This window comes from Bubalus kerabau, chromosome 5 (assembly GCF_029407905.1).
Source record: "Bubalus kerabau isolate K-KA32 ecotype Philippines breed swamp buffalo chromosome 5, PCC_UOA_SB_1v2, whole genome shotgun sequence".
Lineage (NCBI taxonomy): Eukaryota > Metazoa > Chordata > Mammalia > Artiodactyla > Bovidae > Bubalus > Bubalus kerabau.
In genome coordinates this window covers 19639595-19921013 of record NC_073628.1, presented here as the reverse complement: position 1 = coordinate 19921013, position 281419 = coordinate 19639595, and the positions used below count along the sequence as shown (strand labels likewise).

The window sequence follows — 281419 nt, the reverse complement described above, 5'->3', positions numbered from 1 at the left end:
AGGGCCTTCTGTGGGCCAGGGAGCCTGTGGAGAGGCTGGGGTTCTTGGCAGAGTAATATGAGGGTGGGCCGCTCTATTAGGGCTTGAACCAGCTTTCCGTTGTTTCCTAGCTCTCAACAAGGTACTTGACATTTTGGGGGTGGGAGAGGAGCCCCAGAGGGACACCCTGCCAAGTAGCTTAGATAAAGCTGTGAAACATGCTTCTGGTTCTGGTTCTCTTGGACCCACCAAACCTCCTTTACATTCCGAACTCACAAAGAGCCAGCATGGATGGTTGCAGGATACACTAGAGCCCACTGAAAACCCATCTCTAACCACTTCCTTCTTTGACTCTATTCCTTGCTCTGTAATTTTGTCACTCGGCCCCCATTCCCTTCTCCCTCAAAATACCTTTACTTTTTCCCTCTGCCAATCGAACTCCTGCTGCTGCTAAGTCACTTCAGTCGTGTCCGACTCTGTGCGACCCCATAGACGGCAGCCCACTAGGCTCCTCTGTCCCTGGGATTCTCCAGGCAAGAATACTGGAGTGGGTTGCCATTTCCTTCTCCAATGCATGCAAGTGAAAAGTGAAAATGAAGTCACTCAGACGTCCCCGACTCTTAGCGACACCAAGGACTGCAGCCTACCAGGCTCCTCCGTCCATGGGATTTTCCAGGCAAGAGTACTGGAGTGGGGTGCCATTGCCTTCTCCGATCGAACTCCTACCAGGTCATTTTTAAGTCTGCTTTTAATCACAAAATTGGTATGTGGTCCTAACTTATTTACACATTACAGGAGAGGATGAATTAAAACCTGAAATTCACCTAAAAGCCCTGCCCCCTTCCACCCAAACTCGTGCAGCCCTCTAGAATTGTTTCCTACCTCTTTTCCATGGGATTTTATCCTAGGTATTTTCCCTCAGCGTGCTGTCAAGCACTCGGCAGTGCATTCACCAGGGTCAGCTTTCTGTGTCGGCCCCATCTGAGCGACCTCATTCATTTCAGCAAGTCTTGACCCTTCATCATATTTCATCAGTTGCAACTTGAGTGCTTTTTCCTCTGTGTCTCCTCGATGCCCAGGCTTCTCTTTCTTCTCTTTCCCACAAAGGCATCATCTTGCTCGTATGTTGTCACAAGGTGCTATCAGATCAGATCAGATCAGATCAGTCGCTCAGTCGTGTCCAACTCTTTGCGACCCCATGAATCGCAGCACGCCAGGCCTCCCTGTCCTATGGATGCGCTCATCTCTCCCTCTTAGGTCCTCCTGCTTACCTCCCCAACTAGAATGTGGTTCTGGGAGAACAGCCATTATCATATCATGTAAAGGGCCTCTTCAGCATACTCCCTCAACATAATGCACATTCATGTGGACTGGATGAGTGTATAGAGTTACAGCTTGACAGGTCAAAATACAGTATGTGCAGGATGACATCATTTTTTTTTTTTTAGATCTAAATTTTTTTTTTTTTTAGATCACCTAAGTATTAAGTAGTCTTTTCTGGTGGCATGGGAGACTTTTTATTTTATTCATTATACGTCTGTGTTTTCTGATTCTCATACAATATAATATCCTCTTCCATTCAGGTGAAGGAAGAAAGGGGATTTTATTTATAAATATGTAACTTAATTGGCCTAAGATGACAGGAAAACACAAACTCTGAGGTTCAGTTCAGTTCATTTCAGTCCCTCAGTCGTGTCTGACTCTTTGCGACCCCATGGACTGCAGCATACCAGACTTCCCTGTCCATCACCAGTTCTGTGAGTTTACTCAAACTCATGTGCATTGAGTTGGGGATGCCATCCAACCATCTCATCCTCTGTCGTCCCCTTCTCCTCCTGTCTTCACTCTTTCCCAGCATCAGGGTCTTTTCTAATGAGTCAGTTCTTCTCATCAGGTGGCCAAAGTATTGGAGTTTCAGCTTCGGCATTAGTCCTTCCAATGAATATTCAGACTGATTTTCTTTAAGATGGACTGGTTGGATCTCCTTGCAGTCCAAGGGACTCTCAGGAGTCTTCTCCAACACCACAGTTCAAAAGCATCAGTTCTTCAGTGCTCAGCTTTCTTTATAGTCCAACTCTCACATCCATACATGACCACTTGAAAAACCATAGCCTTGACTAGACGGACCTTTGTGGGCAAAGTAAGGTCTCTGCTTTTTAATATGCTGTCTAGGTTGGTCATAGCTTTTCTTCCAAGGAGCAAGCATCTTTTAATTTCACGGCTGCAGTCACCATCTGCAGTGATTTTAGAGCCCCCAAAAATAAAGTCTGTCACTGTTTCCATTGCTTTCCCATCTATTTGCCATAAAGTGATGGGACCAAATGCCACGATCTTAGTTTTCTGAATGCTGAGGTTTAAGCCAACTTTTTCACTCTCCTCTTTCACTTTCATCAAGAGGCTCTTTAGCTCTCCTTTGCTTTCTGCCATAAGGGTGGTGTCATCTGCATATCTGAGGTTATTGATATTTCTCCCGGCAATCTTGATTCCAGCTTGTGCTTCATCCAACCCAGCATTTTGCATGATGTACTCTGCATATATGAAAAGGCAAAATGATAGGATACTGAAAGAGGAACTCCCCAGGTTGGTAGGTACCTAGTATGCTACTAGAGATCAGTGGAGAAATAACTCCAGAAAGAATGAAGGGATGGAGCCAAAGCAAAAACAATACCCAGTTGTGGAAGTGACTGGTAATAGAAGCAAGGTCCGATGCTGTAAAGCGCAATATTGCATAGGAACCTGGAATGTTAGGTCCATGAATCAAGGCAAATTGGAAGTGGTCAAACAGGAGGTGGCAAGAGTGAACGTTGACATTCTAGAAATCAGTGAACTAAAATGGACTGGAATGGGTGAATTTAACTCAGATGACCATTATATCTACTACTGTGGGCAGGAATCCCTTAGAAGAAATGGAGCAGCCATCATGGCCAACAAAAGAGTCAGAAATGCAGTACTTGGATGCAATCTCAAAAATGACAGAATGATCTCTGTTCTTTTCCAAGGCAAACCATTCAATATCACAGTAATCCAAGTCTATGCCAACCAGTAACACTGAAGAAGCTGAAGTTGAACGGTTCTATGAAGACCTACAAGACCTTTTAGAACTAACACGCAAAAAAAGATGTCCTTCTCATTATAGGGGACTGGAATGCAAAAGTAGGAAGTCAAGAAACACCTGGGGTAACAGGCAAATTTGGCCTTGGAATACGGAATGAAGCAGGGCAAAGGCTAATAGAGTTTTGCAAAGAGAATGCACTGGTCATGGCAAACACCCTCTTCCAACAACACAAGAGAAGATTCTACACATGGACATCACCAGATGGTCAACACCAAAATCAGATTGATTATATTCTTTGCAGCCAAAGATGGAGAAGCTCTACACAGTCAGCAAAAACAAGACCGGGAGCTGACTGTGGCTCTGATCATGAATTCCTTATTGCCAAATTCAGATTTAAATTGAAGAAAGTGGGGAAAACCACTAGACCATTCAGGTATGACCTAAATCAAATCCCTTATGATTATACAGTGGAAGTGAGAAATAGATTTAAGGGACTAGATCTGATAAAGTGCCTGATGAACTATGGACTGAGGTTTGTGACATTGAACAGGAGACAGGGATCAAGACCATCTCCATGGAAAAGAAATGCAAAAAAGCAAAATAGCTGTCCTGGGAGGCCTTAAAAATAGCTGTGAAAAGAAGAGAAGAGAAAAGCAAGGGAGAAAAGGAAAGATATAACCATCTGAATGCAGAGTTCCAAAGAATAGCATGGAGAGATAAGAAAGCCTTCCTCAGCAATCAATGCAAAGAAATAGAGGAAAACAACAGAATGGGAAAGACTAGAGATCTCTTCAAGAAAATTAGAGATACCAACGGAACATTTCATGCAAAGATGAGCTCAATAAAGGACAGAAATAGTATGGACCTAACAAAAACAGAAGATATTAAGAAGAGGTGGCAAGAATACACAGAAGAACTGTACAAAAAAGATCTTCACGACCAAGATAATCATGATGATGTGATCACTCACCTAGAGCCAGACATCCTGGAATGTGAAGTCAAGTGGGCCTTAGAAAGCATCACTACAAACAAAGCTGGTGGAGGTGATGGCATTCCAGTTGAGGTATTTCAAATCCTGGAAGATGATGCTATGAAAGTGCTGCACTCAATATGCCAGCAAATTTGGAAAACTCAGCAGTGGCCACAGGACTGGAAAAAGTCACTTTTCATTCCAATCCCAAAAAAAGTAATGCCAAAGAATGCTCAAACTACCACACAATTGCACTCATCTCACATGCTAGTAAAGTAATGCTCAAAATTCTCCAAGCCAGGCTTCAGCAATATGTGAACCGTGAACTTCCAGATGTTCAAACTGGTGTTAGAAAAGGCAGAGGAACCAAAGATCAAATTGCCAACATCCGCTGGATCATCGAAAAAGCAAGAGAGTTCCAGAAAAACATCTATTTCTCCTTTATTGACTGTGCCAAAGCCTTTGACTGTGTGGATCACGATAAACTGTGGAAAATTCTGAAAGAGATGGGAATACCAGACCACCTGACCTGCCTCTTGAGAAACCTGTATGCAGGTCAGGAAGCAACAGTTAGAACTGGATGTGGAACAACAGACTGGTTCCAAATAGGAAAAGGAATATGTCAAGGCTATATATTGTCACCCTGCTTATTTAACTTATATGCAGAGTACATCATGAGAAACACTGGGCTGGAAGAAGCACAAGCTGGAATCAAGATTGCCAGGCGAAATATCAATCACCTCAGATATGCAAATGACACCACCCTTATGGCAGAAAGCAAAGGAGAGCTAAAGAGCCTCTTGATGAAAGTGGAAGAGGAGAGTGAAAAAGTTGGCTTAAACCTCAGCATTCAGAAAACTAAGATCGTGGCATCTGGTCCCATCACTTCATGGGAAATAGATGGGGAAAGAGTGTCAGACTTTATTTTGGGGGGCTCCAAAATCACTGCAGATGGTGATTGCAGGCATGAAATTAAAAGATGCTTGCTCCTTGGAAAGAAAGTTATGACTAACCTAGGTAGCATATTCAAAAGCAGAGATATTACTTTGCCCACAAAGGTCCATCTAGTCAAGGCTATGGTTTTTCCTGTGGTCATGTATGGATGTGAGAATTGGACTGTGAAGAAAGCTGAGCGCCGAAGAATTGATGCTTTTGAACTGTGGTGTTGGAGAAGACTTGAGAGTCCCTTAGACTGCAGGGAGATCCAACCAGTCCATTCTAAAGGAGATCAGACCTGGGTGTTCTTTGGAAGGACTGATGCTAAAACTGAAACTCCAATACTTTGGCCACCTCATGCAAAGAGTTGACTCGTTGGAAAAGACTCTGATGCTGGGAGGGATTGGGGGCAGGAGGAGAAGGGGACGACAGAGGATGAGATGGCTGGATGGCATCACTGACTCGATGGATGTGAGTCTGAGTGATCTCTGGGAGTTGGTGATGGACAGGGAGGCCTGGCATGCTGCAATTCATGGGGTTGCAAAGAGTCGGAGACGACTGAGCTACTGAACTGAACTGAACTCTGCATATAAGTTAAGTAGCAGGGTCACAATATATAGCCTTGAGGTACTCCTTTCCCAATTTGGAACAAGTTTATTGTGCCTGTCCGGTTCTAACTGTTGCTTCTTGACCTGCATACACATTTCTCAGGAGGCAGGTAAGATGGTCTGGTATTCCCATCTCTTGAAGACTCTGAGGTTGAATCCTAGCCCTGCTTCCTTCTGTGTTACCCTGGGCATTTCATGAAAATTTTCTGGTCTGTGTTTTCCTCATATGGAAAATGAGGACAGTGATGCGTGCATCTCAGGGTAATGAGTGCTCAGTATTGTTTGTACTCAATAAATATTTTATTAAATAATTTTATTTATTTATTTATCGCTGTGCTGGGTCTTGCTGCTGCGTGGGGTTTTCTCTGGCTGCAGAGAGCAGGGGCTACTCTCTGGGGGCAGGGTCCGGGATTCTCATTGTGGTGGTGTCTCTTGTAGTGGAACTTGGGCTCTGGGCATGCAAGCTTCAGTAGTTGCTGTGGGTGGGCTCACTAGTTGTGGCTTTTGGGCTCTAGAGCACAGGCTCATGGGCTCAGTTGCTCCGTGGTAGCATGTGGGCTCTTTTGGGACCAGGGATTGAACCTGTGTCTCCAGCATTGGCAGATGGATTCTTCACTACTGAGCCACCAGGGAAGCCCTGTACTCAATATTTTTTTACACGTTTATATGTTTGTTTTTAATTGGAGGATAATTGCTTTAAAATGTTATATTGTGGTCTTATTGTTCAGTCTGACTCTGTGTGACCCCATGGGCTGCAGTATGCCAGGATTCCTTGTCCTTCACTGTCTCCCTTAGTTTACTCAAACTCATGTCCATTGAGTCAGTGATGTTATCTAACCATCTCATCCTCTGTCATCCCCTTCTCCTCCTGCCGTCAATATTTCCCAGCTTCAGGGTCTTTTCCAATGAGTCAGCTCTTCGCATCAAGGGCCAAAACACTGGAGCTTCAGCATCAGTCCTTTCAGTGACTTTTTCAAGGTTGCTTTCCCTTAGGATTGACTGGTTTGATGTCCTTGCTGTCCAAGGGTCTCTCAAGAGTCTTCTCCAGCACGGCAATTCACAAGCAACAATTCTTTGGCTTTCAGCCTTCTTTATGGTAGTCAACAAATATTAACCATCAACAGCATGGCCAGAGCTCGACCCACGGCTACTATTTCCCAGCCCAGCACCATCCTCCCTATACTCCACAAACCCTTAGAGGAGAGTCAGGGGCTGACCGTCCCTCCTGGCTGCAGTGCTGCCTGCTGATCAGGAAGAAAGAGACTGACGCAGCCACCAGCGGTGCAACAGGATGCCTGCTGAGAGAGGAGGAGTCCTCCTGAGTTTGTAGAAGCAGCAGCTGCAGCTTGGTGAGTCACACCAAGTAACATGACTGCATTAACGTGTCCCTTTGAAACTGCACTGATTACCGATGGAGGCCAGTCTTGGAGTCGGACCTACCTCCCAAAGACTATAGCAAGGCTATCCTCTGAAGCTTCCAATCACATTTTCTAGTCTTGATTTAGAAGGCAAACCAATTTCTTTCTTTCTTTTTTTTTAATTGAATGAAGGATTCTTTGAATTCTATAGTATTTTATAATTTTCAAAAGTTTCACACACAAGATTTCATATAATCCCATAATAACACTAACACACTAATTTGAAAAGATACATGAACCCATTCATAGCAGCCTTATTTACAGTTATCAAGACATGGAAGCAACCTAAGCCAGTATCAATTGCTCAGACAAGATACGCTTCCTTGAACCAGACCATCATGATCTACTATTCTAGAAGCCATAAGATCATGAGCTGGGAAGAGTCTTTAGGGATTTTGCAGCTTCATTGACTTTTTAGACAAGCAGACAGAATCAGAGAGCTCAACCTCTTGGTTAAGAGAATGTTAATAGGTAAATTTACCATACATCTTCAAAGCTAAATGATTAGCCTGTCTGTAGGAACCATTGTCAGTTGTGTATGAAGTTATCTTGGATGAGTTGAAGTCTGTGTTTGCAGCTAGAGGAACCAGGACTGAAGGAGCAAAATTCAGATTAATTGAACTGTTGATGGATTAATTCTCTCATTTTCACATCGAGTGCCTGGGGATTCAGTTGATAGCTCAGCCCCAGTAAGCCAGGAAGAGGAAAGAGCGATCCAGATACCACAAAAGATCATCATGAATTTTGCTGTTTCAAAACATACTTAGGACCAAAAGTCCAATAACCACAGTCAGCCACAGCCATAAAGGCATTGAGAGATTTATGGAAAGCAACAGCATCAGTGGGTAATGCACTCTTTATTTTGGCCAGGTGCTCATGAATGATTAGCAGTAGACTTGTTTGTTTTTGAGCTTTTTGGAATATCATTTCAATCAAATGCCAGGATTACTGCTGACATGTTTATCCTGGATACTTCCCTTTCTTCCTCAATATAGCCAAGATGGTCCCTGAACTCAGGGACCAGAGACAAGCTAGGAAGACGCAGATGTCCCAGACATTCATCTACATCTGGTTTCGACCTGAATTCTACCTCTGCAAAGATACTTTCTCTGAACACCCCTGTCTCTTCTCTCCCTGGACTATGTCATCTCATTATGTTTTAACAGTATATGAATTTCTCTTTTGTAGCATAAATTATACTGTAATTATTTGCATAATGTCCATCTCCTTTGCTTATTGTAAAATCATAGGGGCAAGAAATGGATCAACCTCTTCACCATTATCCCTGTAACTCATATCATTGTCCCAGAAAACTGAAGATTATATGAGTATCTGTTGGGGGTGATGAATGAGTGGATAGATGGATGGATGGATGGATGAGTGGATGAACAGAAGGAATAACAAGTGGATGAATGAATGACCAGATGGATGGATGGATGGACAGTTGGATAGATGGACATTTGAATGTTGGCTCTATGTTATCTAATTAATTCATAATTTCTTAACTTGGTTCTTTGACCTTTAATCTTTCTCCCATTGCTCCCGCAGTTGTCACATAACATGATATCAAATTCTGGCACTCAACTCTCTCTAGAGTACATATCACACCACTGTTCCAACATGAACTTTTTTTTTTTTCAATCAACACAAAAATAAGCATGTCAGAAGAATAATTTATCGTTTACATAGCACAAAGTGAAAAACTGAAAATTAACCAGAAGATTCGGGCTGTGTAAACAGAGAGAATGAGTCACCACTTTGCGCCAGATTTCTTTTTGTCCGTTATCTGGGTAATTCAGTCTACAGCTGGTGTGTTTTTCCCTTACCACTTGAGTAGTTGCCACAATGCATCTTTCATCTTATTTTTCCTTAAGGATAAGCAAAATGGAAGCAATTGACTTGTGATTGCTGGACTGAGAATCTAGAGTTGGGATTTTTTTTTTTTTCCACTCCTAATTTGTTTTCTAAGAGTTACAGGTCTGAAAAATTCCTGAAATATCTTACTCATTCTTATCCATGGTTATTGGCCGCAGAAAACTCCTCACAGCATAGAGGTGTGTAGAAATGGGCTCTCAGTACTAATTTGGAATGGGGCCAGCATGACGAATGGAAAGAAACATTTTGGTTGACAATCCAGTATTCTAACTCCCCAATAAGCACACTAACTCGTTACTTACAGCACCAATTGTTCTGTCAAAGAGGCAATGAAGGAAATCACAAAAGCTGAAACTCAGCCTTTGCACCACTGGCGAGTGGAATAGCAAAGATGCTGACCCTGCCCCAGGGAGAGAGACGCTTGTGACAGAGAGAATCCGACTCATTATCTATCGAAACTGAACTCCCAATAGGGCTGTTTCTTGCAATGTGCTTCACAGTCCATCCTTGGTCAGAGTACTGCAGGATACAGCCCACCACTCTTTATCTTATTTTTGTGGCATTTCAAAAGTGAGTTTTTAGAAATTCTGGCTGTTCAGATAACAGATACTTCCAAAGAGGTCCAAAAGAAACAAAAAATAAATAAAAGTGAAAAAGGCATTGTTACTTCTAACTTAGAGTAGGACAAAATCCTGTGATGGGTCAGAGGTACAGAAGGGCTGGTGCTTGTCCAGACAGTAGAGGTCAGCTCTCTAGTCTTGCAAAATCCAAGGAAGCTAAAAGAATTTATATTTAAGTTATATTCTTACTCTTAAATCATGCTCCAAGATTCACATTCAAGGACTTTAACCTTGACTCCAAGAACATTCTTCCTTCTATCTCCTTTTCCAAGTACTTATTATCCTTTTTAATCCAAAAGTAATCCATGTTTGTTGGTTAAAAATTGAGAAATATGGAAAAAATAAAAACAGATTAAATTTATCTATAATCACCACCTCCCCCCCAATCCGGAGATGGTCAGTAATAACATTTCCATGGATAACTTCTTTCCAGTCTTTCTGTGTACATAGGTATTTTTATTTTATATAAAATAAAAATTAATAGATATTAAAAATGGTATTTTAGCCTATTTTTTCTTAATTTATAAATCCCAAACCTACTTTTCATGCCATTAAACGGTTGCCCTTACAGTATTTTATCTGGTACGCTCACATGTATTCCTAAAAATATCTAGAAATTTAGTATACAATTGAGCCTTCATTTTATACAGACTCTTTAAGCAATGAGAAGAATCATAAGACATGGATTCAATTCCTAGTTCAACTAAGTAGTTGTGTGTTTGGAGGAAAGTTCTCTGGGCACTGGTTTTCTTATCCATGAGATAAGATTATATAGTTAATTTCTAGAAAGTCCCAGGAGAGGACTTCCGATACAAAAGTCATAAAACAGACCGTTTAACTGCTCCTCATTGCCTATTATGGACACTCCAGATGAGAGGGGTTTCCCCTTTCCCCTCATTCTGTGATTTGCTTTTCCTTTATTTTTCCATTTCCTTTCCCCTGAAACAATGAAATGTGATGCCTTTGATCAGCTCACCAGAAGATGGGTGGCTGGCCTCTTCCCAGCTTCTGCAAACTCAGCACCAATCTCCCGCTGTGAGGTACAAGGTCTGTTTTGAGCCCCAAGCTTAAGGCAGGTACTTCCATGTGTATACTGGGGGCTCATCTGAACTCTGAGACCCAGGGGTAGAAACTGACTCCCAGAGCTTGAAGTCTCTGCTTTCTTGAAGACTCCAGCCAGAGAGAGACTATGAGAAAATGTTAAAGACACATTCATTTTCTTTGGACCAGAAACAGAAACATAAGTATCTTCCTCTTTTAAAGGAGCCAGTAAAGATTCTGTGTTTCACGTCCAAAGGAAGCAAGGAAGAGACAAAGTTTTCCACTGTAGAAGATGAAGATGGATGGGGGATCCGATTCACCAGTAATTTGGAATTCAAAGGAATCCCTGAGGTCTGATAACAGTAGTTCACAGTTGTCCCCGGTTTTCTGAGTTCCACATACGATCCTGCACTACTGAGTTCTTAAGGTGTTTCTCATGCCCGTGGCCTGAAAGAAAGGACATCCCTCTTTGCTTCCCTACCCTTCGGATCTAACCAAGCTGCTCATGGAGCTGGCCCAAGACCAACAAAGATCAAGAGATGGAATACAGACTTGAATTTTATCTCTGCCTATTTTCTGGAGCCTGTCAATTTGGGTATCTCAAGAAGAGCCAAGTGTCTCATCAGAGAGCCTTTGCAGCACATCTAGAGAAGATATGATGGAGCTTCTGATGTTTTGCTTTTATCACGAATGCCATTGACCCCAGAGACTTGAGATTCTGGTATGAAATAGGGGCAGAGCAAAGAATAGCCCTGGTGCATGGCATATCTCAGGAGGCACTGGTATTCCTGCATATCAGCAAGCAGGATTCCAAAGCGTGGAGGCATCAGATCACTGAGCACCCTCTGAGATGTTTCCTTCTTGATTCCTCTCCCATCCTCATCCTTGATACTAAACATATCAATAATCTTCACGGAACTAGACATCTCTCCTTGCTGTTGCCTACGCTCCTAGCAGGTCCTTTCTCATTGAGATGTTGAAAAATAAAATGAGATAATAGAGAAAATGCTTTGAAAGTGAAATGCTTTGCATATGAAAGGGACTGGATATTTTGTTTGTGATAGCTCCGATGAATCCTCCCTTGTCTCCCTGTTGCAGACTGTCATAGTATTTCATTGTGGGAATTGAAATTGCCTCATAATAGACAAGTGTCATAGAACTTGAATCTGTAGATAAATATTACAGAGAAGCATATTTCAGATCAAAATGATGGAGTGCTTTTGAGTGTTTGGAGAGCTTTTAAAGATGTGGAGCCATTCAAATGAGAAATGAGAGCCTGGAAAAGCTTTGGATTTGGAGGGCCAGCCAGCAGGGAGGCTGTAGAGACGTTTCTTCCACAGGGCTAGATGATAGCCAGGGTTCCATCCAGCTCTAAGAATCTGTAATTCCACTATTTTTGATGAGCTCTAGTGCTATTTTTAAATATATAAAGGGCTGTCATGTGTAAGAGGAAGTAGTTCATTTCAAATGTATCAAACCAGGCCCTGTTGATAGATTTTATAAGAAGATGAACTTTCACACTGCAGAGGAACAACATTCAAACATTTGGATATGCTACACAATTAATTGTTTCAAAGTCAAGTAGCTGTGAAGATCCAACTTGTTGGAAAAGACCCTGATGCTGGGAGAGATTGAGGGCAGGAGGAGAAGGGGGCGGCAGAGGATGAGATGGTGGGATGGCATCACCGACTCTATGGACATGGGTTTGAGCAAGCTCTGGGAGGTGGTGAAGGACAGGGAAGCCTGGCATGCTGTGGTCCATGGGGTGGCAAAGAGTCAGACATGACTGACAGCTGAAGAACAACAGCAGCACATAGATGTAACTGTGGGAGAGTAAGGTGACCAAAGCTGCCCTGCCCGTGTTAGACCACAAATTTCTGACGTTTAATCCAGCTCCAGTTTTTCTGTTTCATGTGTCTCCTCCAATCCAAGGCCACACACACTGTATTTTAAAAATCAGAAGAAAGCCATGTGTAGTGACCATTTACTTAGAGTCCTCCTCTGGTCCTGCTACCTTATAACTCCTTTTCTTAGGCTTTCTTTTTTGGGAGAAAAATAAAGGTAATTAGCTGGTGATACTCTTTGATCTATAGAAATTAAATTGAATTGAATAAAAATTCTTGATGGGAATGTTGTATTTGTTGTTGGGTATTGCATATGGTTGCTGCCATTCAGAATGCTGTCCTCTGCCTTCCCCTTAGCAAAATCTTGTTCAGTCTTCATCTCCTCTCCTCTCTGAATCTATCCTGACAGATTTACCCTTTCACCAGTAACATCCCTATAGGATCAGGTATTCACATTCCCGGTTACCTTGTCCATAAATCCAATAAGTATTTGCTGCCTTGTGTCAGCTGCTTGGTTGTGTCCCACTCTGTGACCTCATGGACTGTCACACTGTCACGGCTGCCAGGCTCCTCTGTCCATAGGATTTCCCAGGAAAGAATACTGGAGTGGGTAGCCATTCCCTTCTCCAGAGGATCTTCACAGGGACTGAACCCTGGTCTCTCACATTGCAGGCAGATTCTTTGCCATCTGAGCCACCAGGGAAGCCCCTTACATACTGGTTGCTTGTTTACACTTAGGGCTCATTTATCTTTGTATCTCCAGCGTCTCACTTAGTGCCTGGCCCTTAGGAGCTTCTCAGGATACCTTCATTTGGTTGAAACATGCGTAGGTTTTTCATTTATTTTAGAGCCTAGGAAATTAGTTGCAAATCCTCTGACAGCCTTCAATGCAACAAAACATGAGTACAAACTTTTAGATATGTTTATGAATCCTCCAAATGCCTTTCTGGGCTAAGATAGAAAGGGATTAGAAAGCAAGGAATGTCTACCGCAAGGCATTTGCACTTGCTTTTTCGGCTGCAGTTGCATGAAGTTCCCTTCCTTGCTTCACACATATCACATGAACATGGCTCTTCAGTGGAGTTCTTGCTTGGCTCTTCTATAAAACAAAACCATCCATTCCAGCTCTCAGTACTCCCTATCTACCTTCATCTGCTTTCATTTTTTTCCATAGTAATTTCTATCTAATGTACTGTGTCTACTTGTTTGTTTCTTCTTTGCCTCCTCTCTCATCAAAAGGGAAGATACTTCTCAAGTTTTGTTCATTGTTCTACTCCCTAGAAGAATGCCTGGCATGCACCAAAGGCTCAACAAACATTTACTAGACAAGTAAATGATCAGTGAATGAATAAATGAATTGTTTAAAATGTGAAAAGGTGGAAAGAAACATAGGAGTGCTAATTTCCTTCTTTCATATGGCATAAGGTCATCAGTTCAGTGCAGCTCGGTCTCTCAGTCGTGTCCGACTTTTTGCAAACCCATGAATCGCAGCACGCCAGGCCTCCCTGTCCATCACCAACTCCAGGAGTTCACTCAAACTCACATCCATCAAGTTGGTGATGCCATCCAGCCATCTCACCCTCTGTTGTCCCCTTCTCCTGCCCCCAATCCCTCCCAGCATCAGAGTCTTTTCCAATGAGTCAACTCTTCCCTTGAGGTGGCCGTAGTATTGGAGTTCCAGTCAGCACAAGTCCCTTCAATGAACACCTAGGACTGGTCTCCTTTAGGATGGACTGGTTGGATCTCCTTGCAGTCCAAGGGACTCTCAAGAGTCTTCTCCAACACCACAGTTCAAAAGCATCAATCCTTCAGCACTCAGCTTTCTTCACAGTCCAGCTCTCACATCCATACATGACCACTGGAAAAACCATAGCCTTGACTAGATGGACCTTTGTTGGCAAAGTAATATCTCTGCATTTTAATATGCTATCTAGGTTGGTCATGGAGAAGGCAATGGCAGCCCACTCCAGTACTCTTGCCTGGAGAATTCCATGGGCGGAGGAGCCTGGTAGGCTGCAGTCCATGGGGTCACGAAGAGTTGGACAGGACTGAGCGACTTCACTTTCACTTTTCACTCTCATGCATTGGAGAAGGAAATGGAAACCCACTCCAGTGTTCTTGCCTGGAGAACGCAGGGACAGGGGAGCCTGGTGGGCTGTCATCTCTGGGGTCCCACAGAGTCGGACACAACTGAAGCGACTTAGCAGCAGCAGCAGGTTGGTCATAACTTTCCTTCCAAGGAGTAAGCGTCTTTTAATTTCATGGCTGAAATCACCATCTGCAGTGATTTTGGAGCCCCCCAAAATAAAGTCTGACACTGCTTCCACTGTTTCCCCCTCTATTTCCCATGAAGTGATGGGACCAGATGCCATGATCTTCGTTTTCTGAATGTTGAGCTTTAAGCCAACTTTTTCACTCTCCTCTTTCACTTTCATCAAGAGGCTCTTTAGCTCCTCTTCACTGTCTGCCATAAGGGTGGTGTCATCTGCATATCTGAGGTTATTAATATTTCTCCTGGCAATCTTGATTCCAGCTTGTGCTTCCTCCAGCCCAGCGTTTCTCATGATGTACTCTGCATATAAGTTAAATAAGCAGGGTGACAATATACAGCCTTGATGTACTCCTTTTCCTATTTGGAACCAGTCTGTTGTTCCATATCCAGTTCTAACTGTTGCTTCCTGACCTGCATTCAGATTTCTCAAGAGGCAGGTCAGGTGGTCTGGTATTCCCATCTCTTTCAGAATTTTCCACAGTTTATTGTGATCCACACAGTCAAAGGCTTTGGCATAGTCACTAAAGCAGAAATAGATGTTTTTCTGGAACTCTCTTGCTTTTTCCATGATCCAGCGGATGTTGGGAATTTGAGCTCTGGTTCCTCTGCCTTTTCTAAAACCAGCTTGAACATCCGGAAGTTCAAGATTCACATTTTGCTGAAGCCTGGCTTGGAGAATTTTGAGCATTACTTTACATAAGGTCATAGATGTTGTCTAAAGATGATGAATCAAGGAATTAAAGTTGAGGTATATTATTCAAAGTTATAACAATAACTGAAAGAAAATAAAAACCTAAAACATTTAAGCATTGGGAAACTGACGGGGTTGGGTGTAGTGTAAGTGAGTGACATATTTGGTTTTATATTGATGGTCAACTGGTATTTTTAAAGTGATTAAGCCAAGAAATAGCAGTAGAAGAGTATTCCATGTAATATGGAATTAGCTAGCAAAAAGCTGAAAATATGCATAGTTGTTACCGCTATGGGGTGTGACTGGCTGTGGGATGAGACTATGGATTCTCACATTATATTTCAAAATATTTTGTTAAGTCGGACTTTTCAGTATCACATGAATATATTATTTTTATACTTAAAACAGAAACAACAACAACAACAAAAAAAAGCCCTCTGACTTTTAAAAGAGAAGACCATTTGTACTGGGAGATGCTGGTCTATAACCATGTCCCTTATGATATTTGTTGTGTCAGGATGAGAAAAATCTCTTACCAAGAAAATTCTAAAAATAAAAATTCACTTTATTTCTCTCTATCTTGGTGTTTAAGGAAGTTATGAGGACCTTTGAAGGACTGTAGAATTTGGAATGAAAAGAAACAATAATCCTAGAAAAATCTTTTAACACATTTATATGCCTCCATCTTCTAACTCTTCAACAGTGACTTTGCCCATAACATTCTACTCCTTTATTCAGGGTTCCAAGGAGATGAGATGTGCAAACTCTAAGCTATAGGAAACCCTGACAGCATTTTTCTCAGACTCTATGAACCAGAAACTGTGGAGAAGAAAAGGCTAGTTCTCTTGAATTTAAGACATGCAAATGAATGTGCCAAACTTTGTTTATAGGTTGTTGTTGTTGTTCAGTCACTAAGTTGTGTCCAACCTTTTGCAACCCCAAGGACTGCAGCACGCCAGGCTCTCCTGTCCTCCAGTGTCTCCCAGAGTTTGCTCAAACTCATCGTCCATTGAGTCGGTGATGCTATCTAACCATCTCATCCTCTGCAGCCCCCTTCTTTTGCCTTCAATCTTTCCCAGCATCAGGATCTTTTCCAAAGATTTGGCTCTTCACATCAGGTGGCCAAGGTACTGGAGCTTCAGCAACAGTCCTTCCAGTGAATATTCGGGGTTGATTTCCTTTAGGGTTGACTGGTTTGATCTCCTTGCAATCCAAGGAACTCTCAAGAGTCTTCTCCAGCACCACAGTAGGAAAGCATCAGTTCTTTGACAGTCAACCTTCTTTTGGGTCTAACTCTCACATCCATACATGGCTACTGGAAAAACCGTAGCTTTGTTTAAAGGACTCAGTATGATTTCTGAGTCACCAGCCCCAAAGATCTTACTGCATGAAGATCTTCTGAAGAAGGTATTGACGTACTGAACATGCTACGGCCACCCACGCTATTCAGAGCGCACCTGGGAAACAAGCGGTGGAGAGGGGAGTGGACTGGAGACAGGTTCGCAGGAACCTGCAACCAGCCTCATTCTCTTTTCTTAAAGACTCTGGGTAGTCTTTCTTAAAGACTTTGTTAAAGACTGTTCTTTCTTAGAGACTCATTCTAGTGCCCTGGGCTCTAAAAGACGTAAAGTTGCCCTTTAGGACCTCTCCCCCACTCTTCTAAACAAAAGACTGTCCAGTTCCCCTCCCTGGAGTGATGGCCATTCCACAGGGGTGTGCTGGGCTGGGCTGGGCAAGAAATATACAGAAAATAGAAAAAAAAAAGATTTCTGCAAATCTTCATCGCAGAAGCCTACATTCCCAGTTGCCTGCATTTATATTAAGGGGGAAATTACAAATAAGGCAGTCAAAGAGTTAGTATGAAACAGTCTTTGTTCCTTGGCAAACCCTGCCTGGAACCCTGAGTGCAAGCTTCTCATTGACTTGCAGCATTGATTTTTATAGAAAATGGCTTTGAAATGTTCCTGACACCCATTCTCCTCCCACCAGGCCAGAAAGTTTAAGAGAAGGTGACTCCACGGCTGGATTCCCTTTGGTCAGGCTTATGAAAGGAGCAACCTCTATGCAGTGTCTATGCATTGCTCCCAAATTGGGAAAGAGGTGAAAAAATGGTCCCTTAAGGGACCTGGGAACAGAGGAAGGCAGCCAACAGGAGCAATTGTTCTGGTTCCATCATGTGTCACCCACATCCTCGGGCTGGATACTGTCTCTGAGGTCAAACCAGCCATCCCCAGTCACCCTGCAGGCAAATGGAGCTGAAGCAGGCACCTGGAATGTTCCACAATTCAGACAAACAAAAGAAACAGACCTGGGGGTTGGAAGAGAGGGAGGAGAATCATTTCAACTGCGTTTTGATTCTTTTCCAAGTTCAAAGTGCTTACACCTTTTTTTATGGCTTGATTTTTTTTTTTTTTAATTTTTAACACCAAAAATATTTTGTACCAGGGTATAGCCAATTAAAAATGTTGTGATAGTTTCAGGTGAACAATGAAGGGACTCCAACAAAAATCTATTGTATAGCACGTGGAATTCTGGTCAACGTTATGTGGCAGCCTGGATGGGAGGGGGGTTTGGGGAGAATGGATACACGTATATGTATAGCTGGGTCCCTTCACTGTTCACCTGAAACTATCAAAATGCTTACACTTTTAATTCATTTGTCCTCCAGGTAAATTTCGAAGGCAAGACCGCATTTTCTCCATTTAGTAAATAATAACATCAAAGCTCAGATTCGATTCAGATCATAGCCAATTTGCCCAGACAGGACTGCACTCTGTTTCTTGACCAGCTTGTTTTCTGGTCTTTTCCCAAGGCCACGTTACCAGTAGATGTCATTATCTGACCAGCAGAGAAGTGCTTGACAATAGAAATTCCAACCACTTGGCTGAAAGCTAAGGTTTGGGGAGGATGTTCGCTAGAAGGGAAAGACTTGAACCCCATCTTCCCCACACAGAGTTAGGGGACTAAACCTCATATCAACTCCCGTCACTATGACTGGATCCTTTTTTTTTTTTTTTACAAATACTCCATGAATGAATGGCCTCAGCACCATTCAGATCTTCTACTTCTCTGAAGCCCCATCACCAAAACGGGGGAGGTATGGACTACATGTTTTCCTTGCAGATCTAAAATATAATCCCAAGGGGTTTATTTTTATATTATTATTGTTGTTGCTATTACTGCTATTGTTTATTGTTACTTATCCCTTCTGGTTGTGAGTCAACGACACATCCTAGAACAGGTGGGTTCCAACACCTTCCATTCTAACTTTAATTTCCACACTAACAATAAGCATGGTGGCCTTGACTCCTTATTTTCCTATGCTGATGGAAATTAAAACTCAACCTTTCTCACGCTGACAGCTCGCTGTTTTGTGGCTCCTGCCACTGCTAACATGGCACCTGTCACAGCATTTAGTCATGGAAAGACCCATTAGCTCATCTGATTCCATCTCCCTGCCAGAACAGGATATAGGCCCTAAAAAATGCTTCCTGGTCTAATGACTGCTTAGGAGGGTATTTATCCGAGGTTACAGCAAACGTGGCTTCAAAAAACAGGAAACAAGACCTCACCTCAGCTAATTATGATACCAGTTAGAACAATGCAGTGGAGGCTCTATGGAAGCCAAGCCTGCACTCTCAGGCAAGGCTCTTGGAACCTCATTGGCTGTCAGGGACCTGAAGTTGCAGCTCTGACCATCCTCGTAGGATCTTGGGAGTATTGGGTATTGCTACTTTCACATCCCGTCAGATGGGTGCCTGATCAGAAATAAAGAAAATTGTATCAGCTGGTGAAGTTCCTAAATTGGTCCCAATTCACAGAACCCCTTATGGGCAAGTCCCTTGTCACATTTGTCTTTGATTGTTACCAAAACTTAAAATACTCAACAGAATTTTAATTAAGACTAGATGAAAAGGAGCGCACATTTGTCAGAGAGGAGGGAGAGGGGAAAAGGACACAAAGATTCTGGGTTCATTCTTCTGGGGAGTGTCTAGGTGAGTAAGAGCTCAAATTGAAAAAGAATTTCTCCTCCTAATAACTACCTGGTTGATATTAGTAACTGATGGTGTGATCACTCATCTAGAGCCAGACATCCTGGAATGTGAAGTCAAGGGCACCTTAGAAAGCATCATTACAAACAGAGTTAGTGGAAGTGATGGAGTTCCAGTTGAGCTATTTCAAATCCTCAAAGATGATGCTGTGAAAGTGCTGCACTCAATATGCCAGCAAATTTGGAAAATTCAGCAGTGGCCACAGGACTGGAAAAGGGCAGTTTTCATTCCAATCCCAAAGAAAGGCAATGCCAAAGTATGCTCAAACTATCACACAATTGCACTCATCTCACACGCTAGTAAAAGTAATGCTCAAAATTCTCCAAGCCAGGCTTCAGCAAAATGTGAACTGTGAACTTCCAGATGTTCAAGCTGGTTTTAGAAAAGGCAGAGTAACCAGAGCTCAAATTGCCAATATCCGCTGGATCATGGAAAAAGCAAGAGAGTTCCAGAAAAACGTCTATTTCTGCTTTAGTGACTATGCCAAAGCCTTTGACTGTGTGGATCACAATAAACTGTGGAAAATTCTGAAAGAGATGGGAATACCAGACCACCTGACCTGCCTCTTGAGAAATCTGAATGCAGGTCAGGAAGCAACAGTTAGAACTGGATATAGAACAACAGACTGGTTCCAAATGGGAAAAGGAGTATATTGTCACCCTGCTTATTTAACTTATATGCAGAGTGCATCATGAGAAACGCTGGGCTGGAGGAAGCAGAAGCTGGAATCAAGATTGCCAGGAGAAATATCAATAATCTCAGATATGCAGATGACACCACCCTTATGGCAGAAAGTGAAGAGGAACTAAAAAACCTCTTGATGAAAGTGAAAGAGGAGAGTGAAAATGTTGGCTTAAAGCTCAACATTCAGAAAACGAAGATCATTGCATCTGGTCCCATCACTTCATGGGAAATAGAAGGGGAAACAGTGGAAGCAGTGTCAGACTTTATATTTTTGGGCTCCAAAATCACTGCAGATGGTGACCGCAGCCATGAAATTAAAAGATGCTTACTCCTTGGAAGGAAAGTTATGACCAACCTAGATAGCATATTGAAAAGCAGAGATATTACTTTGCCAACAAAGGTCTGTCTAGTCAAGGCTATGGATTTTCCACTGGTCATGTATGGATGTGAGAATTGCACTGTGAAGAAGGCTGAGTGCCGAAGAATTGATGCTTTTGAACTGTGGTGCTGGAGAAGACTCTTGAGAGTCCCTTGGACTGCAAGGAGATCCAACCAGTCCATTCTAAAGGAGATCAGGTCCTGGGTGTTCTTTGGAAGGAATGATGCTAAAGCTGAAACTCTAGTACTCTGGCCACCTCATGCGAAGAGTTGACTCATTGGAAAAGACTCTGATGCTGGGAGGGATTGTGGGCAGGAGGAGAAGGGGACGACAGAGGATGAGATGGCTGGATGGCATCACCGACTCAATGGATGTGAGTCTGAGTGAACTCCGGGAGTTGGTGATGAACAACGAGGCCTGGCGTGCTGCGATTCATGGGGTCACAAAGAGTCAGACACGACTGAACGACTGAACTGAACTGAACACTCTGCATACTTCCTACTTGTTCTGTCCTAAGTTAAGCATTTTAAAAAATATTTATTTACTTGTTTGGCTGTACCAGGTCTTAGTTTCAGCAGACAAACTCTTAGCTGCTGCCTGTGGGATCTAGTTCCCTGACCAGGGCTGGAACCCAGGCTCCCTGCATTTGGAGCACAGAGTCTTAGCCACTGCTCTAACAGGGAAGGCCCCTGAGGTAAACATTTGACCTGTATTATCTCATTTAACAGTCCTTCAGGGAGGGGGTATTATTATTATTCATTTTGCTGAAAGAAAAAAAATGAGGCTCCAAGAGGTTCAATAATTTGCTTAAATTCACATCCAACCAAATGTGAATTCAACTTCAAGTTAGTCTGACACTTCAGCCCGTATTATTGACCACAGTATGGTACTGCCTTTCTGCTTCTGGTTTATTTTTGGAGAAGCAGTGCTTTCAGAGAAGAGAAGTGAGAGGTAGTATCATTGTTGCTATCCATCAGGTAATTTTAACTCGGCCCTCACTTCTGAGAGGTACCTTCCTTTCCCACCACCTTGGTCCTCATCTGACCCTCACCGTAATTTTCATTGCTCCACTCTCTCTTTTTTAGCCTCTTTTCTATCAAAACTTAGAAGGGTGAGCTAGAAGCATGGCCATGGTCAATGACTTTGATAAATCACTTTCTTTCCATCCCTGCCTCAAACTCAGGAGAAGAAATAATCCTCTGGACACTAATTTTTGTGAATCAGAGTTTAATTCAATTTTTGTGTTCACTTCATTCTTACCATCTTGTTGGATGGAAAGGACAATCATTTAAATTAAGCTGGGCAGGATCATGTCCAACTCTTTGCGATGTTATGGACTGTAGCTCGCCAGGCTCCACCGTCTGTGGGATTGTCCAGGCAAGAATACCGGAGCTGGTGGCCATTTCCTACTCCAAGGTGGGATTATTAACCTATTTTACAGATAACAAAACTGAAGCTCAAAAATAAGATATAGTTGGGTTTTTTTTAAGATTTTTTTTTTTTTGGTGTGGATCATTTTTAAGGTTTAATTGAATTTGTTACGATCTTCCTTCTGTTTTATGTTTTGATTTCTTGACTGTGAGGCACATGGGATTTTAACTCCCCGACCAAGGAGCAAACCGGCATCCTCTGCATTAGAAGATCAAATGTTAACCACCTGGGAAGTCCATACAGTTGGGATTTGAGTCAAATCTGGATCCAGATCTCATTGGTTCTCTACAAAACTACAAGAACCTTTAAGGAGAATCAGTGCCTACCCACTGACGCCATCCTGACACAACGGTCCACTTCCTCTGGTGGGCTTCCAGATTCACTCCCCGGAGCACTGGTGTCATTCGAGCTGGTGAAGAGGTTTCTGTGAGATTCTCATGTTTATGTTGGGCACAGGATTATTCTTTTCCTTGCACATAAACAACATTTTTTCATTTCCTTTAGTCATTTCTGCATTGCTTTAAACATTATCTTGATATAAAGGAGAAAATACAACGTCTCAGGTATCAATGTAAAGTTAATCAAAAGTCCAAACAGAAATATGCATCTATAAATATAGAGTATGAAAAGCAGTGAAATGTGATTCAAAAGATCTGGATTCGAGCCTAGATTTCCCAGTGATTGCTAGGAAGTCTTGGGAGGGTCTTCTAAGCTGGCTAAACCTCAGTTTCTGCAAAGAAAACAACAGTGGTGGGCTGGTGGGTCCCTCCAGAGCCCTCTCAGCTTTAAAATCTCAGTGTTTTAAAGAGCTCTGGCCATGCTGACTCTGATGTGAGCGGAGGAAGAAGGTTTGTTCTGAATAATTGCCGTTGCAGAAACAATAGAAAAGGAAGGTGTTTTCTTCCTGGAGTAGCTAGGTGAGAGGTGGAGGTAAAAAGATGCCCAAGGAACAGAAGGTGTGCTGCAGGGCTGATGTGAGAGAGCTGGTCTGCTGGAGAAAGGACAGAAATGCAGAGACCCTTCTAAGAAAGACTCCTTGCAGCCCGTGACTCTCTGTGGTGGTCCTCAACTCTTCCTTATAAGAAACCTGTGACACCTTGGACTCAGCATGATTAACTCACCCGAACAACAAGTGGGCTCCAGATATTTTATAAGAACTGAAAATAAAAGATAAAGTCAGATCTGTTCTTAGAGCTTGACATTTATCAGAGGGATGAGTGAGAAGATATCTACATGGTTACTGGAGGCGTGTATGAAGTTAGAGGAGGGAAGAATTAGGGATGTTAAATCTGATCTTCTTGGAGGATGCTTTCATTTTCAAATTTTGTATAATTGCTTTTTCTATTTGAACCTCTTATTATCTAGGGCATTTTTAATAGATCAGAATATAATTAAATAGGTGAATTAAAATATAAGTTAATAAATTATAGTCAATAAATTCAATAAATAATGGACATAGTGGATAAAAATAAAATATAAAATATTTTATAATATAAAAATGTGATAATAAATTTAATAGATCAGGAGAATTTTTATTCTCCTCATTTTCTTCCTAGGGGTCTGAAACACTGTATCTAAAACCCTACTATTCCCCCCAACCCTGTAGTTTGGCAGGATATATTATTTTATTAATATACCAACTCATTATGTTCTTTAACTACTTGATGTATGATAAGTCTTAGTTCCTCAACTCCATGTAAAGCTTCTGAAGGCAGGACTGGGAATTTGTTCAACAATACCTAACCTGAAATTGCTGCTGCTGCTGCTGCTAAGTCACTTCAGTCGTGTCTGACTCTGTGCAACCCCATAGATGGCAGCCCACCAGGCTACCCCATCCCTGGGATTCTCCAGGCAAGAACACTGGAGTGGGTTGCCATTTCCTTCTCCAATGCATGTAAGTGAAAAATGAAAGTGAAGTCGCTCAGTCGTGTCCAACCGTCAGCAACCCCAGGGACTGCAGCCTTCTAGGCTCCTCCTTCCATGGGATTTTCCAGGCAAGGGTACTGAAGTGGGGTGCCATTGCCTTCTCCAAACCTGAAATTAAGCGTGTCCAATTTTTTGGGGGGGAATATAGTTGCTTTACAATGTTGTGTTAGTTTCTGCTGTAAACAAAGTGAATCAGCCATACGTATACATATATACCCTCCCTCTTGGACCTCCCATCCATCCCACTGCTGCATTCTGCCCTTCTCGGTCATCACGGAGCTCCGAACTGAGCTCCCTGAGCCATACAGCAGCTTTCCACTAGCTATCTGTTTTACACTTGTCAGCAGCACCTCCGGTTTATTCACCAAATAAAGCTGGCTTTTCTTCCTCAGTGTAGCGTGTGGTAGAGCCTCACTTCCCTGCGCCCTTGACGGTGGGAGTGGCCTTAGGACTTGTTTTCAGTGATGAAATTGGAGCTCTTCTGGCAGAAACTTGGAGAACCCACGAAGAGTCTCAAGCATTCTCTTTTTCTCTTGGGCATGTGTCAGGTGACAGCTGCTGAGTAACCCATGGCCCTGGGTGACTCAAATGCCATGGCACAAAGCCCCTGCCAACCTGCCCTGCTTGAATAGCCTGAGTAGCAAATGTAGCTCGAGGCGCTGAGGTTTGGCGCTTGCCACCACAAAGTCTCCTAGCCTGGCCCGGCTGGTACAGAAGTGTTGGAGAAGTATTCCCTGAGCTCTATACCAACTGCTGGATTGTAGCCGATTTAAGTAGGAGGTGAATAAATTAGGTCCGCAACGTCTTGGGGAAAGCTACCGCCACTGGAAAAGACTTTGCTAGGTCTGTCTAATACATTCTTGTTCTGTTTCTAGAAAAGAGCCTTTCAAAGCCGCCGACATTTCATATTTTTCCGCATGTCTTTCGCTTTGAGGCTATTTTCTTTAGCAGGGAGGGTCTCTGTCTTTGCCTGCAGAATTTAAAAGTCAGAGTAAAGAAATGCCATAAGTTGTCCTAGAACACGGCAGAGAACTCTGGGGAGAGTTAGAAAGAGAGAGATTGTCTGAGGGAGTATGCGAAGACTGAAAAGGGAAGGAGGTTCCACTAGAGAGCTTGCCGGGGCCTCAGTTAGAACCCACTGGGACACTGAACTCGATGGTGTCAGCCCAACCTGGCCTTGAGTTCCAGCACTTCATTCATCCCCTGGGTGACTCTGGGCAAGTTTCTTCAAGCTCTCTATCCACTTAGGTTTTCTTATCTGGAAAATGGAGATAAAAATAGAATTCAGTTCTTAAGGTTATTGAAGTTGTAAGAAGGTAATGTTCCTTAATAATAAGGAAAAAATATGTTATGTGCTTTTTAAAAAGTCTTAAATAAAGATAAATGACATCATTTTCTAGTGCATTTAGCATAGTAACTAACTACAGCATAGTTAGCATTCAAAAAAAAGGTCTAAGGAAATAAAAGGATATGGAAACATTCACCCAGGGCCCTGGAATACAACAGGGAGCTCTGCCCAGGCCCAGCTTCCAGGAAACTCAAACACTCTTGCCCAGAGCTCACTGATGTGGCTCTGCCCACATCACAGGCAATGATGATGCTTTTTCCAGATAGCAGATCTTACCTCCACGTCCACCAGCTAAAAGCTGGGAAGTGCTCGATAAGGTCTTCAGAAATGAGGGAGACCGTGATGATTGATGGGGTTAAATCAAGGGAGAACCTCATTGTCCCCAGGCTGAGTTCCAGGATATTCCAGAAAGTTAGAAGCCGTTAGCCTTTGTTCTGTTCACCTGACTTTGAAACACTGGCCAGAGGCCTCGGGACAAGTGAGAACATGAAAGGTCATTTGTTCCTCATCTGGGGCTATACTTGTCCTTCTGTTCCAGCTGGAAATGGCCCCAGAAAAGCAGGAGGAAAAGTCTGCTTTAGTTTCCCAGCCTCCCTTTTCATTACCCTTTCAAGGGATCCTACCTGGACCCAAGCATCCGAGGCTGTCTTAAATATGACTCTCCATAGAGTGGAGAAAACAAAAGGCTTTAATTAAATATCTAAAGCTGAGTGTTCTCACATCAGCTCTTTTGTTTATTGTCCCAAAGCCTGTCTCCTGGAAATTGTAATAACCATCTCAAAGTATAATAATTACTTGATTACGTTGTAGTAGTAACAGATTTTGGTTTGATTTGAACAGCAAAGACCAAAAAAAAAAAAAAAAAAAAACCCAAAAACCCAAGCACACTTCATTTCTGCTCCTATAGGTTAAATAAAACCTTTCCAACTGGATGACATTCCCTAACTTGCTCAATCCCTTTATTCTTCATCAGTCTCTTCTCTTAAGAAACATTTATTCTGTGACTGTTATTGAACTAAACAGTGCTAAATGCTGAGGACTCATTAATTAAATGGGTAATTAAAACAGAGTCCCCAACTTCATCGAGCTGACAGCCTGAGATAGGAGCCAGATACATAAATAAATTGTAAAGCAAGGCAGTACATGTAGTGTTTGAAATATGGTCTGTGTATTTCAGAGGAGGTCCAGCAGTCCACCCTGGAGAGTTCAGGGAAGACTTCCTGGAGGAGGAAGCTCCTGGCCTGAGTGTAAATGATGCCTTAGACTGAAACAGGTAAAAGAAACAGAAGAGAAAAGGAATCAAGGATGAGATGAGAGAAGAAAAGATTACTTCAGGCCAAGAGAGACAAGAAAACAATGTGGCAAGGAAAAAAACATTTCTATGTAGCATCAAGCAGGTGGGGAAAGATAAAAAATAGAGATTTTCCTTGCACTCAGTAAACTTTCATTTTAGAAAGGAAACTGTAAAATGCACAACTCCTCCCTGGAACCTCCTCTGTATCCTGTCCTCCATGGATTCCCACGTACATTTAATTCATAGGGAAAATGGCAGAAAAAATAAAATGTGATGGTCTTAATGTTCAAAGCTCTCTTCACCTCTCTCTCTCTCCCTTTTTCTGTTCCCTTTGTGAGCACCAAACCCCCAATGGTAGGAAGCATTAGTCTAAAAATAACCCCTCTCAAAGACCCGATTTTTTCTGAGTTTCATAAAACATCTGCTGAACAGTTTCCTATAACTGTTTTTGGCCATTAAATCAAAGCCGGGAGAAACAATGTCCTGTTTCTGCCTTGAAAGCAGAGAACTGCCATGAGGCCTTCCTCTCAGACCCGACGACAATGGAGCCAGAAATAGCCGCGGAGGCTTTGAAACACCTTAAGGCCCCAGTCCGAGCAGAGTTACTGGGGTCTTGTTTTTCTTTCTTTTTAAAGAAGCTGTTCACCTCCCAAGAGCAGAAAAGAAACTCAGATAGGCAAAACCTCATGGGAGAGGGTACACCCCGCCATGCAAATTGCCACCTGCAGGACCAGAGATGGCGAACGTCTGGTGCTGGGTTGGCAGGAACAGCCACTTGGGGAGCCAGGGTCGGGGGAGATGGCGTCTGACTGTGCGGTCGGGCTTGGCTCTGGGTTCTCAGTAGTTGGAGGGTGCCCGCCAGTTCGTGTTGCACAGATGTGGGGGTTTGCTGGTCCAGGGGGAAAATGGGGGAAGCTCACAGAAAGAAGGTCTAAAGACACAGCAGCCACTGTCCAAACGGTGCTCCAATTAGCCCAGGGTCCGGGGCAAGACATTTCTCCTCTCTGAGGTGTAGGCCACACTAACATGAACAAGCATTGATGTGAAAGCTTCTGGGACTGGCAACCACGGCAGATGGAGGAGGAGGAGGAGGAGAAGGCCTGGGGTGATGTGGTCTGGGAAGCCGCCTAGGACCAGACTGGCCCAGTCCAGCAGTTGGGAGGTCAGGGACAAGTGCAGCTCAGCCCTGGAGGGCTGCCGAGGGGCCGATCAGGGCAGAGCCGACCTCACTGGCTTGTCCTGGGCGCTGAGACATCGGAGCTCCTATACAAGATCCAGCTGAGGCTGGGGGCACAGAGAGCTGGATCCGGTTCCCTGGGGACGAGGAGGTGCAAGTGGGGTCAGGGAGAGGGGGTGGTGGAGTGGGGAAATTCCTCTCTCTCGGATGGGCCTGCAGGCTCTGCGGCTGAGTCGAAGGTCAGGCAAAAAAGTTTAAGTCAACGTGCTGGTGCCAAGGAGCAGTCAGGACAACAGATGAGAGGACATGTGACCATGAGGTTCCAGAGCACAGAGGGTTCACCTGTGAGGTGTCCGCTGACCTCCCTTAGTGCATGCTTCTGGCCTCAAAACGTAATGCTGCCTTAAACAGGCAATACTGTGTCACTGTCAGGCAGCTCGGGGCGGAGATGGCCCAGGGACCCAGCTGCAGGCACAGGTGTGGATGGGTGGGCCTGGGCGGGGCCCAGTGTGCCAGGCTGATGGGGGTGGGGTTGGAGGTGTTGAGCTGTGGCCTCCCTCACCTCCTTGGGATCCAGCTCCCTGTGGGTCTGTGTGCGATCTCCCCTTTCTCCCAGAATGGCCCTAGCAGGTTTGTGTGGACGCTGGATTCCACGTTCTGTGTTCACCATCTGTAGACTATGTTCACCATCTTCTGACTGGCTTGGAAGACTGGGAAGGCTGGCCAGTCTCTGTGGGCACAGCTGGTGGGTGCTGGGTCTGGGGTCTTGGAAGCAAAACCAGGAGCTGGAGCTGTGTGCTCTCATCATGGTTTGTGGGCTTGCCCTGAGCACAGAACAGAGCCAAAGAGACGCCGAGATCATTTTCTTCCTGTTTTCTTTCTTTCCTTCTTTTGTCTCTTCTCTCCTACTTGCTCTCTCCCACCCGCCTTCCTTCCTTCTCTCCCTCTCGGTAGATGCCGGTTGCTATCAGCATTCTGAGAAGAGTTTCATAAAAATGACATCGTTTAAGACTTTATCCCCTAAATCTTTATCAGGGCCAGGTCGTGGGCACCGGGTCAGGGGCGTGCCCCCCAGTCTCTTGGGTCACGGGTCAGGACATCCTGCCCTTGGCCGGCGAGGGCAGCCCGGTCCTCCCGGCCTCTGAAGCGCCTGCAGTGCGTCCTCCTCACCCTGCCCTTCCTGCAGAAAAGAGCAGCGGATCCTTGTGGGACGCAGCTGTGGGCCTGACACCTGCTGCGGGCGGGAGGCTCGGGGACCGTTGGGCGCTCTCAGCTGTGCCCGAGGGCTCGCCTTACAGAGCAGGGGCAGCTGCTGCTGCTCGGCTGCGGGGTCTGCACACGATGGACCCTGCGGTAGGAGGGGCCTCAGGTGACTGCCTGTGCCCCGCACGCTCCAGCCTCCGGGCTGTCCCCGTGCTCTGTGTCCAAGGACGCGGGACTTCTGGTCCTTCGTCCCCTGGGAGGCCCTGGGCTTGGTGGAGCTGAGAGGGCTGCTGGTAGTCATGGGGCCTCACGGGGCTGGGCACCAGGCCTCCAGAGTAGGCTTCTTGAGAAAGAACCCTAAAGAGGAGGGAAGGAGTCTCTCCCACCAGCATTTGCTGTGTCGGGGTCAGTGGGGAAGCCAGCTGCAGACAGACCACCACACGGGATGCAGCTGCCGGCACAGTGTGGCACTGGGGACGAAAACACAGACACTCGTGTATGCACACACAGAGACACACACAGAGACACACACAGAGAGATATAGACACACACAGACATACAGACACACACACACATACAAACACACACAGAGATACACAGACACACACTCATAGACATACACACACACAGACACTCACAGACAAATATACACAGACACACACAGAGAGACATAGACACACACTGAGATATACAGACACACACACACACACACAGAAACACACACACACAGAAACACACAGAGAGACATAGACACACACAGACATACACACAGAGACACACACACACATACAAACATGCACATACACACACAGAGATACACAGACACTCACTCATAGACATACACACACAGAGACACACACACAAATATACACAGACACACACACACACACAGAGACATACACAGACACACACAGAGAGACATAGACACACACTGAGACATACAGACACACACATTCACAGACACACACACACTCATAGACAGACACATACAGACACAAATATACACAGACACACACATATACACACACACACAGACATACACACAGAGACATACAGACACACACACACACACAAATGCACACACACACACAGAAACATAGAGAGAGACATAGACACACACAGACATACAGACACACACACACATACAAACACACAGATACACACAGACAGAGATACACAGACACACACTCATAGACATACACACACACAGACACATACAGACAAATATACACAGACACACAGAGAGACATACACAGACACAGAGAGACATAGACACACACACACACACACAGAAACACACAGAGAGACATAGACACACACACAGAGAGACATACACAGACACACACAGAGAGACATAGACACACACACACACACACACACATACACACAGAGAGAGACATACACACACACACAGACACACACATAGAGACATAGACACACACACACACAAACACACACATACACACATACAAACACACACAGAGAGACATAGACACCCACTGAGGCATACAGACACACACACTCAGACACACACGCACATACACACACAGAAACACACAGAGATACACAGACACACATTCATAGACATACAAGCATGCAGACACTCACAGACACACAGACACAAATATACACAGACACACACACAGACATACAGACATATACACAGACACACACAGACACACACGCATGTCAGGCAGACCCAGGTTCAAGCTTGGTTCCGCCACCTGGTTCTCTGTCTGTGGGCCAAACACACAGCCTCTCTGAGCCTCATATCAAGTAAGATAACACACAGTATGTGTATTCACAGTATTCAAGTAAAACGGATCAGAGTCCAGTCTCCGCAGGCCTCTGCCAAGGCTGTGAACACCGCAGAGAACAAAGCCGACACGCGGGAACAGGGTCACAGCTGCGGAGACAGACAACAAACAAGTGAGCCGACAGGCGAATGGGAACTTACAAGTTGTGACAATGGGCCTGAAGGAGAGGCCTGGCTGACAGCGCGGGAGGGTGGGGTGGGGAGACGCTGCCCGGCCAGGGGTGCTGCCTCAGGAAGTGGGGTTCAGGTCAGATCTGCAGGTGAGAGGAGGCCACCCTCCAAAAACAGCAACGCTCCATCCACTGCAGAGCCCCTGGGGTGCCTCACTAAGTTCTAGAGGCTGGGGGACAAAGGTGCCACCCCACCTGGGGAAGGAGAGAGGTGGAGAATGCCCTTGGCAGCAACATGGATGCAACTAGAGATGATCACACTAGTGAAGTAAGTCAAACAGAGAAAGACAAATACCATAAACTATCACTTATATGTGAAATCTAAACTATGACACACAAGAACCTGAGTCAGAAACAGACTCACAGACAGACTGGTGGCTGCCAAAGCGGGACTGGGGGACAGGGGGAGTGGAAGGGGGCTAGCAGATACAAGCTTTTCATATAGCATGGATGACTAGCAAGGTCCTATTGTATAGCACAGAGAACTACAGTCACTATCCTAGGATAACTTCTAATGGAAAAGAATATTTTAAAAAGAATATATATGGATGTATAACAAAATCCCTTTGTTGTACAGCAAATGTTAATACAACATTTTAAATCAACTATACTTCAACTAAAAAAAAGACAATTTGATTGAAAAGAAAAATAAAATAAAATTTTCTTTAAAAAATTATAATGACCTAAGCACCCTGGGGACCGAATAGAGCAGGGGATAGAGATGGGTGGGCTGGCGGCCAGGGGAAGGGAGTGCTGCCAGTTCCCATAGAAAGGTCAGGGCAGCTGTATCATGGAGGCGACATTTGGGCAAAGACTGGAGGAACGCGAGGGAGGAAGGGCACCCAGGTCTGTCCAATCCAGCTTCTACAATGCCAACATCGGGGCCCTAGTAGGAAGGTGGGAGGAGGCTCTAGGCAGGAGGTGCTAAGCCCAGGGTTGGCCATGCAGGGGACTCAGAGCAGTGGAGCCCAATAGAGCTTAAGAGCAGAGCCAGGAAGACTTGCTGACCAATAGCTGAATGTGGGTCGGGAGAAACAGAAGTATTAAGCAAGACTCCGAGGATCTCAGCCTCAGACCTGGAAGCCAGCAGAAGCTGTGTTGGGAGACCCAGCACCTAGCTGAGGCCACAGGAATCCTGAGATGTTCATGTTGTGAGGTCCATGTATGTCTGGAGTCAGAGGGATTATCAGCTCAAGGTTGCCGGCTCTAGATGCTCCCAAAACTGTGAGCCTGGCTGGGTTCAACCAAGGAAAAGAGGGTTAGAAGGAGAGCTGGGGATCCTCCAACGTTAAGAGGAAGCTCAGAAGGGGCTGAATGGAAACCAGTGAGACAAGAGGCGGCCCAGAGGGAGGGTGTCCGCACGGTCCAGGGAGGAAAGCACAGCAAGGAGGAAAGGAGGGAAGGACGGTGTTCCACGGCACTTGGGGTGTGTGTGCATGCTCAGTCATGTCCAACTCTCTGAGACCGCATGGACGGTAGCCCACCAGTTTCCTCTGTCCGTGGGATTTTTCCAGGCAATAATACTGGAGTGGGTTGCCATTTCAAGTGGAAAACAAAAACAAGGTCATTCTTTTCCCAAAGTCACCTGAAAGCCTCCAAACCTCTTCCCCCGAACAACTGCCTGTTCTTGGTGGTACCCTCCCCAGCCCCACCTGACAAACGCAGCACAGAAGACCCCCAGCACAGAACAAGGACGGGTGTTATCTCCAGTGTTCCCTGGTGGCTCAGAGGATAAAGCATCTGCCTGCCATGCGGGAGACCCGGGTTCGATCCCTGGGTTGGGAAGATCCCCTGGAGAAGGAAAAGACAACCCACTCCAGTATTATCGGTATTATCTCCAGGGCACCACTAATGGAAGGTCAAGTTCCAAAACTGCAACCAGCCTTTGCCCGTGGACTCACGAGTTCACAAATATAAGAGAAAGATCGCAAGGAAGTGGAAAGAAGCCTGAGGGAAGCGGGTGGCCTGCAGGAGCATCTCAATAGGGATGGGATGGAGAGTGGAGACAGCCCTCCACACTAGCTCTTTCAAACCATTTTGAAACTTCCATCCAGTGCCTAAGCACCTCTCAGCTAAGGGGAGGAAGAAGGAAGGAAAACTAGAAGAAGCCCTGCATTAGCATCAGATAGACAGCACCTGAGGTCAGGGAGGCTCGGAGGGAGCACACAGCCCCGGGAGTAATTTTCCTGACCCACTCCAGGCTGTTTATGGGTAGGAAGTCGCCGGGCTGGACCACAGAGAAGAAAGTCAAAGCCCCGCCTGAATCACTGCTGATAAGTGATTCTGCAAGACAAGCAGAAGGAGTCCAGACCTAAATCTAAGAAGATCCAGATGCCGGCACAGGGGCCAGTTCCTGAGCTATGACAGCTCCTGGGGAGAGGGGCCCTGACCCCCCAGCTCAGAGCCAGCCCTCTAGGGAGAGGAGGTGACCGTGTCTGCAACCTGATCCCCCAATCCTGATTGCTTCTCCGCTATAGCCCCAAAGGCATGGCCCAGGCTCTGTACAATTTGCAGAATCATATGTGAGGGGTTAAGTATATGCTTAATAACTGGAATGAGGGGAGTGCGTCTGGCACCTGAATGGGTGTTCTAGGTACCTTCATAGACTCCATCCTCACACACAACCTAGGAAGTCATTACTAGTCTGTTTTTATTTGACCAAGGAGAAAATGGGGCTCAGAAGGATGAAATAACTTTCCCAAGGTTGCCCAGCTAATTAATGGTCACACTGTGGTTCCTGCTATTTCCATGGTACCCCCAGGCTTACTACCTTAGCCAGCCACTGAGCCTTGATATGCAGGGGAGAAAGACCACTCAGATATTACATGTCATTTTTCTACTCCTCAAGTATTTTGCATCAAGAAAGAAAGGGGGAGAGGATTTAACAAAGCTAGGTACTACTTACCAAAAAGCACAGTCCAGATGTTCCTGGATCCTCCCATCTGCGTGTCTTCTCTTCTCCAGCAAAAGAAAAATAAATTACCCAGTTCCTTCTCCCACGAGTTTCACAGAACAAAGACAATAAGACAAAAATGGGCAATGATGAAGTGAGAGGCACAGAACTGTGGCAAATCAACTTGACCCATATCAAAAAGGCGATAATTGAAACAAGATCTCTCCACGTGCCTGGAAAAAAACCCAAATTGCTCTAGCAGAAAGGCTCTCCTTCATATCTTGTGACCACTTGTCATCCCGCAAGACAGACAGGACAGAAACACCAGGAGGTGAGAAAGAGCGAAGGAATGGCGTGGTGGAGAATGAGGAGAGACAGAGAGAGGGAAAGGCTGGGGGAGGGGGATAAAGATGAAGATCAAAGGACTGGAGACATTTATCTTTAAGCTCACTTCCAACCTTCCAAGTGTGTGAGACCTAGTGACTTGGGGGGGATGACCCTGAACATGCAACTCCAGGGCTTTCATTGGAATAAGCCAAAAGATAAAGAAAAGGAAAGCTTCGAGGTTTTCAAACTTCTTGATAAATAGGAAACAAAGACATAAAAAGACCAAAGACTAGCAGAGAGAGAAATTAGCAGAAAATTGGGATGTAAATATATGACAGTAGATCAGAGATGAGAAAAGAAAGAAAAGTTATTGAAAGACAGAACAATCCTTGGGTGGAGTGGAAGAAGGGAAGCAAGATGAACCTGGTCACCTTAGACATATCTCATACTGACCTTCAAAGTTCAAAGCAGAAGCCACACATTTTCCCCCCCACCCCGAGCCCTGTTGTTCCTTCCAGGCCCTAACTCATGTAACTCATGATCTGGTTACTTGTTCGGGGTTCTGACATCCCCAATAGACTGTGAGCTCCGTGAGAACACAAGCGGTGGTGAGCACTCAGTAAACACTAGTTGGAAGGATGCATGGATGGATGGATGGGTAAATGAACACACAATGGAGCTTTTTTTACCCAATATGACTGATGCTCTGCAGCTATATCTCAGACACCAGCCTTGACCCCCAGGCTCCAAGCTGTCTTTCCCAGGACTGTGCTCCTGTTCAGGCGACTGCTTCTCACCCCTTTCTGATTTCCAGTTCTGCCTCTCCCAGTATTTGGTGTGCGGAGTCTCCTGCAGATCCAGAAGACAGAAAGGGAACTGGCCCAGAGATTCGAGGGGAGGACTGGTAGAAGCTTTGCCTTCTGTGTCCGTTCATCTGCCAGCTTCCAGTCTATGCCATGGCTGGGGGAGATCGGGAGATAGGGAGGGGAACTTTGCCATGGATATTTAGAGTGGAAAATTTGAGCCAAAGCCAGACTTTCTGTTGCAAGGACTGAGAAAACACAGGAGGGCGAGAACATCCCTTCCAAGCTAACTCTTGGCTCCACACAAGGCAAAAGGCAAACAAGCTCACAGTGTGTTTGGAAGGCCATACCCTTGGGTCCTGGACCAACTGGCCTCTGACTTCCAAGTCACGTCCACAGCACATCTTGTGTAGATTTCAATCAAGAGCTTCTGCTCTGGGCCTGACACTGTGTGTTCTCAGCGCTAGGGACAAAGCAGAAAATAATACCAGCTAGGACTTCATCCAAATGGTGCATAGGGCCACTGGGGGGAAAGTGTGTAAACAAGGAACTAAGCACATGGTTGCACGTGTGCAAAATGCTGTGGAAGAAAAGCACAGGATGCTCTGAGAGCAAGTATCAGTGGGATCTGACCCAGTAGGGTAAGTGCCCCCCAGGAAGTGACTTCTAGCGTCCCCCAGGGATATGGAGGGTGAGTAGGAGTGACCCAGCCCAAGACAACAGGAAGGGAGGTAGAGCGGGAAGGCCCTGGCTGGATGCAGCCTGGCTCTCCGAGAGATGAAGAGGCCAGAGTGGCTCCAGTGTAGTGAATAAGAACGTGCCCAGGGGGCTCCACTGAGAAAGGAAAGTAAAAAGGCTGGAGGACTCCCCTGGGGGTCCAGTGCTAAAGAATCTGCCTGCCAATACAGGGGATCTGGGGTTCAATCCCTGGTCCAGGAAGATCCCACAAGCGGCAGAGCAACTAAGCCTATGCACCGCAACTACTGAGCCCACACTTGATAGCCCGGGAGCCACAGCAAGAGAAGCCACCACAACAAGAAGCCTGAGAACCACAACTAGAGAAAGTCCAGACAGAGCAATAAAGACCCAGCGCAGCCAAAAAAATAAAAAAAGGCTGGGGGCATGATGACACTCCTGCTGGTGGCATCAAGTGGAGGATGCTGGAACTAATCCAAAGCAGCAACAGACGCTGCAGTTATGTCAAGCCGAGGCCTGATCGCCCCGCCCCCGGGAGACTGGCTTAGAAACAAGGCTAGTGGGCCTAAGTGGCCCATTGTGCCTTGGTGAGGGGTGGGGGCAGGAGAGAGGGCCAGCTCCACGGAACCGGAGCCGGAGGCTGGAGGGCCTCCCAGCTAGGGGCTGGGAGCTGCATGTGTGGCATCAGGGCCCAGGCCAGGCTTGGGGATAAGCTGTGTGTAAACAAATACTAAGCTATGCAAGGCAGACCAGAGAGACTGCAAGGATTTGCAAAAATCCTTAGGCTGAAATAAATAGGGGCGTCTTGGAGAAGCACATAGAGAAGGTTAGACTTTAAAAGCAAAAGATGGGCAAATCTGGGGGAGTTCTAAAGAGTGGGGCACATTCCTGGGTTGAAGTGGGGAAGGACTGAAGGATGTCTGTATCCCAAAAGGGGAGGACCAGAGTGATCCCACCCAGGGGCTTTTGACTTCAGGTCAGAAGATTTTCATGAGAGGCACTGGAGGTTTCGAAAGGTGGACACCAGCATAAGTATAGGTGAAAGAGGTTTTGTTAGACAGTGTTGGAGAAGACTCTTGAGAGTCCCTTGGACTGCAAGGAGATCCAACAAGTCCATTCTAAAGGAGATCAGTCCTGGGTGTTCTTTGGAAGGACTGATGCTAAAGCTGAAACTCCAATACTTTGGCCACCTTGTGCGAAGAGTTGACTCATTGGAAAAGACTCTGATGCTGGGAGGGATTAGGGGCAGGAGGAGAAGGGGACGACAGAAGATGAGATGGCTGGATGGCATCACCGCCTTGATGGACATGAGTTTGGATGAACTCCAGGAGTTGGTGATGGACAGGGAGGCCTGGCGTGCTGCAATTCATGGGGTCGCAAAGAGTCGGACACGACTGAGCGACTGAACTGAACTGAACTCAACATAAACAGCAGGAGAGGTGAGAGAGGCTAGTTAGATGGCACAGCCATCTAGGTCCTAACAGGTGGCACGTGGTGGGGGGACAAGGCAAGGGCCAAGGGTCCTGGACCACAGCAGGTGGGCAAGAAAGGGCTGAACCCCAGAAGCATTTCCGTGGCAACAGGCAGGATCTATGGACTTCCAGGTGGCTCACTGGTAAAGAACCTGTCTATCAATGCAGGAGATGCAGGAGGTATGGGTTAGATTTCTGGGTTGGAAAGATCCTCTGGAGCAGGAAATGGCAACCCACTCCAGTATTTTTGCCTGGGTAATCCCATGGACAGAAGAGCCTGGCGGGTCATAGTCCATGGGGTCTCAAAGAGCTGGACACGACTGAGCAACTGATCAGGCTGCATGCGTGCAGGCGGGATCTGGTGTAGGCAGGAACCACGCTCCTCCCATGCTCTTAGATCTGGGTCTGCACACTGGGAGGACGGCTGAACCACGAAGGAAAGAAGGAGGGGTGGTGGGGAGCAGAAAGGGGTGGGGCACTCTAATTAGGGATATTTTAAATTTCATCAAAGACAGTTTCAACCCAAAGTCAATGGTTGGCAATTTTTTTTTTTTTTAAGTGGCCGAAAAACATCTTAGGAGGAAACTTAATACATAAAATATGAGTTTGGCCAAAAAGTTCACTCTGTTTTTCCTATAACATCTTCTGAACAAACCCAGAGGAATTTTTTGGCCAACCCACTAGATCAAAGGGAGATGTGCTAGACTGAAACTAGGCGGGCCCCCAAACGTTAGCCCCTCCACACCCCCCTCCCCACACCTCAGATCCCAAGGAGCCCTCAGAGGAATGTTGGTACCCACTGCTGGGGGCAGTTGAACAGACTGATCAGACTTGGTTGAGATTAGAGTCAGAGATGAAGATTTGGGGTTCCCAGCATTGGTGATTAGACATTTAGGACATCACTGAGGGAGATGGAGTCCAATGCTGAGCGTGGGACATTGCCATTTAGGGACAAAGGGAGCAGAGATGACCCTCAGCCAAGCATCCAGCCTGTGTCACCATTTCAAAGCTAAATGTCATGTCCGTGCAATAGACACGTCTTCCCTCCAGGACTCTCTCTCCCTCCTCCTCCCCACTCTGAGTCCAGGCTCTGACTCCACCCCTCCCTCTCCTTGTGTGGTCTCCTCTCCCCTCCTCCTCCTCCCTTCTCCTCTTTCTCGCCTTCTCCCAGCTCCACTGCCACCCCGCCCTCTCCTGTCCCCACCCCTGCCCCTTGCCGGGGTCTTTTTGGTCACGGTTTATTTTTAGCTCCTCTGCCATCCTGAGGATGTGAACCGTATTCCTGAGTCATGGTTTTTGCAAGGAAGCAGGGACAGACGGCTCCCCCCATTTCTCTGAAGATCGCTTATCAACCTCTAGCCAGACTAGCAGGGGCTAGAGCGTAATCTGCCAGTTCCTCTTCTGGTTGGAGCCCCCAGCTCAGCCTCTTAGTCTAAGAAGCAGCTGCTTCTGCTGGTCCCTGGGATCAACGTGAGCTAAACTCACTAGGTCCACATCGCATCCTCCAAGAGAATCAGTTCCATGGAAAAGGACCTTTCGGGGGCCGCTGCTGTCTGTGGGATTGAAAGCAGAGAAAAAGCCTGTTTAGAGAAGGGCAAGGCGAAATTGACTCTAAAGAGCCTTGGATCAGAGTCTGGATTTTAGGGTCCTGAATAGTTTGTCAATGTTACTGAACAAGTATTTACAGAATCTCCCCTCTGTGCTAATTGCCAGTGTGGATTCTAGTTTCATCTGGGTGAAGGAGACAATTATACTAGATTCTAAGAAGAGCTGGTATTGATTGATTTCCCTACACAACATGTGTCTTCCCAGGGGGCTCACTAGTAAAAGAATCTGCCTACAATGCAGGAGACGGAGGTTCGAGCCCTGGGTCAGGAAGATCCCCTGGAGAAGCAAATGGCTACCCACTCCAGTATTCTTGCCTGGAGAATCTCATGGACAGAGGAGCCTGGTGGGCTACAGTCCATGGAGTCACAAGAAGTCAGACACAATTGAGCAACTAAGCATGCGCATGCAACATACGAGATCCTCAGAGATGCTCTGACATTATTCATAGGGAGAAACTCCATCTCAAAGAGTTAACAGAACCATAAAGCAACAAATTAGGATTTAGAATCACCGTGTGTCTGTGCTAAGTCACTTCAGTCCTGTCCAACTCTTTATGACTCCGTGAACTGTTGCCCACCAGGCTCCTCTGTCCATTGGATTCTCCAGGCAAGAATACGGGACTGGGTTACCATGCCCTCTGCCAGGAGATCTTCCCAACACAGGGATGGAACCGCATCTCTTATGTCTCCTGCATTGGCAGGTGGGTTCTTTACCACTAGTGCCACCTGGGAAGCCCTGTCGTGTCATCCAAATCTCAGGCATTTTCAGGTCTCTGTCTCCACTCTACCTCCCCGGACCTCTCCCAGCCTCAAGCTTTACCTATGATGATGCAGAAGAATCACATCGTGTCACAGATGTATCCACTTGCCGGGGACTCAGGCTGACAGTGTGAAGTCAGGGTTTCAGTAGCTCATGGTGATGAGGGAGTGGGAGACCCTTCTCCCTCCGGACAATAACAGAGCAGATGCCATGTTGGGGACGAGCCCCCAGGTTAGCGACAACCAGTTAAACAAGTAAACACATCACATCCCCTACTGGTCAATATCCCCAAGTGGGGGAGAAAGAAATTGTGTTTCTGTGACAGTGTTTCACCCAGTCCTACAACTTAAACATCTACAACGGTACCACGTAGTGTCATATGTGACAGGACTGTTGTTCTGTTGCTAAGTCGTGTCCTCCTCTATGCAACTCCAAGGACTGCAGCACGCCAGGCTCCTCTGTCCTTCACCATCTCCCGGAGTTTGCTTAAACTCATGATGATGCTATCTGACACCTCATCCTCTGCTTCCCCCTCTCCTCCTGCCTTCAATCTTTCCCGGTATCAGGGTCTTTTCCAATGAGTCAGCTCTTCGCATCAGGTGGCCAAAATACTGAAGTTTCTGCTTCAGTATCAGTCCTTCCAATGACTATTCAGAGTTGATTTCCTTTAGGATCGACTGGACCATTCGTTATAATATTATATAACATTATATAATATAATGTTATATATTATTATATAACATTATATAATAATATAATATAACATATAATATACATAACGTTATATAATAATATAATCTCAGCATTATAATGCTGAGTGGAGATTCAGCCTCTCCTTGGCCATTTCACTTCTTTCTGTGTTGTTTCTCTCTCCCCTTTTTTCTTCAGCACCACTCCCTTCCCTCTCTGGGGTTGCACAGAGTCGGACATGACTGAAGTGACTTAGCAGCACTCCCTTCCCTTTAACCAACATTTTTATACCTTTGCCTGCAGCTTGAGAATTTCTGTTTGCCTTTCAGATGTTTTGGGATTTCCCAACAGAAGATATAAAATGATGTGTAAACACACGGCTGGGTGAGAGGTGGGAAAGAGAATTTTAAGTCCCGAATCTGTTCTTCTGTGACTAGCTTCTTCCAGATGGACATGGACGGTCCCAGGGGTTTTGCTCTAAGAGGGGCTGATTTACTGACCTCAGTGCGAGTCCTAGGACCCAGAGGATCCCTGTAGGATATTAGTCACTCTATAAAACCTCCAGGCCAGTTTCCCAGGCTGTGGGGGCCTATAGAAAATTTCCCATAGGGTTCCAGAGCCTGAGAACATATGCATCTCACGGCTTGGCCATGGGTTCGTGTTGCATTGGATATGATCTGTCTCTTAAATCATGACTTCGAAAATGTCCCCAGACAAAACTGTAACGTTTCTCAACTTCTCTCCCACCCAGTCACCTCCTCTGGGCCACAAAGCACCACAGAGCCCGGAGGAGTCTGGAGTCCTTGATGCATGCTTGTTTCCAAGATGGCACACGGGGAGCCTGGGGATGGCGGTGGGGCAGATGAGGGGCAGAGAGAGCTGGGGGAAGCAAGTCTGCTCCCCCAGCAGGGAGCGGTCCTCAGAGATTATCCAGCATGAATCCTTCCCACAACATCCCTTTCTTGGATTTATTTCTTGGACCTTGGTTTCAAATCCCCCTTTCTCTCCCCAGAAGCCAGCTTCACCTGTGAAGCCCTTTCCAGGTTATGACATTTTTGTTGTTTCTTAGTTGCTTAGTCGTGTCCAGCTCTTTGCCACTCTGCAGACTGTAGCCTGCAGAGTCTGCTGCCCATGGGATTCTCCAGGCAAGAATACCAGAGTGGGTTGCCATTCCTTCTCCAAGGGATTTTCCTAACCCAGGGATTGAACCCACATCTCCTACTTTGGCAGGTGGATTCTTTACTGCTGAGCCACCTGGGAAGCCCTCTGAAGCTGATCATCAAATGCAAGGGAAGTGGCAGTCACATCTCAGCGATAACCAGCAAGATAACACATTTATTTGCTATTTGTTCCCTCTCTCAGACCTCTAGGCCACTCATTTCCATCGAAAAGAATTCTGATTCAGAAGAGGCGAAGAGATCAGAGTGGATGGAGGTCAGAAGATGAGGAAGACAGAAGGCATGTATGCCTGCAGGAGACCAGGGGGGAGAAGGCTTATGCCCGTTAGATATGTGGGCTGCACCCTGTCACCTGACCCGGGGGAGATGATCCAGGCTCAGCCTGCGTGTCTGACGCAGGATGCTCTTGTCCTGACGTGAACACAGGCTGCAGGCGTGACCCCCTGGTCTTGTTCTTTTCTTCCTGCCCTGATCAGCAGCAGCCTGAGTCATCGTGTCTGTATCTTGATCTACCCCCAAAATAGCAGCTTAGGACAAAGTGAAAAGCATTCCTCCTAAGAAGCACGACTGGTATTTTTAGAGCATCTTTACTCCTGATGGTGAAATACATGGATGTATCACTTTGGTTCTAAGGCTGCTGTTTGGATCAAATAACACACAAGCACCCCCAGGTTCTAGGATTTGAGACCTTATCCTCCCATCTGTGGGCAGAGCGAGAAGTCTTTAAACTCCTGGCAGGGCTCAGCCTCCCTGCCACTGTCTCTTCCTCCAGGTCTCAACCAAGAAGCTGAGAGTGAGGACAAGAAGAAACACCCAGGCATCTGGAAGAGGCAAAAACACGCCAAACTTGCCAAGTTTTACACCAACTTTCTGAGCGCTAATGAGATCTAAGTTTCTGGGTTTGGGGCTGACTTACACCAGCCTGGGGTGACTTCCTGTTTTTGAAGAACCAAGGTGGGTAGACACTCAGAGCCGTGATCTGGGCACCAGGCAACTTTGACACCACTGTTAACCACCAGCGTCAGCATCACTGGAGCCGATACTGTTGGTGAGATGCCGTTAGCCCCAGACAAGAGGTTTCTAAAGCCAGATGGCCAAGGGCTTTCTTCGAGATGGGAGGAGGCCAAGACAGGGTCAGGCCTTGGGCCTGCCTTGAGCTTCTGGCTGATGGCTGGGGAACAAAGAAAGCAGTGCTGAAAGAGGGTGACTGGTCAGAGACATGCACTCATGCTGGGAGCTGCTGTCTCACTAATCACAGGAAAAGATCTAAGGGAGGATGGGGATACCTGAGCAGGGGCCTTGGGACTACAGGGCACCATCGGGTCAGCAGGACAACACATCTCCTGGATTTCCCAGGCAAGAGCCACTTTCAATTTGCTCTCTGAATGGTCCATATGCAGAACCAACTGGCAGACCACAGGTCTTCCTGCCCCAGCAAAGGGGAGCGCCATGCCCAGGGGCTGCTCTGGTGGTCAGCTTGGACCTGGCTGTGGGTCAGGGATGCCCCACTCTGTGAAGCTTCCCAACGGCTCCTCGGAGAACAGCGTGAGCCCCACAGGCGCTCCCTGCTCTCCAGCTCCGCGTGCACAACAGCCACTGTCAGCATCCGATTGACGCCGTGTGGCTCTTCCCCCCACCTCACCCCCAAAGATAGTAAGGCATTCACTCAATAGCGGTTAAAGCGGTAAGTCCATGTGCATGCGTGATAAGTCACTTCAGCTGTGTCTGACTCTTTGTGACCCTATGGACTGTACCCCCCAGGCTCCTCTGTCCATGGGATTCTCCAGGCAAGAATACTGGAGTGGGTAGTCATTCCCTTCTCTAGGGAATCTTCCCGACCCAGGGATCGAACCTGAATCTGCAATGGTAGGCGGCTCCTTTACCACTAGCACTACCTTATCTCTCCCCAGCCTAAGCTTAAGAATGGGGCCTGCAGCTTACAATTGTGTACCTCCCAGTGTCTTGTACACAGTAGGTGCTCTAATGAGCAGACATGGGTTGATTCTAGTGGATTCTAGCCCTGAAGAAGGGAGAGGAATAAAGAACAGGAGCCAAGCCAGGGAATCATGTTGAGTCCTTCCAAGAATGCACCCACCTTCATACCCCTCACTCAGCAGCCCTCAGCCAGAGTCCAGTCTGACCCCAGCTCAGAGCAACTGAGGGCTGTGTGTTCCCCTCCCCCGCCAACTTCCAACCCCCGTCCCCCAACACTCCACTTACATAAGTCTTCCCACCCTTCACTTGGCATAACCTGGTCTCCACAGAGTAGCTGAACACTAGTTCAGTTCAGTTCAGTCGCTCAGTCATGTCCCACTCTTTGCAACTCCATGGACTGCAGCACGCCAGGCTTCCCTATCAATCACCAGCTCCCAGAGCTTGCTCAAACTCATGTCCATTGAGCTGGGGATGCAATCCAATCATCTCATCCTCTGTCATCCCCTTCTCCTCCTTCCTTCAATCTTTCCCAGCATCAGGGTCTTTTCCAATGAGTCCATTCTTCACATCAGGTGGCCAAAGTATTGGAGTTTCAGCTTCAGCATCAGGCCTTCCAATGAATATTCAGGATTGATTTCCTTTAGGATGGACTGGTTGGATCTCCTTGCAGTCCAAGGGACTCTCAAGAGTCCTCTCCAACACCACAGTTCAAAAGCATCAATTTTTTGGCACTCAGCTTTCTTTATGGTCCTACTCTCCCATCTATACATGACTACTGGAAAAACCATAGCTTTGACTAGACGGACCATTGTTGGCAAAGTAGTATCTCCACTTTTTAATATGCTGTCTAGGTTGGTCATAGCTTTTCTTCCAAGGAGCAAGCATCTTTCAATTTCATGGCTGCAGTCACCATCTGCAGTGATTTTGGAGCCCCCCAAAATAAAGTCTGTCATTGCTTCCCCATCTATTTGCAAAGAAATGACAGCACCAGATGCCATGATCTTAAGTTTTCTGATTGTTGAGTTTTAAGCCAACTTTTTCACTCTCCTCCTTCACTTTCATCAAGAGGCTCTTTAGTTCTTCTTTGCTTTCTGCCGTAAGGGTGGTGTCATCTGTGTATCTGAGGTTATTGATATTTCTCCTGGCAATCTTGATTCCAGCTTGTGCTTCATCCAGCCCAGCATTTCATGTGATATACTCCGCATATAAGTTAAATAAACAGCCTTGATGTACTCCTTTCCTGATTTGGAAACAGTCTGTTGTTTCAAGTCCAGTTCTAACTGGACATCAGCCATCACAATCCATGAACCCACTCCTGCCTGATCAACATCTAAAGACACAAAAGCCTGGTTTTTACCAGCAATCCAGACTCACTGCACCCCTTTTCCCAGGAATGAGTTTCTTTGAGCAGAAAGCATGATACATTTGGGCTGGGATAGGAACTGAGAGTGGGAAGGGAGGGGGTAAAAGCCCTCTGGAGCTTACTCTCTTCTGATGCTGAACAATGGCGATCATTTTCTGATGAACCTGTTTTGCACTTAGCAACCATCCTGAGCACTGCATGCTAACACTTCTATCTCATTCTCAGGATTGGAAAGTCAAGGGCTCACATGAGACCCCACCTGGGGCCCAGGTTCTAGCCCTGGAGTCCCGTGCCAGTGCCTAGGGGCACCACAAAAACACCCAGCCAGACTTTGGGCTCAGAGAGACCTGAGTCTGAACTCCATGTTTGCTAACAGTGTGACCTTGAAAAGGAATTAAACTCACTAAGCCTCAGTCGATCTTGTGTGAAAACAAGAAAATAAGATCTAACTCCCTGAGTGGGTGTGATATTTCAGTGAGATAGCAAACAGAAGGTGCCTGGTCGGTGTCAAGGCATGGAAGATATTTGATAATGCAAAAGTCAGCATGGCAATCTTTCTTTCTTTTTTTGGTAGAATGCCAGGTACCATAGAGGTCCCAGTGGAGATTTCAAAGATAATTTTATAAGCTACCAAGAAAGGGAAGATATGAAGAGGAAGACAAAGAGGGAGGAAGAGAAAAAGAAAAGAGCACTGACCAGTGTATCTGGGTTGAAATGATAAGAACGGTAGTCAGCCAGCAGCTTTGTGCAACGTGAAAATTGGTAGCCACGAGCAAGGCTGCAAGGCTGTCACACAGTGAAAACTAAAGTAGATCTTTATGGACCAGGAAGAATCCAACAGGAAAAAGAAAAGGTATTTCAGGCAGAAGGGATCACACATCCCAAACGCCAAGGCAGGATCCCTGGTCTCGGGTGGCCTGTATCGTGGTCTACGGAGGGAAAGCCACAAGACATAGAAGAGAGTCAGGGGCATACTGTGGTGGGCTCACCTTGCCTGAGCAATGGGACTTTAATACAAGTCCTCAGAGATTTCCAGTGGGGGAATAGGGGAGACAGTGGCAATCCACTCCAGTATTCTTGTCTGAAAATGCCTTGGACAAAGGGAGCCTGGCAGGCTATAGCCCGTGGGTCGAAGAGTTGGAAAGACTTAGCAATTAAACAATATCAGTGGATCAATGGGGGAAACAGGACCAGACTTGCTTCCTAAAGACGACTGGTCTCGGTGGAGGGGATGTGATGTGCCGGGGGTGGGGATAGGAAGGGGGTCCCAGGGGAGGGGAAGTAGGGGCAGAGGGAGTTAGCAGCCTTTCCTAAAAGGAAACCACACAGGCTGATGGCCCCATACAGTCAATGAGTATAATTCACAAAGCCAAAGGTGAGCTCCAGACTGGCTAAAAGTCTCCAGTATGACTTGGGTTTCTTGGTGTGGCCGGTTTCTCCTGCCCTCCTATCTCTGCTTCCCAGCTGCTTTCTAATCCCAGAGATAAACGTGAGTAATCCAAAGGAAAGGGCCCCCAAAACTAAAGGGAATATTTATTTTAAGTAGATTGACGTCTGTAGGAAGGGAAAAAAAATAAAAACCTACCAAGGCCTGAATGGGGAACCATGACATTCACACAGCCAGGCCATTGTGTAAAGAGAAAAATTCCTCAAGATTGTGTTTGTCCAAGAAATCAGACAGTTTACGGTCCCTGAGTCAAAACACTTAAAGATTGGAAGCCAGGGTTTCCTGGGCTGAACCCAGTTACTAAATAAAATGAAAAGGAAGGAGCAATTAGATGCCGCGGATTGTTGGGAAGTGGGTGGGGTCGGTTCCAAGGCTTGAATTCAGCAGATGTGACAGAAGAAATTCAGGGAGGAGGCCCTTGGGTTTGCCAAGCCCCCCTCCCTACCCAAACCGGCGCTGCTGTGCCCCACAGCTAGACTTTCTGGGGGCTGGAGGTGCCCGGGGCCCCGTGGAGACTCTGAGCCTGGCCAGGTCTTATGAGGCAGCCAGGCTCATTGCAGAAATAAAAAGACACTGGGTTTCTTCTCATTTAAGGAGCAGTCTTCGCTGGTGTCCTGCAAAGAATGACCCCCATGGGGAGTCTGCCTGTCCTCTTCCAACCTTCCAAAAATGTTGGGAGAGTGGGGATCAGGGACTCTATCATCTATGAGGAAAGGGATTCGTGGCAAAAGTCACCAGGTGGGAAGAGTGGGAAAGAAAGAGGGACAGAGAGAGAGCAGGACCATGGGGAGACTGCCCGGTAACATCGGGGGCTACTGCCCTCCTTCCCCCTCCCCCAGGCCCGCATCCCATGCGCTCAGACGCCGCACTACACACAGGGCAACAGGGTGCCTTTCAGGACCACCCTGGCCGAACACTAAGGGAAGAAAGGGGCCGGGCAAGCACAGGACATGTCTGTGCCCCTGATCACCGACTATGAGCTGCTAGTAGGAAGTTAGAGTCCAGCTGCCTCCTGCCTGGGGGGAAAAGACACCAGCCACATGGAGCCTGGCTCTGTGTGTTTAGGGTTGCCCAGTGACCTGGCCGTTGCTCAGATGATCCCCAGAGGATCACACCTCAGTGGTCTCCAGAGGGTGCTCTTTCTGGGTTGAGGTTGAGGAGCAGTGAGGTATAGACCTTTGAAGATTCTCCAGGACTGAAGTCCAAAAGATGGTCTCGGAGAGCTCCTCCAAGGGTTTTCTTGGGCTGACTTGAGGACAAGGTTTAGCCCGGTGCTTCAAGTAATGGCAAATTCAGAGGGGGTGTGAAGTTTCTTCCCAAAGGTGAGGAGCAGAAACATTTCATAAACAAATTAAAGAGGAAAAAAAAAAACCCACCGAAGCCTGTAAAAGATTAACTGTGTCTCTGATTTCTATTTTTACTCTAAAGTCCTTTCAAAGGAAAGCTCCATTTTTACAGCTGACCCTTCCAGGAACAGAATTAAGTGGTTTCTAGAGTTGAATCTGATTTTCTGTGTCCCTGAGGAGTGTTTCATGGTCACCCACACCGCATGGCGGAAAATAGAATGTACTGTCAGACCTCACCGATGCCTTCAAAGGGCTTAGGGGCTGCACCACTAATACCCAGGTCTGTCTCTACCTTTCTCTGCTGACTTGGGTAGGTGCGGAGGGCAAGGTTGTTTTGAAACAGTGTAGATGGCCTGGATTGAAACATAGCTCAAATCACCGAGGTGGGCTGGGGACCCATCCTCAGGACCAGGCTCTACTGAAGGCTTTTCTGTGCCTTGGTCCCTGCTCCTCCTCCTTCCACTTCCCACTCCTAATTTTTGTCAGCAAAGGAGCTGTAACCTAGAAGCACACAAAGATGTTAGGGATGAAGTTACTCATCCCTTATGGAGGCATTTGCATTTTACAGAGCGAAAGCCATACAAGGGCTGCATGAGATGGACGTGAACATGAAGCCAGGAAGGCTGAGGCCAGGATCAGGGCCCGGGGGTGACCTGCAGAGGCCTCTGTGTGCACCCTAGACTCCACCAGATGGGCCCCGATGGCTCTGCCCAAAGGGAGGACCTTTGGATAAAGGTGAACTTTGGAGGGTGAGAGGAGGCATGAGCTGGGGGATGGGGCACGGGGAGACAGAGGGAAGAGATCTTAAGAGCACGATCCTGGAAAGCCCTGCAAGAACCCCTGAAGCTGAGTGATCCATCTTCAGCTAAGATCTGGCCATTAAAGACTCCTGGACTTACATCAGAGGATCTAGAACCTCCCAAAACCCTCGTAGCTGAGTGGCATTCTGGCCACCTTATCCCTCTGTACCATTTTACAGGGTATAGAGATCATTTACAGGGTACAGAGATGGTCACAGAGATTGTTGGCAGAGACAAAATGGCCTAATGTAGAGGTCCCCAACCTTTTTGGCACCAGAGACTGGTTTTGTGGAAAACAGTTTTTCCATGGATGGTGGCTGGGGAGTGGTGGGAGCGGTGATGGTTTGGGGATGATTCAAAAGCACCACATTCACCGTGTACTTCATTTCTAACCTCATGCTGCTGCTGATCTGACAGGAGGTATCGGTCTGGGGCCTGGAGGTTGGGGACCCCTGGTCTAATGCATTTGAAGGTGCCTCCATTCAGAGCTGGGCAGAAAATGCTTGTCAATCATGTCCAGGAGCAGTGGGATTGGAACTGTTTTCTCTGGACCCGGGAGCTCTTCCACACTTAGCCTATGCCTGGGAGGAGAGAGAAAGAGCAACCATACGAGCATGCACCATTTATGGGATAAAAGGGTAATCATGGGGACTGTGACAAGTCTCCAGGCGGCTGCTGGCAGGGGCTGGCATCAGGGGAGAGTCCAGGGAGCGGGAGGGTGGGCGTGTTAATGCCCCAGGTGAGCACAGTCGGTTCTTGGAGCATCCGGACACTTGGCCTTTCTTGTTGAAAGCTTCCAGAGAAGCCACCCAGTTCAGCACTTCAGGTTTGGCAAGTAAGCAAAGGGTAAATTGCTCTCAATTATTTTGCAGGACTCCCATTCTCTCTGACGGGTTAGATTCCTGTTAGCATTAACCAGAGACAAACATTTGTCTTTTCTCTCGGTGGTCAGCCAGGCTAAGACTCCGTCCTTGACAAGGTTAAGGCTGCAGAGTCTGACACTGTTTCCAGAGGGGTGTGTGTGTGTGGGTGGGTGGGTGGGTCTGTGTGTGTGTTTTAAGGTATCTTTATCCTTTTTAAAGTACTTGGAGCAAAGAAAACAACACACATTGTAATAACCTTCACTTCTGAAAAGTCCCCTTCTTCCTGCAAGGGGGCAATTTTGTTTTTGTAAGAGCTGCATGTCATAAAGACAAAAGTCTTAGCAGTTGGGATTTCAGCCTGAGTTTCCTTTTCCTTTCCTCCTGTGTGATTTCTGAGGTTCCTTGGCCTAAACTGGGTGAATGCAGCTCAATGGCGCCCTCTGAAGGCTAATAGGAAGGAGTGCAGCAAGAGCGAGGAACCTGCAGGAACCAGCCTGGAATCTCTGCAGGAAGGTAGAATCAGTAAAAAACGCTCCTTTCCAAGTCGCTTCTTTCCTCCTCAGCTCTTCGGTCACCCAGCTGGCTATGCAGGTCAGAAAGAGGCTGGGCTTTGCATAAAGCAGGTTTGGATGAAATTCCAGCAAAGATCAGTTGCTTAACCTCTCTGACTCCACTTTCTTTTCTGCATAACATGGATTCAAATAACATTTTTGGATGGCTTACTGTGCAGCAGGCTGTAAGTGTTTGGCATGTGTTAGCCCATGTCATACTCCCCCAAACCCTATGGTTTCTGTGTTATTATTATCCACTTAACACCAATGAGAAAACTGAGGCCCAGAGTGAGTTAGAAACCTTCACTGCTGATTACTGGCAGAACCAGGTTGGAAGCTGGGTGGTGTGGTTGGGAGCCTAGACTCATCCCACTGCCCTGCAAACTTCCAGGCAGGGCCCCTGGAACACTGGGAAGAGAAATGAGAACTGCTTCACTCTGAGCCTGGCACAGGGTAAATGCTCAATAAATAGGAGATAGGTTTAATAATTATTAGGTTATATATAATAGGTTCCTATTATTAGATTCCCATTTTTTAGTCAACTCAGTTTCTTCGTCTGGAGAATTCACATAGAATCTACAAGACAAAACTAGGTCACCTCTCAGGATATCTCCCGATCAATGAAAAGAAGTGATGAGTGGTCCTTAAGAATACCTCGGGTTCACCCTTAGATAATTCATGTTGATGTAAGGCAAAACCCACCACAATATTGTAAAGAAATTATCCTCCAATTAAAATAAATTGATTAAAAAATAAATGTTATATAAAATTTTCAAAATTTCAAGAAAAAAAGAAGAGATAGATGACATTAAGGAGATGGTTACTCACCTAGGAGGGTTCATATCTGGGTTCTTACAAGCCAGTCTTAGAAGAACAGAGAAGAACAAGTCTTAGAAGAACAGAGACCAGCAGCATCCTGAAACCCAAATAAGCACATCAGAGGTGATAGTTCTTCCAGATGTGTAAAATGACAATTTTCATCTTTATTACAGGTACCACAATATTTCACCTTGTAAACACCTGTCAATATAACTGGCAGAGGCTATTATAAGGTCTCATAGTTTCATTAACCCATTAAGACAGTTAATAAATCCTGACTTCTTAAAAAAAATGCCACAGGTTCAGTGACATCTAAGCCATTTCTGTTGACTCTATGCATCACGTCTCCAGACATGAAAGCCAAGACCCATGGGTTCTCGCCTCAGCTCTGCCCTTGCTCAGGGTTCTGGGACCCTTTGTAACAGGAAGGCTGGTTAGGAGTCCTCATGACGTGATGAGAACACAGGCTTGGAGAGAGGGTGGTGCAGGTGAGCCACTGGAGTCCTGATTCCCTGGGCACATGGTCCACCCTGTAAGACAGAGTCAGTGCTCTCTACCAGTCTCACCTCAACAGGACGTGGTGTCAGGGGAAGAACACGGGCTACAGTCTCGTTAGCTGGACCAAGCTCCTCTTTCCACTCTTAAGCTGGAGACAGAACCCAAAACGAGTTAATACTCAGCAATAACAGTTACCAGTCATGCAGGGAACTGGTCAAAAAGGGTAAATAACAAGATGCTTGGGCTTCCCTGGGGGCTCTGTGGTAAATAATCCACCTGCCAAAAGCAGGAGACACGAGTTCGATCCCTGGGTTAGAAAGACTCCCTGGAGAAGGAAATGGCAACCCACACCAATATTCTTGCCTGGGAAATCCCATACACAGAAGCACCTGGCAGACTACAGTCCATGGGGTCACAAAGTGTCAGACATGACTGAACAACTATCACTTTTTTTCCCAACTCCTGCATGACTGGCTTGTTTTACTTAGCACACTGTCCTCCAGGTTCATCCATGGTGTCAAATGGCATCTTTTTCAGTATCCTATTGTATACACAGACGTACCACATTTTCCTTATCCACTTAGCTGTCAATGGACCTTCAAAGTGAAAGTCAAACTCACTCAGTTGTGTCCGACTCTTTGCAACCCCATCAACCCCTGGAAGTCCATGGAATTCTCCAGGAAAGAATACTGATGTGGGCCAGAATATTAGCCATTCCCTTCTTCAGGGGATCTTCCCAGCCCAGGGATTGAACCCAGGTCTCCCGCATTGCAGGCGAATTCTTTGCCTGCTGAGCCACCAGGGAACCCAGTGGGCCTTTAGGTTGTTTGCGTGTCTTGGATACTGTGACATGTGCTGCAACGAACGTGGGGCTGCAGATATTTCTTCAAGATCCTGATTTCAATGCTTTTGGACAAATGCCCAGAAGTAGTAGTATTAGATCATATGTTAGTGCTATTTTTAATTTTTGAGGTCCTTCCATACTGTTTTCCATAGCAGCTGTACCATTTTGCATTCCCACCAACAGTACACAAGGCTGCCGATTTCTCCACATCTTCGCCGGCACTTTTTGTCTTTTTGAAAACAGCCAGCCTGACAGATGTGAGATGCTATCTTACTGTGGGAAAATAGAATATGAAAATGATGTGTCAAATTAACCAGGAAATGAACAGGTAAACAGTGTTTGGTCAATTGGCATACCACATCCAGATAAATTATGCTATGATTCAAAAAAATATAGTTAACTCTTACTATAAATTTTTAGTATGCTGATTGTTGATATTAACGTGATGATAGGAGAAAAATTCAGTTCAGGAAGAAATTCCCAATGATACATGTAATACACACATACAAATGTTGTTATAAAGAGAAACTTCTTAATAGATGTAAGCTATTATATATAGGATGGATAAACAACAAGGACCTACTGCATAGCACAGGGAACTATATTCAGTATCCGATGATAAACCATAATGGAAAAGAATATTTAAAAAAAGAATGTGCATATATATATATATATATATATAATTGAATTACTTTGCTGTGCTGCAGAAATTAACATTGTAAGTCAAGTATTTCTTCAATTAAAATAAATCATGTAGTCTAATTTATGTTTTACCTTACCCCATTTAGGGATTACAGTACATGATAATTGCCATCATAAAATAAATTAAAATAATTAATTTAATAAAATAAACATTAAAATAAAATATTTAAATTAAAGTAATTAAAAATAATTAAAATGTAAAAAAAATAAAGAGAGAGAAACTCCTTCCCTGTGTACTTTATTTTCACAAAAAGGACACTTGAGTTTAGGGCTAGGAGGGAGATGAGAAGCTGTCTTCCATGGGGAAGGGTCTTGCAAGCACGCCTTGCATCTGGAGGCCAAATTTAGGAGCCTTTCTTTGGAGACAGGAGAGGCACAGAGTTCCTCTCTGTACAGCAGTGAAGCCGGCATTGTCCAGGAATCTTGCTCCTCACTAGACAAGGCTCCTCTCAGCAGCTTCCCAGGCTCTAGCGCAGGGAACCTGTGTTCTGCGCCTGGAGAGACCCCTTCTGCTCAAACGCCGGTGGTGCAACACAGGAGAGGCTGAGATCTCACAGGAGATGCTGAGAAACAGGCAAGGCCCAAACTAGCGGCCCTGCAGCCCCTCTGGTCCCTGATGCATCAGGCACAGCAATGGCTTTGTTGTGTCCACCGTGGACCACGCGTCATCCAGCAAGCTCAGCCCGGCTCCCACTCTGGGCACTCCTACTCCCACAGGTGGGCAGATGAGAGGACCCTTTCCCAGAGATGCTCAGAGCCTGTGGCAGGCAAGAGCTGGCATGCGTGACAATGCTGTGGTGGAGGGTGGAGGGTCCTGGCCAGGGGGCACAGCAGGGCAGTGACCACCCTGTTGGAGGCACACACAGAACCTTATCTGAAGAAGAACCGCTTGAGCTACTGGGAAGGACCATCAGCCAAATACAACAGGGGAAAGAGTGGCTGGTCAAAGGAGAGTGTGCAGAGCCTCGGAGACCTGGGAAGAGGGACTTGGCACGGGGGAGGAGGGAACACATGGTGGAAAAGGCAGGATGAGGGGGGTGTGGTGGGAACTCACACCAAGGGTTAACAATGTGTCCTAGTTTCTTTGGTTTTTTAGAAGATGCTGGAGATTTATAAGAGAAACCTGAGCTTCCGCTTGGAGGCCTGCCTGGCCTGGGGCTGGAATGATGTAGGGACAAAGTGACAGGGCAGTGACCTCCCAAGGAGCCAGTGACATCTTCTCTTAGCCTGAGTTTCTGTTTAAAGGTCATTTATCACCTCTTTCCTGGGCACAACATGCCGCACTGATGAGCAAGGAGCTGGCTAAGGAGCCCCAGTCAACTCCTGATCTAAGCACATAGTCACCAAAGAAAAGCCCCTCCCACCACGGGATTCTGGGACAACCACAACCCAACTAGGAAGGGACTTGCAACAAAATAGAGGTAAAGGGACCCCCCCCCAAAAAACCCAAACATGTTAAGAAAGAAAAGCATTACTAAATTCACCTCTAAAACATGCACTGTTTTTAAGAAAGATAAATCACATCCACACAGCAACACCGGGTGACCTTTGTAAAAGAAGACGTGACAGCTGAGCCAGAAAAGAAATGACTTGTGTCCCCAAAGGCCCAGACCTTTAGCATCTCTGTAGTTTTTTCTTTTCTAATGCCCATGAAGAGTGGTCCCCAAGAGACCCAAATGGAATAGCTGACTGGGAATAAGAAGCTTCGATCCCAGCTCAAGCAGACCCTGGCCTCAGGTGGCTCATTCAGCAGATGTTCGGAGGGGCTGCCGGTCCTTGATGCCCTGGGCTCTGGGCACTCCCTTCTGTCTCACCATCCTGGGAAGGGAGAAGAAGGGCAAAGTCCATTTGGCAAAAAGGACCAAATGCAGAGACTGCCCCAGCACCATTCATTTACAAAGAGCACCATTCACCTAAAACTCATGGAGTGCTACACCTCGCCAAGCCCAGGGGGTTCCCCAAAGCCTGGAGCCTCGCCGGCTCTCACAAGCTCCTGTTACCAAGCAGGGGCTCCGAGGCAGGTAACATGATCCTGCCCGGGTCCCCACCCCATGGCTTTCTCATAACCCTGGCTGCCCCAGGGCACTCAGACTCAAAAGACAGCCCTCTTTCTGAGAAGGAGCAGGAAATGGGGGCCTCTGAGATCCTGGAGGAGTCCCTACTCAAAGGCTTTCGCCAGACCAGAGGTGTTCACTTCTTAGGAAGGCTGCCCACTCAAGTCCCAGAGTCCAGGGATCATCACAGTGAGCCCGCAGTCTCCTCCCATCCAGGGTCTAGTTCATCCCCATACTCACCCCACCCAGCACAGTTCTCAGCATGCACTAGGTGCTCAAGCACGGCTCACCGGGTACACTAAGTTGACAGCAGGGTTATGACATCTTCTTCACCACCATCAGCGTCTTTGCCACTGAACACCTGCAGCATCTAGGCTCTCACAGTCCCCATGTCCCAGGTGCCGTGCTGTGAAAGCTTGCTGAAATCTCCCAGCAACCCCATCAAGTAAACACAGCTATATCCCTCTTTCCCGGTACGAAGTGGCTATATGACCGCAGAGGAAGCCAGAGCCACCTGCCACCTGCACACAGGTGTGCTGCCTCTCAGAGACACACCCTCCTTGCCCAGTTCACCAGGGGTCTCAGGTGTTGCTGGAGCGACCTGGACAATGGTCTCCTTCCAGGCCAAAGGAGTAATCCTCCCCACTTGTAATCAAGGATCAAATATTGTGGACATTTGCCTCTTTTCCTGCCTGGGTTTTTGTTCACTTGGCAAATAATCACTGGGTGTTTATGACATGTTCTGCTAAACATGTGATTGTGTGCTTGAGAGAGGAGGTTGAGCATTGGAGAGGGGATAAGTAGGAGTCACCATAACTACAAAGCTCTTTTGGCTAGTTTCTTTGCCTCTAACTTCTAAAATTCCCTTCTACCTACCCGCAACACCATTTGCTTTTTAGAACACATCCAGAGAGGCATCTAGGTACCCACAGCCGGCTCCTCCCATCAGCATCGCATCAGGAGAAAGCACAGATGTTAGAATAAGGAAAACCTACCTCTGAATTCTAGTTTTGCCATTTGTTAGTTGATGTCTGTCTTGAGCCTCAGTTCTCATCTGTAAAACAAGTCTCCCTTTGGTGCTCCTGAACGAGCTGACGTCCCTTGGAAAAGACAGGGTTTGGAGAGGGTCTGAAGTATAGGTCAGGAAAGGGAATGGAGACCCCACGTAAAAACTGCTCCAGGGACGTTGGGCACAAAGAGCAAGAGAACTTTGATGGCGGTGGGGAGAGGAGTGTCCTTGAAAGAGGCAGTGAAAGGTAGGGCCAAAGGGGATAAGCAACAGAGAGAGAGATGCTAAGACATAGGAAGAGAAAGCTACAATCCCTGGAAAACACAGAGTCAGATGGACAGGGGACCAAGCAGCATTGGATGGACAAGCCCCACACTGCAGTGGTCTAATCCCTTCTGCTTGGAGCTGAGCAGAAGGAGGCGACGCCATATGGAAAGTTGCAGAGACATGTGTAAGCAGCCAGTGGTGTGGGGGGGTGGGGGGGAGTACAAGTTCCGCTCTCTTTCTCTTTTCCTTTCTATGAAATGGGAAGGACAGCCATGCAAATCAGGGATTGGAATATTTAAAGGAGCCTGAAGAGAGTGGGGAGAAGCAGGAGGGGAAGGTCATGAAGACGGATGACCCCAAACCAGTGACAGAGTGGATGGAAAGCTCTGGGTCCAGCTGAGTCAGGAGACCACAACTTTGGGTTGAAAAGTTCTACTTGTATTTTTAAAATGTCCTTTAAAAGTGGTAGAGGATGATGAAAAGTTGGACTGAGGGTTCCTGAGGCCACACTGGCAAAGGTCGGGGGGGGACAGGACGGGGCATGAGCCGCAGCGGGGCCCCACGTGTCCGAGAGAGAAAGCAAATTGGCCGAGGGCGGGAGGGGCCCTGCCGGCTATGACTGTCATAGGGATAAGCATCCTGGCTGCACACAGCTGACCTCGAATTCCTGAGCTTTGGTCCAAAATGATTTTGGAGACAACACTGACCTAGGATTCGAGCCAGAGTTAGGTCCTGCCTCGGGCAAACACAAGGTCTGCATGGCTGCCTCTATCCCTCAGGCAATATCCGCCCATCAGCTGTTGTTCTATCTCCTACCATAGACTCTGTCTTGGAGGAGAAGGAGGGGGCCCCCCGGTTCCTCTGGACCCCGGAGACCCACAGGCGGCTAGGAGTCTCACTCCTGGGGACCAAAAAAGCAACAAACAGGAGGTGCTGACCAGATACATGTTTGCGTCTCCCGTCCCTCCCACTGCATTATTCCCCGCTACCTCCAGCCTCCACAGGGCTTTGCTTGTAGAAGACCCACAAAGTCCACAGGGTCCTCTCCTAAAAAAGTTTCCAGTGTTTCAAGGGAGGTGGAACAGATAAGGCCAGCCACCCACACAAGCACCTCTGTCCACTGTCTGTCCTCTGTGCCTTGAACCCTTTAAAAAGTAATTTTATATATTTACTTATTTTGACTGTGCTGGGTCTTCGTTGCTGCAAGGGCGTTTTCTCTAGTTAAGGCTCTGGGCCTGTGGGCTTCAGTAGCTGTGGCTCCCCGGCTCTAGAACACAGGCTCAGTTGCTTCACAGCACGTGGGATCTTTCCGGGCCAGGGATCAAACCTGCGTCTCCTGCATTGGCAGGCGGATTCTTTACCACTGAGCCACCAGAGAAGCTCCTGTGCCTTGAATCTCTCCTCTCCCCTCGCTTCTCTCCTACAAATGGATGAATCTCAAGGTGGCCAAGGTTGGTACCAGCCACCTGGAGAGAAGGGAGACTCCAGCAAATTATACTTCACTTGTGCAAAGCCAAACAGGAAAATCTAAGACAAATCAAATGGATTTTGGTTTTAATTAGCGCGTTGACAATGAGTTTCCCATTGGTCATATTTTCACTGTGTTTGATGACTGTGTTGACACAGCCTTGGGCTGGAGGGAGAGGTCCTCCATGCTTTCTTTTCCCTCAAAAACCCGCTCCAAGGAAAACCCACAACTCCCAGCAGACTGGCCTCCTCCCTCTTCAGCGCTCTCCTCACTCAGCACACTCGGCCCTCCTTTGTGAAACACAGATTTATAAGAAAAGGACCATTTTTGAGGACCATTGAGCACATTTCCACACAATGGAGATGCTTGCTAAGAGGTCACCCAGCGCTTTCTGCTTTAACCAACTCCCACAGTGCCTGAGCTAAGAGAAAGTCCACAAAGCCCTTCTCAAGCCTCATCTCCCACAGTCACCCTCTCTCCCACTTTTCCCCCACCCCACCCACATCCCGTCCCCAGACGCAGGGGGCTGCTGTCCTCTCAGACCACCTCAGACTCCCGGACTGCTTCATCCAGAGTTTTTGTTGTTTAGTCACCCAGTCAATGTACGACTCTTCTGTGAGCCCATGAACTGCAGCATGCCAGGCCTCTCTGTCCCTCACTATCTCACAGAGTTTGCCCAAGTTCATGTTCATTGCATCGGTGATGCTGTCCAGCCATCTCATCCTCTGATGCCCTCTTCTTCTTCTGCCCTCAGTCTTCCCCAGCATCAGAGACTTTTCCAATGAGTCATTTGTTCGCATCAGTTCAGTTTAGTTCAGTTGCCCAGTCCTGTCTGACTCTTCTGTGACCCCATGGACTGCAGCATGCCAGGCTTCCCTGTCCATCACCAACTCCTGGAGTTTATTCAAACTCATGTCCATTGAGTCGGTGATGCCATTCAACCATCTCATCCTCTGTCAGCCCCTTCTCCTCCCGCCTTGAATCTTTCCCAGCAACAAGGTCTTTTCCAGTGAGTCAGCTCTTAGCATCAGGTAGCAAAAGTATTGGAGCTTCAGCTTTAGCATCAGTCCTTCCAGTGAATATTCAGGACTGATTTCCATTTAGATGGACTGAATTGATCTCCTTGCTGTCCAAGTACTTTCAGTCCTTCCCCCACTAAGTCCAGGTGGAAAATCGTTATTTCATCTTCAAGTTCCTTCTCAAATGCCCTGAGAAAATGTCTCTGATCCCACCAGAATGGGTATGGAGTGCCTTCAGGTCTCGTAACACTTTTTACTGTTCAGGCTCATGATTTGTTTCCTCTGTCATCCTGCTGCACTCAGCTGTTCATCCTCAAATTCCCTGAAGGCAGACAGAGCATCACCTGTCTGCAAGGGACATGCACAGATAGGTGTTCGTTGACTAGATGGATGAGGGGAGAGAGAGAGGGAAGGAAGGAAGGAAGAAGGAAGGGGGTGGGGGAGAGGAAGACAGGAAGGGGAAAACTGGGCACCCTTATTTCCAGATTATCAAAGCCCATGCCAACAGGGCCTCTGCTGTGGCAAAACCTCTGTCCTTCAGGTAACAGCCCCCATTCTCCATATTTTTTAGTTCCTATAAAAACCACATATTTGGGTAGACACAGACTCACAAGCTTAGAGAATGAATTTATGGTTACCGGGGGGGGAAGGGTGGGGGGTGAGCGATGAATTGGGAGGTTGGGATAGACATACACATACTACTATATTTGAAATGGACAGCAAACAAGTGCCTACTGTACAGCACAGAGAACTTTGCTCGATATTCTGTAATCGTGTTAATGGGAAAAGAATTTGAAAAAGAATGGATACATGTATACATATAACTGAATCACGTTGCTGTACACCTGAAACTAATACAGCCTTGTTAATCAACCATGCTCCAATATAAAATGAAAATTAAAACAAAAGGAAACAAAATCCCCCGTTTTGGGTTTTATGCCTTCAGGACTGGGGCAGGGGTAGCAGAGGACTAATTCGTACTGTGGGATCAGTGACCAATATTTATCTTCTCTTAGTTAGCATCTGAAATCTTAACAGGCTTTATTGCCTTAACCTCAGTGAGTAAGGGTAATTAATGCTCTGCTAAGGCAAAGGGTTTGTAAGGCAGAGGGGAGATTTTGGAGGTTTTGAAAGACCTGCAGATTTTATTCTGTTCATCTCCTTGCACCAAGATAATTGCTTTGACCAAGATAATTGCTTTGTCCAAAGCTGAAGTGGACTCAAGAGGCTCCCTGCCCCAATAGAGGCCCTGGATCACAAGGTGTCTGAAATCCTCCTTTGGAATCAACAGAGGAAGTCGGAGGATTTGGGGCAAGTGGGGAATGGAGTGGAGAGATAAGTGGAAAGAAGAAAGGAACCAAGGAAAGAAAGGGAAGAAAAAAGAGCTGCTCTGTGGAGTGCTCAGGGCAGTTTGACTCTCCTGGCAAGTGTGCTTCATCCACGAGCCCAGAGTCTCTAAGGATACGTCAGTTCTGATGGAAACAGGAAACGTATGGGGAAGTGTCCACAAGAGGAAGAAGTGTTTCAGAAGATAAAGCAACACGCTGTGGACCCAGACATGGTGCCCAGTTGCGCACAAGCTAAGATACACAGGAGACCAAATAATCCCCAAAACGCCACGTATAGCACCCAGGGGCTGCGGTCTTGTAGCAGTCACTGCTTTTGCCCCAGTAAAGGGTGCTGAGATGAGAATAAGCACGTCTGCTAATAGCTTTGTCCTTAAATCCCTAATATTCCAGGAAACCCAAGGCAGCAATGAACTGAATGGATCTTGAGTCCTCACTTCCTTCCATAGGCGTGAAGGGTCTTGGTCAGTTTCCGCTCCACTTTTTCAGGAAATCCTTGCCAAGACTGGGGAAGGGACCCCCTGCTATGTGCTCCCAAAGCTCCCAGGACCAAGTTATAAAATAACTACAGTTGTTATTTTATATATAAAACAACATATAGATATCATATATATGTATCATATCTATCTATCTATATATTTATCTGTATCATATATATGATATCTAGTACTCTTGCCTGGAAAATCCCATGGACGGAGGGGCCTGGTAGGCTGCAGTCCATGGGGTCGCTAGGAGTCGGACACGACTGAGCGACTTCACTTTCACTTTTCACTTTCATGCATTGGAGAAGGAAATGGCAACCCACTCCAGTGTTCTTGCCTGGAGAATCCCAGGGATGGGGAGCCTGGTGGACTGCCGTCTATGGGGTCGCACAGAGTTGGATATGACTGAAGCGACTTAGCAGCAGTATATATATATATATAACATATATAAAATCATGGTTGTAATCACCTGATTGGGCTTCCCAAGTGGCTCAGTGGTAAAGAATTCACCTGCCAGTGTAGGAGACACAGGATACACAGGTTCAATCCCTTGGTCAGGAAGATCCTCCGGAGTAGGAAACAGCAACCCACTCCTTGGGAAATTCCATGGACAGAGGAGCCTGGCGGACTACAGTCCGTGGGGTTGCAAAGAGTCAGACACAACTGAGCGACTGAGCACACTTGCACACACAGTCACCTGCTTACTTGTTTGAACCCCTTACTGTGTAAATAAGGTAGAAACTGGATCCTGTTTATACTTTTGCCCACAGCTGAGCACAATGCCTGGCACATGACAGAGATGCATCTGCCCTCGGTCAACCTGTCACAGGACAGATATTCAATTAATATCTGAGTCCAATATTGGCCTGTATAGTGTGGTTGGTGCACTTGACTGCACTAACTCATTTAATCTTCACAGTAACCTCCTGAGGTATACTGGTATTCTCCATGCAGGAAAAATAAGGCAGGAAGTCATGGAGTTCTTGCCCCAAAACACCCAGGTAATTAGCATCACAGGCAGGCTCGGAACCCAAGACTGTCTGGCTCCAGAACCGACGCTCACAGAGTTCACAGCTCTGCCGCTTGTAACTTTTAGGATCTTCCAATTCAGCAAAAATTTGCTCTGTATCAACTATTCCAGAACTGGAGGCAGGAAGATGAGCAAGCCGCAATGCCCTGAAGGACTTGACAGGGACCCCTCATGTTAAACAGAGTCCGAGCTGCTTCCAAAAGCTTGTAAACTGAGTTTTTCACTCCCAACCATCTTGAATACTCAAAATAGTATCCGTGGCAATATACAAGCAAAAAGGCTCTGTGGACATAAAGTGCTACAGAAACCTGTCATTAATTCAGGTATTCCCCACAATTCAAGTGTTTCTATTCATTCCAGCTTTGGGCTGAAATCTCCATTTTTGTAATACACGAAGAAAGTAAATAGTATCAACTTAATCTCCATATTACAGGAGGAAAATTATTCTACTACTTCAAAAATGCAAGTATATATTATGACCCTTTGATATGGAAATGTATTGTAAACATAAGAATAACAGGAAAAGACCCTATAAATATACAGGTAAGATACCATGTAACCTACGGGGAAAGAGAAATTAAGATTGGCCAAGTATTTATGGAGAGTTTTGAAATAAAAGAACTACATGTTCACTGATGTGCTTTCACTTGTTATTGTCTTTTGTATGTTCTTTTTAAAAACAAATGATTTTTATTTTTTAATTTATTTTATTGTTAATTGGAGCATACTTTACAATATTGTGATGGCTTCTGCTATATATCAACATGAATCAGCCTTAGGTATACATATAAAAATAAAGAAATAAAAATACATGGTGGTCCATCCAGAATATGAATGGAATATCATTCAGTGCTAAAAAAAAAAAATTGAGCTATCAAGCCATGAAAAGACATAGACGAAGCTTAAATACTATTTCTAAGTGAAAGACGCCAATCTGAGAAGGCTACATACCGTATGATTCCAATGGTATGATATCTGGAAAAGGCAAAACCGAGGGGATCAGCGGTGGCCAGACAGCAGGCAGATAGCAGGGCAAGGCGGTGGTGATGTAAACAGACACAGCCCAGAGTACTGTCAGGGCAGAGAAAATACTCTGTAAGGTCCTATAATGATGAATATATATCATTATGCATTTGTCTAAAAGCACTGAACATACAACATCCAGAATGAACCCTTAGGTAAACTATTTGTTGCTGTCGTTCAGTCGCTAAGTTGTGTCCGATTCTTTGGAAACCCATGGACGGTAGCCCGCCAGTCTCCTCTGTCCATGGTATTTTCCAGGCAAGAATATTTGAGTGGGTTGTCATTCTCTTCTCCAGAGGATCTTCCCAACCCAGAAATCGAACCTGCGTCTCCTGCGTGGGCAGGCAGCTTCTTTACCACTGAGCCACCAGGGAAGACCTAGGTAAACTACAGACTCTCAGTAATTATGATGTGTCAATGTAGATTCATCCTTGGTTTTAAAAAAAATTGTATCATTCTGGTGAGTGACATTGCTCTTAAGAAAGGCTATGCATTTGTGGGAGCAGGGAGTGTATTGTATGGAAAATTACAGCTACCTCTCAACTTTGTTGGAAACCTAAAACTGCTCTAAAAGAATAAAGTCTATTAAAAATGAAGAAAGAAAAAAAACAAAGGGCAGTAAGACCAAAGCGTCTGGAGACGTGAGTTCAAATTCTGTTGTTGCTCTTTGCTGGGTACAAGATTTTAGACAGCTCTTCTGGTCATGCTGTATGCTTCCTGCTTTGTAAAACAGCTACTTAAGAGGCCTTTCTCCACTGCCATAGGAAGGAAGAAGGGAAATACGGAGGCAGATATAAGATGCAGATCTGGTGGCAGGAAGTTAAAGGGATTCCCATTTGATGGTTTCCTTTTTCCCAGTGAAGCAGAACCACCGCCATAGGGCAGGAGGTGAAGGGAGAGCACTAGAGGTCTAGGAGAGCTGAGAAGTTTCGTTTTTCCCCGAAACTACAAAGTGGGAAATGTTTTATTCTTTGGACAAGTACACTTATTGCATGTTTCTGGACCCACTTTCCTCATTAAGTGTTGAAAGAATCTGAAAACCGAAAGGTTAAATTCCTTGAACACATATTGCTTTCATTTATTAGTAAGAAATGTATAAGTGAAATTGTGATTTTTCAGGTTTTGGAAAACAGCTTAATTGAGTCATAATATCCGTATTCTAAAATTTGCCCAAGGCGTCCCTGGTGGCTCAGTGGTAAAGAATCTGCCTGCTAATGCAGAAGATGCTGATTCAGTCCCTGCATCAGGAAGATCCCCTGGAGAAGGCAACAGCAACCCACTCCAGTATTCTTGCCTGGGAAATCCCATAGACAGAGGAGCCTGGCAGGCTACAGTTCATGGGGTTGCAAAAGAGTCGGACACGACTTGGTGACTAAATACCACCACACCACCAAAACTTGTCCATTTTAAGTATACAAAGATTTTTTATGTTTTTTTAATTTTTATTTTATATTGAAATATAACTTATCAGCAATGTTGAGATAGTTTCAGGTGGATAGCAATACACATGTATTTGCTTACATACATACACATTACATATACCCTTACATACACATGTATCCATTCTCCACTGAAGAAATTTTAAAATAGTCATGCAAATGTGGGAGAGGAACATCATAAGATCACTTTCACAAACCAGTGACTCAAATATTTTCTAAATAAAGGGAGAATTAACTTCGAAATGTTAAGCTATATCATATGATTAGAACAAAAATGAGCTTAATATGTGAAATACATGGCCCAAATATAAAGAGCATCATGCTAGAAGTCAGCGGTTAATGAAAGGATACACTTACCAGACATTTGCTCTGGATTTTCTAAAATGCAGATGTTCTGTTTCAGTGAGTCCATTTATAGGACTATGGATAAGGATTTTCACATGGATCATATGACTCCTATACAAATCGGACAAATGTCTACATAGCACAGTAATTTACCTAGCTTTTGAGCATCACCAGGACTAAGCAATTGTTAAAGTTAACCTGGTAAAGACAGAGAAGTTACTTTAAATACAAATGAAGTGGCATTTTCCTAGAATCAACAGAAGGGGTGTGTGAGAGAAGCCACAGTAGGGGAGTACATGATTAGGGGAAGGTGCTGTAGGGAGCCTTGAGAAAGTTCTCTGCAGAGGATTCAAGCAAGATGATCACTCAAATCTTCATTTCTCCACCAGGCAAGTTGGGGGCTCTATGAAGTGCCCCCAAACTTTCTTTAAAGACTCTGAGAGCTTTACTCTCTTCACCACCACCCCCACTTCGATCCCAATGAAAACTTTGCCTGCATCCCAGCATTAGGGAAATTAACCCTCATGGAAAAAATAAATTCTTACATCTCGTCCCAACTCTCAACAAGAATACTGTCGCTGTTTCTTGCAAGCACCACGGTCTTGTTTGACAACATAATGAGATCTGGTTAAACAGATGAAAAATGCCGTAACCTGAGTGTTTATCTCAACTCTGCCAAAGCTTTCAGCCCCCCAGGCATTTCCATCTCTGCAGAGAGGGTCAAGAACCTTCGGTGGCAGCCCATGGCTCTGAGCTGGCGTCTTGCTACACCACGCCACTTGGGCAAGAGCAGAAGGCAGGAGTTTCTGTCAAGTTGAATTTCCTGGAATGTACTGGCCCTTGTCACGATCTCAGTGGTGTAGGGGGCAGTTTCTTCTTGCATGAAACCAGCAGGAGGGCAAGTTGGCAAGTGATGCTCCGCAGTGCTCATCTAGGTCTGGCTGGTGTGTGGGGGCTGGGACCCCGCCAACAAATAAACCTAAGGGGACATTCTAAAGAACCAAACTCACAGTCTATGCAAAGCCTGTAATTCAGGTGACTGACCATTCCCTTCCAAGTCAAGTCTACAAAGAAAGCAGTAAAAGGTTTCTGGGAAATTATCCAGTTAATGCAAACAAGGTATACAGCCAATCAGGATAATTTGGAACAAAAAATTCAATTTAACCTCTGAATATTTAGTGTGAGAATTACTCTGACCCATCCAATGATTTCCGACCCATCCTCCTTGGGGTTTTACCTTCTAACCAGAAGTTTCTTTCCCCAGGGGGGATAAGGTTGCTCCTATCCATTTACATGGCTCTTCCACCCAACTGAACTTAGTGAAAGCAAAGAATTAGCATCTCACAGACCTTCACTCCTAGAAGATGCTCCATAGAAACACATTGTTGAATTAACCAATTAATTGGTGAATACAATAAGTTTATTTGAGAAAGGTGGAGAAGGAAATGGCAACCCACTCCAGTATCCTCGCCTGGAGAATCCCATGGACAGAGGAGCCTGGTGGGCTACAGTCTATGGGGTCGCAAAGAGTCGGACATGACTAAGCAACTAACACATACACACATTTGAGAAAGAACAAAAAATATGCCATAAGGTTAGCACTTTGGGGTCTCCACATCTCTTGTGCCTCCTGCATTCGCAGGCAGATTTTTTTTTTTTAAGCCACTGTCACCACCTGGGAAGCCCATGGCACTGGAGAATCTCATGGACAGAAGAGCCTGGTGGGCTACAGTCCATGGGGCTGCAAAGAGTTGGACATGACTGAGCACGCACACATTTGGGGTCTCCAGGAGCCACTGAACAAGCCAGATGGTCTGGCACACTTACTGATCATAGTCCCCAGAAAGGAATTTCTTTCACCTCAAGACAATTTCTTCAGCTGGAAATCAGCTTTACCTACACTTCCTGTCCCAGTACTGGTCACTACTGCCGCTCAGTTAAATCACCTGTGCTTCTCCAGCATAGACTTCACTTTCACAGATGATCGACTCATTTCCTAAAAGACTCTTGGAGATGTAGAAACTAGATTTTCAAAAGTTTGGCAGGAATTATTTAAGCAAGTACTTCACCTGGTAATTAATTTCTTTCAATGGTTTACTTTAGTTTAGAATACACTGTATTGGACCAGAATGACTGGATTGGACTGGATTGGGTTGGATCTGATTGAAACTGTTAGCATTCAAGTGTTGCCTTCCCCTTCAGACTGCAAGCTCCTTGAAGGCAAAAGGACTTTGAGTTTTTTTTACCTACCACAGAGCTTGGTGCATAGTAATTACTCAATATTTGCAGAATAAACAAGTGAAAGCTATTTGGGAAGAACCTGAAAAATCGAAGACGTGCTGGTCATTTATATTTTTCTTTGCCCTCCAGTGATGTAGATGGATTGCCCTTTCTTATTCTTAATAATGCTGAACGACGTAACTAAGAGGACAACCGTATACCTTAAGTGCCTTGTGTGAAGGCTTTGTGTATATTTGTGGTGAGGATTTTGCTTTCTTTTTTAAGTGCGCATAATGAGGTGAACACCCAAGGATTTAGATTGGACAAACCGCCTTTCCCCCAGCCCATCCGACCCCAGGGAAGCCTTCACTGGGTACCAAGAAGCAGTAGAGAGAGGGGGGAACATACAGAGCAGAGCCCTATGGGGTCAGAGACAAAACTGACTAGAACAAAGGAGACACGTGTCACCATCCTTCCCTGCCAACGGTTTCCCAATGTTAGAGCTGAAATAAATGCAATTTCCCCTGAAAATTGAGATGTCCTTTTTAAAATGATCTCTCCAGTTATCAGTGGGGCAGTGCATGTCTTAAGGATCATTAACCTTCCACCCTCCACCCCTCACACTGGGCTCTGGGAGTGTCCATCTAAGAAGGTAGCTTCCAGAGGGGGTCAGTATTCCCTCCTTGGAGCCCCCGGAACAAATGACTGAACAGATTAGGACGGATTAGACAGATAACAGTTCAGACCCTTTTACAAGCACATTTTTCACTCGACACTCAAATTCCCTTCTGTGCCCCACAGTCTCACACAACCCAGCGACTGGATAGTATTACTGAAATATCTCTGCGCCAGCCGAGTGCGTGGAACTGTGCAAAGCCAGATGTTCTTGTAACCCTGTTTTACTGAGTTATTTATATCCATATAATATTTGACATTTCCTGTGTTGTTAAAGAGTTGGGGCCCTTGACGTATTTTTAAGAGAACATTGCCGACTTTTCATTTTTTTTCTTTGATGCCCAGCACCAGAAATAAGTAATATAAAGAAGGGTTGTATTAAACAGATGCTTTGCTATCCAGAGTATACCTTATTTTAATGCCTTTCATCTTAAATGATCTTCATGAACAGAAAGATGCTAGAGTCGCCTGAACACATGAATTAAGCCTATAATAAATGCAATAAAAGCACATGCCTGTGGACCTAAAATAAGTCAGCCTACAAAGAAAAAATTTTAATAAATATTAAAAATATAATCCACATTTCTAAGACTAAACTTTATAGAGTACTGATACATGAAATATATTGTCCCTGAACTTGATCGATATGGAAAGGGCTAGTTAAAATTTTTCCAAGCTGAGCAAATTATTTGCTGGAAGATTTCTCTGGCAAAATGAAATAATGGAAACTTTATAGAGTTAAAAGTATTTGGTTGGTCCTGTATGGTAAAGATACTTAAACTGTACGTGAAATTTGATATCATAGAAGGTAATCTTTCTTTTTGTTTATTGAGAGGATCCATTCACAAGCTATTCTTTCTATTTTGAAGATTTCCAAATTTTTAAAAAGCTTTCTTCTTTGTATTTAGGTTGGTACAAAAGTAGTTGCAGTTTCGGACCATGAATTTTAAATCATTATAACTAGGCTCAAACACATCTTTATTAATCAAAATAGGAACCATGACAATCAACACATTTTCGCCAACAAGAAATAAGTTGGTTTATTCCTGTACAGTAAAAATCCACGCTTTGGGATTCAGTGAACTCTTGGAAAGCATTTTCTGCCTCCTGCTGGTTGTGGAAGTGTTTTCCCTGCGAAAAGTTGCTGAAATGCTTGAAGATGAGTTAGTCAGTTGGCAAGGGGTTGGTGAATATGGCAGATGAGGCAAAACCTCATAGCACGATCTGTTCAACTTCTGAAGCATTTGTTGTGTGACATGCAGTCGAGCATTGCCATGGGGAAGAATTGGGCCCTTTCTGTTGACCAATGCTGGTTACAGGTGTGGCAGCTTTTGGTGCATGTCATTAATTTTCTGAACATGCTTCTCAGATGTAATGGTTTTGCCACGATTCAGAAAGCTATAGTGGATCAGATGGGCAGCAGACCACCAAACAGTGACCATGACCCCTTTTTTGGTGCAAGTCTGGCTTTGGGAAGTGCTTTGGAACTTCTTCTTGGTCCAACCACTGAGCTGATGATTGCTGGTTGTCATATGCAGTCCATTTTTCATTGCACATCACAGTCTGATAGAGAAATGGTTCACTGTTGTATAGAATAAGAGAAGACAACACTCCAATTTTTTTTAATTTCTGGTCAGCTCATGAGGCACCCACTCAGCGAGCTTTTTCACCTTTCCAATTTGCTTCAAATGCTGAATGACCATAGAATGATTGACATTGAGTTCTTCAGCAACTTCTCACATAGTTGTAAGAGGATCAGCTTTGATGACGGCTTTCAATTGGTCATTGTCAAATTCCAATGGCTGGCCTCTTTGCTCCTCATCTTCAAGGCTCTTGTTTCCTTTGCAAAACTTCTTAAACCACTACCGCACTGTACAGTCATTAGCAGTTTCTGGGCCATGTTGCTGGTGTTGCTAGTTGTCTCTGTAGCTTTACATCCATTTTGAGTTTGGACTTTAAAAATCGCTTGAATTTGCTTTTTGTCTAATATCATTTCTATAGTCTAAAATAAAAATACTTTTTATTTTAATGTATTAAAGCTAATGAAAGTAATGTCATTAACAAAAAAAACATAAAGTGAGAAATGTTCCTTAAAATGATGTATAACATAATCACCTTTATTTAATAATGTATTCAAATATCAAATGGCAAAGTTCAATAATGTAAAACCACAATTATTTTTGCACTTAACTAACAGAATGTGACAGAGAGGAGTCCTGGTTCCCAGTGCCATCTTGATATCATTGACTTCTCCATCCTGAAAGCAAAAGTTGTAGAAAAAGAGAAGTAGATGTGAACTATTTGGGGGCTCTATGGTCTTCAGAGTTGCCTTATAGGCTTTTTGAAAACTCCCTACACTAGTTTTGCTTGTTTAAAATCTGTTTCCTCTCCTAAAATTAGAGGAGGTATGAGGATGCCACCTTTTGGAGACACTTCCATAACACATTCTGCCTTCCAGTGTATATCTTATTCCTACTCACCCCACTCTGTCCCTCCTCACTCTCTGAAGCTGAGGACTTTTCTGATAAATGAAATCCTTCCACCAACTTGGTGAAACAAGATGCCATGGCCGGATCTGAGCACACCGAGCCTGCTCACTCCAAGGTAACAGGCAAATCCCTTGTGAGTCCTCTAAGCTGTGAGAAGCCTCTAGTCTTCAAATAATGGACAGGTGTTCTTGAAGCCTCTAGGCCAGGGTACAGGCTTGCTCATTTCTATCACCAGTTTCCCAGACCTTTACAACTGACCTTCCAGGGTTGCTCCACTGCTACAGTTGGGACTGGGGTGTGGGGTCTGGAAGGCCAGCTCTGGACCCCTCACCCCCTCACCAAGGGCTAGCTGGGTCTGCATCTCCCAGCTTCTTCTGGACTCTAACTAGACCTCTAGTCTCTGGCTCCCACATCAAGATCTTTTCTGCCCACCTCCGGAATTCTTGATCTCAACACCCTCCTCTTTTCCTTGAAAGACTCTTTGGATCTTTTGTTCCATTCAGCATATATTGTCTGTTTTTACCCCTCCCCCCCCTTTGTTTTAATACTTACCTTAGAACCTTCTTGTTAAGACTACTGACATCCTTGGTCCAACTCTAGAAAATCTCCCATCAGGAGACAACCTAATTCATTGGGATGACAGTCACAGTGGTCAGTCATGGTGTTTGGGGAGAGGTAGAATTCTGTTCACAGTCTTCTCTATTAGCCTTCAAATCCACTCACCAAGTATAACCCGATAGCAGCCTTTCCTTTTCTGAAATATGAATTTGAGCACCAAATGCAATCTTCTATTTCCTCAGCTTGTCTCTGATAGAAAGAAGACTCAAGCCCCAGAGATAGTCCTCCAAAAAACTCAAGTCCAAGAGATATTCCTCCAAAAAGCTCAAGTTCAAGAGGTATTCCTCCAGAAAAATCTAGCCTTTCCTCAAAGATATTAATTGATTCACTAGTTGCCCCCTAGAATTTATGAAACAAAAGTCCAAGGTTTGACTTTGGGGTGGAGAATTTCATTTCCCATAAAGACTTTCACACTCACACTAATACCATGAACCTGGAAACTTCACTAAGCAAATTGGACCAATGAACATGGACAACTTAAGACAACCCATCATCACCACATGGGAAACAAGCAAACAAAAAATATCAGGATTGGTAGTAGTAAAATTCCTAAATGTGAGAACCACATGTTTAAGTCTAAAGAATGGCATGTATCCAGATAATGGAGAAAAAGAATAATGTGAATTCTAGAAGTGTTACAGACATCCTTATGGAGTATCACAGATGAACATTATGAGAGCTAAATGTAAATAAAAAAACATAAGCAAAGGGACTAGCACAGTGCCTGTCTTACACTAAACAATCTGTGAATTATAGCTATGGCTATTATATCAGACAGTCTCATCTTCAAATTAACAAATGGAAGCACAGGGAGCAAAAATTTGCTTCTGCCTAGCCTGAAGCACTTCTCCTTACTTCTGCCCTTAATCTCTGTTCTCCTTAATCTCTGTTCTCAAAGCAAATACTGTTTATTAAACTGATCAGAGCAGCCACTGTTCAACTCCCAGTTCCCATCCTCTGAGCATAACATTCCGAAATGCTTCAAAAACAAACATCTAGTCACCAGATGTCCATAACATCTGGCTAAACCCATAAAACTATCTTCTACACCACTAGCTCCTTCCTAACTCCAAAGTGCAGGGAGCAAAAACGTATGAAATCTCGAATGCAGTGAAATAAGATCTCGACATTTTCATCTTTTTGATTTTTTTTTTCTTTCTTTGTTGTGTGTCCTGACTCCCTCGTCGTTATTTAGAGGAATTTACAGGCTGTAAGAAAAATTTTGACTTCAGTGTAAGGTTAAAAGAAGACATTCTAATAGTCTGTTCTTCTTAAAAATCTAACTTAAACTCCTATGAATGAAAAGGGAAGGTCCTGAGTGAAATGGGAAATCATGTGTATTATCATGATGTGTATAAATCAGAAGGAAAGGAGAGTGATCATACACTTTGCTGTAAAGAGATTTGATAATGGGAACCTGGGTTGGCAATAGAGGAGCAAAGGTCCTGAGGTCAGGACCTTGGAACGGGTCAGGGACTGGGACAATAGAAGCAAGCCTGAGGGAACAAGGAGGAAGGGGAGGAGCCTATGAAGAGACTGTCAAGTGTGTAGGAAGCTCAGTGCCCGGGGCAGGGTGAAGGGGAGCTGTAGGAACTGAAAGCTTGAAAACCATCCCTCTTTGTTTAAAAGGTGCTGATCTCAACTCTTTGGGGCAAGATCCTTTCATCATCAGTTTTATGCAAAAAGCTGTGGATACTCCAGTAGAAGGACCCTTGACCAGGCTCCAGGATTTTGTTGAGCCTGAACATGGATATCAAATTGTGAGCATTCCATTCATACAGATCCTCAGAACAGGATGAGTTGCCAGGCTCCTAACCCAGCAGAAATGGCATGGAAAGAAGAGGTTAGCATTGGATCTTGGGGAAGTCTAGACCGGGGTCGGTCCACCTCAGCACGATTGCCAAGTGGGGCTAGATGATTCTCTGTTATGGGGTCTGTCACATGTCATTGGAGGAAGTTTGAAGGCATCCCTGGTCTCTACCCACTAGATGTCAATAGCACAGCATCACCTTTTGGTTTTGAGGCTCAAAATGTCTCCGTATGTGGCTGACATTGTCCTGAGAGAGTGACAGGTGCAAAACTGTCCTCACTTGCAAATCGCTGGTCTTGACAGTAAGGAAGTCCCCACCCTTATTACAGGGAATCTATACCCACCTCCAAGATTTCAAGCAAGATATTCGATCACTTACAGATACAATTTGTGATCAGTAAGCCACTATTTCAGACACCTTGATAGGTGCACTTATTTTAACAGTCTTAAAATATTGGAAGGACCCATTATTTCCATTAATACTCCAACACACACACACACGGAGGGGTGGTGAAAACACCATCAGCACAAACTATTCATTTTACAAGTGAGGTAAAAAAGTAGAGTAGTTATCATGAGAAGGAAATTTGTGTTAACTTAAGGAGTTGGGGAGTAGAAAATGGCAACCCACTCCAGTATTCTTGCCTAGGAAACCCCATACACAGAGGAGCCTGCTGGGCCATAGTCCATAGGGTTACGAAGAGTCGGACACGACTTAGTGACTGAGCACAAAGCTTGTGGAGCCGTGCAGGAAACTAGATGTGACAGCATCAATGGCAAAGCACGGAAAATAGGAACAAGATTAATTCACAATGGAGAACTGGTAGCAACTTTTGTGCAATTGTCAATTTCTTCAACACACGGTTCTGTTCAGTTCAGTTGCTCAGTCGTGTCAGACTCTGCGACCCCATGAACTCCAGCACACCAGGCTTCCCTGTCCATCACCAACTCCCAGAGCTTGCTCAGACTCATGTCCATGGAGTCAGTGATGCCATCCAACCATCTCATCCTTTGTCATCCCCTTCTCCTCCTGCCTTCAATCCTTCCCAGCATCAGGGTCTTTTCAAATGAGTCAGTTCTTCACATTAGGTGGCCAAAGTATTGGGGTTTCAGCTTCAGCATCAGTCCTTCCAGTGAATATTCAGGACAGATTTCCTTTAGGATGGACTGGTTGGATCTCCTTGCAGTCCCAGGGACTCTCAAGAGTCTTCTCCAACACCACAGTTCAAAATCATCAATTCTTCAGCATTTAGCTTTCTTTACAGTCCAACTCTCACATCCATACATGTCTACTGGAAAAACCATAGCTTTGACTAGACAGACCTTTGTTGGCAAAGTACTGTCTTTGCTTTTTTAATACGCTATCTCGGTTGATCATAGCTTTTCACACATGCTTAGCAAGTATCATTATCCTCAGATACTACGAAGGTTCCCCACATATCAGATGAATAATATTGAAAAAAGTATTAATTTTTCTAATACTTTTACTTCATCTGTTAAATGGGAACATAATAGCATACTTTATAGGATTACAATAAGATTAAATGAGCTCAGTCATGAAGGCAATTAGCACAGGGCCTGACACATTATCACCTCCCGGAGAAATTAGCCATTGTGATTTTCATTATGATGGAATGATAGAGTTGAACTGACAAAGGGTGGTAATAACATTTGACCCTATATGTTTAAAGCTCTGACTTACCTGACCCACACGTGGCCTTGTGACATTGTTGCAAAAATGATCACATTCCTTTAACATGGGAATCAAACATGGAAGTTTGACCCATCTTGCTCTCAGGCCCATAATTAGTACATGGTAGCCCCACACCCCAGGCTAGAGCCTCAGATTCCTGTGTTCTCTTCCCCGGTGCAGTCTAAGTATTAGTCACTCAGCCATGTTTGACTCTTTGCTGTCCCTGGACTGTAGCCCGCCAAGGTCCTCTGTACATGAAATTATCCAGGCAAGAATACTGGAGTGGGTAGCCATTCCCTTCTCCAGGGGATTCTCCTGACCCAGGGATCAAACCCAGGTCTCCTGCATTTCAGGCAGATTCTTTACTGTCTGAGCCATAGGAGAAGCCCTCTGTGCTAAGAGTCTACTCCCCTAGATCAACTAAGATAATTTCAGCTAAATGGCTTAAACAATAAAGAATTTTATTTGCTCCTATAGCAGGATGTCCAGAGGTTGGGTGACTTCTAAGAACATGTAGTCAAGACTCTGGCTACGTTTCCCTGAGAGGCTCTCAAGCTGCCTTCCTTGGGGTATCAGCCTTGTTCTCAGACCAGCTTCCTTCATGATATTAAAAAGGCGATCAACAGAAAATGAAGCAGAGAGAGAAAAGGGGTGTTTGCTGCTTGTCTTAAAAGTAAGAAACAATGTTCCTAGGAGTCTCTGTGATCTTGGCCTCAAACAGGATAAGGTCTTATGACCACTCCTGAGCCAACCGTGTTCAAGAAGGGAACTACCCTGGAGTCCAGCCGTGGCCCATCCCTGGAGTGGAGGGTGGCTCAACAGTGCAGGCTATGGCCAGTACCAAAGAAGGAGGGGGGAAAGGAAGGCATGTAAGCAGCCATCAAGCAAGCCCTTTATGGTGTCCAAAACTTAGTGCTTCCTACTGAGGGCACAGTCCAGATCTGCTTTCTTTGTGGTGATCGCCCTCCACAAAAACAGAGTTTTAAATGAATCGAATCTAGTAAAGAACCTGCCTGCCAATGCAGGAGACGCAAGAGACACAGGTTCGGTCCCTGGGTCAAGAAGATCCCCTGGAGGAGGGCATGGTAACCCACTCCAGTATTCTTGCCTGGAGAATCCTATGGACAGAGGAGCCTGGCGGGCTACAATCCATGGGGCTGCAAAGAGTCGGACACAACTGAAGCAACTTAGCAGGTAGCACAATAAAACACTCAGCAAGAAAGTGAAATTGGGAGAGAGTTCTGCAAGATCCGCAAGAATCATATACCCCAGAAGATCTCCTAGAGACATTTATCAAAAACAGGACAAGTAACGAGTCTGAAAGAAGAGCAACCGAATGCGTGAAGGCCCCCCAGATGTGAACATTCCATGTACTTGAATTCCAAAGGACATCGCACCAACTGCTTCATGGTCTCTCCTGTGATTTAATTTGCTCCAAATAACAAAAAACAGCTCTCCATCTTCGGTTTGTTATTTAACACATTGCAGAGAAATTGGCTGGCTGGCTTTTCATGAACAGTTTCTCCTCTGAAACATCATAAATCCTTCGCAGTTCTTCAAGTGCTGGGTTTACTCTGCTTCCAGGTTTTAGCAGCAGCTGATCCATAGATACGGCCTCCTAATGGCCCGAAGATGTCCCCTGAGAACAGGGATGAGGAGCTGAGAAACCACTTCCCTGTGAGCCGAGGAAAGACGGCTACTAGGAAATGCTTTCCTCATGGGTTTGGGGCTTACATTCAATCCTGTGCTGAAAGCCGCTGGTGGGAGGCGGAGATAGGGAGTCCAGTGCAGGCAGAAGGGAGAGAGCATTTTCACAGGTCGAAGAGAAAAGAGAAGCATGGAAGTGACGGGTGGGTTTTGTTACTACACTGCCTCCTGAGTGGCCACCTTCCTGCCCCTAGCTCACACTGCAAGTGCTGCGTGAATCCTCTAGGTACTTGCAGGCCACCAGCTCCCCTGCGCCTTGCCCCTCACCTCTCACCTAACACAAGCCCTCACCCACTCCCAGCTGAGCCCTAAGAAATAACATCATGAAGAGGAAAGACCAGCAGCCTGAGAAGGCTGAGCTTAGAGTTTCAATAACTCAGTTACCCATTCAGTTCTACCCAAAGCACCCAAAATGATAAGTCATCATCACTCCTGCAGGACATCCACTCTTTTGAGCACTATCCACTCAGTCAACAAGCCTGGAGCCACAACATCCAGAAACTAAGCCATGAGCTCAAGTCTCCATGAGCAGAAGAACCAAAGCTAAAGAGCAAGGAGGCAAGAGAGAGAAAAGGGGATGCTGTTGGTGAGATTTTTCCAGTCTGCCATATTGTTGGCTTGGGGACCCGCGTGCACGCACGGTGGGTCTCAGACCCTGAGCCCATGTCTGGGGTACCATGGTCTCCTGGAGACGTTGCCTGCCCGACCAGGCACACTGGCTCCTTTTCGCTGCACACATGGACTCACTGAGTTCTGCGAGCTCAAGCCTTCTGTTTCTGTTTATTTGTCTTGCGTTGTGTTGTTTTATTAACCAGAACTTGAAAAGGAGGATTTCTTTGTTGTATTGCCATTTGGCAGAAGACTAGAGGTTACAGTAGCAAGCAGAGCCTAAACATTTTTTTTAATCTCGATGAAAGTTCCTTCCAGAGAGAAAAACTATATCCAATTCTCTGTCTCCTATTGAACCTCTGAAGGACTTCCCACACCTTACCTTCAAATAACAGAACCTTGGCCAAGGAAAATGGAAAAACATAAATTTTTGCATGAAAAGTAAAAAATCAGAGGGTGCAGACAGGCCTGTGTCAACAGGATATTTTTAGCTATCAGTGAATTTTTAGAATCAAGTCGTAAGGCATGGTGCTCTGTACATGGACCTAGGATAGGGTTTTTTTTTAGGACCTCGGCTACCCCTGGCTAGTCTCACCTCATTCAACAGTGCCTGATATCCCCACTAGAAAGACTGGGAAAACAGAGGCCCAGATGAAGGGGAAGTGATCAGCATTCATTTCCAGTGGTTGAATAGCAGAGATGACGGTCTAGACAGGATAGTTCCTTGATAACTATAGCTCTTAGGGCTAGGACTCCAACTTGCGTCATTCTTCAAATCCATTTCTCAATATTTGCTTGCTATTCTGGCTCCCTCCCTAGAATTAAACACTGCCCCTTGGTTGGGCATGACTTCTGTCTTTCTCCATCAGAGACAGACTTCCTCATCCTTAAAGCTCAAAAAAGACAAAAAATAAAAATGCAAAAGGATCTCTTCTGTGAGATTCTCAGAGTCTCTTTCCCAGATCCTAAAAGAACAGTTTTAAAACGGAAGGTGACAGTGAGTGATGGTCTCTGACTGGGCCCTGCCCCTTGTGCCAGGAGGAGATGAATGCAGCGGCTCAATTTTCCCTCTATTTCCCTCAACAGTCACGGGTGGCTAAGTCTCAACGATCAAGCTGTGGCCGTTAGAGGCAGGAAATGGAATCAGAGAAGAAAGACGAAGACTTACCCACCATGGAGAGCCCCGGGTGGTTCAACTCTTCCAGATCCCTGAGCCCCACCAGGTTGGCACCTGAACAAATCTCCCGAGCTCAGGGGCTCCTGCATTTCCTGGACTCCTGTGAGTCTGTGTCTGGGTCCCCACTCACTGACGCTGCCCAGTCACGCTTTGAGGGGCTGTCCTTAGCTTCCTGAAAAACTGACTCCATAGGATCAAGGAATGCACCTCGTTTTGGACTGAGAATCCGGTGATGTGGTTCCAGCTTGGTTCCCAATCAAACAAAAAAATCTGAATGCAAATTGTTTCATTTTTGTCACCAGGGTTCACCAGCTCTGAGGACAGTTCTGTGGGAAGAAGAACAGAATCTCGTGATGGTGAGACGGTGATAGAGAACTTTTATCAACATTGTTCACTCAAATGTTCCTTTCTGTGGCCAATACTGCCTTTGATCAAGTATTCCATGATGAGGACTTGGGGCTTCATAGAGGCACTAAAGTTATTATTGCTTAAGGTGAAATGTTAAAATTAATGAGCAAAAAGTAAGATCTCAAGGTATTCTCCCCCCAAAAAAACACTTATTAATTACAGAGGAAAAAAATAGTAACTTTGGTTGGGGGAGGCTGGTCAAGGTGCTCAAGATCAACATCACCGGCAGTGCATGGATCCCCCAGAATGATGACCTGTGGTAGACACTGCATCTGTATGTGTTCTTCCCCAAAACACATAACCTCATTCTAATCTTGAGGAAAACTTCAGACAAACCCACAGTGGGACATCATACTTAAAACCTCATCAGTGCTCTTCCAAAACGTCAAGGTCATGGACTAGAAGGACTGAGTTACTATGACAGAGGGACTAGGCTCAGGAGACCCTACAGGTCAGTGTCATGTGGGTCCTGGACTGAACCCTGGAGCAGATCCTGAACACTGCAGGAAAACCGATGAAATTGGAATAGTCTGTAGTTTGTGAATGGTGTTAGGCTGATGCTAAATGTTTGTAGTCATGCCAGTCCATTCTGAAGATCAGCCCTGGGATTTCTTTGGAAGGAATGATGCTAAAGCTGAAACTCCAGTACTTTGGCCACCTCATGTGAAGAGTTGACTCATTGGAAAAGGCCCTGATGCTGGGAGGGATTGGGGGCAGGAGGAGAAGGGGATGACAGAGGATGAGATGGCTGGATGGAATCACTGACTTGATGGACGTGAGTCTCAGTGAACTCCGGGAGTTGGTGATGGACGGGGAGGCCTGGCGTGCTGCGATTCATGGGGTTGCAAAGAGTCGGACACGACTGAGCGACTGAACTGAACTGAACTGAACATGGATATTTACGTAATTCAGGGACATTTGGGGAAGGTTATGCAAGCTCAACTCTGCTATCTTTGCACTCTTCCTTTAGGGATGAAGGGAAGGGAAGTGGAAGGTCACACTGGATGCCTTAAACATGGAAAGAGAAAAGGAAGTGATAAAGTCATTGCACTGGCATTGCTAGTGAAAAACCAACCCCAACACCACCTAAAGGAGGTGGAAAAGTACTTTATTTCATGGGTCACGTCGATAGAAACTCAACAAGGAAATATGAGATTAGAGGTTAAACGATCTGGGTTCTAGCCAGGCCCTGCAGCTCCCCCTGCAAAGTTTGACAAACTGCTTATGTAATTACTTAGATAATGTCTAAAACAAGTTACTTCGAAAAGGTGTAAAAGATGATTCTAAGAGACTCGGGTTTCTCACTTGTGATTCACTTTTCATCAAGTACAAGTAAAAGATGATGATAGCAATAATCGTGTCATGTACTGAAAAAGCATATTTAAAAATTGACCATGTCGGTGGTGGGGTTCTGCCCTTGGTTTGCTGGGTGGGGGCTGGGTGCTGCCAGCCCCCCTTCTAAAGTGCAATGCAAAAGGGACACCGTGCATATGCAGCGTGCGTTTGGTTGTTTTTCTTTTTTTTTTAAATTTTTTTGCTTCTGTTTTTCTTTGCAGTTATTAAATCTGTATGCATGGACTTTGAAACCTCTGCCATGCGTATATCCACCGATGGGCATTATTACCGTGTCGTGTAGAGGGTCGGTTGTGTCATGCAACACTCAGAATGCTGTGTTTACCCTTGTTTTTCCAGAGTTGTGTTTTCCAGTCATTTCTTCAAGGGAAACTAAATGATTTAGTTGGAGCAAAAAAAAAAAAAAAAAAAAATTGGCATAAAAATGTAATTTCTGTTTCAGATTCTGTTTCTTCATTTGGCAATTGAATTTGAATTCTCTAGAGTCCTTTCCAATGGCATATGACTCTAAGGGCTGCATAAAACATATCATGTAAATGTTCTGATAGTAGAACAAAATCAAGTTGCCTATGTACACTGGTGTCTCTTTGATAGAAGTAATATGTGAAATCTTTATTAGCATAAATGACCTTTCAGTAGCACTCTTGTTAAGATTGGAATAAAAATAGAGGTGAAGAGAGACAATTCGCTTTGCAGAAGCAATATTTGTTTATAAAATTTGAAAAAATGCTAAACCATGAAGTTTATAGAACAGCTTCCCCAGTGCATTAAAATATGACCTAATTTTAATATCACCAATTTAATGGTGTGAAGTTTGTCGGAGCATGTCAGTTTTATCAGTTTATGTCAGATGAATATCCATGCAGTACATATGTATGAGTGAGCTTATGTGTGTGTGTGTGTTTGTATTCAAGCAAGTAACTATGGATTATTTTTTTCTTATTCCATGTGTAGGAAACTATGTGGAAAATGTGTCTGGAAAATAACCACCTCTGTAGCTCAAATGTCGTACACCATTGTTGATCTCGGTGGGTGCAGTTGAAAATCACCTAGTTTGTGGCCTCAGCATCAGCAATATGTTCCCTCCATCCTTGTCCCCTTTGGGGCAGGCAGGAAATGCCAGCCTCCTCACAGGAAAGCCTGTTGTGGTGAGATTTCCCGATTTACTTTATAGAAGCAAGAAGGCCAGATACAGGAGGAGATAAGCACTCAAGATTGCTAGTCCTTATCATCATTGGGTCCTGGGCCCCACAGCTATGACTAGTCTCTCTGCTCGAGATGCAGGCCAAAATTTATTTTGGTTCCAGATCGAAAGGACTGCCCAACTGAAAAAAATGTGATCATCACCCACCCCTGTCAGTTCTTGCAAGGAAGCCAAGCCAAACAACTTGCTGAATGGTCGCCCTGGCTGATATTCTGACCTGAGGAATTCCTAAGGCAATGAAGAGACTGGCTTCCATGTAGCTTCACATTGCAATCACCTGGGGCTGTGTAAAAAGACTGGGGTACCTGCCCCCCTAGCTAGTAGCTGAAGACATGTTGCCCATTTGCCACTTGTCCAGCTAACTGGAGCAATGTTTGGTGGGGACACTGCTGCCTGGTTCTGATTTTTTGTTGCTGGTGTCCCTTAGATAAAAATGTTCCTGGACTGAAAAAGGTAGGGACCTCAAAGGACAAGCCAGCCAGCAGAGGTGGCCAGCTGAGTTAACAAAGGACATTGGGACTAGCTGGACTGAAATCAAGCAAGTTCTGATTGCTGCACCCAGGCCATCTCACTCTCTGGTCAGAACTCGGGGAAGAGGTCGAGAGGGGACAGGAGGGAACACTACCCACTTGAAGGGGAGCCCTATGTCTTCAAGGTCCACTCCACCCCACCCTGTTGTGTTCTGGACAATTCTTGTAAAAGAGAGCCAAGGTAGCATCATGCAAGCTGCACAGAGAGTGACAGATAATTTCTTTCTTTTTCCAAAGCCAGCTTACGGATCCCTTCGAAACAATGAGAATTCCTGAATCAAATACTCAGTTCATCTACGTGCCACCTACCAGTTTGATCTTTTACAAAGATAAAATAGGATTTGGAACACATCTATGCTCCTCTTGCCCTCAGCCAGAATTCTAGGAGACATCTTATTTTACAAAGTCTGACTTCAAAACACACACCACGAAAATGAAAACATACCCTCCACTTTTGATCTCTTATCTAAGAAAGCCAGGTTCCCTAGAGGAACTCACAAGGCAGGCGGTGGGTCGCCAGCGTTTATTGTGTTTAGTGGGGTACATTGTTTTGCGTGCATTGAAGTGATGCTGAGCGGCCATACTCTGTTCAGGACCCCAATGTCCACTGTCTGTCAAAGCTGAAGGTCACCAAAATAATAATAATGACACTTCAGACCAGTATTTGATCAGGCAAGTATTTACATAGCATCTTTTTCCTCTGGAAGTTGGAAGCGCTTGGCTAAAAGTCTCTCAGTTCTTAAAATACTCTCCTTAGGCGTTAAAATATGAGGAATATTGTTTATATGTGCGTGCTAAATTGCTTCAGTCGTGCCTGACTCTTTGGGACCCCATGGACTGTAGCCTACCAGACTTCTCTGTCCATGGATTCTCCAGGCAAAAATACTGGACTGGGTTACCATGCCCTCCTCCAGGGGATCTTCCGGAACTAGGGATTGAACCCATATCTCTTATGCCTCCTGCATTGGTGGGTGAGTTCTTTAGCACTTGTGCCACCTGGAAAGCCCAATACTGTTAATATCTCTCCTCAATTTTCTATTCATCACCCCACTAATATCATCTTCATTAAAAAAAGCGCCAAAGACCTTCATGTTAAATAGTATTGGCCTTGGCCCAGCTTGGCTTTTTCTGTGTTTTTTTCTTCTCTTTTTTAAAATTAATTTTTATTGGAGTACAACTGATTTACAATGGTGTGCTAGTTTCTGCTGTATAGCAAAGTGAATTGGTTATGCATATACACATAACTTTTCTTTTTATTAAATTAGGGTCATTAAGGAAGGAAGAGGGCAAATAATATGGAATCCTATTTCTCTATCCTATCCTAGGCAGTCAGGGTAAGTCCACTCTCATTTCTGTGGCATTTTCCTCAGATCAGATCACATCAGTCGCTCAGTCGTGTCTGACTCTTTTCGACCCCATGAATCGCAGCATGCCAGGCCTCCCTGTCCATCACCAACTCCTGGAGTTCAGAGGGTACCCCAAAGGTGTTTTTTTTTTTTCAACCAACACAATTATCTTCTACTTCAAAGTTGCAAGGAGATGGACCAGCTGCCCCACTCTGTGTAATTATGTTTCAAAGCCTTTAGTTACCAATTCATTCCCCCCTAAATTGTGAAGGCAACTCTTTTCACAAGAGGTCCTGAACCTGATGCTTTCTTTTAATTCTGTTCTCTTTCCTCTTTTTTAGGGTTGAGTAAGGCCAGACTGCAACTCACTTCAATATTCTTGCCTGGAGAATCCATGGATAGAGGAGCCTGGTGGGCTACAGTCCATGGGGTCACAAAGAGTCAGGCACAACTGAGCAGCAGCAGAGACCAGACTGATAGAGCAAAGATGACATAGTCTTTGCAAGCCTTTGCCTTCTCAGAAATAGCAAAGTGATACTACTCAGGTCTTTTTTATGACTCATTCTCCCACCCCTGACAAATGAATGAATGATTTAATTCATTGTGATGAATAAACATCACTCTACCTGGAATCACACTGGCATTATTAGAAAAAGGAAACATTCTACAGTTTTTAAACAGAAGCAAGGAAGGAGACCATCTCCCAATAACCTGGAAAAATATAACCATAGATGGGATTAGTAATATACCCCTTGAAAGTGCAAGTTAGTCTCTCAATTGTGTTCTACTCTTTGTGACCCCATGGAGTGTAGCCCCCCAGGCTCCTCTGTCTATGGGATTCTCTAGGCAAGAATACGGAGCGGGTGGCATTTCCTTCTCCAGGGTATCTTCCCTGCCCAGGCATCAGACCCGGGTCTCCCACGCTGCAGGCAGACTCTTTACTGTTTGAGCCACCAGGGTTTTTAGAGTTATGAAAATTTAAGCTGGAAAAGACCTCAGGGATTATCTACTAAAATAAAATTAGTTAACTGATATCCACGAAGAGATAACTTTAAAGGGAGGGAAAACTTGCTTAGGGTTGTAGAAGAATGAATCTAAACTATACAAAAAATCTTTGGTCTTCTGAGCACCACTTTGCTTTAAAGCATGGTCCCATTCATTCTCCAATAACCTCACCTCTTCATCCCCAGTCCTGGGAAGATTTACACATGTTTGATGTATAGGTGAGAGTGAGGGGTGACTCTGTCAGCTGGGGGAGGAGCTTTCTTTTATACATGTTCAGGTGGCTGCGCCCCAGTCATCCTCCACCCTGGCTCTGGATGCTCACTGCTGTGCATCCCACGCTGCGCATCCCACGCTGCTCATGCTAAGGTAGATCTTCTTTTACACTGAAAATATGTACGAATGTGCCTTTGTGTGTGAGTGTATGTATGTGTTGTTATGTGATGGGAACCAAAGAATCAATCAGGTCACACAAACCTAAAGAGCCCCGGTCAGTCTGACTGCTCTACTCATGCATTCTGTTCAAGTCACTGCCTCAATTTCCTGCACTTATCTCCCTGGGCAGATTTCCCACCCCTTCTCTCTCCTTGTAATTTGTAGGAGCTCAATCTAGGTTTGCAGTCTGTCCACCAGAGAACACAGACACTGAGAGATAAGGTGCATGACACTTTGCCGGCTATACTTTAAAATTTGAAGTTGCGTCTTGGAAGAGCAGGAAGCAACTTCCTTCCTTTCTTCCTCATCATTATGAGCAAAGGCAATACAAGAAAAATCCATACCGGACACTGAAACTCACTGTGGTTTTGGATCTTATCTGGGGCAGAATCCCTCACTGGCTACGCTTTAAAATCTGAAGTTGTGTCTTGGATGAGCAGGAAGCAACTTCCTTCCTTTCTTCCTCATTATTAGGAGCAAAGGCAATTAAAAAAAAAAATCCATACAGGGCACTGAAACTCAGTGTGGTTTTGGACCTTATCAAGGGCAGAATGAACCCCAAAGACAAGAACATTGCTTTATACGTAAGGCCATACATGGCCTCAAACAGAGGGGATATACAATAAACAGATATTGATCATCACAGCAGTTTCTAGAAACATTGAATCAACATAGTCAATTCCTTTTACCTGCTTGGAGAAACCAAATCATAGCAAAATACCATTCCTCAGTGGTACTCAGAGAAGGCAATGGCAACCCACTCCAGTACTTTTGCCTGGAAAATCCCATGGATGGAGGAGCCTGGTAGGCTACAGTCCATGGGGTCGCGAAGAGTCAGACATGACTGAGTGACTTCACTTTCACTTTTCACTTTCATACTTTGGAGAAGGAAATGGCAACCCACTCCAGTGTTCTTGCCTGGAGAATCCCAGGGACGGGGGAGCCTGGTGGGCTGCCGTCTATGGGGTCGCACAGAGTCGGACACGACTGAAGTGACCTAGCAGCAGCAGCAGCAGTGGTACTAGCCTGGGAGGATTGCCATAAGAAAATACCAAAGTCTTAGTGGCTTAAACAATTTCTTTTCTCATAGTTCTGGAGACTAGATGATCCAGACTCAGGTTTTGGTAAGTTGGGTTTCTCCTGAGGCCTCTACCCTTGGTCTGCAGTTGGACACCTTGCTGTGTCTTCAATTGGTCTTCCTTCTGCGCTCCCACATTTCTGTGTCCTAATCTCCTCTACTGTAAGGACCTGTGTCCGTGCTAAGTCACTTCAGTCGTGTCTGACTCTTTGCGACTCATGGACTGTAACCTTCCAGGCTCCTCTGTCAGTAGGATTCTCCAGGCAAGAATACTGGAGTGTGTTGTCATGCCCTCCTCAGGGGATCTTCCCAACCCAGGGATCGAACCCACACCTCTTATGTCTCCTGCATTGGCAGGCGGGTTCTTTACCACTAGTGCCACCTGGGAAGCCCCTCTATAAGGACACCAGCCCTTTTGGATTACGGCCCATCTATTTTACCTTATTCACCTCTTTAAAGGCCCCATCTTCAAATACGGTCACATTCTGAAAAGTAATTAGAGTGTTAGCATATTAATTTTAAGGGAACACCATTCAGCTCCTAACACCAGTCTTCAGGAGCAGACCCAGGACTGGAACTGACTTTTTAACCCTAGTGTGTGAATTTGCCTTTGATTCACAGCCTTTCCCGGGTTAAATTATCTCACAGAATTATAGCATGCTCTGATTGGAAGGCATCGGGTGATGATCTAATCGTATCCTTCTTATTTGCCAAATAAGAAAGCTGGTCTGAATTGTCTTGCTAACAACCCATGGATGGCCCAGTGTGGTAGGCCTGATCTCTCAATTCCACACCAGAGTCACGCGCCACCAAAGCTCTGGATTGCAAATCTACAGCCCAAGGAAGCAGCTTGGTGCAGGCTGGTACCTGGAGCAAGAAAGTTCCCACCCCTTCTCCTTTGAAAACAGTTGAAAGGATAAGGGCTTTCTTGAGTCTTCCTGCCTCTTCCCCCTCATCCTCCTCTCATTCATGGCTTCTTAAGGCAGCTGTTACCCATTTCAGCAATTTTCTTCTGGCCAGTCGAAGGCTTCAAGTGACAAAGGGAGTTGGTCATGTCCTCCAGGAAGATAAGGGAACCTGGGTCTACTTCCATTCCACCTCTGCTCCCAGACTGCATGGTTAGGGCCATAGGCACTTCCTCTCTGGGCATCCCGAACCCTCCCCATCCCACCCCCATACCTGCACAAACAAGGCAGGCTTCCAGGTCTACGTCCAGCCCTGAAACCCTTCCTGAAAGGGATTCCAGATTATTCTTCACTTTGTTCTCAATTCATCTCTTTCCCCAGGACCAAAAAGATTTTATTATTTGCATGACCCTTGGGATGAATGCCCATTGTTGGCTCTTAAAATTACCAGAAAAGTAGAAAATAGGACAACATGCTCAAGCCATGAGTATGCACCTCCTTATCCCTACCCTCCATGCACACACACAACCCTGATGAGTTTGGTACCAAACCCAGAGATGGGATACTTCCACCAGTTGACCATACACAAATCGCTTGGGGAAAGGGATGATCACATGCTCCTTGGTTAAGCCATTTATATAAAAATGAAACCAATACATGAGCATTGATTTCATGTAACCCTGCAAAGCAGAAAATGAATCAGGATTGCTCACTCAGGTATAATTTTCCGGTTAGTTTTTCCTTAATAACAATGTGATGATTTCATTTGTTTGTTTTGCATTTGTTCTTTAGTTTTTGGTCAGAAAGGAGGATTGTAGCTAAAAAAATTGGGCTTCCCAGGTGGCTCAGTGGTAAAGAATCCACCTGCTGATGCAGGAGACACAGCAGATATGGGTTTGATGCCTGGCTTGGGAAGATCCCCTGGAGTAGGAAATGACAACTCATTCCAGTATTCTTGCCTGGAAAATCCCATGGACAGAGGACCCTGGCAGACCACAGTCCATGGGGTTGCTAAGAGTCAGACACGACTGAGCTACTGAGCTTGCATGAGCTAAATAATTGTTCTACTTCTCTGCTGGTCAATTGCAGTATGGAAACTGAGTATCCAAACAGACTCAATTCCTGCCTTCAGGGAACTTACAGTCTAATGAAGGGAGCAAATCTTAGATAGTATGTGTGTATGTATATGCTCAGTTGCTCAGTGGTGTCTGCTTCTTTGCAGCCTGATAGACTGTAGCCCTCCAGGCTCCACTGTCAATGGGATTTTCCAGGCAAGACTACTGGAGCAGGTTGCCATTTCCTACTCCAGAGGATCTTTACAAATAAAGATGTAACGCCAACGGTGAAAACATAAAGAAGAAAGGGCTAAAAATCTAGGGGCAGGTACTCAAGGGATCTCTTAGAAATCACCTTCAAGAAAAGGAAGGTAGAAGGAGAAAGAGTGGGAGGGAGGGAAAAAGAAAGTAAAGGAAGGACCAACGATGGAAAAACCTAACCTGGGTGGTGAGGCATTAGTTAGACAATCTGTTTAGATTTTCATCTCCTCTATGACAGCAGAAGTCTTCATTCTTCATTTTCAAATCTCTAACTTTCCTAAAAAGAACTTACCTTAAAATGCATGACATCAGTGTAGAATTATTATCTAACGAAGCACCTTCTGTTTTATTCATGGCTGTGTGCAGTAGTGTTTATTCCCTTTGCAAGGGAAGACGAGCTCTCCAAGAATCCCAAGAACCAAAGCACGGGGCCATGGCCCTGGTACTTCAGCCCCTTCCCCTCCCCAGCGCTGTCATGTTTTCCTAAGCCGTGGCCAGGAATGTGCTGGGCGGGGGCAGCCCAGCCGTCAGCGCAGAGCCCGGCAGACCCAGCAGCCCCAGTCACGGTCCAGGGTTGGCCTTTCACCTCCCAGCTCTCCCCGGCCGCTCTTATTAAGCAGCAAAATGTTTCAATATGTTGAGCTTTGGGGGAGGGATGGAGAGAAAAATCAGGATATTGTTGAGAAGGAAATAATGAATAACCCTGCCGCCGGTGTCCATACCCCCCACATGGGGAGATCTGGGTGATAAGCGTGCTTTCTCCAGAAACGGAATCCAAGCCATTACCTTTTGGTCAGAAATTTCCAGAGTCAGTTGGGGGAAGCGGGGAGGCGGAGACAAGGGAGCAAGTACTAAACAAAATTTCAGTGTCCAGTGTACCGAAGTAGCTGGGATCCCGGTACCTGGGATCTGGATACCCCAGGAAGGAAGAGGAGAGGAAGGCTGAAGAAACTAATTCTCAGAGGTGCACAGAGCTGGAGGTTTTGCTGTTACAAATTGACACAGTCTCTACTCTTACCTGTCACCTCTACTCCCTTCTTTGAAACGCGCACCCCCACCCCAAGGTTCTGGTCTGGGGCCGGGTGAGCTGTGTTCCCTTTTACAGGAGGCTCTGGAGAGAGGAGCCCAGGATGTGGAAAATGGCCCAGGCTGGAGGGGACCATCAGCCAGGCCAGGTCTGTGGAGAGTGGCCCCGGAATGGGGCAACTGAAATGCTCTGTGAGCATGAACCCACAAATCTGACCCCCAGGTCTACAACTGGAAGGCAAGGATTGAACAACCTTCAAATTTCAAGGAAACACAAATCTAAGGACCCAGAAACCACTCCTTAACCAGAGTATCTTTTATTTATTTATTTATTAAAGTATAGTTGATTTACAATGTTGTGCTAGAGCAAGAGTGTTTTAAAATGTGTATTTTAAAATCAAAATCCCGTAATAGCCTTGGTTCCCTAACACAGTCCACTTTGCTCTTAGAGATGCCGCCTAGAAAATGTGAATCAGGAGGGATATATCTAGGGAGGACCAAACAAGAGAAAGAAGTAACTAAGGGCTTGAAAAACCAAAATAGAGGTCATTCGTCTGGTTTAAATGTAAAGACTAATTCTTTGCATTGCAATCACTTGAAAGTAAATAGCCAGCTTAAAGAAGGTCCTGGTTTCCACCTCCCCTCATTGCTGGACTCAGCTGTGTGTCTCTACATTTTTGAAACATGATGGTTTATGGTGATCCTGGACATTTCCAAGTAACACAGTGGGGGTCTCTGGAAAAGCAGCTGGGGGCAGATGGGTGGCTGTCCATTAGAACAATTCATCAGATAGCAGTTGAGATATTGATAAGAAAACGGAAATCAAATTAAAAGACGGAAAAGAGAGAGGAAGCAGGAGTGGGACCACGAGAGCTGGAGAGAGGCTGGAGGGGAGGAGACGCATAGACTTGAGTGGTTCCTGAAGCCCCGAGGATGTGCTGGGGTTGAGGGCGCCTGTCTGGGTATGCTGGAAATAAAGGCACAAGTCACAGTCAGCAGATTTAATTTCACTCTGCCAAGGGTCTGGAGTCTAGGGGCAGAGGATTCGCACCAAGAACTTGAACACCCTGGAGTTGCCAGAGTCAGACTCCTGCTGGCAGAGCAGGAAGGGGAGCAGGAAGAGGTATCGAAGGTGGGTGTCTGTTGGTTCGGGATCTCTGGGGGCCATGCAGCATCCCAGCTGCCTGCTCGAGTTGCAGCCAAGAGGCTTTCTGGGCTCTTTCTTTCTCTCATTATCTCCCGGGTTTTCTTTTCTGTCATTTCCCCTCTCCTGCTCTCTCTTCTTGCAGATTTCACTCCAACTTTCAAAGAAAATGGGGCGAATCTGGAGCGAGGGCAGTGGGAGAGAACCGTGGATGGGAATGTAGGAGCCTAGAGAGACGTACCTGGTCCCTGAATGCCTATGTCTGTTGTGGCTTCAGGAGCCAAAAAGCTGGAATTGGTTAGTGGGGAGAAAAGTGTTTTATCAGAAACATATTGGCTGCCGTAGAAGCTGCACCCTGCCACGTTAGAGATGGTTTAGGAAAGGAAGGGAAGAAAGAGGAGACAGACAGCGGCCAGACTTGGCCAAGAAGAGAGAGACTCACACAGAGGCACCTGGCACCCGAGAGCAGTTTTCACTCCCTTCAGTCCAAATATTCAAGCCTCAGACAGCACCTCCCCTGCCACTAGAAACAAGGCCCCCTCATTCATTGTCTTTGTCTCTGCAGGAAACCCTATTTTCTTTCTGAAAGTGATGGGGGGAGTCACTCTGGGAAAGGGGCCTCTGTAGACCTCTGGAAGCTTAGCCAGGGTACCTTTCTAAGTGGCCCCCCAGCAGGGAAGAGGGAGACAGAGGGTCACTGATGGAGCCCTAAGGGTGGTAGGTCAAGCAGACGATCTGTGCTCCCAGGGCCCCAGGGTTGGCAACTCTATAAATATCTGTTTCCTGGGGCCTTCAGTGGCACTGGTGAGGAGGTCTCCCCCTATACTAGCTGCCACCTCTTCTCTGGCCAAGGCACCCCCCCACCTCTCTGCACCTCCAGGTACCAAACTAGGAAGGTCCTGGGGGAGAAGGGTGTCTACAATTGCCCATAGGACAAGGTTACAGGACTGCAGGAAAGAGACACGCCTTAGCATGCAGCCTGGGGGATAGACGCATAGGAAGGGCAAGGGTACCTGCGTCCCACCCTCCCTCGCAGGTCCAGGGGGATTGGAGTCACACCCCCCTACCCAGCAGCTTTCCTGTCCTCTTTTTTCCTTCTCCCTTCATACCTCCCACGGACTCACCCTGCTCCACTCGACAGTGACTGAGGTTCTTTCCACACAGGTTGGTTCTTGGGCCTTCCTGACCCTTCCTCACCAACCCAGGATGTTTCAGACAGTCCCTGACACGTCGTCTTACGTCAAGGTAAGACATGACAGCGTCTTTAAACAGGTAATGACCCCCCACCCCCACCCCAGCCCGCCCTCCACCTTCTGCCCAGACCTAGAGTCCCTTTCTCCTTTTCCGGTTAAAGAGGTGGGGGCCACGGACAGCTCTCTCTCTGCAGGTGTGTCTAGACTAGGGGCCCTAACTAAATCGGATGGGGGATCCCTGGTTGAGGACTAAGACTCTTGGCCTCTTCGGTTGGGAGAATGGTGTGCGAGGGCCCTGCAGGGAAGCCCAGACCCGCACGGGGACCCGCGGGCCAGCGTCCGGCCCCTGTAGGTAGTGCGCCCCACGCCGCGCCGCGCACAGCAGGTTCCCCCAGTCGAGGGTGTGCGCGGACGCGAGTGTGAGGGTGTGGGCGTGCCCTTGTGTGCGTGCGGATGCAGGCGAGTGACCGCGGCGCGCTCCTCCTACGAGCTCGATAGCCCCCAGTCCTCAAGCCAGCTTCCCTGGCCCCCCCACCCCCCACCCCCGGCCTGTCGAAAGCTCACATTCCTATATTTGACAGTATGTCGAAGGGAGTTAGGTTTTTTTTTTTCCTTTTCCACAACAGTTCCCAAGAATGTAAACAAACCGAGGCCAGGACATCTGGGTTACACGTTTAGTGAAAATTCGCCGGCGGGGCGGGGCCGAGGGTGAGGACCCGCCCGGGGTGGGGACCGCGGGGAGGTCCTCTCGCCGCCCAGGCGCGACCTCCCGCCTTCCAGGTAGCGGCCCAGAGCCTCCCCTACTAGGAAAAGGAAGGACCACTGCGGTTCGTCAAAAGTACTCCCAGCTTCTTGGGTCTCGGCCCCGCCCCTAGAGTTTCCACCCTCGCCGCCCCCCTACCCCGCCCGGTTCTGCGTCCAGCGTCCGCTAATGCCCGTGGAGTGACCGTTCGAAGGAATCCGGAACCTCCATGGCGTGGGCACTCTCGGGTCTCATCCGGGGGCTCCAGTTATGCGTCCATCGCTGTTTCTGTTTCTCTTAAGGGAAATCCGTTCACACCAAGTAGCGTCTTCCCCGCCTGCGGTCTGAAGGTGTCTCTAGGCACTTTGGGGAAGCCAGGTTGTGGAGCCTTGGCGGGGAAGGGGTGTTTAATCTCTCCGTGATGAATGAATGAAAGACTGAATCAGTGGATGCTACGGCTGGGTGGACCGGTGTCTCCCAGGAGGTGGCAGAGCATACTTAGACTACCGCGTGCTGGGTTCGCCAGCTTTCCCGAGAGGTTAAGGACGCGGTCACCCCTCCCAGCCCGCCGATCCCGGGATGCGGGGCACGGCTGATCCAGCTCTCATTCCCGGCTCTGCCCCGAAGGCTGCAAAGAGCCCCGGGGCGGGCAGCTGTCGTCTCTCTCCCATCCTCTGGGACCCCTCGAGTGTGCAAACACCCGGGGACCCAAAACCTCAGGGACCCCGGGAGCCTGACCCCGGGCCAAGAGTCAGAGAGACAGCAAACGGGCCCGGCCGCTGGGGAGGGGTTGGGGGCGGCAGTCTATGAGTTCTGGCCGCCAGGGTAGCCGCTCGCCGCAGGAGCTCTTTTCAAGGGGAAAAAATGGATATTTCAGCAGCCACAAAGTTTGTATTGTTGCACAAAGGGGTGCATTGATGAGTGCGAGAGGTCCGCATAGCGCGGACAATCTTGAGTCTGTTCCGCAGGCTCCCTACGCCTGCCATTCGCCAGAGGGGCACAAACAGTCCCCGGCTGCCAAGCCCCTGCCATTCCGCTTCAGGCACTCGGCTCCGAGCTTGTTGACAAACCCCGGGGGTCCAGGCGCCCGGGCTCCAGGAGTCAGGACACGAGCCGGGCCCTGGGGAACCAAGGGTGTCCGCTGCACCCGGGCAGCAATCTAGATTCCAAGTGCTCAAGGAAGACCGCGCAGGAGAGTGCTGCGGGCTTGAGGCTGGAAAGAGCAAGGGAAAGGGGGACAGCATTGTATCTGTACTAACTTGTTGAATAGTAATAACAACCCTAGGAGGTGGTCCATTTTGCAAATGAGAAATTGAGGCATTGGGAGGTGACTGTGACATGGGTTGCAAGGGACAGAGCCAAGATACAAACAAGGAGGGCAAAGTTGTGCTGACTGCTAGTCGAGGTCTAAACACTCACTTCAGCTTTACAACAGCCCTTTGAGGTAGATCCTCTTACAATGCCTCAGACGAAGACGCTGAGGCACAGAGAGGTTAGGCAACCAGTTCAAGGCCACAGAGCGGGTAAGTGCACAGCCAGAATACAAACCCCACAGAGCCGGGTTTCCCAGTGCGAACGTCCAAGCAGGACGTTCCACTTGCTGATAGCGGGGAGGGGCAGGAGACCCAGTGGAGTAACCCGGACCCGGTCCTCGAGAGGTGCCCGCAAGGGACAAGGCACTTGTGAGTCCGAGCGCAGGGAGCCCATCCCTGAAGGCCCCAAGCCGCCCCACTCGAGACTGGCAGGGTCCTCCACGTTCCGTCTCAGACTCCTAGTTTTCGCTCCCCCACCAACTCGCCTGCTGGTTCAGCCCACCCCGCATTCTGGGGGAGACACCCCCCCCAATCAGAGGAGAGGAGGCTGGTAGCCCCAGAATGTTCGCCGCGGTACGGCCCAGGGGCAGCATCTGGCTGGCAGGTCCTGAAACGGCGCTTCAAGGACACAGGTCTGTACTTTGAACGCTGTTTGGAGTGGCCAGGAGGCTGGCGGCTGGAGGTTGGGAGAGGCCGAATTCTCCCCTCCCCCAAGCCCCCCATCTAGGCGCCGCCACCGGGTGAGGGTCCCGGCACCTGGCTGGTCTCCACCTCTTGTCAGCCTGCGCTCTCTGGTCAGTCTCCGACTCCCTTGGGATTTCCTCCTCGACGCCGCGTGGTCTGGGGACCCGGCCCGGGAGCGCCACGGGCTCGGGGCGCAGAGACCCTCCCCCTCCGGGCCCTCCAGCCGCCGCGGCCTCCCACGTAGCGTTTTGAACCCTCTTGGCGCTAAGGCAAGAACGAGCGTGGGGAGCGGGCCGGGCCGGCAGAGGCTCTAAATCTTCCTTCAATCTGTGAGTAGATGAAGTCTGAGAAACAAATTCAAAGCAGGCGCGCCTGCAGAGCCTTCCTGCAGAAATATTCCCCGGCATTCAAGCGCGTCCAGGGGGCGGCTCGAGCTGCCTTGTTTGGCTAAGGTCAGACGAGACTCGAGTTCTCCAATAAAAATAAATCTCAAATTAATTATGGCCTCGAGCGAGGGGCCAGACACTTGAAGCTGCAGTTGTGCAGTCTGGAGTTTTGGCGCTCGCTCACCCATCCCTCCCCCGCGTCCCCCTCCCCCACCCGCCTTGCCCGTTCGAATACCCGCCGAGGCGGCCGGACGGGAGGGGCCGCGAGGAGGGAGGCCGGAGGGGGAAGGACCCGCCCCACACGCTCTGCCAAGCCTGGCATCTTTCAGGGGTTTCAAGTGACCGGCCGTCCCGAGGTCTGGAGGCACCCCAGGGACCCGGCTCCGGTTGTCGCGTCCTCCCACCCCCAACCCGGGCCGGGGCCGAAGAAACCCGGGGAAGCTTCGTCTGGAAAAGTCTTGACCGGGTCAAAAGGGCTGACATTGAGCGAGCCAAGACACGTTTCACCCCCGCCGCTCCCCTCCCGGGGGAAGCAGGACTTCCGCATCTTTGAAAATATTGTCAAGTGCGTGCGGATGGTTAGAGGCAAGTCACCCCACCACAGTTGCAGTGAAAAATGTCCCAAGTCCTAAGGTTTCCAGAATATACGCCCCCCCCCCCCCCCGGGCATGCTTTCTGCAACTGACCTTAGAACCATGTAATGGGCTGTTTGTTGGTTAGTCCACTCCCCCCGCTCCCCCAGTGGATAGTTTTTGTTTTAAGCGCTGGTCCAGGGCTCCCTCGGCTGTGAGCTTCCTCGGACTTGAAAGCCAGTGGGGCTGGTGGGGTGGGCAGGATGGTAGCGGGCACCAGGTGCTGCTCACCAACCCTGCCCAGTCTGGAAAAGGGAGAGGCAGGGCAGTCTCTGGTGAGCCAGGAAAAGGATGTGAGCAAGTGTGTGGGCTGGGATAACCAACCAGCCCCTAGCTGGGCCTGGAGGAAGGAGAGGAGAGGGAAAGGGGAGAGGGCAAAAGAGGGGGTCAAAATAGAGAAGGGGTGGGGAGAGCCAAGAGAAGGGGAGAGGTTCCCCCCTGCCTAGCTCCAAGACAGTTTTCATCTGCAGCCGCCTCACCACAGGCTCTCTATCAATTTGTCTCAATGCAAACATTCGAAATATTCTCTTTGGCTGCTCGTGAAAACAATGTGAGCTGCCAGGATCAAACCATCTTTCCAGATGTCTGGTGGTAACCACATTAAACAGGGCAGACTTGTTTACTGTTGTGTTTGGTTAGGGCTTCTTTCCCCCTTCGGGATTTAAAAAAGCAGCAGCAGCCATGGAGTGGGACTTCAAACCCAGAGTTACATAAGTGGGCAGCTTTGCCCACCACCATGCCAACAAGGGTTGCAAGGAGGCTCAGATTCTTTCAGACGGCTGTTCAGAGTTGGGGTGGGGACTCTTCTTTCTGGGAAGACTAGCTTGTGAACCGACAGGAGCTCCTCATGGAGGGGCTGGTAAATACCAAAAGCCAGGGCATCAGTGCCAGTCAGTGACTCACTAAAGGATGACAGCTATGCCAATGCCAGCCTCTTCCCCCTCCCCGCCGCCTTCAAAATTATGAAATTGCCAGAAGCTTTGGTTTTATAGGCAGAAAAAGAAAGTGCTGTTGAGTTGCACAGCTCAGTCTGGAGGGCAAGTCTTCATTTTAATCTCGTCCCCCATTGAGTTCTCCCAAGGGGAGAGGCAGCTTCTGCTAAAAGGAGTTAAGGGGGTACGAGGAATGTTGGGGTGACTTACTGACCAGAGCAGTGAATGCAGTCTGTTATTAGCTGTTGGGATAGGAGCTGGGAAGAGCTGCCTGGCCAATGTTTTGCCACAGGGGTAGCTTCTCAAGTACTGGGGGGAGGACTGGGTGTAGAAAGGGGAGCCGCTGGCTGGCCTGCGGTGGCCATTAAGGGTCTGAGTGTTTGCCCAGCTCCAGGAAGGGGGCCTCCAGTGGTAGAGTGGAGTTCTCTCTGCCTGCAAGAGGGGGAATGTGGCCGAGGGTGCCGGGTTTCTGGTCGGATCTGGGTGGGAAGCGGTCTCCCCGCGCCCTCCTGAAAGCCTTGTTGTCGTTTGAAGGTCGGCAGAGTCTGGGCTGAAAAGGAAACAATTTGGGGTTTGAAAGGATGTAATTCATTCTTCCTTTCCCTTTAACCTCTTTCCTCTCTGGAAAGCATGTGGAAACGCTGAAGAGAAGAGTGAGAGGGCGGGCGGTGGGGCCGAGGGGAGGAAAGGGTTAAGCCTGATTTCTTTTAATTGAACTCCAGAACTGGTGGCCCCAGGCAAGGGGGGTACTGACCCCGCTAGCGGTAACCAGATGTGGCGGTCCCAGGGGAGCCCCCGAGCAGACCCCTGGATTGAGAAGCAGACAGGAGGTGGGGGGGCCGGCCCGGCCCCCATCCAACCCCCACCGCATCCCCCCACCCCACTCCCCCTTACACACACCAAGTCTCAATTGCTGGCAAGCTGCACCCGCCACTCCAGGTCTGGTCACGTTCAGACCCGTGTCTGTATTCGAACCCAAAATTGGAGCTGAATTGATGAGACTAATTTCGAGAGGGGGGTGGGGGGAGGGAGGGAGGGAGGCCAACGAGCTCTCGGGCTCAAGTGCTCCTGAAGAAATAAAGAATTAATAAGTCACCTTTTTCGCCGCTGTGGACACCCTTTTGAAATTTTTTCTTTCCAATTGACTCGGATCTCCTCTGGATTTTTTTTCCCCCTCCTTCTCCGGATGGACTCTTAAATAAAAGTGGGAAAGTCCAAAGCGTGGTCTGGAGAGCGTGGACAAGGTAACCTGTTTCGGAAGTCGGGGAGAAAGAAGCGGAGGAGTCAGGCCGAGAGTACCCGAGGGTCCCCTCCGTGCCCCAGCTAGAGCGGGAGAGGGGCAGTGCTGGGGGACCCGGGAGGCCTCCGGGTCGCAGGGCCCTGCAGGGCGGGCCGAGGGGAGGCTGGCCTCAGAACTGGATGGGGTGACGGTCTGGAGCATCGGCCCCGGGGGTCTCCCCGCGAGAAGTCTGGGGCGTTTCATGGATGCTGCCTGCTGGGCTTTGCAGACCCGCCGGCCAGCCTGGACTGATCATCTCGTCGTTGCGTAGGTTTCTTGGGGCCCAAGGTGGCATTGCCTGGACGGCTCAGACCCGGGCTCCAGGGCTTGGGCCATCGGGTCGGGGGTATGCGCCAGGGGGTTGACCTAGAAGGCGCGGAGAGGTGGCCTGGGGTGCCGCAGGGACCGGCCCTCGGCGGGCGCCGGGAGCTCTCCAGTAGCCCAGAGCAGAGGCGCGCCGCCCCGAGGACGTCCCTCAGCTCGCAGCGCTCGGAGCCGAGTCCACGCCCCCGACGGCCGGGGTCGGTCCGAAACGGCCCGGCGTCCGCGTCGCTGGGTGAGCGGGTGCTCCGCGAGTCTGTGCGACTCCGCAGCCGAGGGCCCGGAGTGGAAAACTTCCCATTGGATGCACTTTCGAATGGTCTGTCGGCTTCGGTCTGCGTCCGGATCTTCCCGGGCGGTAGGCTCCAGGTTATCCTTAGCCCCAGTAAACTCTTCCGCCCCCCGCCCCCCCAAAAAAGTTTGACTCCGGCTGGAAAAGACATTAATGAACGTATCTGTGGGAAGAAACGGAAAGTGAATGAGTCAGGAGGGCCACCTTCGGCCAACGGCCCCGGGAAAAGGAAGGAGGCCAAAGGCGTTCGGTCTTGGACTTGGGGGGAAGGTTGGGGAGGGGGGCGGCGGGGTGGGTTCGTGCAGACTTTGGGAATCAGGGCGCGAGCACCGGGCGTGGACCCCGGCATTGTTCCCAGCTCGCCCTTATCTCCCGGGAACAAGTATCCTGTGTACGCAGCGCATGAATGTATCTGGGCATCTCCGCGTATATTTATATAGTGTGTGTGATGCGAAAAGCAGGAGCGGCGGCGGAGGAGGGGGGGGGGCGAAGAGGGGGTGTGGGGGGAGGGAAGACGAGGGAGAGCAGAGGGGAGAGAAGAGAAGAGAGGAGAGCGCGAGACAGAGAGAGAGAGAGAGAGAGATAGGACTTCCTCCCCATTCGCAAAGTGAAGTCACTTCCCAAAATTAGCTAAAAAAAAGTTTCATCCGGTTAACTGTCTCTTTTTCGCTCCGCTACAACAACAAACGTGCACCGGGGAGCGAGGGCAGGGCGCTCGCGGGGGGCACGCAGGGAGGGCCCAGGGCGCCAGAGAGGCCGCGCCGGGCTAATCCGAAGGGGCTGCGAGGTCAGGCTGTAACCGGGTCAATGTGTGGAATATTGGGGGGCTCGGCTGCAGACTTGGCCAAATGGACGGGACTATTAAGGTAAGCGACCGGTCGGTGGGCGCGGAGCCGGTTGGGGCGCCGAGGCGGCGGGCAGGCTGGGCGCGGGGCGCCGGGGTCCCGGAAGACGTGGCCACTCTCCCTTCCTTCCGCACCCCGGCTTCGCGCCGTCTCCTCCCGCGCTCCGGTGGCGAGTCTCGCAGGCGGGGGCGACCCGCCGGGCTCCGCGGAGAGAGCGATCTCCCCCGCACCCCTTGCCCCCGAGCGAAGCCCGGCCCCCTCCCACGGCGCTGCCGGCCGGACTGCGTGCGGGTGGGGCCGGCTGCGTGAAACCCCGGGAGCCGGGCGCCCATCGCAGCCGGGGACCGGAGACCTCCCGGGCCCCCACTCCCACCCGGCGAGCCGGGCACCCCGGTCCCGGTTCTGGGCACCCGCCCGGCGGCCGGCGGCTTCCTCTCCCCCGAGGCAGAAGGCGGCGGGGGCGGGCGCGCAGCCGCCAGCCGCCGGGTCTCCTGCCTGGTGGGCCCAGGGGCGGGCAAGTGGATTGGTTGCAGGCGGATCGGGGTGCGAGTGAGTGTGTCCGGGGATCTGTGTGCGAGGGCTCCTCCGGGTGGAAGCCCTGTTTACATGTCAGCGCGGGCCGGTTTCCCTTCCTCTTGGTACTTCTCTTGCCGGGTTCTTGGCGCTTGGGAGCTGCCGACTCCCCGGGACTAACGGGCCGGACTCTCCTTGCCTTTCCTCCGCCCGGCATCACTTTCCCGGACGGCTCGCGCGGCTCTCCGCACGCCCGGCTCCGGCACTCCGCGCCCCGGCTGCGCCAGCTCCGGGGCAGGACTCCCTCCCGCCTCTCGAGGAGGGTCCCTCTCCTGCGGAGCCGCTCCTCCTAAAGGGAGCAGCCCTGAGCCGCCCTGGGGGCTGCCAGGTGGCCAGATCCTTCCTATTCCCACCCCTACCCTCGTCTCGCGCCCGGGTCCAGCTTGCCAAGTGCAGCCCAGAGGGACGGGTCAGGGTCTGGGTTTCACCGCAGACTTAAGGAGGGTTCACTGCCTGCTCCCTCTGGAAGGGGGAAGTGGGGTCAGGAGCAGAGAGGAGGGACAGCCCCTAATGTGACGGGCCTTAGAGGACCGAGAGGAATGAATGGGACCAGGAGTTGGCTGCGAGGCTATCCCACAACTGCAAGCCCGAGCCGGTCTGGAAAATCTATTAGGCTGGTGAGGAGGGGACTGGCAGAGCCCACCATTCCCCGAACTCAAAGGAATCAAATCTTTGCTCAGGGGTGAGTAAGAGGAGGCTCAGATGTTGGGCTTGGAGAATTCAAGAGATTTTTATCATTTGGGTGGGGTAGTGGTTTTATTTTCTAAGTTTTTTTTTTTTTTTCTTCTGAGAGTTTGAAATATGCTGACTTAAGTAAAAGGCACCAACAGCAGGAACTTGAAAATCTGGAGATGAGATTACTGATTGTATTGGGTTAAAAGGAGCCTCTGTGAGTCTGGGTTCCTCCAGTTTAAAGTGTGTGGGTGAGGTGTCAGTTGAGGAGATGAGGTTGCTGTAGGGGGGAACCAGTAGATGGGGGTCCTGTCACTGGTCATTTAATGTCTCTCTCTCTTCTTTTGGTGGGTGTGTGCAAGTGTCTTGGTATGTCTGGTTTAGTAATAAGATGCTCCAGTCTAGAAAACTCCCCTCACCAGGACACTTGCCACTGGCCCAGAAGGCCCCCCTCTGACCCGGAAGGATGGTAAGATGGCTCCAGGGTCTTGATGTGGACACCCTAAGGAGAAGTGAAGCAATGTCTCCCCAGTGCTCAGACCTCTCAGCACAGGCCCTGAGGGTAGGGAGGAAGCTGTGGTCTGTGTACCCAGAATGTGCTAACCTCTGTAGATGCACACGCAGGGATTGGCATGGCCAGCAGTGAGAGCAAGCTTAGGCCAGGACCCTGGTGGGGCGTGACAGGCTTCTTTGCTGCAGGGGTGATGGAAGCCCGTCAGTCCGTCCAGACCTTCCCCTGGGGCACCTTCCATCTCCCATCCAGCTTGCCTGAATATGAGACCGACCAGCAGAGCAGTGGCTTTTCAAGTCGTCATCTTCTGCCCAGCGTTCAGAACTGCCCAGCGTTCTGAAGGACTGAGTCTTTAGTGTATACTTTGGTATTTAAATTGTGTGAAAGCCACAGTTTCCTGTTCATGTGTGACCTTCGGGTCTTGGGGTTCCCAGACCCCACTCCCACAGGGGTTCCAACACTCTGTGTGGAGAGGACATGGACAAGGAGAGGCCCCGGGACTTCTGGTGTCTGTGTGAGGATGCACAGTCCACGAAGCCAGTTTGAGCTTCAGACTCTGTAAAAGTGAAACAGTGGGACTGAATTACCTCTGCAATAGTATCTTTCCAATCCTTTCAGTTCCTAGGATATCTTGCTCACATGCTCTTGCAAGAACATGGAACTCCAAGTTCAGGAAATCCAGTTCTAGACTGAGAGAGCTCAGAAGACAGCACGTACCATGTGGAATTTGTAGACACAAATCCAGAATGTGTGTTTGCAGTTTGAATGGCCTTGACACATCATCTTTGACTGATTTGGGGATGTGATTTTTATGCACCTGCGTATTTCTTCTTCATCTATAAAGCATGTTGATATTTCAGAATACCTCTGGATCTCATCACTGGGGAAGCTTTTTGGTCCAGTTTGCCAGGGAAGTTTTTTGCAGAAGCTTTTTATTTTGTGATTACAAAACCTCAACCTCATCACTCTTGTTATAATAAGTCCTTCTGTATTCTGCTCTCTTCTCGCCAATAAAGTCTCCTGGGAAGGCTCTGCACATCACGTTGGGAGCACCAACATTTGCTTGGAGCCCTTCCGCTCTTCATTTGCCACAGGCAAGTCCGTCTAAATATTAAACAACACCTTACCCCGCCCTGCTCCCCCACAGTGATGTTATCAGTTGTTGAAAAGCACGTGATGCTGGTTGCTGCTTTAAGAATGACCTGGTTTCAAATACTGCATCTTATATCTAGGAAGTCTTCAATTGAATCTGCTTATATCATCTGTGGAAGCTTGATTCGGTCAGTGCATATGCTACCATTAAAGATGGGGAAACAATCAGAGAAAATTTAGATGTGATGAATGAAATAGGGAAATGAACTGGGAACTTGGAGTCAGAGAACCCAGGCTCAGTCTCCATTCTGGGAGACTCAGTTTTGTCATCTGTAAAGTGGAGCCAAAGTACCTTCTTGCCATAAGTCACAGTAAGGATTCAATAAAGTTTGGTACCTTCATTGACTGTATGTTAGTTGACTTTCTGCTTGGGGACAGGACTTGTGGGGATCAATTGGCCAGAAAATTAGTTCATAGGTCTGGATTTATTATATACATCTTTCATTAATTCTACAAATATTAATTAGGTGTCTCTTATGTTCCAAAGCTCTGCTTTATGTGTTGAGGCTAAAGTGAAAAGTGAAAGTGTTAGTTGCTCAGTCACGTCTGATTCTTTGCGACCCTATGGACTGAAGCCCGCCAGCCCCTCTGTCCATGGGATTCTCTAGACAAGAATACTAGAGTGGGTTGCCGTGCCCTCCTCCAGGGAATCTTCCTGACCCAGGGACTGAACCTGCATCTCTTGGATTGCAGGCAGATTCTTTACCGTCTGAGCCACCAAGATAGGAATCAAAACCGTGCTGGAAGTTATGCTCTGGCGGAGGAGACAGACACATACATAAATAATTGTGTGTCCAACCTGATACGTCTTCTGAAGAACAATAAAGCGGATTAGGGAATAGACAGGGATGTGGTTAGATAGCCAGGATGGTCAGGAGGGTGCTTCCAACAGAGTCCCAGGTGAGCCGAAATACAGTCAGTTTTCATCATTTACCTCGGGAAAGCACCGCACCACACAACAGTACATGTGGGGAGAACAAAATGGGAAAGGAGGGCTGAAGTGTCAGCTGGGCTTTGAAAACCATCAGAGTCCATAAGCCATACTGGCCCAGGCGGCAAGTCACCACGGACACTGTGTGTCCAGTTGGAAAACTTCAGGATGAGCCCGCTGGAAGAAAGCAACAGGCTCCTCCATCCATGGGATTTTCCAGGCAAGGGTACTGGAGTGGGTTGCCATTGCCTTCTCCGAGAGTGAGGGGTACCTGGGAACAAAGACTTTACTTCTGTCCTTAAAGATGGACGCTGCCTTCACTCTGGGAGTGAACCGTTCCCCCACCTGTGCCTTTAATTAACCTTCATAGCACCTGGACTCACGAAAACTCAGGGCACCTCAAGCTGTGTCTCTGTCTGGTGACCACAGAGAATTGCCTCCCTTGGGGAGTCACCAAGTGGTGAATCCTGTTTTGTTCCTGAATAATTTCTACCAAAAAAGCTTCCTCCCACGTCTGCTGTTGTTCCACTTTAGGCTTTCAGGACTGCAACTTTAGAGCTTTAGTGGTTATTTAGCTCCATATCCTTGTTTTATGGGAGGGAAACTGAGGCCCAGAGGTGTTTGCTGAATTATCCAAGATCACACAGCTGACTAGTGACAGAGTCAGGGTGAGAATGCAGGGTCCTTACCCTCGGGCCAGTGTTCTTTCCACTTCCTAGGAACATTTCATTTGCTTTCATTACATTATTATGAATTGTAGGATCCTGGAAGTGGTGTGTATGTGTGAGAAAGAGAGACAGAGGCAGATAAGCCATTAAAAAAATTATGGAGAATCTTGACAGTTTGGACTAAAGACTATTTCTCTTATTTAATAGAATTGTATTTCCATACTTCAGAAAAAAATCTCAAATGTTTGTATAGGATTTTTACATAACTGTTCTCCAAAACAAATCCTCCTCTTTCTGTAGACAAACAAGGTCTCCACTACCACGAGACAAAAAGAAATAGAGCATTTTACTTAAATAGGCCCCTTTACAGGCCAGGGACAGGTGGGCTGAATTACTATTTCAGTTCTTTTAATAATTGAATATTTGACTATTGAAATAGAATGTATTCAGATGCATTAGAATGTATCTTATGGGTCTACCTTCTAGTCTGTGTAGTAAGTAGATCTTTTAATAACAGCTGCATTATATAAGATTTAGAATTTCAATGTCTCTTTTTATTTGGGGTCAAACAGTTAACTTGGCACTGGCTTTAAAAAGTGGTTCATTTAAACCAAATCTTTTTTTTTTTTTTTTAAAGAAATGCAACGTTAGACAAATGTTAGCATTGAGTTGCCCCAGCAAAAGAAAAAGTTGGAAAATTTTTTATAATGATGAACCACCAGGCTGGATTTCTAATGGTCTGAGGCCTTTATCATCCCTCAAATATCAGAAAATATCCCTATGTTGTAAGTCAACACTCAGGCCCTCAGCAAGGTCCTTGTCTTCTTGGGAAAAGTCTTACCCTGCTTGAAGCTTGATAAAAAGATTTTCAGATTAGGACCTAACTATTTAGGGTTGGAATGAAAAACATCTACTATTTTCATTTATTTGAGACAAGCAGTTGCATTATGTAGGTAGAGAATAATGTTTTTGTTTTGTTTTGAATAACAAGTCTTTCTTTTTTGGCCTATCTTGAAACAGTTTTTCTAAGCCTTATCTTTTGTTTGTTGCTTTGTGACAAATGGAGAAGACTAAAGGACATTGGCCTCTACCTACACACACACACACACTCACACACACACACACACACAGTCTCACAAAATCTTCAACCAGCCATAATAGGTTTTTTTGAAATCTCAGAGCTATGCAGGTGTCTTTCTCTCTGCAGAAAACTACGCCCTGTTTCATTTTCTGTTACTTCAATAATATTTATCTATGGTGTTCATCCCATTCATGGGATGCATTTTATGTTTATCTATATTTCCCATTCACAGGAAAGCAAAACAGTGGGACAGTTTTGCTAAATGATATCACTCTACTTTTTCTACTGACCTGATAGACCCAATGTCAGTGGCCCAGACTTTGAGATATTCCCCTAGAGGCAATGGATGGGGTTTGTCTATCCCCGTATTGTCACCCTTAGGGACATCTTAACAGATGTCTTGGACATTTGACAGAATTAGACAGTCTATGGACTAACCCTTTTCTGCGCAGAGTGAGCTGGTCTTATGGGAACTTGTCACCTTGGTCTCATGGGCATCATAAGCTGATGCCACCTGTGTTGGTGCAGGTCAGGAGGTCTGCTGCATGGCTGTGAGGCAGGGGCTGAACTAGGTACTAAATGCTATCAAGACACCAGGCTGGTGGCAAAAGGGCTCCTGCCCTAGAGACACAGCAGGAGGAGAAGCTGTGTGTGTGTGTGCATGCACACCCAGCAGAATGCAGTAGTGTGTGTGCAGTAGAAGAAGGAAAGAGCAATTTCAACTGGAGAGACACAGAAAAGACAGAAGTAGTCATGTGTTTGCCTCTTTCTGTTTACAAAGCATTTTCATGTTCATCCTTGCATTTAATGTTCACAACAACCCTTTGGGAGGTAGTATCGTCACATCTCTGTTTTATCAGGGAGAAATGAAAGTTCAGAGAGGTTAAGTAACCCTAAGATGACAGCGAATAGGTGACATACTTGGTTTTCAAGCCCAGTGTGTTTCTGTGTCCAGAATGCTTGTTTGTTTTTCTTCACACCAGCCGCAAGGCCTCTTGGCCCAGGTAGACCTTGACTTTGAAAGATGGGTAGGACTTGCACAGGAAGATATGGGTCAAGGGCTTTCTAGGAAAGTAGAATACTGTGGGGGTGGGGCATATGAAGGAGAAGGTAAAGTGGAAATATTGGATGGAATAGATTATGGATGATCTTAAATACTGTAAGAGAGGATTTGGGTCTTGCAAAACATGTGGAAAGGAGGAATCACAAAATTTTTAGTAGAGGGCTGATCTATATAACTCTAAAAATTTGTCAGGAATGGAATCTCATCCTAGTCTCATCCTGCTCCTTAGGAGATGGAAAACAAAAACGAAAAAGAAATGGAGATGGAAGTGGCTCTATCACTTATCAGAGGCCGCAAGAATTAAGTAGCAGAAAGGATTAGACAACCAGTCATAGATTCAGGGCACCAGACTATGTTGTCAGCTGTTTGATTATTAAATATGGAGTCAAGGCAGAGAGGAGAAACTCTATTTCACCAGATCCGATACAAATATGATTCTCCTTCCCTTCTCTGATTGTGTCTTCTTTCACAGTGTTCTAGAGACTTCGCCACAAGCTGTCTTTTCAACCAGGCCATCCATCCTGGGCTACCAACTTAGTTCCTTTTTAGAATGAGTCAGCAGATAGTAAATGAGAAGAGACAAAAGGAAAAGCTGTTTCCTGAAACGCAAATCCAATTTCTATGGAAATTCAGACAGATCTGACATACTTTCATAGACTGGCCGGGCCCATCATCTCACTTTGAAATACTGACATTTCTCCCGCGCAAACCAAAACCTATGTGACTTATCACTATTTTTCCAAGGACAACCAGAAATCAGGTGCTCAGACGCCTTTTCAGATCCTTCAGATCTACTTCACAACAGCTTCAAAATGGCTTCTACCCACAAAAATGAACCAAAATACTGAATATTTGAGATATTTTCCCTCTTTGGGGAACAGTGTGCCTGCCGTTTAGGTCATGATCAAAATTCCAGAGTATGTAAGTTTTCACTTCCAAGAGAATGCAGACTTGAAATGCATTCCCCACGGCAGGGCCCATTTTCTCAGATGGCCACGTGTGTCCCCGGGAACGAAAGAGCGTGTGTCGCAGCCCAGTGTGCACGAGTAGGTGAGCAGTGTGACAGGTACCATGGGAGCTTCCACTCTGCATTTCTAGACCGCCGTGGCTTTCAGGTGTCTACTGGAATCTAACAATCCAAGAAGAGACTTTTTAGGTCTCATACATGGGAATTCATTGCTTTTCCATGAGAAGGAGTCTGAGAGTGAACAGTTTTGCAGTATTGTAGAAGAAATGTGAAAACAAACAGGTTGATATTATAAAATTACCCAGTTTGTGAGTTGTCAACGCTGTTACAATGTATATCGATGCATGTATTTAGAGGGAATTATTTTTAAAATTTTTGTTTATTTGACTGTGTTGGGTCTTAGTTGCCGCATGCGGGATCTTTAGTTGTGGCTTGCGAACTCTTAGTTGCAGCGTATGGGATCTAGTTCCCTGACTGGGGATCAAACCAAGGCCCCCTGCGCTGGGACCATGGAATCTTAGCCACTGGAGCACCAGAGAAGTTCCCTAGGTTGAAATTCTTAGGCCTGAAGAGTTCTTTTGTCTTTAGGGATTTATCACTTAATTCTTACTCATGCATTTACTCATTCAACTAAACACTGAAAACTATTGCCAGGCACAAAGCTTTATATAAACGAACAAGAGCCGGATGTCTTGACTGCTTCTTCTAGGCATCTAGAGGGTAGAGGTTTCTCTGCTCACTGATTTTAAAGTTTCCAAAAGAAGCAGTACTCACTAGGGGCCTCTTTATCCATGGCTTTGTATTACAAGGAAGTGTAGGCACATTTTCCCAAGGGTAACACCCAGCCTATAATTTTTTAATTGCCCTTTTACTCTGGGTGATACTAGTCCTGGAATGGACATTTTTGGAAATCCAGGGTTTCAGCCAAGGAAACTCTTTCTTCTTCTTATTCTCCCTGTCTCAGCTCTAGTTCCTCCTTTTGTATATTGACATCAAGAAAAATACCATAAGTAAAGTGAAAAGACAAATGAGAAACTGAGAAAGACTATTTCCCATCCATCAAGCAGAGGGCACATGTCTTAAAACACAAAGATTATGTGGAATCTAGAAAAATGGTATAGATGCTCTTATTTACAAAGCAGAAGTAGAGACACAGACATAAAGATCAAACATACCAAAGAGGAAGTGGGGTGGGATGAATTGGGAGATTGGGATTGACATATATACATCATTGACACTGTGTGTGGAATACATTAACTAATGAGAACCAACTGTGTAGCACAGGGAACTCCACTCAAGCACTGTGCTGACCTGAATGGAAAGGAAATCCAAAAAAAGAGGGGATATATGTGTGTGTATATATAAACTGATACAGGGCTTCCCTGGTGGCTCAGTGGTAAAGAATCTGCCTGCCAATGCAGGAGACGCAGTTTCGATCCCTGGGTCGGGAGGATCCCCTGGAGAAGGAAATGGCAACCCACTCCAGTATTCTTGCCTGGGAAATCCCAAGCCTGGCAGGCTGCAGTCTGTGAGGTCGCCAAGAGTCGGACACGACTTACCAACTAAACAACAACAGAAATTAAGACAACACTGTAAAGCAATCATACTCCAATAAAAGTTAATTAAAAAATAATAATAAAGACTGTTTACAAATAAATAAGAAAAAGGTAGACCACACAGCAGAAAAATAGACCAAAAATGCTATAAATAAATGCTAGAAAAAGAAATATAAATGGTCAGAAAGCATATGAAAATAATCTCAGGCATCTATATATTCAAATGAAATGAATGAAATTCCAACATTTATCACCCATGAGGATAGCAAAGATGAAAACAGCTTACTATTGCCTCATGGCAGAAAGAGTAAAGGGAAATGTCTCTCACTATTCCTGCTAGTGGGACTCTAACTTGGTACACTCACTCTAGGAGGCAATTTGGAAACATTTATTGAGATGTTAAGTGTTTATATACAAATTTGATGATAATTCCAATTCTAAAAATTTATCAGACATATTCAGTCAAATACCAAAGATAAATGTACAAGATGTCTTTTGTTGGTAAGGGCAAGAATTGGGAAAACTCTAAATATCCATCAATAGGGTACTAGACAAATTGACTTTAGAAGACTCAGGTAAAAAAATATGTAGTCGTTAAGTGGCATAAAATCAATTGTGTATACACACTGACTTAGAAAATTCTCCAAAGTATCTTAATACATGGAAAAAAACATTACAAAATGTGTGGTTCCATTTCTATAAAAAAAGATAAAGGCTTATTTATTTATTTATGGATATACTTTTCCAGAAGTTGTCTATGCATAAATAATCATATTAGATAGATGTGTGTGTGTGTGTGTTTGTGTTTTGACTTTAACAGTGGCTACTTATGGGCAGGACTTTTACTTTTCACACTATAAACATGCAGTATTTGACTTTTTAAATCACTAGTATATATTACTCTTATCCTTTTAAAAACTGATGTAAAAGAGGGACTAGAAATAGATTTGTAAAAAAGAATAAGCTGAACACTGTCATTCTATCCCCAATGTGTTGCTCTCAGAGACTCTGGGATTCCATTTCGCAGTAAAATACAGAGAAAAACTGTCCAGCCAAGGTTCTGGGGACCTGAATTGTAGCCCCAGCTCTACCCCAAAGGAGTTCTGGGAGCTTAGACAAGGCATTTCCCTGCATCAGTATTTGTGTAAATTTCCTCGTGGTAAAGGTTTTCTCATGTATAAAATGAAGGTATGATTTCAAAGGTCCCTTTCACCTCCCATGTTTATAAGACTCTAATCCCAGGCAGACTTTAAAAGCATTTCTCATTTGAGGGCTTGGATGACTGAAGCTCTCACAGAAGTTCTGTCTAGCCCATGTGATTCTTCTTCATAATCCAAGGATAATTCATAGAATGATCTGGGAGCCGGTTGGAGGCTGGGCGGAGAGGGGCTGGGTCTCACGAGGGCCTTCATGAATTTCTGGGAGCTGGTGTTTTTATTACCAAGCGACACTGGAGCTGTGTTAATCCTTTTGCGTTAATGTAAACGAAGAATAGGGCCTGACTCTGTTTTGGGGTCTTACGCGCTTTCCCAAAATTTGGTCTCATTTAAAACCCAAAACACATTTGGTCCCAAGTGCCTTTTCCTTGGATTAAAAAAAAAAAATTCTGTTTAATTGAAGGGAAATTGAATTTGTCTGGTTTTGATTCATTTACACTTAACTCTTAAAAAAAATTTTTTTTTGAGGACATATTTGATGTCCAGGAAGGATTTTGAGCCTCTTAAATGAGTTTTCTGGGAGGCTTTTTTTTTCCTTCTTCTTAAAACAGGAAGTGGTGCTAGGCTTTGGGCAAACACAGTCAACCCTGAAAAGCCCCAATTCAGTTTGAAACCATATCAGCCACCATTTTGCATGAGCCCCAATGGCCCTTACTAAGGCCTTTCTTTTCCTACTCCTCACCTGAGAGCAACAGACACACTCACCTTCCACCCGAGGGGACGAGTATGGAGGGCAGACGATCAGAATCAGGAGAAGGAAGAGAAGGAGCAATTTATTGAGCTCTGACTGTGTAACAATAGCTGTTTTTGCCTTTATGGGCATGCTCACTTTTTAAAAAAATTTATTTTATGCAAGGATAGTTCATTTCTGCTGTAGAGCAAAGTCATTCAGTTATACATATATGTACATGCTTTTTCATATTCTCCATTTTGGTCTATCACAGGATATGGAATATAGTTCCCTGTGCTATACAATAGGACCTTGTTTATCCATTCTCTATGTAATAATTTGCATCTGCTAATCCCAAACTCCCAATCCATCCCTCCGCTTGGCAACCACAAGTCTGGTCTCTAGGACATAGTCCCTTTTGATCCTTGTAACGACCCTATGCTGTATGTACTGTTTTCATTTTGGAGAGGTGAAGTAACTTATCCAAGGCCAAGAGGACAGAAAGTGGAAAGGCAATGATTTGAACCTTATCCTGTTTGCCTCCGAAGTTCATAGAGTTTAGCCTGTGTGATCCGTTGCCAGTTTGACACATGCACATCCATAAAACTGAAGCTCCAAACTCAGTCCATCTATGGAGGCCTTGCAGGTGGTGGTGGGCTTCCCAAGTGGCTCACTGGTAAAGAGTCCACCTGCCAATGCAGGATACCTGGGTTCGATTCCTGGCTTAGGAAGGTCCCCTGGAGTAGGAAATGGCAACCCACTACAGTGTTTTTACCTGAGAAATCCCCTGGACAGAGGAGCCTGGTGGGCTACAGTCCATGGGGTCACAAAGAACTGGACACAACTGAGCAACTGAGCACGCAGGCAGTAGTGTTTGTCTACGTGACCCCTCTGCTCTAGACGGGTCTGTGGTCTCGCCCTATCCTCCACATCCTGTTCTTAAGAAGGGTTCAGCCCTCTGTTCCCCAGGTTAAGAGTCCCTGCCTGACTCTGCTGGCAGATGGACTGGGTAGCAGTCGGGCAAGTTCCATTTTACTTTTTAAGTTTGTTTTTCTTGGAGTTTAGTTGTTTTACAATGTGTGTTTGTTTGTGCTGTACAACAACTGAATCAGCTATATGTATACATATATCTCCTCCTCTTGAGCCTCCCTCCAGCCCACTCCCAACCCACCCCTCTAGGTCCTCAGGTCCTCAGAGAGCACAAGCTGAGCTCCCTGTGCTGTATGGCAGGCTCCCACCAGCTCTCCATCTTACACGTGGAGGTGCCTATATGTCAGTGCCACTCTCTCAGATCGTCCCACCCTCTACGAGCTGTCAAGATGATTTGATGTAAAAAAAAAAAAAAAAAAAAAAAAGCTCTTGTAGCTCAGTAGAGAATAGCATATTCTTTGACTCAATGATGCTTCCTCTTATACAATTTTATGCTTTCTCTTCTCCTCTCTGGCTCTAACTCTGGCTGTCTTTTTCATTCTCTTTCACTTACACACACACATAAATTACACACACTTAAAAAAAAATCTGATGGGGGGATGTGTTTCTACGAAAGACAAAGAAGGGGACATTTTGCAAGGTTAAAAGGGAGTCGTCAAGAAAGGTTAACTTCAGGCTCCAGTTTCTCCCGAATAGCATTTCTTGTTATTTCAAGGCTGATTGACTTATAACTGCATCCCCAGCCACCTCACATCAATTCCTTTTATCAGCTCAAGTGAGACTTCCTGTGGACTGGCCCAGCTTCCTGATGTATTTCCTTTTTCCTTTGGCAGAACAAAGAAAACCATAGCTCCAAGGATCCTTGGAACCAAACATCATTTAGCACTGAAGAACCTATTATTTAAAATGTTTTATTCTCAATGTGGAGGCCGTGTGCTTGGCTTTGGGTTTTTTACCGCCTGTGGTGTACCCCCCTGCCCTGTGTATGTCCTCACGGTGGACCTCGGGTGCAACTCTCAGGGGTCAAGGAGGCACTCAAACTCATCGTAGTTGTAGTTTGATTTTACTCCAAGAGGGAAAATTAACCCATTCTCCTCCTGAGCACCTCCTCCACCCCATACACACATATACCTCCAGGAGTCACATGAAGACCTCTGTGTATAGGGTTTATGTTTTTGTCACCCTAATTCAACATAATCTGTCAGCAAAGAATCTCTTATTTAGAGATGTCAGCTTATCTTTGTTTGAAGTTCTAACTCTAGAAACATGCATATAAGAAAAGAAACTTCAAATTGTATCCCAAGGATCACTGGTGTTAACTGAAGAGGAAATTCCAGAAATTGGGATAAAGGCGTTTCTTTCCTCTTTCGCTTAGAGGACTCCATATTACCCATTACCACTTGGTTTCACCTCCTACTCTACACCTTATTTCTGAAAGGGCTTTAGCTTAATTCCCGGTAAGCAGTTCAGTTCAGTTCAGTTCAGTCGCTCAGTCATGTCCAACTCTTTGAGACCCCATGAATCGCAGCACGCCAGGTCTCCCTGTCCATCACCAACTCCCGGAGTTCACTCAGACTCACGTCCATCGAGTCAGTGATGCCATCCAACCATCTCATCCTCTGTCGTCCCCTTCTCCTCCTGTCCCCAATCCCTCCCAGCATCAGAGTCTTTTCCAGTGAGTCAACTCTTCGCATGAGGTGGCCAAAGTATTGAGTTTCAAGCTTCAACATCAGTCCTTCCAATGAACACTCAGGACTGATCTCCTTTAGGATGGACTGGTTGGATCTCCTTGCAGTCCAAGGGCCTCTCAAGAGTCTTCTCCAACACCACAGTTCAAAAGCATCAATTCTTCGGTGCTCAGCTTTCTTCACAGTCCAACTCTCACATCCATACATGACTACTGGAAAAACCATAGCCTTGACTAGACGGACCTTTGTTGGCAAAGAAATGTCTCTGCTTTTGAATATGCTATCTAGTTTGGTCATAACTTTGAGAACACTACTAAGAGAGCTGCCTGGGGATGTCCTGGTGATACAGTGGCTAAGACTCTGTGCTTCCAAGGCACAGGCCCCAGTTCTATCCTTGGTCAGGGAACTAAGATCCCACAGGCTGCACAAAACAGTCAAGTTAAAAAACATTGCTTGTATTTGTCATATTGCCCAAGGCAGACATTGCACGTTGCTAACTGAGTACCCACCCCTGAGACTGTTAGAAGACAAGAGGCCATCATACCAAAGAAGTATCTAGGTTTCAAGGTGTGATGTGTCTAAAGATGAGAACTGGACAGCGGAACGCAGGTATCCATTCCCTACATTTCACGATTAGAGTGTTTCCACAAGTAAAGATATCAAGCCTCATCGGATCCACAGGTGAACCTGCTTTCTTTGCCTTTCAGTCTTATTTCCTGGCCATTGTATAATTCTCCTGTGGGGTCAAACAGGGCACTTTCCATAGGAACCGCCCAGGCATCTAAGCAGTCATGCAGCCACTCAAATGCAGCCTTTCTCTTTACAAAGATCACTCACTGATTTGAAATGGAAAACAGTTGAAACTGCAATGTAGCTCCCCTGGCAAAAGATGTATTTTTCAGACAACAGGAATTATCATGGATAATTCACATCGATTTTTCCCAACCCAGTCCTCAGTGTAATCATTTCTAGATGTAAATGCTTTGAAAAGGGGTGATCTCGAGAAAAAAGTCACTCAGAAACTGTATGGTGTGAGATGAGTGTGTGAGGGTAGGTAAGGGCTCAGTGAAGATACTAAGCCTCAAATAACCTGCTTTGAGGATGCCAGGAGAAAAGGGCTAAATTTTCTGCACTGATACAGAAAAACATGAGATCTTTTCTTTTCCCAGCTCTGCCACCAGTCTTGTACCTACCTCTGTGACCAGTCAGGAATCTTAGAGAACAAAGACCCATGCATTATCTCTCTCAGTCCCCAAAATGCTATCTGTAGAAAACCATATACGTACAGTCCACCTCTGGTACCACCCTGTGCATTGGCTCCAGGATTCCAAAATCAGCAGATGCTCAAGTCCCTTACACTTTGCTGTCCATATCCTCAACTTCTCCATTCGGCAGATTCAACCCACCACAGATCAGAAATACTATTATAATACGTCTGCGATCAGTTGCATATAGGGATGAGGAACCCTTGCAAACAAGGGGCAGACTGTACTGACCTTGGTTTTCTCTACCATAAGAGCATATTGGGGGCAACAAGTACAGCCAGTCTTGATCAAATAAGGTCTTTGCTGCAACACAGGACTTCTTTTGAAGTCAAGGACTCGAGGGACACCTGTACTTTCTGCACTTTTCAAGAAAGAGGAGAGAAAAAGGGCAGACTGCTTGTCTGGAAACGTGCTTCAGGAAATTTGGTGTGCAGAGAATTTTCCCAGGGTGCCTCATGGAAGAGGCATCGAGGCATACAGACTTGCCGCTCTGGACACCAGGGCCTCTAAAGTCCTTGGTTCTGCAGATCTGTGGTTCCCTATCTACTTTCTGATCTGTACTGTTGTAAAGGGAAATCGCAGTCCTCCTTCTCTGCCTTCTCAGAGTTTGCCCTGCAAGGTGTTACAGGCAAGTCACAATCAGTCAGTGGGGCTGGGTTTGGATCACCTTGAAATTAATCATTTCTTCTCATCAGTTTGAACTGGGCAGGACCTAGATTCTGTTCTGCCCAGAGCACCTTTTTAAAAAACTATTTAGGCCCTGTGTGTATTTCATGGAAAATTTCACACGCCTGTTTTTGATTCACTTCCAATTAAAGGCTCAAAATGCTGGTTTTGTAAGAGTGCTTTGATGATTCAGATTCTTGTTGGTTGATCTTTTTTTTTCTTTTTCCTCCTCAAAAAAGTTTAATAAATGTTACTCAGGCATTTGCATGCTTAATTGTTTAAAATAATTGGAAACAGGAGAGACCATTTACTGTATGTGCACAAAACGAGGATATTTATGAGCCAGATGCCTTGGTGAAGGTGACTCTTATGGGAAAATAAAGAATATGACAGAAGGTGGACAACTTGGTGTCCCCACTGCTGGGAGGGCAGGGTGCTCTGAGCTCAGTTCCTCCAGAATGGTCAAGGGCATGTTACAGGAACACAGGAGTCCCTCTTAATGTAGCCAGTCAGCATCAACAGGCTATCCATGGGATGGTCAGTCTCATCAGAGATGGACCAGGTGGACTGGTGTTCCAGTGCTAATGCTGGTCCCTCTGGAGACAGTCCGTTGTCTGCAGTGACAGTAAGTGCATCCCTTGCCTCCTTCTTCATACTCGATAAAAAGCCTTGATGAACCTACCTGCACACACCTCTGCACTAAATGAAAAAGAGACCGATGCAGCAGGCCCCCTGGGACCTGTGGAAGCAGTCCCAGGCTCTGCCTGTGTACCGGTCCCTCTGAAGTGCTCACAAGGGCACGGGGCATCTGGTAATCTGATTTCTGCTCCTGGCTTTGCCTTTGGCTGGTTGGGTGACACTGGACAAGTTTCTCCCCTTTTCTTAACTTCTCTTCTCCATCCACCCAAAAGGATAAAGAAGAAGAATAGTCAGTCCTCTTCTCTCTTGACTTTGGTGAAAATCTGGCCTGCTAGATTGCTTTGAATTTCTTGAAGAAAAGCATTAATTAATTACTGCCATTTGCCAAGCAACTCAGCGACTCCTTAGATGGTGCTTCTTATTGTCAATTGTAAAGCAAGCATCATTTCCAATTCTGAGTCTTATTTGGACAACTTACTCTTCTCTCTTTATTGTTATGGGCTGGTTAGCCCTATTAAGCCGGAGTTACACAGTGTAAATTCATGTTCGCACAGTGTCATGTGGGGATGCAGTGTGGGGCTTCTTGGCTGAGAAAGGTGACAGAAACCTTTATTCTGGTGGGCAGTGAGATGCTATAGTGTTTTGCAGGTTACCGTGATGCTGGCAGAATGGCTCCTGTGCAATTCAAAGTGTGAAAATCTAGGTTTGAAAGCAGCTGATTAGCTGTGTGATCTTGGGCTAGATAGTCTCTCATCTCCTCCCTTCCTGTCTGTAAAATAAAACCAGTCATAAGTAATATGAAGTTTTCTACTGCCATACTGACCAATAATAAGAATCAAAGTAAGTGGAAGAAAAAACACTTTATAAAGAGCTATGGGCTTCCTAGGGGGCTCAGTGGTAAAGAATCTGCCTGCCTAGCAGGAGACATGGGTTTATTCCCTGGGTTGGGAAGATCCTCTGGAGAAGGAAATGGCAACCCATTCCAGTATTCTTGTCTGGGAAATCCCATGGACAGAGAAGCCTGGTGGGCTACAGTCCATGAGATTGCGAAGAGTCAGACATGACTTAGTGAGTAAACAGCAATGTAAATACTAGTTATTATTATCTTAGTTATTATTCTCATCCAGGATGTTTGAACACAACAGGCTCCTCAGTCCATGGAATTCTCCAGGCAAGAATAGTGGAGTGGGTTGCCATTCTCTTCTCCAGGGTATCTTCCCTACTCAGGGATGGAACCCATGTCTCCTACATTATAGGCAGATTCTTTACTATCTGAGCCACTAGGGAAGCCTTAACAGATAATAAGTGTTGCTTAAATGGAGTCCATGGGTTACTTTTTTCTGACTTTCATGGTTCCCAAGACTTACTTGCATTTGGTGAAATTCGTCAGCTATTTATTCATATCTCTTTGCCAGTAGAGACACTCTCCCCTACGAATGCACCAGAACAGACCAAACATCCCTTATTCCTCCTCTCCCCTCCCTCATGTCCGGCCATTGTTCTCCTCGTGAAACTCCCATCCCCATCAATGGGGGTTTTACGTAAAACCCGATGGCAGGATGTGAGTGTAGCTTCAGGAATTCCAGGCTTGTGCTGCTGATAAAGAGTTGTGTCCAACTGAAAACACCAGTGAAACAAAATTCCCTTGTCCAAACTATGCTACTCAGGTTTTGTTTTTTAACTTTTGTCTCTGCCTTTCAAGAATCAAAAACCATCCTAGAATATAAGCCATGTATCTTGTACCACTTCCCCTTGCGAATGGTTTTTCGATGCTCATCTAGTGAGCAACCACTGCCCCCACCACTTGTACCACCTCCTCTGTCTCCTCCCTGTCCTTGTGGGAACACAGGACCAGGCCTGAAGTGGGTTGACTCAGTGGGAGCTGACATTTCAGTCCTTCCATAGGCTCTGATTTACCTTCCACTTCCAAAAAGAAGAGTCTTCCAGCCTCGGAGGAACTGTAGGACTGAACGCTCCTGATCAAGGAATCTGGATTGGTTTGGGATGTGAAGTAACTGAAAACTTAAGCTGACTTGAGTGTGAGTGAAGGGGTGACTATGTGGAAGAGGTCATCTACTTTGAAGATGGTCCTCTGCTGGAGCAGAGGGCAGAGATGATGGTGTCTCTTCCCCCAGGCATGGAGACTCAACAGGCAAGCTGTGTCTTTGTTCTCATCCTGTATCAGTAACATTTTAGGAAAGCTTGTCTCTCTCCGTGCTACACTACACAACCAGTATGACTGTGTGACCAGAGGTGGAATGAAGGGGAAGAATGTTTACCACCGTTATACCCACACTGAAGCAGCTAAGTGATAATGAGACACACACAAAAAAGGAAAATGAAGTTGGCTCTTTTCATTTTAAAAGGTTCGTCCAGACATTTAGGATTCTGACGAAAAGCTTCTCCTGACATCTTTTTCTGAACAGATATTAGGGCTTTCTTCTCCAACAGAATTGGGATTTCAAAGTCCACAGGGTGGACACTGAGCTCCTCAGACGTTTATCTATTAGTTCTTCAGGAACAGCAGTCCAGCTAAGATCAACCCCACCGTTTCTTTCTCCATGAAAGCAAATGACCACCAAGATCTGTAGGCTGTATTGAAGGAGTATTCTGTGTTTTTTCTACACCGAAACCACAGAGTAAAGGTAAAGAGATTAGAGAGCATCTCAAATATATATTTCAAACTATGGAGAACATCTCACACATGGAAATTAACTCAGCCTTGTAGAAAATTCGTTTTGACAGTGGTATCTATCTTTGGGTGGTTAGATTGTATAAAGGTTTTCTAGACATACTTAATATCTTACCGTCTTAGCTACGTCCAGTGTCTTGCCTGAAGATGTTACAGATTTGGAAATCGCTTATTAACACATCCTCATCTTTTTCAAGTAACTCTTAACATTCTGGTTTTAAATTTATTTGAGTGCAAGGGAGAGTGATATTTTCCTGGTCTGTAGAAAGCTTAAACATCTGGTTTTGGAAAAGACTAATTCATTGGAAACCTCATGAGAGATGTGGTTTTTATAGAACTTTTAGGATAAGAGATTTGGGAAACTTCATTAATACTTCTCAGCTTTCTTAACCTGATCTTAAAGGCAAAGTGGAAGATTAAGCAAACTGTCTTCATCTGGGATGTCCAGTAGAAATTTCTACAAAGGAGGGAAATGCCCTATTCCACACCATCCACTATAGTAGCCACTAACCTAGCTATTGAGGTAGCTTCTAAGGCCTTGAAATGTGGCTGGTGCAAAGAAGAACTAAGTTTTTAATTTCATTCCATTTCCTTCTAGTTAATCTACATTTAATTCACATGTGGCTAGTGGCTCCCGTGTTAGACCATGCAAGTCTGTGTATTTCAGGTCAAAAATGGTCTTAAAATCTGAATTCAGTTGGAGAGTATATTTATGTGGATTATTTTTATTTGAGTCAGCAATGTGTGGTCCACATATAGATTAACATTTCCATTGATTCTTATAACTGACATTAAAGCAAAATCAAAGGAAATGTGGATATCCATCTTTACCCAAATATTACCAATGCTGGCCTGGGCCTGGAATTAAGGCTGCCATCTAGTCTTTCAGCTTCATTGCCAATTCTACACTGGCCTTTAAGAGTATAATGCTGTCTTTTCCCATCTATAAAATGGGTGCACTCGGAATCTGTCACCAGGATATTCAGAAAAGATGATTAAATGTGTATCAGGCTTGTCAAAGAACGGTGTGGGCTTTTCCTGTAGACCTTTTCACTGAAAATGACCTCAGCCACAGGGAATCCTCCAGAACAAGGTGATTTCATTTTCCTCATTTGTAAAATGCTGGCATGATGATCAATTGTTTTTAAGGTCATTTTCAGTTCTAATGCTGTGTCCTTCCATGAATATATGATTTTCTCTGATAGTAGATTCCATCCTTTTAACAGAGACTTGGCTTTCTGAGTTCCAAGATCCCTTTAATTCATTGTAAGTAGATTTCTTCTTAAGTTTAAATGTGAGCAAAACAACTTATTTAGCAAACGGGTAGGTAGAATAGTGACTTTGAACCCCAGTGTCCCTCCAGTGCGTGTTCCCTGGACTTCCACTGCTTTGTGTTATTCTCAGTGACCAGGACCCACGTGCTTGATCTGTCCAAGGCATGGAGCAATTTCTCTCCCTCCTTCATGACCCTGACCTGTGGAAAATCAATCATATGACATGCTCTACCTGCTGTGGATTTGGAATGACCGTGAGGAATAAATGCCTAGTTCTTCTCTGGGGAGATCTGACCTCCTTCCTAAGGCCTGATTATTATTTTTTTTTTTTGGCTGTGTGGGCTCTCTCGTTGTGTCTGGCAGGCTTAGTTGCCTCGAAACTTGTGGGATCTTTAGTGCCCTGCACCAGGGATCGAACCCACACCTCCTGCATTGGAAGGAGAATTCTTAACCACTGGACTGCCAGGGAAGTCCCCCTAAGGCCTCTTCATGAGCAGAGCTGTGGTAGCTTTTGCTTTGGAAGTCTTCAACTGGAATCACTGAGAAGGTTCATCCTGTCTACCCCTGAATCAGTGACGTGCATTTCTGAGCTGAATTGTTTAAAATCAAGATGGACAGATGTTACAGAGAAAATAGAGCAGAGCTCCCTGCAGGCTAACTAACTACACGATGGTTTTAGGGGTGATGAACCACTGTGGTTCTGCTTCTGTCTTACACTTGCCCTGTAGAAAGGAGAAAGTACAAATCAACTCCTGGGCACCTGTGAGTGCCCAATTCAAGTCTTGGATCATCTCATGCTGATTATGTATAGAATCCATCAAGAGTCTGGTATTTCTATGGCTCATGCATTTTCAGAAAAATCTCTGCAGTTTGAAATCTTCCATCCTTGTTCTTTTCAGATTGCATCTGGAATAAAGTAAGGATGTGTGTGCAGAATATACTTCTGTGATGGTGATAGTTCAGTGACTCCTGGTACATCATGGCAAGCACTGAATTGTGGGTTTTCAGTGTTTACTGTCAGCTTCTTGAGGGCAGACACCCCACCAGTTTGTCTTTGAGACCCCAGCTCCCTGCACATAATTGCATATTTATTTATTTTTTTATAACTTTTTATTTTATATTGGAGTATAGCCAATTAACAATGTAATGATAGTATCAGGTGGACAACAGAGAACTCAGTCATATGTATCCATTCTCAGCCCAACTCCCCTCCCATCCAGGCTGCCACATAACATTGCACAGAGTTCCTTGTGCTGTACAGTAGGTCTTTGTTGGTTATCCATTTTAAATATGGTAGTGATATTTGTGTATTTATTGAGCACTTTCTGTGTGCCAGGTCCTGGGATACAGTGGTTAGAAAAAAGACAGGCAAGGCAGTTTTGGTACAGAAATTGCAGTCAAGATGGGAAAAGAGATACTGAGTGTGTTGTTATAAGGGCAAAGAGTTCTGTGAAAAAGGAAGTAGAAGATGCTTCAGGAGAGTGTACTATGGGGACCTAACCAGTCTCAGAGGTCAAAGGTTTCCCCAAGGAAGTGACATTTAGGCTGAACCCTGAAAGATAAGCACAAGTAGGCATGAAGGAGAACAGGCCTTCAAGAAGTGTTCGCGGAATGAATGAATGAAATGCTGCCTTCCTGCTGCTCTGCTACATTTAGTGCCTCTAGGCACTGTCTGTGGGTCTGTAAGCCATTTTCTTCAATAAAGGCAAGTAAGTGAATAAAGAATATCCCAAGAGGACAATGACTTTCAAGGTTTCAAAGACATGATCAGAGTAGTAGTTGACTGAGCACATAAGAGTTCCTTTGTATTGGTTTATAGACTTTATTTAAAAAGTGTATGTAAGTGGAGGATTGATATGTTTTGAATATGCAGTGCATCCAGAAATGTCAAGGGCAGGAAGATTCTCTAAGGCTTCTTTCCATCTTTGATGATTTCTACAGCATATGGGTTGGACTTGTTCTCAGCCTGGCAGACCTCCTCACTGGCAGAGTAAGGCTGCTGTTGGGCACACAGGGCTCTGGAAGTCATGCTCACTGGTCTTGGTGTGAGCTGCCCTCAGCCCTTCAGCAGGTCCTGGACCTCCTCATGCTTTGGTTTCCTCAACTTCAGAGCAAAGAGATTCTGCCAATGATAATTTTACCTCGAAGTGATGTTGTAATAAAAATGGGTGTAAGTGCATTTTGTAAGATCAAAAACAAAAAGAAGAAAATAAAAACCCCTGCTGAAGACGCATGCTATCTATATCGAGTGTTTGCTAGAATTTCAGAGAAAGCCATCTGGTCTAAAACTTTACAGAGGTTAAGACTGGGATTGGCTTTTAAGGTCTTTTCTGGAGTGGCTGTGTCCTCTACCTATTTATTTACTTTAAAACAACTTTGCAGGAGGTTTCAGTAATGTCAGAAATGATGGTGGGATCTTCCCTGGTGGTCCAGTGGCCAAGACTCAGCACTCCCAGTGCAGGGGACCCAGGTTCGATTCCTGGTCAGGGAACTAGATCCTGCATTCGCAACTGACAGTTCGCATGCTGCAACTAAAAAAAGATGATGATGACAATAATAATAATATTAATTGAGTAGTTATAGATGAGCCAGGCACTGTCCTGAGCCCTTCAATGCACGTTAGCACTTCATTTCTACCACAGCCCATGGGTTACATCTGTCATTAGACTTTACCTAAGAGGAACCAAGTGCAGAAAACCCAAATTTCTTGTCAAAGTGTATGCAACTCATAGGGTCTGTCTGATTTCAGAGACTTTACTCCCTACATATGTGAAATATTCTGAACTTTTCAGAATAAGGGCTCAGGGTTGCTAAGTGACTAAACATATACAATTAATTATTTCTGTCCCAGAATACAAGAGTGTTAACATTAGCAGTTGATTTTTGCAATTCCTTTGGCCTCTGGCGTTCCCACACGCCTCCACCCCTCTTCCTAACTATTCGAGCAGACCTCTGAGGTGCGTAAAGCCAGCATCAGCGTAAAGCACGTCACAAGATTTTTCAATTTTTCTTAGGAAAAGTTGCGTTTATACTTTAGTCTATTAAGTGTGCAACTGTATTGCGTCTGAAACCCTTCATTAAAAAATATTTTATTGCTAAAAAATGCTAACCAGGATCTGAGCCTTCAGCAAGTTGTAGAAGCAACATCAAAGATCACTGATCACAGATCCCAGTGACAAATATGATAATGATGAAACAGTTTGAAATATTGTGAAAATTGCCACCGTGACACAGAGACACAAAACGCTATTGGAAAAATGGCACGAAGAGACGTGCTTGACATAGGGTGGCCACAGACCTTCAATGTGTCAAAAACGCGACATCTACGAAGCCCAATAAGCAAGGTACGCCTGTACGCTCTTCTCTTGTTTAAAGGGGAAAAATATTTTCCGAACTTGTTCAAGTACAAACGAACTGCCTGAAAACTAGCAAAAGCAGTGCTGAAGAACAGACTGTATAAATAGAGAGTGGGGGATTCTAGTCTACACTTTGTTCCCACGATCTTAAACTGTTTCTGAGGGTCTTTTTATTACCTCCTCTATCCCCCACCCCATCCCGTTTCGTTGGATGCTACGGAGGAGAAGGCATTTCTAACCTTCTTGAAATGGAAACAATAGGATTTGCCTGTGCTACTTTTATTTCCCCACTGGGGAATCTGAGCGATGACCTGATTGAATTCCGCCCATAAAGGTCAGGCTTTGAATTCGAGGCAGAGGAAAAAGCGAAGAAAACATTTTGCAATGATACCCCCTGGGTCCCAAGCATGGAGGGGCCTCTGCTCGGTGCACTGTGGTCTGCTGATAAGGATAACATGGATGACAAGCGGAACATTTCCAGGACAAAGGAAATTCCCTGTTTCATTGTTTAAAGGAAGCCCCAGTCCACTCAGGAGAGCCAGGCTTGGGGCATAGACACAGATTTCTCTGCCGTGGGGATAGAAGAGGCAGAGAAAAGCCAGGAGTGCGGTGGGAATGGGGAGCAGCCCAGCCCCTCGCGTGCCTGCTGCTCCCTAATTTCATCTGGGGAGCACCGGCGGGGTTGGAAGTCAAAAAGGGGTCATTGCAGTTTATGGCATTCGTCGCAGCTCAGAGCCAGACTGTTAGTGATGGGGGCATGCAGGCTGGGAGAGTTAAAAGCCCGAATCGTACAATGTGGCCCATTGAGGAATCACAGAAAAAAGCACTAGGAGATTTAGCGAAGCTGATCTGGTTTTGAGTTTAAATTCTGGACCTCCTTCTCTCCCCACCCCCTCCAAGCCAAAATGTCAGCGAAGGGCCTGGTTTCCCTTTATGGAGTGCAGAATAAACAGATCTACGGCGGCAGGAGAGGGGCCCAGTCCCCCAGCCCGTAATGCCAGAGCTGGGGGTGCGGGGCTGTGGGGGAAAGCAGTTATTCTTCTGTCTGGTTAGTATTTGGCATTGACTTTCATTTTCTCCAACCTCTGTTTTCTAGAAGCCTGCCTGTACGGGAAGTACAGGAATAAAGAGAAGCTGATCTGGGGTGGGGGTGGGGGTGGGGGGTTCTTGCCAGACTTCAAAGGAGGTGGACTTTTGGTTTTCTGATAGTTTGGGGAGGCATTTGCAAAATGAAAACTGCTTTGGGGAATTGAACCCAGAGACAGAGCTTTTAGCCGTTGGCCCTGATGGAGGCCAGCGCTGGGCCTTCCCTCGGTCCCCTCCCAGCCCCGGGAGCGCGCCGAGCCCTGAGCATGGTGGGGTCAGCTGTGGTTAGCCTGGCCGCAGGACTCTGCATTCCTTTTGGGCTTTGCTTGGTTTGGGTGGGTGTGACCACGAGTTTACTCTGGAGAAAACTGAGACAAAGGTCTAAATTGGGCAGGATCTCGAATCTAATGACTTGTTTACAGATCCTGTACTTTTTCCAGGGCAGGGAGGAAGAGGGGGAGGAAAGGGCAAGCTGGCCACTGCGGGCACATTATTGTTTTTCAATCTAAGGAGGTGGGATCGTTTCAGAACCCAGCAGGGCATCTCCTGGCAGCCAGTGGGCAGAGCGGCACTCTGTGTAATTTTCCAAGGTGGGGAGGAAGCGGCGGCGGCCGTGGCCTCTGCCCACCAGCTTGGCTTCCGGGGCACAAACGCCCGCCCCTGCCACATGAAAGGCCCCGTGTCCTCCTGCTGCAGCTTCCAGCAATGAGGGGGGGGGGGGCTTGCTCCAAGTGCACCCCAGCCAGGGTACCCAGCAAAGCATGTGCACCTGCAGGGTGGCCAAGGAAACAGAGCAGGACCTGTGTCAGGATGAAGCAATGCCCAGAAGGCCGTCTCGAATGGAAGAGCCATCTCATTTAAGGTTCTGCTCTAAGGTGGCATTTATTTAATGACTGTTAAGTGTAAGAAATTCCGCTGCCCTCCCCTGAAAATTGCACTGCAGATTTGAGGATTTGTGCTTCTAGACTCTGGCCATTCTTCTGGAGCTCAGAGGGCCTGCTTCTAAGACATTTAGGACCCCAGGGTTTACCCCTCAAAGGGCAGGTTTGGACCACAGGGCAGGCCGGAAGTGCCTGCGCCTACATATGCCCTGGCGCTTTATAGAAACGTCCCTATTGGGCCCACACCCACCCACGAGTCAGATGTTGTCTTTAGCTTTTATGAGGGGGAGACTGAGGCCCAGAGGTGTTCAGTGATTCACTCAAGGCCACACAGCGGCTACACCTCCTTTGCACAGTGTGCACAGATTCACAAGGCGAGGCAGGAACCCACGTGCCTGAGCTCCTCAGAGTGAAAAGAGGGTGAAGGAGGGGTCTGCAAGGTGCGGTCTGCCCTTCTCCTGGACTGTTTCAGTTGGGTGTGGCTGATTCAAAGCTGCCCTGCAAAAGAGCGTGCTCCAGTCTTTGAGTAGAGGAGCCAGACCACAGGGTGCTGCAGATTCTTGCTTTGCAGAAATCTTCCAGATGTTGATGTGGGGGCATCTAAGGTGGTGCGGGGATGGTGGGAGTGGGGTGTCCCTGGGACCCTCTAAATCCTCTGGCAGGGAAGCCTCATAGATACTGACTTGCCCAGGGAACTCAGGAATGGAAGGGGACTCCAATTAAAAATAGCATCAGCTGTAGTAACCACCCTTCTGTAAACACTGTAACAGCTAACGTTCACTTTATACCCAGTCACTTAGAAACTCTGTGATGCTGTGAACTCATCTGAATGCAGAGAGGTGGCCAGGGCAGCTAACACAGCTAGAAAGAGAGGCAGCCAGAAGCCATCCACCGGATTCTAATCCCAGTTCCCACCATCAACTAAATGGGATACAGTAATGATTCTCCCCCCATCTTTTGAGGCTCCCCCAAAGCTGGCGACCCAGGCCCGCTGTTGGTCCGCTTCCTTCCCATCCTCTCCCAGCCCGGCCAGGGTCTGACCCATGGGGAGGCCAGGTCTGCGGGAAGGAGTAGGTGGCAAGATTCCTTTCCACTTGTTTCCTGCACCTGGAAACAAGCACAGAGGCCATTATTTGGATGACTTATTGTTTAGAGCTTTTGTTTGTTTTGGTTTGGTTTTTAAGAAACCTTTACAGAAAGAATTGTGCAGATTTTTCAAATTTCAATTGTTGTCTGCTGCCCGGCCCAGCTGACCACCTCGCCACTGGCCAATTGCTGGATAAATCTTCGTTAGTGGCCACAGACTGTGTTATTTATCTGTATCCCCGTAGGTGAAGAGTCAGTGAAATGGGAGAAGCTGCAGAGCAGCTGAGGTTGGACTCAGTGGAAAATCCAGAAGTGCAGATGTGGATCCAAATTGGGCTGAAAAATCTCATGAGATCAGGCTTTCTTGGACTTCCTGCTTTTCGCCCAAGCAGTATGTTCAACATAAACGAACTTTCGGTATTTTGAAACTTCCGTTTCTGATCTCAGAACCTGGAAGTGAAGAGCTGTTGTGAACATTTCCACAAATTTTGTCATGGTTATTCTGGAGGCCAAGTCCAACCCGGTAATTATGGAGCTTTTGGGCTCACTAACACCACAAGAGCCTGCCAGGACTTCCATAGAGGAGGGGGAAGGGCCCTCTGCTGAAGGGTCCAGGTTGGGGAGATCGGTGTTCAAATTGTAGCCCTGCCACTTCCGGCCGTGACTTAACCTCTTGGATGCTTAGTTTCTTCATCAGTTGGATGAAGAAAATATACCATTTCATAATGTTGTGAGGACAGAATTCTGTGTGTGTGTGTGTGCGCGCTCTCAAACTCTCCCTTCTTTGCTCATGTACTTGTGTGTGATGTGTGCATATATGTCTGTATGGTGCATACTTATCTCTGCACCTACACATACCAAATAGAGGTGTGTGTGCATGTATGTTTATGTATTATTAATGTTTACCTTGAATATGTTCCCCTGGGGATCTAGGGCAGCCAGTTTCTGACAGAAGCTGCATGTAGAGGTCAGTGAAATCTCCCTGATTGACTGTCCAGTGGCACCTCACACACAGGCACCGAGGGTTCTGCATGCAGAAAGGATGAGACTCTGTGAGGCTGGAGAAATCTCGGGTGGTGTAGAACAAGAAGCGAGACTTACCTTGCACTTTGGGAGCTGAGTTATGTTCCTCACATCCTCTTTTGCTTCTAGGGTCTCTCACTCTCCTGCAATAAGCTAGCAGGAATGCCAGGCTGGCGGGTGCAGTAGGAAAGCAAGGTGTGAGCAGAGGCCTGCCCAGGCATTGACTGGAAGGAGCAGAGGTGGGTGGGGGTGTGAAATGAGAGGAGAGACACAAAGAGGCAGGGACCAGAATGAGAGGTGCATTAACCCACCCTATACTGTTAATCCATTCCCTGGGCACATTCCCTACACTGCATACACAGACTGTGACTTCTTTGCTTCTCTGTTTTTTGGCTTACATTTTTCTTTTACTCATTAAATCTATTGCTTATTTTTAAGTATTTTTTTAATAGCAATTTCCAAAGTACTACATTATCTTTGTATAAAATTTAAAAAATATGGAAAAACCTGGGGAAATGCCAAAGCGCCTGTAGTCTAGCAACCCAGAAAACAACCTATTAATATTCGGGTGCATTTCCTTCCAATCTTTTTAATGCAGATATACAGACATCCACGTCTGGTTTTTGTATAACCAGAATCGTATTGTTTTGCAATCTCCTTTTATTCTCTTTGTATTTAATTATGGCTGTTTCCCTGTATCATCAGGCATTGTGGTAGGTCACTGTGTCTTAGGGACTGACAGATAAACCCTCCATGAATGTTAAGTGCCGCGTTTTTGGACAGTATGTGTCATCTTGCTACTCTTCAACTTCTGGAGCTGGGATGGTGTTTTATAACAGGGCTAGAAAAGTGTTAGTGGCTCAGTCATGTCCAACTCTTTGTGACCCTGTGGACTGTACCTTGTCAGCCTCCCTCTGTCCATGGGATTCTCCAGGCAAGAATATTGGAGTTGGTAACCATTTCCTCCTCCAGGGTATCTTCCTGACTCAGGGATCGAATCTAGGTCTCTGGCATTGCAGGCAGATTCTTTATCGTCTGAGCCACTAGGGAAGCCCAACAGGGCTAGAATTCTTTCTTTTCTATTTTAATAAAATATCCTTTATGGGCTTTAGAAATGATCTCACATGAAGTGCTGAAAAAGGGATGTTGAAGCAGCTACAGGATCCCCCTTCTGTCCGAAATCGGGAGGCACAGGGGCCTGGGTTCACCCCTTTGGGTCACCCAGAGGGAGATGGGATTGAGGACTTGCAGGCCAGTCCAGGGCCCAGTCTGATAGCACCAGGACAGCTACATCTCTGAGTCTGCTGCTACCACAAGGCTTCGTTTTTGCATAGGCTGTTTGACTTGCACAGACGTGGAAAGCAGCCACTAATAACAGAAGCGCTGCCTCTTCCGTCGTCAGGCCCAGCCGTGGCTGCTCAGCGACTTGGCGTCTGGGGCGGCGGCTGTCTGCCACACCTCTGCCCTCCCAGCAGCAGGGTCAGCCGGTCTGCTTGTCAGAAAGAGGCCAAGCCTCCCTGCCCACCCCGTGTGTGCTGGAGGTGGGGGAGGTAGACTTCTGAGGGCTCTTTGTCTGGCAAGGGAGCCAAACCTCTCTGCATCGGGAGCCCCTCTGGCCACCCCCTGCCTGTCCCCCTCCACCCAGCTGATGACCTTCTTCTCCTCCAGCCCCCATGAACCAGAGCTCACTTGGCCAGCCTTGAGAAGCTGGAACGTCCTGGTAGCTTTGAGAGAATCTGTCCTTCCCAACTGAGTGCTGGCAAGTCTGTGAGGGAGAATTTTCTGGGAGGACCAGCAGCTGTGCCGTTTATCCCGGCATGATACCTTGCAGAGTTGAGTCAGTCAAACCCTTCATCAAAGCCTGAACTCACATGGTCTGCTTTGTCAATCATTCATTCATTCCATTAATAGGTATTTAGTGCCTCCTGTTGCAGGATTAGACTTCCCAGGTGGCGCTAGTGGTAAAGAACCTGCCTGCCAATGCAGGAGACATAAGGGACACAGGTTCCATCCCTGGGTCGGGAAGATTCCCTGGAGGAGGGCATGGCTGCCCACTCTAGTATTCTTGCCTGGAGAATCCCATGGACAGAAGAGCCTGGTGGGCTACAATCCATGGGGTCACAAAGAGTCGGACACAACTGAGGGGACTTAGCAGGCACGCAGCACACTGCAGGGCTAATGATGGGATGGAGGATAAAACAGCTAACATCCCTGCTCTCATGGAAGACACAAAAAATATAAAGGGAAGCGACTAGAGTCGAAGAGTCGATGGTGGGAGTCTCGGTGGAGATACCTCCCAAGTAAGACCCTTGATACTCGTGTCTTAGGTTTGACAGTGGAATCCTGCCCTTAGTCCAGCCCCAGCCTCTCCTGAGCACACAGCTCTTCCAGCCGCTGAGCTGTAGAGAGACCATTGCTTTGGGTAAGATCAGTTATGGGCAGGAAAGGAGCCTGGCTTGAGCACAGAGCCCCACAGACCCTTGTGGTCAGAGAGTTCCTAAATGAACTCGAACTTTGGGGGCTGGGATCTGTTTACTCTTGGCACACTGGGATTTCCTGTTTCTAAGAAAATGGGCTTAGATGCTCAGCTGCACTAACCAAACAACATGTTGACGCAAATGAATCTGAAACTTGCCAGCTCCAGACTCTCTAGAAGGTCAGATTTGGGAATGAGGCGTTCGGGTGACTTTCCAAACCCTGAGTTCCAAATCAGATGACTCAGACTAGGTATTTATTGGGGGTGTGGTTGGGGGGGGGGTGCTCCTTTCCAACCCTTCCAAACTGAACTCCTGCCAAGTGGCCTTCAGGTCAGAGACTCCCTGATCATCTTAGAGGGAGCATGGGGTGGGGGGACCTTTCCCCTGTCCACAGCTGGCGTTAGAAGCGGGTATCCCAAGTAGCTTAGCTGGGATGCTCTGAAAGATCCAGCCCCAGCATCCCATCTGCCTGAAATGATCACCATGAGCTGATTCCTTTGAGCCCTGGGAAGCTCGTGTCAAAATGCAACTTACTCATTGACATGACTGTCTGAGCCAACCTTAGCAAGGTCCTGTGAATATGGCAAATCTGGCAAGTTTTGACAGGGCGTGGGGGAGGGCAGGACAGGAGATGATGTCCAGGATGCTTCTCAGAGAAGCCCAACCCAGAGAAGGGAGCGCAGGATGGGGATATTCAGACACGGAGCATAACAGTCTAGGGACACCAGTTTGATTGAGTGTAGACTCCAGAAAGCCCCATGACCCACCTGGCTACAGGTGGCCCTCATTTGGGACATTCTATCTCTTCTCTGTGGCCCCTAGACTCCAGCACACCTTGCAGAGCTGTACCTGATGAAGCTTCTGGGAGAAGCGCTTTCTCTGCTGGGAAAGATTTCACAGTTTTATCAATATTTGAACCAAGGGACTAAGTAGTGTGGCTTTACATATGAAAGTCCAACTGTATGAGTTGTTGTTGTTCCTTCTTCAGTCGCTAAGTCGTGTCTGACTCTTTGTGACCCCATGGATGGCACGCTACAGGCTTCTCTGTCCCTCACCATCTCTCAAGAGTCTGCTCAAACTCATGTCCATTGAGTCAGTGATGCCATCCAACCATCTCATCCTCTTGTCACCCTCTTCTCCTCCTGCCCCCAGTCTTTCCCAGCATCAGGATCTTTTCCAGTGAGTCGGCTCTTTGCAAAAGGTAGTCAGTTATTGAAGATTTATTCCATCGCAGAACTTACAGTCATTGAGATCTTGCTGGTTACTGCTTCCTGACCAGCGGCTAGTTGGACCAGGTAAAGTTCCCTTGGGAAAACCCATAGTCCAGGGAATGTGAATGCCAATGCACAAAGTCAATACAGGAGCATTATTTTGCATTTTGATCGTGTATTAGGTATTGTGAACCATGGTGGCGGAAGTCTCTGAAGAACCAGGATAAAAACATATCTGCTGACAACTGCATACAAGTTCAAAGTAACAGTGGAACTATGAAAGGGAACAGAGGAATGAGTGGGGGATGAGACAGTGTATGTGGATAAGCCAAAAAGAAAACAGAAGAAAAGGAAAGTCCCTGTGGGTTCAGACTAGTGCAAGAGGGCTTCCTGGAGGAGGTGTGTTGTGATCCAGAAAGGTTCATCTTCATGACTGTCCACATCATTGGAAAATAAAAGGCTGGAATCAATGTCTTTACAAGCGTTGGCGGCCTGTGAGCAATGGTGAGTAGCAATGGCTGTGGGTGATTCTATGGAGCTTGTGCACAAGGGTAGAGATATTTCAGAGGTGGAAATAAAAGAATTGTGTTCCTGGTGCCATCTATGTGCTGAGCACCAGGAGCGGGCATGGTGGGGGAAAGCGAAGGAAGGAAGGAGAATGGGTACAGGAAGACTGCTGGAGATTTCCAAGGAAGGGGTGGATGGAGCCCATTCTTTCTTTCATTAGATTCATCATCAGAGGTGTACTGAGCACCGTGCAGCATTGTGAATGCGGTGATGTGTAAGGTGTGCTTCCTGTCTTTGATAAATTCACAGTGTCCTGATGGACACGGGCAGACTCTGAAGGAAAGCAAGTGCTTTCTTTCACAATACTGTGTACTAAATGTCACAAGAGACCAACTGAAGAAACAACCAACTCTGCTGGAAATAGCTGGGAGAGTTGGGGAGGGCTTCGTGGAGGGCAGCTCATGATGGAGTTGGCTTTTTCAAGTGACTTCGGATTTACCCGGCAGGATATTCCAGGACACTGGTTCGATCCCTGGGTTGGGAAAACCCTGTGGAGAAAGAAATGGCAACCCATTCTAGTATTCTTTCTGGGAAATCCCATGGATAGACGAACCTGGCGGGCTACAGTCTATGGGGTCGCAAAGGGTCAGACATGACTGAGCACGCGCACACACACACACACATATTCCAGGATGAGGGAGCATGAAGGGAAGAAGGATGTCAGTAAGTGTGCCACATTTACAGGGCAGCGGGCGGGGAAGCTGGAAAGGAGCTTGGGCTTGAACCCCAAAGCTATCACTTTCATATCAGATTCTAGAGAATTTGAATTTTATGTTGTGGCCAACAAAAAAATCAATACTTGTTTTTGTAAGGGAGTCGGATCAGCAATATTCATTCAATTCCATTAACTATGCATTTATAGGGCACCTACTACAAGCAAAACGTACACTGGGCTGGGTATTCCTAGCCCTCAGGGACCCCCTAAATCTGGGGAGGAGCAATGGAGACAGTGAGGAAAAGACCACAAACAACTAATGGAAGATTGTTGAGGAAGAAGCACAGAGGTTCATGGAGGCAGAGATCCCCAGAACCCCACTCAGGCCCGATTCGGAGATTCTACCATTTCTCATTTCTTTCCTTGGTAATTATCCCCAAGACTCACCCTCTTTCCTCCAGGAAAACTTCATTTATTAACCCCAGAAGGAACTGTGGGGTTCAGGTCGGACTGTCAGCAAATGGGGGACTCCCCAAAGCCACCCAGTACAAGTGGCTAGGGCTATGACTCCAGGCTGTGACTCGAGGTGTTTGGTTTAGATAAAAACTATAATTAGCTGCCACAAATGCTGGTGGATGTGGGAGGGGGGATGGGAAGACTTAAATGTGAGTAGTTGTTTCTGGGTTCCTTTATTTCTGGCTCTTCTGGTCTGGAGTCTGTGTTCAGCTAAATCCTTCAGTTTGCATATGCAAAGTAACCCCCTAGGTAGGCTTGAATAGCATCCCCTCCTGGGAAACTCAATCAGGGTCTTCCTGTGCCTTCCTCCTCCTCCTTCCCCTTCTAATCCCAGCTTGCACACCATGCCATATCCACACCCTCTCGTGTCTTCAAGCAATACCAGGGGGCTGGCCGGTCCCCTTCAGATCATAACCCACATCTCGGCCCCTCACACTCACCTGTGACCACAGGCAGGCAGAGGCAGGGGATTCAGACTCACTTCCTCAAATCTACCCTGCGCATGCCTCCAGGGGACTGTCTGAAGAGAAGCCTGCGGGGCTGGCAGAGCAAGGCCCAGCCTGAGCCCAGACCTAGCTATTGCAGTGCCCGGTTTATAGAAAGATAGCTTGTCCTCCCTTTATGTGTTTGCCCTCCTTTTCTTTTTTTTTTCTCTTCTTGCTCTCTTTCTGACTGAGTTGCCTCAGCGCTGGTGGTTTCAAAACTAGCAGCTGCAAACTTATGAAGGAAAAAAAAAAAAAAAACCAAACCACAAAAACCCGTCTTGTGAAAACCGTGTGTGCCAGTCTAAAAGCGGCAGGCCGTGCGGGAGGAGAGCCTGCTCACGTGTTAGCCGCCAGGGTATGGGGATCACGACTGGTCTGCACTGAGGCAGGACTTGCAGCATGTCCCGGGCCCGGGGGCATGGGGGACAAGGCAAGAGAGGCCCCTGAAGGAGGGTGGACTCCACGCAGGCTGGGAGCCTGTCAGGAATGACTATCTCCCTTGGAGGAGATGTTTGAAACAGTCTGGCTTCCCGGATGCAAATCACACCCGCTGTCACCACCACATCACTGGCGTCTTCCTCCCGAAAACCCAAGGTCTGACCTCTATCCTGGGTCCACTCGGGAGCTGGGGAAGCACCTGTACCTGCATCCTGAGTCCCCTTGTCCCCAGCTAACACCCACTCACACTCACCAGTGTGTTCACACCTTTTGGGACCTCCCCTAACCCAGCCTCAAACTCTGACTCTGTTGCTAGTTTCAGCCTGCCACTCAAGGTAAGAAGTAGGAAGGACCTGACAGGAGATCCTCAGACGTTCTTGGAGGAAACTGAGTCCTGGTCTGGCCCAGGTTTGAAAAAAGAAGTCCTCAGAAGTTTCAGGCTGGACAGGAGAGCTCCTTGAGTGAGCTTGACAGGCCTGGGCTACTTCTCCTGCCCAAACTCTACATGACTATCACCTTTGACCAGAACACAGAGGATGCTCAGGTCATTCGGCCAGATCGTTGGGAGATCTGTGGATGGCCAGGCAGGCCACTCATAGACCTACAGACAGAGACCACAGAGGCCACCCCAAGAGGCCCTCGTGGAGCACACCTGTTGCCAAACCCTGTGGGGAAAGACAAAAGAGGGAGGACAAGACACAGCTCAATGCACAAGAGCCCAGTGGACTCCGGTTGTGAAAGCAAGGCAGAGGAATCTAGGGTAAGTGTGTCAGTATTTGAGAAGCAAAGTTGGCGAAGTGATCAGCACTGGGTGGGGTTAATGACAGAAAGCTTCAAGGAGGAAGTAAGTTCTGAGTAGAGGTTGAAGGAGGGGAGGGACAACGGCTGGGCCAGAGGAGGGGGAAGAGGAAGTGTGTCCTGTGGGGGGAGGGGCTGGCCTTTGGGAAGGGTGAATGTGCTCTCCTGCTGGCCCTGGGAGCTGGGCCACTTAGAGTTGGACCACTTGGTGGTCCCACTTAGAGTTGATATCATTTGGATATATATATATATATATATTTTTTTTTATGGACCATTCTTGAAGTCTGTTGCTTCAGTATTGCTTGTGTTTTACGTTTTGGTTTTTTGGCCACAAGTCATATGGGATCTTGGTTTCCCAGGTGGCTCAGTGGTGAAGAATCCACCTACCAGTGCAGGAGACTCAGGACATGTGGGTTCGATCCCTGAGCGGGCTATAGGATTGCAAAAGTCGGACACAGCTGAGTGACTAAGTACGTATGCATATGTGGAATCTTAGCTCCCCACCAGGGAATGAACCTGCACCCCCTGCATTTGGAAGGCGAAATCTTAACCACTGGACCACCAGGGAAGTCCCATTTGGTTGTATTCTTAAGGAGGAAGAATAAGATTTATAACAGGCATGCTGTGTAGTGGCAAAGACGTAGACTTGGGAAGAAGCACATTTTAGCATCAGACAGATCTGGGTTCACACCATAGCTCTGCTGCTGATAAGCTGGGGAACCTCCCAAGCTTCACCTTCCTGAACTATAAAATGAGGAAATTGGCAACAATGAAATGAGATGAAATAACTTACACAAAGTGCTTTGTTCTGTACTTGGCCAAGAGCAGCTCCTAAATCGATAGTGGTCAGTAGTATATATTTTATAGCTTACAGTTTAGCAAGGCAGCCACCGAAAACTGTTTAATGTCCCTAGAGTGTCAGGCTTTCAGATTCTTGACGTCGCGTCTCAGCAGGTCAGGCCTGTGTCATCCTTGAGTGGGATGAAGTCAGCCAAGCTTTGAGTGCTGGGTCCACGGCAGTGGTTGTGGACAGGGCTGACCCATCAGCTTCGAACATTGGCCTGCTGCAGCCAGAGGCCTCGAGGCATGGGTTCAAGTCCCGTCTGATTGAGAAGTAGGCACACCCACCCACCTGCACGCATGCTCAGTCGCGTCTGACTCTGCGACTCCGTGGATTGTAGCCCACCAGGCTCCCCTGTCCATGGGATTTCCCAGGCAAGAATACTGGAGTGGGTTATCATTTCCTTCTCTAAGGGTGTTCCCGACCCAGGGGTCAAACCCACATCTCCTGTGTCTCCTGCATTGGCAGGCAGATTCTTTACCCCTGAGCCACCTTGGAAGCCTTTCTAACTGTTTAACAACCAGCTCTCTGATGTTCGTAACCTGTTTCCCTGGTATAAACACTGCCACAGTGGCCAACTGGAAGCTGCCAGTGATACTGAACCTGAATCTGGGGCTGGGAAAAGGCATGCGCGGTGAGGTCTCCCCTCGTAACCCTGGACCAGCGTCTGCCGCCTCCCGTGGCTCCGTCCAGACGCGGAGAAGGACGCCCGTCCTCCTGGCCAGCCTGGTTTTGCTTCTTGTTTGTTTGTTGAGGGTGAGCGTTAAAGGAAGAGAGCATCCCTGCCGTCTCCTCCATCCTCCCCTGGGTAGAAGTAAAGATTCCCTCCCAGGACCCACTTCCCCTTGGGCCACTTCCATCCTGACTAGCAAGTTCACTTTGCTCACAAGCCGAAACAGGACAAAACAAACTGAGGGCTCTCTCCAGCTCTGCTTTAAGAAAGACCAGCAGGTGCAGCCCCCAGTTCTACCACCCTCGTTCTGGGAGCTGCGGTCCTTCCGAGGTGGAGTGGCCACCCTGGAGCAGATGAGGCTTCACGTCCTTTGGGAAGTGCCTGCACCATCTGCCTTCTTCCTCTGAATTATCCAGCAGCATCCAGCACAGGCTTATGGAGCTGCAGGAGATCTTAGGGATGGTCTGGGTGCCCACTGACTGCCGTGAGGGTCGGACGGGGGCGAGCCCCTCAGATGGGGCAGGTCTGTACCCCCCGCTCCCTTTCTGGGCTGTGCTGATGTGCACACATTTTCCTCAACCATTTCTTCCTCATTCCTGTGGTCCCTGCGGGTGTGAACTCCCTCGGGCAAGCCTTCTCTTCTTTGTGTGTTCCCCACAGGCACCCAGCACAGCGCTGGGCAAACCGCTGGACTAACTGATGAATAGATCTGCTCCTATTTGCAATGAAGGAACTGACAGGAGTGGTGGGAAAAGGAATCGGGGCACCTCCCCTGGCAAATTCCATCTTTGGATTCCCTCCTTCAGTTACGAGAAATATTAATATCTTGTTTCTACTCCCTGTTTACCCCAGTGGGCATCACCAACTTCACCTGGATATCAGGTGGGTCTGCACCACCTACACCATGCTGAGGGATACAGCATGCCATGTGAAACCAACCACAGTCAGTGAGCTCCCTAGCTGGGGAGTGGGCTGAGGGGAAAACCCACGACTCCCCAAACCTCTGTTCCAACCACCAGAGCCACGCCTTCTGCCTGCGGCTCTCTCATTCCTCGAGGTGACCCAAGCTGGGCTCCACAGTGACGCAGAGCTGCTGGTGCCCGTCTAGGTCTATAAGCAGCTGGCTGGACTCCTGGGGGATCCTAGTGCACTAGAGATGGGCCGCGTTGCCGCTTCCTGCAGCGAGCACCTGCCTTCCACCGGGCCCCTCGCCCTGTGACCCGGTGTGGATGGGGACACAAAGGATGCCTGACCGGGCTCTGCCCAGAGGCCTTATTAGGCTCTGAGTTTAGAAGAAAAGAGGGAGGGGGAGGGATTAATAGAGTGACAGGAAGTGAGCTTATTATATTTATAAACAATGAGCCCATGTTCACATTTCAGGTGTCCTGATTCATCTCGCAGGTGGGAGGGAGGAACTGCTGGCAACCTTTCGCTCGGGGCTCCGGGTTTTGGAACAGGATTTCCTTTGCAAGTTGTTGAAGATCAGATAAAAGTCTTAATCTCAGGCACACACAGCCGCAGGCCTTGGGCCCTGCCACCGTGTGCTCGACTTTCAGTAACGAGACTGAACAATGGTTTGGGCCACGGGACAATTAAAGAGGTGGGAAGAGAAATGGGTGAGGTTGGAGGGATGCGGGGCTTCCTGTGGGAGATGCGGGCCTGCTAAGCAGGAACACTGGCTGCGGTCCAAGCAAGGTCTCTTTTACACCCTTGGCCTCCTTGTACCAAAGAGAAAGTATACAAAAGAGAAACACATCCCTACCGCCTGTGTTTAAAGAATGGAAACGAGAGGCAGTCACTTCTGCTTCTCAAGCTGGTTTCTTCTGAACTGGCTGGAGAGCATGCCCCAACATTAGCTGGGAGGGCTGGGATATGAGGACAACTTGTAAACTTGTAAACAACTTGTAACAACTTGTAAGCATTCTCAGAATGCCTGCACTCAAGGGATGCCCCCCACTTTTTTTCTCCAAAATGCATCATTAACTTCAGCATCTTCTCAGAGCAGGCAGAATCAAGATGTTCAGGGGTCCCTTTATGGAGCGGCACGCTGCTCGGGAGCTCTCTGCTCTACTGACCTCCAAGCTATTCTCATCTTCCAACACAGAGTTCATTCGTGTTGGCCAAGCCAACTAAGTCAGTTTTAGATATAAGGGGTCATAGAAACCTTGATGATCTTGGAATCAGGGTCTGTACTCCGCAGGATTCTTCCTGCTCAGAAGTCCCTCTTTTGATTCTTACTCTCACCATCTCCATTCTGCCTGCCTTGCATGTCTTTGGTTGTGTGGGGACCGTGCTGAAAACTTCACCCATCCTCGTTCATCTAATCCTCACCACCTCATGATCCCCATCTTATAGATGAAAACCCAGGTCTCAGAAATGTCTCCTAACTTGCCCAAGGTCTGCCAGTGCACACATTAGACCAAAGTACTTCCATTCTTGCTTTGTGGAAACAGTATTTCAGTCGCTCCACTGTCCTAATGGGGTTTTCCTGGTGGCTCAGCAATCAAGAATTCGCCTGCCAATGCAGAAGACATGGGTTCGATCCCTGGGTTTGGAAGATCCCTGGAGGAGGAAATGGCAACCCACTCCAGTATTCTTGCCTGGAGAATCCTATGGACAGAGGAGCCTGGCAGGCTACAGCCCATGGGATGGCAAAAGAGTCAGATACCACTGAGCGGCTGAGCATAAGCACGCGCACACACATACACACACATACATTGTCCTAACACTCATCCGGTGTTCATTCAGCGGAGAGAGGAGTGTGGTAAAGGGCAGACCACCACTACTAAAGCCATGGCCCAATTCAAGAATGTACTAGGGAAGGGAAGTCGCTCAGTCGTGTCCGACTCTTAGCGACCCCATGGACTACAGCCTCGAATGTACTAGAAGGCTGATAAATAAGCTGGCCTTCCCAGGAAGCCACTTCCAAAGTGGTGAAGAAGGGCTCTTCTCAGAGGAGAGACCCAGGGTGAGAGGCCTTTCTCCTTCCCTTTGGCCACTCCCATGTGAGGACAGGGGTGACTCCCTGAGACCTGACACCACTGCTGCCCTCTGGACTCTGCCTCTGATAGAGTTCAGGGGGACTAGACCAAGCCTGTGTGATGAATACACCACGAAGTGGGACGGGTGGGGAGTGTGCTTAGTTATTTGCCAGGAGGATGCAGTGGGGAGTGAGGGGAAGTAAAGCCTAATTAGTGAGTTTCAATCTACGGAATCAATGATTTTCCCAGATGGGCTGTATTTAGAGGCTCCTGGAAATCCTGCATTTTTCTACCGCTGGTTCCCATCCTTTCCAAGCCTCGGCTGAATGGATCCGGAAATCCCTTGGGAAAGAAAATGCATGGGTCTGTTCACCTTGAAAATGAAGAAACCAAAGAGGCAAAAGGTCCCTCTTCCTTCTCAGGTGGACTGATTAGTTTTACAAGCACCTGGGAGGCCCCGAGGAAAACGCAAATGCCAAGTAGTCTCCCAGTGAAAAAGCACATAATAATCTGTGCAAAACAGCACCTCTGGATAAACACAATGTGGCTATATATATATATATATATATTGTGGTCGTTTCCTGTTGCTCTGCAGCTTGTACAGCGAAGTGGGGTGAGGCTGCGGCCATAAGCCGCATGGTGACATGTACATTAGCTGTGCCCTCTGCTTCCGGTGCTGCTGATCGCCCTAGGGGCACCAGCCTGGCACTGCTCAGAGCTGCCCACAGGCAGGGAGCCCCTGAGGTCTGACTTGGGGTGTCTGTCTGTGTCTTTGAGGTGCACTCCCATTCTCCCTGGGTACCGGCTGCCTCTGTGCAGAGAGGTGTCAGTGCACAAAGCGCCGAAGAGCCAGCAGCCAGCATGCATGTCTAACGGACTGCTTGTGTAACTTCTGCACCACGGAACCAGAGGTCTGGGAAGAAAGGGTGGTAACAGATGAGCGGCCCTTGTTCTGTTAAAGGGGCAGCTTCAGTAAAATAAAATAATAAAAAAATCCTTAGTGAGGTTGTATTAAAAATCATTTTGGTGAAACCTAAGGCTCACATCCCATGTGCTAGAAACCCACAATGCCAGGAACAGCAACCATGATTGGACTCTCAGACTGGTCTCTCATCTTAGGATTTCAAAATGCTTGAGTAGACATCTCCCAGTGTAATTTTGGATTTGCAGACCAGAGTCCCACTTACTCAGCAGTGAAATGTAGGCACCAAAAATGCAGAGATTGGCCCCACACCTAGAGCAAGTCAGGAGAAGAGACTGGAGTAAAATTCACCAGGACTCACTGTTTTCCATCTGCTAAGCCAGGGATCACCACCCCATTCCCAGGTGCTGCCCCCCTCCTCTTGTGGGAGGTCCAGGATGGAAACTGGCATTTTTCAAAAGTGTCATTTTTTAAGTTTGGCATTTTAAAAATTTTCAGGAAATTCTGTTGTGCAGACAGAATCACCATGGGTCTTAATCACTTGACCTGACATGTTCTACATGAATTGTTAAACTAGAATACTGTAATTTATCAAGGCAGTAAGCAAATATTGAGTGCATACTGTCTGCGGGCTTGATGCTGAGTCTTGGGTACAGAAGTGAACAGATTAGACCAATGATTCTGCTTTAAAGAGTTTTCTAGTGGAGGAGACACTAATCCAAGTTTTGAACAGATAAAGTTTAGTTTTGCACATGTATTTCTAAATATGGTTTGTGTGATGACAACAGGGTGGAGAGAATAACTCAAGGCTGGATGTAAGTTAGTCTGAAGATTCAAAGCAAGACCCTCTGAAGATAGGATATTTACACGTAAATGACAAAGATGGAAAGAAGGACCGTGCATCCTCAGTCTTTCAACACAAAACCAAAGCCAGTTATGATTCTAAGAAGCAACTAGTTACCACAAAAAGAAGAAAAGTGGGGCGGGGTGGGTGGGGGGAGTGGATTGCTGTCTTGAGCTTAAGAGCATTTGTCTTTATTGAGGGAACCATGGCTCCTCCTCCCAGTGGTAGAGGTGGTTTATGGCAGGACAAAAGGGAAAAAATGAAACGCAGGGACATAGGGTCCACTGGTAACTCATGATGAAGGTTCTCTTAGGGCACTGATTGCTTCCATAGTGAGTCTGGGGGATGTTCATAGGTGCTTTATGCAAACAGGAATCTGATCAAATTAGTGTGGGAAGCACTGGCTTATGCACACATCCAGAGGCCCATGTCTCAGGACTTAATCAGATAACCTTACACATGCTGACATAGATCGTGAATCTCTAAGGGGAGGAGAGGGCTGATACAGTCTGCTGTGTTTTCCAAAAATATGTCATGGTGGCACAGTTTTTCCATGAGCACCTAACCAGGTTCTGAAATATGATTCTGCCTAAGACCCTCTTGGGAGAATAACAGATGGCGAAACCAAGAATCTGGTTCTCTCCATCTAGAATGGTCTTCGCTAGCTTCCTTTTTAACCAACACCTCAAGAGATTTTGAGGCAGCAAATCCAGGAACCATACTTCAAGAAAAGCTAATAGGACTAGAATTCCACGGAGCATCTCCATATCTTTGCTCATTTCCATGACTGGCCTACCTGGCTCTCCTGTGTTCTTTTAAACCTGGTTCATGCTGAGTGGACACAGCTAAGTTATTGGGCCAGGATAGACTTTTTACAAAATCATTTATTTATTTATTTGGCTGTGCTGAATCTTAGTTGAGGCCTGTGGGATCTAGTTCCCCAACCAGGGATCAAATGCATGCTCCCTGCATTGGGAGTACGGGGTCTTAGCCACTAGACCACCAGGGAAGTCCCAGCATAGACTTTTTTGAAAGTAATAATAATAATAAGTAAAATGAGTCACAGACAGCAAATTGACCCTTGGTCTAGAATCTGCTGGGTGTCCCGTGTGGGGTTACAAAGGCCACCATGGTCATTTGGACTCAAGTTGGCAGGAGCATCATGTGTGGTATGAGATGCTGTGCATCAAAAATTCCTGAAGCTGTGCAAATACTGGGTCCATCAGAAGTTTTTTTCTGCAGCATATACCCACCTGCCTTTGTCTGATTAGCTCCATCTCTTTAGCTACCTCCCTTGCTTTCCAAGGAACACAGGTACTCAGAAAGACCCTTCTGGATGCATTCATACGCACAGAAGTTTGTGTCTTTTATTCTCTCCCTTCTATCCTGGCCACCAGAAGGAAACAGGCTGGAGAAATGGGCTCTTTGCAGAGGGTGTGGAATCCCCTGGCCCCTTCTATCTGGGTTGCATTCAGCATCCAGAGGAGTGGGGGGACCAAGCACGTGATCAGACAAGGCTTGTTGCTAGGAGGCAACGTTCAGATTACTCACCTGGGTCCCAGTAACTCCCCTCCCCCATCCACCAGAGCTCCAAGTACTCCACGGCTGCAGACAGAAAACTCATTCGGTGTTACACTCCGAAAGCATTCCAAAGACCAATGTGCCAGTGATCTGAGTTGGTTAAAAGATAGCCTGGAGATGGGAAGAGGAGATGCAGAAAGAAACGTGAGAAAAATCGTGTTTTCCTGCACATTTAATAGCCCTGCCTTGTCCTCAGAGCAAGCAGCTGAAAAAATTTAGAGAACTCTGTACTTGTGTGTGGTTTCTCAGGTTGGTGCAGTGGTAAAGAATCCGCCTGCCAATACAGGAGACTCAGGTTCGATCCCTGGGTTGGGAAGATCCCCTGGAGGAAAGAAGGGCAACCCACTGCAGTATTCTTGCCTGGAGAATCCCAAAGACAGAGGAGCCTGGCAGGCTGCAGTCCATGGGGTCACAAAGAGTCAGACATGACTGAGCACACGCACACATACATATAAAACTTTTGTGTGAGGCAGGTCTAAAGATGAGTTTTGTGTGAGAACACAGACACAGAACCAGGTTAAAACTTGAGGATGGTTGTGACTGAAACCACAGTGAGAGAAGTACCTTTCCTTCAAGATGACTGCATACTGACTGCTTGTCTTTCTGACCCACACATTCTGCATTTTGGTGTGTTTTGCTTGGTTTGCACTAATCCTTTGGCTGGTGGTCATTTGCTCTTGGAGGCCAGTTTCGCTTCCTGGTTTTGTGAAAATGGCAGTGTGGCCGGTCGCTCGGGCACACTGTATCAGTGCAGGAAGTGTGCAGTTTTAAAATGTCAAAGCCAGCAGCCTCCTGTCCGGTGCCTGCCATCAATCAGCAATGTCTCTGGACCTGCAAGGAGCCTGCTACCAGTTAAAACAGTAACGCACAGACAAAGATCTTGCCTCAAGACTGCCTACCATCTAACCGAGGGCATGATCAAAAGGGAGAGAAAGATGGGATCAACAGAAAAACTAAATGCACTCACTGCTACAGCGTTTTAGGGCAAAGCGTGAGTCAGAGAAACGGCTGCCCATGGGGAGGGCAGGGCGTCTGGGGTCCAGAACATGGGTTCACATTTTTTCACTGATGGTCTGTGTGACCAGAAATGAGGTCTGAGCCTTCCTGTATCTCCCTTTCTTCATCAACAAAATGGGGAGGGGGGTGATAATAGTACCTACCTGTTCGATTTATTCTGGTGATTAAACAAGGTTATAGGTGTGGGAAGCTTCCCAGGTGGCTTAGTGGTAAAGAATTCACCTACCATTGTAGGAGACACAGGTTGGATCCCTGGGTCAGGAAGATTAACCTGGAGAAGGAAATGGCAACCCTCTCTAGTATTATTTCCTGGGAAATCCCATGGACAGAGGAGCCAGGTGGGCTACAGTCCATGGGGTCATAAAGAGTCAGACACAATTTAGGGATTAAACAGCAATAAATAGGTATGGGAAGGCTTCTATTAAGATAAATGCCTTATACTATAAAATTGTCTAAAAGTTCAGTTATTATTATTGCTACAATAACAGCATGGAGGGCAATCAGTCTAGAACATGCATCATCAGCCATTTCCCCTAAAAAGCGAGAGAGGAGTAGAGACTGAGCTGAGTATAGGGATTAAACCAGCCCAGAACTCTGTTCCGGCCCCATCATTCTTTGCTCGGAATTCCTGTATCACTACTGAAAGCTAATCATGGTTACCATTTGTACTGAAAGATTTAAGATGAACTTATCATGTCTAAGATTTGAAGAAATCCAAGAAAAGCATGTACTTCCTAAGATATCACTTGGTTTTAATTTTACAGAGCTACCTTCAATTTAGGAGAATTTTGTGACTGTAAATTTTGTGGTGTAAATTCCATAGAGATCCATTTAATGACTAAAAAATGATCATAGTAATTATGAGTATTATTAAATATCTAGGTAAGAGAGGCAAATATAAGGTGTCCTTATGACATGTATGTGATCGTAATTTCCTAGGTAGCTAGATGGGTTTTCCTGGTATCTCAGTGGTAAAGAATCCACCTGCCAATGCAGGAGACACGGGTTTGACCCCTGAGTGGGCAAGATCCCCTGGAGGAGGGCATGACAACCCACTCCAGTATTCTTGCCTGGAGAATCCCCATGGACAGAGGAGCCTCGTGGGCTACATTCAATGGGGTCACAAAGAGTCTGACACAACTGAAGTGGCTTAGCATAGAGCACACAGGTAGCTAGATGAACCAGGAGACTGTATTTGGCTATGGTTGGAGAATTAATTGTGAAATGCTAATGAATTTCGTAGGCCTTTCTGAGTCTTCTCCTCCCTTATATGCTAGGTCCTGTTGGAAATTCATATGATTCCCACAAACAGAAAATAATATTGAGAATAATTTTTTTTTAATTTTCCTTTAAGGATCTCATGTACTGGTCTGAGAAATTGTTTAATCCCACTTTAAAGGGAGGACCTTGGGAGGAATAAGACAAAGACCAGTTGAAAGAAGCAGCTAGAATTAGGGACTGGTTGATCCTGAAGATTCCTGATACTAAAATCTCCATTTGGTATCAGAGGCCAAATGTCAGTTCCTCATACATCTCCAAGGAAGCCATCTATATGTTTACGCACTGAGACTGCATTAAGACTGAGACTTTCCTCCTTCAATCCTTCACCCAACCCCACTAAACAGGAAATGCAAACCACTTGAGCTGAACAAGCAACCGCCCCCCCTGGGCCCCACCCCCACCCCACCCAGCATAAGTACTTTGTTCTCTGCTTTCCATTCATTTTGATGAGCTATGTACATTCATTTCATAGATGCAGGGCAATCAGTTAGAAGTTGTTAGAAAAAAGAAGACTGGGTCATAATTCTTATCCTCAGATATCTTGCCTTCAGGAAACTTCCAACCAAAGAGGTCCTGTGAATTGATAAGCTACAGCTTTTGATGGTGGTATTAGCAGCTCTTGATATTTAGAAATTCTTGGGGCACGTACTTGTAGCGGGCACATCACATTTAAAGTTCTGATCGTTGACTTGATATCCTAAATTGGTTTGTCACTTGATTGACTTTGGAGAGGCAGGAACCTGGAGAGACTTCTTGAGACACATCCATTTCAGACACTCCCAAAACATGCCAGGTCCAGATAAAAATCTGCTCTGAAGCTACCTCATCTAAAACCAGAAGCCTATGGCTAATCATCCACCAGTAAACTGTTTACTGACTTTCTGGGACAAATGTTCAGCAAATACTGTATGATCAAAAGACAGCTAGAAAGAATGTTTTGCTTTTTTAAAAAATTCTAGAAGAGACAGATGGTTGCCTATGTGCATTCTTTCTTCTGTAACACTATTTGCATACATTAAATATTTATAGCTCAATTTTTAGTAGTTTTCCAAATGCATTGTAATTTGTGGGTATCTGAGTGTGTGCAGGTGTGTGTGTGTGGGGGGGGGCAGTGAAAAAGACAAGGGCTTCTCGTCATTGGGGGTAGAACCTGACTCAGCACCCCAGACCAGTCCAGCCCAGTCTGAGTTCCAAAGGATGATACTAACCAGATGAGTCCCTCTCCAAGCCCCAAACAAACATATTCTAAAGGACCCATCAGTGTAAAGAACATGGGCATCTGCACTGTACGTGCACACTTAATTCATTAAATAGATGAGGACTTCTGAAAACCCTTAACTGAATTTGTTGAATCTAGCCAGTTTCTTAGTGATGATGGTATGGGCTCTCAGTGGGAGCAGGATATAGAGACAAAGGGAAGGAAAGAGCCCGGGGCCAGCACAGCTCTGTCCCCGCATCTGTAGAGGGAGGGGACCCTCTGATCACCTCCCAGCATTATCCTCAGGTCTGTCTGAACTGGGGCTTCCCCGGTGGCTCAGTGGTAAAGAATCTGCCTGAAATGTAGGAGCCATAGGAGACGCAGGTTCAATTCCTGGGTCAGGAAGATCCCTTGAAGGAGGGCATGACAACCCACTCTAGTATTCTTGCCTGGAGAATCCCATGGACAGAGGAACCTGGTGGGCTATAGTCAGTGGGGTTGCAAAGAGTCACACAAGACTGAAGCAACTTAGCACATGCACACATGTCTTAACTTGGAGCTGAAAAACCAGACTATGAAGCACAAAGTCAAGTATTCATGAGTGAGATTGGTAGGATAGACATAACCTGGGCCTATTTTGCATTTCTCCAGACTCCCACTACGCCGGCTCACTGGCCTTCTGCGCTGGGCTTCTTCCAGGGTCAGTGATCTTACTCAGTCCTAAATGGGAATCTCATCCAGCACTCCGTCTCCAAACCATGAAGTCAACCATAAACAAGATCTTCCTTTTTTAACCCTTCTTTTCAATTTGATTTTTAGTCAAATAAATAATACAAATACATTATTGGGAAAAAAAAAGTCAAATAGAGGTAAAGTCAGAGCCCCCTGACTCTGAGGTGAGACCACACCCAGTCTCACTTCCCATCCTAGAAGTGGCCATGGAGGGTTTATTGAGGGCGTAAGATAGATCGTTTGAATGATGCATCACTTTTTCCCGCAGGAAACTTTCTTTTTGGCTGAGTTCCAGTTACTTTTGCTGTGATGTGACTTGTGAGGCTTTTGTGGAGAGTTTACTTTCTATCCAAATGCAGATGGTCTACACTATATGTCTAATGCTGAAGCCTTGGCAGTCAGGTGCAGAACTGCTTAATTGAAGTTTGCGTGGAAATAACTTATTATCTTTATGGAAGTAGATAGCCATCTGTAGTTCCTTAAGTAAAAGACATCAGCACCCTAGAACTTGGGAGCTGGGATGGGTGGCAAACTTCTACCATTGTGCTTCCCATCTTAGTCCTAGTAAGTCATCTCAGTATTTTACTCTAGTGTTGTTATTGTGGTTGTATAATTCTGTAAAAAAAAAACTTTTTATTTTGTATTGCGGTATAGCCAATTAACAGTTTTGTGATAGTTTCAGGTGAACAGCAAAGGGACTCAGCCAAACATATACATGTATCCATTCTCCACCAAACCCTTCTCCCATCCAGGCTGCCACATAACATTGAGCAGAGTTCCCTGTGAAATACAGTAGGTCCTTGTTGGTTATCCATTTCAAACATAGCAGTGTGTCCATGTCTACCCCAAACTCCCTAACAATCCCTTCCCCCCCATCCCTCCCACCAGAAACCACAAGTCCGTTTCTCTGAGTCTGTGAGTCTCTTTCTGTTTTGTAAGTAAGTTCAACTGTATCACGTGGTTGTATAATTTTTAAGAGAATGTGCTCATGAGGAAGCAAACATGCTCCATGCTACCCTCACTAGCCTCTACCTTCTTGCATTAGGTACCATCTTGACCCACTCCTTCATTTTATGAAAGGAGTTGTGGAAAATCAGAGGAGCGGTCTTTGCCTAAGACCACCATAGCTGATCACTGATAGAGCAGAGGCCAGAGTTCTGGATCCCCTTTTCCAGGGTTCCTTCTACTCTCACCACATCTTCCATGTGGGCTTCTTGCTAACATCCGATACTAAAAAGTCAGCTACTACCAATACATGGAAATCTAGGATGGCTCTACCTTTTTTGCATTACTCAAGTGCTGCAAAGTTCAGAGTTCCCCTCTACCCTGGTTCATCCACTACTACCCAAGCTTTCCAAATCCTTCCAGATGCTATGCCCAGGCTCAAGGCCATTCTAATTTCTGAACATCTTCTAGCCACTGAGCCACTGCATGGGATGGAATGAACAGAACCCAGCTTGATAGCCAAAGAAAACCTGGGTTTTCCCCCTGCCACTACACCTCAAGTTGTGTGGCATTGGACAAACCACACAACCCAGCACAGGCCCACTTTACACACAAACTCTCTGCCCTGCCTTAGAGGGTTGTCATGAGGGCCAGATAGCACAGCGCCTGTAAAAGCGCTTTGGAAAAGAAAATGCTGCAGATAGATTGCCATTATTATCAACGTTTGACTCATCCTCTTATATCCAGGACTGAAAATATTTCTTCCATTGATGTCAGAACAAAACACGTTGAACAAAGCCAAGCCCCAGGGCTGCGTTTCTGCTCTGGAGTCCCCTGTGTTACAGTATCTATGTTGGGCTTTCCAGTGAGTAGACTGAAACCAAACAAAGCAAAACAAAAAAGAAGAAGAAAAAGCAGCAGCAAATACTGCTGGGTTTTGCATTTTCCCTTCTGTTTTCTGATTAGCGTCTCTATGGCCTGTGAGCACAGAGAGAACCTCAAAAGATTGTGTTCGCTGTGGATAAGCACCCAACCCGATGTTTATCAGCACTTATCTCTTGCAAACTCACTCTCTGGAGGCTTCAAAGCAGTGGGGAGATCTCTCAGCCTTGTTCTGAGGGAAGGCGAGCTCCTGCAGGGCTGGGGCTGCAGGTGTGGCTCCACAGCCCTAGCTCCATCCTTGGAACACGGCTCTCTTGTTCCTCCTAGTGCAGAAGAAGGAAGCAGGGGGTTTACCCAATGCTTGAGGATGGGTAGTGGGGTAGAGGGAGCTGCGTAAAAAAAGGAATATTTTTAAACAAGCTCTGAAAGGCTGAAAAAGTAGGTAAAGCTGGGGAGGGGAACGCAGGCTACCTCCACCTACCGACACCCCCCACCCCCGCAACTCCACCTCACCCCCACCCGCCCCAGCCCTTAATCTGCCAAACAACCCATCACACCTTCAAAAGGTGTTTTAACTCCCTTCTGCTCCCAGCTCACCATCCCCTACCTCCTTGGCTGTGCCCACTACTCTCAAGGCAGAGCCGTGGTCAGCCGAGGGGGACCCTGGGAGGGAAGGAGGGGGAGAGAGGGGGAAGGGGAAGGCAGCATTTTATTAGGCTGTTGAATTTGATTTATTAGGGGGGAAAAATCCTTCGCTTGCTTGCCACACAGGTTATTCTCAAAGTGAAAACTCTATTTTACTTTGAAAAAAAAAATGGTGAAAGTGCCTCCAGTTATGAATGGAGCTCTTTGTTACCTTCCAGATCGACAAGACAGACTGTTTGGTTCATGTCTGTGAGCCGGCAGAGAAGTGCGGGGGCCTGGGAGGCAGATGTGGCCTTAATTGCATGGAAATATTAGAAGATCGTTAAGCCATTTTGACAGGATTTCCCTCCTGCTGCAGGAGCAAGGGGCCATGTCTGAGCTGCATCAGGTCTGGCCCGACCCTCTGGCTGCTACGCCTCTTGTCCCCACATGTGAGGGACACGTGGGTTTTGAGTCACTTGCCCTGATGTTACAGGGAAGTAGAGGTGTCCTTGCTATCGACTTCTATGCGTGTTTGTGCTCCAGCAGTGCAGAGAGTAACCTCCCAAGAAACCCTCTGACCTGGAGTGGGAAGAGCCACTGGATAGTGAAATAAATACTCAAGAATGTGCATACACATACAAGTAGGGCATGATCGGAGGTCTCTATCTGAAAGGTGTGCTCAGAAAGCTCTCAAGGGATCGACCCACAGAGGTCCCGAAAGAGTAACAATCTGTGATCATATCAAATTGTTGTTGTTGTTCAGTCGCTAAGTTGTGTCTGACTCTTTGTGACCCCAGGGACTGCAGCATGCAGGTTTCCCTGTCCTTCACTGTCTTCTGGAGTTTGCTCAGATTCATGTCCGTTGAGTCAGTGATGCCATCCACCCACCTCATCCTCTGTCACCCCCTTCTTCTTCTGCCCTCAATCTTTCCCAGCGTCAGGGTCTTTTCCAATACTGGTGTCTAAAGACAGTATCTTCCCTATCTTTTTCACTTGGAGCTTACGCTTGATGCTCACAGGAGCACTGGCTCACTGGGCGTCCTGAAGTTAAGTCCAGAAATCCTTGAACTTTGTTGGGTTGTCAAAGACCAAGACCCATGAATGTGGTCAACCTGGTTTCCTGTCCGCTGGCCTGACTGTGGCCCCATCTTGCTTTCACTCCCCACTCTTCCCCTTCTCAGCTTAGCTTTCTGTGTGCTTTGTTGTCGTTGAGTTGCTAAGTCATGTCTATCCGACTCTTTGGTGACCCCATGGATTGTAGTCTACCAGGCTCCTCTGTCCGTGGGATTTCCCAGGCAAAAATACCGGAGTGCGTTGCCATTTCCTTTTCTAGGGGATCTTCTGACCCAGGGATTGAACCCACATCGCCTGCATGGCAGGCAGATTCTTTACCACTGAACCACCAAGGAAGTCCTCTATGTGCTTAGGGATGCATTTTTAAAAAAACATTTGTCTAAGTTAAAAATACTTAAGAGGGTCAAACTGCTCAGAGGGAAGAGGAAACCCCTCTCAAATTGTAGTTCAGAGATCTCTTTGGATTACAAGAGTGAATATTTTAGATCAAATCTTGCTCAATGAGCTTAGAACTGTGTTAACAGTTGGGGACCTGGGGTGAATCCACGCTGTAGGTGTCCTAATGGTCAGGCCACCTCTTAAAGTTGGGGTGGTGGATAGTGGCTTAGCTGATGTAGGGCCACAGCCTGGGAGGGATGGGGACAAGGTGGCCAGAAAGGAGGAGTGGAGGAAGGGAGGAAGAGAAGGTGTGGCTACAGAGATCCTGTTTTCATGCAAATGTTGATTTTGTGGGAAGAGGCACTCCCAGGCAGAGCTGGCACCCAGAGTCCCAGGCTGCACCCATCAGAGCTGCCGCTCTCCTAAAGGCTGAGCATTTGAGAAGCATCTGTGAAATGTCTTGGGGCCAAGAGTGCACAGTGTGAAGCTCTGGCTTAAAGCACAGTCACCCGCCCACTGGGACTTGGGCTCCAGAGCTGAGCAACCTGCCAGGATACACGGCATCTCCCCATCACGCTTCCAGAGTGCTCAAAATCTCAGTGTTGCTTGAGGACCCTGCTGTGGGAGCTACCACCTTCTACTAAAGGGAGGCAGTATCCTTCCAAATCCTTAGGAAGAAGCCCCCAGGGGTGGGGGTGCCACGTCTGTACCCCCTTCTCCCTGCAGCATGCTCTTTAGACACGAGATGAATTATTTTCGGGAGGTCCTTGCTGGCTATTTGTGACCAGGAAAGTCCCTGCTGTACATTTGTTGACAGGCAATGAAGTGTTAACGCCCTCCCCTCACCACATTCCTGCTCAGTTCACTGCTCTCCCCTCCCCTGAAATCCCCCTGCCTCCGCAGTGGCCATCTCTCTGCTTCACGCGCTGCCACCTTTTCAGGAGGCACTCCTCCGCTGTTCTAGTACTTTCTTGAGGATGCTACACTGGGGTGTCTGGGAAAGCCATTGGCTTGGATTGTTGTATGAAAGGCAGTGTTTTACACTTTCCAGACTTCTTTTGCAGACTTTGTTCCTTTTTAATTCGATCCTCACAACATACGGTAATTTCTGCCTATTTAATTCAGGATTTCCTCCCTCCTCTCTCTCCTACCACCAACTCCCCCCGCCCTCGGCAGTGATTTCCACAGCAAACTTGGAGAGGCTGCTTGCTTGTCAGGGGACCCTGTGCTCACAGAATCGCCTGCAAGTATTTACTTCACTGCAGAGATACACCAGATCAGTGGGGGAAAGTTTCTACCAATCTCCTAATTCCACCGTAATCAGCAAGTGCTATTAAAACTCTCTGTTGCCATTTTCCATGGACTCCTTCTCGACTTCTATCACAGTGCCTAGTACAAGGCATGTTTCCAGTCAATATCTGTCAGATGAATGAATGCCTCAATGAAAGAATGCTTTTTGTGACAAATATGTTTCATGATCCCATAATGAGACAGGACATGTTCAAGAAATATCCAAAGTGACCGTCACATGGTTTGAGTAGCATATAGTCCAGCCACCAAGCACGCATGTCTAGAACCTATGCTGGTCAATATAGTAACCACTAGCCAATGTGGCTATGTAAATTTAAATTAACTAAAATGAACTAAAATTTTAAAAGTCAGTTCCTCAGTCACACAGGCCACGTTTCCAAAGTTTGTAGCCACCCAGGGCTAGTGGCTTCTGCATCGCGCAGTGTAGATTGGAGAATGGTTTCCTGTAGCGGAAAGTTTTCCTAGACAGTGCTGGTCTGAAGGACCAAATGCAAGAGTTCAATGTCTTTCTACATTGAAGGATCATAGGTTTTATATAAATGCTCTTTGTTTGTTAATTCTTCTTTTTTTAGAATGTTATGAACACTGTATTTTGGCTGTTCTGGGTCTGCGTTGTGGTGTGTGGGCTTCTCTTGTTGAGGAGTATCGGCCCTGGAGGACATGGGCTCAGCAGTTGTGCTGTGCAGGTTTAGTAGCCCCATGGCCTGTGGGATCTTACTTCCCGGACCAGGGATCGAACTTGTGTTCTTTGCATTGGAAGATGGGCTCTTAACCACTGGACCACCAGGGAAGTCCCTGTTTCTTAATTATGAGTTTATTACAAAACTGAGGTTGAAGAGTATACGTATCTATTGCTCCTTTCCACAATCTTTAACACTTTTCAGAAAGTCCTTCAGGACATTGTCTCGTGTTTTATGTGGTCTGTTCATAAAATTCCCTTTTTCAGTTTATAAGAATATTTGTCTACCAGAAGAAAATGCTGTAAATATTTGTAACAGCATTGTTTAAAACCAGGCAAAAAAAGGGAGAAAAAACAATTTGGGGGAACAAGTTGACATAAAAGTGGTTTTATATATATATAAAAGGAAAAACACACTCAGGCTAGAAGACCTGAAACCTTTGTTGGTTCAGGATTAGAAGGAGCAAGGTGACCACAGGTTCCAAGAAGGGCAAAGTTGACATCACTGGCTTTAGCCTTTTCATAAGAATCACCCAGCCCCACAGAACGTGGGACACCCCATTGGTGCAGAAACCCAAGCTGAAGTCACAGCACCAGAACTGACAGCTGTCGACAGTGGACCCTGGAGTGAAGGGATCCAAGCAGGGAGAGGAGCCCAGAGGCTTTTTAATGAGGTTTGGACACGTCCTCATGGCTTCACCACCTTGGAGGGTGGTTTCCTATTTCCCGTAAGGTTTTGGAACGTCAAGGATTAGGCTTCACAGCCATCATGACTCCTGTTCTTGGGACAGACAGAGAGGCCTGGCTCCTACAGGGTAAGGCTGGTTCCTCCTGAAGCTTCCAAGAATCGAACACTAAGTACCTTTTATAGAGAGAGTAACCAAATCAGTCCCAAGGCCCTAGGAACTGTCAGGGGGCTTCAGCTGGGGTTTCTGCTCAACCAGCTTTACTGAGACTGACAAAGGAAATACCACCACGTAACCCCACGGAGATGTTTTCATTGCAAGCCCTTGGCAGGACTTGTTCACAAAATATCTGCTTTTCCTATAGATGGACGCTGAGAGACAGGAGGCCCAGGGCCAGAATGCCTGGGCTTGGCACTCAAGTCACATGAGGATGAAGGCCAACCCAGTGGGCGACGGCTTTGAGGGTGGCTGCCAGCCGAGAGGCCAGCTGTGTACCGGAGACAGAGTCTGAGCTCCGAGAGGGGCGATGCTTGGCTTCTTGTGTGGGGAGCAGGCTGTCCTCGGATCCCCTCACCTCATCTCAGAGGGGACGGTGGGGATGGTGAGCAGAGGGTCCATGGAGCTGAGGCACACATTGCCATCTCTGAGTTACTCGCAGGTGGGGCGGCCCCACAGTGCATCAGCCAAACCGCGATAATTTTGAGAGTGAAAGGAGGCATTATTAAGCATTTTCTGGAACAAAAGCCATCAACTGGGACAGTCCCAGACAAACAGGGCAGTCAGATCCATCTGCTAATCAATGATAGGCATCTTGCTCTTACCTAGTTCAGTCTTCTGTGTTTTGATAAAGATACAGGGCTTCCCTGGTGGCTCCATAGTAAGGAATTTGCCGGCCAATGCAGGAGACCCGGGTTCGATCACTGGGTTGGGAAGATCCCCTGGGGAAAGGAATGACTACCCACTCCAGTATTCTTGCCTGGGAAATCCCATGGACAGAGGAGCCTGGCAGGCTACAGTCCATGGGGTCACAAAAGAGTGGGATACGACTTAGCGACTAAAGAACAAACAAAAGAAACAGGCCTAGAGAAATGAAGTGCTTTTCCTATCTTAGAACCTGTGAATTAGAATAAGAAGGTTAAGCTTGGGGAGTGCTTATAATGTGCCAGGCATCAGTTAGAATGTCTTGTCATCGTTTCTATCTCACCAAAAAAGAAACTGTGGCAAAGAGAGATGGAAGAATTTGCCTGAAGTCACAGGACTGACAATCCTAAAGGAAATCAACCCTAAATATTCATTGGAAGGACTGAAGCTGAAGCTCCAATACTTTGACCACCTGAAGTGAAGAGCTGACTCATTGGAAAAGATGCTGATGCTGCGAAAAACGGAGGGCAGGAGGAGGGGGCAAAAGAGGATGAAATGGTTGGATGGCATCACTGACTCAATGGACATGAATTTGAGCAAACTCTGGGAAATAGTGAGCTCCCCTGGTGGCTCAGTTGGTACATAATCTGCCTGCAATGCGGGAAACCTGGGTTTGATTCCTGGGTTGGGAAGATCCCCTGGAGAAGGGGATAGGTACCCACTCCAGTGTTCTGGCCTGGAGAATTTCATGGACAGAGGAGCCTAGCAGGCTACAATCCATGGAGTTGCAAAGAGTTGGACATGACTGAGTGACTTTCACTTTCTTTCTGGGAAATAATGGAGGACAGAGCCTGGCATGCTGCAGTCCATGGGATCACAAAGAGTCAGACACGACTTAGTGACTGAATAACAGCATCTCAGGACTGACAAGTGGTGTCAGAAACCGAATCTCAAAGGGGACGGCATGGTTCTGCTCAGAGCAGGGACACAGTGAGGAGCCCCTCACCTCAACTCGTGCTCAGCCGGACACTTTGCAGTCATTTCTGTCATTGTGTTCATTTGACGGGTGAGGAAGCCAAGGTGTCTGAAAGCTTGAATAACGTCTACAGAAAACATGAAGAAAATCCATCCACGTGGGATTTGCTGTCTGGAGAGACGGAATATCAGCGTACGAAAAACTACCATATCCAGAAAGAGTTAAAAAAAAATAAAATCGATGTGACAAGGCAGTCTAGAATAAAGTATTGAATCAGAGATGAGTCAGAAAGTACTACAGGGACTTCCCTGGTGGCCCAGTGGTTAAGACTTCACCTTCCAGTGCAGGAGGTTCGGGCTTGATCCCTGGTCAGGGAGCTAAAATCCTACATGCCTCTGGGCAAAAAACCAAAGCATAAAGCAGAAGCAATATTGTAACAAATGATCCACTTAAAAAAAATCTTAAAAAAAAAAAAGTACTACAAATTTCAGCAGAGTGAGAGCTTACTGCAGGGGACTGCAGGAGGGTGAAACTTCCTAGAGGAGGTGATGGAACTCCAGGTGTTCTGGAAGGTCCCCTCCACCCACCTTGGGCTCTACCTGTTCCAGGAGGGCCTCCCCTGAGCCTTTACTCATTGCCCCCTACCCGCCGACATGAGCCCCTGTACCCATATCAGCCTTCTCCCCAGACTAAGCACCTTGGGCTCATTTATCTTTGCATCCCCTGGACCAAATGCTGGCATGGAGTATGTCCTCCAGAAAGGTTTGGTGAAGAGCTGAGATTCAGTGAGCCAAAGGGGATGAGGAAGGCAGCTCTGTGGGATGTCTGGATTGAGCAAAGGGACAGGAAAGCTGGTATTCACAAAGGTGTTTTGTTGTTGTTGTTCAGTTGCCCGGTTGTGTCCTACTCTTTGGCGACCTCATGGACTGTAGCCCACCAGGCTCTTCTGTCCATGGGATTTCCCATGGCAAGAATACTGGAGTGGGTTGCCATTTCCTTCTCTATGGGATCTTCCCGGCCCAGCGATCAAACCCATGTCTCCTGCATTGGCAGGCGGATTCTTTACGAGCCACCTGTAAAGCCCATATGTTTGCAGACACCCAAAGAACAATCCAGAAATGTGTATTATAGAGACATCTACAGGACAAGAGTGCTGGGAAGAAACAGGTAAGAGGTCTTATTTGAAGAGAAACCATTTAATAAGGACATTAAAATGCAGCAAAAGAAATGAGAAAGGCAAGAAGGAATAGAGGGGACAAATGGAGTGGAGGAGCAGAGGATAGCCAACCTAAGAGGTGGGCAGAGACAGGGCGGGGACATCTGAGCCAGCCCAGAAGACAGGCTCCGTGGGCACCTCCTCTGGTCACTTGCATTCTCCTGTGCCTGCAGCAACCTGGTAACCGTATGCCCTGGGACCACAGAAGGACTAGACACCTTGGGTAGAGTGACCCATGCAGATGTGAAAGTTAGAGATCCTGCACAGTCAGGATGGGATAGGCCTAAGGTCACCCAGTGTGGCTTCCTGGGCACGAGTCACCAAGAGGAAACAGCCATGAAGAACCAAGAAATGGATCCGGGCTCTTCTTTGCCCAGTGCCCTGAGGGAAGTGAAGTCAAAAGGGGTCTTGTGCTAGGACCCGGGTCTCCATCAAGGTGAAGTGGACTCCTCTCTCTCTCTGGACAGGGCCAGCGGGGCTCATGGACATTGACAGCCTGCTCCTTGAGGCTGGTTTTGTTTTTGTCCTCCTGCCAGGACGCTCCCTGGGTGTAGCTGAAAGAACAGAGCAAAGGGCCCCTGTGTGCTTGTTTCCTCCTGGGCTTCCTGTGATTATGAGGGCACCCGTTGCCATGGAAACCATCACATGAGGACATCAGCGGATAATATCACAGCTTCTAGGAAAAGGACCTCAAGTCCTTGTCGGGGGTGGCGGGTTGGGGGAATGGTCAGTGGCTTCATGTTTAAATATGAACAAGAAATGGTCATGGGGTGTGGCTGGCTAGAAAAAATGGACAAGCCTGGGTGCAAGGCTTAATGTCTCATGGCCAAGAGCGAGTGGGAAGGCTGGCTGGTGGCAGCGGCACTGGCGGTGGGGAGCGAGGCTCTCGGTGTTTTTCATCGTGCTCTGGGGTTCCCATCATGCTCTGGGGTTCTTATCCATCCAAAAACTCTTTTGCACACCTACTAGGTGTGCCAGGAACTGTGCAAGCTGCTAGATGCAAGCAGTGATTACGGTAGACGTGGTCTCTCTCTTTGGGCTGCTTCTCTTGGTCTTTGAGAGAAAGGATGAGAAAGGTCTCAGGACTCCTAGAATTGGAAAAGCTCCTAAGGGTACACACTGCCTACATTTCCTCCTCTCCCCGAGTTTGCAAACAATGGCAGAAAGTGTCATCACCGCTGGTAGACTGAGAGTCTGCTTCCCCCTGGGGGAGCCCATCGTTTCAGATCTGAGCTGCCTCTGCCCCCTCTTCCCTGGTCATCACAGACCAGACTGAGATCCTCTTGGTCCAGCTACCAGGCCAGAGCCACGAAGACCAAGCCCAAGGGGACCATGTCCCTTCTCCCTGGCTGTTCCATCACCCCCACGGTGGGGGAATTCGGACGCCTCGAGGAAATACTGCAGCCACCCCCACCAGGCTGCTGCTTCCGAGCTTTCAGCTTTCTGTGGTCAGGGCACTGCAGCCATTCATCATCGTCAAAGAGCATTAAACGTTCAGTGGAAGACAGTTAAAATTTTCCAGGAACCAAGAGGTTAGGTAATTTGCCCGAAGTTGCACAGCCAATAAAAGCCCGCGTTGTCGCAGCTGGCACACTGTGCCTTTTATTGAAACAGACTTTACAGCATCACACTATGGAGTGAAGAGAGTGGTGAAGTGGTTTGCTTCCTTTACCCATTCACCTCTGACCTCTCCTGCAACAAACCTGCTCAGGGATCCTCTGGGGGACAAGGCTGCTCCCAGCCCATCCAGATCCTCAACTGTCCTCTTGTGCCACCACCTCCACAGTCAGAAAAACGCACTCCAGGGCAGGGAAAACATTCTGATATATAACCACCCATGTGGTGCCATAGGGGCACCAGGGCATCAACCTCTTGTCTTGGAGCTGAGTCTTGGAGGACCTGCTGTGCCAATCCTGACCTTTTAGTTCATCCCCAGGGCAGAAGAGAGCAGGAAGAGGTCAGAGCAGTGGCCTTCAGCCACCGATATGGAAGCTTCCAGTATTGTTAATGACGAGTGCAGCCACCGCTGTGCAGCCAGGCAGGATACAGTCCCAGTGCAAGCGATGAGCAGTGAAATCTACTGGGACCTTATGTCTGGTCCATTATCCAGGACGAATGCCTTCCTTACCAGCGTCTCCCGTGGCTTCTGTGGTTGTGTTTTGATGGTTGCCAGTTTCCTCTTCATCATCATCCCTTTGTACCTGGCAGGGCTTTATTTAACCCTTCCAGTCCATCAAAACTGGCAGAAGAACACAGGCTTGATTTCACGGGCTCCATCTAAGCTTTCCAACCAGGGTGAGCCCTCATATCCCACCCTCATGCTGCCCTGCCCCTTGGACACGTTGAGGTCCACCTCTGTGATGAGGTCACTCTTTATTATTGGAGAGGGGTGTGGTCCCTGGATTGTCAAATTATACACAGCAGATCATGGCTGGCCTTTTCGAGCTCCCCATTGTCATTGAGAAAAAGCAGCTTGAAGTGTGGCCAGACCCACTGTAAAGACACAGAAAGGTCAACATACTGTAAAATGTTCCCTTCTTGGAGCTCAGACTAACCTTCAATCCGCCTTCCTGTTAGTTTCCACATTCAGCACTTTTCTTCTTTTCAGCAGTAGACTCGTTCTCCGTGGGAGGAGATTTTCACTTTGATCTTTAGAGATGCCCTTTAAATGTGGTTATGGTCAAAAAAGTGACTGTGAAAACTCAATGTCAACAGGCAAAGGTAGAGACCCACGGGAGACGTGGAGAAGCCTCTAATGGGAGACTATGATTAACAGGGGCCTCCGGCTCTGGATTCTGTTACGTGGCCTGCCTGTATGGAACGCCGAGCCCCTCTCCTCTGAACGCACTTAGGTTCATTCCCTTAATTTATTAAACTCCATTAAATAAAGTACTTTCATCTGCAAAGGGTTCCAATTCCATCTTCTAGGAACTTGGCTGACTGCCTTTCGCCGGGCCAGTCATAGCAGAAGCCCCCACTTCCCCAGTTAGTGAAGATTTAAGTGACAAGGTGGCTGGTGGAGGACTGGAGATGGGGGTAGGGATGGGATTAGAGATTTCAATAAGCTACTTTAGAAATCAGCCTGGCACTCTGAGTTTCCAGGGGCATTTTGGCTATGCGACACAACCCAGGATGGGGCGAGACCGAGTTGCCAAACTGGGAACAGTTTGAGGAAGAGCTTTGCAGTTGGGCTACAGATTGGAGAATCGCTAGTTGAAGGATCTAAGGCAAGCGCTGAGCCTCTGGACACTTGGGTTTCTTTTCAATAATGGGAAGATCCTAACATCCTCGGGCTTCCCAGGTGGCGCTAGTGGTCAAGAACCTGCCTGCCAAGGCAGGAGACACAAGAGACGTGGGTTTGATCCCTGGGTTGGGAAGATTCCCCTGAAAAAAGGAAATGGCAACCCACTCCAGTATTCTTGCCCAGGAAATTCCATGGACAGAGGAGCCTGGCTGGGGTCGCAAAGAATCGGACACAACTGAGCGCGCGTGCATACGTATCATAGTTAATTTACTCAGCTGCCTTGGGTCTTAGATGCAGCATGCAACATTTTTCACTGTGGTGTGCAAACTTCTCTCTAGTCGTGGTGTGTGGGCTTAGTTGCCTCGTGACATGTGGGATCTTAATTCTCCAACCAGGGATTGAACCCACATTCCCTGCATTGGAAGGTGGATGCTTAACCACTGGACCAACCAGGGAAGTTCCCTGCCACCTTCCACTTGTGGAGGTATCATAAAGTTTCCTTTGTGTTCCTAGGGAGGGGAATAGACATGGCCTCTTGGTGGGGAGTGGCCAAGATTGGAAATACTGCTGTGGCCATTTTGGGGCAAAGACAACCTTCCTGACCTGAGTGGGAGCACCTGCACTGCTCTGTGCTAAAGAGCTTTCAGATCAATTTGAGTGATTGATTGATGTCTTCACCTTCTTCCTGATCCATCATTGCCAAACATGTGCCTCCTCTTCCCTTTCGCACCTGCCTTCCATATATTGGAAAAAAATCAGTTAGAATCAGGCACAGGGCTGGCTGCTAAAAAGGAGGAGGAAGCCGAAGGTTTGAGCAATCTCATAGGAGCCATCTCTCCTGACACGTCAGCTGTGACTGTGCTGAGCATCGTCCACGGCCCCCCCACAACCCCCAGCCCCGCCCTGCCCTGCCCCCACACACACTGCTGCAGAGCCTGCTGGTTTCCAAAAACAGAGAAGCCAGAGGACTTTGCTCCCTGGAATCCTGTCTGCATTGTATATGCTCTCTGGCTGCCAGGAGAAGGGACTTTATGTCATTATGCAAAGAATGTAATAAAAAGCCACAACTCGTGGCTTCCTGTGGTGACCCAGGGATTAGCTCTCCAGAGGCCTGGTCTGGGAGTCTTGGACTCCTGGAGCAGAGGCAGCGAGCGGCAGGGAAGTCAGTCTGGTTGATTTTGACATCTTTTCAAATTGCCTCTAGCACAGCTTATCGGCCACCGAAAGTTGTCCTTACAAGACTTGGGGCAGCACCGGGGAGAGGTGGGCAGCGAACCAGTGTAGGGTTGGTTGGTCTGGGGCCCTGTCTTTTGGGTCATTCCCTGTGCTAGAAATAAACACTCAGCCTCATTATAAGAATCAGGGTCTCTTCCTTCTCTGACTCCATCTGGCCCATCGCTGTGGCTCCTGTGTGTCCTTCCTGTACATGGACTATAGCAGACACTTCTTTCCTGCCCTCCTGCAGAGAATAGGGGACATCTCACATCACCCTCTTCAGCCTTTGCTGGCTGCTCCAGAGGCTTTTCCCTCTCTGCCTCCATCTCTGCTAAGCTGTCTGGGGACGCAGTCCTCGGTTCATCACTAATGTCAGCCAGGCCGTCATGTGGCCAGGCTCTGACCACATCCCCCACCATCACTCAACTGATGTGAGCGTGGAAAATAAGCCTGGACTTAATCTAAGGAAAACAAATGGTGGGAGACACATCTGCTGGTATTTAAAAAAAAAAAAAGGAAAAGAGAAGAAACAAAATGTATACATGACAAATTCCGAAATAAGGAAAGTTTATTTATTTATGAATTCACAGTCATGCAGCCGGCATTCTTCTGATACTTACTGTAGGACTGATATAGGGACAGTGGGATGAGTGGGTGCTACTACTGCCCCTGTCTTTCGCAGGATGATTTCTGAGCCTCGTCTGTGCCTCCTAGAGGCCTGAATTCAGAAACTAGAAAGAGAGAGCAGACTGAGGCTGCAAGGAAACGATCTGATGGTTTGCATGGAGCAGAAGCACAGAGTAAGAAGTACGCTCTCTTCTCTAGAAGTCTGTGGAATCCACATTTCAAATCTGTTATCTCCAAACCTGCTCGTTTTGAACCTTAGACAGACTTGGTTGCTTTTAAGTAGCCAACACATTTGAGAAGGAGGTACCTCTCTGGTTTTATCTCCCTTCTCCAAACCGCATCTCCAACCCAGAGGTTCCCATGGCATTCCTATAGAATCTCTCAGCATTGTACTTCTTTTTGAATTTTTAAAAAATTTTATTTGTATTTATTTGGCTGTACGGGGGTCTTAGTTATGGCACGCGGGATCTTTTAGTCGTGGCACGCAAGATCTAGTTCCCTGACCAGTGATCGAACCTGGATCACCTGCACTGGGAGTGTGGAGTCTTAGCCATTGCACCACCAGGAAAGTCCCTAAAAACATTTTTTGTTTGTTTGTTTGCTATGTCCTAAGAACTTTAGTAACATGTCGGTTGCGTCTGACTCTTTTGCAACTCCTTAGACTGTAGCCTGACAGTCTCCTCTGTCCATGGAATTTCCCAGGCAAGAATACTAGAGTGGGTTGCTATTTCCTTTTCCAGGGGATCTTCTTGACTCAGGATTTGAACTCGTGTCTCCTGTATTTGGCAGGTGGATTCCTTACTACTGAGCCACCTGGGAGAACTTTAGACACTTGATTTAGGGAGTTCATTTATATTATCTCATTTTATACTTATTCTAAATCTGCCAGCTTAGGGACTGTTATTATCCCCATTCTACAGATGAGAAAATGACGTTTGTAAATTGTAAATGAATTGCACTGGGTGGTGTATTGGTGAGTAATTGATGGAACTTGGATTGGAACTCAAATCTCTGACTCGGGAGATCAGGCTCTAGGTATGTTTCAACAAACATAAGAGTTACCCTCAAAGAGGTGACAGTCTAACCGGGAGGTGGATGGTCGTGGTTCAGTGCCCGGACAGCAGATCTGAATTAGAATCCCAGGTCACATTCAGTTGCTGTGTCACCTGAGCTAGTTAGTTCACTTCTCTGAGTATCTATTTCCTCATCAGAAAAAAACAGAGGTGATAACAGCACATCCCCTATAGAATTGCAGGGAGAATTAAATTAGATCGCTCAAGGAAACATGCACTTAATAAATAATATGATAATCGTCTGCTACTTTGATCTCTCTTCTGTAATGAGATGTATTAGAAGTGATGTGTATTTAAGGCAACCTTACCCAAATTGGATAAAAAGGAGAATCTGCAGCAAGACAAGTGCCCCCTGGCTGTGCATGTATGCAGGCTCCCAGAGCCAGCAGGAGATCCTGGGAAGGAAGGCTGACATGGTTTGGTCAGCATTTTTACAGCCAGTATTACCATCCTGTTAGCTTGGAACTCAAGCTGCCGCGCCAAGACGTTTCCCTTGCCTGAGTGCCCTAGTAAATGGGTCAAGTAGGATACTGATGTGCTCGACTATTTCCCTATTTGGAGTCCAAGAGCCCTGTGCTTCCCTCTGGCTCTAGGATGCAGTAGTGAGGGGCCAGAGCATCCTGATGAACAGGCTTTTTGTTCCCAGCATGCAACAGAGAGAAGGCATGTGCTTCGTAGAATCCAGTTACTAAGCAGTTAAGGGCTGACTTCGCAGGGACAGTGATGGGGACCATGAGAGACCTCAGACTGAGGCCACACTTGGGATTAGGGCCCTGCCTTCTGTCCTTCCCACTAAAGGCAGTTTCCCTGCAGGGTGCTCTATGGCAACCTAGACTCAACAAGTCTTTGAAGAATCACTTGTCTCCCTCTGAATGAAGGGATCAGTGTCATTCCCAAGGTCAAATGGAGAACTGAAGGAACCCAGCCACTCTGAGAGTAGTGTGTGAACTTTCATGCTGATACTCTTTCTATATTCAGCCCATCCTCCCAGAGTTAAACATTTAGAAACCATCCCTCAGTATAAAAGAACGGAACACCAACTGTGGACTCATTCCTGTAAAGAGTTTTAAGTACTAGTAAAGACTTTCACCGGAGAAGGTAATGGTACCCCACTCCAGTACTCTTGCCTGGAAAATCCCATGGACGGAAGAGCCTGGTAGGCTGCAGTCCATGGGGTTGCTAAGGGTCGGACACGACTGAGCGACTTCACTTTCACTTTTCACTTTCATGCATTGGAGAAGGAAATGGCAACCCACTCCAGTATTCTTGCCTGGAGAATCCCAGGGACAGGGGAGCCTGGTAGGCTGCCATCTCGGGGGTCGCAGAGAGTCGGACACGACTGAAGCGACTTAGCAACAGCAAAGACTTTCACATTGAAACTTTTATAAGCTTTAAGTATTTAAGTAAAAGTAAATGGCTTCTGAGCTTCCCTGGCGGCTCAGTGGTAAAGAACTCATGTGCCAATGTAGGAGACATAAAAGACGCAGGTTCAGTCCCTAGGTTGGGAAGATCCGCTGGAGAAGGCAATGGCTACCCACTCCAGTATTCTTGCCTGGAGAATTCCATGGACAGAGGAGCCTGGCGGGCTATATCCCATGTGGTCACAAAGAGTCAGACATGACTGAGAGACTATACAAGAAGCAACAACAAAAACAAACAAAACAGCTTCTGAGACATGGAGAAAATAGCAACAGCCACACACAGGTAATAAGTTACAAGCATGTCATTGATCCGTCTGCCTTCTCAGCTGAGAAAAGCAGCCCGTTGGTGCCCGCACCCATCGGATCATCCCCAGGGACTTCCGGGACCCCCAGTGGGGACATGAAGCTGTAGCGCAATACGATGGCAGCCTCAGTCTACACTGTGCCCCTGTGGTGTCTTCCTGTTCTATGTCTGTCTCCCTGAAATGCACCCGCCACCCCCAAAGCAGTTTAGAGGAGACCTGCCATTGGCCACAGAGACTGTACTGCGGCTGTGGTCTCTGGATACCCTCAAAGCGCTCAGGCTTATTTTCTTTTAAGATTTTTTTTTTCCAGGTGGACCATTTTAAAGTCTCTATTGAATTTATTACAATATTGCTTCTGTTGTTTATGTTTTGGTTTTTTGGCCCTAGGTTTGAGGGATCTTAGCTCCTTGACCACAGATTGAACTCAGGCCCTCTGCAATGGAAGGCAAAGTCTTAACCGCTGGACCACCAGGAAGCCCCTGCACTCAGCCTCGTGTAGCAAAGCACTGCTATTTCAGACGCAGATCACCCCAGCACTCATGCTCCACCTGAATCCCAAATCAGCTTGCCTGGGCCCTGGTCTCCCCACATGTATGATTCGCATTGATGGTCCTCATGTCCCCTCCTGCTTGTGTTCGGTTTTCTGATTCAGTCCAGGCCAGGCAAGGAACCATTCTCCTGCATTTTCTCTCTCTCCCAGCTTCTCCCAGTCACCAATTCTTTTCTACACACTGTGATGAAATTTGTTTAAAAAAGCCATTTCGCTATGAATGGTTGCAAACAGGTGTGTGTGTGTGTTTGTGTGCACACGCGCACACGTGCACGCACACACATGTACGTCTACCCAAGCTGTGTTCTCACTAGGCCTTTAAAAGTTCAAGTGAGTCAGAGGGCATTATTATCAGGGAAGGTTTCACAGAGTAAGGAAGATTTCATTCACCTACAAAATGGGTAGAATTGGATGTGCGCCCGGCCAAGAGGGCAAAGAAAGGATGCTCCGAGCACAAGGACTCACAGAGTCAGACACAGGAGGGCACTGAGGGCCTGTTTAGTGCAGCCTCGGGGACAGTGAGCCTGGGGCAGGGGATGCGTGCGGAAGTCGTGAGCGGGGACCACAGGTGGTGGGCAGCTGCGACGACCCCTAGTGCTGGGACCACAGCAGACAAGAACAGACTCGTGATGACTGATGTCACGGATGCTCTGGGAGGGTTCTGAGCTCTGGTTGTCTACAGCTTGAAAGGGAGCTGGCTCTGGCAGGGGAATGAGCAGGGTGAACTGGGTGAGGGGGCATATGCTGACAGAGGAAAGAGGCCGAAAGAGAAAAGCAGAGGAAATTGCTGGCAGGACTGGACAGAGGACAGGAGACATGTCCTGGAGTAAACCAGGGTCCTCTCCTCCCATGACGTGGCCCCTTGACTGGAGTTTTCTTTGTGAACTAAAGGAAACTTCTATTCCAAAATGAGTTTTAACCAGTTTTGTACCGTTTACCACACTGCACTTTGTTCTATAGAGTATTCTTTCTCATCTACTTGAGAGGTCTGTCCATGGTCAGCCTGTGGAAACCCTGGCTTGGTTTTATCTGTCCTCTGTTGCAACCTCTTTGCTGTGAATCCTGGTTTTGCCATCTGCTTGGTCTGCTGACTTGACAGCCCTGCTTCTCTGCTTCCTGACCTGCCCTCTGCAGGGATAATGATGCTAGGTGTCTTTCGCCCTTTACCAGAGCATCACTATCGCCAGTCCTGCCTCCCAGGCCTCTGTTATTCCTTCATTTTCTCCCTAACCCAGAGGAAAGGAGACAGAAGAAATGCTTTAACTGGAAACTCCTATATTTGTGCATGATCAAGCATGCATGTGACCCACTCTCCATGGCCAAAGACAATGCCTGATTCCTTAGGTATATAGTCTCTTTCTGTAGCAGAACTAATGAATGTTTACCACCTCTATCACCAAAAGGGCATTTATAGTTTCTAGCTGGTAATGCATCCTGGCTTCTGGTGTAGAAAGAACCCCAGGAAGTTCATAGGCTCACAATCAGCCCTCTGCAAGATAACAATGCCACACTTTTCAAGTTGGAACCACTATGTGCTTGGCTATCCGTACCCCTGGTTTGGGATGTGCAGTCAGGGCGGATCCTTAATTGAAAAGAACAATGGATAAAATAACCAACAGACAAATAGTTGCTGACAGACAGAAGCACAGCTTTCCTCTGAACATGGAACCAGGTATCTTTGTCTGCATGGAGAGTGGCTCACATGCATTCTTGATCATGCACAAATCTAGGAGTTTCCAATTAAAGCATTCGTTCCATCTCCTTTCCTCTGGGTTAGGGGAGAAGATGAAGAAATAATGGAAGCCAGGAGGCCTGGGAGGCAGGACCAGGGCTCGTGATGCTCTGGTAAGGGCCAAAAGACAACAAGCATCATTATCCCTGCAGAGGGCAGGTCAGGAAGGAGAGAAGCAGGTTGTCAAGTCAGCAGACAAAGCAGATGGCAAAACCAGGGTTCACAGCAAAGAGGTTGCAAGAGAAGACAGCATGGCATAGGACAGCTGGTGGAAATTGAAGGAACCCAGCTGATTTCAGGTCTGAGTCAAGGGACCCCCTTGTCCTTTCCAGACTCTGCCAGCAGCTCAGCTTTGAAACTGCCGTCTCTGGCCATGTCTATACTCTGCAAAGCCTCCTGTGCGGGAGCAGACTTCCTGGACTGTGTTCCAGTAATTCTTCCCTGATCCCAGCCGGAAACAGCCACAGAAGAGCCTTTCCCTTTGAAGTATGGCTATCCTCCTGCTGGGGTTGAGAATGGCCCTGGGAGAAAGTTAGCTGGTAGAGTGGATTGTAATTTTATAGGTCTGGGGGCAAAAGTGTCATAGGGCTGCCACAGCAAAATGCCACTGACAGGGTTCATGCAATAGCAATGTATTTTTTTTCTCACAGTTCTGGAAGCTGAAAGTCCCAAGTTGGGGTGCTGGCAGGTTATGAGGTCTCTCTCCTTGGCTTGCAGATGGCTGCCTTCTTGCTGTTTCTCCACTTGGTGGTCCTGCCGTGCCTACCATTCCCGGTGTTCCCTGTGTGTCCAGATACTCTCTTCTTCTTCTTTTTTTTTATTTGCATAGAAAAAATTTTTATTAAAAAATTTTTTTTTCAAACTTTAAACTTTCTGTTTTGGGGTATGGCCGATTAACAATGTTATTATAGTTTCAGGTGAACAGTGAAGGGACTCAGCCATGCATATACATGTATCCATTCTCCCCCAAATTCCCCTCCCATCTAGGCTGCCATATAACATTGAGCAGAGTTCCATGTGCTATACAGTAGGTCTTTGTTCATTACCCATTTTGAATTTAGCAGTGTGTATGTGATGTTTCCAAACTCCATAACTATCCCTTCCACCTGGCAACGATAAATTGGTTTTTGAAGTCTGCGAGTGTCTTTTCTGTTTTGTAAGCAAGTTCATTTGTATCATTTCTTTTTAGATTTCACATATACGGGATGTCATATGATATTTTTCCTTCTCTGTCTGATATTTCACTCAGTGTTACACTCTCTAGGTCCATCCATGTTGCTGCAAATGGCATTATTTCCTTCTTTTTAATGGCTGAGGAATATTCCATTGCATATATGGAGCACATCTTATCTATTCCTCTGTCCATGGACATTAGATTGTTTCCATGTCTTGCTATTGTAAGCAGTGCTGCAATGAACACTGAGGTGCATGTATCCTTTTGCATCATGTTTTTCTCCAGACACATGCCCAGGAATAGGATTGCATCACATTCATTTTCATGATAGTGCTATTTTCAGTTTTTTAAGGAACCTCCATACTGTTCTCCACAGTGACTGTACCAATTTACATTCCCAGCCATATTGAATTAGGACCCACCCAAAGGGCCTTGTTTCAACTCAATCATCTCTTTAAACATCTTATCTCCAAACACAGGTTCTTAGGAACTGGGGTTAGCGTGTCAACATACAAATTTTAAGGGAACAGTTCAGACCTTATCAGATCTGAGAGAGACCTGCTGGCCTAAGAGAACCTTTATTTGAAACTGATAACCATCAAAGGTAACTTTATTGGGTGTCACTATGTGCCAGCGACAGTTCTGGGCATTTCTCCCGTAATATTACATCTCATCTCCAAGATTACAGATTGCATAATTACAGATGATATCGATTATAATTAATCCTAGATTATAGACTGTGACCTCCTTTTCTGAAGTGCGATCAACTTAATTTGGTGGAACTGTGTGACCTAGTGACCACCACACCCCAGGCCATGACCTGGTCCCTGTGATCTGCTGTGACCGGGATGGAGGGGAGAGTTTCATTACCCTGCTCTGCTTGGTAGATGTCTGGAAAGTGCGACGCTGCCTTTCTCCATCTGTCATCTCCCCCGTCCCAGCAGGTGATGGGATAGCACATGTGGGAAGTACAGCCTTGACGCCGCCCCCCACAACATCCACAGAGCTGAGACTCCACCCTCTTTCTTGGGTGGGCAGAATCATCCCACTTAAGACTGGAAACTGTCATCTCAAGGAGTCAGACAGGAAGGGATGATGAAGCACTCTGTGCCAGGGAAGCAGGCAGTCCCCTACCCGGATCTCTGATATGTAAGAAGCTCAGCACATCCTGGAGCACCTCTAAACAAACAAGCTAGACACCTGTACCAAGGTCTTCTCATTTAATCACCCATCACCTCTGAAAAAGCTATTCTTATGCCTGTTTACAGAGAAGGAAACCGAAATGAGAGGGGCCCCACCCTTCCCCTGTGTGACCTTGAGCCACATACTTAACCTCTCCGGGTGGGTCTCACTGGCCTCACCTATAAGAGCGATGCTCCCTCTCATATGCCCTGTAGCTTGGCGGCTTCCTGGCCAGGAAGGGGCATTTCCATCTATCTGTTTCAAGCACCACTCCAACATGACATGTGTGTACTGTGTAACCATTCTTCTTGGCCTCAGCCTCCCCACCCTCCTTTCTGGGGGTCCCAGCCTACAGAACCAACGGAGGAACACACTCCTAGGGGTCCCCATTCCACGGCCCAGACTCCCTCCTCACCCAGGGTCATCGGCAAAGAACACATCAAGCTTGCATAATTGTGGGCCAGCCCGCCGGTTCCCAGGGAGGGTGGTGAAGAGTGACACTGGCTAAAGAGTGACCTGGGGCTCTGTGTCCTTCTCTGCCCTCCAGGAGGCTTTGTCGGTGGTGAGCGACGACCAGTCCCTCTTCGACTCCGCGTACGGAGCGGCGGCCCACCTCCCCAAGGCCGACATGACCGCCTCCGGGAGCCCCGACTACGGCCAGCCCCACAAGATCAACCCCCTCCCCCCGCAGCAGGAGTGGATGAACCAGCCGGTGAGGGTCAACGTCAAGCGCGAGTACGACCACATGAACGGGTCCAGGTAAGCCCGCTGGACCCGTGCTGCCGGGATGGGGCCGGAGGAGGCTGGAGGCCTGGGGCTGAGTCAGAGATCTGGCGGGAAGTGTGTTTGTGGCAGACGGAGCTCTGGTGCTGGGCCGGGCGACTGAGCCAGGCTTTAGTGAGCTGGGGTGAGAGGGCTCCTTGGGGTGGGGCGGCACAGAGCCAGGAAGGCCTCTGGTTCTCTGGGCCCCAAAGCAGCCCTCAGGCCCACGACACTAACAGACACTTTTGTAACACCTGCTTTATGTCAGGCCCAGGCACCGCCCCTCTTGGGGATAATTCAGTAATAAGATACTCTTCTGTTTCTTGTTGAAGATACTTGACCTCTCTGGGTGGGTCTCATCAGAGCAAAGATCAGCAAACCATCCTTCGATTTAAAGTCTAGGATGATGACAAAGATGAACAAATCTGAGGGCTCCCTGTTCGAGGGAGAGCACACTTGGAAAGTGGGTTGGGACTCGGTGCTGCCCAGGGTCGGTAAGACTTTGATCATAGAGATGGACAGGAGAGGACCGCAGAGAGGGAGAGCACACCAGGGGGCCGGGGGGCCCAGGCTGGAGTCCTGGCTCTGCCTGTGGACCAGTCACTGCTCCCTCTGAGGACCAGCTGCCTCCTTTCTGCACGGCTGGTGCATCAGTTTCCCATAGGCTCGTTAAGAGGGTCGACCCTGATACTGTAGAAGTGTCCCAGGGCAGGGCCCAGGAAGTGACCCATCCCAGGACTCAGAAAGTGCTGGCTATTCTGAGGGTGACTGTCACGAGTGAAGTTTGAAAGCTGAGAAAATGTTAGTCTAGTTCATGAAACATCAGGCAAGCAGAGGGAGATAAAAACAGAGACCAAGGGAGCCCTGATTGGCTGGCTAAGAAAACAGGGAATTTATTCCACCTGCAGATGCCGATTTGACATGACATTTGAACATCATCAGACCTGTGACTGAACACTTGAAAGCTGGGCATCATTGTATACAGAGAGTGGGGAGGGGAGAGTCAGAAAGATAAGAAGTTAGTGAAATATTCCAGGTAGAAAATTACAAAATTCTGAACTAGAGTCATGGCACTGATTGTGGAAACGAAAAGGGGAAGACACATGAGGGACATATCAAAGGGATAATTAACAGGACTCAGGTTGATAAATATTGCACTGGGGGCAGGGGGTGGGGTGGGAAGGGGGTTTGTGCGAGGAAAGAATCGAAGATTAGCAAAGGTTGGGTGTTTTCCAAGAAGGACGGTGCCAGGGCACCCAGAGGGGTGGGAGGAGGAAAAGCTTTGAGAAAGGATGTCAGCACCCTGTGAGATGCATCAGGAGCCATCAGTAAGTAGGACATCAGATAAACACGTCTATGAGTTACTGGAAACAGATCAGATACTACTAGGGGATGCAGTTGGAATTTAGACTGGGCATCATCACTACAGAGTTCTACCTGTGCTGGCAGATGAGGTCCAGGAGCAGACAAGACTAGAGAAAGCAGGAGAAGGGGGTGCTCGTGTGGTGGGCACCCCCCCCAGAAGGTCCTGGTCTCAGAGCTGCCTGTGAATACACCTGGCCCCACCACACTACAACCCCACTAACCAACACCAGCCCCTGGGATCCCAGCCACCTTGCTGGCATAGAGGATTTCAGGGAGGCGTAGGGGCTCTGGGAGAAGGCAATGGCACCCCACTCCAGTACTCTTGCCTGGAAAATCCCATGGGTGGAGGAGCCTGGTGGGCTGCAATCCGTGGGGTTGCAAAGAGTCGGACACAACTGAGTGACTTCACTTTCACTTTTCACTTTCATGCATTGGAGAAGGAAATGGCAACCCACTCCAGCGTTCTTGCCTGGAGAATCCCAGGGACAGGGGAGCCTGGTGGGCTGCCGTCTATGGCGTCGCACAGAGTCAGACACGACTGAAGTGACTTAGCAGTAGGGGTTCTGAGCCAGGAGCCCGTCTGGTGAGTCCCTCCACAGAGATAACGAGGGTACTGACTCACTCTCTGTGGAGGGAAGTCAGAGTTTGTCAATCTTTCCACATCACCATTTGCTCTCTATCTGCCTCCCATGAGGTCCATATTGTATTTACATCTTGACCTAGAGAGGCCTGGCGTGCTGCAGTCCATGTGCTTACAAAGAGTCGGACACAACTTAGCGACTGAACAACTAGAGAGGCATATTGGGCTTTGAGGGGGTAAATGACTTGCCTAAGGATTCAAAGGTGCAGTGAATCCTTTTCAAAGTTGCAGAGCTGGCCTTGCATCCCAGCTCTCTGATCCTGGCCCCGTGGCCACTCTTTCTATCCCCTCCCCACCCACCTGCACCCACCCCACACGTGGACAGCATTCAGCAAGGCCTCCCACACGGGCCTGACCATGGCACTCCCAGTGCTTGTTGACAGTCCAGACTCACCGCTGGACAAGCTGGAGCCTGAGTCCAACCCCCGCTCACCTCCACTGCCCACCCATCACTGCCAGCAGCACCTCTCCTTCTAGGCCATTTGGGAGCCTCCTCCTTCTTCCCCTTCCTCCTCTTGCCTTTCTGACGTCTCCTCATCAAACAGCAGCCTGAGTCTTCTTTTCAAAACATTTACCTTTCTTGCTCAAAATCCTTTAATGGCTTATGCTGCAGGGAAGCCTCAAGCACTGCCATATATGAATCCTGGGCAGAGGAGGTCCCCCCCTGCCCAGAGAAATCAGTTTTCAGAACCCCCTCACCAGCTCCATCAAGGCTCCTCCCATCACACCAGACACCAGCTGGAGGGGAGCTGCATGAAGACCCCGGAGACCAGACGTAGTATCTACCTGGCTCTGGTTTCACAAAGCAGCCCCTGCTTTTGATCTGCCGGTCTTGACCAGGGCCAGGAGCTGGTGACAGCATAGGTTCAGAAACTGATGTCTCCTTGCCCCTCCTGGGAAACCAAGACGATGCAGTGGACCCTTGAGAATCAGGCAGGCTAGGTCTAGACATCACCAGCACCTCATAAACATTTCCTAAGCGCTCTCATGGAAGCTGGAGTGGGCAGCAGGGAGCCAGGGTTTTCAGAAAAAAATGTCTTTGCTTAGGATGGCGCCTGGTCAGATCACATTCTTGGATCATGCAACAAAGAACCAGCGTGATGAAGCAGATGCCTCCTTAATTAAATCTCTCACCTGCCACGCTGCGCTTCTGTCCTTTCAGTACCACTGATGATGTGCTTTTAATGCAGAAGATAATTCCTAACTTCAGATGAAAAAAAAAAACAGAGTATAAAACTTGGGATTTCTTGGCTCATACACTGAATCTATGCTGTCCAAGGCAGTAGCCACTGGTCACAGTTGCTGCTTTGGAGCACTTGAAATATGACCTATCCAAAATGGGCATGTGCTTGATGTGTGTGTTAATACACTGGCTTTAGGAGACTTAGTGTAGGAAAAAAGTGAAATACATCATTAATTATTTTTTTTATATTGATGATGTTGAAATGATCATCTTCAGGCTGTATTGAATTAATATATTTTAATATATTATTAAAATTAATTTTACCTTTTTTATTTTAAATATGTGGCCACTAGAAAATGTTACATTATATGTGTGGCCCCTTCGACTGGACAGGGCTGGGCTAGAATGTTTTGGACCGACTCAGGGCTTCCCTGGTGGCTCAAACTGTAAAGAAGCTGCCTGAAATGCAGGAGACCCTGGTTCGATCCTTGGATCAGGAAGATCCCCTGGAGGAGGGCATGGCAACCCACTCTAGTATTCTTGCCTGGAGAATTCCATGGACTGAGGAGCCTGGTGGGCTATAGTCCATGGGGTCACAGAGAGTTGAATATGACTGAGCCACTAACACATTTGTGGCACTTTGTTATAGCTGCCCTAGCAGATCAACAAAGTACCCAAAGATGTATTTCTCTCTTCTCTTCATGATTCATGGTGAATTCTCTCCATATTCTTCGATAACTTGGAATTCCGAGTTACTTGATGCTTATCAGAGACCCTACAGATATTTATGTCTCTAGAGGACGTATTCTGTGTGCCTAAAGCTACAAGGTCCTTCTTGCTTCTGATGCTGCCAGTAAGTCATCCAGGCCGGTGGAGAGACCGAGATCCGAGGAGCTCACAGAAATTCGATCTTGCCCACGTTGGGGCAGGTTTGCCCCCTTTCTCCCTACCTTCCGCTTGTGGTTGAATCTGTTACCATGAATTGTTCTTCAAACGGTGTGACCCATAGGCTCTGTGCTGGATGTAGACTTCAGCAAGATGATCCAAGCTGTGGTCTGCAACTAACTCTCAGCTGCATCCTGTCTCAACCACGGGTTTGGGGGAAAACATCCCATGAAGGAAAAAAAAATGTATCAACTTACGGAGGGGAATGGCAAAGACTTGCTTGCCAGAGTTGCTGGACCAGAGTTCACTGTTAGTCTGCCCTGATGCTGCCTAGACTGGCCAGCAGGATCCAATGCCCTTATTAGACACCTACAGACTTAACATCCACACACAGGAGGGTGAGCCTCACACACCCTGTTACTTCTGCATCTGACTACACAGTCCCGTGCTAAAGTGCCTCCTAACACTCTGCACCTTGCAATGAGAAGCCTGTCAGGCAGAAAGCTGAGTGGGAGGGGTAAGTACAGGTTAGAGTGAGAGCTTTACTATGGGTGATTTCTTGAAGTTTGCTTTTGCATCTCCTTTTCAAAAGCAAAAAGGTCACATACACACATCTCTGCATGGCTCCTACAGAAATCCTAAAGACAACACAGATTGGCGCAATTTCCGCAGTATGCATGTGATGTGGAAGGCACACCAGATATTGCTAATGCTCCAATAGCCCTGGGGACCTCCTTTTAGCTGTGTGGACATTAGGTATCCATCGACTGTAAGCCTGGGCTGCAGACCTGTGGGTCTAGATCCCATACTCTGAGTAAAGTTGCTCTCAGTTGAACCAGAAGGTAGAAAAGATGTTTACATATTTGAATGGGATTATCTTCAGGTAATTGGGCTTCCCTGGTGGCTCATTGGTAAAGAGTCCGCCTGCCAATGCAGAAGCCACAGGAGACGCAGGCTTGATCCCTGGGTGAGGAAGATCCCCTGGGAGAGGAAATGGGAGCCCACTCTAGTATTCTTGCCTGGAGAATCCCATGGACAGAAGAACCTGGCAGACTACGGTCTATGGGGTCACAAAGAGTCAGACATGACTTAGCGACTGAGCAGCAACAACAACAATCTTTAGGCAAGGTTTTTGAAATCTCCTGTTATCCAAATGCTCAAGATTTCTCATTGTGTTTTAAATCGCTTGAGAGTCTGTGAGGCACTTTTGGAAACCAGCAGCCATCTTTTTAAAGCAATGATCCCTGAACACAGAAATAAAACCAGAGGAGCAAAGACCTCATGTCCTTTGGTGAAAATAAAGGACAAGGCTGCAGGGCCCACGTGGCCCTTGCTGTGGCCTCCCACGTGTGGCTTTCTGAGCCATGGTTGAGCAGGACACGCTCTGAGTTACACTTTCAGAGCCACCACCTCCTCCCCGCTCCGTTGTGGCAGCCCCTGGCCCTCCTGTCACCTGTCCCAATGCTGTCAGCTGCCTGCAGACCCCAGCCCCATTAGCTGTAAGCGCAGGTCTCAATACAAGTCAGCAGCAGAGTGGGTGGGCTGAATGGCAAAGCCTCCCCCCTCCATACGTGCCCCCCTTGTTTTCATCGGTCCTCTCCACAAGCACCAGCTGCCTCGTTTAAGAGCAGCCTTTATGCTGTGCTTCACCTGTATTCCTGGCTCCTTCCAGTAGCTGGCTCGGCTCTTCGGAGGCCTGTGCTGTCTGCCCAGGCGCAGAGTCCCGCAACCCCAGAGTGGAGGTGGGGTGGGCAGGTGGATGGGGAAGGCATGGCTTTCCTTCCTTCTCTCCTAGGAGTCAGAGGAGGGCCGGCCTGCACAAGGTGGACCTGTGGACCTGCAGAGGTCCAGGGTGAGGGCCAGGACGTCTCCCTTAGGGTGCCCCTTTGCAGAGTCTGGGATCAAAGACAGAGCCTTGTTCCAGAGGACAAGCACCCAAGCAGGTGGGCGGCGGGCAAGCAGATCACCTTGCCCTGCCCGGGAGCAGGAGAGAGAGGAGGGCACAGAATCGTGGGAGCTTCTGTGGGCCCGAAACGAAGAGGCCCCACCACTGGACGACCCCAGCGGTGCCCCTAGCTGGAAGGGCCAGGCTTGACGCTGTTCAGACGTTCTCCCCAGGCCCGCCCCCACCCCGCCCCGCCCCCCTCTACCCAGCAGGCGCCTTTCTCACCACGCTGCTCAGACTCCTTACCGGGAGAGGTACCAGGCAGCTTTTACTAAACGATTCCTTTATTCACATTTTATTTTTCTCTCCTCCTGATACCAGTGACTGGCCCTGCCCTGCGGCGCCGATGGCATAAGGGGCCATTTCACTGCGATGCTTTCTGAGGTTCGACTTCTCGCCTCTGAGTGGCCAGAGTTCTCTTCTGGGCTAAGAAATCCCCAGAGGCCCAGCTGATGGTGGAAAAGAATGTTCACAACTCATCTATTTCTCCGATGTTCCCAAAGAGAGATGCAGCCCACGGAGGGCAAGTCCCCTTCCGCCACGCCCGCCCACCGCCCCCCACCCCAGACACCGCCCCCTCATAGAAAAGTGCTCTTCGTCTGCCCAGCCCGGGGGAAGCGTGTGCTCTGGCAGCCCCACCCTCGGCACGGCCTCTCCCAGCCAGTGAAAACGTTGCTGTCTTGGTTAAAGGCCAACTTAATCCTCCAAACTTCAGCTGCATTGGGTTGTTTCACAGTGGACAAGTATGCTGGGGAAGGCTGCCAGGCCGTGGTGGAGGTGGTGTGTGTGTGTGCGGGTGCGGGCCTGTGCATGCATGCATGTGTGTGTGCGCTCCTGCACGGGTAGCGTATGTGCCCGTGTGCCTGTGCCCGCACCGGTGGCGTCGGCGCCTGTGTGCGCATGCGCCCACTTGCGGTTTGCTTGGACTAGGGTGGGGGGACCCGGCCAGCTCCACCGGAGCTCAGCTCAGACGCGGGACCGGGGTCTTTCCGGGACTGCTTCATCTCAGGCCAAGTCCTGCTCCAGCAGAAGCCAAAGGGCCAAACCCTGGTGCAAAGCCCCGAAGTGCTACTGCCGCCCCTCAGACTGCCATGGGGACATTAAACCTTCAACAATCTGGGGCTCCGACGGCTGGTTCTTGGTTCTCTGCCTGGAAAAACAGTAGGCGAATAGTAAAACCTTAAATTCTAACATGTGTAAGTTATACATCTTATTTTCATTTTCAGCTCTTGTTCCCCTCTGTAAGACATCAGGAAAAAATTACCGTCTGACTTCTAATATCTCAGTGGAGCATTTATCTCCCAGCTATGATAAGTGATCTTCAATATTTTTTTCCTTTCAGATTAAGAAACAAATTCATTTAATTTTCTTTATTGAATGTGCTCTGGCCTCCCCCCTCCCCTGCCGTGTCCCCACCCTCCTTCGCCTCTCCTCTCGGGCTCAGGGACCATTGCTTGCCTGCCCTCCGTTTTGCTGCCTTTTCAGGATGGGCGGGTCCATCTGGCACAACCCTGCTCCTCGCCTGCTCCTTTAGGCTTCAGCATGGTCTGTTCCTGCCCACAGCAGAGAGAGGGAGGGCAGCCGCCAGACCTCTGGAAAGCCGTTGGAGGTTCTGCAGCCCAGAGTTGGCCGGCTGTAATCTGAACCTTATCTGAACTCCTGGGTCTGAGGGCCTGCTTTGGAGCTCTTGTGAAGACTGGCTGTCTCCCAGGTTGCCAGAACTGATGCTTCCTGCTCTGGACAACCGGGAGGGTGGGGTGGGAAAGCTGCAGCCTCTCCTTGGTCTCTAGTCATCTCCTTCGGCCCTGGCACTGGGGGAGTGGCTGAGCGGAAGTGGCAGGGCAGGATAGCACTGCCCTAGGCACACCAGGAGAGTCTGTGACCCCAGGCTCTGGGTAGGTGGTGTGTTTTACCAGCCTGCTGAGGCACCAGGTGGCCACAAGGGAGATGTCAGCTTCGTCTCCAGACAGATAGATGCTCCTTGCTGAACTGAAGCCCTATGCTCCCATGTTGCAAAATAGCAGGGGCTTCTCTGGTTTCTCATGTACTTCTCTGGTTTTCTTAACCATAGGAAAGAGATGTTAACCTTTGTCATGTCTGACCTGGAGGGTGATGGGGAGATTCAAACACTCTATGAGAAGCACGTTGAAATGATACACATGCAATAGTAATGAGTGATTCAGGGCTCAGTGACTGTTCAGCTCCTCTGGAAGGCACTATAGAGGATTGCTGTTGTTTAGTCGCTCAAATGTGTCTGACTGTGCAACCCCATAGACTGTAGCCTGCCAGGCTGCTCTGTCCATGGAATTCTCCAGGCAAGAATACTGGAGAGGGTTGCCATTTCCTTCTCCAGGGGATCTTCCCAACCTAGAGATCGAACCTGAGTCTCCTGCACTGGCAGGAAGATTCTTTACTGCTGAGCCACCAGGGAAGCCCACTATTACAGGATACTTGGGGTTAAAAAAAAAAAAAAAAGCCATGGCATCAATCCAGCCAGGGGAAGGGCACCTGCCAGGCTAACCATCCCACAGTGTGACAAATCCTAGAGCCACGGCCGAAACAGGGTGCAGTGGGAGTGGGGAGAGGCCTGTCTGGGAGCCAGGTCCAGTGCTTGCGCCTGGGGAGGGTAGGTCGCCTGGCAACAAGGCTAAAAGTGTCAGCTGCAGGCAGAGCCGAACTCAGAGGTCCAGACTCCGGTCTGAGGGCAGTGAGGCTGCCAGAAAGTGTGTAAGTACCGTAATTATAGGATTGGGCTGGGATTTGGAGAAAACTAGTGGCCGTGTGGATAGAAATAAGGCAGCGTCAGCAGCACCCCCGTCGCCCTCGTTCCACCCGGTAGGGCTGGGCAGAGGCCCCACGGATGCTCGGGTGGCAGTGGCAACAGTGGCACTGATGCCTTCCCCTGAGCTTTGTCTCTTCTCGCTCCAGGGAGTCTCCGGTGGACTGCAGCGTCAGCAAATGCGGCAAGCTCGTGGGCGGAGGCGAGTCCAACACCATGAGCTACAACAGCTACATGGACGAGAAGAACGGCCCCCCTCCCCCCAACATGACCACCAATGAGAGGAGGGTCATCGTCCCTGCAGGTACTTTGGGAATCCTTTCACTGGGTGCCACCCACGTCCTCAGTCTTCTGAGCTCGTCGTCCTGGGGAGGGGCATCTACATCTTCACCTGGTACCCTGTTCTCTATGGAAATGCTTACCTGGGAAAGCTGCACCTTCTTCCCTGGCCACCCTCCATGACAGTTTCCCAAATGTCACCGGAACCCTGACGCACAGATTCAGGAAGCCCCGCCCTCAACAGGTCACATCACAGTTTCTACCCTCGGTGCCTGGATCCACGGACAAGGCCTGCCGAGAGAGGAGAGGCAAGATCTTCTGAACCCCAAAGGAATCCTGGGAACACCCAGACGTGCCCACCCTTGCCTTTAAGGACAAGAGTGGCCCGGAGGTCTGTCCTGTCCATCGGGCATGCACTTCCTGGCATCCACAGGGTCCCACCTTTCCAGAATTACAGCCATCTCTTCCAGGTCCAAAATAGAAACAACTATATTTAACAAAAGGAGTGCCTGAACATGTGTGCAGCACGCTTTGTCATTCTGTAAAAATAGGCTATTTTTCCTAGGTATCGGTGCTGTTGGTCACAGAAAATAAAATCATTGTTCAGGCCTTCTGTGTGCTGGCTGGACACTGGCCTCGGCTGGCGAGCTCAGCTGCCTGCTTGAAAAGGGAGGAGAAACTACCCCATGTAGAGTCCGTGCCAGGTAGAAGGAGCCAAAGTGTTCAAATTTGATTCAAATTTGAGGCAGTCAATGACTTACCAAAATAAGTTTACCCGAAAGGCAAACCCCTTCCATTTGGGAACGTGTAAATGCAGTTGTGAATGAGAGCCAAGGATTAGATGTCCCTTTGAGGTAATCCAGAGGAATTTGCGGGTCGGTCTAGAAGGTGTGGTTCTGTAACAGGCCGCTCCGTCCTCGGCCCTCTGTATTTCCTTTCCATGGGAAGCTGTGTGTCCCCATCTCCTAGGACTGCAGACACATGCTTGTGCTCCGGGCCAGACTCCAGGTGGCAGGGGCAGGAGGGGTGGGGACAGGGGAGACAGGGGAGGGCTGGGCTCTCAGGAACGTCTCTGTGCCCTGCAGGACTTGAAAACTGCTCATAAAGCATGTTTATTTCCTTCTTCCATAAACATGTGGCCTCCCAGAGGAAGAGGAAGAATAGCTCCGTATACTGAGTGCCTCCTGGTGCTGGGCACTGTGCAAACAGCTTCATCCTTGTGATGTTACTTCTGTCTCTAACATCGAGAAAGAAGCATCTGTATCTGATCTCCCCTCCCTCGGGACACCAGCTAAGAATGTTTAGCTCAGGTGCATCTGTGAGAGCCAAGAGAACTGTGCCTTCTCCCTTCTCATAGAAAGAAGGCAGAAATGAAACTGAACTAAAACTGGCCTGGAGAGAAACTTCTGGACTCCCCACATTGGAGCCAAACCTCTCCAAGCCTTTACTCACTTGGAACCAAACTCTCCCCCATCCCCCGCCGCCCCCCGCTTCTCTCAACAGTGGCCAACATAGGGAGGAAATCTTGAGGACAGAAGAGTTAGGGGGCCAGAGGTTGTCTCTGAACCAAATGTTGACAGCATTTCATTTCCGAAGTCACTTTGGGGAGAAGATAGGGGAAAGAAGGGAGGGGAATGACCAGACTGGTTGACCCTTCAACTCTGAAGTAGTGTTGAAGTACTTTTGAAAAGATAATCAAGGTGGCAGTCTTAGGGGGCCAAGGTCACCAGAGCAGTAATAGTGAAAATAGCATAAATTCCCATCAAAGAATGTTCCAAGCACTTCGTGTCATGGATCTGCTAGCCAGGGCTTCACTTCATTACTTTACTCCTGGCGGGATCTTGCAGCATTATCCTCACACATTTTGGCTTCCTCCTGGTCAGCCTCCTAGACATAAGAGAAAGTCTCACAAATCAAGGCCATAAAACATCGGTGGAACAACCCATTGGATTTATGGTGGGATTTGAAGACAAGCATAAACGAGGGCCCTAGTTCATCACCAGTTCCAAGTTCAGATGGGAAGAAACTAGGACTAAATCATCCAGGAAATACATTTGGAAGAGCTTAGCACGCTCCGGAGTGGAAGATTTATAATTCATTGTGCTGTAAAGGGAGAGAAATAATATTGTGATAGAGCCCGAAGCAAGGGCGGAAATAATAAATAAAACCTACAGTGTAAAATTCAATTGGAGGCCTTGGATATTCAAAGTGAGAAATTAGGAGAAGCAGAGGCGAGCTGATGAAATAATATGTGACATAATCCAAGTTCCCCCAGGACATTTTCCTTTAGAATTCTGAAATGGTGCAAAATCATTTCCATTTACCAATGGTCCATGCCTAATTGTTCCTGGAGAGTAAAAGAGTGAAACAAAGCAAGAAATTTATGTGAGATTCAGAGAGGGAGAGAGATCCAGACTTGTACAATGTGGCCCTGAGTAGCTCTGCTTTTGGAAGTGATGGCAAAGCACCTCCTGAATGAACTAAGACAGGATGGTGAGAGGGGAGGAGACTTAGGGTGCAGGGATCCTCAGCTAAGTGCAGTCCTGGGAGGCTTTCAGTTGAACCCCAGCTCATACTAGGATTAAAGGTCAAGTTGAGGACTTAATGTTTCAGGACTCCATTTCCCACCTGCGAAATGAAAATAGCCATTTTTCAGGGTATTCTTGATGAGTAAAAAATAGCACACTTGAAGCAGTGGGCACCTAGGAAGTGTTCAAAGTCTGGACTGTTACAAGTTTCTGGGCATTGGGTGGTTAGTATGAACCCTGCTTCTCTCCCCACGGCCCTTCCTAATCATTCAAACCTGCTCCCATTTTTACCAAGAGCCTTAACAGACCCTTAGAATGAGAAAGTGAGGTGGTAGCACAGATATTCCTACCAAATAGCAGGCTAATAAAACAGGTTCAGTAGAAGCTAGGGGCTACTATTAAGTCTCCTCCCCTCCTCCAGGAAACCTTCCATGATTGCAAATTCACAGTCACCCCTTCTGCCGACCAGTCCTCAAACTGCCACCACCAAAATCTGTTGCTTAATTCTGTGCTTTCCTGCCTGAGTTTTCTTGGGCATGGGTCTTCCTGTGATGAGCATGTTTAACTATTTGTTGGTTTAGCTAATTATCTCTAATAATTAGGTGCCAAGGAGAGAGCTGGTTATCAAATTGTGATATGTGACAAGATATAAGGGTTCCACCTACTGTGGAACCTGCTAGAACTCATCACAGCGCTCAGAGTACACATGTTTCCCCCCGCCACACACACACCTGTTTAGGAAAGAGTCTGAGGGTCCCAAGTGGAGATCTAATACCTTGAGGTTCTAGGACCTCAGCCCTTACATTATTTATCCTCAAGAATTAAAACATTTTCTCCCTCCAACACCATTTCCCTTCTTTGGGGATTCAAATATCCTAAAAACTCTGGGGGGATGATTTTAAAGAGCTTTTAATACAACTGTCCCCAAAAGGAGAAAATCCAGGTTGGAGTTAAGCTGAAGACTTAACACCACTGGGTTTTCCACCTGCACAGATGGAATTGCGGTCTAAGTGTGCAGGCCCGTCTTTTCTGCAGCCATAGAAGAGATTGCTGTTGCTTCATAAACTCACTGATGTTCTTAAGATATGGATGGTGGCCCTTTCCAGAGCCATTGGTCCCTGCTCTAGGCAACTGGGCTTATTTTCATTCTGATGCCATGATTTCTCAGGCAGAGGTTTCAGTTGCCCTCCATAGACTTGAAAGAGAACGTCCTATCTGGGTGCATAGTTACGCGTCTAAGAACCTTTTCAGAGCGCTAAGTGGTTTCAGACTGCACCAGATGCGATGGAGCCAGATGCGTGTTCTGCGAGGACCATCTGGGGCGGGGGTAGGGGGACCACTTTCCCTCTGTAGGAGGGGCACAGAGGAGGGAGGAGACAGGAGAAAGGTGGAGGTGGGGAGAGAGAGAAGAGACAGACAGAGAAGGGAAGGAGCCCTGCCTCTGGCAGCCTTGCTAACAGCCTGTCTCTCCTGCAGACCCCACGCTGTGGACACAGGAGCATGTGCGGCAGTGGCTGGAGTGGGCGATAAAGGAGTACGGCTTGATGGAGATCGACACGTCTTTCTTTCAGAATATGGACGGCAAGGAACTGTGTAAACTGAACAAGGAGGACTTCCTCCGAGCCACCTCCCTCTACAACACGGAAGTGCTATTGTCACATCTCACCTACCTCAGGGAAAGTAAGTGCCCGGTCCCTTCCATTTCTGGGTAGCGAAACACCCCCAGAGGCTATAGCACCAAGTCCCCAGGGCTGGAGAGAACTCTGCCTGGCCACTCAGGATGCAGACTGGCTCCCATAGTGACAGCCCAGGGCCAGGAGATAGGGTCCCTGCCTCCGTTTATGCTGGGTGGGTGCTATAGGAGCGACACCTCTGGGTGTCAAGTTGCCAAGGTCACACTGGCTCCCAGGGACCCTGCGAGGGGGCTGACCCTGTCCTGCCATGTCAAAGGAAGGAAAACAAAACATGAAGAAAAACTAGGGAACTGCAGCCATGTGTGTGTGTATTGAGGGCAGGTGTGCTGGAGGCGGGTCGCACCCTTCCCATGAGAATCCCTTTCTGGAAACTACTTTGCCCCACATTATAAATAGATGGATGCCTGGCTGGTTCTATCTTGAGCAATGATTTCAAGTTCCTGCAAAATTCTAGATTCACGGGTTTATGTTTTTGAATATTTACACATGAAGTTCTTCTTATTCTTGGATTTTCTCTGGCACTGTCCACTGTTACCTACACACCCTTCTCAGCTAAACAGGAAGAGTAGCAAATGCTACGAATGGGTTAGGATCTGTTGGAGACTCTCCTGGCAGAGTGAGAAGGAAAAGAGCTTTGGAAAGGGAGAATGTGTAAAAGAAAAGGCACAGTTGTCCAAAGGATTTATCCAATACAAGGATTTTCTAAAACCAAGCCCCATCAATTTGATATGAATTTCATCTGATATGAAATATACACAGAGATAGGAACAGAATTTTTGAAACCCACTAATAACCTCAGCCTTAACTCTTTACCAGAAAAGTGTAAGTCATTCAGTCGTGTCCAACTCTTTGTGAGTCCATCGGACTGTATAGCCCACCAGGCTCCTCTGTCCATGGAATTCTCCAGGCAAGAATACTGGAGTGGGTAGCCATTCCCTTCTCCAGGGGATCTTCCCGACCCAGGGATTGAACCTGGGTCTTCCGCATTGCAGGCAGATTCTTTACCGTCTAAGCCACCAGGAAAGCCCCAAGCAGGTGGAACATCAATAACCCCAAGTACCAAAGGATTGTTCTGTGACCAGAAAAGATGGTACTAAGATGGGGAAGCAGAAGCTACAGGAGAACAGATGTGGTTCATTCTACAAGGGGTTTTCTAGCAGTCAGCCCTGCCTGATCCACCGGGAGCCTCAGGATGCAGGATTTCCTGTCTGTAGCCAAGGCTGCAGGAGTTCAGCCTCACAGTGAAGGAGGTTGGTGATTTGAAAGCCCCTGTAAAACTGAAATCCTTGGACAGCGTTTAAAGGCCGCTTTCCCTGGTCTCTTGGGCTCTGGGTGGGTTAGTTCTTCGTTTGTTTTCCGTGTTCAGTGTGTCTTCAGCTCGCCATTCCTGGAAGCTTCCATCTCCTTCTGCACCAGTGCACTCTGCGGGGTGGGCTGGGGGGCAACACACACTGGCTGTAAAAACGAAGAACTTTTAAAATGCCTTCGGAAGTTTCCACTGGTGCCTCCGGGCTCCCCGGTCACCCCTCCAAGGCGTCTGGTAGGCAGTGGGGTTGTGTGGGTGATGCAGTGTATGTTAACACCAGAGGAATTACCTCATGTCTGAGTCTTGCTGCAACATGAGGTCAGCCCAAGAAACGATCGTTTCAAAAAAGGGGGCAATTTTCCACCCAGTCTTTCTGAGCTTTGGAGAATGAGCATTTTCTAACAATCCGTATTTCTGTAAGTGTTAATAGGGTTTGTTTTTTTTTAAGAAAGGATCTTTGCACAGAGTCCTGCAGCGATGCTAGCGGGGCAGGGCGGGGGTGGAAGTGGGCACACGGAAGCTGAGCGTGATGCGTGACGAAGAGAGACCACCAGCGAAACAGAAACACTGACCCATTCTGCCTTTCTGCACCTCCTGGCCTCATACAGCGGATGGTCTAGGAATTGTTGGCCCCTTTTCTTTGTTTGTGGGGGAAGAGATGGACAGAGGTGAGGACCGTGACTGTGGGGCCCTTAAAGGGCCCATTATCAGATGCCCTTGATGAGGAGTGTTCAAGCACATTCTGACTAACTCGAGTGCTGTGCGTTTTAAGTCACTTCAGTCGTGTTTGACTCTTTGGGATCCTATACTGTGGCCTGCCAGGCTCCTCTATCCTTGGGTTTTCCCAGGCAAGAATACTGGAGTGGGTTGCCCTGCCCTCCTCCAGGGGATCTTCCTGACCCAGGGATCAAACCCAGGTCTCTCCTGTCTCCTACATTGGCAGGCAGATTCTTTACCACGAGTACCACCTGGGAAGGCCTGACTGATGTGGGGAGATGCCATTCATGCCATGTGATCCCAGCCCCTGCCTTCTGGTGGGTCCATGAACATACTCAGGTCCTCGCTAGGACTTCCTCTCACAGAAGAACCCAAGCCACAGACGCTGAAGCAAAACCAGCCTCTGCTAAGAAGGCCCAGGAGTTAAACATGGTGGTCGTGGATAAACCGTTCAGGAGGCTTCCTATCAGAGGAGAGCAGATAACAAAGAGCAGAAGGCTGAGCAGCCTGAGGAGAAGTGGAGGCCAGACAGTTTGGTTTGGGGGTTGTAGGTAGCGGGGCATGAAAAAGGATGGATTTCTTCTTTCCTTCTCAGAATATTTGTAGACATTAAAAAAGATAGCCCCAAAGCAACAAAAATATGAAATTTCCAGAAAAGAACTTAGGAGCAGAGCAAATTCCCAGAGCTGAGTGGAGATGAACAAACCACAGATAGGATATAATGTTGGGTGAAACAGCAAAATATAAAGGAGTCTGTGCAGAAATAGAAAACCACGTCTGCCTGCAAAAGTGAAAATTAAAATACTTGTATTAAGGTTCAGAAAAACTTGCCCCAGCATAGCCTTGTAGTCTGGAGGCCTTTTGAGGACTTTAGGCTTAAAATGATCCCCTATCATGGAAATAACTTTTGATTCTTGCCTCTTTTTCATTGGTGTCTAGTCTCTGGGACCCCTGGTGGTGAGTGGTCCACTGAGACCCCCGCAGGAGGTCATGTTTGTGGTGACTGTCCCCTTTCAGTATTGTGGGGAACTCCCCAGGGCCCTACAACTTGCCTTCAAACACTGCTTTGTTTTCCCAGACTTGTTTCCAGCGGATGTTTTGTGCGGAGGCAAGGAGGCCAGCCTTCAGGGGAGAGGCCTGGGCAGCCGAATAGAGGCCGGGAGATGGGTGCTAATTCCTCGTGTTTTGTCATCTGTCCTTTCATGGAGGAGGGGATAAGGTTCAGACAGTTCCACTTTGGCGAGGAGGTGGGAGGAAAACAGCTGAGCTTCTCAACACAGAGGGAGGAAGTACTGCAGGGCTAAGGAAAGTGGATGGAAGAGAGTCAGAGTCCTTGTAATTTAGCCTCGGTCAGAAGACTATAAAACAGTCGAACCTCTCGGAAGTCTCTGAGCTTTCTGAACTTTAATGGAAAAAAAGACAAGGTTGAATTAAGAAGCTCCCCAGTGACTCAGTGGCAAAAAATCCGCTTGCCAGTGCAAGAGATGTAGGTTCGATCTCTGGATTGGGAAGACCCCCTGAAGGAGGAAATGGCAACCCACTGTAGTATTTTGCCTGGGAAATTCCATGGACAGAGGAGCCTGGTGGGCTACAGTCCATGGGGTCAGACAGGACTTAGTAACTAAGCAACAACGACATAATATTTACACTTTCACAAAAGGTGCTTGAGTATTTATTTGGTGGTCAGGGAGAGGAGCTATACTTTCAAATTTAAAAAACCAAGTTTCAGATTAAAATGTATTTTCCATGATGGAGAAGAAATATCAGTGTCCTAAGCACTGGCTAGCATGCTAGGATGTGCCTGGCCTGCCCAGAGGCTCCTATTCTCCTTACCCTGGCTTTTCAGCCAGCCCGGGCGATGTGGCTTGTACCTGATACCGCCCCTCCGTAATGTCACCTGCTCTTGAAATGGGAGGAGGACAGGTCTAGAGAGATGCCCACAGTGCTTGGGATCATTCTACTGTCCCCTGAGGACAGCAGGGCTCACACCGCATCTACCCAGGTGTCATCCACTTTACGGGGACAAGATGCCCCCTTGTGGACACCGTGGACAGCTGATTATAAATTCCCATTTTAAAGCCAAAGCCACTGAGGCCTGGAGTGCTTCAGAAATTGGTTCAAAGGCACCCAGCCTGTAGAGAGCAGCTTGGTATCTAAGACCCAGGTTTCCTGAGTCCCAGGCTGCAGCCAGGCTCACGACCTCACACTCTAAGTCAGAGGCCAGGCCTTACAGAGAGTGCCCGCTTACCTGGGCCGCCTGGTCTTCCCTCTCCTGCTGTGGGGTTAGCCTCAGGCCCTGGCCACACACACAGACACACCCCGGGAGGGCTAGGCCACTTTCCCCACCGCATTTTCTGTTTTCATTTGTACCTAGAGATAAATGCTTTCTGAAAAACTTCCCTGTGGCCTCCCGGAATGAGGCCACTTAGGACAAACCTATCTGGGTGCCAGCCCTGCCCCTCTGCCTTCCGCGGGGTGCCCCACACCCTGGACCCGCCAGGCGGCCCCATCAGTATCTCTCGCAGGCATACTTCGTTTGGCAGAGGCCGTATTTACAGTCTCGGGCTGTGGGAAATGAGATTGGGTGTCATACGGCAAGATTGGGACGGACCTCAAAGGAAGTGGGAGCTGTCCCCAATGGCAATTCAGACCCAGGGCCACTGGGGGGAGTTTGGGCCTGAAGGGTCCCCAGCGGGGTGGCTGGAGGCAGAAGAGCCTTTTTCCATTCTACGGCAAGTCGTGTTCTGTCTGTCTGTCTGCGTCTGACCTGGGAAACAGGCTAAGAAATCGCGTTTTGAAATAGTGGCAGCGCTAGAGACATGAAATATATTGGGTGACAGAGAGACCACAGCAAAGGTATCTATCTTGATTCCCATTTTTAATTTAAACTTAATGGAAAACACATTTTGCATGTTGTGGCGCTCCCACCGGCCTCCTCAGATGTTCGGGCAAAGGTGATGGGTCCCAGCAATTAAGTGGGTGAAGTATTACCCCTTCCAGGCCGGGTCTGACCGGTGAAGGAGAACAAAAGGCCGGGTTTCCCCAGACTCAGCCGTCAGCCAGGCTGTTTCGAGCACAGAGCCTCCTTCCTCCTCCCTCCCCACCTGCACCCTCCAGCCAGAGCCATTGATGGCAACGCAGAGAAAAGGGAGCCCAGCTTCAATAGGCTGGCGGCGGGGCTGGCGGGGTCTCTGCAAGGCGGGAGACAAAGCCTTTGGCGCTCAGACGGTCATTGTCTCGGCTGCAGGTGCCCCAGATGAAGACCAGGTCCGTTGTCGGCAGCGGGTGGGGGGCACAGGGCTGAAGAAAGCCCGATTGTTGGGCTCCCCACACCTGCAAGCTTCCCTCTGTTCATTTCCATCCTCTTTCAGATCCCAAATACTGTACCAGTGACGGATGGACTCGACAATGGGAAGTGATTTTGTCCTGGTGCTTTCACGTGGGGAAGCCTGTTCCATTAGCAGCCCCTCTGCGCTTTCCAGGGCCCCCAGTACGTAGATAAACATGGATGCCTGCGTGCATGCATAAAGACATCAACAGAGAAGGCAACAAACGTTTTAATTAAAGTATTGAACAGAGAGAAGTGCAAAAATCATAAATGCACAAGTCAAGGAATTATCACAGTGTGAAGCCACTCACTCATATGAGCACCCCCAGGTCAGGGAGGAGGCTGGAAGCCCCCGTGTGTCCCCTTTCCATCAACCCCGCCCCCCTTCTTTCCCCAAAGCAACCACTGCCCTGATTCCAGCACCCTAAGTGAGTGCTGCCTGTCTCTTAGATGTAGCCTGGAGGCGGACTGAGAGCAGGTTTTGTAGGTGGACCAGAATGGATATCCTGTTTCCTGGGCTTGCTGGCTGTGTGACCCTGGGCAGATTGCTTGACTTCTCTGAATGTTGATTCCCTCATCTGTATGAGGATTAAGTGAGAAAACAGAGAGAAAGCATCCGGCAGAGGACAACAGAGCGTAGGCTTCCCTTCTCGCCGCACAGCCTGTTTCCTCTGACCAGGTGGCGTTCACTGCACACAGAAGGGACCCGAAAGCAGGAGAGAGACAGTCCCAAGCCACGGAGTGAAAGGCCGGGCTCCAGGGGGTACCTTTCTGCCTCTAAATGAATTTCTTTAAGGAAAGAGTGTGCCTTGCCACTCTCTGTAGCCTGAGGAACTGGCTAAATAAACTGGTTAAATAAAAACAGGAGGAGAGAAGGAAAAGTTGGTCCCTTGGGAAGGAGGTCACACTCCCCGAGTCAGCCCTCCACGGGCAGGCAGGCAGCCTCTTCTTCTAGGGGGGAAACTTGAACCAAGAACAGTCTTCAGGGTAGAATCCTTCTCCGGGGTTACCATGAAATATGTATTTCACGCAGGCTTTGCCGAGGTCAAATGACCCTTTCTGTAGGCTTTCTGGGAGTTTCCTGTGGAATTCACGTGTGCCCAAAGAAGAACTTTCACCAAGGGGAGAATTTAATAAATGCGGTTTATCTAAGCTTCGTGCTCTCTGCTGCATCTGCGCTAATGACTCAGGCAGTTCAGTCCTCTGAGACCATCATTTTTCTTTATTTGCTCCAGCCATGAGGTTTCCGCCCGAGGCAGAGAATGTCAGGGACAGAGAGGCAGACATTCTTGGTCTTACTCCGGAGACTGTTTTCGCTTCCCTCGAAACGTTTGCTTCCTTTCTGTAACCTCCTCCCAGTCATAGAGGGTTACTTCTTATTGCAGCAGAACTCATTCATAATTCTAATTCCAGAGGACAAGACAAATGCCCAGTGAGCTCTTTTATAAAGAGTTTATTGTGTGTCATTGTGGTGTCTGCAGAAGCAGGGATGTAAAAATAATCGTGGTAGTGCCTAGCGTGCTTTGAACGCTCATTGTGAGCCAAGGTCTGTTGTGAACAGTTGTGTGTATTACTTAAGTCAGTTGTGTGTGTTCAGTCTTCACAACAACCATATCAGGTAGGTGTTATTATTATCCTGTTTCATGGAAGAGGAGCCCGTGGCTTGGAGAGATGAGGCAGATTGATGGAGGTCACCAGGCTGGCAAGTGGTGAGAGGCAGGTCTGACTCTGAACTCTCATTCGCATAAAGATCTATATTAAATGAAGTGTAAAAATCACTTTGTGCTCGACTTCTTGGAGAATGGAATAACCAAATGCATCCGGTTCTCGGATATTCCAGGCATGTGACTGCCTTCTTTCTAAAAGTATCTCCACCTAGCCGCACTTTGGCACAAAACTATCTCAATCCCACCAGCATCCCTGCACTGGTTTTTGTTTTTTTTTTTTTTTTCTTTTTTTGCCTGGAACTATTTCAGAGCTGAAAGGCATAGTCGCCCAAGCCCAGAGTCAGTGATTCTAGCCAGTTGGATGGTTCTTCCACAGTTCTTTTGGTCGCCCGGCCTGAAAGGGCCCACTACTTCTCTGAGGCACACAACCAAACGCCCACGGCTGGGTGAGGCAGGCGCTCCACTCCGTGTCCCTTCCGTGACTTGAGGCTAAAAATAGGAATGTCTGGCAGTCCATTCCCTGCTCCGGAGCCCTGGCACCTAAGTCTGTCCACTTGGTCCCAGGGATCAGGGAAAGGATTGTTTAGAAAGACTTTTTAGCCTCCAACACTCATGTCCAGCCTCTCGCGTCCTTTGTAAAAACAGATTCTAGCCCTCTGGATCAAACTTCAGAGCCTCAAGGCGGAGGGCAAAAGTGCCTACATTTTCCAAAATAAAGCTCTTGAGCTTGCTGGAAACAGAGGAACAAGCCCAGTTTTAGGAATGGGCTCAGTTGCTCAGTCGTGTCCAACTCTTTGTGACCCCATGGACTGTAGTCCTCCATGCTCCTCTGTTCATGGGATTTCCCCGGGAAGGATACTAGAGGGGGTTGCCATTTCCTCCCCCAGGGGATCTTCCTGACCCAGGCATCGAACTTGCCTCTCCGGCATTGGCAGACAGGTTCTTTACCACTAGTGCTACCTGGGAAGCCTAGGTTTTAAGAAAGAGGGCAGAATTTTTTTTACATGCAAGATAAGAGAAAACTAGAAAATGCCCAGACTAGTGTTTGCTAAGAGTAGTTCTGCATGAACATTTAATTTTAAAAGATTGTATATCAGCAACCTTCAATGACAGGAAATTCAGTGTATTACGGCTTATGTCTAGTTGTGTTCTCTGAGACGTGAGTAAAGGGAGACAAAAGTTGCTCTGAGGAGCACTACCACCCCGACCCCATTCCCAGCTCCCAGCACTCCCTCCACCAAGGTGACCATCCAAGCACCTCACCCACCTGTCAACCCAAAGGACATCAGAGCAGGAAGGACCTGGCCAGGCCTCTCCTCCAGGGCATGGCAGTCAGTGCCAGCGGCAGCCGGATCTGGCTAGCACTTGCCCGTGGACAAAACAGAGATGTTCCACAGAGGTAGTATTTACTATCTGGTCTTGATAAAACGTTTGCCAGTCCTTCTTGCAGTTCAAGATGAAGAAATCAAGGTGCAGACCAGTAAAGTCCCTCATTCATCGTCACACAGGGAGTCGGTCACAGGACCAGAACACTGGCTGCAGCAGTGTGCCTCTGCTGGGTTGTAGTGTGGACCCAAGAACTCCAGATCCTTAATCATGGCCACTGCGAGGGCTTGTGTGTGACCCACCCACAAGCATTCTGTCCTAGCTGCCTCGGACCCCAGGAACCCGTGACAGTCTTGCATGTTGGCCCTCCAAATGGCTGGCATTAACTTTTCCCTTCTCTCAAGGAGTCATCTGTCCCTCCATTCTTCCTGTCTCCTCCCCTCCCCTGTTCATTCTCATCCATCCCATTTCCTGGTCTTGATCTCGGAAGTTAGTCTGAGACACAACCTGATGTTTTTGCTTCGCCTTTCAGGTTCACTGTTGGCCTATAACACAACCTCCCACACGGACCCGTCCTCACGGCTGAACGTCAAGGAAGGTGAGTGTGTTCTCTCAGGCATGTAGAGTTGAAGTGTCCCCTGTACCAGTCCAGGACTGTCTGTGATGGGAAGACTGGGGTGGGGAACCTCAAGTGTGGGCCTCAAGTCTCTTGCCCACTCGGCTGTTTTAGAAGCCTAAGCTGATCCCCTTTGTGCTGCTCATTGCAAAAACATGACAGGGGTGTAAAATACCTTGTGATAATATCATAAAAATATGACCTGAGGCTGTTGCTCCATGAAAGAAAGCATGTTGCTCTTGGAAGGAAATGGATGCTACTCACTTTCAAAGCTGAAAGGTAGGGGCTTTCTCCGTTGAAGAAAACGAAGTGAAGATTTCGAGGATTCTTGCAATGTCACATTTTCAGGGGTTTTTTTGGTAAGACATTTTAGCACTACCAATTCATTTTTAAAGTGCTGACTTGGGGATATGGTCTAGTTCGCTTGGTTTGGTTTGGTTTGGTTGAGAGAGAGAAAGAAAATCATCTCAGAAAATGGTTTTTGCTGGTGAGGGTTTTAGCAAATGTTATAATACATTTCTTATCATCTCTATTTGTGAAACAGTGTTGTGGAGATTTCCTGCTTCAGATACTGTTAGATTCTGGGCATTTAAACAAGTAAATAATTCATAGTACCTGGTTTAAGGGAGAAAAAAATGTGAGTGAAAAAATATCTGCCCGAGGCAAAAGAACAATTTTGTGGAGGAAGGGCATTTTGAGTGGGGCCTTGAAGGATGAGTAGGAGTACGATGAGCACTCTCTTCTTGGCTCTCTCTTCCTTTAATACTTTTTCTTTAATGCACACCTGCCACATAGAATGAATGAAGGCAGAAGCTGTCGATATTGGTTACACGGAATTAGCACAGCATAATATTGCAGAGAAACATAAGGCTCTTCTACGGGAAGAATCTTAGAGACCATTTAGTTCAAAATTGCCATGGAGGAAACAGAGACCCGGTGAGCTTGGGTGTTTTGACCAAGTTCACACCTTCCATCACATGAGACTTCCTGTTTCCTGTTCACAGTTTATAATCAGATGATGACCAGACAGCTCTGTGGAGGAAGTAGTCAACATAATGAATCTGTTTTGTGAACTTTCCTGGTTTTCTGCAACTTTCTTCACCTCCTACCCACCCTGGGCCAGTCCTATTTATGCTACTGTTTTCTTTCAAAATCAGAGTTACTGGCTTTTGCCATAAAAAACCTGAAGTCATATTGACTCATTGTACAGTCCAAGCTGCATTTTATTAGGTGACCCACTTAACCATCGTGCTGCAGACATCCATGAAAGAAAAAATGTGGTACAATGACAAACACATTAGACTGAGGTTGGAACACCTCTGGTTTACTTTGGGGAAATCACTTCATGCCCCGAACCTCAACTTCCTGTCAAGTAAAAGGGCCAAATTAAGCCAGGAAGAGGGCTTCCCTGGTAGCTCAGTGGTAAAGAATCTGTCTGCAATGCAGGAGACTGGGATTCGATCCCTGGGTTGGGAAAATCCCTTGGAGAAGGGAATGGCAACCCACTCTAGTATTCTTGCCTGGAGAATCCCATGGACAGAGCAGGCTACGGTTCATAGGGTCTCAAAACAGTTGGACATGACTGAAGCAACTGAGAACACACACACAGAAGCCAGTAAGAATCCTCCCTGACTTTGGAGTTCTTGGGTTTTAAAGAGATGACCCTGCAGCCTCAGGTGAGGCTCTGCTTCTATCCAGAGTCCCCCCTCTGCTCTGATCTGGTTTGCTTACTGAGCTTTCACTTCACCTGCAGATAGGGATCCACTTCTTGCAAGGAAGGAAGAAGAGAGGGAGGAAGGAAAGAGTGAAAGAAGGCAGGCAGGAGACCCCTGAAGCTCATGCAGGGCTACAGGCTGAGACCTGCTGCTGACAACAGGACTAAGCAGTGAGGCTGTGGGGCGGGCACGGTGAGAGGGTATCCGACATTGGACTTTAAATACAGATTTCTGTTAGGAAGCAAGTGCGTCTGGGTTGAACTGATTATTGGCTGATTATTATTGCTCTGGTTATTGACTCATGACTCCCGCAGGGGTCTTAGCTCTCAGCCTGTGCTCTACCTGCACTACACCCCTTCCTTTCCTGGGTTCTTTTGTGTGTGTACTGTGCTGTGCCGGGCTCTCTGGGGCTTCTGCAGGAGCTGCTCCTCTTCTGAAATGAATGAACTGCAGCCTCCAGGCAAGCGAGCGCTGCCAGACCCTCAGTCAGGTGGCGCCGGGCATTTATCTCCCAGCATTGGCCCTGGTCTCCGGAGACGTCTGCGCTTTGCAGGTGCATCTTTTGTCCACCCGTAAAGCTTTCCACTTGAGATGTCTTGCTGCTCCAGCGGCTCCCCCCTCAAGAGGTGGTCCAGATCTGTCTAAACGGCCCTTGGTCCACAAAACAAAAGTACATTAGCAAGACAAAGCTAGTCACACTCCTCGCTCCCTCCCTTTCACCCTCCACCCCACCCCTCTCTCTTCTGCTTTTCTCTAAGAGCAAGCTTGAGTTCTTAAAATTTTAAATGGAAAAATAAAGAGAAGGCATGGTGCAACCTTGGCTCCGCCTTCTTTGAATAAGGCACACGCACAGCCCCAAAGAAACCCAGAGCCCCTCAAGAGATCCGGAGCTGTGTGTGTGTGTGTGTGTGTGTGTGTGTGTGTGTGTTTCACAAAGGACAGGTGCTGGCATCAAGCACAAAAGAAAGAAGTTGAGGAGGTGAACGCTTCTGTGAATGTATCTTCACTGTGCTTATCCAGTGAGAATGCCTTTTTACTTTAAAATGGCATAATCACCCTTCCAGCTTGTCTTTTGAAAACCGTTGTACTCTCTAAGGGTTATTGGTGCCCAGGAAGTACGACTAGCTTTTAAAAATCAATTTGTAACAGTCTTTAAGTTTATTTTAAGTTTTTTTTTTGATGTGGACCATTTGTAAAGTCTTTATCGAATTTGTTACAATTTTGCTTCTGTTGTTCATGTTCTTGTTTTTTGGTCCCAAGGCATGTGGGATCTTAGCTCCCCCACCAGGGATCAAACCTACATCCCCTGCATTGGAAGGCAAAGTCATAACCAGTGGACCGTCAGGGAAGTCCCTAAGCTTTTTAAAATTAAATATTCTGTGGTCACAGATTGGACCCAGCTAGAACAATTATCCTCTCTCTACCTGTTACCAAGCCTAATGCTCTTAGAAAATAAATTAGAATGGAAGCAATTGTTGAGATGATGAGATGGTTAGATAGCATCCCTGACTCAATGGAGATGAACCTGAGCAAACTCCAGGAGACAGTGAAGGACAGGGAAGCCTGGCATGCTGCATCCATGGGGTCACAAAGAGTCGGACATGACGTAGCTCCTGAACAGCTGCAACAGCTCTTACCCGTTGGCAAGAGCAGCCTCCGCTGTCACCTGTACAGGACTCTGCAATGCCCCAGGCACTCTCACAACCTTTGCCTCTGCTTCTAAGTCTGGCAACATCCCGCGAGGTAGACAGAATCAGTCCTGTTTTTCAGACAGAGAAACTGAGGTCCAGGACTGTTAGTGGTTACTTGAAAGACACACAGCTATTTAACAGCAGAACGAGGATTCAAACCCAAGTTGTAGGATTCAGAATCCCTTGCTTCAGATCGTCCTCCTGACATACACAGCATTTCCCTTCTAGCTGGCTTTTCATGAAAGCAACACCTTGTCTAACTGTAGCGTGGGTGGAGACTTGAATTGTTTCCATTATGTTTCTCTGTCCCTGCAATTTTCTCACTATCATCTCCAACCACATCCATGCATTGTCCTCTCTTCCCAAAAGTGACTTCATACAAAGCCCCCGCTTGGCTTACTCCCTTGTTCTAACTGAGCAGAGAATGAGCTGGAGAACTTCGTAAAATAACTGATGCCCTAGGACAAATATTATATGACTCCACTCACAGGAGGAACTTTAAGTCAACAAATTCATAGAGACTAGAGAAGTAGCAGAGTGGTTGCCAGGGGCTGGAAGGAGGGAAGAATGGGGAGTTATTGTTTAATGGGCACACGGCGTTTCAGTTTGGAAAGATGAAAGAGTTCTGATAGTGATGATAGTTGGACAATGTGAATGTACTTAATGCCACTGGAATGTACACTGAAAGATGAGCAAAATGGTAAATTTTATGTAACGTATGTTTTACCGCAATGAAAACTGCAAAAACACATGAAAAGATGTTCAGCGTTGCTAATTATTAGAGCAAGGCATATCAAAACCACAGTGAGGTACCACCACACAACAGTCAGAGTGGTCATCATCAAAAAGTCTACGTCTGCTGGAGGGGATGTGGAGACAAGGAAACCCTCCGACACTGTTGGTGGGAACACAAATTGGTGCAGCCGCTATGGAAAACAGTATGTAGGTTCCTTAAAAACTAAATCCAGAGCTACCATATGATCCAGCAATCCCACTCCTGGGCATAAACCCAGAAAAGACAAGAACACGCATTCGAAAAGATGCGCATACCCCAGTGTTCATAGCATCACTATCTACAATAGCCAAGAGAGGGAATCAACCCAAGTGCCCATCAACAGATGAATGAATAAAAAAGATGTGTTATGTATACCATGGAATATTAGCTATTAAAAAAGAATGAAATAATGTCATTTGCAGCGACATGGATAGACCTAGAGATTATCCAACCAAGTGAAGTGAATCGGTCACAGAAAGACAAATATTATATGATATCAGTTACATGTAGAATCTAAAAATAATATAATTGAATCTATTTACAAAAAAGAAACAGATTCATCGGCATAGAAAACAAACTTGTGGTTACCAAAGGGAAAACGCATAAACTAAGAGTATGAAATTAACAGATACATAACCACTGTGTATAAAATAGCAACAGGAATTTATTGTGTAATAATCCTGATTTATCCCTTCTCCTTTGGTAACCATAAGTTTGTTTTCTTTGCCTATGAATTATACATATATGTATGTCTATATATATCTATATGTATGTATATAATCTGAATATGTATTATATAACTGAAAAAAAATACTGGAAAAGTCAACATAAAAAATGTTTTAAAATACTGATGCCCAGGTCCCAAACACAACTTACTGATTCAGAATCTCTAGGGGTGACAGGTGGGATTGGGAATTTTTTCAGGATCTCCAGGCTACTCTTAAACCTGCAGCCACAATTGAGCAGTGCTGTCCTGCTGGGCAGACATGAACCAGAAAGAGGGAAGGGAGACCCATCTCCTAGCCACCCAGGTTTTCTTGGAAACACGTTGGATGGTTGATCTTGATCTTTCCTGGCCCCAAACCAGCCTCAAAAAGGAAGGGCAGGACCTCCTGGTGTACTTATGGAAGAACAGGTTGACTTGATTATAGGAATATTTGTTCTATTTCATCCTTGTCATTGATGAGGTTAATCTTTATTGATCTTGACCTGAGCTTTACCTGAGTCCATCACTTCAGCCCTCAGAAATCTCTTTCTTATATGTTCTCACCATGTGTATCTAAATAGTAATTGGGAAACTTCTCTGGTGGTCCATTGCTTTAGACTTCATGCTTCCAATGCAGGAGGCGAGGGTTCGATCCCTGGTTGGGGAACTAGGATCTCACCTGCCACACAGCGCAGCCAAAAATTTTTTAAAAAAAAAATTAGTAATTGGGCTTGGAGTTGGCAACCTGATTTTTATCAAGAGGGCACTGGGGTTCTGGACGTTAAATGGCTGTTTCGAGCACATAGTGACCAAGGGCTCGCTCAGCCTCAGCCTCTGAGCTCTACACCCAGGGGCGAGTGTGACCGTCCTGAATGCAGGTCATTGCAGCCCTGCCCTGGGCCCTTCCAGCACACTCCTGAAATGCTGCTTTGCATCCTAAACCTCATGTCCTCAGCTCCTCGTGCCGGATCCATTTAAATGCCTCTGACTCTCCGAAAGTCGGAGGATACTGAGCTCGTTGTTTATGAACTCCTGGAACTCATAAACCATAAGCCCAGGCCGTGGAGCCTGAGCCTCTACCCTCAGCCCGGGAAGCCTTTCAGGACCTGCTGTGGAATGCAAACTGCTCCTCCTCCATGTGGGTCGCTGGCGGCCTGCGGAACAACCCTGGCCTGCCGTCACCTGAGCTGATGGATAAAAAGTCTGTGTGCTTGCACGCTGAGAGTGGGAGAGAGAGGGGGAGAAACCAGCTTTCTGTGTCCTTCAGAGTGAAACGCCTAACCAGTGTTGAAGAGCATGCTAAGGAGAGCCCTGCTGGCTCGAGGAGGTTTCCAGATGGTGGGGCCTGTGTTACAGCCAGCACCATCATTCTGCAGACCCTCATTGTTTGCTGAGCATTTGCAGGTCTGTTGTCTCGTTTGCACCTCTCACCCTCCATCCCTGTGAGCTGGCAGGGCTGGTATTATTATCACCCTGGATCTGCAGATCATGGAAACTAGGCACAGAGAGGTTACAGGGTTTACTTGAAGTCACTGACGTCTCGGGACAGACCAGGACTCAAACACACGTCCCTATTGTTCTTTCCTCCCTCTGGTCTGCTTCTCATTTCAGCATTTAAGCATCTGGCGTCTTTTTAAAAAATTTATTTTATTGAAGTATCATTGATTTACAGTGTTGTGTTAATTCTGCTATATAGCATAGTGACTCAGTTATACACATTTATACAATCTTTTTCATCTTTCCCATTACTATTCATCATGGGATGTTAAATATATTTCCCCATGCAGTATGCAAGGACCTTGTTGGTTATCCATTCTTTATGTAATAGTTTGCATCAAGCATCTGACATTTTAAACTTTCTTTAATTGATGCTTTCAATTTCCCCAAAGCAGGTGTTCATCTCATATTTCAGCCTTATAGCATATTGGTTTAAAACTCAGGCTCTGGGCTCAAGCTAGGTGAACTTGGTCAAGTCATTTACTTTTTTCTACCTCAGTTTCCTCATAGGTAGAATGAGGACAGGCTTAAGGCCCCTTCAGGGGTGACATCATCTGCATAAATGTCTTACCAGCTGTCTGACACAGCAGTAAGTGTTCAGTGTCTTAGCTCCATGAATTACAGTAGTAATTGGTAGTATTATCCCCAAATCGTTAGAATACTCTTCTCGGTTTACTACATATTGACACAATGCCCAGGGTTGTGAAGGACAACATATAAGATGGCATGGTAACACTGTAGATGCGATGGACAAGTTGTTTAAAATCTCAGCAGGAAAAAAAAAATAAATAAAATAAAATAAAATCTCAGCAGGGATATTCACATGTGGAACGATTAAGGAATAATATGAAACTGCTTTGATCAAATGGAAAATTGCATGAGACCTACAAGAAGCTCCCTAAGAGTAATGAAGAGTTGGAAAATCATTCAGTGTTAAAGTGGACCATTCACTCTGAACCTTTCATGGGTCAGAGGCAGTGAGAGGCTAGAGAAGGCGTGGGTCCCCCCACGACCACACAGAGGGTGAAGAGCTTCACCCGAGACCTTAGTCGGGACTCGTGCCCTCCTCCGCCCATTCACACGTCTCTTCATTTATTAAGAACCCACTATGTATGGAATGCCAGACTGAGCCTCAGAAATGTGGTACCCAGCCAGCTGCCCTCAAGGGGTTGTAGTCAGAGACAGATGGGCCACTAAGTCAATGCTATGTGTTGTTTATGGCTGATACAACACCACGTCTCACCACTTTCCCCTGCATTTTCAGCCCCTACGGGCTGTCCTTGATGATTTAATGATAGAGATCGTAGTGAAAGATGGGAGAAGATCTGGAAGGACCCAGCATGGTGGCGCTGGAAATGGGTATTGAAGAAGAGGAGGTGGGCATCAAAGACACCAGTCACCGCATCTGGGTCTGTCCTGTGTGGGGGCTGCGTGGGCATGGGCTGGGTTTGAGGGACAGGACCCAGTGCTCTCCCCTGGTACACCTCAGTGTGCCCCGTGGGAGCACCGAGGTCCGGTTTTGTGACGTGTGCATGGTAGGGGAGGCTCGGTGGGGGACTCTTGGTGGTGTTCATGAAACCAATAGACAGGTACAGTCTCACTCTGTGAGAAGGAAGCTTAGCAAAGGAACTAGGGATTTGCTTCAAAGTAGTTGGGGTGGAGGGGGGGCATGGGTAGATGAGGGGGAGAGCTGAAGTCAGGCTGGCCGTGAGTTCATGCCTGTTAAAGCTGAAGGGCCTCTCCGGTGCAATACATCTTTCTCTCTGCTTTCCTACATCTTTGACATTTTCCATGATTTAAAAGATGCTGCAAGAAGTTTTGCTTTGATGGAGAAGATGTGGATGCATACAGAATATTGATTCCCGTGCCCTGTGTGTGTGGCCGTGAACAAGGGTAGCAGGTTAGGGGTTCAGCATAGGGGGTGGAGTCGAGGCAGCATCCTGAGTGAGAGTCTAGGCGGGGTGAGCGTGTGTTTGGCGGGGCCTTAGGCCTGTGTGCATTGCCCTGCACGAGGTTGGTCTGGAACACGTGTGCCTGAAGGAAAAGGCCAGTAATGCTGTGAGGTAATGGCCTGTTATTTTTAGGGAGTAAATAACATCTCTCATGGAGCAGGTTATGTGGCTCCACAGGCTCCGTCTGTCCGCTAACGTGCACTTAAAACGTGAGGGTATCAAGGCCTCCTGGGAGGGCCTGTTAAGAACTTTGTCATTATATGTTTTCCTTTATGATGAAATAGGCCTAATCCATTTTTAGCAAGGATGATTGCTGAGTGCGTGTGTGTGTGAGTGTGTGTGAGTGTGTGCTATTTCTGCGTCCAAAGGCAAGATTTATGATTCTAGAACAGACGGTAGCTTGCTCTCTCTGTTTTATTTTTTTTTAATTGTTTTCCTTTGAAATTCCAGAGTTAATGTTTTGTCTACTTTCGATCTGACCCTCTTTGGAGAGCTGCATGTTGTATGTGTGTGTGTGTGTGTTCACCAGAGAGAGACTGAGAGAGGGAGAAGGAGAGAGAGAGAGGGTTGGAAACAAAGAATCTTTGTCTGTAAGCTGGAGCAGGCAGGAAACCCCAGTCCCCAGAGACTTGAGCCAGCCAGCCCTGTCCTGGAGTCAGACTCCAGCTCTCTGAATTCAGTTTGACAGCTTGTCTGGGACACTTTCTAAGTAACCATTACCCGTCCTTTCTCTGAGTGAAAGAACTGTTCTTTTGTTCCGTGGGTGTGCTGTGTGCGCTCTTATCGCACGTGTGGGTTCCACAGCGACGAGGACACGCTTTCTCTAAAATGATTGGAAACACTTAGCCCGTTTCCTCAGACAAGTGTAAATTTGTTCCAGGATAATGAAGCAAGCAACTTTCCGTGTCGCACCATCGCTGTGAGAGGCAGGTAGAGATGGATTTCGCTGGGGCGTTTTTAGTTTCAGCTAAGGCAGGAACCCACTTACTTGAAGGAGCTTCTCCACCTCAGGAATAATTCTAATTGTGCACATTTTATTCCTTTGAAGATTTTTTTTTTTGAAACGAACATATAAACAAAGATACCTTCTGATGAACATTCCCTTCCGTTTCCGTTTGATTGATTAATTGATGACTTTTAAAGAAATCCACCATCATGGGTCTCTCTCACCTCAGAGAACAGTTCCAAGGTAGGAGCATGTCAGCCCTGAGCCCTGGGGGTGGGGAGCCAGGCAGGCACAACTGGATAACTGGGAGCCCAGCAGCCACCGCTGTCCTGTGTTCGCCAGCCGCTCACATCAGTTGACTTTGCCACAGTCGCCTGACGGATTGTGAGGCAAACCCCACCTTCTCCAGGCTGTGTATGTTTGCAGGCCATCTGGGTCCGGCCATGCAGGATGGCCAGAGGCATCATCTAATATGGCCAAAGTCAATTCAGGGTCCAGGGCATGACAGCTTGGCCAGCAAAAGTCTTGCACGCTTAAGTTCTGACACCCCTGCCCCCATTGTATCCTTCAAATGTGAATGGATTCCTGTCTAGACTATTTTCAAACTGAACTTAGTGTTTCCTGTTCTCGCTTTGCCTGGTAAACTTTCCTTGGTTGTCTCACCCCCACCCAATCCACACTCTATGAGCTACACTCACGCTTGATGGTCCAGGTCAGATGATGTCTCCTCAGCCAACCCTGCCCCATGGCACCTTGCTTGTGCCCACTGTCCTCCCAGGACAGCATCCCAATAGTCTATCCAACATCTTTTGGTCTTATAAGTCTTGAAGCATCTTGTAGGCAGGGACTATGCCTTAGAAAAGGCCGTTGGCTAGATGGATGGATGGATCAGTGGATCAATGATGAATGGATGGATAGATGAATGGATGAGTGGATGGATGGATGGATCGATGAATGGATGGATGGGTAGATGGATGAAAATTGTAGACAAAGTGCCTTAAACTACTCCCCAAGAACTTACTGTAAAACTCACCCTTTGTGATGTTTCTAAAGACAAGAGCGAGGTTTTGGCCTCGGCCACTGAAGAACTCGACTCAGGACTGCCTTTCCTTCTCTGTTTGCCATAATTTCCCCTTCATTTGACTCCACCATGAGTCCTTCCAGGCAGAAGTAGAGGGAAGAGCTTACTGAGAACCAATTTCAGTCACAAGGTGATGGTTCCAGGTCACCCTTTTGCCCCATTTTTTATTGGCTTAGACTCCCCTTGGAGGCCCTTCAGATCTCGGTCCTCTTGCTATAGGCGCTGATGAGAAAGAGGCCAAGGGCAGAACCAGAACAAGGGAAAGTCATGTTGCAGGAAAGGTTAACTCCTGCTCATTCAGCCCTCCCTTCCTGACCTTTATTATCACCCCTCCCCTTGCCCCATAACTATAACAGCTGCCATTCACCAAGGGCTTGTGCTAAGAACTCTTCTATTCGCTTCATCTTTACACTTCATAATCACCTTATGTAGTTGGTACAATTATTATTAAGACTTCTTTGATGACCCAGTGAGTAAAGAATCCATCTGCAATGTAGGAGACATAGGTTTAACACCTGGGTTGGAAAGATCCCCTGGAGAAGGAAATAGCAACCCACTCCGGTTTTCTTGACTGGGAAATCCCACGGACAGAGGAGCCTGGTAGACTACGGTCCAAAAGGTCACAAAGAGTTGGACACAACTGAGGGACCAAGCACACACACAATTATTCTTCCCATTTTGCACATGAGGAAACTGGGGCACAGATAGATGAAGCCCAAATCACAAAGCCTAGTAGGAATTAAAGCAGACTGGAGCCCGTTTCCACAGTTCCCTCCCCACCCAGCAGTGACAGGCTCTATGGCCGCGTCTCCCTGTTCCAGCCTCCACCCCATAGAATGGCTCGTATTTTTCAGGAAGCTGACATCATCTAGTTGTTAAGATGATATGATGAGATTCACTGATATCCACTATGCCCCCCCACCAAATTAGGACCCTCACTTGGGTACTCAGATCTTGCATTTCCAGAAGCGTGTTAGATGACCTCACAGATATTCTTTTCGTTACTGTGCTTGATAATTTACACACCATTACACAGTTTATGTGTGTTTAATATGACATTTTTAAAAATCAGAGAGAAGGACTTGCCTGGTAGTCCAGTCGTTGAGAATCCCCCTGCCAGTGCCTGGGACACAGGTTCGATCCCTGGTCCAGGAAGATTCCACAAACCTCAGATCAACTAAGCCCATGTGCCTCAACTACCGAGCCCAAGCTCTATAGCCTGCACTAGAAACCGCCACAACGAGAAGCCCATGCACTACAACTAGAGAGAAAGCCCTCCCACAGCAACAAAAACCCAGTACAGCCAAAAAAACTAAATAAAATAATTTTTTTTAATTAAAGAGGAAAAGAAGAGATTTAGAAAATTACACGCTATCTTGAGTAACACTCTGTTGATCAAGAAAGAGGGCAGTAAACTTTAAAAAAAAAGGATAGTGGAAGTTCGTTTGATAAGTCTAGTTGTGAGATTTCCTCAGTTAAAGGAGTTAACCAAGGCCTTGCCTTGGTCAGCTTCCTTGACCCATGGCTCTCCAAGAGAAGGAAAGGTTTCGGCATCACCTGGACCATTTTAAAGACAAGCCACCTGCCCCAGCATCCTAGACCACACCCCCTTCTCAGTCCATAGGCATCCTTGGTGGGCAAGGTTGGAGCTGAGTGTTCCCACTGCTTCTCAAATCCTCTCCCCCTCCATCACCCCACCGCCAACCCAGGCTTTACTTGAATACTTAATGGAGATGCAACGTGTTTTCATTGCTCTGTATCAGCATCATTCCGCAGTGTTGTTTTCTCCTCATCCCTGTGCCCGCAGGCATTCTAGCCCCTGATACCATTCTGGGCTGCTTGGAAATGTGCACTTTGGCCTTCCTGCCCCCACCCCGCTTGGGCTTATCTGTTGTAGTCATGTCTGGCAAAGCTGCTCCTACATGCTTCCTGGAGAAATCGAGAATCTGATAGGCACCACCTTGCTCTGCAACATGAGTGAAGGTGACAGTGAAGGCATGAGCCCTGATGCATTTTAATAAAGAAAAATGCTCTCAGTACACCTCAGGACAGGGAACGAGGCGTGAGGCTGTGGGAAAGGTATTTGGGGCCACCTTGACCTCCAGAGCAATATTGTATAGGAACCTGGAATATCAGGTCCATGAATCAAGGCAAATTGGAAGTGGTCAAACAGGAGATGGCAAGAGTGAACATTGACATTCTAGGAATCAGTGAACTAAAATGGACTGGAATGGGTGAATTTAACTCAGATGACCATTATATCTACTACTGTGGACAGGAATCCCTTAGAAGAAATGGAGTAGCCATCATGGTCAACAAAAGAGTCCGAAATGCAGTACTTGGATGCAATCTCAAAAATGACAGAATGATCTCTGTTCGTTTCCAAGGCAAACCATTTAATATCACGGTAATCCAAGCCTATGCCCCAACCAGTAATGCTGAAGAAGCTGAAGTTGAACGGTTCTATGAAGACCTACAAGACCTTTTAGAACTAACATGCAAAAAAGATGTCCTTTTCATTATAGGGGACTGGAATGCAAAAGTAGGAAGTCAAGAAACACCTGGAGTAAAAGGCAAATTTGGCCTTGGAGTAAGGAATGAAGCAGGGCAAAGGCTAATAGAGTTCTGCCAAGAGAATGCACTGGTCATAGCAAACACCCTCTTCCAACAACACAAGAGAAGACTCTACACATGGACATCACCAGATGGTCAACACCAAAATCAGATTGATTATATTCTTTGCAGCCAAAGATGGAGAAGCTCTATACAGTCAGCAAAAACAAGACCAGGAGCTGACTGTGGCTTAGATCATGAACTCCTTATTGCCAAATTAAGACTGAAATTGAAGAAAGTGGGGAAAACCACTAGACCATTCAGGTATAACCTAAATCAAATCCCTTATGATTATACAGTGGAAGTGAGAAATAGATTCAAGGGACTAGATCTGATAGACAGACTGCCTGATGAACTATGGAATGAGGTTCGTGACATTGTACAGGAGACAGGGATCAAGACCATCCCCATGGAAAAGAAATGCAAAAAGGCAAAATGGCTGTCTGGGGAGGCCTTACAAATAGCTGTGAAAAGAAGAGAAGCGAAAAGCAAGGGAGGAAAGGAAAGATATAAGCATCTGAATGCAGAGTTCCAAAGAATAGCAAGGAGAGATAAGAAAGCTTTCCTCAGCGATCAATGCAAAGAAATAGAGGAAAACAACAGAATGGGAAAGACTAGAGATCTCTTCAAGAAAATTAGAGATACCAAGGGAACATTTCATGCAAAGATGGGCTCAATAAAGGACAGAAATGGTATGGACCTAACAGAAGCAGAAGATATTAAGAAGAGGTGGCAAGAATACACAGAAGAACTGTACAAAAAAGAGCTTCATGACCCAGATAATCATGATGGTGTGATCACTCACCTAGAGCCAGATATCCTGGAATGTGAAGTCAAGTGGGCCTTGGAAAGCATCACTGTGAACAAAGCTAGTGGAGGTGATGGAATTCCAGTTGAGCTCTTTCAAATCCTGAAAGATGATGCTGTGAAAGTGCTGCACTCAATATGCCAGCAAACTTGGAAAACTCAGCAGTGGCTACAGGACTGGAAAAGGTCAGTTTTCATTCCAGTCCCAAAGAAAGGCAATGCCAAAGAATGCTCAAACTACCACACAATTGCACTCATCTTACATGCTAGTAAAGTGATGCTCAAAATTCTCCAAGCCAGGCTTAAGCAATATGTGAACCGTGAACTTCCAGATGTTCAAACTGGTTTTAGAAAAGGTGAGGAACCAGAGATCAAATTGCCAACATCCGCTGGATCATGGAAAAAGCGAGAGAGTTCCAGAAAAACATCTATTTCTACTTTATTGACTATGCCAAAGCCTTTGACTGTGTGGATCACAATAAACTGTGGAAAATTCTGAAAGAGATGGGAATACCAGACCACCTGACCTTCCTCTTGAGAAACCTGTATGCAGGACAGGTTCCAAATAGGAAAGGTTCCAAATAGACTGGTTCCAAATAGGAAAAGGAGTACATCAAGGCTGTATATTGTCACCTTGCTTATTTAACTTATATGCAGAGTACATCATGAGAAACACTGGGCTGGAAGAAGCACAAGCTGGAATCAAGATTGCCAGGAGAAATATCAATAACCTCAGATATGGAGATGACACCACCTTTATGGCAGAAAGTGAAGAGGAACTAAAAAGCCTCTTGATGAAAGTGAAAGAGGAGAGTGAAAAAGTTGGCTTAAAGCTCAACATTCAGAAAACGAAGATCATGGCATTTGGTCCCATCACTTCATGGGAAATAGATGGGGAAACAGTAGAAACAGTGTCAGACTTAATTTTTCTGGGCTCCAAAATCACTGCAGATGGTGATTGCAGCCATGACATTAAAAGATGCTTACTCCTTGGAAGGAAAGTTATGACTAACCTAGATAGCATATTGAAAAGCAGAGATATTACTTTGCCAACAAAGGTCCGTCTAGTCAAGGCTATGGTTTTTCCAGTGGTCATGTATAGATGTGAGAGTTGGACTGTGCAGAAAGCTGAGCACTGAAGAATTGATGCTTTTGAACTGTGGTGTTGGAGAAGACTCTTGAGAGTCCCTTGGACTGCAAGGAGATCCAACCAGTCCATCCTAAAGGAGATCAGTTCTGGGTGTTCATTGGAAGGACTGATGCTGAAGCTGAAGCTCCAATACTTTGACCACCTCATGCGAAGAGTTGACTCATTGGAAAAGACTCTGATGCTGGGAGGGATTGGGGGCAGGAGGAGAAGGGGACGACAGAGGATAAGATGGCTGGATGGCGTCACCGACTCGATGGATATGAGTTTGAGTGAACTCCGGGAGTTGGTGATGGACAGGGAGGCCTAGCGTGCTGTGATTCATGGGGTCGCAAAGAGTCAGATACAGCTGAGCGACTGAACTGAACTGAACTGACCTCCGGAGCACCCTTCCAACTGGGCTCAGCCATAAAACTGCTCCGCCCACCCCTGCGGGCGGGGTGCCCAGTGGGCGGGGCGCAGCACCACCCAGCCCCGCCCACTTCTCAGGCGGTTCACACTTACTGAATGGGCCGTTTGGGTTTTGCATTTACAATTCATCTCCAGACTCTTAACTGTTACTATTTTAAACCTCCCATCTCTACCAGGTTTCACTTTGACTCAGACGTGTCATCCCATTCCAGATAGCAGAGCTAAGACTCAAAATGAAATTGGCCTCCGTTGATGTCACTCTATTTCCATGACCACGGAATCTTGGTTTGTAATAGAAACTAGAAGTGACCACTGTTGGCTCTGTTGAGGAGTCTGGTCACGGGGTACTTTGGAAAGAAAAGGCTAGGTCCACAAGTGCTCCAGATAAATCGCTGGTGTGCGCCTCCACATAGAACATTCCAAATGCCTTTGTTTTGCAAAATACACTGATTTTAGAAATCGCAGCGGTTGTTTGGAGGGACAGTAGTTGCCGAAAAGTATTTAAAAGGCGCTTGTTTATTCTCCTGCTCATAAACCAAATTTCTCTCTCTCAAGAAAGAAGCTTCTTAACCAACACAACATTGTAACAATTTTTTTTAATATTTAAATTTTAAAAAATAGGGGAAAAAAGAAGCTTCTCTTATGCCAGACAGAGGTGAAGGGACTTGGGAAATCTTCTAGTGAAAAGCCAAGGCGAAATAGCATCAGTTGTTATTTTATTGTAAAAACTTTCCCAAATTATTTTTAAAGATGTAACAACGAACCCTCTTCAGAGAAGTCCATGTCTAAGATAATAAATAATTATTTCTCGTGAAACAGCCTTTTGGGAGAAGTTAACGTCTTTGAGGAAGAAATGCTATAGTTAGAAACACTAACCAGGACCCATGTGAGTGTCTCCCCTCCAGCCTCAGGGATCTGTAAGCAATCACATGTGAGGATCAATACAAAGTTTAACATGCCGCTGATGAAGTTCAAATTCTTGTGTTAGGCATATTCTAAAGAGCGAGTGGTAAATTAAATGGAGTTACTACTTTATCAAAATCCAACACATCCTTCAAGGCCTAATTCAAGTTCCATCCTCTTCAAGATAACTTTTTCTTTACTCACAAAGACTACATGCAGTCACTTATCAGGACCCTACCTTACTCACAAGCCGTACGTGGACCTAACTACCATGCTAAGGTAACTACAGATTACTTTATCATCTCTAAGAGTTTTGTTCTGTATCCCTTTTCCCAGCCCTGTAGATATTCAGTAAATACCATTGACAGTCGATGGATTCACTGGGGAGGGAAAATCTGGTTTGTCAATTTAATTAAATATATACTCCATCCTTCTGCTTCCCTAAACAAAGAACCAGAAGAAATTAGCCTTGGTTGACATGGGAAAGATTAACTTATTTCTATGGAATAAAACTCTGGAAAAGAATAGCAGCTATAATCTTAAATGATACTTTGGAGTGTAGAAAGCATTTTCACATGCATGATCTCATTTATTCCCAAAAGAACTCTGGGAGGATTAAATAAGCCATTTGCGTCTCCAAATTCTTAAATTTTAGGAGAATCATTTTTCCCCTGTTACAGATAGGTGGCCTGAGAGGTTCAGAGAGATTGTCACCTGCGCGAGCTCACACAGCTGGTAACTGGCAGAGATGGAAAGCAACCCGAGAAGTTCTGAAGCCTCATGTAGCGTTCCTTCCACGGCAATGAACTATTTCCCTAATGGGAATGAATTAAAGAGGAATCACGGAATTCCTTCCCGTGAAAATCCCTAAGAGTCCTTAATTACATCACACGTGACCTTAGACTCGATAAGATTTAGGTATCCCTCTTCCAAAGAGATGAGAATTGTTCTCACTCTGACTTTGAAAACTCCTTGAGCTTCCAAAGTCTTTGGCCTGCCTATAAAAAGAATGGTCCGTCCTGCCCAATATCCTGGAGTTTAGAGAAAGGCAGTTTTTTCTGCTGTGAGTCATACTTTCAATTTCTATTAAAATTCTTATATGGTCGCATATGCTTTCTCTCAGGCTTTGGGCCTCCAGGCCTGTGCTAATTTGCATGTCTGGTTTAGATAATGTCTGAAGTCCCTTCCAGCCTGAAAAGAAGCCTCAGATTCTATTATGTAAGTGAGACCACACTCCACCTGCTCATGGTTCTTTGTCTTTAACTCCTGTGCTTTTTTTTCTTTAATATTTATTTGTTTGGCTGCATCAGGTCTTAGTTGTGGCACGCCGGATCTTTAGTTGCCACTTTTATATGCAGCACACGGAATCTTTTTTAGTTACAGCATTCGAACACTTAGTTGTGGCATGTGGGATCTAGTTCCCTGACCAGGGCTCGAACCCATGACCCCTGCATTGGAAGCTCGGAGTCTCAGCCACTGGACCACCAGGCATACCCTAATCCCGGTGCTTTTGATGTGTGAACACAGAACACAAAGGCGGGGGTGTTCTGGGGCTCATGCACTGGCCGCAAAGATTGAGTGTTCGACTGGGGAAAACTCGCTTGTCTATTTCTCATTCACAGTGACCCCAGAGAAATGCCCTTTCCTGTAGTCCACTTTAGAGGTGGCTCAAAAGCAAGGCATAGGAAGTGTGGGATTTTAAGTTTCTTCGTTTAAATGGCTTTCCTATGTCAATATGAGTCTGGGACCATAGATTTGACAATACCTTGATTCTAAATATGCAAAAATTGGTGAACTCTTTAATTGTTGTTGTTATTGTTCAGTTGCTAAGTCATGGCCGACTCTTTGCAACCCCATGGACTGCAGCACACCAGGCTCTCCTGTCCTTTACTATCTCCCTGAGTTTGCTCAAATTCATGTCCGTTGAGTCAATGATGCTATATAGCCATCACATTCTCTGCCAACCCCTTCTTCTTTTGCCTTCAGTCATTCCCAGCATCAGGGTCTTTTCCAATGACCCTTCACATTAGGTGGCCAGACTCTAATAGAGCAGACTTATTTCGCCTTTTACTATCTGTCATCCAAACATACAAAAGATACTATTGAGTTTTTTAGCTAATTTTTTTTTAATCTTCTATCATAAAATAATTCTCACCATCTAAAGAACTGACACTGAGGGATTAACTTTGTGGAAGGGCTTTGAGATCAATTAGGGTGACCCAGTCACTTTTCAAAGGAAAATCATGGCACTATGGAGAGTTTTATGTTCCTAACATTAGACAGGCCAAGTCTTTGTTCAAAATTGTGTCATCAGTGAGGCCCTCTCCTTCCCGTTTTCTTTTTCTCATAGCACTCACCAGCTTCTAATTTACAATGCAGTTTACTATGTGTTTTGGGAGCTTCCCTGAAAAACATCTATTTCTGCTTTATTGACTATGCCAAAGCCTTTGACTGTGTGGATCACAATAAACTGTGGAAAATTCTGAAAGACATGGGCGTACCAGACCACCTGACCTGCCTCTTGAGAAACATGTATACAGGTCAGGAAGCAACAGTTAGAACTGGACATGGAACAACAGACTGGTTCCAAATAGGAAAAGGAGTACATCAAGGCTGTATATTGTCACCCTGCTTATTTAACTTATATGCAGAGTACATCATGAGAAACACTGGGCTGGAGGAAACACAAGCTGGAATCAAGATTGCCGGGAGAAATATCAATCACCTCAGATATGCAGATGACACCACCCTTATGGCAGAAAGTGAAGAAGAACTAAAGAACCTCTTGATGAAAGTGAAAGAGGAGAGTGAAAAAGTTGGCTTAAAGCTCAGTTCAGAAAACTAAGATCATGGCATCTGGTCCCATCACTTCATGGCAGATAGATGGGGAAACAGTGGAAACAGTGTCAGACTTTATTTTTTTGGGCTCCAAAATCACTGCAGATGGTGATTGCAGCCATGAAATTAAAAGACACTACTCCTTGGAAGGAAAGTTATGAACAACCTAGTCAGCATATTAAAAAGCAGAGACATTACTTTGCCAACAAAGATCCGTCTGACAGTCAAGGCTATGGTTTCTCCAGTGGTCATGTATGGATGCGAGACTTGGACTATAAAGAAAGCTGAGCGCCGAAGAACTGACGCTTTTAAACTGTGGTGTTGGGAGTCCCTTGGATTGCAAGGAGATCCAACCAGTCCATCCTAAGGGAGATCGGTCCTGGGTGTTCATTGGAAGGACTGATGCTGAACCTGAAACTCCAAAACTTTGGCCAGCTGATGCAAAGAGCTGACTCATTTGAAAAGACCCTGATGCTGGGAAAGATTGAAGGCAGGAGGAGAAGGGGACGACAGAGGATGAGATGGCTGGATGGCATCATCGACTCGATGGACATGGGATTGGGTGGACTCTGGGAGTTGGTGATGGGCAGGGAGGCCTGTTGTGCTGCGGTTCATGGGGTCTCAAAGAGTCAGACATGACTGAGTGACTGAACTGAACTGAACCTTGGCTCAGCTGGTAAAGAATCTGCCTGCAATGCAGGAGACCTAGGTTCAATCCCTGGGTTGGGAAGATCCCCCGGAGAAAGGAAAGGCTACCCACTCTAGTATTCTGGCCCAGAGAATTCCACGGACTGTATAGTCCATGGGGTCGCAAAGAGTTGGACACGACTGAGCGACTTTCACTTCACTGATGGCTCAGTGGGTAAAGAATTTGCTTGCAGTGCAGAAGACACAGGAGACTTGGGTTCAATCCCTGGGTTGGGATGATCCCCTGGAGGAAGAAATGGCAATCCACTCCAATATTCTTGGCTGGGAAATCCCATGAACAGAGGAGCCTGGCGGGCTATAGCCCATGGGGTCGCAAAGAGTCAGACACGACTGAGGGACTAAGCACAGCGCAGCACTGTGTGTTCTGAATGTCAGCTCCCAGAGCAAGGTTGTGTGTTTGGCCACCAATGCATTCTCCACACACTGAAGAGGGTCCAGCACCATAATACGCATTCACTAAAACGTTGCTGAATGAATGAATGTTTGTGGAGTATGAGATATCAGCGAGGCCCAATAGCTCATGCTGGAAGAGAAGAGGAACCTGGGCGTGGGAAAGGAAAACCAGGTGATAAGATAGTCCCTCCCTTCCCAAAGATGCTCACCAGGCAAGAGGCATAAGTGCACCAAGGATCACAGCAGGAGGCTGAACAAAACGAGGGTTATACCATGAGACCCTCACCAGTGAGCCTTTGCAGAACTTTGGGAGGAAAAGATGCAAAATTTGAGTCATGCATCATATGTAGGACTGTGTCCCGAATAATCAGGTAGAGTGAGGGCAACCCCCCCTAGGAAGTGGACGGGAGCGCATTAGATCCCGGCTCTCAGGGGACCCAGGGGGCTGAACACAGATGGCCACTCATTCATCTCAAGCCTGTTACCTAAGTGAGCAACCGGTTAGGTTTTCTTGTTCTGACCTGGAATAGTCTTAAACCTGAGGCAGATTTGACCCAAGAAGTCTGCAATTTAGTTGCGTCTACACTGCCTAACGTAGAGGGGGGTTCTGGCAAACACCCAACTAATGGAGTCAGTATGAATTGCTTTTCCACACAAGGCTGGCCTCCAAATCCCACTTGGAGGCCTTATCAAAATAAAGAGGTCATTGAGGCTTGTGTGTCATTCAGACACAGAGCCCCGTGGGAGGAGCGGAGCCAGGGAGGGGCCGGCCTTAGCAGGTCCAGCCTCGTGGGACCAGGGTGAGGCTGTGCAGAGAAGGTACCACTGGCCTCTCCAGCCATCATCTTTGAAAGCCGACCATTCTTTAAGCATTTCTCTCATGTGTCCTTTCAGATATTTCTTCACGTGAAATATCTGAAACAGTAGCTTCACTCTCCTCCACGCAGCAGGGCTGGCTCCGAGGCTCCGAGGCTGTTTGGATTCCAGGACAAATCCTTGAGCAAAAGAAATCTGATCCAGGATGTTTGTTCTTTTTTCTTCTCCATGCATTCCAAGTTTGAGGCAAGCCTTGCCTAGATATTTCCCTCTTCCTGAGGTCTCCGTGGAAGCCAAGACCCCCTGATGCCTCCAAGGCTAAGGCTGAGCTGTCCTTGTAGATGAGGTTGCCAAGAGGTGAGGACCCAGCTCAGAGCTCCAGGGCTGGCTGGGCAGGGAGCTGAGGGAGCTGACAGTCGGGGGCAGCGGGAAGAATGCTGGGTAAAACCTAGGCTAGTAGTAGACCAGCAGGCAGCCAGAGGCAGAGGCCCTCACCAGCTTCTAGGCCAGCAATTCTAAACTGGGATCCAGGATACAGCAAGTCCCCTACATACGAACCTTCAAGTTGTGACCTTTCAAAGATGTGAACGTGCGTTTGTACTTCAAGTCACATAAGTTAGTTCACGTGCCTGCATCCTCTACAGGTAATTGTGTTTTCATGTTCTTTACAGTCTTGTATAGAATATGGTGGTACAACATCTTTATTTCAAGCCCAGGATGTCCAGAAAGAAGAGTAAGAGGAGCAGTGATGTGGCCGGTACTGCTAAGATGCACTGAGGGATAACGATGGTGTTAGTTGGGTACCTAGGCTAACTGTGTTGGACTTACAAACAGATTGGACTTACGAACGCGCTCTCAGAAAGGAACGCATTCATATGTAGGAGACTTGCTGTCATCCATTCTTCTAAAAGAGAGCGAGACTTTCTTCCTGTTTGGGAATCACTGATCTCGGAGCACAGGAATGGGACTCTCCTTCCTCCTTTACAGCTTCTCTTCTTTTTCAGGGTTTTCCCTGGTGAGCTTTCTAACCTCACTTCACCAAGACCAACATCTTAGAGGTGCAAGCAAGATTGTATAGACTACGTGTATATTGTGTATATTTTTTAAATTGCCATTGAGCGAATCATTATTTAATCTTTCTAGCAATCCTATGCAGCATCTGTTACTAATATTTTTAGAGAAGCAGAACATGGGGTTCAAAAAGGCAGAGTAACCTTTTGACGATGATCGTTCGCCAGGGCTGGGATCTGAAGCATAACCACCGACCTTCTGGAGAGAAAGGGTGTCTGCCTAAGGGGGCCCACGCCCTGTATGACCTTGCACAGCCCAGGTGCCCATTGCCTTAGCACAACTTTGAAAGTGGCAGGCCAGGCCAGCAGGTCAGATGTCTGCTACGATGACTGGCAGGGGCTGTATGGCGATGGTGGCCGGCACAGGGCTGGTCCTGAGTCTGGAAGGTTCGGCATGCTGGGCAGGGCAAAAGAAAGAGCCCAGAGAGAAGCAGAGCTGGACTGGTGGCCAAGCCAGACCTGCTCCTCCACTTAGGCTGGACCTCTTATACCCCAGGGCCTCAGAGGGATGGGGGTTATGGAGGACCGTATCGTTGAGTCCTCTGCCAACAGCAAGGATGTTGTCTTCATGTACAGTCTTCCCTGTATGTGGGACTTCCCTGGTGGTCCAGTGATGAAGAATCCACCTTCCAACACAGGGAGTGCCGGTTTGATCCCTGGTCAGGGAACTAAGATCCCACAGGCCTCATGAAGCCCCCTCCCCCCACAATAAAACAACAACAAAAAACACATGTTACCTATAGATGGCGGAGTTTGGGCAATGGGTCTTCCTCCTGGTGGGTTTGGCTCTTTCTTGGGAAGCTTGGGGCTTTGGACTTAGGGGTTCCCTTTCTTAGAGTTTTTCTCCTTGGGCAACCTCGCTCTTCCAAGAAAGGAGGTCTGGATCAGACTGAGAGAAGCCTCTACCTTGAGCTGGAGCCGCCTTGCCTGTCCTGCTGAAAGGTCTGCATTCAGAAGCCAGGCTTTCCAAGGATAAACAGGGTGAGGTGCTGCCAACCAGAAACTCGAAGAGAAGTTTCAGGGAATATTCATCTTTTTCCATCAAGTAATCGAGAGCACGGGCTCATGCCGGAAGGGAGGAAGAGAGAGGCTTTTGTACCCGCGTCTCCTGCATCTCTGGCCCCCGGGTGAGGTCATGACAGAATGTGGAGCTGCGTGTTGCCTGGGACACTGGGCCTTCAGACAGCGAACCGTCGGCATCAGAGCAGAAAGAAAGCTTTCCTGAGATGTTTGGCCAGGTTTCTAGGACCCGTTTAACAGCTTCACACAGAAGCTGAGTTAACACTGGGATGTCTGTGAGAAGGTCACGTCCAGAGAAAGTCTTCCCCTTCCCACAAGGAGTTTTCAGAAAAAAAAAAAAAAAAATCTCCATGCTCATATTTCTCCACCCCAGGAGGCTCCCCTGGAATCTAAGAGACCATTGAAGGTCAAGTCAGCCACACCAGACATGCTATAATGAAGATACTGTTCAGACCATTATATACGTGAAGCTGAATTATCCACAATGCCTAGCAGTGCCCAGAATGAGGCTCAGTCTTTCTCAGCTTTGGCCAGAGTGGATGTCAGGACTGCCTGAAACGATAAGCTCCGGGCAGAGCCCTTCTGGGAAGATCCTCTGAAAAAGCTTATTACAATAAGATTGATTATCAAGCCGGGGGTAGAAGGCATCACTGAAGTAAAAAGTGATTTTCTCCTGATCAAGCATCTGCTGCCACCCTAAAGTTCTGAGACCAGCTACTCTGAGGGCTCCTAACAGTCACATTTTCACCTGTTGTACCCTTGGTCAGGGGCTTCCCAGGTGGCGCCAGAGGTAAAGACCCCACCTGCCAATGCAGGAGACATGAGCTGTGGGTTCGATCCCTGGGTCAGGAAGATCCCCTGGAGGGCATGGCAGTCCACTCCAGTATTCCTGCCTGGAGAATCCCATGGACAGAGGAGCCTGGCGGGCTACAGTCCATGGAGTCACAAAGGGTCGGACATGACTGAAGTGACTTGGTGCACACACACGCACCCTCGGTCGCCTGCTTAAGTGTGTGTTTTCAGAAGTCAGTTCTCAGAAAGCAGACAGCAGTGCCCAGGGGACACTCAAGGCCGCCTCCTGAGCCAGGTATACCCCACAGGAGAACGGCCCACATGCGGATGGGCAGCTGGGTATCAGGGAGGCAGAGTGTGCAGGACTCTGAGTTGTTGGGTAGCTCCTGGGTCCAGGCTTTTCCATTTTGGTTGTAGATACATTTCTGTTTGAGTGTCTGGTACCAGAACTGACCATCATGCTGAGTTCTCACTTGTATGACTTTTAGGAATAAAAAACAAGTCTTCATTTGAACATTGACATTGTTAAAATATATATAAGATACACAGCAGGTCACCTGAATGAGTGGCATCTAGTCCTGGGCTTCCTGTGGGGACAGCTTTCTGCCTGTGCTTTGTTGTAGGAGGACTGTAGGCCATTCTGCTCAGAGGGCAGCCCGGGTTAACTGTGTACACTCATATATCACCCATCACCCAGACTGGAATGGGTTTTCCCAGGTGGCGCTGGTGGTAAAGAACCTGCCTATCAATGCAGGAGTCATAAGGGACTCAGGTTCAATCCCTGGGTCAGGAAGGGCATGGCATCCCTGGAGGACGGCATGACAACCCACTCCAGTATTCTTGCCTGAAGAGTCCTATGGACAGAGGAGCCTGACTGTAGTCCATGGGGTCACAAAGCATCAGACACGACTGAAGTGACTTAGCACACACCCAGAATGGAATCACTGGTGACTTCATTTAGTGGGGAGAAGTCTGGGCAGAGGCTTAGAATCCCCATCAGCTAGGAAAATAGTCAACAACAAGAGGAAGTGTGTCTATTTAGCAAGAAGGAGAAAATGTTGGCTGGGCATTCATTCATTCATTCAATGAATATTTATTGTGTGCGTGCTCTGGGCTGGGTGCTTTGTTCTATCAGAGAACCAAAGAGGGGTCCTGACCCTAATGGACCTGACATTCAGGTGGGAGATGCAGACAATAACCATCATGAATTCAGTTCAGTTCAGTCGCTCAGTTGTGTCCAACTCTTTGCGACCCCATGAACCGCAGCACGCCAGGCCTCCCTGTGCATCACCAACTCCCAAAGTCCACCCAAACCCATGTCCATTGAATCGGTGATGCCATCCAGCCATCTCATCCTCTGTCATCCCCTTCTCCTCCTGCCCTCAATGTTTCCCAGAATCAGGGTCTTTTCAAAAGAGTCAGCTCTTCACATCAGGTGGCCAAAGTATTGGAGTTTCAGCTTCAAAATCAGTTCTACCAATGAACACCCAGGACTGATCTCCTCTAGGATGGACTGGTTGGATATCCTTGCAGTCCGGGACTCTCAAGAGTCTTCTCCAGCACCACAGTTCAAAAGCATAAATTCTTCAGCACTCAGCTTTCTTTGTAGTCCAACTCTCACATCCATACATGACCAGTAGTCCAACTCTCACATCCATACATGACCACTGGAAAAACCATAGCCTACTTGATTAAATTAGGCGATACATGGAAAAATAAGTAGAGCAAAGTAAGATGGATGGAAGCAAAGAGAGGGGGGTTAATGTGTATTTGGTAGGGCTGGCCAACCTGTTTCTGAGTTTGAACATTCATAAGGTATTTAATGATGCAAATATAGCAGTAATTGCAATAATATTACTTGCTAATGTTCACTGAGTTTCACTCTGTGCTAGGCACTGTGCCAGCTGTTTGCCTGGGTACCTCATTTAATCTGCAGGGCTGCCCTGGTGCTTCCAACCTCTAAGGCAGAATGCCAGATCTTAGCTCTTGATCTTGGCCTTCCCCATCTTCAGCTCTATCCTAGCAGTAGGACTTAATCCAAAAACACTGGCTTTCATTTCAAACTTCCATTTAGTAGGTGCCCTCACGTACCCCAGTGCCCACTGACAGTAAGTGGACCCAGGTGTCCTTTGTGGACTCAGATTCCAGGGGCGGGGTTTTCCATGCAAGTGGGTGGAAATGAAAGAGCATGTGGGAAGGGAGCCTTGTGGCCTTTGCTGCTCTGATTTCACTCTCTGCTCCGGGACCCTTGGCTGTAGGCATGACCGATGCTCTTTATTGCTCTGTTACCTTCGCTGGAGGAGGCACTTCAGGCTGATTGCTTGTGGCCTTTCTGTTTCTGTCACTTTTTTTTTGGTACCTACTAAAGGACTTTCGGAGAAGGCAATGGCACCCCACTCCAGTACTCTTGCCTGGAAAATCCCATGGACGGAGGAGCCTGGTAGGCTGCAGTCCATGGGGTCGCTAAGGGTCGGACACGACTGAGCGACTTCACTTTCACTTTTCACTTTCATGCACTGGAGAAGGAAATGGCAACCCACTCCAGTGTTTTTGCCTGGAGAATCCCAGGGACGGGGGAGCCCGGTGGGCTGCCATCTATGGGGTCGCACAGAGTCGAACATGACTGAAGTGACTTAGCAGTAGCAGCAACAGTATAGGACTTTAGGGTTGGTGGGGACCTCAGAAGTTCTCTCAACCAGGCTTCCCCCAGACCCCCAGGGCATTGCAGGAAAAGACAGAGGTGCCAGACACTCCTCTGATAGAGTATCAACCACTAGAGAAAAATCCAGCCACGACCTGCCCTCTGTTGGTTACAGGGAATTCATCCAGGTGTCCTGTAACTTTTGCATGCCTCTACTGTTAGAATGACCAACCTAGATAGCATATTCAAAAGCAGAGACATTGCTTTGCCAACAAAGGTTCGTCTAGTCAAGGCTACGGTTTTTCCTGTGGTCATGTATGGATGTGAGAGTTGGACTGTGAAGAAGGCTGAGCGCCAAAGAATTGATGCTTTTGAACTGTGGTGTTGGAGAAGACTCTTGAGAGTCCCTTGGACTGCAAGGAGATCCAACCAGTCCATTCTGAAGGAGATCAGCCCTGGGATTCCTTTGGAAGGAATGATGCTAAAGCTGAAACTCCAGTACTTTGGCCACTCATGCAAAGAGTTGACTCATTGGAAAGGACTCTGATGCTGGGAGGGATTGGGGGCAAGAGGAGAAGGGGACGACAGAGAATGAGATGGCTGGATGGCATCACTGACTCAATGGACGTGAGTCTGAGTGAACTCCGGGAGTTGGTGATGGACAGGGAGGCCTGGCGTGCTGTGATTCATGGGGTCGCAAAGAGTCGGACACGACTGAGCGACTGATCTGATCTGACTGTTAGAATAAAAGAATAGGAGGGGATATATGTATACTTACGGCTGATTCATGTTGAGGTTTGACAGAAAAACAACAAAATTCTGTAAAGCCATCATCCTTAAATTAAAAAAAGAATAGGAGGATAGCTGGTAAGAAGTTGATGGTAACTATAGCCAAAGCCTTAAGGTGGGCCTTAAAAAAAAAAAGTTTCTTCTGAATGAATATAACATAGCTTTCAGAGAGGATGGATTGATTCCTCCAGTAAATTAAAGATCGAGAAAAAAACTGCTTCGAAAACTCTGAGTCAGAGATCTTATCAGTGCAGAGTAAGTCACAAGTCAAGTCAAAACTTCAGATAACACATACCAATTCCTGGAACTCGGTGATTTGTTATTTCTCTTTGCATGAATTTGTCACTTTCTATTCCACTTTCTATTCCGTTCCTGTTAGGTTCACCTCTCGTCCCCCCGGTACCCACTGCATCCATCCACCACGGGCTGTCTGCTCCACCACATCGTGTGTTCACGGTATTGCCACCTGCCAGGGGCCTCTCCGGAGCCCGGTAGGCTGCAGTCCATGGGGTCGCTGAGGGTCGGACACGACTGAGCGACTTCACTTTCACTTTTCACTTTCATGCATTGGAGAAGGAAATGGCAACCCACTCCAGTGTTCTTGCCTGGAGAATCCCTGCTGTCTATGGGGTCGCACAGAGTTGGACACGACTAAAGTGACTTAGCAGCAGTAGAAGGGGCCTCTCCTGGTTTCTGTGGCCTGTGACCCAGGGCCACTAAGCTTGTTGATTGGCCGTGGACATGGTCTTGAGCCTGACCTCATCCCCCCAACTGCAGACCCACAGGTGGTTGTCTCCCACCCAACACATTCACATCTCACTGCTCACGTCTGCCACATGCCCACCTCTGATGCATGCTCTCTTCTCTCCAAAGAGGCCTCACTCAAGCCACCCAGCCCCACTTAGACTGGCTTCTCCCTCCTTCACCCCCAGGATCTCCAGCACTCCTTTGGCACATGACCTGTACAGCCTCACAGTCTTCTATTTGTTATCTTCTCCTATTTAAAGGCAAGGACAGGGTCATCTACAAATGACCCATTTGTGTTCCTTTTTATGGCTGAATAATATTCCATTGTGTATATGTCCTACATCTTCTTTATCCTTTCCTCTGTTGATGGACAACTTTGTTTCCATGTCCTGGATACTGTGAACAGTTCAGTGAACACTGCGATGTATGTGTCTTTTTGAATCATGTTTTTTTCATACAGAGTGAAGTCAGAAAGAGAAAAACAAATATTGTATATTAATGCATATATGTGGAATCTGAAAAGATTGGTATAGATGATCTTATTTATTTACAAAGCAGAAATAGAGACACAGATATAGAGAACAAAAAAAGTATGGATATACAAGGGGGATGGAGGAGGGGTGGGATGAACTGAGAGATTGAAATTGACATATATACATTACTACATATAAAATGGTGCTTCCCAGGTGACTCAGTGGTAAAAGAACCTGCCTGCCAATGTATAGGGCACAGGAGATGTGGGTTTGATCCCTGGGTAGGGAAGATCCCCTGGAGGAGGAAATGGCAACCCACTCCAGTATTCTTGCCTGGAAAATCCCATGGTGGGCTATAGTCCATGTGGTCGCAAAGAGTCAGGCACGACTAAGCACACAGCTTCTGCTGCTGCTGCTGCATCGCTTCAGTCGTGTCCGACTCTGTGCGACCCCATAGACGGCAGCCCACCAGGCTCCCCCATCCCTGGGATTCTCCAGGCGAGAACACTGGAGTGGGTTGCCCTTTCCTTCTCCAATGCATGAAAGTGAAAAGTGAAAGTGAAGTCGCTTAGTCGTGTCTGACTGTTAGCGACCCCATGGACTGCAGCCTACCAGGCTCCTCCGTCCATGGGATTTTCCAGGCAAGAGTACTGGAGTGGGGTGCCATTGCACACACATGTATAAAATAGATAACTAATGGGAACCTATTCTACAACTCAGGGAACTCTATTCAGTGCTCTGTGGTGATCTAATCGGAAAGGAAATATAAAAAAGAGGGGATATATGTATACACATGACTGATCCATTTTGCTGTACAGCAGAAATTAACACAACATACTCCAATGAAAATTTTAGCTAACTAATTAATATAATAAAAATAATAAAGGCAAGAATAGCGGACTTGTTTCATATTCTTTCACTTGCACTCTATAGCCAAATACACAAGCCACTGCAGAAATCAGTCCCAGACAAATGCCTGGAGGCCTAACCAGCACCCCAACCCCAAAGAAGAAGTTTGGAAGAACCTGGCCTTTCCTCAAAGGTCCCCCAGCCTTGTACACACTGTTGCCCCCTGCCAGACAGTCCAGAAAATACCCATGAGAACCTTCAACCACATACCCCAGCCTGTAAACAAGTTAGGTTCTGTGTTTGTTTCTGTTCTGCTTTGTTTTTAAGCAAGCACAGGAATCTATTTGTAGATGGAACTGTGAAAAAAAGAGTCAAAAATAAAAACAGACAACTCAAATGAGCCAGGTCTGTCTCTTTTGCCCCCTTCCCTCCCCTTCTTCCCATCTCCATCCCCTCACTTTCTGTTTTGCTTTTCATGGCAATTGCTAAAGATTGTAATTTCCAAAACTAGGAGGAATGTGCATGTGCACGTGGATTTTTCCACCAAAAATCTGTTCCTGTAGTTTGGTTCTTCTTAGCCAGAAACAATCAAAACAGGCCATGGGACCAACCAGCCCATCTTTACAGTTCTCATTCTAATTTGTTTGTGAGGCTCAGAAGGGGTGGAGGGGGATGGTTTGTGTTTCACCCCGTCTGACAGTTGTTTGATGAGGTTTGCACTCCATTTGTCCGGATGGTTTTTATGGTTTCTTTGTTGTCCATGGAAAGACTTTGAAAGTCATAATTCTATATCCTTAAGCTCTTCTGCTATTCCTGCTCCGTGTCTCCACGGGACTCACAGCGTGAGAAAGGAAAAGATGTTTCCAGCCAGTCGGTTAAGCAGTTTCTGCACAGGGTTAGGGAGGTGTGTGGATTCTTTCAAGAAAAGGGTTGGGATCATGAATGTTCAGGTTCAATAGAGTGTCCACCAAGGTGATTTGGAAGCCTCTCTGCAGTCCAGGTGGGAAGCGTCTCTCCAGCCCCTTGTTTCTTGGTCCAGCCACACCTCTGCCCCTTTCCCTTTGGCTGTGGTCATCACCCAGCTCTCCACTATCAACAGAAAAGCTGAGGGGCCAATGAGAGTCCAGAATGTGCCCAAACATGTGCTGGAATGAGAGGCTGAAACCACCGCTGGGGCCTCGAGGCACAGCTATGAGACAGTTTGTCCACAAGCCTTTAATCTAGACATGACCATCTCCGCAGAGCTGCTTAAAGGGTTTTGGACACTTTTTTGGACACGGGTTTTGGACACTTTTTTGGACACAGGCTTTGGACACTTTTTTTCTTTCTAAACCTAGATTATGTTTGTAGAATGCCTTATAAGATGCTTCACACGTGTTACCTCATTTGATCATTACCTGTCTTCATCCCTTGGGGCTGCTGTAACAAAGAATGATAAGCTGGGAGGCTTATACACAACACTAACTTCCGACAGTTCTGGAGATTGCAAGTCTGAGGTCATGTGCCAGCATGGTCAGGTGTTGGAGGCCCTCCCGTCTGGATTGCAGATGGCTGCTTTCTTGTTGTGCCCTCATATGGCAGGAAGCACGCAGGCAAGCTACCTCTGTGACCTCTTCTTATAAGAGCACTAACCCTCTTCATACGGCCCCACCGTTAAGACTCAATTACCTCCCAAACCCCACCTCCTATTACGATCACACTGGGGATTAGACATCTGCATATGAGTTTGAGGAGGACACAGATATGCAGTTGATAACATTTGCACACCCTTTAAGGTAGATTAAATCGTGTAAAATCTTATTTCCATATTTTTTTAAAAAAGTGTTTGGTACTGCCGTGTCTTTGTTGGAATACACGGGATCTTCAGTCTTCACTGTGGCATGCAGGGTTACTTTCAGATTCAGCATACATGGTTTTTTTGTTGTTGTTGTTGTTTTTTCAGTTGCAGCATGTGAATTCTTAGCTGTAGCATGTGGGATCTAGTTCCCTGACCAGGGACTGAACCCAGGCCCTCTGCATTGGGAGCACAAAGTCTTATCCACTGGACCACCAGGGAAGACTCTTAATTACATATTTTGAAAAGCTGAGGCCCAAGGATGTCTGGATTCATCCAAGGTCTCACAACAAATGGTGGAAGGATAGAACCTGAACCAACCCTGTGACTTCAAATTCAGGGTTCCTTCCACCCCTTTGACTCCTAATCAGTGTGGCAGTGTTACTTCCGTCCGTCCCCATTTGCCCCAGGGAAATGCACTTCTGGAATTTAGTGATGCTTGAAGTTATTGCTAAGTTAATTTAATTTTTCTGGATCACTAAAAGATAATCTTCAGGCAACCTTTCTGAAGAGCAGAAGATGCTTTCGTTGTTGTTCAGTCACTCAGTTGTGTCCGACTCTGCCACCCCATGGACTGTAGCATGCCAGGCTGTCCTGTCCACCATCTCCTGGTATTTGCTCAAATCCACATCTATTGAGGCTGATGTATCTCTATTTGTCTTTTTCCACTAGACCCTTCCTATGACTCAGTCAGGAGAGGAGGTTGGGGCAGTAACATGAATTCTGGCCTCAACAAAAGTAAGTAAACGTCACTCTGTTCTTTGGGAGGAAAACCTTTTTCTGGGGTGGGGTGGAGAACAGGGTCATAAGCGAAAGGAAGAGAAGAGTGAGCATTTTCTTTTTCTGCTTTTTGAATGGACATCAAAATTAATTGCCAATGTAGAACCTGTCAGTGATACCTCGTCCCAGAAAGATAATGAGATTTTCACTCAGACCTTTGAGTTTTGTTTCACTGCATTTGGCTTTAGAATGTTTGAAGTTGTCAAGTTTCTTAGGACAAGTTTCTTTACGAATGAAAAATCCCTGGATTTGGATTCTGCCACTTAAGTTTCAATAATGACCCTCCATGACTTCACCTGCTTCCCTAATTGTCAGGATAGAATCCTACCAACATCTCTACCTCATTTCATGGAAAGTTGAGGTGGGGTGGTAACCGGATGAGGAGATGCTAGTGGTATGACATCAGTTTGTGTTGAAATCTGACCCAGAATCTCCTGTGAAGAGTGCAGGGGAAAGAATGATTCATAAAGTCCTGACCCAGAACGTGTCAATCTTGCTGTCTCTTGGAGATAAAATATCAAGCACAGAAATGGATGGTGAAGGGAATTCTTTCAAGAAAGAGGTTAGGACTGAAAATTAATGCCCAAGCAATAGCCACAAGCCCTTTTAATAATATGTATTATCTGTTTACTCTGCCTCCAGCCCTGGGCAGTGTGGGTTTCACATGGTGAACCCGCATGGACCAGTCTCTCCAGGAGGGGAGAGGAGTCAGGCACACACACACACACACACACACACATACACACAAAACCCTTTCTCTCTGGGTGGCATCAGGAACACCTTGGGGACCTGGAATCATAAGAGTTGGTTCTAGAAAGAGAGGCAGGATTTGGACCCAGAGAGATGGGAAAGATGCCCTCCCAAGAGAGGTGGGGTCAGGGAAAGACATCAAGGTCAATATGTCTGAGAGTCAGGGAGGACTTGGGTTCCTGGAGTTTAGGGTGCACAAAGGAAAAGAAAAGTCTGGAAGGGTGAGGAAGGGGTTCAAAGATGCTCGGACCATAGACCTCAGTGCTTTAGTCAACATCGAGTCACTGAGGTTTTTGGATGGTGGAGTGAAGTGGTTTATGGAGATTAAACTGGCTAAATAGCATTTGAAGGGTCAGTGAGAAAACAGAGGAGTGGTGAGGATGCCAGTCAGATGAAGCCAAAGACGGTGCAAGAAGCAACACAGCTCTAACGTGGATATGTGACGTGATGGCAGGAGCAGGAAGGGTGTACTAAGAGATGCCACAAAGAGGGGAGCTCACAAGATGTGGAAATACAGGAGCAGGAGACTGGCACTCAAATGCCACCTTCTCATTAAAGACCTTTCTCAGTTTTCTATTTAAAAATGAAATCCACAGCCCCAGTACCATCAGACATGCTCCTTCTCTGTATTTATTGCTGTTTATCATTGTCTCCTCCATTAAAATGTAAGCTCTGGCAGGAACCCCTTGCTCAGTGCTGGGTCCTTAGCATCGAGAACAGTGCCAGTACATAGATTCTGGATAAATATTTATAACATAAAATGAATAAATGAGTAGAGTGACTGAGTGAGGGAGTGAATGGGAAAGCACAATTGTCCTGCTCGGTGGGGATGTGCTTGACGAGACATTCCCTCCCCTTCGTGGAGAATGGCTCCACTTACCGTATTTCTCTTCTTGCCGCAGGTCCCCCTCTTGCTGGAGCACAAACGATGAGTAAGAATACTGAGCAGCGGCCCCAACCAGGTACCTGTCCATGATGTTCGAGTCCTCCTTTGTTTCCTGTGCGGCCACTGGTGCCACGTGGTCAGCAGAGGAGGATTTAGACAGTATCTTGTGTTTGTCATCACTGTTCTTCTTCATAGAATCCTATATTTGACACTGTCCTAGATCTGTCCATGGTGCACCTAGCCCTGGAACGTGGAGAGACTCATGACATATCAGAGGTGAAAGGAACCTCAAGATTAACATGTTTCATGTTGTAAAATAAAGAAACCGAGATCTCAAGAGGTGAAGTGATTTGCCAGAAGCCACACAGCTGGATTTGGGGAATATGAGAGCTATCATCCCAAACCCCCAAGTTGCTTCACCTTCTTCCATCCCTGTAATGAATCTCCTTAACAATTAAGGCAGAGCAACTTTGAAAACCATGGAATTGGAGACTCTTCGTATGGCAAGGGAACCTAGAGACATCTAGGTCTACAACATCCTCCTGTAACATCTCAGGAGGTCTACAACATCCTGTAACATCTCAGTCTTGTGACTGCATCATCCCCACTTGAATACTTACAGCTATGGGAGCTCAATACCTAACCAGGCTCAGTTCCACCATTTGAGCCAAAGTCCCCCCAATGCTGTATCTTCCATTCAAGCTTCCCAGTTTGCCCTGTGGAAAGGTCTTCCTCTTGTTCTCTGTGAAGGTTCTTCATGAATCTGAAGACCGCCATTTGTGCCCTCCCAAGCCCAGCTCGGTCTCTCTTGGGACACAGCTTAGAGTAAGCTCTGAACATGCTGTTGCTTTGGGTGAACATACTTGGTTTTCCATTTCCATTGAAGATAAGCAGTAGAAAGTTGACCTGCATTTCTTCAGGAAGGCTGAGAACTTGCTGACTGTGAAACACAAGTCAGAGAGGATTTGAAATGGAGGATTTAAAAAGTCCCCAACAACAAAATTAGACATTGTTGTTCAGTTGCTCAGTCCTGTCTGACTTTTGCGACCCCATGGACTGCAGCTCGCCAGGCTTCCCTGTCCTTCACTGTCTCTGGGAGTTTGTTCAAACTCATGTCCATTCAGTCAGTGATGTTATCTAACCATCTCATCCTCTGTCGCCCCCTTCTCCTCCTGTCCTCAGTTTTTCCCAGCATCAAGGCCTTTTCCAATGAGTCAGCTCTTCACATCAGGTGGCCAAATTACCTTCCCCCAAATATTTGTCACTGTATAGATAGAAAGGGGTAGATTGAGAGGTCTTAAGGACTTTTCAAGTTAATTTGTGGTTGTGAGCAAAAACCCCTAAATCATGTTGATTTTTTAAAATTATAATTATATAGAAATTGTAAAATTGTATCAAACATATGACATCATCACCAAGCTGTGATCCAGCTCTCTACCATGATCTATCTCAGCTGAAAAGAAGAAGACAGTCCTCACTATGTCAGTATTGCAAAGGTTTCTTTTTTTTTTTAATTTTTAAACTTTACAATATTGTATTGGTTTTGCCAAATATCGAAATGAATCCACCACAGGTATACATGTGTTCCCCATCCTGAATCCTCCTCCCTCCTCCCTCCCCGTACCATCCCTCTGGGTCGTCCCAGTGCACCAGCCCCAAGCATCCAGTATCATACATCGAACCTGGACTGGCGACTCGTTTCATATATGATATTATACGTATTTCAATGCCATTCTCCCAAATCATCCCACCCTCTCCCTCTCCCACAGAGTCCAAAAGACTGTTCTATACATCAGTGTCTCTTTTGCTGTCTCGTATACAGGGTTATTGTTACCATCTTTCTAAATTCCATATATATGCGTTAGTATACTGTATTGGTGTTTTTCTTTCTGGCTTCATTCTGTATAATAGGCTCCAGTTTCATCCACCTCATTAGAACTGATTCAAATGTATTCTTTTTAATGGCTGAGTAATACTCCATTGTGTATATGTACCACAGCTTTCTTATCCATTCATCTGCTGATGGACATCTAGGTTGCTTACATGTCCTGGCTATTATAAACAGTACTGCGATAAATATTGGGATACACATGTCTCTTTCAATTCTGGTTTCCTCAGTGTGTATGCCCAGCGGTGGGATTGCTGGGTCATAAGGCAGTTCTATTTCCAGTTTTTTAAGCAATCTCCACACTGTTCTCCATAGTGGCTGTACTAGTTTGCATTCCCACCAACAGTGTAAGAGGGTTCCCTTTTCTCCACACCCTCTCCAGCATTTATTGCTTGTAGACTTTGGGATCGCAGCCATTCTGACTGGTGTGAAATGGTACCTCATAGTGGTTTTGATTTGCATTTCTCTGATAATGAGTGATGTTGAGCATCTTTTCATGTGTTTGTTAGCCATCTGTATGTCTTCTTTGGAGAAATGTCTGTTTAGTCTTTTGGCCCATTTTTTGATTGGGTCATTTATTTTTCTGGAGTTGAGCTGTAAGAGTTGCTTGTATATTTTTGAGAATAGTTGTTTGTCAGTTGCTTCATTTGCTATTATTTTCTCCCATTCTGAAGGCTGTCTTTTCACCTTGCTTATAGTTTCCTTTGTTGTACAGAAGCTTTTAAGTTTAATTAGGCCCCATTTGTTTATTTTTGCTTTTATTTCCAATATTCTGGGAGGTGGGTCATAGAGGATCCTGCTGTGATGTATGTCGGAGAGTGTTTTGCCTATGTTCTCCTCTAGGAGTTTTATAGTTTCTGGTCTTACGTTTAGATCTTTAATCCATTTTGAGTTTATTTTTGTGTATGGTGTTAGAAAGTGCTCTAGTTTCATTCTTTTACAAGTGGTTGACCAGTTTTCCCAGCACCACTTGTTAAAAAGATTGTTTTTAATCCATTTTATATTCTTGCCTCCTTTGTCAAAGATAAGGTGTCCATATTGCGTGGATTTATCTCTAGGCTTTCTATTTTGTTCCATTGATCTATATTTCTGTCTTTGTGCCAGTACCATACTGTCTTGATGACTGTGGCTTTGTAGTAGAGCCTGAAGTCAGGCAGGTTGATTCCTCCAGTTCCGATCTTCTTTCTCAAGCTAGCTTTGGCTATTCGAGGTTTTTTGTATTTCCATACAAATTGTGAAATTATTTGTTCTAGCTCTGTGAAGAATACTGTTGGTAGCTTGATAGGGATTGCATTGAATCTATAAATTGCTTTGGGTAGTATACTCATTTTCACTATATTGATTCTTCCAATCCATGAACATGGTATATTTCTCCATCTATTAGTGTCCTCTTTGATTTCTTTCACCAGTGTTTTATAGTTTTCTATATATAGGTCTTTAGTTTCTTTAGGTAGAGGTTTCTTTTATGGCTAAACTATCATATAAGTTTTATGTAACTGAGATATTAAGAATAATCATTTTAAGGACTTCTGTGGAAGCCCAGTAGTTAAGACTCCATGCTTCCACTGCAGGGGGCAGGGGTTGGATTCCTGGTCAGGGAACTGAGATCACACATGCCACATGGTGAGGCCAAAATAAATAAATAAAGAGATGTTATTTTAAAAAAAGAAATTCAAATATATATATGTGTGTGTGTGTATAAATATATAATCATTTTATGGCTAAAATACAAATTGTGGTTGGTTGCTGTCAACAGTTCCAAGCTTAAAATCATAGAACGTTGTATTGGAAGGGAACTGGAAAATCCAAGAGCCAAACCTATCATTTTGCAGAGGAGAAAAGCAATACCCAGAGATTGTCCACTGAGGTATTTAGCTGATAATTTAGTTGGGCTAGAACCCAGGCTACTTGATTTCCAGGCATGTGTCTTTTATGCTGCATCAGAAAAAGAGAGACATGTAATAGTTAGTAGTAGTTAGAGCTATTAAAGACCAGTCAGGGATTCCCAGGTGGTTCAGTGATAAAGAGTCCTCCTGCCAATGCAGGAGACACAGGAGACATGGATTCGATCCCTGGGTCAGGAATCCCCTGGAGAAGGAAGTGTCAACCCACTCAAGCTTTCTTGCCTGGAGAATCCCATGGACAGAATAGCCTGGCAGGCTACAGTCCATGCAATCACAGAGTCAGACACAACTGAATGACTGAACAGCAACAAAGGAATTCCCTGGTGGTCCAGTGGACTCAGCATTTCCACTGCAGGACCATGGGTTTAATCCCTCGTCAGGGAACTAAGATCCCATAGGCTGCATGGCATGGTCAGTAATAAAGAAATAAATTTTTACAAAGACTGTTGTAAGACCTTTACAAAGACACTGTTAGACTTTAAGCTCTTTAAATAAGCCATACTTCTCCTTATTCATGTGACTGGATATGAGCTAGCTCCTTTCCAAATGTTTTTTATTATTCTGTTGTAGGTATTATCTATAAATTGTAGACACTAAATATGAAAAAATGATACTATCACAATTTCATGTTGTTTCTGTAATAACGGGGATATAGACCATAACTCTGATCATGATCTTTAAGGTTTGCAAGTAAAAGCAGTGCAGTTTTCTGAAATCAGGCTTTCCTATGATCTCAAAATAAAAGTAGAAACCCTTAGGGGTATTCTTATTGTTAATGCTGTTGTTTTTATACTTTTCATAACAGTGAAGCAAATTTCCTTTCTTGTCTCCTTAGATCCATATCAGATCCTGGGCCCAACCAGCAGTCGCCTAGCCAATCCTGGTGAGTTTACTTTGGCCTGAGAGGTTGTGTTCCAGAATGTTCCATAGTTTTATGAGATCACTAAGGGAAGCTTCCCTGGTGGCTCAGACGTAAAGCGTCTGTCTACAATGCGGGAGACCCGGGTTCAATCCCTGGGTTGGGAAGATCCCCTGGAGAAGGAAATGGCAATCTACTCCAGGACTATTGCCTGGAAAATCCCATGGACAGAGGAGCCTGGTAGGCTACAGGCCATGGGGTCGCAAAGAGTCGGACACGACTGAGCGACTCCACTTCAAGGTGTCCTCAGTTCAGACACCTGACCGGGGAGGGACATGGATGCCTTTCCTTGAACTGTTTGACTCCTGTTTCTCTAGTGCACAAGGAGAGAACAGGGCTTGTCATTAGGCGGTGATGATATCCATAAGCTGAAGATGCCTCTGGACCACAAACATTTTAGCGCCATGTATGTGCACTAAGGTTGAGATAAGTTTCAGCAGGGAAAGATGGAGGGGGTAGGTGTGGGAAGGGCAAGGAACAAGCTCTCGGTGAATACATATTCTAAAGCTGTCTCAGTATTCACTTTAGATGGTATTGCAGCATTACTTGGCTTCCTAGGTAAGAGGTTGCAGATAAAATAAACTCGACAGTGTATTTTAAGGGTTTGTGATTCAGGTAACTCTCAAGCGAGTTCTGAACCAAGCTCACCTCCTGTGTGAGTTAATAGGCCCTTTGGAATTGCGAGGCCAGCACCGTCCCACCAGGGAAGTCCCACTGCTCCTGTCTCCAGGCCGTTTCTGCTCAGAGGGTGAGAAAGCCACCAGCTCGCTCTCCTCTTTTTTTTTCTTTTTCTTTCTGCCCATGTTCTCTGTGGAACTTAGAGCAAAGAGCCAAGCACAAAGGCTAAGGAGCAGTTCAGGTTGCTTCAGCCTAAAGTGCTGTCACATGTTCCCCTGGGACTCTGAGGGAGGCCAGCACTGAATAAGGAGTAGACAGTGGTTTAGGCCTTTACAGAAGAAGAGAGGCAAGCATCTTCCGCCAGAGGGATGGGGCGTGCCTCGCCCCACGCCACACAGCTGGCTCTGGGTGAATTTCACCAGGCTGGGGGCAGCTTATCTAAAGATCTAACCTTGATGATTATGCCAGTCTGGTTGAGAAGTGGATTCTGACTGTAGAAGGAGATCCTGGGGTTCCTGTCCGGGGTGAGTGGACCCTTGCACTTAGGGATCAGGTTCTGATTTCTCAGGCGGAGCCTGTTTTCTCTCTCCTGCAGGGAGCGGGCAGATCCAGCTGTGGCAGTTCCTCCTGGAGTTGCTCTCGGACAGCGCCAACGCCAGCTGCATCACCTGGGAGGGGACCAACGGAGAGTTCAAAATGACGGACCCCGATGAGGTGGCCCGGCGCTGGGGGGAGCGCAAGAGCAAACCCAACATGAATTACGACAAGCTGAGCCGGGCCCTCCGATACTACTACGATAAAAACATTATGACCAAAGTGCATGGCAAGAGGTATGCCTACAAATTTGACTTCCACGGCATCGCCCAGGCTCTGCAGCCGCATCCCACTGAGTCGTCCATGTACAAGTACCCTTCCGACATCTCCTACGTGCCTTCCTACCACACCCACCAACAGAAGGTGAACTTTGTCCCTCCCCACCCGTCCTCCATGCCCGTCACGTCCTCCAGCTTCTTCGGAGCGGCGTCACAATACTGGACCTCCCCCACGGGGGGCATCTACCCCAACCCCAACGTCCCCCGCCATCCCAACACCCACGTGCCCTCACACTTAGGCAGCTACTACTAGACGCTTCCTCATCGGTGGCCTTCTCGCTGAAGCCCCCTCCCTTACACCTCCCTTTGGACTTACGTGGCCTTGGAAAGAAAACAAAACTGGATGCTCTTTCTTGTTGGATAGAACTTTTGTACCTGTTCTTTAAAAACAACTCTTCTTCTTTTTTTTTTTTTTTAACATTGGTAACTCCTGCTTTTCTCTACCTTGAACAAAGAGGTGGATAATTCCATGGGCCAGTATGCCAGTTTGGAGTCCCAATCTCCTGTCAACCTATGAGTTGAATATTTAGATTACTGGAATGGTTGTGTCATGGTTCTGGGAAAGAAACTGTATGTAGATTTATATTTTTAGGACCAAAAACAGTTTCTTACAGACACACGGGTCTCATCTTGAACCTTGAAGGGTTCAGTAGGATAAAGAATCATGGACTTAACCAGTTATGCTCTGGTTTGAGGCTTAGTGAACTAGAGGCAGGAAGCTTATCATCTTATCTTAGGAAGACCTAACTCAGTGGAGGGCAACTGGAACATTGGTTGTAAGGCCAGTGAAGTTTTCACCCAACTGGAATTTAACAGAAAGAAACAAGTGTGTATTTAAGAAGCCACGGGCATTGCAGAATCCCTCTCAGTGGGCAGTAAATATGCGCTAGGCTGACCATTCTGTCTAGAAGTAGTCAAAATATGAACTAAGAGATGTTAATGCAAATACAGACATTCCTGAAAAGCCAGAGAAGTAAATAACTGAAAAAAACCATAATGACAATGGGTCCCAGTACTTTGAAAAGTCCTAGGGATTTCTAAACACAAACAGATTCGCAAGTGCTGTGCGCTTGTCAGACGATCAGTCCAGGGTCCACCAACCACAAGAAAACTTACTGTATAAATTATGCAGAGTTATTTTCCTATATCTCACAGTATTAAAAGTAAATAATTAAAAAGTGAAAAAGAGTAAAGAAACGAGTTGACCTCGGTCACAGATACAGTGTTCTTATCAAATCAGTCGTTATTTTTTTTAAATGTAATTTGTACATCTTTTTGTCAATCTGTACATTTGGGCTGCTTGTACGTTTTTATAGCTGGTTTTTAAAAAAGCATAATGTGACTTGTTGCAGAAAAGAGAACAGGACTTTGAAGTCACTGACTTACCTGAAAGAGAATCACTGTAATTATTTAACAAATGAGCAGAAGCGAGTCAAGACAACCCCTGTAAACCGTTAACTGCTTTGGAGATGTTTGTAAATAACTGAACTACAATCTTAACAACTTGGAAAACAGCAACCAAACTTTCCCTTGTGGATACGAGGGATTTTCTGCCTTATATATACAATATATTTTTTAGATATTAAAATATATATAATTTTGCAGGTAATCATTGACTCTGTTAAACTATATTAAGTGTTAAGTTGACAACTGTCCGTGAAGACTATGTTGTAAAATAATTTGACTAAATAAATTGTGCCTTCTTCTCTCAGAACTGAAGAGAACGTTTTCTTATTTACAACCAACCTTCTGTCCCCTGTCCCCCTCCCCAGGTCCAAGGGTTTTCCCAGGGAAAGTTTCCTATTGACCTCTTCTGGCACCGTGAAAACTTTTTCACATGTACATACAGCAGAAAGTATAGAATTATGTGGGTTTTAGTGTTGTTTGTATTAGCTCTCTCCAGAGAAACAGAACCAATGGGGATATATGTACGGAACTTTATTACGAGGACTTGACTCATGCAATTGTGAGGGCTGAAGAATTCCCCTGGTCTGAAGTTGGTCACTAGGGAAGCCATGTGTAGCATATGCTCGGTTGCTTCAGTCGTGTCTGACTCTGCGACCCTGTGGACTATAGCCCACCAGGCTCCTCTCATCAAAGGATTCTCCAGGCAAGAATACTGGAGTAGGTTGCCATGCCCTCCTCCAGGGGATCTTTCCAATCCAGGAATTGAACTCGTGTCACCTGCACTGAAGCGAGATTCTTTACCCACTGCGCTACCTTGGAAGCCCTCAAGGGAAACCAGTAGTGTGTGATTCAGGGGAATCAGGGACACCGGCTGATGGTGTAGATCTCAGTTCAAGGGCAGGAGAAAAGTCCTGCTTGGGCAGGCAGGGAGGGAGCCCATTGGGTGAATTCCTCCTTCCTTTGCTTTTTGCTCTATTCACACCCTCCGTGATTAGAGGGGGCCCTCTGGCCTGCATCGGGGAGAGGAGTCCTCTTCAATGAGTCCACATATTCAGTGCTAATCTCATTCAGAAACATTCACACTTACATATCGGAAATACTATTTAATCTTGGCCACAGTCAAACTGATACTTAAAATTAACCTTTACATTGTTGATGATGCTTGCAGAGATTTTTTAAAATATTCTTTAAATCTTCCTCCAGCCTAAAAAGGTTTTAAAAGAAGACAGCCAAGGCCATGGATATGTGTCAAGGAACACATATTCATACAAGCAGATTCATCCAGGGTAGACCTCATACCTTGGACTTCACTCATGCATCCTCCGAGCATCTCCAACCCAAGTGGCCATTCCCCCAATCGATCCTCCAGCAGAGAATAAGATGGTCCAGCCTCCTCTGGTCCTGTGCCAGGAGTTTATGGCTCATGCAGATTTTTAAGATCTTTTTTCTTCCCAGGGAAGAAATTTGCCTCAAATCGTTTCACTGTGAGTTGGCTCATTTTCATTTCCTCTATTTCATAATGAAAATGAATGAGCCCTGGAAAGTCCTTGATGTTGTGAGAAAAAATTAGACTCACAGCCTTGGTCACCCAGTAGACTTCCTAGGGTGACACTGAGTACCTTCTAGACAACTTATCTACTTAAACGAAAGGAAAGAAGGATTGAGGGCAGGAAGAGAAGGGGGTGACAGGACGAGATGGTTGGAAGGCATCATCGACTCAATGGACATGAATTTGAGCAAACTCCATAAGATAGAGAAGGACAGGGAAGTCTAGCGTGCTGCAGTCCATGGGGTCACAAAAAATTGGACACAACTAAGTAACTGCAACAACAAAATGAAAGGAGACATGTTCCAAATTTTAGTGTCTAAATTTTTGACACTTGATCTTAGCCAAAAGGCTAAGAAGTGATGTGTCTAAATTTTTTAATGTGTACCCTACCATTAAAAAATCTAAGTATTCTCATTATATATACATTAATTTGTAAAGTATATATAAAGTGCAAGTCAATCAGTCGTGTCCGACTCTTTGCAGCTCCATCGACTATGCAGTCCATGGAATTCTCCAGGCCAGAATACTGGAGTGGGCAACCATTCCCTTCTCCAGAGGATCTTCCCAACCCAGGGTTTGAACGCAGGTCTCCTGCATTGCAGGCGGATTCTTCACCAGCTGAGCCACAAGGGAAGCCCAAGAATACTGGAGTGAGTAGCCTATCCTTTCCCCAGAGGGATTTTCCCAACCTAGGAATCGAACCGAGGTCGCCTGCATTACAGGTGGATTCTTAACCAGCTGAGTTACCATTCTCATTATATGCACATTAATTTATAAAGCATATATAAAGCTGTTATGTTGTTATTTAGCTTATAAAACACAAAATAGAAAAATTTTAGGAGTGATAGAAAAATAAATTGCAGATGAAATTCTAATTGTTTCTTCCTATTCTCATTGTATTGCATTTCTCCCACTGTCAATACTCAACAAGGATATTAGTCTTTAGAGGAGTAAGTTTATATGTATACTTCTATAGGGATTTCCTAGTGGACTTCTAAGAAAGAAAATAAAAATTTGGTATAAGTGGCCTAAACATAGAAAGAGAAATGATAAAGGCCAGGGATGTTTAAGAATAGTCTAGCTGGATTTTCTTGCAAATCTCCATCTCAGGCAAGCAGTTTTCTCACCAATTCTGAAATCTGCTAAGTATTCATTAGGGAAAATCAAGGCACACACTTCTGACTTCTGTGAGAAAGATGGGATGGTGAGGCATTGGAGGTCATCCTTGTAAGAGGTTTTCTTAATATGCCCTGGCTATTCAAGCACTGGCTAAGGTCCATCGCCTTTACAAAGTCTTACAATTTGATCTAATATTGCCCCTGGAGAAGGAAATGGCAACCCACTCCAGCGTTCTTGCCTGGAGAATCCCAAGGACGGAGGAGCCTGGTAGGCTGCCGTCTACGGGGTCACACAGAGTGGGACACGACTGAAGCGACTTGGCAATTGCCCCTAGAATTTGTTTCCCAATCATTTATTCCACACTTGGAAACCTGGTCCACTCATAACAGGACCAGGACACCATTTCCTTAGAAGCATTCGTATGGAGTGAGGGCTGGCACTTATTCCCTGCAGTGCTCAGATTTACGATTTACTAACTTACTACAAGGGAGCTGGCTGATTTGACACGAAAGACAAACAGGAACTTCACCATCCTGGCTACTAATCCAACCTTTCCCCTACTCAACCGTTCTGTACAGATGTCATGAAGTGCTTTGAGTCTATCAGTGCAGATATGTGGAATCTAGAAAGATGGTACAGATGAACCCATTTCCAGGACAGGAATAGAGCAGACTTAGAGAACGCATGTGTGGACATGGCAGGGTTGGGGGAGGTGAACTGGGACAGTAACCTTGACACATACACACCACCATCTGTAAAATAGATAGCTAGTGGGAAGCTGCTGTACATCACAGAGAGCTCAGCACGGTGCTCTGTGGTGACCAAAAGAGGTGGGAGGGATGGCGAGGCTCAAGAAGGAAGGGATATATGGGTAGATATAGCTGCTTTTCTTCATTGTACAGCAGAAACGAACACAACATTGGAAAACAGAAAAAAGAAAAGAAAGCAATTAAAAGGGGGCAAAAGCACATGCCAAGCAGAGAGGAGCATGGCAAGCCTGTGGGAAGTTCCGATGGAAACTGTCTTCCCCATAGTTTGAGAAGCTGCTCAACAGCCCTTTCGAATAAAAAGTCATTTTGTGTGTGTGTGTGGGGGGGGTGTCAAAAAATGTTGTTGACTCCCATGCAAGGGAAGCTATATTTTCAATATCTGTTGTTTTGCAACATTCTTAATGGTCAGTGACCACTAGAAATGTAATGACACCTAGTCCAAGTGAAGTTGCTCAGTCGTGTCCGATTCTTTGCGACCCCATGGGCCCCACGGACTGGAGCCTACCATGCTCCTCCATCCATGGGATTTTCCAGGCAAGAGTACTGGAGTGGATTGCCATTTCCTTCTCCAGAGGATCTTCCCGACCCAGGGATCAAACCCGGGTCTACTGCATTGTAGGCAGACGCTTTACCATCTGAGCCACCAGGGAAGTTCAAAGACACCTAAGATGATTGCTATTTTATTCAACCAATGAAATCTACATGCTCCTGAGCCATCCATGTGTACAGTGTTCATTCGGGTTGTTACTAGCTTAGACCAAATGAGGGCATGAGGTTTCAGAATGCCAAGGCAAAAAAAAAAAAAAACAAAAACTGACTGCCCTAAGCCAAGGAGCTGCCAGGCCAAGGCAACAGTGAGGGAGGAAATTAGAAACCAAACCAAACCATATGCAGTGCTTTCTGTAAGTGGTCTGTGGGCTTGGTTTCGCACTCTTACTTCCTCTAAAATCTATTATTAACAACCATCATGTAAACAGGCCACCTTAGAAACGACTGAAAAGGTACCGCTTTGGGGAGCAACCCTTGGGCAAGGCTCCTCTGCTGCTGAGAACGCCTGTCAGGGGATCTGCCTCCATCAGCAGCACCGAGGAGGCTGTCAGTGGTGCTTAGTGTCTTTGGAAGGAGAGGGGAGATAATAAAGAACTGAAATAGGGGACAGGGGGAGGGATCCTGATCCATAAACAGAGGCTTCAACTCTTAGCCTCGAAGAACTCTGTGTTTTGCAAAAAGCACACTGGTCACTTCATCATACAGAAAAGCTACTGAAATCCAGTCTGCACTTCTTCACCCAGGGAGTCTGGCTGAAGGATTCTGAAAGTTCAGCTGATTTCAAGACTACACATCCCAAGCTCCCTTGGGGAGGATAGACACTTCTGAGAGGAAGTGGTTTAGCCAGTCAACCCTCTAGGGTTTCAGCCAATTGAGAAAGGGGCCAAGGGAAGCTTTTAAAAGGAATGTCGGCTCAGCTCACATGCCTGGGGTCTGCCTCCCTCTCTCACTCTTACTTGGCCTCCTGTCTAATTGTTTCAGTCTGTCTGAGCTGGTAAATTCCTAAGCACATAGTCAATTTACACTTTGCTTACAAGCTCTAGGGGGAAGCTGAAAAAGTTTCCAGAGAGACCACTCACCTATCATTGCTCAACTAGCACTCTGGATTTTAACCATTACCTTGTATGTTTTGTTAGTGGGAGGAGAGAGGCGATTTAGGCAGATGAGTGACCAGGGATGTAACTCCAGAGGCCCTGGGTTCAAATTCTGACCCTTCTACCTACCACGCAACTTATCCCCACCTACGAATCGGAGAGCTAAGTAATATCTCCCACCAGAATTCCTGTGAGGTGTTAGATGATACACATGAAAAACCCTTTATAAAATACTGTACAAAATGTATGTGTGTGTGTGTGTGTGTATAGATATAGATATAGATATAGATATACTTGCTAAGTTGCTCAATTGTGTCCAATTCTTTGCGACCCCATGGACTGTAGCCCACCGGTCTCCTTTGTCCATGGGATTCTCCAGGCAAGAATACTGGAGTGGGTTTGCCCGGCCCTCCTCCAAGGGATCGTCCTGACTCAGGGATTGAACCTATGTCCCTTGTATCTCTTCCACTGACAGACAGTTCTTTACCAACAGTGCCACCTGAGAAGCCCATAATCATATACATATATAATATTTTTATTAAATATTATTTTATATAAAAAGTAGAGTAAGTACCCTATATCCAAATGAGTTCCATGCTGACAGCACATTAAGTCTAATTTTTTTCATAAGCACAAGAGAGTTAGCCTAGATACCCAACTAACACAACCAGCTATATACCACCGTTTTTTCCACTTGCTTCTGAACATCCTGGACTTGAAATAAAGACTCTGTACTACCGTGCTCCATACAGTACTCTATAGTGAATACACAAAAGCACAACCACTTGTAGAGGATGCAGGCATGTGAATCACCTTACGAGACTGGACATGCAAACGCACCTTCACATCTTTGAAAGTTCACAAGTTGAAGGTTCGGATCTAGGGGACTTACTGTATATATATATATAATATATATTATATACATACACACATATGTATATATACACATACATAAACACTGTTTATGTATACAGATACATAGACACTGTTATCTGTTAGTATTTGTTATGTTTTTCCAAGAACTGTTATTCAGTCCTTGGTAATCAGTAAGCACTCTGTTTAGGAGGAAGTTCTATACAGTATGGATTTTGTTTTACAGTCAGAAAGGCATTGTCCAAATGCATGAAAAGTGGGAGTAAACCGGGTTTTCTCATCCCCAGTCCTCATCGCGTCCCATGTGGGCTTCCCCCTTTCACTGGTTCCGTGTACACCTACAGTCAGCCCACCAGGCTTCCAAGCGGCAGGACGCTGCAAATAAGCTGACACTGTTGTGAAGGAATGCTAAAAATGCACTTTGTCAGAAATGCTGGGTTGGGTTTTCAAATGAGCTAAGAAACAGAGGCTGGGAGCTGGGATTTCATTCCTAGTAAGCTTGGATCCAGATTTTTTTGCAGACCCAAAGAGCCTCTCAGCTCCTGAGAAGAGACTGTTTCGTTTGCTGCCTTCCTGACCACACGGCAATTGGTCATTAACTATATGCTGAGTGAATATGTAAAAACCAGGGATGGAGTCGGGAGAATTTGGACATAAACCCAGCATTTCCACCACACTAATTATAACTACTGTCTTTGAGCCTGACTTCCATCTGTACAATGATTATAGCCACAGCCACGCAAGGTTATCATAAGAGTTAAGTATGAGTAACAGAAAATACTCCATATGTTGAAAAGACCTACAGAAATGCCAGATACTGTCTTGGTTGATGAGCAGTCCCCCTGTGTCACTCAAAACTCTGGTCTCTTCTCTGCCATCCTAAGACAGAGGGGTAAATCACACCTCTCTCTTTTTTTTCACCAGTTACAAGCATATCTTTTTTTAACCATAAAAGAGTAAAAGTTTGTAACAGTCACTAACTTACAAATAAGCTGGGACAGCGCAAAGAACATTTTCAGGGAACCATCTAAGAGTGTCTAGTCCTTTGCAAAAGGATCTCCCTCCGAATTACACACTGCATTGGGAGAGTAGCATTGATATATACACACCACCATGTGTAACACAGAGAGCTAGTGTGAAACTGCTGGAAAGCGTCTGTTCTGTGATGACCTAGAGGGGTGGGGGGATGGGGAAGTGGGAGGGAGGGGACATATGTGTACATATAGCTGATTCACTTTGTTGTACAGCAGAAACTAACACAACATTGTAAAGCGATTATACTCCAATAATAAAAATTTTTTTAAAATTTAAAAATCACATATTGTATTTAGCTATCACATACCTTTAGTCTGGGATACTCCCAACTTTCCTTAACTTCCAGGACTCTGACAACTTTGACTATTACAGGCTAGCTGTTTTGCAGAATGGTCCTCAATCTGGGGCTGTCTGGCATTTCTTCATGATTAGATGTAGCCTAGGCATCTCTGACATCACAGATATTTACCCCAGGGTTGACGATGTTCATTTCCATGATGTGACTAAGGGATGGTGTCTATCAATCTTCTCCATTGTAAAGTTACACTTTCCCCCTTTGTCATTAACTATCTTGCGGGGAGGTACTTTGAAATTACATAAATATGCCATTCATCATCAGACATCAGTGGATTCACTCATGTATCTCTAAAGTCTGGTGTTTTCTATTTTACTCAGTGGGTATGATAGTTCCTATTTATTTTGATGATTACATTGTCTGAGTAAGACACCATTCACATTGGCCTCTGTGTTCCTTGATGTGTTCCTCTCAATCTTTCTCAAGCAACCACATATTTGGGGCTCCCAGTTTCAGCTTTGGAGTCAGTACCTTCTCCAAGGATCACTGGCTCTTTTTAGCGGAAAATGCTATTCAGAAGTCAATATCGGGGTGCTGAATCTGCTCAATGCTACTGCAGCGTTTTTGCTTCCAGGTCCTCTCTAATAGACAGAACTTGGAAGCCTGTGTGTATACATGCATAAACACCGTGTCCACACACATAGAATTCTGTAGACGTACATTTGCTGTGTGAGTCTCCAGAGAAACAGAACCAAGAAAATACAGTCAGAAAGGGAAAGACAAATACCATATGATATCACTTCTATGTGGAATTTACAATAGGACACCAATGAACATATCTATGAAACAGAAACAGACCCACAGACATAGAGAACAGATGTGTGGTTGCCAAGGGGAAGGCGGGTGGCAGAGGGAAGGATTGGGAGTTGGGATTAGCAGACGCAAGCTAGTATATATAGGATGGATAAATTACAAGGTCCTACTATATATCACAGGGAACTACATTCAATATGCTGTGATAAACCAGAATGGAAAAGGATATGTAAAGGAATATGTATATATGCACATATATGTATATATATTGCTATTGTTCAGTCACTAACTCATTTCGGACTCTTTGCGACCCCATGGACTGCAGCATGCCAGGCTTACCTGTCCTTCACTGTCTCCCACAGTTTGCTCAAACTCATATCGATTGAGTCGGTGATGCCATCCAACCATCTCATCCTCTGTCGCCCCCTTCTCCTCCTGCCTTCAATCTTTCCCAGCATCAAGGTCTTTTCTAATGAGTCAGTTCTTCCCATCAAGTGGCCAAAGTATTGGAGCTTCAGCTTCAGCATCAGTCCTTCCAGTGAATATGCAGGGTTGATTTCCTTTATGATTGACTGGTTTGATCTGCTCGCTATCCAACAGACTCTCGAGAGTATTCTCCAGCACCACAACTTGAAAGTATCAGTTCTTCAGTGTTCAGCCTTCTCTATGGTCCAGCTCTTACATCCGAACATGACTACTGGGATAACCATCTCTTTGACTATATGGACCTTTGTTGGCAAAGTGATGTCTCTGCTTTTAATATTCTGTCTAGGTTTGTCGTAGCTTTTCTTCTAAGGAACTTCAACCTCAGAAGATGGTATTCCTAAAGATACAAGCTCTTCACCTCTGTGGGTTCTGGCTAAGTCCAAGAAGGAAACCCTGAGTATTTGCAGAGTTTCCAGAAAACTTTCAAGGTGCCATAAACATCATATTTGCATTCAATGTGCATATAAGTTATATCTTGCTTATGGAAGGGAACCTGGAGTCAAAACTATGGCACACGGAGGAGTTCCCTGGAGGAAGACTTTCCCCACTCCAACATTTTGGGTAATCATGGTGGATGGATGGATGTCCTTTAATTATGAGTGTCTGCTGGATTTCCTGGGAGAAACTGAGACAAAAAGATAGAGGGACAAACACTTGGTTTCCAGGACATGAGTTTAATAAGCTTAGTGTAAAAACATTTAGTTTACACAGTGTCTGTATCTTTAGAACATAAAAACCATCCCTAGTGAAATCTTCAAGCTTCTTGGTCTCTTGAGAAAAAATGGAAAGATTGGCCTAATGGTGGAATTTCCTGGTCTTAGCTGATTTACAATCAACGATGCAGCAGCAGATGACCCTGGTCATAATTGTGCTGGCTGCACAGCAAATTCAATTATCCCAAATTCCGACACACCCCCCTCCTTCCTGTCCCTAACCCCTTGCTTATCATAATCCTTCCTGGGCCATCAACCCCCACTGGCTGGTCTGAGCCCAAGTTTAATCTCAGCAAACTCAGAGCTAGGAGAGGACATTTCATCAGAGCTCCCTCTGATGAAGGCCACATTCTTTTATTTTTTTCTTTCAATTGGAGTTTAGTTGCTTTGCAATGTTGTGTTAGTTTCTGCTGTACAGCAAAGTGAATCAGCCATACACATCCATTTATCGCCTCTTTGTCACCACTGAGCATTGAGTAGAATTCCCTGTGCTATACAGTATGTTCTCATTAGTTGTCTATTTTATACATAGTAGTGTATATATGTCAATCCCAATCTCCCAATTCAATTCATCCCAGTTCAGCCCCTTTCCCCCCTTGGTGTCCATATGTTTGTTCTCTACGTCTATTGCTCCTTCTGCTTTGCAACTAGGTTCATCTGTACCATTTTTCTAGATTCCACATATATGTGTTAATATAAATATTTGTTCTTCTCTTTCTGACTTCAGTTCAGTTCAGTTCAGTCGCTCAGTCATGTCCGACTCTTTGCAACCCCATGAATCGCAGTACGCCAGGCCTCCCTGTCCATCACCAACTCCCAGAGTTCACTCAGACTCACGTCCATCGAGTCAGTGATGCCATCCAGCCATCTCATTCTCTGTCGTCCCCTTCTCCTCTTGCCCCCAATCCCTCCCAGCATCAGAGTCTTTTCCAATGAGTCAACTCTTCACATGAGGTGGCCAAAGTACTGGAGTTTCAGCTTTAGCATCATTCCTTCCAAAGAACACCCAGGGCTGATCTCCTTTAGGATGGACTGGTTGGATCTCCTTGCAGTCCAAGGGACTCTCAAGAGTCTTCTCCAATACCACAGTTCAAAAGAATCAATTCTTCAGCACTCAGCCTTCTTCACAGTCCAACTGTCACTTCCATACATGACCATAGGAAAAACCATAGCCTTGACTAGATGAACCTTTGTTGGCAAAGTAATGTCTCTGCTTTTCAATATGCTATCTAGGCTGGACATAACTTTCCTTCCAAGGAGTAAGTGTCTTTTAATTTCATGGCTGCAGTCACGATCTGCAGTGATTTTGGAGCCCAAAAAAATAAAGTCTGACACTGTTTCCACTGTTTCCCCATCTATTTCCCATGAAGTGATGGGACCGGATGCCATGAATCTTCGTTTTCTGAATGTTGAGCCTTAAGCCAACTTTTTCACTCTCCACTTTCACTTTCATCAAGAGGATTTTTAGTTCCTTTTCACTTTCTGCCATAAGGGTGGTATCATCTGCATAGCTGAGGTTATTGATATTTCTCCCGGCAATCTTGATTCCAGCTTGTGTTTCTTCCAGTCCAGCATTTCTCATGATGTACTCTGCATATAAGTTAAGTAAGCAGGGTGACAATATACAGCCTTGATGAACTCCTTTTCCTATTTGGAACCAGTCTGTTATTCCATGTCCAGTTCTAACTGTTGCTTCCTGACCTGCATACAGATTTCTCAAGAGGCAGGTCAGGTGGTCTGGTATTCCCATCTCTTTCAGAATTTTCCACAGTTTATTGTGATCCACACAATCAAAGGCTTTGGCATAGTCACTAAAGCAGAAATAGATGTTTTCTGGAACTCTCTCGCTTTTTCCATGATCCAGTGGATGCTGGCAATTTGATCTCTGGTTCCTCACCTTTTCTAAAACCAGCTTGAACATCAGGAAGTTCACGGTTCACATATTGCTGAAGCCTGGCTTGGAGAATTTTGAGGATTACTTTACTAGCATGTGAGATGAGTGCAATTGTGTGGTAGTTTGAGCATTCTTTGGCATTGCCTTTCTTTGGGATTGGAATGAAAACTGCCCTTTTCCAGTCCTGTGGCCACTGCTGAGTTTTCCAAATTTGCTGGCATATTGAGTGCAGCACTTTCACAGCATCATCTTTCAGGATTTGAAATAGCTCAACTGGAATTCCATCACCTCCACTAGCTTTGTTCGTAGTGATGCTTTCTAAGCATTCTAAGCATTTCTAAGCATTGACTTCACATTCCAGGATGTCTGGCTCTAGGTCAGTGATCATACCATCGTGATTATCTGGGACATGAAGATATTTTTTGTACAGTTCTTTTGTGTATTCTTGCCACCTCTGCTTGATATCTTCTGCTTCTGTTAGGTCCATACCTTTTCTGTCCTTTATCGAGCCCATCTTTGCATGAAATGTTCCCTTGGTATCTCTAATTTTCTTGAAGAGATCTCTAGTCTTTCCCATTCTGTTGTTTTCCTCTATTTCTTTGCATTGATCACTGAGGAAGGCTTTCTTATCTCTTCTTGCTATTCTTTGGAACTCTGCATTCAGATGCTTATATCTTTCCTTTTCTCCTTTGCTTTTCGCTTCTCTTCTTTTCACAGCTATTTTGTAAGGCCTCTCCAGACAGTCATTTTGCTTTTTTGATGGTCTCTAGGTCCATTCATGTCTCTGCAAATGGCAAAATTTCATTCCTTTTATGGCTGAGTAATATTTCATTGTATATACATACCACATCTTCTTTATTCATTCCTCTGTTGATGGACATTTAGCTTGCTTCCATGTCTTGGCTAATGTAAATAGTGCTTCAGTGAACATCGGGTTGTATGTATCTTTTGAAATTATAGTTTTCAGGTATCTACCCAGAAGTAGGATGGCTGGGTCATATGGTAGCTCTATTTTTAGTTCTTTAAGGAACCTATACGATTCTCCATAGTGGCTGTATCGATTTGCATTCCAACCAACAGTGTAAGAGCTTTCCCTTTTCTCCACACCCTCTCCAGCATTTATCGTTTACAGATTTTTTTTTGATGATGGCCATTCTGACCAGTGTGAGGTGATACTTCATTATAGTTTGGATTTGTATTGCTTCCCTGCTGGCTCAGGGGCAAAGAATCCACCTGCCAATGCAGAAGACATGGGTTTGATCCCTGGGTCAAGAAGATCCCCTGGAGAAGGAACTGGCAACCCACTCCAGCATTCTTGCCTGGAAAATCCCAAGGACAAAGGCACCTGGTGGGCTACAGTCCATGGGGTCCCAAAAGAGTCAGACATGACTTAGTGACTAAACAACAGTGACAAATAATTAGTGATGGTGAGCATCTTCTCATGTGCCTCTTGGCCATCTGTACGTCAAGAAGGCCACATTCGTGATGTCACCAGTGACATCAATGTAGCCCCAGCCTGACCCAACCAGCACAAAGATGACGTATGTCAGTGCTGCCTACTCTTTCCAGCCATCTCCCAGAGTGGAGAAAGCATTAGGATACAAGAAGTGATTTTTCAGAATTTTACACGAGTCCCTTGACAGATGGAGGCCCTTACAAAGAAGGAACACTCTTGAAACGGTTTTACCTGCTGCAGTTTGAACACAGTCGTTCACAATCATTATACCCTTGGTCTGCTCTTGCCTGTCTCCAGCCTGGCCACAAAGGGCTGAAGAGCATCTGTGTGTTGTTGAGACAGACTTCAGGGAAGGTGAGCTCTGTGCATTGTAAGAGGCAGGCGCTCACTCAAGCTTCCTGGAAAACTGGAAATTGACTGTAGAACATCCACGGTGACGGGAGTGATGGGGACCTCCTAAAAGTGGACAGACAGCCTCGTAGAGTCCCAAGAAGAAAGTCACTGGGGTCCCATAGGTGTGAAAGAGAGCATCCTATATCCCCATGACTAAGACGCCCTACCCACATCTTCCCACCTGTCACCCCACTACCACAGGCCTCAACCTCTCCATTTAACCAAGTTGAAGTGTTTGAGAGAAGGACTTCACTGGTGGTCCAGGGGTTAAGACTCCACCTTCCAGTGCAGTGAATGCGGGTTTGATCCCTGGTCAGGGAGCTAAGCTCCCACATGCCACAGGCTCTGGCCAAAAATTAAAAAACAAACAAATGTTGTTTTTTTAAAAGGAGAGAAAGAATTTCATTTTTTAAAAAAATGTTTGAGAAAGAAGGCTTACCAAGCAAATTACCGTCACCTGACTCTGACCCCTTGCAGTTCACTTGAAGTCTATGGATTGACTGTCCTCAGCTCAGGGCCCAAGGGAGGCAACGGGGAGGGGAAGAGTCACCTGTTTCAGCAGCCCAGACTTCCCCAAAGCGAGTGGAGCTGTGGGCACAGCGGGCAACTGGATGGGCCAGCCTGGGCCATCCCTAATGCCAGAGTGATGACGACCCGAGTGCAGGACCACCTCAAATAGCATCTCCGGTGGAAGGGATGCCAAGGCCCAGTGTCCAGGACTTATTTGATCTCCAATCTGTACCCCCCAAATCTTAAACTCTGTTCCAGACACTCTAATACTGTCACATTACAGAAGGGACTGCACCTCCACGGGGCCCAAACGGAACCATGGCATTTGGGGCTGGGAGGAACTAACATTGAGTGAGGTGTGCTATTGATTTTCATTTAAATTTTCATATCACCTCACAATACTCCATGAGACGGGCTTGAGCCCAATTCCCTCCTGAGGATTCAGAGGTTCTGAAATTCATTTGTTAGTAGCTGGACTTGGACTCCGGCCTGCTGGGCCCACTACCTGAGACATCAGGAGTGTGCAGCACCTTCTGAGTCTTCTTGGGACTCATCTGCATAACTCATCTGACACCTGCAGAGGGGACCAGCTAGCCCGCAGGGAGCACCTTCTCCACCTTAGAGGGGACACACGGAGGACTTTATAGTTTTCAAAACACCTGTTCACCAGCTTCCTTCTCCCTGTGCATCACCAAATATTTTACCTGTGGATTTGTCTGTCTCTCCACGCTGGAAGGGCTTCCCAGGTGGCTGGGTGGTAAAGAATCCACCTGCCAATGCAGGAGACTCGGGTTCCATCCCTGGGTCAGAAATGGCACCCCACTCCAGTTTTCTTCTCTGGGAAATCCTGGGGACTGGGGAACCTGAGGGGGGGATGGGCTACAGCCTATGGGGTAGAAAAGTCAGGCACGACTTAATGACTGAGCCCACTTGCCTGCCACGCTGGAATGTCAGCTCCATGAGGGCAGGGTCTCTGTGTTTTGTTCCCTGATGCACTACTGGGATCCCCTGGGTGATGGGCACGCATCTTTGTATGAGTGGCTGTCTGGAGAGACCAGGCCCACTTAACACCTAAGTGTGGGAAGTCCCACAGCCACCTCAACCCTGAATCCTAATTTGACAAGTGAGATGCTCTTTGGGGGTGGAAGAGGAAGCTGCTCTCAGAGTTTCTAGACGTTTACCTCCCTAGTAACATTTGACCACCAAAGAAAAGTCTGCAATTTGTTTTGAGAAAGGTCCCAGGAAGCCGTCCCCGCCCACACCGGGCAGCCCCATCCCCCTACCCAGGGTGGAGAGCCAGGCCTGAGAGGAGCCCGCCACCTGGCAGCCTCACCCGGCTCTGGCCTGACCACCCAGGTCCGCGGGCTCCCCCTCCCCTCACCCGGGGGCCCCCACCCGGCCCCCCCTCCAGGCCGCTGTGAATCCAGCCCATTTACAATTCCCTTTGAAAAGGTCTCTGTTTGGGTGAGTTCCGTGGGCTCTGCCTTGAGAGCGGCAGATTATCTGAAAATAGGTGTTATTGATCACAACCAGGTGGTCTTTGTGGAAAGGGGTCCACTCGAACCAAAATAAATATTTGCCGCACAAAGAACAAGCCGGGCCCTGTTGCGGGCGGGGCGCTCCCGGCCCCTCCGGCCCCGCGGCCGCCGGGCGCGTCGGGCGCAAACCCGGATTGTGTTTCTGCAATTAGGAAGGGGCGCGCAGGGGGTGGCCAAGGGCTGCACAAAGGGCCCCGGTTCCCGTGCCAAAGGCTCGAGGCCGGGCCAGGCTGCAGGCCCCAAGCCTGCCTGAGCCTGGGAACTGTATTTTCTTTGGCTTTCTGGCGCGCTCCTTATTATTTATTTCTTTTCCCTCTGTTTTATTTGTATTTTCAAGTTGCCGGTCGGGGCTGCATGCTGGCCATCCACCCTGCTGCCTTGGAGCGCGGCACGCAGACAGCTGGAGCCGCTCAGGGAGGCGCGGCCAAGGGCGCGGGTGCCAGGCTGCACCCATGCCCGGTGGGGCCGGTGGGATTGGGCTGGACTCCGAGTCCCTCACTGGTCCCGCCTCATGTGACCTGGCAGTGATAATGTGGCTTTCTTGGAAAGACGATGGTGAATGGCGGTGAAACCTGGGGGATAGATCAGAAGGAAGCTGAAACCTTGTCTGACCTTTACTGGGTCCCCTCTCCCCATTCTCTGGGCAAATGAGGTCCCTGCATCCTGCCCAGGGTCAGCGTTGACATCCCCCCACCCCAACCAGGAGTGCTCCTCCTGGCTCTGAGTAGTCTTTACCTACATCTTCAGATCCCAAACCTCCCCTGCTTCTCAACGTCAAGGGTGGTTGTGTGGGTGAAGTTTAAAGCAAGCAGAGAGGGTCCCACTTCTTAGTGTAGGGAGACCAGAGCCTGGGGCCATAACCAGCATCTTGAAGAGGCTTTGGGGAAGGTGCCCCTGGCCATCCAGAGGGCATTGTCCAAAGCCAAGGATGGAGGGCTGGAGGCTGGAAAAAATATGGGCCATAGGAAGCAGGAAAAGCCTAACTCAGAGGAATCTGGAGGGCGGATAGAACAGCTAGGGGCAGAAAAAGAGAGATAAGGGCATAACCTAAGGACATAGAAATAAGATGCAGTAAGGCTTTCCCGTTAAGGTCAGATCACAGGAGGACAGGTTGCTGTTCTGACTGGGACCGGAAGGGGTCCAGAAAGAACTCCACAGCCATGGAGGTGGGTACAGACCCGTTGCTACCCTCCCGCTCAGCCATAGACCCCTCCCTAACCCAAGCAGCCCCTCGTGTCAATGAAGGATACATTCCTGGGGGCTGCTGTTCAGCTAATGGTCTGTTTGCTCGAGTGTGCTAAGTTAGTCACTCAGTCATGTCCAACTCTTTGTGACCCCATGGGCTGTAGCCCACAAAGCTCTTCTGTCCATGGGATTCTCTGGGCAAGAATGCTAAGAGAGTGGGTTGCCATTTCCTTCACCAGGGGATCTTCCTGACCCAGGGATCGAACCTGGGTCTCCTGCTTTGCAGGCAGATTCTTTATCGTCTGAGCCACCATGAGTGCTCATGTAGAATTTCAATACAATGGTGTCTGCTCCAGGGCATCTCTGTGTGTCTTTGATTCCCTCTGCTCCCCAGATCACAGCAAGGACTGCGTTGAAGCCCAACGTGGCATCAGCATCAGTCCCTATAGAGCTAGGACCACTTCCCAGGGCCTGGAGGACATGCTGGGGGCCTCACCGGGCCTTGTGCTCCTTCAGCTTTTTCTTGGGAAGCCTCTTCCGAAGGAAATCCTGGTAACCTCTCCTGCTCCCCCTCTAAGCCTCAGGAGGACAGGCTAGTTACAAGTCCTCCCATCCCAGGATCAGACCCACTTAAGACTAGTGAGCAGGAATTACTGGTCAAGGTGGAGATCTCACCACGACTCAGCCACTGAGGCAAGGCAGCCTCCAGAACTGCAAGAAAAAGATGGCATAGTCGACATGTCTAATATTTGCAGTCACAGTTTCCAGTCTGTGAACAGGGGAAAACCAGAAGCAGATTGTTTTAGAGCTAAAAAATAACCTCGAAGGATGTGTAATCTGTGGATTCTAGAACCCCAGTGTACAGGTGTTTGGAATCACCTGGGGCATCTAAAAGTTCTGATTCCAGAGGTGGGGAGTGTGGTCCAATGATTCTGCACTTGTGTTTTCTTTTTTTGACTGTGCTGAGTCTTCACTGCTGTGTGCAGACTTCTCCAGTTGCAGGCTTCGTTGCCCTGCAGCACACTGTATCTTAGCTCTCCGACCAGGGATCCCTGCATTGGAAGGCGGGGTGATGGCAGGGGCCCTGATGCGTAGCATTTGCTGGTCTCCAGAGTATAAAGACTTCATGTGGCCGATTTCAGGTGACCAGCGTGAAAACTCTGAACTCAGAGCCGGGGAAGAGATGCTCCCCATCGGCTCTTGTCACTTGGACCTCCCCTGAGACCCACAGCAATGAAGTGACGGCCCCTTGGGGCTGGAGTCAGGAGAGGAATGTGATTTCAGGGCTCTGCCCACAGCAGAGCCTGGCTGTCCCCTTAGTCAGCAGAAATCTTGACCACATAGCCCTGGGGTGAGCCTCACACCCTGGTGCCTTTGACCACAGCCAGAACGAAACCAGGAAGCAGAACAAGAAGCAAACAGTGTCGCCTCCTGCCTTTCCTTCCTCTTCACCTTGTGATGATGAAGTTCCTAAGAATGTGGGGTTGCCAGGGAAGAGTCTGGGTGCCTGACTCCTGGGGATCCTGTTCTTTGGGGGGAAAGCAAAAGAAGCAAGACAGTGATTCTGGGAAGTGTGGGTAGAGTCTTGCTAAAGATGGGAGCCGAATAGAAGGCACTTTGCCAGCTGGCTTCAGATGATGCTGACCAGGGCCTCAGAAGCACTGCCGGTGGTGTTGTGAGGGGTGGGCAGCAGAGTGAGGTCATGCTGGGAGAGACAGAATGAAGAGAAGGGTATAGTTCACCCTTTCGAGCTTCCTTCAAGCTAACATAAGAAAACAGCAGAGGGTCTTCCCTGGTGGTCCAGTGGTAAGAATCCACCTTGCTATGCAGGGGACTCAGGTTCAGCCCCTGGTTAGGGAGATGAGACCCCACATGTCAAGGAGCAACTAAACCGTGGTCCAATAAAGAGTCTGTGTACCGCCGCAAAGACCCCGTGTGCTGCAGCTGAGACTTGATGTGGCCAAATAAGTAATTAAAAAAAAAAAAAGAAAGAAAACAGAAACGAAGTTCAAATGGAAACTCCATGAAAGAACAAAAGAAGCAGTTGATGAGATTCTCCCAAACTCTGAAGGTTCGGAGTTGGCTGTTTTTGGAGACGTTAACGTATATGAAGTCGGGTCTGTAATTGTTTAGGTGTCTGCTAGCTCTTCCTCCTCCAGAACTCTAGTTCCTAGAATCATGAAATTGTAGAGTTCATTCTAGAGATGAGCAAAACCTGAGGCCCAGAGAGGTAACAGAATTTGCCCAAGATTGTACTGCTATCTATTCATTCAGCAGCAGCTTAGACATTACAATGTACTACCTCTAAGTTATCCTTTTTTAATTGAAGTATAGTTGATGTACGATATTATATAAGTTATAGGTGTACAATAGAGTGCTACACAGTTCTTACAGGTTATGCTCCATCTGTATGTGTGTGTGTGTGTGCTCAGATGCTCAGTCTCTCAGTCATGTCCGACTCTTTGTGACACCCTGGACTATAGCCCTCCAAGCTCCTGTGTCCATGGGATTTGGGGGGCAAGAGTACTGGAATGTTTATAAAATATTGGCTATATTCCCTGTGCTCCACCATATATCCCTGTATTTATTTTACCCATAATAGCTTGTGGGTCTCAGTCTCCCACCCCTATCTTGCCCCTCCCCTCTCCCTCTCTCCACTGGTAACCACTAGTTTCTTCTCTATCTCTGTGAGTCTGCTTCTTTTTTTGTTATATTCATTTGTTTATTGTCTGAGTTATCTTTTGTTTCAAATTATTATGAGAGAAATGCATGGCTATAATAGAAAATCTGTAGAGTACAGGATATTAAAAAATGACAGTAAAAATGACCATTATGCTACCTTCTAAAGATGGTCAGATACACTTGCTGCCACCTGGATAGTGGTCCTCAGCCTTTCCTGGTATTAGCGTCACCAGGAAAGCTTAGAAAAATCACTGTGAAAGTGAAAAACCCTAATGCCCAAGCTGCACCCTTAAGGCATTAAGTCAGAATCTGGGGGTTGGGAGTGGCAAGCATTAGTATTTTTTGAAGCTCCCCATATGCTGCCAAGTGCCCCAGGTTGAGGACCACTGGCCTTGACTATTCTCCTCCCATATCTCTGCCTAACTGGCTCCTTCCCTTTGGCCATTTCTCAGCATTGGCTTCTGGGAGAGGCCTTTGTCCCCACTTTATTAAAGCCCTTTCTTCCCATCCAGTCATTCTCTATCCTGACTCTCTTGAATGTGCTCTGCGACCTGTATCATTATGCAGAATCTTCCTAAAGGAATGCATGTAGTGTTCATTTTCCACTTACCTCCATTGGAAAGTAAGTCCCTAAAGGTGAGGACGGTGATCATCTTCCTCGCTGTGCATCCCACCCCACCCCCGACCCTCAAAGTCTCAGAACTTCGGGCCTTCCGAGCACATTTGGTGAACGAATGAGTGAATGAAGAATCTGTGGGTATTTCTGAGTCTACCTTCATGTGTGTGTACACATATGTGTATGTGCTCAGTGCTAAGTCACTTCAGTCATGTCTGTCTCTTTGTGACCCCAGGGACTGTGGCCTGCCAGGTAAGAATACTGGAGTGGGTAGCCATTCCCTCCTTCAGGCGATCTTCCCAACCCAGGGACTGAATTCCCATTTCTTACGTCTGTGCATTGGTAGGTGGAATCTTTACTGTTAGCACCACTTGGGAAGCTCCAACGTATATATATGCAACATGCAACACGTATTTACATATAAGTCCCATATGTATGTGTGTGTGTATATATATGTATATGTCTCTCTCTATATGCAACCAAATTGTATGTTTTTTAAAAAGTATTTCAAGTCTAATTTTTTAAATTTAATGAATCAATTTTTATAAAATTTAATTTTATCATTTTTGATGAAAACTTCTTTCATGGGACATTTTTCAGAGATTGTGTAAAATGATTACGTTTGTTAAATGTGGTTCGTAACAAGTGTGGTGTCACATCTGGAACTCTGGATGCATCCCTGGAGCATCCCCTCCCTCACCATGATCCTTCCTCACCCACCCCCCCATCACCTGACTACCTTTTCCTTACCACACAGGCTCCACCTTGGTGTCTGCTCCTCGGGCAGCTCTCTTTGGTGCCCCCAACAAGGTTAGGACCCCCTGTGTCTGGTCTCCCCTTGGACAACTGTGTCTCCTGTCTGCTGCCTCTGGACTCTGAGCTGCACAGTGCTCCAAGTGTGTTTTGTTTCCAGCTGTTCCCAGGGTTCTGCTGTGTGCCCAGATGTTTGTTGAAAGCAGCTAGCATCTCACCATATTCTGGTCCACACAGCATCTCCCTGTTGTGGAACGTTGAGGCCTTTCATCACTACAAATAATTCTGTGACAAATGTCTGTGTATGCGTTTTTATGTCAGTTGAGCCATTAGATGCCTGCAGGAAAATGATCCCGTAAAATAGACTCATGCTTTATAATGAACACTGAAGATACCCATTGATCTCCATAGCCTTGTGTGGCTGGAGAGGGTGAGTGACTTGCCAAATTCATGGGAAAGCAACCAGAAGGGTCAGGATTGGATCCTGGAGACAGGAAAGCCATGAATTTTGACACAACTTGACCTGTGCTTGCATGGCTGGATTGTTCCTACCTCCCAGTGTTGCTAAGAGGATTAAATGAGTAAATAGACATAGGTGTTTATATATACCAAGCTCTGCCCTCACTAGCCAGGAGAAGGCAATGGCACCCCACTCCAGTACCCTTGCCTGGAAAATCCATGGACAGAGGAGCCTGGTAGGCTGCAGTCCACGGGGTCACTAAGAGTCGGGAACGACTGAGTGACTTCACTTTCACTTTTCACTTTCCTGCATTGGAGAAGGAAATGGCAACCCACTCCAGTGTTCTTGCCTGGAGAATCCCAGGGACGGGGAAGCCTGGTGGGCTGCCATCTCTGGGGTCGCACAGAGTCGGACACGACTGAAGCGACTTAGCAGCAGTAGCAACAGCAGCCCTCACTAGCCACTTATGGACCTTGGGCAAATATCTTGATCTCTTTGACCCTCAGTCTTCTTATCTTTAAGACGGAGATAATAATATTATTACAGATTTATTGTAGAGAAAATGGAAAGCAACTGGACTCTAGGAGACTCTTCATAAATGATGACTTTCTTTTCTGCCACCATAACCTCCCTAGAGTTATAAACTTCTACTTTTATCACATTTATTTTTTCAAAGGCTTTCACAGTCGTTTTAACAGCCCAATAATGATTAGATGACCCAGATATTTTATGTCTCTCTATTCAATGTTTAAACAACAAAATGGTTATTAAAGAGCTTTCTGAGTCCGCCAAAGCCCTCCCTCCACCGGCTAACTGTTGGAGGCCGACTTCACTTTCACTTTTGTGATCTGGAAGTGGATGGCGCCACCTGCTGGCCAGAAGCACGCTGCACTTACTGGAAGGTACAGGCTTGCTTATAACAGACCCACTGACCTCCTGTGTATGCTCCCCTCCCTATAGCCTTCCTCTCCAGGTAGGTCTGTAATAACACCTGTTTCCACTCCCCTGGCCACCTGGTAGAGTGTCTGAAACACAGGTGGAGTCAGAAACCTACGCTTTCTGAGGTCCATCAAGACACACTGGACACACCGTCTCCCGTGACCCTCAGTCTCTCCACGTATGACTGGGTTGAGCAGAGTTTTCATAGGGTCTTTTCACCACTAAGCTTCTAGGATTTAGTGTGTCTGCAGTAGAAGCAGAAGCAGCGATGGGAGGAAGGGGAGCTCTTTAGTCTCGGGTTAAGACCAAGAAAGCAAAGGGCAGTGGTGATGCTCATGGTAAAGGAGTAAGGCACAGTGCGGGACCAATCACAGGGCCAGGCACACCTTACCTTCATCATCAGAATCATCACCTCGGCTGCAGCATCACTCAAGCTACCATCTCCTGGGAGCCTGTATCAGGCTCTTTGATGGACACTTTATATACTATTTCATTATGTATTAGTTCATATAGTTGTCCTTACAGGGACCCTCTAAGATGGGGGATCATGTAAATCAACTCTACTCCAGTATAAATTAATTAAAAAAAAACTTTTAAGTGGTTCAGAAAGGTTAAGATCTAGTTTGGGTCTTCCATGGTGACTCAGTGGTACAGAATCTGCCTGTAATGCAAGAGATCTGAGTTTGATCCCTGGGTCAAGAAGATCTCCTGGAGGAGAAAATGGCAACCCACTCCAGGTTTTTGCCTGGGAAATCCCAATGACAGAGGAGCCTGGGGGCTATAGTCCATGAGGTCACAGAGAGTCGGACACTGCTGAGTGACTCAGCAACAACAAAGAACTAGTTATAGACAACACAGCCAATGGGGAAAGCTGTGTTTGACCAAGCATGTCTGTCTTCCAACCCTCTGAACTTCACACCGGCCTTGCCGCCTTCACCTCTCCTCTTCATCACCTCTGTCTTTTCTTCCATGCTATCAGCGAGGCATGTCCTTCAGAGGTGGCCCCAGGCTCAGGTGGGGTGTGGTCGCCACTACCAACATGGGCAAGTGACAGAACCCTTGGGATCATGGCGGCCTCTCACTGCCACTCAGAGTGCAGCCAGAACCAGATGGGCTGGTGGTGCAGAACCCACTCATCAGTGGACCACTTACTTTCCACATCACCCTGTGAAGTGGACAAGCCACTCACCTTCTCAGGCTCCTTGGCTGCTCAGTGCCAAGTAGATGCATGTGGCTTCCTTGTCCCCAGGAAAGCAGTTAAAGGATGTGCCTCTCCAGTCCTCAGACTCACTCCCTCTGGTCCTGGTGAGTAGTCCCCTGACCTTGGCTTCCACCTTCCTGGTGAGTTTTCCTTCAAGAATGGTGACCCCCCAGGCATGAGGTATATGGGTGACTCCAGGAAAGAGCCCTGAAATGACTCGAAAGCAGAAGCCCAGGGCCCTTGCCCTTGCTTCCCCCTGCATGGCTAGTGACCTAGGTGTGTGGTCTCTGAGCAGGTTTTCCCCTCCTGGAAAACGAATGCTAACACTTCCCTTCCCAGTCCCTAGAAGCTAATTTATGCCTCTAATTTCTCCACTCTACCCAGCACATCAACACCAGAGACAGATTCCTAAAACACCCATGCAATCAGGTCACTGTCCTTCAAGGACTCCAGTGGTGGACTGGCAGAACCAGGGTGCACACTTAGGTCACACGACGAGCCTTCTTTGACCATAGAGTCATGCTGCCCTCCTGTGCCTGTGCTGTGGCCATGGAAGTAGTATGTCACTTCCCAGGGGCCCCAGACAACCATGCATCCTGCTCTGTTAGTCTGGAACACGTGCCCAGCTGGTGCCCAGCTCTCTGTCCCGTCCTTTCCCTATTTTAAGTCTTACCCATCCAGTAAGCTCAGGTCAGCTGCCATCTCCTCTGGGAAGCCTTCCCCTTTCTCTGTCTCCCTTGGCATGTTCTTTATACTTCCACTGTAGCATCTTATTTATTTCATTCATTGAACTCAGTACCTATGAACAAAATTTCACATACAGTGATGGGTTCCATAACTTCTATCCCCTACAGGGTCCCTGGATCCTCATCAAAAGGTGATGACCCAGAAGCCCTGGAAACAATCCCCCCTTGTCCTAGCAGAGACCCCAGATTAGGTACTATGGGAGCAAGGCTCTTTCTCTCGAGGACACCAGTTCTGACTTTTTCACCAACCAAAGATTGTGGGAGTTTTGATTCTTAAAGGGCTGCTCATCCAAGCAGATCGGCTTCCACTGAGAACCCTGGTTCCAAGAGACCAGCTCATTTCCAGGCAGCTGGAGGCACTCTGCAATGGAAGAAGAATGCAAAACAGGCACAGCCAGAATCTCTCTGGCACATAACAGCAGAGTAGGGGGCCTCTGGAGCAAGATCCCAGCAGAGCAGTGAAGGCAAGTGGTGGGGAGGGTGGGGAGGAGGGGGGAGTGAGGGGAGGGGGGTGGGGGGAAGGGGAGCGGTGGTGGGAGAGCCCACAGGAGCTGGTGTTATCTATCAGCAATGGCCCTTACACAATAATCTGCAGGATGAATTATTAAGTAAACAGTGTTTTTAGAATGCTACCTTTCTGTTTAAGAATGGGAGTGGGATATAGATATGTGTGTACCGCTTATATTTTTCAAAAAGAAACAGCAGCATAATAAAAAAAAAAAGGAATGGTTAGCTTGATATGAGGCAAGGAAAAGAGAGGCCACAGGAATAGAAGTGAGTGTTCTAAATCCTGTTCCATGATTTTGGAACCATAGAACCGGTCTTTGCATGATTAATCAAAGAAAACAGTTAAAGCCATCGAGGAAAACAATGCGTAAGCTCTCATCTCCAGAAATAAGCTTAGGCAGGGACTTCCCTGGAAGTCCAGTGCGTGAGACTCTGCACTTCCAATGTAGGGGATGAAAGTTCCGCCCCTGCTTGGGGGGCTAAGATCCTACACACCATGCAGCCAAAAAATGTTAAATAACAACAATAATAAATAGAAATAAACTTGAACAAAAGGACCTAACTCTGTGTCAGATTGTTGCATGGTCACGCAGAGAAAAGAACTCCCACGAGTGAGTTTACAAGCACTTTGCTGACTGTACATCCCCAGTAGGATATATTGTAAAGAATTTTTTTATAATTCCCAATAATTATACGTTCCATAATCAATAGTCTTATTGTTAGCAGTAACGTCAACACCATTTTTGGGAAACATAAGCATGTTTCATAAGACAAAAAAATAAACTTTCTCCACACTCAGCACTTCTCCCATTTAGCTCTGGTCCCCAGGCTGGTTTAAGCCCCTCAGGATCCTTTATCCCCGTGACAGAAACCATCCTTACATCCTCACTCTCATCCCCAGTGCCTGACTCACAAGTGGTCCTCAACAAACATCTGTTGGGTTGAAATGAAGTCCAGGGTACCAAATTCCCCCAACTCATAGCCTGTGCCATGTTCAGGAGGCCGCTGGTCTTTGTCACAGCCCCACTCAGCTCTCTGCATCCTTTGCCCATGAAGCATCAGGCGGCCAGGGGACTACCCCGGGTACCAGGGCTCCCAGCTTCAAACCCACGCTCCTACCTGACTATACACATCAGTAGTCATTTACTTCTTACAAAGAAAATTTTTCCATCTATTATTTCATCTAATCCTCCCCCTTACCCTATTTCAAAGCTCACTTTTACTAATAAGGAAACTGAGATTCAATGAAGCTAAGTCATTTATCAAGGACCCTCTGCAAATGAATAATGTAGCTTGGTCAAAAATTCTTTGGACAGATGTAGGATGAAAGCCACCGTTACCCATGTTGTCTTGAGCAAATCATTCATTCATTCATTTACTGATTCAAAACCCCCTTACTGACCACGTGAGGCAATGTGTTGCTGCTATAGGTACACAGAGGTGAATATGGAATATAAACACTGCCTTCCAGGGGTATCCAAAGCTCCATTTCCCCATCAATCAAAATGAAAATATCTGTTTCTACCTCAAATGATGGATTACTGACAGACTGAAATAAACCAACATATATGTAGTTAGTACAGATACTTGGGGTATATGTAGACCTAAGAGATACTGCTATTCCTAGAACACCCAAGTCCAGAGATGCTTGTCAAGCACTGGCCAGGGGCTCAATCCAGTGCCAAGCAATGTGGGATTTCTCCCAAAGCATGAGACAGAACCAGAAACGGGTGCTGACTATCCACTGGATCCAGGTAGATGTCTGGCAGCCCTGGCGAGTCCTCCCAGAGGGTGACCCACGTTAGAGGATGTAGACTTGAGTGATTTTAAACCCATGGGCTTTCAAGACAGATGTGGGTTTGGGTCTCAGCTCTGCCATTGACTAGCTAGTGACTCTGGACAAGTTCCTTACCTGAGCTGCCTCTTGTGGAAAATAGGGGGAATAATAGTACCTCACTGGATCATCGGGAAACTTAAGTTAGATAGTGTGTAAGTAAGTGTTAGTCGCTCAGTCATGTCTGACTCTTTGAGACCTCATGGACTGTAGCCTGCCAGGCTCCTCTGTCCATGGAATTTCCCAGGCAAGAATACTGGAGTGGGTAGCCATTTCCTTCTCCAGGGGATATTCCCAACTCAGGATCGAACCTGGGGCTCCTGCATTGCAGGCAGACTCTTTTCCATCGGAGCCACCAGCGAAGACCAGATAGTGTGTACAAACTGCTTTAAACGGAACCCCAGACATAGTAAGAACTCAGGAAGTAGCTCCTGTACTAAGCTTCTCCTACTATAGCACAAGACATATTTGGGGTTCCTCTCTCGCCTGAAAGACGCTCTGGCCTCAACAACACCCAGGGCTGTGGAAGTTGCTTGGAATGGAGTTGTGGAAGGACCCGCACCCGCCCTCACCGCGCCTCGCGCCCCCCCAACCTCAGCCCCCTTGCAAGTCTCCCTCTCTGCAGGGCTCAGCTCCAAGGAGTCCAGCTGGGTGCATCTGGCTGGGGAGATTAAATTATTTTTGAATTCCTAACTGAATGTTCTTTTAATGGAAACTTAATGACAGGCATTGAAATAGATTTCCTCCGTAACCCCTCCTCGTGTGGCGCCCCCCACGCGGCTCTGTGCAGCGCAAATTCCGATAACCTTTATTCCCTACCCCTGGACTTTTATCTCCCCAGTGACAAACAGCCCTTGCTGGACAGAAAGAGGAAATTCCAGTCATTGTTCTCAAACTTCTGGCTTCCAAAATAAAAAGCTCTATCTCCCCTGTCAAGCTTTGATTGACATGCACTTCCTGGAATGGGGAGGACAACGGCCCGGGGGCGGGGCCAAGGCCTTATTTGCATTCTGATCATCTGAGCACAGGGGACGGGACCCCGCGCTAGTGACAGTCACCCTGTTGAGGACCCATCTCCTGTTTCATGTAAAATCTCCAAGGAAGACACCTCCTCAGCTGTCCCCGTGATCCACCAGGGAAGTTCTCTGCTGTCCATGGAAACAGGCCAAGCCTCTTGCTCTTTAAATTTGGCAACTTGGAGAGGAACTTCTCCTTCCACCTTTTCTCTCTTGAAGAATACAATTTTAGACAGTCCCCCGTGTCTTAACTCTAAATATTGGAGCTTGAACCACCCTAAGACCTGGAAGGTTAAACCAGGATCAGACTCTGCAAGTCAAAACCACAGGGCGGCAGAGCTAAGCAGGCCATTCAGGGGGAATCAGTCCCCACCCACCCGGCCCATAAAACACTTTGAATATGGTGATGCACCATGCGGTTCAGTTTTTCTCGAAAGGACTAAGAAATGTTGAACACCTTTTAAAATGGATAAATCAGTAAATAGAACCATAGAGCACACCGGTAGCAATAGCAGTCCCTGTATGTTCAGGCCTTGCTGGGAACCCTGCTACCACCTTGGAATAAATGTTTAATGCCTTTAACACTGGCATTAAACTATGGGCAAGATGGCCCTCTGGATCATTCTGTCTCCTATTCATTTTATTTACTCACTGGGCTCCTGTGCCTGTCATAACTCTCTCTCTCCGTATGTCCACAATTCTTAGGCTGGCTTGGGGTTCCAGCCACCCCTTAGTGCCTTCAGGGGCTTGTTTCATCTGCATGTAAGTAGTTGCTAAAGAGTCAATGTGATTACAAGGGTGGCTCAGCAGTAAAGAATCCAGCTGCAATGCAAGAAATGTGGAAGGAGCTGTGGGTTCGATCCCTAGGTTGGGAAGATCCCCTGGAGTAGAAAATGGCCTCTCACTCCAGTATTTGTGCCTGGAGAATCCCATGGACAGAGGAGCCTGGTGGGCTACAGTCCATGGGGTTGTAAGAGTCAGCCACAACTTAACAACTAAACAATAACGACCACAACAAAAGTTTCAATGGGAATTTGCATTAAAAAGTAGACTTCAAGTGGTAGAATGCCTTAATCCTAAGGAAGGAGTCCTTGGAAGCAGACAGTCTTCCATCAAATAACCTGGAAAGAAAGGTCATTCGCAAAGGTTCTGGTTGTTCTGCTCTTCTAACTATCAAGAGGAATGGATCGCCTACGGTGACCTATTGATCACCTATTCACTGCCAGCATCCCCTAGCATCTGCTAAGGAGCAGAACAGACCCTCCAATCTATAGAAACACTGGAGTCATAAACCTTCATAGCAATGGGTCAGCAGAGAATTCTAGCTTCCTCAAGCTTGTTACACCTGATTTCCTTTTGCTCTGTCAGCAGATTAAATGGCAACGCCACACACTTACAGTCACGGAGTGATGGACCAGTTGGGTCCACCATTATGGCCACAGACAAAGTGCACCACTCTGACCCTAGCAGACTCCTCACTTGTCTTCATCAGAAGGACCAGAGACTGTGTGTGCATCTGAACAAACTCCACCCCAGGCCTGGGAAAACAATGCCATCAGTACCTGCAACTTTGTGCCAAGACTCACACGGAGAGTTTTGAGGGGCCACTAGGGAAGGGGGCACGTCTGCACCCGAGGTCATGTCCTGGGGACGCTGGAGTCAAGACAACAGGTCACCCCTCACACCTCCCGGGAGAAAGCCCACCCTCCCCAAGAAGACTGTCACTGGTTGGTCTTTCACACTAATGCACAATGACTGACACTTGGGGAAAGGACGTCACAACGTCAGAGATTTAATATGTTAATCAACACACTGAAAACATTTTGATTCCTACGCAGTTTTGGGTACCGTCCTCTCCAGAATACATTCAAAATAACGTGGGGGGTGGGGAACTGAACAAGACATTCACAGTTAAATCCCCTCCTTCAGAGCAAAATAAAATACTCCTCTTGCCTGGAGAATTCTATGGACAGAGGAGCCAGGCGGGCTCCAGTCCATGGAGTGGCAAAGTGTTGGACACAGACTGAGCGACTAACACACGCATAATTTAAGGATATCACAGTGGTCTCTTTGAGGAAGATGTGGTGTTGGCTTTCAGAGGCAGGAAGACCTAGCACTTTTCTTATGGGGAAGTCACATCCCATTCCCCACCCTTCCATGCTTCTCCTTTTGAAACAGCATTTCAGTTACAAACCCTCAGGCAAAAAACATAAGACATGTTTTTCTCAGAAGCGTTAGCAGTGTTTTCTGTTCTAAACTGCCTTTCCACTGTCAGACTCCTCATTGCCTTCTTGGAAGATCAGCAAGTACTGTTTTAACAGATTTGAAGCCAGCGCCTTCTCCCATTGAACACAAATGGGAAGAAATATCAAACCTATTTTCAAACCAAGCATCCTTTCTCACAGGAGAGAGTCCATTGAGATCCCAGAGTGGTGCTTTAGCTTCTGTCTAAAAGTACATGGGCCAAAGCCCTGGCTTCACTGCAGGATGTCGGGATGCCGTGGAGCAGGCTGTGTCCCATGCTCCTCTCCTCATTGGATACTTAGAGATGTGGGGTCCATGGACTGGGTCTTCCCTGCTCTGGGAAAGCAGCATGACCCAGACTAATACAAAAGCTCCAACAGCCAGAGCTGGAGAAGATCAGAGCTTCACAAATGTTCACAGGGCATCTGTCTTTTCTCACTGTCATTGATTGGTTCATCTCCCCCAACTCAGGAGGCAACTTTTCCTTTAAGAGCCAATGTTCAAATAAAAGTGATTTCTTTCTTATCAGTAGAATCAAAGTAAGAATATAGTTTCCCCCTGATCTTCAATAAAGCTCATAACTGCTTTAGGGAGACTCTTAAAAAGATCACATTTGGCCTGTCCATGAGGCTTTCAGTCATTTTTGTCTGTGCCAATCAACACTGCATGATTTCAAATAATCCTATTAGAGAGTTTATGTGAGCACCTATGGCTCCCATCCTGGAAAAGGGAATGGCAGCCCACACCAGTACTCTTTTTTGGGAGATCCCATAGACAGAGAAGCCTGGAGGGCTCTGCACAGAGTTGGACACAACTGAGCAACTGAGCACATGGCTCCCATATTTCAATTTCCTGTAAATCCATCTCACGTTCTCATGCAATTAACGTGTAGAGCTGTGTGTCTTATAGGATCATGGTTTGGGGGTTCAGGGGCTTTGTGTAGTGAGACTTCAAAGGCTCTCCTCCTACTGTCATACCCCAAATTGTTGATTGTTTCATAATGTTTCTAGTCAACTAGGTATCTTCAAGATTTCACTCTACTCGTGTGGAAAACTCAGCGTTACATTTTGGTGTCGTCTGTTTCATTGACTTCTGACAAGACGAAGTTGGGGTTGTCGTAGCCTCTTTTCATCTTGGCTCGAGCGTCTTTCTCATTATAAAGGCACATGGCACAGTGAGGCGTCTCCACTTCCACAGTCTTGCTAAAGTTATGGAAGTCCACTCGGTATTTCCCTTCCTTGGTCTTGGACACTATGGGAGCAAAACGGTAACCCCAGAGCACCTCTTCTGGGACGTAGGATGTCCGGACCTGGCAGGTGGCACTGGTTGCCTCCACCGTGCCATCTAAAAACACGACTAGTTCAAAGTCCTGCTGGGGAAGGGTTTCCGCTGCCATGTGGAAGAAGGGGCTGGTGTGATCAATGACATGGTAAATCGTCAGTGGGGAAATGAAGAATAAATTTTCATTCCCTGCGTCAACCACAAAGTTGATATTGATCTGGTCCAAAATGATGGTCTCTCCTTCAGGAGTGATGGTGGTCCTCAGAAGCTTTCCGTATATGTGACTGCCGATGAGGAGGCTCTTCCGAAGATTAGCCACTCGGATCAGGAGACAAAGCTTCCCACCCCGCTTGCTGATCACTGCGTTCTTGCTGAAAGTAATGGTCTTGGCGCGTTTTTTGGGCCTGGAAATCTTGGCTAAAATAGCACCACACATGAAAGAATTGATGATGACACCAAGTATAGACTGGAAGATGAGCAGAAAGATGGCAGTGCCGCACTGCTCCGTCACACACCGGAATCCATAGCCAATGGTCACTTGCGTTTCCAGAGAAAACAGAAAAGCTGAGGTCAGACCATTAATGTGTTCCACGCAAGGGGTGTGGTTGGCAGGGGGATGGAACTCAGGGAGGTCTTTGTGGATGTAGGCAACCACATACCAGAGGAGGCCAAAGAAGAACCAGCTGCCCAAGAAGGCTGTGATGAAGATGGTCATTTTGTATCTCCATTTGAGGTCCAGCACGGTCGTCCATATGTCCACAAAGAATATCAGCCTCGACTGTGCCTCCACGTTGCCAAATTCAATGTTGCACCTTCCATCTTTGGAGACCAGCCTCGCTCTCCGCCGAGAACGCCCAAAAAAGCGAGTGACAAACCATTTCCGAAGATGCTTGAACATTCTTTCTGTCAACACACTGATCTGAAAACACATCAAAGAAAGACAAAATGGAAGAAAATTATGTGTATTGCACTAATGAGCTAAGTGACTCACATGAATAGCTGTCTATGAAAAGGCCATTCAGTACAATCTGTGTGACTGATCACTTGGGCAAGCTGACAACTTTATTCTGGATCCCACAATGCTATTTCCAGTAAAAAAAAAAACTCTCTACTATAAGACCATATGGCTTGAAGATAAAGAGGAAAACTAATTACAGGGAGATAGACATTTAGAGGAACCTAAGAGAATATATATCCACGTGTTTTCTGACCTTAGTCATGCCCAACCTTAAAAATGTTTCTTATAACACAGACATACAGAACAGACTTGTGGTTGCCAAGGGGATGGGAGGTGGGGGAAAGATGGAGAGGGAGTTTGGGGTTAGTAGGTGCAAACTAGTATATATATGATGGATAAGCAGCAAGGTCCTACTGAATAGCACAGAGAACTATTCAGTATCTTGGGATAAACCATAATGGCATAGAAAATAAAAAAGAATCCATCTATTTATCTATCTATCTATGTATGTATAACTGGATTACTTTTCTGTGAAATATAAATTAACACAACATTGTAAGTCAACTACTTCAATAAAATAAAAATTTAAAAATGTTTATGATAACAAATTATGACCTGTACTCTGATTTATTTGATAGTATTCTTTAAACTGACTCTCCTTTTTTCTTTAATAAATTTAGCCTTAAGCTAAGCGAGAATATATGTGACAGCAGAAACTTGATGCACTATTTACATTTTTGGTTCATATATAGAAATAAATAACCATGGGGAAAAGTTTCACAACATATTACCCAAATCACCTTGTAGCTAGAGAAATTATAATCCAATTCAGTTCTCTCATTTATCTAATGAAGGAATTGAGAGAATTTCAGTGACATATCCAAAGTCAGGTACCCTAGCAAAAATGAACATAACATTGTAAGTCAACTATAATTCAATCAAAATTAAAAACAACAAATTCAGGAACCTGACCAGTGGTGGGATGACAACCAGAACATGAGTTTCTCTGCTTCCAGGTCAGAGGAATCTCTACTTCACTTGTGTCTCAGTTATTACTTTGTTTATATTCTAAAGTGAGATTTCTCTAGAACATTTTAACACAAGCTTTGGTCAACTTCCTTATTTTGTGCTCACCATTACTTGAAACAGAGTTCCTCAGCACTGTTTAGTCAAGTCCTATCATAAGATCTGAGACGCTTTCTCCATGGATCGCAAGCCTGGGATGCCAAGATTCCCAAAGGGAATAGTAAGATGGTCACTGTCAGTGTCTCCCACTTTCTTCCCTGCTCCCAAGCTGACGGACGGAGCACTGTGACTTAATGAATCCTACATAAGGTAGAACCATGTTTTATTCACTCCTCTATCCTAGCTGTTAGCACAGACCATGGGGGCTTACTATTTATTCAATGAGCATCAGTGGAATCATTCCGTGAATGAATTAAGAGCTTCAAAATACTCTGTGGGCAAAGGTCTCATTAAAAACATAATTGTAGCTTCCATTTTACAGCACAGCACTGAAGGGATTTCCCCCAAAGAGCCAACACGGCTCAATATCCCGGGGTCATAACACTAGACGGCCCCCTCCCCTAGGTGTGCCCACCCCACTCCCAAGGTGTGCCTGTTGTGGTTAGCAGTGTCTTCGTGGTATTTTTAATCAAATGCAAACACGTTTCTAAAATAGATTTCAAAATCCCCCTTCAAAAATGTGTTTATTCATACAAACTAGGAAGCGAAACCGACTTAGTGATAAAAGTTAAACAAAAGTGATATTCTACTGCGTCTTGCCCATGGCCTTCAACCATGTGAAAACACAAGAATATCCCAAGTAAAAGTGGTAAAGAGAAAAAAACAAATATATATAAATAAAAGAAAATATTACCAGGAGAGCAGACAGAAGTTCACTCTCTCTGAGGGCCCTGCTCTCATCCCACCCAATATTCATTGACCTCAAGCCCCCAAAGAGTCCCAAGTACATGGTCCCAAGAGTAACTCAGTCAGGTAAATGGTCTCTTTCTTCCTCAATCCTTCCCTTTCTCTGCACACATCTCATCTCATTTTGCTTCTGTCCACTGGGGACTTTCTCCCTTTCCCAGGTTTGTGGAAGCTCAGGCTGTTTCCAAAAGCTCTTCATAGGGTGAAGTGAAGTAAAGTGAAGTAACTCAGTCGTGTCCAGCTCTTTGCAACCCCATGGATGGTAGCCTACCAGGCTCTGGGTCCATGGGATTTTCCAGGCAAGAATACTGGAGTGGGCTGCCATTTCCTTCTCCAGGGGATCTTCCCAACCCAGGGATTGAACCTGGGTGTCCTGCATTGCAGACAGATGCTTTACCGTCTGAGATCTCACCTAAAACAATAACTTCTTTTAAAGTCAACATTCATCAGTCAAATCCACAGCCTCTTTGTCATGCATTATAATTCCAGTGGTAGCTCCTAACACACCAACCTCTGAGTTTTTCTGCCTGACCATTCTTGTCCTCCCGGTCCACATAAATTCATTTTCATTTTGATGAGAGTATTTCTGTAGAGTGAGTGAATCCCCCTTGATTACTCTCTCAGATAAGCTGGGGTTTCCATGCTTGCCCTCCTAAAAAAATATTATCTGCCTGGCCATGCAAAGAGCCAGACAAAAAGCAACCATCTTAAAAAGCTTTCCCCACATGGCCTGCACTTACCAACATCATCTTAAACATATTCCGTCCCGAAGCACCCACTGCCGAGAAAAGCAAGGAAGAAGATTTGGGAGTTGGTCTCCGTAAGCAGGCTGATTTCTTCTAAACCCAGCTTAATTTATTGTATGCTTCGGCCAGTGAACAGATGATAATTTGTTTTAGCCTTAAAACGTTAATTTGATAGTGGAGTTGTGCGATTTAAACTAAGGCAATTGGTTGTTCTCAGGCCAAGCCCCAAGATGGGTATGTGTTTTTTTCCTAGATGTCACATGGCTTGAATACCGTCATGCTAAGACATGACAAGCTGCCAGCTAAGGTCCTTGAGCAGCAGGCATGGATTCTGTTCCAGCATTTCCCTCTTCTCCTTTGCCACCCTCTGTAGCCTTCTCGCTCTTTCTCCTAGCTTGTGCCTGATGCCTTTCACCAGAAACAATCAGTTATTGTCAATCTCCCAGCCTATCTCAGAAACACACTGGGATACTGAGATTTCCAAGTGTTCACAAACATACAGGCGGATAATATAGACAAAGATAAGTACAGATTTGTAAGACAAAAATAAGATCACACCAGGAAGCAACAAGATACCCCGTTAATCTCTCTACACAGCATTCACTGTTATGTAAGAAACTGAGATTTAAAAGCAGCTTTATTGTTGGATTGATCTTGTAAAATCTGGCATTTACTGAAAGTAGTTTGTATATGCACTGAGTTAGTCAATGCTGTTGATTTATGTATTCAAACAGTAAGAGGAATTATACCTAGAGAATGTGAGAATACAGGATAAATTCTTCCTCTGACCAACCCCATCTTTCTCATGGCAGACTCGTTATACACAGCCCACATCCTCCTTTGAGTAGACAATGGCATTTAATCCCACCCTAGACAGAACCAATATGTGTTTTTTTTAACTATTGAGTTATTAGAGATTGGCCCCAGATTATGCAACATGCACAGTTTCTAGGTTACTTTCTAATAAATCAGTAAATCTTAATAGCAAGCATAGGGCTGTCCATTAGCTAATGTTTACCAAGGTCTTCTTAATGGCCTGACAAAGCAAGTGGATTATATTATTGCCATTTTTTTTTTCTTCAGGGCTCCAGCATTCTTTTTTGGTCAACAGTGCATTTTTAAAAAACAGACTTTGTATGAACTTTCCAAACATTGAGTGTATGCTCATTGTGTAGGATTTCAAAAACAAATAGAAATCTGTTCTTGTTCTCAAGGAGCTCACAATCGAAGGGGGAAGTGAGCTCAGTAAATGAGCAATTACAAGGTCATGTGGTTTCTATAATACCAGAGGGCTCATCTCTGCTTGAAGGTCTCTACTAGATGAGCATCCACACCCTGCGAAAATACCTCAACCGACAGAAAACTCACTTTTGTGTCCATTAATTGATTTATCTGACCAAAGTCCGTCTAGTCAAAGCTATGGTTTTTCTAGTAGTCATGTACAGATGTGAGTTGGACCATAAAGAAGGCTGAGCACTGAAGAACTGATGCTTTTGAACTGTGGTGCTGGAGAAGACTCTTGAGAGTCCCTTGGACTGCAAGGAGATCCAACCAGTCAGTCCTAAAGGAATCAACCCTGAATATTAATTGGGAGGAGTGATGCTGAAACTGAAGCTCCAATACTTTGGCCACCTGATGGGAAGAGCTGTCTCATTGGAAAAGACCCTGATGCTGGGAAATATTGAACGCAGGAGGAGAAGGGGGTGACAGAGGATGAGTTGGTTGGATGGTATCACCTACTTGATGGACATGAGTTTGAGTAAATTCCGGGAGACAGTGAAGGCCATGGAAGTCTGGCATAAGGCAGTCCACGGGGTCGCAAACAGTCAGATGCGACTGAGCAACTGAACAACAACGAAGCAGCAGGGATGTGTGGATTCTAACATGTGTGCCAGACAATCCTTTACCAAATAGGTACAGTCCCTGTCATCCAGAAGAAGCTTCTAGTCGAGGTGGGAGATACAAATGAGCTGATAAACCATCAAAAACAGTATGATACCTGCCAGGGTAGCAGATGTTCTGGGAGCATCTTATTTGAAAGGCAGAGAAGTGCCATGGAGACTCAAAGCCTGGACATGGCATTACAGTCACACATAGCAGGAACTCTACATTCGTTGAAGGGTACTCAGTCAGTTAGGCAATGCATGCAAAGGTGATGAATGTGCCATCACACATGGTTCCCCTTCCAACCATAATTTGGAAGAGACATCTCTGTGCGTTGTAACTGCAGTTGTGTTTGTGACCAGGGCAGGGGCACAGAGGAACTGAAAGAATCGCTGGGTACATAGGTGACAGAGAGCTGGGGGAGACACCTGGCTGGCCGACAGCAAGGGCCAGTGCACTCAGCGCCCGTGTGCCTTGCGAGATATTCTCGTCTAGACCTAGAGGAGAAACTGATACCAAGAACTCGGATCTAGTTCTGCCTCAAGGACCACTCATGATATTTCTAAATAAGTGTCATTCTCTTCTGGGGAACAACCCTGCAAATTTTTGAAGATAAACACGTTTTCCTCCAGCATCTCCTTTTCTCCATAGAAATGCAGGTTTCATTTGCATACAATACCCCTGGTCACCAAATCCCTCTGCCTTCTAAGTGAGGTGCCTGCATTCTGGGTTCCTGGATGACAAAGAGCCAGGACCCAGGCTGTTCTTTTGCAGGCAACCCCCTAAGGAGAAGCCATTGGGAGCTGGGGGTTTCCCCATGGTTGATATAATGCTGCTTCTGTCTCACCCCAGCAGGCTCAGCAGCCACTGTACCCGAGAGAAGATGGCAAAATAGACCGCTTCTATGATAGTAGAATTACAATTCTATTGTATTCAATAGAATTCTTTAGAATTACAAAGGCTATCACTACTCTCTGTAGATGAAAAGAGAGCTACCGTTGCCTGCCTTTTCGTCCAACCACTCACAGCTCACACACAGCCTGGGTTCCCTCAGGACATTCCTGAGAGTCAAGATTATCTATTAGAGGTAGAAAATAGAAGCTGTGGCACCTGAGAACAGAAGTCCAGTGACTTTCTGTAGACCCTTTGCAGTGTTGCTGGAGAAGAAATTCAAGCTTCCATGAAAATTGACAGCTTGAATTCAGCTGGGCTTCCCTGGTGGCTCAGACAGTAAAGAATCCACCTGCAATGTGGGAGACCTGGGTTCGATTCCTGAGTTGAGAAGATCTCCTGAAGAAGGGAACAGCTACCCACTCCAGTATTCTTGCTAGGAAAATTCCATGGACAGAGGAGCCTGGCGGGCTACAGTCCATGGGTTCACAAGGAGTAGGACACGACTGAGCAACTTTCTCACTGGATTCAGCCTGCCGGTCAACCACATGAACCAACATTTCCTGAGGACCTGTGGGTAGCAGGGCATGGAAAGGAATTACGGGCCAAGGTCTCTGCCTTCTTAATGAAATCAAGCAAACTCTCCACTGATTGAACTCAGGACTTGCCAGTTGCTACACTAGGAAGCAAAAGAGGCAACAGTTCTGACTGTGAAGTTGCTCAGGGATACAGAGTAACTTAGTCATTATCCAATCATTGCAGGGCAGCACCTTTGCTGCCCTGAAGGGGTTGAGGACACCAAAGAGCAGATAAAAGAGGCTAAAGGTCAAGTTTATACTCTTCAGCACAAAATGCATCTGACTGGTACCGCAGAGAACTTCCTGTTTTCTATGAAAACGGCCTCAAGCTGTTGGAGGATGGCCACCCAGCTAAATTTGCAAACCTTCAGTGCCTAAGGAGAGTCCAGTCAGCCAGCTCCCGGGATGCTGACGTCTAGAACTATTGTTGACAGAGGGCATCGTTGCCTTTCTGTTCAGTATTCCCAGAGAAGTCACTTCAGATATCTTTAGTTCTACCAGGTTGCTCACTTGGGCTCAGCCTGAGTTCTTACATAGAACTTAGCGAGGCCATTGGAAATGATTTTTCCAGCCTCATAGGCATGTGAAAGATCATGCGCCTCAGAACTCTTCCAGGCCTGATTTGGGGCTGCACTTCACCTTTCCCGTGTGAGGAATACACACCCTCTTCCCTGTGAAGCCACAATTCTGTTTGCTCAGACTCATGTCCATTGGGTTGGTGATGCCATCCAACCACCTCATCCTCTGTGTTCAGAGTGGGAATGCGGCACAGACTATTCGGGGCGCCTGGTTCCTTCCAGAGAAGAAAGGTTGGGAACAAAAGCCAGGGAATCACAGGGTCTGGGAGTGTTGGTACTCTCAAGGCCCATCGCCTTCCATGGGCATCTCTGGGGCCTACCAGTCCAGCATCATTCCCTGAACAACTGCAGAGATCTGCCACGCATGGGGATCAAGAGCGGGTGGGAACCCTGGTGCAGGATGTTCATGGCACAGGGAAGAACCAAAGGCAGCAGGAGAGAGGAGGAAATCCATCTCGGGGAAGTGCAAACACGGACTTGAACCCCAGTTCTGTCACTTGATGGCCAGGCAACCTGAGCAAGCCACTTGGGCTAACTGAGTCTCAACTTCCTCGCCTGTGAAATGGCTGTAAAATATTCTCAAAGGCTGTCATATGTTTTAAATGCAATCCCTTATGTAAAGTTCCTAGAACACAGCAATTATGTAATAAATAGTAGCAACCATTATTACTGGTTCGGAAATTTAAACATGCACAGCAGCTTAATCAGGGGTCACCAACCCAGGCTACTTAGGGTCTGCTCTGTAGAGTCAAATGGGTGGTTTTGGGGGAGATGACAGCCAGGTGGGGCACAAAGCTCCTGGGAGAGAGGGTGACAAAGGTTCTGACCACATGACAATGTCTGTGAAGCGTCCTGACTTCAGAACCTGTCCTGCCCTGTGGAACAGAAGACCTATAGAAAACCTAACATTTCTATAAAGGATTTGTCCATCATCAGGGCAGAAGATTATCCTGAAGAGGTGAGGACACAATTGTTGTCATTGTTGTTGCTCAGCTGTTTAAGTTGTATCTCTTGGTGGCCCCATGGACTGTAGTCCGCCAGGCTCCTTTGCCCATGGGATTTCCCAGTCTGGAATACTGGAGTGGGTTTCCATTTCCTCCTTCAGGGGATCTTCCCGACCAAGGGATCGAACTCTAGTCTTCAGCATTGACAGGTTGATTTTTTTTTTTTAACCACTGTGCCATCTGGGAAGCCTTGGGAACAGGAGAGGGAGAGAATTTTCCTTGGCAGGGTTGAAGAGAGGCGTGCAACCAGGGGTGATGCTCTGCTTCTCTTACCACAGACATTGGCTAGGATTCGATCGTATCACTGATAATCTACAGATGCAGTCAAAGAGGAGAAAGCAGCCCCTGACAGATGGGAGCCAGCCTGGCACTACATCTCGGCCTGGTTGTTGCTGAGGGCTGTCCTGGGGCTCACAGCTGGGTCTTGTGTTCTCCTGTTGAACACAGCTTCACAAGACATCAACATCAGAATCATGTCTGAACACACAGAAACATGAACACGGTCCAAACTACAAAAACGACCAAATGTCCCCCCCCATCCTGGCACTATGAGTGATCACTGCTTCTTTGCCAATAACAGCGTTAGCCCTACACCAACTCTTCTCTCCTTCTTGATGAGACTTATTAACATAATCATGGAATTATCCCTACTTCTTAACATCGAATCCTGAGCAGAGTATTGCTCCGTTTACTCTCCCAAATCACCTAGATTAAGCCCAAATTCTATTTATGTGCTTTCTAAAACTCTTTCACGCGGAGCTCCTCACCATTCCTCGAGGTGTGTGTTCTCATTAGCTGCAACAAGCCAACCTTTTCAACTACTGCAGTGTGCCTGGTGATCTTTGGCTGGAAGACATTGATGCCCCCAAAGGCAGGAGAGCACAAGAAGAGAAGGTCACAAAGCCACTTTTACAACAATTAGTGATTCCATTCTACTGCTTCCAGAAGTCACACTCACATATGTACACAGTGCATGCTTTTGTATCAGGATGTGAAAATGAAGGACCAAATTTAAATATGAAAAGTCATTAAGGGACTTCCCTGGTGGGACAGTGGTTAAGACTCTGCACTTCCACAGCAAGGAGCACAGGTTCAATCTCTGGTCAGGGAACTAAGATCTCCTATGCCTCATGGCTCAGCAAAAAAAAAAAAAAAAAGTTATTAAAAGGAGTTCAAATGTTCAAGTTCAGGCTTTGAATTCTATCTAGCTAACTAGTTTATAAGGGCTGTTGGTCATCCTAAGATTATTCCGCTCTTCCCACAAAGACCTGCATCACTTCCTGGCACCTGGATGGGGACCCAGCAGGAGGCATCAGGAGATGTGACATTTCCCAGCCATCCTGGGAGTCTGTTAGGCTCACCCCAAGCCAGGTGTCTCTCCCATCTTCAGTGGGAACTTGCCTTTGCTGTGGAGTCAGAAACCTGCACTTTGGGAGCTGACACTAATTTTATGCGCAATTTTGATTTTGTTTTTTTTTTCTGCTGTCCTTCAAACAAATTTTTTTCAAGTGTTTTGGAAATGGTAGCATGTCTCAGCTCTGCAAAAAAAGACCTAAAGGGGCTCGCTTCATCCCTGCCTGGCTCAGAGTTTTGAAGGGAAACACACACCCCTGGGGGCTATGGGGAGTTTTGACTGCAGAGCAAGAGAGCCCTAGAGGATGAGAGGAACTCATGGAACTCACAGTCACAGAGTTGGGTCTTCTTGCCTTTTATGCTAAAGATTTTCTAAGTAGTCTATCTTAGTCTATCTTCTCAACTTCAGGGAGTTCTGCATTTTACCCAGAGAAGGCATTGCTTTGCTGGGTGTGCGTGGATTGAGTCAGAGTTAAGAGGATAAACTGAGGGGGAAGTGAGGATGCACAGTTCAACATGAATGAAGAGAAGCCCAGGGCTGAGAACAGCCTCTGCAGAGTGCACGAAGGCCATTAAGAACTGGGTGGAGGAACTCCTATCGGCATCCCGTGCAAACAGCGCCCTCTAGAGCACAATGAAAACGGTGCCCTGAAACCTCTGGGGTCAGGAAGCCCACAGGGCAGCCTGAATTGGCTTGTTTACTGAGAAGCCTGTGTGGACATGAAGCCACTTGACTCTGTCTGAAGAACTGCAGAAGGTGATTTTAAAGCTTCATGTGTGAAGGGAATTTGCAGTGACCCAAGAGTCTCCAAAATCACTGCAGATGGTGAGTGCAGCCATGACATTAAAAGGCGCTTACTCCTTGGAAGGCAAGTTATGACCAACCTAGATAGCATATTGAAAAGCAGAGACATTACTTTGCCAACAAAGGTTCGTCTAGTCAAGGCTATGGTTTTTCCTGTGGTCATGTATGGACGTGAGAGTTGGACTGTGAAGAAGGCTGAGCGCCGAAGAATTGATGCTTTTGAACTGTGGTGTTGGAGAAGACTCTTGAGAGTCCCTTGGACTGCAAGGAGATCCAACCAGTCCATTGTGAAGGAGATCAGCCCTGGGATTTCTTTGGAAGGGATGATGCTAAAGCTGAAACTCCAGTACTTTGGCCACCTCATGCGAAGAGTTGACTCATTGGAAAAGACTCTGATGCTGGGAGGGGGGGGGCAAGAGGAGAAGGGGACGACAGAGGATGAGATGGCTGGATGGCATCACTGACTCGATGGACGTGAGTCTGGGTGAACTCCGGGAGTTGGTGATGGACAGGGAGGCCTGGCGTGCTGCGATTCATGGGGTCACAAAGAGTCGGACACGACTGAATGACTGAAGTGAACTGAACTGAAGAGTCGCTGGTTTTGGATTCCAGTTGGAATCCACCAAGTTGCCTTTGCCAGGTTCCAGACTGGGGGTAAAAGCACAGTAGGGAAGATACCTTGTAACACACAAGGAGATCCAACCAGTCCATCCTAAAGGAGATCAGTCCTGGGTGTCCATTGGAAGGACTGATGCTGAAGCTGAAACTCCAATACAATGGCCACCTGATGCAAAGAACTGACTCATTTGAAAAGACCCTGATGCTGGGAAAGATTGAGGGCAGGAGGAGAAGGGGATGACAGAGGATGAGACGGCTGGATGGCATCACCGACTCAATGGACATGAGTTTGGGTGAACTCCAGGAATTGGTGTTGGACAGGGAGGCCTGGCGTGCTGCTCTTCATGGGGTCGCAAAGAGTCAGACACTACTGAGCTAATGAACTGAACTGAACACACAAGAAGCATGGTCATTGTCTAGAGGGAGGAGGGGTCCCTAGAGAATCCCAGGTGAAATTCCCTTCAGTCTGTCCCAGAACCACAGGGGACAAACGGGGTGAAAAGGTCAGTTCTCAGACCTCCTTCATGCCCTCGGGCCACACCTCCTGAGAGTCACTGTCCCAAATGTTGGATTCTAGTTTCTGGTGAACCTATAGCTGAACATTAAGTTAACACAAGGATCCAAAGGCATTTCTAGTCTCATGGCCTTTTATTCTAATTACTATTCAAAAGAAACTCATTACAATGAAAATACCATTATACAAGTCTAGGTATATAATCCCATGAGTGTGTGCCTGCTCAGTCACATCCAACTCTTTGCGACCCTATGGTCTGTAGGCCACCAGGCTCCTCTGTCCACAGGATTCTCCAGGCAAGAATACTAGAGTGAGTTGTCATTTCCTTCTCCGGGGGATCTTCCTGACCCTGGGATCAAACCGGAGTCTCCCGCATTGCAGATGGATTCTTTACCACTGAGCCACCTGGGAAACCAATATAATCTTTTGCTGAAACCAAAATCAATAGATGGTGTTCTCAAAAGATAGTGAGGGACTTCCCTGGTGGGCCAGTGGTTAAGACTCTGCACTTCCACTGTAGGGGGAAGCACAGATTCAATCCCAGGTCAGGGAAGTAAGGTCCCACATGTCCCAAAATGTTTTGAGCAGTCAAAAACAAAGACAGTATGTGAACAGAAATTGCTTCATATAGTAAGTCATGTAACATATGATATATGCACTAGGATACTATAGATATGTGTTTGTTTTTTTCTTTGAATTTTAAAAAATTTTTTACTGGACTATAGTTGATTTACAACTTTGTGTTAGTTTCGGTTTTACAGCAAAATGAATCAGCTGTAAGTATACATACATCCACGCTTTTTTTTAGATTCTTTTCCCATGTAGGCCATTACAGAGAATATTAGACATTTTAAGGACTCTTTTACTGAATTATTATACATTATATTTATATGATTATATATGTATTTTGTTTTTATAATATATTTTATTATACATGTATGTGTGTTAGTTGCTCAGTTGTGTCTGACTCTGAGATCCCATGGACTGTAGCCCACCAGGCTCCTCTGTCCATAATTATATATATCATTATATAAGTTATATATATCATATAATATATTATATATTAATATATAATATACTAGTCGGACACGGAGCAACTTCACTTTCACTTTTCACTTTCATGAACTGGAGAAGGAAATGGCAACCCACTCCAGTGTTCTTGCCTGGAGAATCTCAGGGATGGAGGAGCCTGGTGGGCTGCCGTCTATGGGGTCGCACAGAGTTGGCCATGACTGAAGTGACTTAGCAGCAGCATATGTTATATTATATAATAGTTTATAAAGAAAAGAATCATTTTTGCAAATGAAAACATCATCCTCTCACTTATGTGATTTGTACAAGTCCGTGTGTTGTGGGGGTGTGTAGTTTGTTTTGTCTGAAAACTAGACGCATCTGTGATAAAATGATTTTTAAGTCACCTCTCTCAAGTACCCACCTCAAATGGCACTGGCATTTAATAAAAGAATTTTAATGTTTACCAAGAGTTCTATTTATTATGTATCCAGAGACCCTGTTATTAGTCTGATCCTTCTAGTTCTCTATGGTTTGGGTTGGTATCACATCAATTCAGTCTTTCCAGCCCAGAAAGGAATGAATTCTATGTGGACTAGGGGCCTTGAACATGCTTTACTGAGTGTCTGCATCAAGAAAGTACACTTTGGTTTTGTGAAAACACATAGAACCCCAAATCTCAATGCCTTATAAAATAGTGGAGTAATTCAACTGATGCCTTGAGCTTGGCCCTGCTGGACTAGTAGTCATGAAGCGGTACCACAGTTGAAGGGTTTCCCGTGGGTTCAGCCCCGCACAAAGAAACACGCAAAGAGAAGGCACAGAACTGAGTTTGGAGGGGGCATCTGGATGCCTTCCAGCCCCATATTCTAGCTTATGTTTCCTGTCACAGCCCTGGGGAGGGGCCTTTCGGGCAGGATGTAAGAGGTGGGTGTGTGGGGTTTGAATCTGGAGTTGGTCAGTCATTCTGTGGCCCTAACACTGGGTACCACCCAGCGTCTCGGTGTGTCAATTTCCTCATCTGAAAAAGGGGCCCATCCATGTCTATTACAGATGAACAGAAAGAGCTCAGACGGCCCTTGAACTTGGAAAGTGATCCAGCCACTAACACCTTCAAGAAGGCGATCTCCAGTTCCGATTTCTCTCTCAAGTTACAGCCAGATGTTGAATGAAAGATCCAACGCATCATGATCCGTGATGCCTTGAACCCTGGGCTTCTCTGCCCCAGCATCCCTGCTGCAGTAGCAGTGCGCTTCCCAAAAGGCGCTGAGGAGGGCAAAGCTCTACCATAGGAAGCCGTGGCTCCGCCCGGGGTAGCTTGGAGGGTCAATGATTACCAGCACGGGCTTGGGTTCCGCCAAGCACAGGAGTTGCATTAATGGGGCGGCACGCCTGCATGCCAGCCTCCCACGTCCAGGAACTTTCTGGGAAAGCCCTGGAGGCAGAGGGAAGCAGAGCCAGCAGCCGGGTGCTCTCTGCCCTAGAACCGCCCTTGGGCCCCTGCTGAATTCCTCTCTTTGGGGCTCTTCTTGTCATGGGCAGGGCCCACCCCAGGAGACCCCCTCAGAGTGGGGATGAGGCTACAGAGACCTCCCATCTGCCTCCTCACAGACTGCCAGGCAACTCTGGCAGCTGTTTTGAACTGCTCTTGACTAGAGTCTGCCTCCAAAACAAGAAGGTGAATGAGAGAATGAGGAGAGCATCTCCCAGACTCAGAGCCCGGCCAGACCTGCCCCCCAGAAGGTCAGGAGCCCACGCAGCCCTGCTGATGCATATCCCCCCAGGCCTCTCTTGTTTTTTCACTCACTGGTGTGTATAATGTCCTGCAAAAGGTGAAGTGAAATTCCACCTTACTTCCTCTTATTTGCCCTTCTAGCATAATCAAACCCAATCACAAGAAGCTTTTCCATCTCAGAAATGGTACTTAACCACTCTGAGCTGCAACTTTTCCTAATAAATCGGTGATTATAACACCTATTTGTTGCCCAGGGGATTCACTGGAAAATACACACATCCATACAAAAACCACTCCATGAATGTCGGTCGGGCATTATTCGTCTCAGCCAGAAAGTTAAACTCAAATGTCCACCTACTGATGAATCAATAAATAAATGAGGTTTGTCCGTACAATGAAATATTGAAAAGTGAAAGTGAAAGTCACTCAGTCATATCTCTATGACCCTATGGACTGTAGCCTGCCAGGTTCTGCTGTCCATGGAATTTTCCTGGCCAGAATACTGGAAGGGGTAGCCATTCCCTTCTCCAAGGGATCTTCCCAACCCAGGGATCAAACCCAGGTCTCCCACATTACAGATAGGATTTTTACCATCTGAGCCATCAGGGAAGCCCCCAGTGAAATATTATTCAACCATAAAAAGAGAATGAATTACTGATACATATTACAATGTAGAAAAACCTTGAAAGCATAGTACTAAGTGAAAGAAGTCAGATATAGTATTATTCCCTTCGTACAAATGTCCAGAATAGACAAATCTAGACACAGAGATAGTTAGATTGGTAGCTCTCAGTAGGGTTGGGGAAGGGAAGTGGAGAGTGACTGCTAATGGGTACCCTGTTCCTTTTTGAGGTGATGAAAAAGTTCTAATATTGTTGGTGGTGATGGTTGCCCAACTTTGTGAATATACCAGAAACCCTTTAGATGGATGGATTGCATGGTATGGGAATTATATTGTATTGTATTGTATTGTATTGTATTGCTCAGCTTTCCAAGGTGGTAAAGAACCTGCCTGCCAATACAGGAGATGTAAGAGACATCTTACATCTTACATGTGTTTGATCCCTTGGTCAGGAAGATCTCCTGGAGGAGGGCATGGCTACCCACTCCAGTATTCTTGCCTGGAGAATCCCATGGACAGAGGAGCCTGGTGGGCTACAGTCCATAGGGTTGCAAAGAGTCAGACCCAACTGAAGCGACTGAGCACGCACGCATTCATATCGTATTGTATTGTATCGTAACATATCCTATCACATCCTATTGTATTATTTCAATAGAATTTGTACAGGAAAAATCCACGTCAAGGACCTCTTGTTCGGTGGGGACTCAGGAAACTGTCCGCCATCCATGTCCCGTCTCTCCATTTCTTAATCCCATTCCTCCCTCCTCCAGCACCAGACAAAAGCACCCCCTGGGCCTTTATGGGTCCTCGGCTGAATTTGGCCCCTTCCTCCTACAGCAAGTGGCCATGGTGATTCTGGAGATACCACACCCAAAATATTTCCTTGGTCACAAGAGCCTGGAGGTACAGAAAGATGCTTCTGCTGATCCTCCACCTCAACACAGGCTCTGGCAGCAAAAAGAGGGACCGCGCCTCTCCCAGCATGTGTGGAACAAATCCTCGGCCCCTGCCACCCCAGCCAGTGGCGACCACTGGAGCAGCCTAGGTACAGTGAGATACCGCCCCACCGTCCACCCTGACCTGGGCTCCCCATACCATGCCCCTGACCTGGCAGTTCAGTCTGAAGCCCGTCAGCTCTGTCCACTCTGCCGCACAGCTCAGGGCTGGAAGTCCAGCCAAGGACTTGGCTTGGTAGCTGGGTCTGCTGTCCTCGAAGCATGGAAGGCACAGACTGATGCTGTCTGATGGGATGCATGGAGCCTTGAATTTGTCAGGCTGCACCGAGGTCCACCGTGCAGGCCATGCCCGCCCCTACTCCCTGACCCTCTCTCTCACGCTCACAGGAACTCAGCTCCATTCCTTCCCACCCTCTCCTTCACTTGGTACATTTTTAATCTTCATTGTTTTCTGGAATTTTTTTCCTTGCCCATGGTCCTTGCTCTGTTCCTGGAGTCAGTAACCTGAGCTATAAAATTCTTACTTAGATTGACCTCTCTGGAGACGCGGCGACCTCACAGATTAGCCAGAAGCCCACAGGACCATATAAACCCCTCCTGGCCCCACATTCCCATAGTATTCCTTCCCTCTGCCCTGCACACACATGAAGGAGGGTGGAGAAGGGGGGCTGAAGCATGGGTGGGGTTCTTGGCTGCTTTCTTGGTGACAGCTATGGGGAGAGCTGCGTGGCATCCAAATTCAGGGGGCCTCTCAAGGAAGAGACAGAAAACCGCCTACTGTGGAGACCTGGAGGTTGGCCCCTTTCTCAGGCCCCAGGTGGGATTTCCCTATATGCTTCCTGAACACGGGCCATTTCTCTCTCTACAGATTGCAATGACCTCTTTGATGACGTACCATCAGGACCAAGCCTGGACCACGATAAATAAACGATGTTTTGAGGGCAAAGAAACTAAAGCACAGCCCCTGTCCTGTGATGAATGCTAATTCCTAACCAAAAGGGGGCCAGTCTACCTGGAGAGCACAGGCAGGTGTCCCCGACTCTCTGAGCTTGAAACACCGGATCTGGAGTCAGACTTGAGTTCCAGCTCTGCGATGCCCGGATGCCTGTCTGAGCCGACTGTTTGTGCTTTTACAGGGCAAATTTCCCAAGGTAATCGATTAAACCTGGAGAAAAACAGAACAGAAAGTCACTAAGAGAAGTTTAGGAGCTATACAGACCCTGGGGCTTACTGTGAGCTATGTTTGCTTCTCTCTTCCTTTCTCTCTTTCTTTTCTTTTTTTTTTTTTTTTTTTTTTCTGTCTTGCTGATCTGTCTAGCCCTGAATTGCAGAGCCAAAGCCTCTGTTTTCTGGTTTACTTTTCCTGTCCATGACACTGCCAAGAGCTGTACCCTTTTTCATCGATGGGTTTTCATGACATCATTTTAGTTCTGGTCTGGTCCCCCTCACTGGGGTTCCCCTGCACTGCCCCCGGGATCAGCCAGAAGGACTGCCACTAGGAATCGCCCAGAGATGGACCAGGGGCTTAGCACTGATCGGAATGCCAGCTCCCCGGCACCTGGCAGGCTGTGGGTCTGTGGGGTCGTGGGGCCCAAGCCGTGAATGCTGAGACTGAGAGCATCACTGCAGAAGGCCAACGGGTGGGGTTGGCAAAGCAAAGATGGAGATGAACAGGTGTCCCTGTGGTAGTGAAGGTCAGGCTACAAGGTGATGTGGACTTGGTTTAAAGCCTACTCCTTCCACTTGTGAACAGGATAAATGGCTTTGCTTCACTGAACCAGAGCGTTCTCCGTGAATGTGGAGTTAAGAACGCCTGTTTCTCAGGCTGATATGAGACCCAGGGTAAGAGCACCCCATAGCGGATCCAGAACGTGGAAACCTCAATGAGGTCAGCTTCCTTCCGTGCCTGGCAGAGATGAGGAGCCTCCTCGAAGAGACGGCCAGAGATTGACTTGGCATTTGGGGAATAATTGGAACTCCCAGGTCTGAATTTGAGCAGGCGGCCGGCTCTCCTGCAGACCCGAGGACGGACTCGGAAGGGCCCCTTGAGCTGCAGAGGAAATGCAGGGGCGGGAGGGTGTGCTGCCTGGGGGAGATGCCAGCCGTGGGAAGTGTTCTTCTTCCTCTGCTAGCCCTGTCTTCCCTGGCTCTTCAAGAAGTCTCTCCCCTCAGAATCTCTGGGAGGAGGAGGCAGTGGGCTCTGGGTTGCTTTAAGGGGGCCTGTAAGGAGCATTTTTGTACACAAGAAGCCCAAAGGGAGAAGACTTTGTTTATTTGGCTGCTTGGGAAAAATAACAAAGCTGGAGGGAAAGGACTGAAGATCAAAAAGAAAAACATTGCCCATAAAACGATCAGATTAGATTAGACCACGAAGATCTAATTATGCCAGGCCAATTGAATTTCCTCTGAGGTTAGCGTGACCAGCTTTCCAGAAGCAGAGGCAGCTGGGGTGCAGGGCTGTGACTGACGCCTGGCATGTCCTTCTTCCGAACACTCTTAGCAGGGGGTCAGTCCTGTGACCCCCGGGTGGGCATGTGAGTGCATCTCCACTGGGCATTCCACTTCCCAAAGAATGTCTCTAGAATCCCCTTTTCTTTCTTAGCACCAGCTACAGCTTATTATATATTTATCTTGTTGAATTTGTGCCTTCCTCAGCTCTGTCAATGGCACAACTATCAAGGAAAACTTCATTCAACCTTGATTCTTCTCTCTCATCCCCACAGTCAATCCATTGGCAAGTCTTCTCTGCTCTTCCTACAAAATACATTCAGAACCTCCCTGCTTTCTGGGCTCCATCTTCTCCAATCCCACTGTACTCCAAACCACCAGCACTCTTGCTTTAGCTATAGAAATAGCCTGCTGTCTCTCTCTCTCCTCACTCTGACACCTTTCCCCAGGTAGAGGAGGAAAAGATCAGAGAAGCCAAGGTATCACCCCAAGTTCACAGAGCTGTGCTGGGCTCAGTCATTTCAGTCGTATCTGACTTTTTGCCACCCCATGGACCATAGACTGTCGGGTTCATCTGTCCATGGGGTTCTCCTGGCAAGAATACTGGAGTGGGTTGCCGTGCCCTCCTCCAGGGGATCCTCCCAACCCAGGGATCAAACCCATGTCTTCTGACTCTTCTGCATTGCAGGTGGATTCTTTAACAATGAGCCACAGAGGAAACCAGAGTTCACAGACCTAGAAAGTGTGCATTCAGCTCACTGTAGCTTTCTCTGTTGTGATATGTGTCCACTGACTTAATAATTAGAAGAAACTTATTAAAATGCGTCTCTTTCAATGTGACTTTCTGTTGCACAGGTGGAAAGCTGGCGGTGTATTCCCTAAAAGGTCTCCATTCCAGCCAGGCAGCGCTCCTCTCTAATGTGGTTGGAGGCGCACTGAAGGGTTTGACTTTGCTTTACAGAATGGGGGTGGGAAGGTTGAAACCAACCCAGAGGGAAAAGAATACATGCTTGTTGCATGTCTGCACATGTAAGAGCCTGCTGTGGCGGCTTGGCAGAAACTAGTCCATTCGATCTTCACAGTAACCCCATGAAATAGGTATAATGGTCCCTATTTTATAGGGTGGGGACACTGAGATGTGGAGAGGTTAAACAGCTCGGGTGGGCAGAGCTGAGATGGGAACCCAAGCCTTCCTGGATCCTCCTACCGGAAGTTCCATGAAGATTGAGTGAGTTCTGATCTAAGGTCAGGAAGGAGAGGCAGGAGAGCTTGGGGAGAGACAGACCCTCCGTTTCCCTCTCTCTTTCCTTCCTCGCTTGCTCTTCCTGTGCTTATTCCTTCCTTGTTTTCCTTCGGTCAATAAATATCTACTGAGAGTCTATCACATGCCCAGCTCCAGGCTGGGAGTGGGGATAAAGCATCAACAAGGTTGGTGTTCAGGGAGGTGGAGAGCGCAGGACAGATAACAAAAAGAACTAAATAAACAGGGTCATTATAGATGGAGATAAGGGCTGAGAAAGCTGCGGCAACAAGTGGTGACCTTGACATTAGCAGCGAGTAGAAGGCCACTGAAAGCCCAAGATGGTGTGGGTAGCAATGCCAAGAGGAGAGGGTGCAGGTCCTCCCCAGGCTGGGGGGTGCTGACCTCACCTGCTGGTTCCAGCCCAGGGTTTTGCTCAGAGACTTTTAACATCTCAGGCAGAACCAGGAGACCTCGCCTACCTCC

General features: G+C 46.9%; 2 protein-coding genes across 2 annotated transcripts; one reads left to right on the top strand and one right to left on the bottom strand.

The window, feature by feature from the left end:
* Positions 1-96916: 96916 nt before the first annotated feature.
* Positions 96917-230811, top strand: FLI1 (Fli-1 proto-oncogene, ETS transcription factor). The gene is made up of 9 exons (XM_055581196.1): positions 96917-97250; positions 166799-167010; positions 175960-176114; positions 180094-180297; positions 189188-189253; positions 221158-221223; positions 222918-222977; positions 227529-227576; positions 228826-230811. Exons 1-9 carry the CDS (start codon positions 97233-97235, stop codon positions 229353-229355), a joined length of 1359 nt encoding a protein of 452 aa, XP_055437171.1. The 5' UTR covers positions 96917-97232; the 3' UTR covers positions 229356-230811.
* Positions 230812-260839: 30028 nt separating this feature from the next.
* On the bottom strand, positions 260840-261976 carry KCNJ1 (potassium inwardly rectifying channel subfamily J member 1). The gene has a single exon (XM_055583406.1). It carries the CDS (start codon positions 261956-261958, stop codon positions 260840-260842), a length of 1119 nt encoding a protein of 372 aa, XP_055439381.1. The 5' UTR covers positions 261959-261976.
* Between the last annotated feature and the right edge of the window lie 19443 nt (positions 261977-281419).

Excerpts from the sequence above, each read along its gene's own strand:
- FLI1 (XM_055581196.1), top strand. Across the intron at positions 176,115-180,093 it reads GAGGGTCATCGTCCCTGCAG|ACCCCACGCTGTGGACACAG; the intron begins GTACTTTGGGAA and ends TCTCTCCTGCAG. Across the intron at positions 222,978-227,528 it reads TGAGCAGCGGCCCCAACCAG|ATCCATATCAGATCCTGGGC; the intron begins GTACCTGTCCAT and ends TTGTCTCCTTAG.
- KCNJ1 (XM_055583406.1), bottom strand. The coding sequence starts at position 261,958 with ATGTTCAAGCATCTTCGGAAATGGTTTGTCACTCGCTTTTTTGGGCGT.